Source organism: Emys orbicularis, chromosome 4 (genome assembly GCF_028017835.1).
Source record: "Emys orbicularis isolate rEmyOrb1 chromosome 4, rEmyOrb1.hap1, whole genome shotgun sequence".
NCBI lineage: Eukaryota > Metazoa > Chordata > Testudines > Emydidae > Emys > Emys orbicularis.
In genome coordinates, this window is record NC_088686.1 from 144,089,049 (window position 1) to 144,377,406 (window position 288,358).

At 45.7% G+C, this 288,358-nt stretch overlaps 4 protein-coding genes across 4 annotated transcripts; 3 read left to right on the top strand and 1 right to left on the bottom strand.

Moving 5' to 3' along the window:
• The first annotated feature begins 600 nt into the window (after positions 1–600).
• Positions 601–101,986, top strand: RASSF5 (Ras association domain family member 5). The gene is made up of 6 exons (XM_065403896.1): positions 601–1,303; positions 39,712–39,830; positions 94,351–94,464; positions 97,170–97,467; positions 100,610–100,725; positions 101,834–101,986. Exons 1-6 carry the CDS (start codon positions 601–603, stop codon positions 101,984–101,986), a joined length of 1,503 nt encoding a protein of 500 aa, XP_065259968.1.
• A 3,410-nt stretch (positions 101,987–105,396) lies between these two features.
• EIF2D (eukaryotic translation initiation factor 2D) lies at positions 105,397–137,099 on the bottom strand. Its single transcript, XM_065403950.1, has 15 exons — positions 137,023–137,099; positions 127,114–127,304; positions 126,229–126,312; positions 121,705–121,795; positions 119,353–119,460; positions 116,056–116,345; positions 113,176–113,293; positions 112,166–112,211; positions 110,946–111,049; positions 108,388–108,546; positions 107,646–107,735; positions 107,184–107,279; positions 106,558–106,678; positions 105,731–105,905; positions 105,397–105,624 (listed from the first exon to the last, which is right to left on the bottom strand). Exons 1-15 carry the CDS (start codon positions 137,076–137,078, stop codon positions 105,554–105,556), a joined length of 1,800 nt encoding a protein of 599 aa, XP_065260022.1. The 5' UTR covers positions 137,079–137,099; the 3' UTR covers positions 105,397–105,553.
• A 9,062-nt stretch (positions 137,100–146,161) lies between these two features.
• On the top strand, positions 146,162–155,131 carry DYRK3 (dual specificity tyrosine phosphorylation regulated kinase 3). The gene is made up of 2 exons (XM_065403578.1): positions 146,162–146,341; positions 153,409–155,131. The coding sequence occupies exons 1-2, from the start codon at positions 146,162–146,164 to the stop codon at positions 154,978–154,980; spliced, it is 1,752 nt and encodes a 583-aa protein (XP_065259650.1). The 3' UTR covers positions 154,981–155,131.
• A 45,202-nt stretch (positions 155,132–200,333) lies between these two features.
• On the top strand, positions 200,334–277,580 carry MAPKAPK2 (MAPK activated protein kinase 2). The gene is given in 11 exon segments (XM_065402985.1): positions 200,334–200,380; positions 200,382–200,607; positions 264,486–264,625; positions 267,501–267,565; positions 268,252–268,331; positions 270,176–270,302; positions 271,267–271,342; positions 272,573–272,697; positions 274,085–274,170; positions 274,302–274,382; positions 275,664–277,580. Coding segments are annotated over 11 exon segments (1,197 nt in total). The 3' UTR covers positions 275,808–277,580.
• The last annotated feature ends 10,778 nt before the right edge of the window (positions 277,581–288,358 follow it).

Consider the following 288,358-nt stretch of genomic DNA (forward strand, 5'->3'; position numbering starts at 1 on the left):
GTCACTTTTGAAAATGACATGTGGGCAGGTGCATCAGTGAGACATTTTTGAAAATCTCACCTCTGGTGTATTTGCCTTATAGAGCCGGCCCCTTGTGGCATTTGGTGGAAGGGCTGATAGCTCGGGTTTAAAACTCCATACCTCCATCCTCTAAACACGTGACTGAGTTGGGTAGAGTTACAGTGATTGCCTTATTACACAGGTGCACCACTGTTTGTAGGATCCGGGCCCTGGACGGTAAGCTCAGTGGGGGCAGGGAATGGTTCTTGGAAGAAGTGTTTTGACCTTAGCGCACCGGGGCTGGGGTCGCTGATTGGCTCGCTCAGGTGCTATCCCCCGCTGAAGAACTATTCTAGTTTAACTTGCCCCTGTTGTGAGTGGGTTTTTTTTTTTAACAGGTTGCCTCCCACTGCAGCTGCGTTTGCAAACCTGGGAGCGCTGCTGGCGTAGCTGCTTCTCGCCCCGTCTCCTCCTCTCTCCATTTCTCTCTCTTTCCCCCCCCCCCCCCCCTTGCTCAGCAGGGCTGAGGCTTGGCGACCGGTCCCTTTTAAAAGCGCCTGCGCTCCCCGGCTGCTCGGAGCTGCTGGCTGGCGGCTCGCTATGGCCATGGCCTCCCCTGCCATCGGGCAATGCCCCTACCCGCTGCTCCTGGACAAAGAGCAGCAGCTTTTCCTGCAGAGCCTCAGCGCCAACGAGAGGAAGAAGATCCTCAAGCGCTCGGCGTCCGGTGACATGAAGCAGTGGAGGCGCCAGACGCCGGCGCAGCAGCAGCCCGCCGCGGGGGCTGCAGCCGGAGCGATGCCCCAGCAGCGGGGCACGGAGCAGGGCAGCGGGCTGGCAGCCCCGCCGGGGCAGGCTGGAGGCGGCTGGGGGCCCGAGGAAGGGGAGCGCCCGCGGGGCGAAGCTGGGTGCGGGAGGCTCCTTGGCACCGCGGAGGACCCCGGCCCGGGGCGCACGGCGCCCGCCCAGCAGGACGCGGGTCCCTCGGCCGTGCCGCAGTCCCGGGAGCCGTTCGCGGGCAGCAGCGGAGCCGGGGAAGAGGTGGAGCTGGCCGGCTGCAGCCCCCAGGACCCGCCCGGCTTGGGCAAGCCGCCCCGCTCCGGGCTGCTCCACCTGCGCCTGCGGCTGCGCTCCGGTGCGCCGCGCCAGCTGCCCGACGTGCGGACCATCTTCGAGCAGCCCCGGGACCCCCGCGTGCGGGAGGAGAAGGGGGAAGGGCACCGCTTCGAAGTCTTCGCTCTCGGCAGGGGCTGGTGCGACCTGTGCGGGGAGGCGGTGCAGCAACGGGCCCTGCGCTGCACCAGTAAGTGTCTCTCCCCCGCCCCAACTCCCCCTCCCTCCTTGCAGGTGACTGATCGCCTCCCTTTGCAGATGTCTGGTTCTCCCCTCCCCTTGAAAGGACCTGCAGCTCCTCTCGATCCGAAATTTAATCACCCCCTCATCACCCAACCCTTCAGCCCCCATAACACAATTCAGGTACCTCCTCCTTCCAGTACAGCCACCCCTCCTCTGGGATACCCCCACCCCAGTTGATTGAGAATGGCCGGTGACCTCCAAATCCCCTACCCCACGCCCTACTGATTGTATCAAGAAAAATGAGCTGGAGGGAATCTATATATTTTAGAACAGAATATATTGTCTCAGAGAACTAATACATGGTGTAACCTTGTTGCATCTGATTTGCATTCTTGTAAAGCAGTTATGATTCCTCTAGGAGAGCGCCACTGCTTTATGCAGAAGGCTATTTCAATAGTGCCTGCAGTGATGTATTTATTAGAGGAGAGCTATTTCTTTCCCTGCTTCTAAACCTTGAGTAACCTCCCTGGTGGGGAATATATTTTTCCCTCTTTCTCTCTCTCTCTCTCATTTTTCTGTATGGTTTGCATGATCATTTATTAAACCCATTACATCCGAAGGTATTTACCTTAATTTGCAGTTTTGTATCATTGTATGCCTTCTCCTTTGCCCCACTGGTAAATCACCTGGTATTCCGACAGTGTATTTGCAGATTTATTCTTGAGTAGGTTACCTGTTTTACCTTCTTCAGTAGCTGTAAAGGCATGCTAAGTACATAGCTATATTGATGATGACAGATAATTGTTTGATGCACAGGGGCTGTGTTGCTTTAAAAGGTATCGATTCACTGGGATCTAATGTAATATTGTCTGTACAACACTGTGGACTTGCATAGTGCTACGGTGCTCAAATAGATATGAGAGATGAGTTTTTGATTCTGGTAGCAAAGAGCTTGTCGTATGTGTTAATGTGCTGTAGTCAACTGCTGCTTCCAGAGTTCATTTTGGTCACTAGCACATAATGCCTGTCATTTTGGCTTTAAGATTTAGAACAGCTGTTCCATGGGGGCTGGTGACATTTAATAATAGTCTTTTCCCATCCCTTTCAAAGACTTTCTAGAAAGTCGCAAATTCATAGAGTAATGGTGGTGGTATTGGAAGATGCTCCTACCTTCATTATAGAATTTTCATAGTTTAATGATCTACCATCATGAAATTCTGACTCCTCTGATGTCAGTGGGAGTTGCACCTGCTTATGGGATTTAGCCCCTAGAATGCAGGATGCTCCTGAATCATTGCATGATGTATATTTTTCTGCCAAGATGCCATTTGGCAATGTAAGGGCATTTCTCAATAACCTAAATAACACACCTGGGGGAGAGGGTTGATTGAACTTAATGATCAGTGTGGAACTTCTGATAGTGTCAAGGGAACTTGGATTACTGATATTTTTTTAATTGACTCTCATATAGTAATCAAAGCTTAATATTTGATGGGGTGATTGGGATAGGTAGAAGTACATTTTCCTGTGCCCAGCACTGGCTCGGAATGGCTCATTCTCTCTCCCTTTTTGTAGCTGATAAATATGCTTCCATGTTCGGTGTTGAATGGACATTCACCCTGTGTCTGGGCAATAACAGCTACTTGTTTAAGTAGCTGAAAATTATGTTTTCCTATTACCAACTGCTAATATAGTTACAGAGGTAGAGAGGACAGTAATTAAATTCCTCTTTCCAAACGATGGCACTGATAACCTGTGAAGTACTGGAGCTGTATTTTTTTAAGCAACTAAATATTTCTACAGTGATTTTCTCTTGTGTTGTGGTGTTTGTTTTTCTAACCTTGCCTTGTGCAGCACATAGAGTCTTGTAAAGTTTATCTAAGCCTGATGTGCGTTGGTATATTAAACTGTGTGTCTGGCAGGGGATGCATGCTTCAGAGGTTACACTGACACTGCAATGTGTGTGCTAATGTACCACATTCAAATCTAAATGACCTGTATACTAGATATTGATGGGGCAGGGGAAGAGTTCTCTTCCTTAAATTTACTCTGTGTGGTGGTTTGTTCAGTAGCTTATGGAGGAATATTTAGTTACTAACTAAAGAAACGGAGACAAGATAACTATAAGTTAAATAATTAAAAAAATTCACATTTTATTTATTTAAAAGTAGGTCAGTATCACCGTCCATCTTGAAACTGCTATGATCTGGAAAAGGAAGCATGCGGGAGTCTAAATCTCTTGATTCTTCTTTTTATTTCTACTCTAATACCTGAGAAATTTGAGGGAGGCTGCAAAAACAATCCAGCACATGTGATTAGGCACATGCCATCAGCACCATTTTTATTTCCAGCACTGCACAAAAATCCCTCCAAACAAGCAAACCACCTGCAGCAGTTAAAATACTCTGTCCTCAGTGCTGTTTTGACATCTGCAATGACGGCAGTGCCCAAACGTGGAAGTAAACAAAAAAGCAGACCTGTTTAATTTTGATTCCATTGGCAAAACATGGTGTTTGCTAATAGACGTCAACATCGTGGTGAAATTACTTTCCCCTCCTCTACTGAAGGCTTTACAGTCTCCTGTGGTGTTGGAGATGCCATCATTCAAAGGAGACCTAAAATTAAAGTCCTGGCCACTTATGGTTATTAAGACCCTGACCTTGGAGACACTTATGCACATTTTAACTTTGCTACTATGACCCTACTCATGATAGTAAAGTTAGACATGTACTTAAGTGTCTGCAGGATTGAAGCCCAAGATCTTACTGGCACTTTTCACAAGAGTAGGTGTGTCAATGTAGATGATTAGATTTATATACAGTAAAAATATATATATATTTTCGGGTGACCATTGTCATGTTTTAATGACCTTTGTTATTTTGAGAAAATGCCTCATCACTGGAGAAGGCATTCCACATAATAATAGAAGGGGCAAGAAACTACCTGATACAGCAGTTGACTAATAGATGGCAGGGTAGTATTTTCACTTAGCAGAGAAGTTCACACTTTTTGGTTTGATTTGTCATTCACTAGCACATAACATTCGCTGATAATAGCTGTACCATGAATCCTGAATACAGCAGGGGGGGAAATGATGAATACACTGAAAATCTATTAGTAGTTAGTCTTGCTAATGAATGTATTTGTTCTTTTTCTTGTCGCAGGACCTAAATTGACATTAATAAATCAGTTTGTTCAGTCACCTCAAGAGAAGTGATCTAGGAGCGCAAAGTGTTCTTGGAGATTGATTGCTGAACACACCGTCTGCTACTGACACACGTTGCAGTGCTTGGTTACTGACTGGTTGTCTCCAGCTTGATGTGATTTGACATTTAGGTCCAGATTTTCAAGAGTGCAGAGTTGGGTTGGTATGTGCTCAGCACCCCCAGCTTATTTAGATGTCCGCTTTTTGGGGTTAGGAGCTGTCGTCTTGTTCTGTGTTTGTGCAAAGCCTCTAGAGCTCCTAGGTGCTACCACAATACAAAGAATAATTGGGGCCAGGTTTTCACGAGAGCTCAGTGTAAAACATGTACCCAGTGTACTGAGCTCTTCTGAAAGTCTGGCCCTGATTGTAGGGACTGAGTCCTTTTGATCCTTGGAGCTGCTGCACACCTGTGGGACCCCATTCTCTGCTGCCTGGCTCTGTGTAGAGTCACAGCCATTGGTGTAAGTGGAAGATTCTCATCAGGGAGTGTTCTGCTCTCACTTGGCTCTGGTGTAAAGGACTTCCCAAATGCTGGTCAGTGGAGAACCAAGCCCATTGACTTCTGCTGACATTGTGGGTGTTCAGTGCCTCCTGAGACCCAGCCTTTTGTGTACCACTTAGCACCACAAGGAGAGTTAACACCCTAGCTTGCTTTCGCCCAAATTGTGGTGTGTGTGGTTTCTTTGTTTGTTTTTTGTTTGGGTTTTTTTAGTGGTCTGTGGAGCCATTGGGCTCTAGGTCATCTGGTAGACATGTACCCTAGGTCAGTAGCAACTCAAAGCTGCTAAAATCTGGAGGCGGTTCAGTAGCCCCTGTGAAATGAGTTTGCTAGTCTGGTTCCTTGTGAAAGCTGCCTGCCAACATCCGAGCTGGGCCCTGTTGTTGGCAAGATCAGCCGGGAGGCCAGGAGTTTGACTAGGCCCTGGAAGATGAAATGCCTGTCACTCATCAGCATGCTTTTCCCTTAGTGTTCAGGCACTTTAACGGGAAGCTTGCTTTGCTGCTTCCTATGTTCGTATTCTATGGCTAGATGGAGCATGTCTGTCTCCAGCTCTCATTTGTGATGTTAAATTTCCCTTTCATAAACAATTTATTGTCCTCCCACTCTCATGCCAACGTAAACTTAAATCGAGTGGGTGGTAGAAACTGTGTGAATGTGTTATTTATAACATCATGAAATCTCCTGGGCTTTTCACTGTCATTTCATTTGCTTCCTTGTAGAGAGGGAGACAGACGAGTAACATCCATGAAATATCCTCACCTTTGATTTGATAAATAAATAAAAGTAGTTTATGTAGCTGCCAATGATAGAGACTGCAGCATTGGATAATGCTCTGTAATGGGCTGGTCCGTCCACATTCCTGGCAGTGGATGCAGTTTGCATGAGTTTGGCAGACAGTTTCTCTGGCAGGCAGGCAGTATCACAGTTTGCTCCTGGTCCATTGGAAGGGGGGTGTGTGTGTGTGTGTGTGTGTGTGTTGGGTGGTGGTGGTTGGTTTTTTTTTTTTTTTTTTTTTTGGCAGACACATGTTCTAATGCTGACCTTTCTGGAGCAATTATTCCCCTGTTCAGCCCTTTCTGGTTTTTATGCTTTTGACACTTGCTGGATTCTGAATCAAATGTTTCTGGCTGTGATTTACATACTACGGTTTAAGCAGGGATCATACACATACCTCCTGGTGCCATTTGTTAATGAAGGGCAAGTGGGAGAGACAGTAGCAGCATATGGTCCTGTTGTATCACATTAAGGTTTTAACATGATATGATATTCATTAAGTGTAACCCTATCAACATCATATCACATGGTAGCACAATATGGTACAATAATATGTCAGTGCTGGTCAATTTGTCACATGGTATGTTATTTAAATCCCTGCAGAATAGTGTGTGCGCCTTACATGCACTTCCTTCCCACCTGCCCTGCTTGCTTCTTATTAAAGTACTAGTAATAAATGGTGCACATGGTATTTGTTCACCAGTGTCGAAAGTTCTGCCTTTAAAATTTTCCACATGTTATGCAAAAGGCAAGGCATGATTGACTGTCAAGCATTTAAAGGGATATGGTGCTTTAATTTAGGACCAGATGTTTACATATGATTTATTTAAAATAAAACCAACCCTCCACCTCCAAAGAGGGAAATTTTTGAAAGAACCTAGGGGAATCTAACTCACTTAGGTCCAGGATATGGGCATCTAATTCACTTAGGTCCCTTTGAAAATTTTAGCTTAAAATGTTTGTGTGGGGAACGGTCAAGGTGTTACAAACACCCTGTGAATAGGTTTTAGGGGGATAGCTCATATTGCTTAGGAATGTTTAAAGACACTGGAAGAAGATTTAAAAAAAAAAAATCCGAACGCGTTTAGTTAGGAGAACCAAAAAGAGAAATAACTCTGAACAAAAATACACACAGAGTAGTTTTAGTATCAAAATTCTAAAAATAAACAAACTGGATATGGGGGCAGTTGTGGAGTAAATGTAGGTTATCATTCAGTGGTAAGAATCTAAAGCAATATTAGTAACGCAGGAAAAGAGGTCTTCAGTATCTTCTTAACCAGGACCCCTTTAAAAGTTATGTCCCCCAGAGCAGCAGTGTCTCTCAAAGTCAATGCATTACCTTCCCTTGGTGAGTCCCGGTTGTGCGTCTCATGGAGCACAGAAAGTTGCAAATTTCATTCTTGTGCAACTCCTGATTACATGCAAGAGGTGGGTCTGAGCCATGTCTTGGATCCAGATCCAAAGTTGGAGGCTATTCACGGTTTCATTAGTATAGTTCTACTGTTCTATTTATTCATAAATAAATATTTATTTAAATTTAATTTGGCCTATTCTTTACCAGACAGAGGGCTTTACCTGGAACACTGGGCTGTGTGTTTTTCCCAGTTCAGGTTTCTGTCTACATTAATAGCTAACGTCTCATTCCAGTGCAGAAGTTTATGTACAACGCAAAGCAGCACATGCTGAACGTGCAGCGGGAGAGTCCACCAGTGTCAGGATTGAAGGGAGAGGAAGATGTTGAGTCCAGAACTTCCCTAACTTGTTTTTTAGAGATTGTGTGAATGGTTCTGCTATTAGAAAAAGGGGTAGTAGGTGACAGCAGCATGTTGCTGAACAAAGACTGGGGTTTTGGCTGGAATTTTTTTTCTTTTTGTGTGAACCAAAAACATGTTGAAATCCCCTATTTTTGATTTCCCCTTTCTAAATTGATGGCCATAAATAAACCCTTTGCAAAAACTAGTTTGGGTGGATTCTTTTTGTTTCCTTCTCAATGGAAAAGCTAGGGGTGTGGTGATAGCAGAGTGTATGCTGTGCTTATGTCAAAGTAAAAACTTTTCATTTCCTGGAGACTGCCTTTCTTATGGCAGCTGGTAGGTTCAGACTGTCTGTCTGTCTGTCTGTCTGTCTCTCTCTCTCTCTCTCTCTCAAGATCAGATCCAAAGGCCATTGCAGTTAATAGTCTTACTGACTTCATTAGGTTTGAATCCAGTCTTAACAGCATCCGTGATTCCCATTCTAGTCAATGGGAATCTTTCCAACAGCAGTTGGCTGAGACCTTTCACGATCACTTAATATGTGGTGGCTTTGGGAAATTTTGGATAGAGAGCAGGGAAGTGGGCTGTGCAGTGTCCCAGAGTCTTGTTCCTAGCTTCTCCTAGGATGTGACTCAACTTGAACAGAGGCCTGGAGAGAGTAACTTGGGCTGCCTTATTGGTCTTTTTCATCTGTTCTGTAGGGTGGACTACTGGGTCTTCACATGCAGCCCCATTCATGTCAACAGATGAATGGATGGTAGTTCTGGGTGTGGATCCAGGGCAGCATATGGCCCTTATTTGTCATCCTATTAGTTAATTAAGAAACATTTTGGGCTTCAGTCTTTAATCTGTATTGTTGCAGCAAATGGAATCAGGCATACAGGACTAGACTAGGCTATTGTACCTTGTGCTTGTAAAGTGTGAAACCTAGTCCGTAGTTTTAAGCATTTGTTTGGTAACCAGCATCCTGTGATATGGCATCTTACAAGGTTTGAGCTGAGACATTCAAGATCTCAATGGGAGTGACCAAATACCAGGCTCTCCTGCTGCCTACAGCTTTACCAGGAAGCTTTACCTGGTAGCCAGGAAACTGGGAATTTGTTTGGGTGGAGGGAGCTTGGAAAAGAGATGTATCTTGCAATGCTTTCTAAGAGTGTGGTTAGGTTTGTGATGTCGCTGGTGTAGTGGAGCAGAGGGCAGTTATTTAAAGGAAATGCTGACAAATTCCGTTCCGAACCCATCAGGTTTTCATCAAGGATTTCAGAGAACCAGGCTGAACTGCTGATGTGAGCTACGCTTTTGATGATAAATCTTGGGGGGGGGGGGAAGGGGAGAAAATAGGAGGGGATATTGCTAGATCGGACACAGAGCTCAGATAGAGCTAGGACAGCAGGGTATATAGAACAGCAAATAGAGTTGGGGAAGACTGACCAAGTAGTGTCACCATGCAATGATGATGGTCTGAAATGACTTTGTTTGTAGTCCAAGACCTATAAAGGATGGCACAGCTACTGTCATTAACAATTTAAAGACCTTCAGACCCTGCTTTTGTACTGAGTTGTTGGAGCACTATGATATAGGTGCGTGTATATATCTAGTGTGATACACATTTTTGTAAAGGAGTGAGTGGAGCAATTCATTTTCAAGTTCTGTTGAGCAAGAATCTTGATATTTGGTTCTCTTTTATTATATCATTGAATATGCAGAGGGAAATCCACACGTCAGCTTGGACCTTTCTATCAGAGGTCCCCTGTCTTTTTTGTTGTAGGATTGCAGCTGTCCAAGTACCCATTGAAGCTAGTATGTTGAAGTCTGGTGCAATCACTGCTTATGGACCACGAATTATGGAGGTGAAGGGGAAGTCTCAAATTTGAGATTTGTCACATGTATTGTGGGTCGCTGAAAGATTGTCAGTCTGACCACTTACAAAAACTAGATTAATTTATCTAGGAGTTGGCTCTGTTGATTGTGAAGCCTCCTACCTGGAAAGATGAAGGTCACTCATTATATACAATGGATTTTAGCCAAGGAAGATTTCAGAGGTGAGTTTATTGTTGGCACTAATTTTGATAGCTACTTTCACCTGAACCATAGGTTGCTATTTTTGGGGAGTGTGTGTATATATGCACCCCTCCCTGCCACCACAATAATGTACATTTGCATTACCACCTGGGGAGAAGATTCAGGTTACCTGTTCTCACCATTAGAACTTCGTTACTTGATTAGCCTTGTTGTTTCCCAGCAGTCAAATCTGTTTCCCCTTCTCGCAGCCGGTGCCCTTTCATGTTTCCCCTGCTTGCATCTGTTGTGAAGTCTCATGGCTTTTGCTTTCATCCCCAGTGAATCCTGGCGACTGTGCAGCCATTGCATTTTTGGGTGACCATAAAACAGCGATCGTTTCATTTGAGTGTTTGTGGCATGTCGATAGCATCTCCCTGGAAAGGGCAGCCTGCTCTGGGGTTGGAATCTGATGCCTTCAGTCTTCAGCTTGTGTGCATTCAGCTGCGACAGCCGTAACTTTACAAAGACAGGAAACCTTTCGGACTAATGCTTCTCTATAAGGAAAGCTTCCGAATCATTCTGTGTGTGTTCTGCAAGGAAGACTAGTCATGTGACACTCTGTAGAGGACGCCCTTGAAATGTACACGGAACCAGGCTTTTCCCTTAGGTTTATATATGCATTGCTCACTGAGTTCAGGGGTAATTGCACATGTGCATCTGTGGACAGGATTTGGCCTTTAACTTCTGCATTGTGCCCTGATTAAACAAAACACTTAAGCTAAGCATGTACTTGGCTTTAGGCACCTGCTTGAATCCATCCCTGTTCATCAAAGCAATTAAGTGCATGCTTAAGTGCTATGCTGAATCAGGGCCCATTTCCCTAGCAAGGAATAACACACACAACCCCCATCTCTCCCCATGGTTCATGGAATGCTGCATATTTCTAACAGCACTAGTTTATTTAAGGCAGTGCATTTCTTTACCAGGTGAAAGCATCCGTTTAATACTGTGATTTCAGTAAACCTGGGAACTAGAATTTCAATTGTTCACATTATTTAATATTTCTCTCTTCAGGAGACCACTGGCAGATTAAAATAAGTCACTGTCTTTTTGTCTTTGTCTGCACTCCTCTTCCCCCTCCCCCCTCCACATTTAAATTCTTTTCAATTTGGGCACTTGAAGTTTCATAGATTCTAGGACTGGAAGGGACCTCGAGAGGTCATCGAGTCCAGTCCCCTGCCCTCATGGCAGGTCCAAATACTGTCTAGACCATCCCTGATAGACATTTATCTAACCTACTCTTAAATATCTCCAGAAATGGAGATTCCACAACCTCCCTAGGCAATTTATTCCAGTGTTTAACCACCCTGACAGTTAGGAACTTTTTTCTAATGTCCAACCTAAACCTCCCTTGCTGCAGTTTAAGCCCATTGCTTCTTGTTCTATCCTTAGAGGCTAAGGTAAACAAGTTTTCTCCCTCCTCCTTATGACACCCTTTTAGATACCTGAAAACTGCTATCATGTCCCCTCTCAGTCTTCTCTTTTCCAAACTAAACAAACCCAATTCTTTCAGCCTTCCTTCATAGATCATGTTCTCAAGACCTTTAATCATTCTTGTTGCTCTTCTCTGGACCCTCTCCAATTTCTCCACATCTTTCTTGAAATGCGGAGCCCAGAACTGGACACAATACTCCAGTTGACGCCTAACCAGCGCAGAGTATAGCGGAATAATGACTTCTCGTGACTTGCTCACAACACACCTGTTAAGGCATCCCAGAATCATGTTTGGTTTTTTTGCAACAGCATCACACTGTTGACTCATATTTAGCTTGTGGTCCACTATAACCCCTAGATCCCTTTCTGCCGTACTCCTTCCTAGACAGTCTCTTCCCATTCTGTATGTGTGAAACTGATTGTTCCTTCCTAAGTGGAGCACTTTGCATTTGTCTTTATTAAACTTCATCCTGTTTACCTCAGACCATTTCTCCAATTTGTCCAGATCATTTTGAATTATGACCCTATCCTCCAAAGCAGTTGCAATCCCTCCCAGTTTGGTATCGTCTGCAAACTTAATAAGCGTACTTCTATGCCAATATCTAAGTCGTTGATGAAGATATTGAACAGAGCCGGTCCCAAAACAGACCCCTGCGGAACCCCACTCGTTATACCTTTCCAGCAGGATTGGGAACCATTTATAACTACTGTCTGAGTACGGTTATCCAGCCAGTTATGCTCCCAGTAAAAGATAGTCACTAATAACTCACCCAGATAATTTTTGGAGCAACATCCTGCTACTGTCTCTGGCTAGTCTAAGCAGAGTAGTGAGACTTTGTCTGGACCCAACCATCTGGGCAGCTATGGAGGTGTCACTTTAATGGACAGCATGTTCACAAGATTACAAACATGGGTCAGGTGGGGAAATGGTGCTGCTGCTAATGCGAAGCTTATATATGCTTTAAATACATAAACATAAGAACTCTTTCCAGCGGTGGGCAGTGTGTTTTGCAAGTAGGAAGCTGAGACGCGGGGAGGGGAGGGGAGGTGACTTACCCAAGGTCACACAGCAGATCGCTGGCAGAGCTGGGTATAGAATCCTGGTCCCCTGTCTCCAGGTCCATTGTCCCAGCTACGGGACCATGTTCCCTTGCTGCTACTATCATTGCAAACCAGTTTAGTGCCTGGGGGGAAGAAGAAATGTGGTTAGGTAACCAGCACAGATTGTAGCTCTTATTTTGTAGGGTAGTTTGTTTTTCTGGCCCAGTAGATTAAATTGGGTCTGTTAGCCTTGAAAGTGTTCCCTTAACTTTTGTAGAGGTTGACTCAGTGTTGAGTGGCTACAGAACAGGATTAGGAGGCAGGATTCCTAGTTTTGGGGGAGAGGTGTTTGTGCATTAAGGGGAGTATTTCCTAGTGGACTGCCCAGGACTGTCTCTAACTCACTGTGTGGCGTAAGGAAAGTCACTCCATCTCTGCCTCTATTTACCCACTTGTAAAATGGCAAGAATATCTCACAGGGGTATTGCAAAATTTAATTCATATTTGCACAACCTTGTATAAATGCAGGATAGTAGCCATGCACTGGGATATGGATTGCAGTGATTTAGAGGTTGTGAAGGGCTAGATTTAAAGTGTGCTGTTAAACTGATTTCTTTTCCTGGCACATGGCGCCTGAGGCATGCATTTCCAATCGTAACTGCAACTATAAAATAAGCAAATTCTCTTCCTCCTTTGGATTAGTGCCTATCTGTGGAGTTTAAATCCATAATCTAGTGTTTAAGTTTAACCTGATTTTTACCAGTTATTCCTTTATTTTAGGCTGCAATTAAAATTGTGAGGCTTTGACTTTAAACTCTGAAAACAGCAGAAAGCTATCACTTGCGTGAAAAAAAGGATATTGGAAAAAGACTTCCCAATGAAAGGATGGGTCCTGCTCGCGCGCTCTCTCTCTCTCTCCGCTGTAATCTCGTCTGTTAGCTTGTTTTATCTTATCAAACAAAAAGTCCCAGAAATAGAAAGTTTTCCATGGGTAAGAGAACCAGCCCTGGGATACACAGCATTAGGCTGTGTGCATTCCCCTTAAAAAAAGGAGCCCAAAGTGGCAGTCGATTATAAGTGAACACTATTGATGGTCTGTCTGCATGGGGGAAGAGAGAGAGGCTTGAGTTAGAAATGTACATAACTTGCAATGGTACACACTGCTTCCAATAACATTCCGCATCTGAGTGCTTCCCGCTTGCTTCTCTAGCCTGCCTCTGTTGCTTGAGCCCGAAGAAGCTATTGATCTTCTGTTACAAGGATGACACAAGGGAAAGCAGAGGCAGCCGCTTGCTTTGGGGTTGTAACAAAGAGAATACGCAAGATACTCAGGCATTTTCCCAAGTCGAAATCTTGGTCCGAGGGTCTCCACCTACTCAGGAGGCCCAGCAGGGAGGTCTTACTGGTTAAAGGTAGGTGCTCTTGCAAGTTTGTATACTAGGCATACTAGTTAATTGCCGAGATATATCAGGTTGCAGCTACTAGTTAAACATTATGGGATTTGTGCAGTACTGGATTGTTGCATGTATTAGAAATGCAACACATAAGAAAGAGGTAACAAACAGTAGTTGTTCTGCTTTGTAACAGGCCAGATGATAAACTTTCCTTTTGGCTTTGTGTTCTTACATATGTCACCATTGAGGATATTAAGCAATTTAAAAATCTTCTGTTTAGTCTCAGCTACTTAAGATTTATATTATGTTTTTCTACAAGTATGTCCCCAAATGCTGAAGTACGGCTGTTGTGGGCTATTGTATTGGGGTGTTAAATTTCTTCTTTCCCCAGGAAAGCTCGACTTTCTAACTAAAGGTGACCCTATTGCATTTGCTAAGAAGCTGGTTTCAGATATTACCAAGATCAAGTAATTGTACGTTTTTCAAGAGTGTTTTCATAACAGTTATAGTTTGGGTTTTTTTGGGGGGTGTGCTTGTTCTGAAACAATAAGGCAAGATTTATTTTATTCACTTCAAAAATTGGGTTTGTCGTCTCAGGTGAAAATATGTTACTGTGAAATCTTAGGACTGTAGTTGGAGACTAATCTTTGGACAAAAGTATCTGCAGTTCATATACTATGTGTTAACCAGGAAGTCAAAAAAGGCCGCTTTTAAGGATGACTATCTTGAATATGAGCAGTTCAAATTAATATCTGTTGGAAAACAGAACATGTTTAAGTTTTATGCTCTGTCATCACTTAAATTGGTGGCAACTTTTTAGATTGACCCCTCCCTTGAAATTTATGTGACAATAGAGGTTTCCTTTTATCATGTTTAAAGGGCCAGATGCTGCCGTCTTTACTCAGGTAAAATGCCCATTGATGTGTTTTATCTGGCCAAGGTGTTTTATCTGAGTTCAGGCTGAAGGACTGAACCTTCAATCTTCTTGTGTTTGAAAGATAAGTGACAAAGAGCCTTCAAAATCAAATCTCCTATAAAGTGTGGTGTTTGCGGAGTTAATATGGAAATCGCGGGAAAGCCAGACTTTGAAAGTGAGTGAAAATGACTGTAACTTTAAGGGATTTAGATGATTTGTGTTCATGGTTCACCTTTCAGCATTGCTAAGATCATCTTAAGCACTTTGTGGAACTGTGGTATTCACTGCCATGAGTCTCCTGCTAAAAGATCACTATATTTGGTACATACATTATCTTAGTGACTATCCCATGACCTTCACAGAGAGCGTGTTAGGCTGCGGAGTGCATGAAATGGGAACTGACTGATTCTCTTGAACAGCAGGCCAAGAATTATTCAGAGGTCCTTTCCCTGTTGTTTTTGCTTCTGAATTTGAGATGGGGCTATAGATTTAATAATATCAGTCAAGTATGGAATTGCAGACCTAGGGGCTGTGGGGTTGCTGCTACACCCAGCTGCTGTGTTTCTAGCCTGAGACTTAGAAACAGCGGTAAAAGTGAAGACCAAGAGAGTGAGCAGCAGACGTGTTGAAACCCTAGCACCTCCTGTGGGAGACAAGGAAGCCGGTTTAAAGTTGTTGCTATTTTAAATCTTAGCTTCTGTTGATTGGACATGCTTGCTTTGTTCTGTGCAACTTCAAAATTGCTTTGATTGGAAAAGCAAGAGAGGATATTTGGCAGCTTAACAGTTCCTCTCCTAGCAAGCTCTGATTACTTCTAATATCTTGCAAAAAGGCTGAGATTCCCGAGGGCCAAATGTGGCGTTCAGCTATACCAATGTTGCTCTGACATGACTCAGTTGAAATACCTAAAATTGCCCCCAACTTAAACTGGTGGAACTGAGAGCAGAATCTGGTCCCAGATACACAAGTACGATGGAGTAATCTGTCGAATGGAGGAGCTTAGAGATATACAATTGTCTCTTGGAAACTGGGTTGGCAAAAGTATTTGTGCTTAAAACTGCAAGAGGTGCTGTTTGGTTTGTGCATTTGGGGAGGAGATGGAAAGAAATAGCTTCCTCTGGGGGCACTCACGTATCAGCTCAAAGAGTCTCTAATTTTAGCTGGACAAAAAATAATCAATTTCTGTTTTTAATGGAGGACGACAGAGATTCTGATCGATCACTAAACCCGATGCCTTTGTGGGAATTTATTTACATGTTTGATAGAAATTCAGTTTCTGTCAAATTAAGTGTCTCTTAATTTAAATGTAAAATATCTTACTCATTGAGTGGAGGCATCCTACTTCAGAGGCTCTTGGCAAACCCTGTCACGTGGCTATATCCTAGAGCTGGGTTAAGTTTCTAAAATTAGCTTTCCCTGCAAGTTACTGAAGTGATTATGTCTGTTAATAGGTGATAGTGACTAGAGAGTGTCATAGTAGATCCCGTAAAGAAATGCCTAATAATCGTGGGCCTGATCCTGAGGGTTGCTGAGCAGCCAGGACTGCTGTTGACCTCAGAGTGTGAGTGTGTGTGTGTGTGTGTGTGTGTTGGGGGGGGAGGGGTGGCATTATGGGTGCCTAGCTGCTTCCAGGGTCAGAGCCAGTATCAGTGTTTTTAAGCTATTGCTGTGGTCTGAGGAAGAGGAACAAACCAATCCATTGCAATTACAGTGAGAGCGTCTCTGTCATGCTATTGGTGCAGTCCTATCCAGAGCTGGCTACAAGCCCCAGGATGATATAGTGGTGAGGCTGGCCATACAAGTACTGAGATAGATGGGACAATGGTGCAGGGAAGGGGCCAGCTTCAAAGAGTTTGGGTTTTGTTTGGTAAACACTCAAAAGTTCAGCTGCTGTTTCTGCAAACTTGGGCTGGGGATTTCCCAAGAAGAGGTTTTTTACCAGTGCTCTCCAGCCCTTTCACTTCCCATTTTGGGCTGAAAAGGTAATGAGAACAACTTGGGTCATGGCATCCTAGAATTTCTTGCTCTTCCCTTATGGCGAAATACTGCAGTTTTCTAGGAATGCGTCCCATGCACTACAACTGGCAGGAATGCGAGGCAGAATTAGTGTTATTACTCTAGAACGGTGGCTCTCAACCTTTCCAGACTACAGGACCCCTTTCAAGAGTCTTTGTCTTTTGTACCCCAAGTTTTACCTCACTTAAAAACTTACAAAATCAGACATAAAAATACAAAAGTGTCACAGCACACTATTACTGAAAAATTGCCGACTTCCTCATTTTTACCATATAATTATAAAATAAATCAATTGGAATATAAATATTGTACTTACATTTCAGTGTATAATATACAGAGCAGTATAAACAAATCCCTGTCTATGAAATTTCAATTTGTACTGACTTCGCTAGTGCTTTTATTGTAGTCTGTTGTAAAACTAGGCAAATATCTAGATGAAAATTAGGTCTCTTTAAAGTGTCTCAAGTTGAGCTCTTAAAGTTATTAGTTGTTTCAGAAAAATCATATTCTGGATGTGCAAAAGTGGGGTTGGGAAGGAGAATGGACCTGAAGCTATCATAGACCTTAGCCCATTTTGCAAACCAAATCCTACATTTTTATGGGGTAAAGGCCGAGAGATTAAATGATCCGGTCGCCTAAGCATGCTGTAGTTGCTTTGTAGCAGCACCTTTCAAAGGAATATAGAGAAATTGGGTGACTGACTCCCATAGACTGCTTTGAAAATCCCAGCCTACAAATAAATACATATGAGAGAGACCTGAGACAGTTCTGGATCAGTTGATGGTCCTTCTATCACAAGCGGTTCATAGGAGCCCATCTCGGTAGTGAGCAGAATGAAGCCTCTTGAAAGCTAGGCCATGTGTAGCATTGGGAGCAGATGTCTGTGAAGCTTTGTCTTGCACAAAACATAGGTGATGGAGATTTTGCCCTCCTGGATTCCTTGTTGGTGTCAGCACTCGACCCAAGGCAGGGAACACTTACCTTCTGGTTCCCCCTTGAGGCTTCTATTTCCACCTCACCACTATTATTAGTGTGAAACTGTTTCTGTCCAGAAAAATAAGTAGGTACATGACTAGGGCTGGAGAGATCTATGTCAGATGAAATAGCCCCTCCGTGTGACTCCCGTGTTGAACAAAACTAGGGCTGGTTGGGAAAAGATATATATTTCCCTTGTGAAAAATTTGATGGAAAATTTAAGTTGTTTTTGTTTTGTTAACATATTTCAGATTTTTGTCAAAAAGTAAATTTTCATTAAAGTGGAAATTTCCTTGTAAAGTTTCCATTCAATCAATAAGCTGTTTTCCCCCCATTAAAAATAAATGTTTGGATGGAAAAAATTTTTGACCAGCTCTAAACCAAACCCTTTTGGAGGTTCAAACAATACATTAGGCTTTCCCATGCATCTGGAATCCCTTTGATACAGTAAGAACATCTAGTCTTGTGGTGTTTCCAGTCAGACTGGAAGGAGGAAGCACCAACTCTCTTCTGACCAAGCCCATTCTTGTTCACTTTCATCTCCCAGCTTTGTAGCCTCAACAGGAGTGGAGGGTTTCTGGAAGGGTCAGGTCAGTAATGGCTGTATTGGGTTCCGCTCTGCGTATTCAGGTACCTCCTCCCCAATGCTTTGTGTGAGCCTATGTTTTTGCTTTAAGTGCTGTTCATAGGGAGTTTTGATTTGGCTCTTTATTTAAAAAAAAAAAAATAGCATGACTGATGCAGCTGAGGGTTTCTTTGGGTGTTTTTAAGTAGGTATCTGTGGAAAGATTAACAAAAAATGATCAAATAAAAAGGTATGTATCTAGTGCTGATGAAGGGTGCTGGATGCTTTTTACGCACAGGCCAGCTAAAGCATTATACAGTGGCAATATTAGCCTGCGCTTCACCCTTGAGCTGGAGGGACCGTCTCCAAGACTGAGTGAGGATATTTCAGCCTCCATGGCTTGTTCATTGTTTTCTTTGTTGAGAATGCCAAGAACATGGCCAGTTGTAGCGGTGCTGGTACACATTCACTGGGACTTGACCTCACGCACTCAAGTAGCGGTTGAAAGATGTTACTGACCTTGGCTGGGTTTGAATGGGTAACCTCTAGCCCATTCCCAATCAACTGAGCCATCCAGTGCCATCTGTAATGCGCCTTTGGTGTATTTAGAAATTCTGGTGGAAGGACACCATTTACAAAGAAAATGCCTTTGAACTTTATGGCCATTGTATAGTGAGCTTTGTGGAAGGTACAACCACAGAAATTAGACTAACGTGCTGTAGTGCAAAGCTGTCTCAAATTGCCTTATTATCCACGGAAGGTTGTCTGAGTGCATATATGGAATTGAAGTCAAAAGGGATCCCGTTATCTTAATATCTAAAACAATCTGCTGGTTAAATTTCTTGGTGTGCATTGGGCTATACTCAGCCTCTGCTCCCAATTCACATACTCAGAACTCTATTGTTCCTTTTATTACTCTCTGCCTTTCCATGCAGTAAATCAGCTTTCATTACAGGAACAATTAAATAATGCATATTCTGGGCATATGGTAGGGAGAGCTGGAAGAAGGTCACAGCAGCAATACAGTACCCATCGTTCATGAAATTCCAGTTAAAGGGAATTTGTGGTACTGGGGAAGATCTGGAGTGAGGCTGTTGTGATTACTTGTTCTCAAATGCTTGTGATCCCCAAACTGTGAAAGTAACTGAATTGGTTTCCCGGAATGCCCCCTTCCTTGTACAAGCCAGCGTGTGCTGCTTTCCATTCAGCTCTGGGTTCTCTGACTCATAACAGAACTGTCTGCAGCAACTCCCAGCTTTGCAATTGCACACAGAGCTGGAAGCCATTACTGGGACCCAGTCCCAAGTTCTTCATCAAGGTGTAGGGAGGGGGAGATTGGAATGCTGGTCGGATCAGCTGGAAGTATCTGCACTGGCCCCGTGTCAGTGGTCTGGAATTACTGCTTTATGAGCCAACCCTAACTTGATCTAGGGAGGGGAGAGGGGATCTGAGGCTACTATGAAGTAGGGGATGGTTACGTTAATTGCTTCATCTTTCCCATGAAGTTTTTGAGGTGCATGTCACTGCACTTACCCATACCCCTCATGTGCATCTTTCCAGAATGCTTGCTCCAAAGCTCCATTGCATTCAGCCCAGATAGAGGCTGGTGGTATCTAAACAGGTGACCACCACCTTTCTCCTCCCGCTGAGAAAGAGGCTCTATCACCTACTCAGACTGTGAGGTGATGAAGGATCTCCTGACCACAGACTTGTGACCTTTGTTATCCTCATGCGCTGAACTCTTCCCCTCTCTCTTTGCATTAATAACCTTGGGCCTGGATGTGCAGAGTTAGGCTCTGAAGTCTGTATTTAGGCACCTGAATAAGAGGCCTGATTCTGAGAGGGGCTGACCAGCTCTCTAGCAGTTCTGCGCTTATGAAAACGATTACGCTTATTAAGGTGCCTAAATACAGGCTTCGGGGCATAATTGTAGGGCACCCCGGTTGGAAAATCTTGGTCTATGGTGCCTTAAAAAGTCTGTGGCTTGTTCTAAGACTTGTCCAATTCAGAGGTAACTGAAGGGTGGCCTAAAGAGTGCTAAATTCCAACCTGTTGTTGCTCCCCATGGGGTGAAGACAAAGTTGATCAACAGTATGTTTGTTATGGCTGGCAAGCTGTCCCATGTAACTTCTCGTCTTTGTCCAAGTGAGAGATAAGTAGAGTTGGGCAGGAAACAGTTGTTCTGTCCTGTGAACATTTTCGAGAGTTAGATTTTTTTTTCCTCATTTTGAATCATGACGAAAAGTCAAAATTTCAAGTATTCGCGAACCAAAATTTCTTTTGTTTCAGGTAAATCAGAATATTCTGATTTTTACCTTTTAACCTTTTTTGTCTAGATAGCTTAAATTTGGAAATGGGAATGGGTTTGAATTGGAAAACCTGGAATGTTTCATTTTGACAGTTTGTGAACCTTTTTCCCTGACAGTTTCTTGAGTCGGGAAATTCGTTGAACCCAACCTTGTTCCACAGACCGTTTTGGTTTTGACAGAGTGACATTTTTTCAGTGAAAAATGATTGATCAAAAAATTCTCAGCTGTCTCTAGGTACAAGTAACTGTGGTAGTGTGCGTATATTTTTGATATGGCCCGTGGGCTCCAATGTATTCTAAAGGGTTAGGAGCCCTGCAGTACTTCAATAATGTTGAAGATTTTGAATGTTGTTGAGCTGGCAGACACTTCTGCTTGTAATATGACATTCAGTAGCATTACCGAGACTGTTTCCATCGGGCAACAAGTCTTTCTTGGTCAGTGCTCACTTGAGGAGTCTCAGATTTTCCATTTGCCAAGGCTTCCCACAAGAACGCTGTGTAAGGTCTATTTCCCTAAACACGACCGCACTGCAATAAACAGCCATTCTTTCCAGTGGCCTGAGTGACATGCAGTTGATGAGTCCCTGTCGCCAGAACCACAAGCACAGCTGGATCTAATTGGCCCCCTCAGCGGAGAGCGAAGATTAGGGACAGAGCAGCCCAATAGAGCTGGAATGCCCGTCTCCACACAGAGACAGAGCAGTTTAAGGGAAGCTTGGGCTACAGCTGCTGCGGTGTAGGGAGAGCAGAGTTCAGTCCCCGGGGCTGTTGAGAAAAGTTCCTTTCGGTCGTGCTGAATTGATGCACGTGAAGGAATAAATGTCAGAGACGAACCGGAGCCAAAAAGTTTTTAGATGGGGATTCGCCCACCTGGATAGTGCTTGGCTCGGGGGGCTTAACCCAGAGCTTCAAGAACAGGGCCGGCTCCAGGGTTTTGGCCGCCTCAAGCAGCCAAAAAAAAAAAAAAAAAAAAAAAAAAGCCGCGATCGCGATCTGCGGCAGCAATTCGGCGTGAGGTCCTTCGCTCCAAGCGGGAGTGAGGGACCGTCCGCCGAATAGCTGGACGTGCCGCCCCTCTCCGGAGCGGCCGCCCCAAGCACCTGCTTGCCAGGCTGGTGCCTGGAGCCGGCCCTGTTCAAGAACAAACGTGTTTGCAAAGCTGAACCTTTCCAGTGGGGTTCTGTGACAAAACACTACCATACAGGTGAACAAGCTAAATCCATCAGAATTCCTGGTACGATTTCCGGTGGGGTACAGAACGTGGAATACGGAATCAGTCTGCCAGGGGAATTGGCGAGTTGAATTTTTGCCGGGGGGGTGGGGGAGAGATTTTTTTTTTTAATCCTTATTTATATCCTGGTAGCATGTAGAGGCCCCAGCAAAGACTTGGCTCTCATTGTGCTTCGCACTGTACGAACAATAAGAGACCGTTGCTGCCCCTAAAAGCTCACAGTACAAATAGACAAGATGGACAGAGGGAGTGTCGTTATTCCTCTTTTACGGTAGGGAAGCTGGGTCCCAGAGGGACGAAGTGACTCTCAAAGTGTCTGTGGCGGAACCAGAAATGGAACTAGGATCTGAGTTGCTGTCCAGTGGTTTAACCACAAGACCATCCTTCTCCATCTGTCTCAGTGGGTGTTGAATGCTGTGTGCTCACCCCAACGGAACAAATGGTCCTGATTCAGTTCACCTTCGCCCTAACTTCCGTTCAGCTCTATCATCCCCTGCACAGGCTGGGTTTATTTTCCCCCCTCCAGCTGCTCTAGGTGAATGCACAGCTCAAGCAGAACTGGCACCTCCTGCAAAGCATTTGTATATGACCCTTACTGAGAGGATGTTCTGATTACCCAGAAGGCCGTGCATTACAATTACCGAGTAACCGTTCAGCTCGTCTCTAATTAAAAAAAAAAAAAATCCTTCTTGACTTGCCCCCAGGCATATTTAAGCAAATTGACTCTAAATAGAAAAATGATAAGCAGCTCACGTCAGCTAACTGTGAAATGATAAATGACTTCCCTCTCCCTCTTGAGATTGCTAATGCCTTCCCCTCAGGCACCAGCTCTCCAGCGGAGGTTCAGCTTCTCTGATTCTCAGTCATTCCTCCAGTAAGACAGTGCATGCAGCTGAGCAGACACCACCATTGCCAGGGCAAACATGGGGTATTCCTTCCTTCACCTCTCGGGCTGGCATCGCCAACCCTAAACGTTCAAAAATCACGCATCAGGTTCCAAAAAAATAAGAGATTGGCTTAAAAATCATATATCGGGGGTATCTGTATTAGTCTGTATCCACAAAAACAACAAGGAGCCACTGGACTCCTTGTTGCTTAAAAATCATGAGTTTTTTTTTTTTAATTAATTTTGGTTTCTTTTTCTTGGGCTTTTGAGATTTTAGGAAGCACGTTTTCAAGCTTTTTCCCAACAATCCTGAGGGCTAAAATATTTTTTTTGTTTTTTAAAGAAAGCTGAGATTTTCAACATCATCCCCTGACTCCAGGAGCTGTGGCTTTAAAAACACAACCCCCCAAAATTGTGATGCTCGTGCTAAAATTATGTGAATTGGCAACACTGCCTTCCACAGTTTCTATTTTCTTTTTTTAAAAAGCTACTGAAATAACATTGATAGTCCCAGGAACGTGGGCATCGCCAGACTGGAGCAGACCAGAGGGCAGCTAGCCCAGTATCCTGTTCTGACAATGGCCTACGCCAGCTGCTTCAGACAAAGGTGTAGGAAACTCCATAATGGACATTTCTGTCTGTCTGAGATACTTGCATAGCCCTGATCACTGTAGTATCGGAGTGCCTCACAATCGCTAGTGTACTTAGCCTCACAACACCCCTGTGAGTATTGTTATCCCCATTTTACAGATTGGGAACGGAGGCAGAGAGTCTGTGCTGCAGCCGGGGGAGAGCCTTCTAGCCCAGGTCGGTAGATCTGCGCTAGCAGGGCTTGAGCTAGCCTGCTGAAAGTAGTAGCGTGGATGTTGTGACTCCGGCAGCAGCTTGGGCTCTCAAGTGCATCCGCCCCTTAGGTTTGAGAGCCCAAGCAGCAATGTCCACACTGATATTTATTTATTGGCATGCTAGCTGGAGCCCTTTTAGTGTGAGAGTCTGTCGGCCTGGCCTGGGAGACTGGCACTCCGCATCTTGTAAAATAGCCACACAGGAAGTCTGATGGAACAGGGATTTCAACCCAGGGCTCCCAAATGCAAGGCTAGCCATCCTTCTTTGTGTTCCTTCCATTGTGCAATGACCTGCCAGGTAATGCATGGATTAGGCTCTGACACACAAACGATGCTGAACATATAAACTGCATTCCTTCAGATCTAAGTGCAAGCTTTTTTTTTTTTTTTTTTTTTTTTTTTTTTAAGGAGCTCATTTAGGTTATCTTGAAGAGCCACTTCCCCTCTCCCCAAGCCTGGTGAGTAACAAGGGATTTCTCTCAGTAAAGAGGCAACTTTTTTAAAATTGCAGGGGGATCACAAGTTCCCTGCTAAACATTAGGGCTGCCGCATGTTTAAATTGATAAAGGAATATTGTGCGGGCTTTGTGAAATCACACTTGTTTTGAGCAAATCTTTTATTGATCTTTAAATCTATAGTTAGTTTAGCCTCCAAATGGAAGCTTTGTGTTTAAAAATCACAAAACCTGCTGTAAACAGGAAGACCTTTGTGATTTTAAATAAAATCAGTGTAGATGGTTTTGTGTTGGGGCTTTAAATATTTCCCAGCAGCATATGCAGCCCAGGACATGAGATGTGACAGCCTATCTTTGCTGCCTAAGCAGAGTAAAACTCTAAATATAGCACAGATATTAGAAGAAAGGTTATATATTAAATTTGTGCTCAGTTTTAACAATCTCGGGTATTAGGAACACAGGTAAGAAAAACTTGTTAAATTAAAATAAGCTTTTCAGCCCCAGTTCAGCAAAGCACTTAACTATAATGGAGTGTTCTCCACTTCATTGGGATTTAAGCCCGTGCTTGAGTGACTTACTGAATCCAACTTGAATCCTCTGACAGAGTCCCTTTAATTCTGAAATATTATGCTCTGTAAGGCCACCGTCCTGTAAACTCTTCCTCTTAATGAACTGTCTCTGATCTTGCAATTTCATCCATGTGGCTGGATCCTCACATGCAGGCAGGCCCATTGATTTCACCGGGACTCCACGTGGACAGACTCTCATGCCCGTGTGCTGTCTCGCTGAAGTCAGTGGGCCTCTGTGCAGAGCTCAGGGAACCTGCCCAGCTGGCTCCCATTGCAGGATTGGAACCATCATGCCATTTCTGAGAGTAGTCCCATTGCCTTTGAGTAGGGCTATTCACAGGGACGTGTACTTTCCTGAGTAGTGAGTATTTCCAGGATTGGTCCTAAACCTAGACGTACAGTCATTGCGGAACTATTTTGGAACAGGGTTCCCAATCCAGGGGCTAATATCCAGATCTATGTGGCATATCCAGTCTTCTATCATCCCTCTACTTTGTGGGTGGTTGGTTTTTTTGTTTTTTGTTTTAGTTCAAGAATACATTAAATTATGGTTTGAATATACTTATCCCACAGTCCTTACTTGTTTGTGTAGTCCCAGTGAAATCAATGAGATCACGTGTGTGAGTAAGGGCTGAAAGATCAGGCTCTCCTTTAATCTATGTTCCGGAGTGAAATAGATCATATAGATAATTTGTGTGTGTTAAATAAAATAGGTAATACACAAGATTCTTCTTGGTGTTTTCTATTTGCTTGTAATGCAGTGGAAAAGGTTGCTTTTTGTTTATACAGTCACCTTATTTTTCTTGTAAACGTTGATACAAAAATCTGGTGAAGCAGATACTGTTTTAAAAATACTCTGTAAATGCTACAGTGTAATGTTAAAGATCAGAATTCTTTAGGGGTGTGGGTGTGTGTCAAATCTCCTTGCCTTATTTTTGCCTTTTGTTTTGCATCAAATCAACAAAGCCTAATTTTTTCTTAGCCTATTAGATTCGGGAGCGCCCTGAGAGGAGCAGGGAGGGGAATGATCTCTGTTAAATGACTTGGTGGACTTATAGTAGAACTTGCTCTAGTAGTACAGTCTAAAAACTGTGTGTGTCCTATCTACATCTTGGGTAGGTTTTATGAGTTCGTTTCTTTCTTTCTTTCTTTCTTTCTTTCTTTCTTTCTTTCTTTCTTTCTTTCTTTCTTTCTTTCTTTCTTTCTTTCTTTCTTTCTTTCTTTCTTTCTTTCTTTCTTTCTTACCCAGTTATGATTTTGAAGAGCTGGTTGTTTTCAGCCATAGAGTTTCCATTTCATACACCCCACCCCCATTTACGTAAGGAGCTTTTAAGCATCATTGATATATGTAGAATACGAATGAATGCATTGATTTTTGTCCTGCGATCGTGGAATTGTCTGGGATCAATTTCACACTTCCCCTGGCAAGCACTGTGTCGGCAGCTGCTAGAGTGAAGACAAGAGTGAGTAGCGAAACCTGGGGCTTGGCAGGAAATCTGTGAAAACTTTGAGAAATGAAAGCTCAATTGAGGTTTTGTGATTGGAAAAAACCCACAGGGTGGTTTGGTGGGGTTTGCTCCCTGCCTCTGTTCATGCCAGGTTGCACTCTCTTTTTCTCTTTTTGTTTTCATAGTTCTCCTCAAGCAAGAGGTAAAAAAAACCCCTGCTCTGTGTAGGCTTAATTTTCCAAGGGATCAGCTCCCACAATCGGGACAGGTTGAGCTCCCCCTGTGACACTACGGTTATGTCTGCATTCGAGTTTTTTTTAGCTTGAGTGAATTGATAGTTGACTCAGATTAATTGGCAAACGTGTTTGTTCATGCGAGGCTGGACACTCCATAAATGTTAATGGTAAACGGCAACCTTTGTGGGGTGTCCACCCTAGCATTACAGACATTGTTAGCCAAATCAACGTCACAGGCAATCAATTAACTGGTTAAAATGCTCATATAAACCTGCCTTTCATGCCAGATTTCCAAAAGAGCCCAGCACCCATTGTGAGCACTTTTAAAAATTTGTCTCTATAAGTCTTTATTTTACATGTAAGCTAAGGAGGTGTGCTAATAGGAGTCAAACATCGGTCCTAAAATGTACTATTTGGGATAACTGAGCTGTGCAAAACCTGTGAACCATTTTGTTATGTAATGTTCGAGGATGAGTTAGCAGACTAAATGATCTCTCAGTGTATTGAACGTATTACAGACGTTAGGTCTCGTTTTCAGATAGGATGTAAAATGAAGGCCCTCTGGCTATTTGTGATCATGAAAGGTCCCCTATTGCTTTTCACAAGGGTTGGAGTGATAAATCCTATTCTTTCCAAGTGCTAGTTTGGGTGACTGCGATGTCTCCCTACATTTCCCCTGGCAGTATGAATGGGATATGAGACTCTTCTCCAATTCCTGCGTCTCTACTGCACGAAGGGCCTTTGCTGTAAGTCTTGGCAGTTCTGCAGAGCCTTTTATCCGAGGATCATGCAAAGTGCATTACAGAACTTAATGAATTAAGCCTCACAATGCTCTTGTGAGGTAGATCAGTGTTATCCTTATTTGCATAGATGAGGTGTTTTGCGGGGGGGGGGGGTCACATGAAGTTGTGGCAGAACTAGGAGTAAAACCTCAGTCTCTATACTCCCAATCCCATACTCCAACCACAAGATTGCCCTTCCTTTCCGAAGGCTTTTCCACCATCTTAGCCTTCAGAGCTGATGTGCTTGGTGCAGGGCCGGCTCTAACTTTTTTGCCGCCCCAAGCGCAAAAAAAAAAAAAAAAGCACTGCTCCACCGTAACAACCCCCCCCCCTGCACCGCGCTGCCCTGCCAAAACAACCTCCCCCCCAAGCGCTGCCCTGCCCCGCCGAAACAACCCCCCCCAAGCGCCGCGCCGCCGAAACAAACAAACCAAAAACCTCGAACGCCGCCCCGCCGAACCAAAAAAAACCCAAAAAACCCGAGCGCTGCCCCGCCACGCAAAGATTGGCCGCCCCTTACAAGGTGCTGCCCCAAGCACGTGCTTGGTCGGCTGGTGCCTGGAGCCGGCCCTGGCTTGGTTAGCTTTCTGGTGCTGCTGGAACTCTGGAAGAAACAAATCTCACCTCGTTCTGGAAGGAGCCAGGTGTCTCTTCCAGTTCTGCAAAGTTTAAAAACCCTTCCAACAAACTCTGAAACAGCAAGGGGGGCAGGGGAATCTAACAGTAATCCCTTCATTGAGCACTGTGGAGGCAGCGTCTCAGCCCAGCAAGGCAGGAGGTTACCTTGCAGTGAACCCTTAGTGCCCTCTCGGTTGTATTATCGTTGGATTCCAGTGACAGGAACATCCAGGGCTGGTGTTAACGAGTTGCTTTGGGAACAGGGAATAGTTGCTTAGGGAAATTTAAAAGATCCTGCTCCTGTCCTGGGCGTTGCTCTATAGTAACCCAAGCTGCAGAGCAATTTGTCCATGCTTTGTCACCTGTGGTGGAATTGCGGTCTGCTAGTTAGAGCAGGAGACCTGGGCTTAGAACTCATGGGTTCTCTTACCAGCTTGGGAGGACGGGCAAGGGAGGGGAGAGTGAAGAGGGGGATGATAGGAGAGGGGTTTGACTAAGGGATTGTGGTCCTGGCTCTGTCACTGACTAGGTGTGTTACCTTGGGCAAGTCACTTAACCTCTCTGTGCCTTATCTTACCCATCTGTAGAATGGATACAATAATACTCCCTACCTCACAGGGAAAGATAGCTAATGTTTCTAAAAACACTTTGGGTTATTCAGACAAAAGGGGCCATAGAAGTGAACTAACAAAGCCATAATATTTGTAAAGCTACTGTTTGTTTGACTCCTAAGAGATGGGTCTTTAGATGTCTTTTCAAAGCAGAGACCCTTTTTATTCTAAAATATGATGTCTTTTAATTGAGAGACTGTTGGACATTTGGGAAAATAGATCTTAACTCAAACAACAAAAACTTCCAAAACATCTCAGTTGTTGGTTTAGACTAAATGTTACTGTGTTGTCTGAAATGTCAACTAAATGTGCCGCATGTTTTAAATAAAAGAATGGCAGATTAAAGGATATGCGGAGTATGCCTATGAATATTAATTTGCTCCAGAATGGGGATGAAAGCCCTTTAATGAGGGATTCTTTTATCTAACATTGATATGATCAAGACTCTCTAATAGCGGCTCTGTGTGCAATTACACCAGTGACTGAATCCTGTACTGAAAAAAAACAGCCTAAGCAAGCAGGTTTAAGAAAGCCGGGATGGACAAATGTCTGGTGGTATGAGCCTGGGACTGAGGCAACAGGACTCCTGGGTTCTGTTCCTACGACTTCCGTTGACTTGCTATGTGAGCTGGGACAAGCCGCTGCCAAATCTTTAAACGTGACCCCTGATTTTTGGGTGTCCAGCTTGAGGAATCTTGGGCCTGATTTCAAGGTGCTCAGCTTCTTTGCCCATCAGACCTTCGGTGTCTCTAGCTGGGCTTCCAAAGCCAGTGGCTACTTCAGTCCCTTTATGCCGCCGTATTTTTCATCCTTCAAACAGGTATAACACACAGCTCCTTGGCAGTTCATGACCCCAGCACTTCTGGGCTTGCTGCATCAGTTATGAATGTAAAAAAATTGCCTGAGCCCCGGCACCTCTTTCATTACAAATGAAGCACCGCTCCCTGAGGTGATGGGAGGGCTGACGTTTATAAAGCACCGCGAGACCCTCAGATGGAAGATGCTGCATTTGGGCAAAGGATTGTTATTTGAGATGGGCGTGTGCTAAAAGCCCCAACCCCGCCACCTTCCATTTGGTGGTGTTTGAAACCTGGATCTGAACTGCAGCTTGATTTCCCATCTCCAATTATTATTTGGAGCTTTGAGCTCTGAAAGTGCTCAGTGCAGTTGGAACCACAGTCATTTAGAGGCCTCGGGGTGCAACGGAGAACTCCCATTGACTTTAGGGCAAACTGTGAGCGAAGAATTGCTGCTGCCCTGTTAATACCCTCTCTCTCTCTCAGCCAGAGAATTGTGGGCTTGCACAGTCCAGTGCTGACTACACAGTGCAACACCAGGGGAGTGTTGCTATCTTGTTGAGGCACCATCCTTCAGATGAGATGCTGAGCAGGTGACCCCTCCTGCCCATCTGTTACCTTTCAGAACACAAGCAGACTTGCGCTCTCTCTCTCTCGCGCTCTCTCTCTCTCGGTGGCCCCTAGTGGTGATGGGACAAAGATGATAGGAAAGGCTTTGCCACTCAGGAGTTTGAGAGCCACCTGCACAATCCTTTATCTGATGCGTGCTATGGGTGCCTTGAGTATGAACGAAGCCTAGGTCTATAAAACAAAACCCTGGTTCTGTTCCATGGCTTTGCAGCTGCAAATTAACCAGCACTTTGCAATGCAAGAGCTAATATGCATCTCTAAGCACAGCCAGATAGAATGGTTGGATAATTACTATCTTTTTGAAAGCTCCACTGTGATATTTTAATTTGCTGCAGCAGCAGATGCCAAGTGCAATACACATTTTGCTTTATGGAAAATATCTGGTAGCCAATCTAATGCTGTTGATTGAATTACTTTTTTCCCCCAGTAACCTCTCTGGAATTTTGGTTAATGTAAAAGGGAAAGCAAGTTCGGTTATAATATAGTTAACATTGAAAAGGCTCACATGGGTCATGTAAATACCAACAGGATGTTTTAGCTGTAGTTAGTAAACTACATTCAAGTCAAATCTTTGACAGAGGAGGATGGGAGAACGGCAACAAATTTAGGCCAACACGTAGCTTTTAGTAAAGAGAAATGGTCAAGCCACATGTGGTGCAGGATGCAAACTTTGCTGTGCTGCAATTGCCATTGAAAATCGTTCTTTATAACAAAAAGAGGCCAAAGCAAAATGCTCACTTCCTAAAGTTCTTTATGGAGCTTCTGCTTTATCGAGCAGTTGAACATCTTACAGTAACACAGATCATCTTCCAAGAAAAGCCGTGTCAGTTCTTTGTTTGTGCCTAGGCGGTGTGTGTACATGGAGGGAGCTAGGTAACATGTCAGCTGTACATTTGAGACCATGTGAAATTTCCAATATCCTATCCAAGGGCGTTTCCAGGCAGAATCTGACAATAGATTTATGATTTAGGTACATACTTCAGTTACAGTAACTGGCAATGAAAGTGCTGATACAGAAAGACCTCTTTTCTTCCTAAACTTGCTCTTATAAATTGCTATGTAATCATACTAAACACCTGCATAATCCTATTTAATCCAAGGTTCTCAAGATGGCTTATAAAAAGCAGATCAGTATTCATCTTAGGTACTTATCTGGCCCCCATCACCACAGTATCTGAGGGACTCCCAATATTTAATGTATTTATCCTCACAACACCTCTGTAAGCCATGGGAGTGCTACTATCCCCATTACACAGCTGGGGATCTGCTGCCCAGAGAGACTAAGGGTGTCTTCACTGACAAACTCTTTCTTTTTACTATGGGTGTTAGCTCTCTGGCTGGCTGTAAAAATGTAGTGAAGCCAGGGCACTTCCGCTTTACTGCAAGGCCAACCACGGATAGGGGCTATGGTGCTGACCTCACCTGGCTACCTCACAGTTAACACTCCAAGTGCCTCACCTCCTCTTAGGATCTGACCCCAAGATAACTCACCAGTGTCACCTTGTCATAAAGAAGGGTGGGGGACCCCCTTTCCAGCGGTGAAGACAAGGCATTTATGACTTACTCCTGGTCTGTGGAGGAGTAGGGAACTGAACCCAGGTCTACTGAGTCCCAGGCTAGTGCCCAAAGCCTTGGCCTGTCCTTCAGTGTTATCCCATTTTGCTGATGGGGGAAACGGATGCGTAGAGATGTGAAATGGGCTTACCATAGAAATGCAGGGCTGGAAGGAACCTCGAACTAGCCAGCCCTTGTGCTGAGGCAGGACCATGTAAACCTAGACCATACAGAACCTGGGAATGGGTGATGGGGAATGGATCACTCGATTACCTGCTCTGTTCATTCCCTCTGGGGCACCTGGCATTGGCCACTGTCGGAAGACAGGATACTGGGCTGGATGGACCTTTGGTCTGACCCAGTATGGCCATTCGTATGTTCTTATCCCTGACAGGTGTTTGTCCAACCTGTTCTTAAAAACAACCAATGAGAGGGATTCTACAACCTCCCTTGGTAACACGTTCCAGACCTTAACTATCCTTCTAGTTAGAAAGTTTTTCCTAATGTATAACATACATCTCCCTTGCTTCAGGTTAAGCCGATTGCTTCTTGCCCTCCCTTCAGGGGACGTGGAGAGGAGTGGATCACCATCCTCTTTTTAACGGCCCATCATATATTTGAAGACTGTTATCAGGTCCCCCTTTGTCGTCCTTTCTCAGGACTAAACATGCCCAGATTTTTTAACTTTTCCTTGTAGGTCACGTTTTCTAAACCTTCATCATTTTTATTGCTCTCTTTTGGACTCTCCCCAATTCGTCCACATCTTTCTTAAAGCGCAGTGCCTAAAACTGGGCACCATACTCCAGCCGAGCTCTCACCAGTGTTGAGTAGAGCGGAAGTTATCTCCTGGGTCTTACATATGACACTCCTGTTAATACACCCCAGAACGTTGTTACCCTTTTTCTCAACTGCATCAGCTTGCCCCATGTCACACAATGAGTCGATGTCGGAGCTAGAAATAGAACTCAGAAGTCCTACCTTCCAGTAACTAGTTGATAATGGTGCCTATTTTAGGCCTTAAATATCAAACCAACACTTTACGTACAAGTTACTGGTTACGTCACTGGTATCAGAAGGAAGGGTTCTTGCTTCAGTTTAGCAGAGTCTTGCAATAGACTTGTTCTTCCACTGCTAGAAAATCACAGTCTCTTAAGCCGCCAGCACAAGAGGTGCAGTAAGATGTGGAGAGATATCGGCTGCGACGCCCGAAGGAGCTTTGCTATAAAGACTTGCAAGGTGCTGTGAATTGAGTGGAATGGGATGTTACCTTCTACTCTGTGTATCCAAGTGTCAGCACTTCTCATTTCAGATCAGGAGAAAAACTAGTCAAGAGTAAGGCAGGAAACTCCACCTGTGTCAGCTTTTAATTAGTACAGGTTTCCTTTGGGCAAGGGTGTGAGCGACCAGGCACTGCTGTAGCAGAGAATTTTGTGCCCTGCTAGATACATTTCCTCACCCACCAAGAGAAAGCAGGATTGTGCTAAAGACTCCCCCTGCCACAGTTCTAACCATTTCTCTCTCTCCTCACCACTTTGAGATACTTTCCATGCTGAGAAACCAATCCTAACCTATGAACCTTTCCTCTGCTTGGGAGGAGAGGTGGGATGCTGGTAATGGTCTAGTGGAAAAATACAGGGCTCATAGCTGGGAAATCCTTGACTGCATCCCAGCTCTGCTTCTGGAGTGGGGTTTTGGTCCAGCTGGTTAGTGAGCTGGGAGCCAGAGACACAACTTCAAAACCAAATGCTCCCAAAGTGTGTGACGTTGGGACTGGGATCTTATTCTGGGCTCGTCTCATCCGTAGCTTGACCACCTGTGAATGGTTTCTTGTATTGGTCAGTTCAGAATTTTTTTGGAGGGGAAAGGGGTCAGTATTTCTCTCTCTGTTTGAATATCTGGGAGGGCACATCTCTTAGTGCACTAGTTGGAGTTGAGTGTAACGTCTTGCACTAGGAAACACAAACCACTCAATCAAAGAAATGTGGATTAATTAATTTATTTTTTTGCAGTGGTTCCATGTCACTCCGAATCCTCTTCAAGTTGTTCCACCTGAGCAGAGCTCAGTACCCACATGGAACAATTTACAGGACAAGGGTCTTAATATTTTTTATATCACCTTTGCAGCAAATGTAGATGTGTCCTTGGTTCCAAGTAACCTAAACAATGCACTGTACTGAGTGAGTGACTCTTGTGTGCTTACGACTCTTACGGTACTCTGGGAACCAAAGCGTACGGTATTTCTCCTGTGAAGAATGTGTCTCTGGCTTATCTGAGAAATTAGAGTTTGAACAGGAAAAAAACCAAACCCTGATATTTTCCTTCCGAAGTGTTCCACGTAGAAATAAAAGGAAAGAAATGGGAAGAAAACACTGCAAAGCTTTTCATTGCTCGTGGCAACACAGTTCTAAAATTACTCTCTCCCCTTTGTAAGTTATCTCTGTGTATGGGTAAAAGTACTCGCTGCTACTCATGCAAGTATTGCTAATGTCGTGCGTGTACTGGGGCAAGCTGGCTTTTTCATGTTTAATTATAGTGCTCTTCACACTTTGGGTTTATGGGTTATTTTTCCCCCCCTTCTCACGGTGCATCACCAGCTGCTAATCTCTAGAGCTCACCTGCCTCTCTGCCACAGTGTCTTAGGCCTGGTCTACACTACGAGTTTAGGTCGACTTTAGCAGCGTTAAATCGAATTAAGCCTGGACACGTTCACACGCCGAAGCCCTTTCTTTCGACTTAAAGGGCCCTTTAAACCGGTTTCTTTACTCCACCTCCGACGAGGGGATTAGCGATAAAATCGGCCTTAGCGGGTCGGAATTGGGGTAGTGTGGACGGAATTCGACGTTATTGGCCTCCGGGAGCTATCCCACAGTGCTTCATTGTGACCGCTCTGGACAGCACTCTCAACTCAGATGCACTGACCAGGTAGACAGGAAAAGGCCCGCGAACATTTGAATTTCATTTCCTGTTTGCTCAGCGTGGAGAGCACAGGTGACCACGCAGAGCTCATCAGCACAGGTAACCGTGATGGAGTCCCAGGATCGCAAAAGAGCTCCAGCATGGACAGAACGGGAGGTACGGGATCTGCTCGCCATATGGGGAGATGAATCAGTGCTGGCCGAACGCCGAAGCAGTAAACGAAATGGCAAAATATTAGAAAAGGTCTCCAAGGCCATGAAGGACAGAGGCCATAACAGGGACGCACAGCAGTGCCGCGTGAAAATTAAGGAGCTAAGGCAAGCCTACCAAAAAGCCAGAGAAGCAAACGGAAGGTCCGGGGCAGAGCCGCAAACATGCCGCTTCTACGTGGAGCTGCATGCCATTCTAGGGGGTGCAGCCACCACTACCCCAACTCCCTCACTGGAGAAACACATAGGGAAGCGGGTTCGGGGTACGAGGAAGATGAGGATGGAGATAATGTAGATAGCTCACAGCAGCAAGGAAGCGGAGAAAACGGTTTCCCCAACAGCCAGGATATGTTTATCACCCTGGACCTGGAACCAGTAACCCCCGAACTCACCCAAGGCGTGCTCCCATCCCCTGAGGGCGCATAGGGGACCTCTGGTGGGTGTACCTTTGTAAATATTACACATGGTTTAAAAGCAAGCGTGTTTAATGATTGATTAATTTGCCCTGGCAATCGCGGCCAGTACAGCTACTGGAAAAGTCTGTTAACGTGTATGGGGATGGAGCGGAAATCCTCCAGGGACATCTCCAGAAAACTCTCCTTCATGTACTCCCAAAGCCTTTGCAAAAGGTTTCTGGGGAGGGCTGCCTTATCCCGTCCGCCATGGTAGGACACTTTACCACGCCAGGCCAGTAGCACGTAGTCTGGAATCATTGCATAACAAAGCATGGCAGCGTATGGTCCCGGTGTTTGCTGGCATACAGACAACATCCATTCCTTATCGCTCTTTGTTATCCTCAGGAGAGTGATATCATTCACGGTCACCTGGTTGAAATGGGGCGATTTTATTAAGGGGACATTCAGAGGTGTGCCCGTTCCTGCTCTGCTGAACAGAAATATTCCCCGCTGTTAGCCACGCGGTGGGGGGGAGGGGTGAAGTGATCATCCCAGAGAATTGGGTGTGTGGGGGGGAGGGGAGTTAGTTGGGTATGTGCTGAATGTTAACCCGGAAACCGCAGCCCCTCCTTTTACATTGCAAACCCATTTTAAATGGCCAACCCAACGGGTGCTTGGTATGGGAAATGAGAGCACTACTGTTTGAAACCATTCCCACATGTTAAGAAGGTTAAAAAAGCCAAAAGACTGTGTCTTACCATGGCTGCCTGCAAGCTGAAATCTGTGGCCTGGCTCTGCGTGAGTGATCTCTCACACCAAACCGGCAGGCCCTCAATATAAGAGGAAAAATGCGACCTTGTAACGAAAGCATATGTGCTGTGTAATGTGAACAGCAAAATTTTACGTGAAAGAGTGTACCCATTGTTCTCTAAAATGTGTCTTTTTTAACCACCTCTCCCTTCTCCTCCACCAGCTGCAAATGTTTCTCCTTCACAGAGGCTAGTGAAGATTAGAAAGAGAAAACTGAGGACGCGGGATGATATGTTCACGGAACTCCAGATGTCCTCCCACGCTGACAGAGCACAGCAGAATGCGTGGAGGCAGTCAATGTCAGACTACAGAAAAGCACAATATGAACGAGAGGAGAGGTGGCGGGCTGAATCGCGGGATGAACAGAGCAAGTTGCGGGCTGAAGATGATAGGTGGTGTCAGCTTGCAGACAGAAGGCAAGAGTCGATGCTCCGGCTGCTGAAGCATCAAACTGATATGCTCCAGCGTATGGTTGAGCTGCAGGAAAGGCAGCAGGAGCAGAGACCGCTGCTACAGCCCCTGTGTAAGCAACAGCCCTCCTCCCCAAGTTCCATAGCCTCCTCACCCAGACGCCCAAGAACACGGTGGGGGGGCCTCCGGCCACCCAGTCACTCCACCCCAGATGATTGCCCTAGCATCAGAAGGCTGGCCTTCAATAAGAGTTAAAGTTTTAAACTGCAGTGTGTCCTTTTCCTTCCCTCCTCCCCCACCCATCCTGGGCTACCTTGGCAATTATCCCCCAGTTGTGTGATGAATTAATAAAGAATGCATGAATGTGAAGTAACAATGACTTTATTGCCTCTGCAAGTGGTGCTCGAAGGGGGGAGGGGAGGGTGGGGTGGTTGGCTTACAGGGAAGTAGAGTGAACCGGGGGGGGGGGGGGCGGAGGGTTCATCAAGGAGAAACAAACAGAAGTTTCACACCGTAGCCTGGCCAGTCACAAAACTCGTTTTCAAAGCTTCTCTGATGCGCACCGTGCCCTGCTGTGCTCCTCTAACCGCCCTGGTGTCTGGCTGTGCGTAATCAGCGGCCAGGCGATTTGCCTCAACCTCCCACCCCGCCATAAATGTCTCCCCCTTACTCTCTCAGATATTGTGGAGTGCACAGCAAGCAGCAATAACAATGGGGATATTCTTTTCGCTGAGGTCTGAGCGAGTCAGTAAGCTGCGCCAGCGCGCTTTTAAACGTCCAAATGCACATTCCACCAACATTCGGCACTTGCTCAGCCTGTAGTTGAACAGGTCCTGACTCCTGTCCAGGCTGCCTGTGTACGGCTTCATGAGCCATGGCATTAAGGGGTAGGCTGGGTCCCCAAGGATCACGATAGGCATTTCAACATCCCCAACGGTTACTTTCTGGTCTGGGAAGAAAGTCCCTTCCTCCAGCTTTCGAAACAGAGCAGAGTGCCTGAAGACGCGAGCATCATGTACCTTTCCCGGCCATCCCACGTTGATGTTGGTGAAACGTCCCTTGTGATCCACCAGGGCTTGCAGCAGCATTGAAAAGTACCCCTTGCGGTTTATGTACTCGGTGGCTTGGTGCTACGGTGCCAAGATAGGGATATGGGTTCCGTCTATGGCCCCACCACAGTTTGGGAATCCCATTGCAGCAAAGCCATCCACTATGGCCTGCACGTTTCCCAGAGTCACTACCCTTGATATCACCAGGTCTTTCATTGCCCTGGCAACTTGGATCACAGCAGCCCCCACAGTAGATTTGCCCACTCCAAATTGATTCCCGACTGACCGGTAGCTGTCTGGCGCTGCAAGCTTCCACAGGGCTATCGCCACTCGCTTCTCAACTGTGAGGACTGCTCTCATCCTGGTATTCTGGCGCTTCAGGGCAGGGGAAAGCAAGTCACAAAGTTCCATGAAAGTGCCCTTACGCATGCGAAAGTTTCGCAGCCACTGGGAATCGTCCCACACCTGCAGCACGATGCGGTCCCACCAGTCTGTGCTTGTTTCTCGGGCCCAGAATCGGCGTTCCACGGCATGAACCTGCCCCAGGAACACCATGATTTCCACATTGCTGGGGCCTGTGCCTTGTGAGAGGTCTATGTCCATGTCAATTTCCTCATCACTCTCGTCGCCGCGCTGCAATCGCCTCCTCAGCTGGTCCTGGTTTTGCTTTGGCAAGTCCTGGCTCTGCATATACTCCAGGACAATGCGCATGGTGTTCATAGTGCTCATAATTGCCGCGGTGATCTGAGCGGGCTCCATGATCCCAGTGCTAGCTATGGCGCCTGGTCTGAAAAAAGGCGCGAAACTAGTATCTGACGGACCAGGGGAAGGAGGGAGGGGCGAGTGACGACATGGCATACAGGTACAGGGAGTTAAAATCAACAAAGGTGGCTGTGCATCAGGGAGAAACACAAACAACTGTCACACAGAATGGCCCCCCCCAAAGATTGAATTCAAAACCCTGAGTTTAGCAGGCCGTTGATTTCACGGAGGGAGGGGGAAGCTAATGAATACAGAACAAATCTATTTTTTACATCTTAAGCTGGCAGCCAACGGTGCAGCATGACTGATAGCCACTGCAGTACGATGACGAAGAATACCAGTCGTAATATACCATCTTCTACCAAAAGGCAAGGGGCTGCTGCTGTGTAGCAATGCAGCCCCACGTCTGCCAGCACCCAGATCGCCCTCGGCCTCTTCTGGGTGCTTAGCAGAAAATACTGGGCGCTTGGCAGAAAATAGCATACTACGACTGATAGCCATCATCGTCAAGACAGTTCAATAGGACTGAGCATGTCTGCCCAGGTGCCCATGATCGACAGCCACTGCAGTACGATGACGACGGATACCAGTCATAATATACCATCTTCTACCAAAAGGCAAGGGGCTGGTGCAATGCAGCCCTACGGCTGCCAGCCCCACGGCTACCAGTCATGCTGCACCGTCTACCGCCAAAAGGCAGTTAGCTGCTGCTGCTGTGTAGCAATGCAGTCCCACGTCTGCCGGCACCCAGATGACATATGGTGACGGTGAGCTGAGCTGAGCGGGCTCCATGCTTGCCGTGGTATGTTGTCTGCACAGGTAACCCAGGTAAAAAGGCGCGAATCTATTGTCTGCCGTTGCTCTGACGGAGGGGGAGGGGCCTGACGACATGTACCCAGAACCCCCCGTGACACTGTTTTGCATCATTCGGGCATTGGGATCTCAACCCAGAATTCCAATGGGCGGCGGAGACTGCGGGAACTGTGGGATAGCTACCCATAGTGCTATGCTCCGGAAGTTGACGCTAGCCTCGGTACTGTGGACGCGGTCCGCCGACTAGAGCACTTAGAGCATTTTATGTGGGGACACACACAATCAGCTGTATACAACCGATTTCTATAAAACCGGCTTCTATAAATTCGACCTAATTTCGTAGTGTAGACATACCCTTAGCCTAAATGGGAGTAGGGTTTTTTTCATTATTATTTTTGCCTTTATGCATTCTGATGGCAAATGAATGTTTAAGGCAAGTGCTGAGGCATCAAAGCCTGTGTAGTGTTTAGTGTTTCATGTAGGTGAGGCTGTTGTTTTAGTTTTTTGTTTTTTCAATCTGACAGATGCCATGTGGGGCATTGAGACTGAATGCTCTTTGAGGCAGAGACCTGGCGGTGGGGCTGGTCTGCAAAGCGCCATGTATACTTGGAGTGCTGCTAAAGTAACGATGTGAAAACCAGTTACATCACCGAGATCATTTGAATAACCTCTATGTCAAGCCAATACTCATAGGCTTCTGTTCACTGGTAAAGTGTAAACTTCAGCCCATTAACAATTGTGATTATTTGCTGCTTCTCTGGTACCTTTTGTCTCAGGATGATGCAAAATATTACAAGGCTGTTCCAATATCCGTTTATCCGGGTACTCTGCAAATACTAGTGAAAGCCTCAATATCCCCATGAGAGAGGGCTGTATTATTACCCTCATTTCACATATGGGTAAACTGAGGCTCAGTGAGGTCATAATTTGCCCAAGGTGTGTCACTCTAAATAGTATAGTCAAGAATAGGACGTAGGAGTCCTGACTCCCAGTTTTCCAACCGCTAGTCTGCAACAATTTCCATTAACTAGTCTTTATTGGTACTTCATGTGTACAGCTGTCTGGTTTGCACATGCATTTGCATGCTTGGTCACAATAAATGTGCATGCAAATAACCAACTAGGCATCCGATAGACCATTTATGTGTGTCATTGTAGTAAATGTTTCTTTGCACATCACCTAGTACAATGGGGCCTGAGGCCTGTGTAGGGTTTGGAGGCACTACCACAATGGAAATAATAATTGTGGGTAGGCATGTGCATGCTTCACTTGCAGTGGTGCCATCCTGAACATCAGGTTCTGTAACTTTAGAGTTTGACCTTCAGCAGTAATCTGATCCCTTTTATTTCTCACTGTTTCATTGTTCTGTTTTTATCCCCCTTGAAAGCCAGTCATTATTTCTAAAGCATCCTTCATTTTTGTTTTTGTTTTTCCCCCTGCTTAGATTGCAAATATACTTGCCATCAGGAATGCAGAAGCCTGATTCAGCTGGACTGCAGCCAACAAGGAGAGCCCCAGAACAAACCCTCGCCAGAAAATACACTGACGCAAAACTGCAGCCAGGTACGGATTGGGGAGCCCCTGTGCTGGGTGGCTGGCGGGAGGGAAATGGGATAAGAGGGTGTTTGGAGTTTTATATGAAGAGCGGAGAGTGGGGGGTTGCTTTTCTGGCAAGCAGGGGCAGTGCGTTGCAGAGAGATGGCGGCATGGCATTCTCGTCTTCTTCAGTGCTAATTACACTTCACCAACACACACGATTTTTTTAAGCACCTCCCAATTAAATTCCTGTCCCTTTAGATTTCAGAGCTATTGCCCTGCTGTGGTTTAACATGAGCTTTTAGCTTCTCTACTTAGTTTACCTGGGAGGATTTGCCAGGGGGATCAAATCATGCTTCTGAGGCAGGTAACCAGAAGAAGCTGTCTGATTGTCCAGGGCTGTTCCTTGGGCAGGGTGGAGCATGGGATCAGCTTGCGCTCTGCAGCGTGATTATCCCATTCGTTGTGTGCACAGCTACAAATGTTTGTCAAGAGTCTTAAAATCCAGTCATCACTACAGTTGCTTAACTGAAGGTGCCTGTGGTGCAGCGCCGTGCACAAAAACCAGTGCGTTGCCATGGAAACAACAAGCCTCTTTGAGGCAGGACAGCAGCCTATTTTTGCAGGGGTGTGTGGGGGGGGTGCTTGTGCATTTGCTGCTGCTTTGCCTGCCCCTTGTTAAAATGGGTCAGGTGTTCAGCAATGCACGGCAACGCTAGAGCGTGGAAAATGGAGGCAAATTCCACCTGCAGTTTGCTTTTGGCGGAATGCAATTTAGCAGAGATGGATTTTGCTGGGGCACGTCATGAAGCTTGATGCCCTTGATTAAAACTTGGAAAGCATTCTAAGAGAATATAGACACGCATCTCCCATTGGTGATAGTATGTGTCGGTTCCTTGCGGGGCTTTGAAAATCTCAACCATTCACTCTTACAGAAAGTGCGGTGGGTTCTTCAGTGTCCGCCACTGGTCAGGATCTTTAGTGTTTGCGTCCAGTCCGGAGAAGGATGCCACAGTGCATTGCAACCCCAGTTCAGCAAGGTACCAAAGCAGATGCCCAATTGTAAGCCAGCGAGCCATTCAAGTGAAGTCAGTGGGAGTACTCCGATGCTTAGTTAGGCCTCTGTGTAAGAACTTAAGATCCAGAGAAACAGAAAGGGTCATCAGTCGCATTATTCACTTTGTTTCTAAAATCTTCCCCTGCCAAACGAATGATGCAAAATATTACAAGGCTGTTCCAATATCCGTTTATCCCACAGTGAAATTCACAGTAATAGTCTTTCACTGGCTTCATGCAGGATGTTAATATCAAATGACAGCAGAGAGGCGTCCATGGAGAAACGTTTGCCCGGATAATAGATTGCTGTCTCAGCTTCTCTTTCCATCTGAAGAGGAGCCTTGATTGTGCTCAAGTCTGCATCCCAAAAGTGCAACTTAACTACGGAAAAGAAGAGATTTGGTGGTGGCAGGGGAAGCCAGCATTGAAAATGCAGGCGACCTGCAGCTGCACTGAAGGTGTATTCATAGAATATCAGGGTTGGAAGGGACCTCAGGAGGCCATCTAGTCCAACCCCCTGCTCAAAGCAGGACCAATCCCCAGACAGATTTTTTGCCCCAGATCCCTAAATGGCCCCCTCAAGGATTGAACTCACAACCCTGAGTTTAGCAGGCCAATGCTCAAACCTGGATGTCAACAGGAGAGCAAAAAGTTGGTGTCAGTGAGACACATCCACCTCCTCCATTATGGTTGTGGCTGTGCTGTACCCTCCACATCCTTAATATTGCTCTGAGATGTAAAGGGGAGGGCAACACCAGAAGCAGCATGAGTGTCTGGGCAAAGGTTAGACAAACACCTCTCAGGGAGGTCTAGATAATACTTAGCCCTGCCTCGGTGTAGGGGAGTGGACTAGACTACTAGAGGACCTATTGAGGTTCCTGCCAGTTCTACATTTCTGTGATGCTATGATTGCTGTTTGATGGTGGTGGCTAGCCAGGCACAGGAATAAAAGACCTGTTGGCTGAGTTGGGTATGTGTCAGCCTAGTGCTCCGGTTTGGTGTGGTTCCCCTGCCAGATTCTCATTAAGTTCCTGGCAGCAGCAGATGCTTCATGCACATGGTCAAAAGTCCCTGCACATTGTCACTAAGGAGGGGAGCTATTGGGATGGGGCAGCGGCACATTCACGTCACCATGTACAAGGCCTGCTGCTAAATCATTGCCTGTCCACCACATCAGGGAAGTCTTGGCCACTCCCTGATCCTGGCCATCGCCAAACCAAATACCAGCAGGAAACCTGCAGGGCTGAGCTGCCAGGCTTTATTGAAGGGGGTCACGTTGCAGTCAGCCCTGCTGGATGAGCTGCTGCTTTGAGTTGCCTGTTACCCAAGTGAATTTAAGGAACCATTCAGTCTCCACTGACTCCATCCATTAGAGGGCAGAAGTGCTCAATTATGTGTCAGAAGTCCTAAACTGCGAAGGGTAAATGAGATTCTCCTATAGCTGAAGTCAGTTTTCGAGAACAAGGACAATGGTGAGCTCAGTCCCTTCTTTTGTCATGAAGTCCTGAATGACTATGGATCTATTCTTCTTCTCCAAGGTTCAGATGCCTAGATTAGTCCCTCTCTGCTGCGTCCTTAATCTGCTGGTATTTGTGCTGCAAAGGGAGGTGATTTAAAGCTGGTCATGGGTGACTTTTCCGCTTAACAATAGAAACAGTGTTAGGTTGGCAGCTAAGACCTGTGGGCACCGTCCACGTGGCAAACAATGGGATTTGGACCGTGACCTGCTGGTGCGGTTGCCAGCCCTGGGAGGGTGGAAGGACTGGATGTTTTGTGGTTGAGGGGGGGTCTCAGTATTCCATTCATCACGATTCGGGCCCTACCAAATTTGCCATCCATTTTGGTCCATTTCACAGTTATAGGATTTTTAAAATCATAAATTTCAGTTTCAAATATTTAAATCTGAAATTTCACTGTGTTGTAACTGTGGGGGTCCTGACCCAAAAATGGTTTTTTTTTGGGGGGGGGGAGGGTTTGCAAGGCTGTTGTAGTGGGGGTCATGGTATGTCACACTTACTTCTGCTCTGCTGCTGATGGTCGTGCTGTCCCCAGAGCTGGGCTCCCGGCAAGCAGCTGCGGAGTTTCCTGTGGTCGGGGAAGGTTCCCAGAAATGGGTCTGAACTGGTCCTGGGAGTGGGCCCTGCAGGGGAAGAGGAAGTCATGTTCTCCCCCCAGCCCAGCTGGGACTAGCATCTGGAGTCCGGCTCAGGGTAAGAGCCCCTAGCCCTTCCCCTCCCCTACACTAGCCAGATTTCACAGGGGAGATCAGATTTCACGGTCTGTGTTGCTTTTTTCATGGCTGTAAATTTGGTAGGATTCTAAACATGATAGTTTGAACAGCAGATGAGTTTAGAGAGGGTGGTCAATGTGCTAGGAGCTGTACATTCATCTAGTAAGAGAGAGTCCCTACCCCAAAGATTTTACAGTCTGAATAGACAAGGCAGGCAAAGGAAGGTTTATCCCCTTTTTACAGATGGGGAACTGAGGCATGGAGAGGTGAAGTGACTGGCCCAAGGTCTCACACACAGTCTGGCAGAGCAGGGAATTGACCCCAGATTTTCTCAGCCCCTGTCTAGTGCCTTAACCAGAAGGCCACCCCTCTTTTACCAAGAGTTCTACTGAGCTATATTCGAGCTGGGTCACTAGCAATGAATAGTGCAATAAACTGGGGCAAACAGATTGTGCCCATTTTAGGCTACCAGAACTCGATCCTCCGAATGATATGGCCAGTTTATTGTTGCAGTTCGTGGGCTGCAGTGGGAGGCAGGTTGGTCACTGGGCTGCAGTGGGTGAGTACTGACCTAGATGTCCAAAGTCACCGTGCCTTTGGAAGGTGGCATCTCCTCCCCTCGGGAATGCTCACGTAGGGATGAATGTTCTGTTCTGACAGCGTTGCTTTAGCACTGTGACCAAAAATGGTCAGAACAGTCTGATCTGATTACCAGAGAGAGCGATAGCCTGTAAATCCTGAAGTGCAGGCGAAAACAAACATGCCTCAAGCCCGTGACAGAAGCCAACAAATATCAGCAGGGATCTAAATAGCTAAGTTGTACCTTAATTAAGTAAATATTGGCTCCCGCAGACTGATAAAATCAGCAGGTCCTGTTTGGTTTGGACAGGTCAAACTGCGTGTTCTAGCAAAAGTGGAATGAGACCATATCCTTTTATCAACAAACTGCTGCATTCCAGCTTTCGGGCCTGTTCCCCACACTCTCCTTTTATGAGCAGACCTCTCCGATTGCCTCTTTCTCACAAAGCCACCTCTCAAGCGGTAGAACTTTGCACGCCACCCCTGGTACCTAGTTCACCTGCCGTGCCCAGCAATGGCATTTCCTAAAAGAGGTTCAGTCAACGCTGATGGCGAAAATCCACCACAGACCAGGGTGCACAATGGCCCATCCAGCTCTCAGTGGATCTTGATTACCAAGGAGAGGCCACTTTGGTGTGCAAGGATGGGAAAATCTCTTTAAAGAGAGACAGCGCTGTTACTCCAGTACACTACAAACAGTGAGGAACATTCTCTGCCCCAATGACCTTACAGTCTCAATAGAACCAGACAGGCAGTAATAGCTGGGCGACCAGACAGGTAAAATGATAGGAACTACAAAACTTGGAAGTTAGCACTGATGAGACTTTCCTTTCTGTATTCCTTGCCCTAGGGCTTGCTTTGGCCTGATATTTGCAAAGTACCCATTATTATTTAATATGCTACCAAAGGTCTGCCTGGCACTCTGAAAACCCAAGTTCGGTTCCCTGAGGATCTTGCAGTCTAAAACCCTGAATCAGAGAGGTGGGAGTGCGTATAGCTGGGTGGGATTGGTGCTAGAAGGTTAAGGGGAGGAGCAACTTTTAAGAAGAAGCAGAGGGAATTCCTGTTTTCAGAGCAGCAGAGTCACTTTGAAGCCCCATCCACAGCACAGTCATGTGCCCCAAACCTCTCTACAGCTGGAAGGGGCCCTGCTGCTCAGTTTTTGTTTTGCAGGAGGACCAGTGTCTTACCTAGTGGTGTCGCTTGGGGGAGCTGGGTGGTAAGTGATGCCTGGAATTGCATGCGTACGTGTTTGCACTGCAATGCCAGGTGAGTGCTGCAGGCAGCCAGGAAGGTGCAATGTGATCACTTTAGTACTTGGACAGCATTTCAGGGCACAACAGGTTGCAAAGGAAATGCAGCTAAACAGCCTGATTTTTTTCAATGGTGCTGAGCACCTGCAGTTCACACTGATTTTGGTAGGAGCTGGGATTGTCCAAGACTGGAAATCCAGCCAGTGGCTTTTAGAAGGATAGTGTCTTGTGAGTTACTCAGAGGTGGTTCTGGCCTGAATACACAGCTGTTCCCAGTGTAAGGGGAGAGAGACTTTACACTGATTTTCATCCTCCGTGTTCACCTGGTGATCGCAAATACTCAGTGAAATCCCCTCACTTGCTGTGTAATTGGAGCTGATCCAAAATATGTCATCCCTCAGAGTAAAATTAACTTCCCTCTCAGAGCACTAAGCCACTTTTATATGGGGAACTGCTCTGGCCTGTGGAGGGAGGCACTCAGCCTATGAACAGGGCACAGCACAGCTCATGCTTTACAGAGGAGGGTCAGTATCATTAGCCCCATTATATATGGGGAAACTGAGGCAGAGAGAGAGGAAGTGAATTTAACAAGTTGGGCTCGATGCAGGAATTGCTGAGTGAAATTCTCTGCCTGTGCTATGCACGAGTCCTAGAGTTGAAAGCCAGAGGGACCACCCGATCCTCTAGTCTGACCTCCCTTATGTCACTGGCCGCCAACACCACCCCGCACCCGGACACAATTACAGCCCACAGGAGACTAGACTGTTGTGCCACAGGCAGAGCACAGGAGTGACCAAAGCGCACCAATGCCCGAGGCCTCTGCAATGTCTGGGAATTGAGGAAGTGAGAGAAACCCGGATAATCCTGGCAAGTGACCTCCACACTGCAGAGGAAGGTGAAACTCCCCCAAGGTCACTGCCAATCTGATCTGGGGAAGAATTGCTTCCAAGCCCTGCACATGGCGATTGGTTAGACCCTGAGCATGTGAGCAAGAACCAGCCAGGCACTTAATAGAGGCTGCTCGGTGCCACCTCAGAGCCCTGACCCACCCCGTCAATGTGCCATCTTCAGCTGTGGCCGTCTCTGATGCTTCAGAGGAAGGCGACACAAAACCCCAAGCCCCAGAACACATTGGCGGGGGGGGGAGGGAGAACCCTTCCTTACCCCTATGGGTGGCTGGCTGAAGCTCTGAAGCATGAGGAGGAGGTCAGACTAGTTGATCACAATGGTCCATGCTGACCTTAAAATCAGTGAATGAGTGACTTGCCCAGTGAGTTAGTGACCGAGCCAAGAATAGAACCCAGGCCTCCTGACTTCTAGTCCCTCTCAAGTATTACTAGGCACTGATTTGTGGGCCACTGGACCTGTGTTGCTGCTGACTGACTTGCTGTCCCTAAATCCCTTCCCTGTCCCCAGATTCCTTCTCCATGGTGACCTATATGGAGCTGGTGCACAATTGCCACATGCCCCTGCTCTGCAGCTCTCCGACCGCATGGTGCAGAATTGGGGAGGCTTCTGAAGACCCTACTCTAGTGGGTGAATTTCATCCTATGACAGTAAATTCTTTATGCAACTGCTAACACTAATTGGGTGTATGCTTTAGTGGGGTCCTGGTGAAGGCACCGAGATGCTGCAGTGATAGGCCTGGCACAAGCACCTGGCTACACAGACAGACTTGACTAATGGAGTCCTCACTTCTAGTGGGTTTTTAACGGAGCTGTTTTAAAACCCAATAGGATTAAACTTGGCAGGCGGGTTGTAAATGCTGACACAGTGATTTATCATTACGCGAAAAGGACTGTAGGCTGATCAATGGTGAATCCATTCACAAAAAAAATAAAAATGGAGTGGTTTCAAATGCTGGCTTTTTAAATTTCTTTTGGTAAAACACTGCTAACTACATAGCTGCAATTTTTGAACAGTTTTATCCCCTTCTATAGCTGGGACCTTTTTAGTATTTTATTTTTGTAGGGATTTGAGGGGGAAATCATTTAAAATGAACTATTTATGGAATATTTGTGTCATTTAAATGATAAAGGGTTGAAATCTCCTTTTTCCTCTGGCTCTCATTTAAGTTAGCAAATACCTGTATTCGCCTTACACTAATTATTTATTAATCATATTTCTCATGTTTAGTGCCTAAGGACTGACCAAAAATGGGGCTCCAGGTTAAAAAAATAGGTGCTGTACTAGGTTCTGTCTTCAGAGAAGTACCGTCCCTCCGTGAAGAGCTTACAGTATCAATAGACAAGACGGACACAGAGTGAGGGAAAGGAGTATAAGACATAATAGACTCCTAGAATTTGGTGCACAGCTCTAGCCACAAGCCAAGTATCCAATGGGCACCTGTGCCATCTTAAAACGGGCAGAGAAGATGAAAGGTGTGGGGAGGGACTGTACCATACAAGTAGGCTTGGAAGAATTAGGTTTTTATCAGTAAATGTCGATTTCACCAGACACACGCAAACCAACTAAAAGCTATTTCGGTCGACATGAATCGAAATTTACAGATAGGTAAAGTAAGAAAAATGCTGCTTGAGAATTTTAGTTTCATTTAAGGATATTTACTTTGTATATTTTGACGTGATGTTGACAATTTTTCAACGTTAAAAGCGTTAACTTTTTGAATGTCGACATCTACTGTAAATAATTGTCTTTCCACAATCTGTCTACCCCACAATTTCTTGCAACTATGAAAATTTAAATCAATACAAATAAAAAAGCTTAAAATCCATAATTTTGTGCAACTTTGAAAATTTAGAGATGGGAAAAAATGCTTAAAATAAGCATTGATATTATCCTTCGAAATTATAAAAAAAAATCAAATCAAGTTCTGCCACGCCTGCATGCAAGCAAGATGACACACATTCACTCTGGACTTAATAGAAATCTCAGGAGTAATAGGGGTTTAATTCATTTGTAGTAATGAATGTGAATGCAGCCACTCTTTATATCATGCAAACCTTGGGTTTGCACCTTGGCTCTTATTTTCCACCTGTTCTTGAACAATTTTCCAATGTGTTAGGCACGAACTGATCTGTCACCCAGTTTTCATTTGCTTCACTGTCCACTTACTGTTTCTTCAAGAAACACAGGTTGACTGGCGATTGTTGTTTTTAGTGGACAGTACAAGCAGGGGTGCTGGAACAATTTGCATAGTGGGGGTGCAGAAAGCCATTGAACCAAACTGTAAAACCTTTATATGATGGAAACCACTTCAAGCTGCAGCACCCCTAGTTCTAGCAACTGTGAGTACAAGTAAGTGTATGAATTGAGAGGGAAGCAGAGAAGAGCAATAGAAATAGTGAAGCAGCCGGAGAAAGTGATTTATGATGAAAGGTTAAAAGATCTGAATATGTTTCATTTGGCCAAACGATGACTCTTAGAGGACAAACATGATGAGCAGCTGCAGGTAATCCCATAGGGTGCAATCTCCAAGGGGGGCCAGTAATTTGTTAGGGTGGTTTGGGGTGGGTATGACTGCCATTACCAGGACGAAATTTAAGAACAAGAAAATGTATCTCTTAGTTTTATGCTGCTGCCCATCCGTGTAGTGTCTGGGTGCCTTCTGTGTAAAATCAATAGCAATAGCAAAATCCCTAGTGGACTTCATGGAGTCTCTCTGGTACTTCTCCCTTTTGGGGGTCAAACCTCTGCTTGGAGTAAAGGTTTTGTGTGTGTGTGTGTGTGTGTGTGTGTTTGTTTAGAGGTAGATTAAAGTTAAGGTGGATTATCAGGGAAAACTTCCTGTTGGTGGAGAGTATGCTACTGGAGAATAGTTTCCCAAGGGAAGTGCCAGAATCGTTATTGCTTGTAATGTTTAAAACAGGACTAGATGAAGCCTTGGGGGATATACTGTAGATCAGGGGTCGGCAACCTTTCAGAAGTGGTGTGCCGAGTCTTCATTTATTCACTCTAATTTAAGGTTTCACGTGCCTAAGGTGACCAGACAGAAAGTGTGAAAAATCAGGACTGTGTGTGTGGGGGGTGGGGGGGGGGGGTAATAGGCATCTATATAAGAAAAAGCCCCAAATATCGAGACTGTCGCGATAAAATCGGGAAATCTGGTCACCCTATGCGTGCCAGTAATACATTTTAACATTTTTAGAAGGTCTCTTTCTATAAGTCTATAATATATAACTAAACTATTGTTCTATGTAAAGTAAATAAGGTTTTTAAAATGTTTAAGAAGCTTCATTTAAAATTAAATTAAAATGCAGAGCCCCCCGGACTGGTGGCCAGGACCTGGGCAGCATGAGTGCCGCTGAAAATCAGCTTGCGTGACGCTTTTGGCACGCATGCCATAGGTTGCCTACCCCTGCTGTAGATTAACAGTCCTGTACTGACTGGAGGTATAGGTTCATTGGCATCTCTACCTGCTGTGTAATTTTTTTTTACAATATCCTTAACCCTTCAAAAAATTGGGCTTGTTTTAGTCTGGAGAAGAGAAGACTGAGGGGGGACATAACAGTTTAAATGTATAAAAAATTGTTACAAGGAGGAGGTTGAGAAATTGTTCTCTTTAACCGCTGAGGATAGGACAAGAAGCAATGGGCTTAAATTGCAGCCAGGGCTTAAACTGCAGCAAGGTTGGACATTAGGAAAAACTTCCTGTCAGGATGGTTAAGCACTGGAATAAATTGCCTAGGGAGGTGGTGGAATCTCCATCATTGGAGGTTTTTAAAACAGGTTAGACAAACACCTGTCAGGAATAGTCTAGTTATTACATAGTCCTGCCTTGAGTGCAGGAGGCTGACCTAGATGGCTTCCCGAGGTCCCTTCCAGTCCTACACTTCTATGGCCAGGTCTACACTACCGCGGTAGTTCGACAGCTGGCAATCGAACTTCCGTGTTCGATTTATCGCGTCTGGTCTGGACACGATAAATCGATCCCGGAAGCGCTCGCCGTCGACTGCGGTACTCCAGCTCGGCGAGAGGAGTACCGCGGAGTCGACGGGGAGCCTGCCTGCCGCGTCTGAACCGCGGTAAGTTCGAACTAAGGTATGTCGACTTCAGCTACGTTATTCACGTAGCTGAAGTTGCGTACCTTAGTTCGAATTTGGGGGTTAGTGTAGACCAGGCCTCAGATTCCAAACATGAATTTATATTCCTCTCAGTAGAACAGATTGGGCTCTTTCAAGACCTCTAGTTAGTGGAATCATTTGTGTATGTGGGAGCTGTCTGTGTGTGCAGGGGGTGATTGATAAACCCGTAATTATCAGCTGCTGCTCTGCCAGCTATCTACAGCAACCAGAAGCCCATTAGCTCAAATAGCAAGTTCATCCTCTATGGCTAGGGATTTAAAAATCCAGCCAGGGCAATCTGACATCTCCACTCCCACTCTCAACCACTGAATGTAGCGAAGAAGTGATTTGTCATTCCTTCTAGACAACCGAGGCACCAGGCCCGCCTGCTCCGCTCCTTTGCATGTACTCATGCAAAACTGGAAATGGGGAACATGCACATTAAAAGGACATTATATTTTTGCTTACTGTGCAAGGAGCAAACATTAGGAACTGGCTGGCCATCCAGTTTTTCTGCTGATCTGGATTTTGCTGGGTAGAAGGTTCCTGGTTTTGGGCTATCTGAAGTATTTACTGTATTAATTATTCAGAAGGAAAATATTTAATTGTATTGTCACTGTACAGCAGAGAAGGCATCCATAGAAAATTATGAGCTGGGTATATTTTGCGCTGGGGCGGCTCTAGCTTTTTTTGCCGCCCCAAGCACGGCAGGCAGGCTGCCTTCGGCGGCATGCCTGCGGGAGGTCCACCAGTCCCGCGGCTTCAGCATACCCACCGCCGAATTGCCGCCTAATCCGTGGGACCGGTAGACCTCCCGCAGGCATGCCGCCGAAGGCTGCCTGCCTGCCGCCCTCACAGGGACCGGCAGGGCGCCCCCCGCGGCTTGCCGCCCCAGGCACATGCTTGGAGCGCTGGTGCCTGGAGCCGCCGCTGATTTTGCGAACATTAGAATAAATCATGTTTGAAAGCTTCTTGTGGTGGTGGTGGTGGTTGCGTTCCTCCCTCCCCCCCACCCATTAACTGGATGTAAAATTGTAAATCTTCCATCATAAACTCTATTAATTTTTTCAGCGATTTTAAAATCCGATAAAGCAAACCGATGGGTGCAGAGCCAAATGGACAGGCTCCCTAGCACTGAAGTACAGGAGCTTCTGGGACACAGGCCTGAGAGTCAAGAGATGTCGGTTCTAATCCCGGCTCTGCCACAGACTCACTTGGGGTGTGCTGCTCCCCTGTGCAGAGAGCTAGCACAAGGTTTAAGCACAGTTGAGCCCTCTGTGCAGGGGTGAACTTCACTCTGTGCTCTTGTCATTTAACTTCTCTGCACCTTGGTTTCAAACCAAGTAAGTGAGACTTTTCATGCAAACTGCATTGGGTCTAAATTCAGACATGACCTACCGGGAGCAAGTATTTTTGCTTTCTTCTTCCTTCCTTTTTCTTTTTAAGCTATGCATTAAAATAAGCATCTAACCAGATTCTCCACTAAACCTTGAATGATTTTAATAGCAGAGAGTATGCTCTGTCTATTTCAAACGTATCAGGGTTTCCACTGAGTGAGAATGTGTATTAAAAGGCTTGTTTCATCTTCAGAGTGACAAAACAGCCAGTGCATTATTGATAGCTCTAATAATAAACACAGAGTCTGCGTATCACAGCAATTCATCATTCTGACACTTCCTTGGTGCCTTCCCTCAGTCCAGCCCAAAGGGGAGGAGCTTTCAGTAACAAGGAAGCAGAACCGCTCTCCCCCCACCCCCCCCCACACGCACGCACTCTGCCCCCCCCCACACACACACACAACAGCTTCAGCAAATGGAAATCTATAAAACCGGCTCAAACCATCACTCGGCAATTAGGATTTATGTCTTCTTACCTGCTCATTAAAACTTTGCTCCAGCAAAACTGTGCCTTTCTTTTTCTTAACTGTTCCCATGAAAATATCTAACCCATTCTGCACCTGAAGCCATAGACTCCTCGAGAGAGGGGAATCTAGCAAGAAGGAGGGAGATGTTCTTTGATATCAATCACCTGCTGAAGATAGCAAATCTGTTGTTCATACCATATTCCGTCAGGACTTGTTGGCCAGTATGTTAGCTCATGTTCTTTCCATGCCCCAAGTTGTGTCAGAAACAAAACAATAGGAAAATTGATTAGTTGTTTGTTTCAGATGCTTTGGGGGAGGAGGAAACCTTGGCAATAAACATACATCTTACTTGCATTTTCAGGAATGCATCTGTACCTGTGAATCTCCAGTGTATTACCTAATTAATGGGGGAAAGCAAAGTTTAAAAAAATAATCCACTGTCACCAAAAGATGGGAAAGGATAAGAGATGTATCTGAGCTGCAAGCTCATATTTGCTGCTTAATCTTGACCTGTAGAGCTGAACCAGCTTCCAGTCATGTGTTTCTGTTGGTCGTGTAGTGTTGGCTTCTGGGAGGAAGTGGAAGAGCATGAAGGAGGAAAGATGATGATGAAGAAACCGTATCAGAGCACCAGGGAGAGATATGGAACTTGTTTGTGAGCTATTTAATGTGTGGGGTGAAAAAATCCTTTGGCAGCACATGTTACAAACTCAAGAATCTTAAAACTGATTCAGAGTTGGCAAGCAATAAACGTGGTGATTAAATGTAACTGAGCTAGTGAAATCAAAGGGATAGCCACTTACTTAACACCTAGTTAATACTTAATATTGCATGTTAACAATGCTTAATATTTTGGGCCCTGAGCCAACAAAGTACTTAAGCATGTGTTAACCTTTATGCCCATGAGTAGATTCCTGGGTGAAAGCCCCAATGAAGTTAATGGGAAAACTCCATTGATTTTTTTTTTCCCCAATGGAACTACTCATGTATGTGTGTAAGTGTTTGCAAAATGGAGGTCTTAGATTGTAAGTTCTTAGTAAAATATAGAAAGATGTGTCCCTGACCCAGAGTTCCCAATAAAAGGGAGTCCTGATCCTGAATAGCCTCAGGGTGCTGCTGTAATCCAGATATTTAATATTAAATGCATGTGCGATAGGCTTCCCTTCTCTTACTGACCTGTCTTTCAGTGCTCACTATTGGTGGACAATGCAGATTTCTTCCAGCGAAGACCGTAATCGCCATATCTTCACCAGCATCTCATTAGCCTTGACTTGGGTTTTGGATCTCTCCATAGCTGGGAGTTGCTTTTCCCCCCTCTATGGCAGTTCAAGTATGGAAGGATTTCCTGAGTAGATGCTTATAGTTATGCCAAACTTGGGTGGGAATGGGCTATTTTGTGATGCAGACATTTCAGCTCGGCAATGAAAGAATTTGGGAGGACACGGTTTACAGAGAGGGATTGATCTCCAAAAGGTTGGTGACTGACATCTGGAAAGAGAACCATGAGCCTCGTTGGCTGGTGTACATTTGCCTAGTTCTTGACTTCTGTGGCGCTACGGCCATTTACCCCAGCTGAGGATCTGGTCCAGTGTTCGTGTCTTTGTAGCTGAAATGGTTGTGCAGCTGCTGCTGCTCTAGATTTGCATTCCATCCTTGCCACCAAATGTATATGGATGAATTTTCAAAAAATTGCTGACCAAAGCGCTGCTAGCAGAGTTGCTGCTCGCTTTGTGCATGCAATGGCATGTGTTTAGGCTCATTTATGCACCTGACCATTTCTGTGCGTATCTTTGTACATACAATTTAAGAGCCTGTTTTTAAACCTACCCCTATAAAGTCAATGTAGCTCACGCAGCTAGCCCCAATCAGAAATATTCCATGTGGTGAGAAAACAGCTGCTATATTGTTACAAGTTGCATTGTAAATACTTGAATAGTTAACTAGTTCGGGTTTTTATTCTCCCCTTTGAGGCCCAAACTTTGCCCCCTATCTTCACATGATTTGCAGTGGCCTCAATCATTTCCCCCATCGAGGGAGTAATTCACCCTTGTGTTGAGGCCACAACAAGGTGTATGCACCATTTAAGCCCCACTTCTGACCTCAGAATAGAGCTTAAGTGGTGCCAGGGCTTAAGTGGTGATGGCGGTCTCTGCACAGGGGTCCATTTCATCCCTCAGAGGGTAGCATGTAGCTCTTAATTGGACAATGTTCTAAAGCGCATTGCTTCATTTGTGCTCTACCCAGCAACTTAGAATCAGAGAAATAAACAACCCGTGGAACGCCAAGTGTTTTTATTCCTGGCCTCTTAAAGAAAATGCCTCGAGGAGGGAATTTTCTCAGAGAAGCTGGCTGAGCAGAATTCTCCCCTAATAGACATGCACTCTGCGTGAGCAGAGAGGAGTGGAGCTGCACATCCGATGTGTTGTCTTTACTGCCCTGAGCGATTTATAATGCTGCTGTGTCGGAACCGCACAACACCTCCGTGCCCATAACGCATGTTTGGCAGCTCAGAGACCTCCTTACGCAGAGCTGCTGTTCATGTGAACACGGAGGGCTGTCATCTGTAATGCATTCCCAGCTTGTGCGTTTAGACATGGCGCCTGCTCCGTCCTGTCACAGTGGGATGCTTTTGCTGTCAGTTGCTAGAATCAAACTTTCCTAGGCCAGGTGTTGGGGCATTCTCAACGAGTCATCCAAATGTGTAGAACTTGCTCCTTTTGGTGGTCCCTGCCAGTGTCCACTGGTCTTCAGGTATATTGCAAAGCTAACCTGCTTACCCTTGGCTCTTTGGTTCTCTGTAATCTCAGAGTTGCCCACTTGGAGAGTGACTCATATTTGTTGATTTGAAATTGAATGTGAATTGCGCAGGTGCCATGGCAACAGGTGCAATATAAATCATGTAAGATCATAAAACACCATCTGTAAATTATCACAGGGGGAGGAAGTTTAATACACAGCGAATTCTTTGCACTTTGCTGTAATGGAATGTATGTTAATGTTAGAATAATTGCTGCACTTACGCTCATCTGAGGATCTCCAAGCCCTTTAATCCACAGTGAAGCCTCATAGCCTAGTGAAGCAGACAGTATTATGCCATTTTCCTGATGCTGAGAGATGAAGTGGCTTGCTTACAGTCACACAGCAAATCAGCAGGGAAGTTGGAATTAAAAACTAGGAGTCCCGATTTCCCGCTCCCTGTTTTTGTTGCTAAATTCTAAAAACACCAGGGCAGTCAGAATTACATCCTGAAAAGGGGATGGATGGATGGATGGATATTCCGTGTGTGTGTGTGTGTGTGTGTGTGTGTGGTGTGAGAGAGAGAGAGAGAAATAAAAAATTACCTGAGTCTAAAATGAGCACATTGGTGTCAGATGCACCTACAGCTCACCTGTGTTAGTTAGGGTCTAATCCAACTGCAATAAACTTCAGTGGAAGTTGGATTGGGGCCTTCTTGAGCATGAAATAGTGCAAACCACAGAAGTTATATAGAGGAAGAGAAGAAAAATAAATTCCCAGGCTGGGAAGAATTTAAATATTTATAGTTAGAGAGCCAATACAAAAAAAGATGAGATTTCCCCCCACCCCACACACTTGTCTTCTCTACCTGCCCACCCACCCCTCTCCTGTTTTATAAATTAAGCCCTGAACAATTGTTATACATGGGGAAAGTTTCCTCTTCTAAAAACCTGAGTCCTACATTGATCATTAGTATTTTACTATTAAGAAGCTTCTTAATCTCAAACTGACTTTGGGTTTTTCACTAGCCCTACAAAGCTTGTAGTTAATGCTTTTCTATTTTCCAGATGGGTTAAAATGTAACCTGCTACCCAATGTTACAGAATACTTCAGGGCCCAATCCGACAAAGTGCTCAACTCCCATTGACTCCAATGATCAGCCCCTGAGGGGATCAAGCCTTAGTCTGGTGGAAGTTTATGGATATAAAACTTACCTTTGCAAGTCTCCATCTAAATATTCAGATTCTTCACCTCTGAGAGAGGCAGGGGAGATGTTTTAAAACTAGAATTCAGAGTACGAGACATGACCCTGAAACCAGCAACCCTGCAGTGGACAGGTGAAGGAAGGAGTGGGGGGATAGAGTAGGTTCATAGGTTTATTCCATCTCTAATTTCTGTGGTTCTGTGAATTGGAGAAAGATAGGGGGATTGAAAGGTGGGCAGAGGGGGAGTGATGCTGTTGCTACGCTAAAGGCTTTATCAATGCTAAAGAATCATTTTAACAGATTTGGGAATCTGTTGCCTGTAACGTGACAGCAATTGACAAACTGGAAGGTCTAACCTGGCAAGCTGAGTAGTGCTTTCTAAGGTTATAATCAAAACTGCCTCATTTTTGTGTCAGCTTTGCTAAAGTCATCCTGGCTGTTCTAAAATTATCTGCAGAATGCAGAGGCACCTACTGATTCATGCATTAAAATGTCAGTAGGCAATCCGTCTGTCATGCACCCACCACCGTGGTGTCTGTTGTTCAATCTGTGGTAGCACATAAAGGCCCCAACTAAGGGCTGGGGTCTCGTTGTGCTTAATAGTGTACTGAGCTTCTGATCCCTTGCATTGCCTCTCTTTTTGGATTCTCTTGGTGCAAAATATGCAGCAGCTGAGCAAAGCTAAAACTCAGCTCAGCTTGTTCTTACAGCTTTAATTCCAGGAAGGCTGTAAATGAATTAAGCCACACAAGGAAATCTACCTGGCAGAGCGCCGTAAGCCGGCTTTCTATAGCAATATACTTTTAAATGCAGGATTACTCTGATCACAATCCCCACCTTTATGAAAGGTATTGCAGGACACCTGAGAGGGAAGCCCAGATCCTCAGCTGGTGGTGTAAATCAGCACCGCTCCACAGACGACGTGGATTTACACCCACTGAGGTTCTACCCTGGAGATGCTGAGAATTTGAGCCCAGTGCAAAAACTGGGTGCGAAAGCTTGCAAGAGGAAGTGGCTGGGCTCCTCTCTGTGTGAACTGAGAGTAGGCAGGAAAGGGGGTGGGGGGAGGGAGGTGATGTGTTCTTACAGCCAGCTCCGCTGTGCTTGCAGGCAGGAGATTAAACCACAGATGGTGAGTGAGGCTGAGTGAAGAGAGAAGAAACTCACTCAGGTCTGATCCCTCAGTATTCTCCGGCAGCCCTTGCTAAGGGAGTTGGTTGGGTGAGGAAAGGGAAGGGTAACCCAGCAAGGCCATTTTAACAGAGAAATCATGGAGTTAAATGCTGGATAACAAGCAGAAGGAGCTGTTGCAGATAAGGACAAGCGAAGCCGAGGATGTGAAATCGTGTCTGCTGCTGAATGTACAGGAACTGGATTGGGAAATCCCACTGCTGCTGCAGTGAACAGGAATCAGATGGTTACCTGCCCCTCCAGCTCCTTGGTGAGCCCCAAACGTTCTGAGGGTCTCAAATCCACTGTTGGTAGATGACCTTTGGCAGCGCAGCATGAGCAGCGGGTACAGTAGTCTGGATGAAGAGCTCGAGGATTTTTTTTTCACAGCCAAGACCACCTTCTTCAAGAGTGCACAGAGCAAAGCCCCTGGCAAGGTAATAGCTTTAAAACTATCTAAGGGGTCATGTTGGGTGTAGGCTGGAGCATTCCTCCTAGCAAGGTGCAAAAAAAAAAAAAAAAGTCTGTGTATGCGCATGCATATCTATCTGCAGGTGCCAGGTTCTCAAAAAATTAGCTTGCGGTCATAGTCAGGGTCACAGTCTGGTCTCAGAACGAGGGGGGCATTTACTTACATCTCTCGCTATCTGGTAAATTAGATGGAATGTCTTTGCTCAGTTGCAATGGTTCTCACCTTTGTCTATTCTGCCACTCCCTTTTCCATGGCAGGATATGCACCCCCACCCTCCAAAAGATCCCCTTCCCAGTCATCCAGGATCTGGCTGAAACCCTTTGCCCCCCGGGGCGTCAGAACCCTCAGGCTGAGAATGCCTGTGCTGTCACATGCAACATAGAACATTGCAGATCATTTAGATTCTGAGAGGCATGTTACGGTGACAACAGGTTTTCTAAAGTTAATGGGCTAAATTCATCTCTGGTCTAATTCTATTGACCTCATTGGAATTACTTAAATGGACAAAGTTAATCCCTGGTGTATGTTTAAAAAGAGTGTTTGATTGTGTATACCATTTTATCCTGACTTCAAAACTAGTATCTGTTAGTAACACCGACAGGACATTGCCTATATTAATATACACATTTAAAATCAACCCTCCGAGAATCTGTAATCACCAACCAGCACAAGGTGTAGAAGAGAGGAAAAAGCTGTCACAGAAGTAGAGGTTTTACACAGGAAAAAGAACCCTAAAATGTTCACATATCACGTTACGGAGGAAGCATGCGCTGGGTCACCATTTTCCTCCACTGCTGCAAAAAGTTTGATCTTGGCTGTGCTGTCAGCCTGACCGAGGAAAGCACCATGTCATTGTAGCAGTTCTTCTTTTTCACTTAAGAAAAAAAATACTTTAAATGATCAGTGGTGAAATTCCACTGTAGGTTGCTACCATATTTGCATGTCTGAAACTGCAACGTTATAATCCTCAGCAGGTGCTTTTGGTCTCATCTTTCTCTGTGGTGCGCAAAAAAAAAAAAAAAGGCGGGGCAGTTCTGAGTTAATCTGAAAGTGTTTATTTTGCTTCGTCCAGTTGAGTGAATTGATGTGTGCGACAGTCCATTTATTATCTGGTAGTTTTTAGGATCTCATCTTACTCATCTGAAATTTTTTAGAAATACTCCCTTGGGTTATAACGTGGGACATCCCCCATTAGTAATCTGTGTCGGGAGCTGACCGCTAACAAACATTTTTTTTTTAGAAAATGTCATTGGATTATCCATTTGTGTAGAAGACCTAAATATCTTTGTATAATTTTATATATATATCCCTGTGTGCATTCAGTTCCTATTTAATTCTTTCTTCTGTGGCAGGATATTGAAATGCTAATTTTTAAATAAGCCTGCTCTTTCAATCACTGCTTTATCCTGCCCTAATATGTGCCCATCACTGTGATATCTGGGCTCCATTCTAATGGATATTAACTGCACTGGTTTCTCCCCTCCATTGCTCTCTTCTTAACAGTCAAACATGGTGAAAGTTAAAGGAAGTTCATGTCAAGTGATCTGGTATTACAGGTTTCTTGTACTGTGGGAAGGAAATGTTTCTTGTTTAAAACAGCATAGCGGTCCAAGCAAACCATATTGTATGATATATATTTTCTGGCTTTACAATAGTACAGTAGATGCAAGTCATCAAGCAGCTGATTGTTTTTTTTCCTGGGGGAGAAATAGTTTAAGGCTCTTGATCATATTAGGGTGGTAGGGGCTATTCAAAGTGTGCTATTGCTTTTGGCTTTCTTGTTTTGAAGGTGTGATTAATGGGAATTCTACATGTACTGCAGAGAATTCTTAGACCCTTTAAGGCTGGAGCCGGCTCCTGGAGTTCTGAAGGAACAAGTCACTGAATAGTGGCAAAAAGTAGCTAGGAATAAATTTAGAAGGCTAATATGGCCAAAAAATGAATGATTTCCAATGGGTTGGTACTTGCAAGAATCTGATCACTTGAGGAGCTTCCCATTGCCTCAGAAGTGTGTATGTGAGTGTGGGGGGAAGAGACGGAAGAAAGGGAATAGAGAACAGACTGTAAGGAACAATCCTGCACTGACAGTTATGTAGTAGCATGAACCTAATGAGTTTTTGTCTCCTCCCATCTCTGATGTAAATGTGAATCATTGAAACTAAATTCATCCTGGATCCAGATGACACACAAGCTGTTTGATAGGCACAGGCCGGTTGGTGTGGGTGGAATGCTTTGCCCAAGCATCCTTGGAGATTACAGAGGGAAACAGGTGCAGTCATTATTCAGCCTTGACACCAGTACAGGCATCGATGTGCAGAATGCTGGGACAGCAGCAGTATCGCCCCAGCAGGTGGGAACTACTGTACAGTACACACTCCTCCCAGGCCAGGCAAGGCAGATATTTGAGATGTTGGTTTAACTTGACAGTCTTATTTTTGCTACTGGTCTTCTGGAGGCCCTCAATCTGTCTTTACTCAATCAAAACACCCACTGAAGCCACTGGGAGTTTTCCTAAAACTTTAGGATTTGATCCATTTATCTGCTCTTCTCATTCACTCTCCAAGTGTTGTATAGTCTGAGAAAAGCAACTTAACAATGAGATTCTGTCTCCGCCGTCAAACTGGAACCTCTGTGGCTTTGTTTGTTAGTCTCCAGACCCCTCTCTTGGTCATTGTTTGTCACTAGGTGAAGCAGAGACTTTTTATTGGTGTTCCAGAACCAAACACATTTAGGATCCAGAGACGCTCTTCTTTTGATTATGAGATGCCAGGGTTATGAAACGAAGCCTGCTACAGCGATTGATTGCTCTAATAACAAGTAGTGTGAGTGATGCTGGGCCAAAGCATGTATGTATTTGGCTGTCTGAAATCCCTCAGAACTGGGCAGGTATAGCATCAAATTAGGGTAATTCCCCCTTCTACTTGTACCTCCTTCTGGAACCATTTTGAAAAGTTAAATGTGGAATGTTTCCACAACCGCAGTCTGTAAAACACCTCTATATGGTAACAATTTTGTGTTTTCAGCCACATAACCCATCGTCTGCCCGTGGTTGTGCGCAGTCAACATGTTCTGAATCCAAGATTTAATTAATCTGCTGGGCACACTTCAGCCCAGCCTGTCCCACTCTAGATCTTCAGGAAGGATGCCCAAATCAGAGATGCAACCCTCTTCTGAGCACCACAGGCTTCCTAACTGGACTGGCCCCCCAGCACTGATGGCACTGCAGATAGAACCATCTTGTCAAACCTCAAATAGCTCTGCCATTTTCTGGCACAGGCTTTTCCGTGTTCTGTTTCGTTCCCATCCAGCTGATTTGTTCGAGCTGGTTTAATCAGCCTGTTCAAGCCAGCTCTTTAAATGGTTAACCATTTAAAGAATGCCCCTGCATATGAGTGTAGCATGCTTTCGTATGCTGAGGGCTGGTCTACATGGCGAGGATGTCAGAGCGCACTATGGAACTTTCAGTGTTCAGGAGGAGGGTCCACACAGCAAGTTTGCCAGCTCCAGGGCAAGCTAGAGCGCGGTAGATTCACACCATGGCATGCTGCATAGTAACTTGCCATGTAGACAAGCTCTAGGATCTTAAAGCATTTTACTAACCTTTTGTAACTTTTCACAATGGGTAGATAAGTGGTATCCCTATTTTACAACTGAAACACGGAATTTGAGTTGCTCTGATATCTTGGGTAGGTCAGATTTAAAGCCAGGCATAGGACCTTGGAGCCCTGGTTCTCATTATCCTCCTTTAAAGCGTAGAGAACTCTGAGGTGGGATTCTTCAGAGGAGGTTAAGAGAATTATTTGCCCAACCACCACTGAAATTCAGTGGGAATTGGATGTTTAATTCCCTTAAAATCTCAGCCTAAATGACAATGGCATAGTGTAAAATTAGATAAGGTTGCCTTCTACCAAAGTGCTAGACAGCTGAAATAGTTAAGGAGAGTTGCAAGGCCACATAGACCTAGAGAAAGTGAAACAAATTGTGAGACACAGAGAAAAATGCAGCCATTAGAGTGGCTAATTCCCATGGTTTGAAAAGGTGATTTAAAAAAAAAAATCTAGATTATGGAATCTAGGCAATGGAAATCTTGCCTCTTTAGTAACTTCATCATTCTTAAAAAAATTTCTAGCATCATAAGAGATACAACATTGGAAACATCATTGTTCAAAGCAAACATTTGGGTCTTCCTTGTAGCATTTTCCCCTGCAGCTCTGCTGCTCTGTACTTTCCTAATTCACCATCTGACTGGTTCCGTGAGCTTCTGTATAAAGAACAATATGATGTACTTAAAGGGCTTAATCAAATTGCTTGTTGGCATCCAGCAGTAACAGACATGGGGACATTGTGTTTATAAAGAGAAAAGGGCAAATTACTATCTAGGATCTAAAATGTGCATTTCCACATTATGATGCATATCTGTTGTTCTCCCATCATTGTTGTTTGATCAGTATTCTGTGTATCTGCAGTAAGTAACTTGCTTCTTAAAATCAATCTCACTTTTCTCTTCCCTTTTGTACACATCCATTTCAAGCAATCTGGCCTTTCTGTAAACGCTTTGGAAGATCTTTAGGCTTCTTATGGCTAACTGTCCCACCCACTGATTTCCCTTTTATTCCCTGTCGCTTTCTTGCAGGTCTCTTCCACCTTGTTCTGCCATTATCGATCTATGGGCAGAATGGAGACCCCTTGCTCAAATACAGGGGTAGATTAAGATTATAGTATTCAGGCTCTGATTAATCAAAATAATGTCCCTACCCATATGACCCTTCAAAATCTTCAGCTCTCCTGTATGTGCCGATCAAGTTGAATTCACAGGGCTGTCACCCAACCTACTTCACTTTGGGGTTGTATCAGGACCTGTGACCTCAAGGCCTTAATTCAGGGGCCTCTGAGCTTCCTCACCACCTCCTTGATTTGGACGCTGGTCTGTAGCACTTAGCTCTGCCTCTGTCCAAATGTCTCCTCATTGGCCTCAGAGTGTGAAAGTGATGCGCACTGGAATGTAAGTAAGCAGGGCCAGTTCCTGAATAACTCTTTTCTCAAGAGCAAGTGCATTGACTTGGGGCAGAGGTCCAGAGCAAACTGCAGCTGCATGCATGTCTCTTCTGCTTACTAATATCAGCAAGCCAGCTATATAGAAGCATGACCTCCTTCGGTTCTCTAACGTGCGGAGACGGTGCATGAGCGTAGGGCCTGATTCCGTAATCCAGCTACGCATGGAAGTCCCATGGACACCCAAGATAGATCCACAAGTGGAGCAGCTGCAGAATCCAGCCCTGGGTTCCTTCTCTCCTTGTGTGTCAGGCTGGGAAACTGCATGCGCTCGCACTCAGGTGCATCTGCATGACAGCACATCTGTAGGATTTTAAGTAGTGGATTGGAAGATACCGGGAGTCTAGTTTTTTCTCTGTTCTTTTGGACATCAAATGGAGACGTGACTGGCAAATTTGAAAGATTCCCCACAAAGGGGAGGGGGAAATGCATAACACAGCAAGACCTGGTCAAAGAGACCATTCAGGGTCTCAGCCCCAATAGCTTAATGGAGTTAATCTTCTGTAATGAAGATGGAACAGAATTCTACGTGGTGTATTTAGGGCAGTTTCTTGAGAGGAAGCTATAACGAGTGACCCTTTTTGTCCAGTTTTCACTGCATATATTAGTTCAGGGGTTCTCAAACTTAATTGCATTGCGACCCCCTTTTGACAACAAAAATTGTTACATGACCCCAGGAAGTGGGACCGAAGCCCAAGAGTGGGAGCTGAAGCCCTTGGGGCGACTAACCTGAGCCCCACCACCCATGATTGAAGCCCTCAGGCTTTGGCTTCAGCCCCGGGCCCCAGCAAGTCTAACACCAGCCCTGGTGACCCCATTAATAGGGGATTGCAACCGACTTTGGGGTTGCGACCCACAGTTTGAGAACTGCCATTTTAAAACTAGTTCTTAGAGTGCTTACTGTTAGTCATGGGGGAAGATAGCACAACAATGGAGACCTGAATTAGTTTGTGCTTTGGAATCATTCCACTGTTTGAGCCCTAGTGAGGCACGATGTTCTCTGAGCACTTTTCAAGCCATCTGTATTGGGAAGGTGTCCTTCAGTGCACACAGAAATAAGACCACTTGGCTGAAAATTGCTGCCCATGAGTCAAGTGTTCAGCACAGACAAGGTTGACTGAGAGTCCTGGAGACTGGACTCCTCTTTATCCAGAGAGCCAGAGACAACTGCTATCCCAACAATGTGCCTCAACCTAGTTTGAAGGGACCTTCCTCTAGGGGGTAAGAGAGGAATCCTGTCTCCATGGCCCATTCAGACAGACTTTGGTGCCTTTCTGAGACTGCAGTGAGAACAGAGTTTTTATGGCTGGGTTTGAGTTGTGGTGGCCCAACGCATGTGTGGCTTTCCCACACCCACACCCCCTCTGTAGGTCAGATGCTGGCAAATGTGAGTTCAGTTGTGGAATATCTAAGTCTGAACAAACACCAAGGAAGACTCAGATATTTTGGATGTGTGACTTTGCTGTGGGGGATGAGTCACACTGGGTATGTCTCCCTAGTGAATTAGTTTGTGTCAAACCCTAGCTGGGTAGAGAGAGGAAGGGATTGTCCAGTGGTTAGGGTGCTAATTGGGAGACCTGGGTTCAGCTCCCTGTTCTGTCACAAACTCCATGTATGACCGGGGGGCAAGTCGCTTAGCCTCTATTCCCTATTTGTAAAATGGGATAGTGTAATCCACTGGGGTAGTGGGTCCCCCTCTGTGCCCAAGTATGTTACAGCTCCTGCAAGAGTGCCAGGGCTCTTGAGCTCAAGCTGTAGCATCTCATGCTTTTAGCATTCAAGGTCTCCGGTTCAGTCCCAGGTGTGTTGGCCAAAATGGTGGCCATCACAATAGCACTTTCCTGCCTCACAGGGGTGTTGTGAGGTGCTCGGATACTCATGAAATGGCAGCCATATAAGTACCTAAGATAGACTAAATATCTTTTCACATTGGGGGTATGAAGGAAGAGGAGAGGGATGGAGAAACTGGGATCCAGCCTTTGTGAAGTGCAGCCTTGCAATTAGATTTCAGTGGCTCAAAAAATTCCACCACGTAATGTCTTTCTCAATCGGAGAGAGAAAAATTAAATCATTCTTTCAACTGTTTGCCATGGAGATATGCAGAGCTATGTTGCTATGTTACCAGGTAATACTGCGGTGCTGACTGCGTAACTGTTTGCTCTGGGGTTCGCAACAAAGAACATGATGGTTACCTTAGCCCTGTTGACCTCTTAGAGGAGGGGACCTCTCTTAAGACCAGATAAATTTGTCCAGTTTAAACCAAAAAGCATTGGTAGGCAAGAGCTGTTTATCCTTAAGCATCTCTCTCTATATATATATAATAGAGACTGTAAGTTCGTTGGGGCAGGGATCTTTGGAATTTGTTTTAGACAGTGACCACGGCTTGTTGGTGCTGGACATGTTATAACTGTGGGTATCACTTTTATGATTAGGTTTGGTACCAGTCAGATTATGCATGTTTGTAAGGTAGGTGTCCTATTTTTGAATGTTAATGGCTCTCATTCTCTTGAAAAGGGCTGGATGAGTAACCCCGGAGACTGGATTCTTTGTGCATAGAACAGGGGAAGCATGTTCAGCAACAGTGCCAGCCTCCACTCATATGCCACAGCCTTTAATTGGAGGGGCTATCTCGAGGCAAACAGAGAGGCAAGTGTGGCCCAGTGGCATTCATCTGGGACTCGGGTGGCCTAGGTTCTATTCCTATCTCTGCCAGCGACCTTGAGCAAATTGCTTCATCTCTTTGAACCACTGTTTCCCCTCTTGCCCGTCATCTGCCTTACCTATTCATATTGTAAGCTCTTTGGAACAGGGTCTGTGTCTCACTAAGGGACAGTCGTGACAGCACGCGTAGGCACACCCGGGATCGCTTTGATCAAGCTAGCTCACTAATTCTAGCAGTGTAGCTATGGTGGCATGGGCTAGCCATGTGAGTACATACCTAGGGCCCAGGCAAGCTTGTATTTGGGCAGCTAGCCGGTGCCATTGTGGCTACTCTATTTTTAACAAGCTAGCTCAGGTATGCCGACGTGTGTCACAGTCTTGCCACCCAATTGCCGTGTAGACATACCTAAGTGTATGTTTAGCATCTAGGATAATGGGGCCCTGATCTCTGCTATAGCCTCTAGGTGCTACCATAGTGCAAATAAGAAGAGGGGATTTGCTGTCTGTGTTCATTCAGTTCTTTGGCTTCTCTGCCAAAACTGCCAGGAAGCACGTTTAGTGTCACTTGTGGGGGCGGTTTTGTGGTGTGGAGCCGCTAGTCTCAAGGCTGAGACCATCACAGATATCCTTAATACCCACCGTATCATCGGTAACTACTGGTGTGTGTTGCACCCACCTTGTGATCACCCGGCACTGGTGTAAATGAAGATGCAAGGTGCTGGGCCGTGGAGGTCAGGAAGACACCCATGTGCCATTTTATACCTCAGGCAGGGGCAAAACAATGATGGCTGCCGTAGTTACTAACCTCATATTCACTCCTACAGATGTTCAAGGAAATGGGTGCACTGGGGTTTTTTGCAGGGTTGACAGACCCACTGCTTGTGTATCCAGTTTCACTAGTCTCTCCTTCCAACTGTATGCGCTAGGACACTCCCAAGTGCATTGCCCCAGACCCACTCCTGCTGCCCTTGGCGCACGTCCTCTGTGTGCTCTGCCTTCTGCTGAGGCCTTGTGGGGTAGTTGCCAGCTTTCCCCAGAATTCCCTGGTACAAACATCGTGGGTGGTTGCGTGGACACTTGTGATGGCAGAGAAGCTGCTGTGTGGGCTTTGTGATAAAGGGTGGGAGAAGGGACAGATTATACCCATTTCACAGATGGCCACTGAAGTAGAGAGAGATCCAAGTGACTTGTGCAAGGTGTTTGTGGCAAAGCCAGGAATTAAGCTTAAATCTCCCGAATCTCTGTCCAGTGATTTAACCACAACACTGTCCAGTTTACTTGCTCGTGCTTTGTCTAGTCTGGTTTTAATTGTCCAGGCATTGGGGTTTCTGCCACTGTCCTTTTGGGAAACTGTTGCCATGTCAGAAAGGCTTGATGGCTGCGGTTCTAATACGCAAGCTGTAAAATGCCAAGAGCAGTAAGGAGAAATAAATAAATAAAACAGTAGGCCTCGGAGTGTTCACTTTAATTTCCATTAGCTGAGGGTTTTCTTTTTCTTTCTTTGCTGATTATATGTTCCTAGCAGAGACACTGCTGAACTATTTAAGTTATTTATGATGCTGTACAGAGAAGTTCCTGGCCTGGAACTGAGTTCTGGGCTGTCAGTCACAGCAAGTTTTCTTTTATTTCCATTTGAATACTTGAAAATAACAACGTAACATTTTGTGCTGCCTGGAAGACTCTTTAATTATAGCGAAGAGTCTTGATGGGGTCTCAGTATTACCGTTAGTCCCATTTTTATGAGGTTTCTAGCTGGGTTCCTAAATTGTTTTGAAACTGGTAAAAGACAATATATTAATTTGTTGGTGTGGGGTTCTGGTTATTGGAAATGGGATGTAGAACCTTTCACCTCTTAAGTCAACAGTTTGAAGCCAACCCACATCAAAACTGACTAACTCACTGGACAGGGAGGGTCCAGTGATTAGGGCCCTCGCCTAGGACCTGGGTGACCTGGGTTTAATTCCCTGCTCTGCCACAGACTTCCTGCATGATCTTTGTCAAATGGGGAGGCTAGTACCTTACATGGGTGTTGTGAGGATAAAAATATTAACAAGACTGTAAGGTGCTCAGATATTGCGGTAATGAGCAGGGCCATATACTTACCTAAGAGAGGCCACGGAATAGGCATTAGATCGATGTGAAATGAGTTTGGTGGGTCTTGGGCCACTTCCAGTGGAAAGTTGTCCACTTCTTGGAAACCACCGACTCAAATTGCTAGCTTCATTGGCAGTCTCGGTAAAGAGATCTCCGATACTATGGTGATGAGTGGAAGAATAAGACCTTAAGAGGCCAAGTTACTCCTGCCCTTATAAGAGGTGGAGGTACACTGGCAGAGGGCCTATGAAGGACATTTGTACTGCTATTGCCCATGTTGTACCTGTCCCATGGACAAATAAAGGACTAGGATTCCAAAGTCAGCAGCTGAGACGCTGTTGGCCTGTTACCTGTGCTGAAAGTATCTAACAACTATTATTCTCTTGTGTCCCAGCATTGATTATTAGAGCACCTGGAAACCCTTCTGGGATGCAGTTGCCTTTGTTAATGCTGTGGATTAAAAGGGACCAACCTGTCCATTTTTCTTTCCAGCTCTTGTCATGCAAGGAAACTGTGATCTCAGTCACTGGATTGAATCATGTGCTCTGCTCCTTTGTGTTTCTCCTTTTTATTCTGGACCCAAGCATCCTGTCCCTTTATCCCTGCTGTGTGGCAGGCATGCTACCAAATAGGCTCTATGGTCCTTTGATGTCTGGAACGTTTCCTAGATTGTTTTTTTATTATTATTATTGTTGTTGTTTATTTTATTTATTATTCTAACAAAAATTGTTGCTAAAATACTTTGGAAGTAGTTAAATAAATAAATATAAAAAATAAATTAATGGAGATATCCTATCTCCTAGAACTGGAAGGGACCTTGAAAGGTCATTGAGTCCAGCCCCCTGCCTTCACTAGCAGGACCAAGTACTGATTTTGCCCCAGATCCCTAAGTGGCCCCCTCAAGGATTGAACTCTCAACCTTCGGTTTAGCAGGCCAATGCTCAAACCACTGAGCTATCCCCTCCCTCCATTCTATTAGCATGTTTAGTCTACCACCACTTGGTATGTTGGAAGCGATATGCAGACATTAATCGACTGATTAATTCTCAGAGCATCTTTGTCAGGTAGGGTAAGCATTAGTATCCCCATTTTACAGAGAAGGAAGTGACTTGTTCATGGCCATGCAGTGAGTCCGTGTCTGGGCCTCGGAATACAACTCTGGACTTTCAATGCTTGGCTCATTCATCCAGCTCACACTGCCTTTTGCTTAAACAATATTTTCCATGAAGCGATCTCAAAGCACTTAATGATTTCAATAGATCATTGACTTTCAGGTGACACTAGGGCTGTGTCTTTAAACCCCGAAATGGCAGAGGATTCGGATTGAAGGATAAAATCGCAGGCTAATAGTGGCATTGGGTAGGGTTACCATATTTAAAAAATAAAAAAAAGAGGACACTCCACGGGCCCCGGCCCCGCCCCTTTCCCACCCCAGCCCCGTCCCAACTCCACCCTTTCCCCGCCCTAACTCCCCCTCCTCCCTCCCAGCCACACGAAAAGGGCTGCCCGAGCGCTACCGGCTTTACGGTTTGCTGGGCAACCTCCAGACCCTGCGCCCCCGGCCGGCGCTTCCCCAGCGCAGCTGGAGCCCGGGAGGGGAAGCGCCCAGCCGGGGGCGAAGGGTCTGGAGGCTGCCCGGCAAACCATGAAGCCGGTAGCACTCGGGCTTCGGGCAGCCCCCATGCCTCCGGACCCTGCGCCCCCGGCCGGGCACTTCTCCTCCCCGGCTCCAGCTGCTCTGCTCCTCCCCGGACTCAGACTTCGGCTCTGTTTAAGAGCCAAGCTGCCCGAGCCAGCGCTACCGGCTTCGGGCAGCCCCCCTTGCCTCCGGACCCTGCGCCGCCAGCCGGGCATTTCTCCTCCCCGGCTCCAGCTGCTCTGCTCCGGCGGCGCAGGGTCCGGAGGCAAGGGGGGCTGCCCGAAGCCGGTACCGCTGGCTCGGGCAGCTTGGCTCTTAAACAGAGCCGAAGTCTGAGTCAGGGGAGGAGCAGAGCAGCCGCGGGAGAGGAAGTGCCCGGCCGGTATTTTTCCCGGACATGTTCGGCTTTTGGGCAATTCCCCCCGGACGGGGGTTTGATTGCCGAAAAGCCGGACGTGTCCGGGAAAAAACGGACGTATGGTAACCCTACATTGGGGCGGAGACAACCTATTTCCAGTTGGTCAGAAAGAGCCTTGTTTGCACACTGGATGTTTTGCCAGACTCCCCTTCTGTTTCTCTTTTGTTAGAACAGACAGTATCTGGTGGAACCTATTGTAGCAGATGGAAGCAGAGCAAACAGATAAGTGTTCCTGGTGTTCATGAACCACCAGGCCATCTGAAGAGCAGTCAATTAGCTGACGTCTTTATTTAGCGGCTTAGGTGGTATTTGATCATAGAGCAAGGAAAACTTGCCCTCAACTGTGCTTCTACGTACTCAACTCTTTTGACTTATTTTTCACTAAGGGCCTGATCTTGGGAGATGCTTAGCAACTCGTGGGATCAAGTGCTAAGGAAGTTTTAGCCCTAAAGCCCCCTAAGAAAAATGCAGCTACTAATGGAATAGTTAAAAAGCTGGTTGGTAGGGGCAGCAACATGAAAGAGGAGAAACTGTCCAAAAAAAAAAAAGGGATTGCAGTATCCTGTAGAATGTACAGAGCGCTGGGCCTCAGCTTTTCCTGGCCACCTGAGTGAATTAGCTTTGTATGTTATACAGGCTTGTGTGCTATTCTTACCGCGAAGAATATAAAGCCCAAGGACCAGATGAACAATAGATGCAGCCTTGACAACAGATTTCCACTGCATTGCTGAATCCACAACCTTTGTCAGAGGATGAACAAGTTTATTAGCGTTAACTCCCTGCCACCCGCCCACCCACACTCCCCCCTGGGTTTTTCTGGGGACTCTGTTAAACTTTTACTTTTCCTAAAAAGGAATGTAAATAATCCAGTAATATTTTAGGGACTAATTCTGCTACTGTTACTAATTTTGCCTTGTACGTTACCAAGGGCCTGATCTAAACTTCATTGAAGTCAGTGGAAAGACTCCCAGTGACTTCAGTGATCTTTGGATCAGCTCCTAAATGATCCGCTTCATTTCTATGGGAATACTATACTCACATGGTAAAATACTACTGAATGCAAGCCAGGATGGCAGTATTAGGCCTCATAGTAATTGTTTAAATATACTTCGTATATGTGTGTATTTATAAGATTCCATTTTATATAGAGGAGCTCAGCACTTTGGGAATAAATTAAGCCTAACACCACCCTGGGAGGTGGGGAAGTATCCCCATTTTATTGTTGGAAACTTAGGTACAGAGGTTAATTAACTGTACCAAGGTGATACAACAAATCTGTGGCAGAGTTGGGAATAAAACCCACAAGTTCTGATTGCTATTCCTTTGCTCCAAACAACATTTCCTCCCATGTACCCTCTAAGCAAACAATGCCAGAGGCTTTGCCAAGCATGGATTTCAAGACACCAGGTATAGATTCCAATACCAGGGTTCTAATGTCCATAATCATCTGACTGAGAGGAGGGGAAACCTGAAAGATGAAGTAGAGCTCTTCACTGCATGATGTTCAGTCATTTATTTCTGCAAAGCTGGCTCCTGTACCAGGGTGGGTGACATCTACTAATAATTCATAGGCTCTGAGCCTCTCAAGTTTATCTTTTGGCAAAAGGTAATCTCTGTGTTCCTAGCAGCTGGTGCCCTTGTCAAAGGTGGCTACTGTCATTCAGCGTGACCAGGATAGATGTTCTACTCCAGTCAGTCTCCAGCCCCATTTGGAAACCAAAAAATGTTAGGTTGGAGATCTGAGGGCTCTGATAATTTGTAGGGAGGAAGGGAGATAATCAACAGTGCAATTTTTAGCATGGCTGTTGTTAATCTTTAGATGAATTTATTCAAAAGGAAATCCTTATCTGATACCAAGTGCTCATTAATATTTGTCATTAGTTGCAGCAGAAAGGGGATAACAATATTGGATATTCTCATACAGAGGCTTTAAAGTCAATTCTTTTTCTTTCGCTATAGGCTGGGTGAAATTCAGATTTTCCCACCTACAAATTCATCAGACAATACTTTACCCCTACTCCCCTGCCACACACAGACACCCCCAAAAAAGTTCAACAAAAGCCAGAAAACTCTTGATCTGGCAAGTTTTCATCCAGAAGGATTTTTTTTTTCTGGTGGAGCTGTTGGTAGGAGCGGCTCATCAAAAATGCTCATAGTTTTTGAATATAGTGGCACAAATTACAACTGTTTGTTGTGAAATGGATGGATGTGTGTGGGTGTGGGTGTGTGTGTATATATGTGTGTGTGTGTGTATATATATAAAAAAAATAATATGAATCCTGTTCTGAGAACAATGATATAATGTAGCTTTATGTTGATTGCTCCCAGCCTTTTCACTAGAGCAGATCAATAAATTTTAAACAAAAACAAAAAAAGGTGTTTTTCTAAAAGAATTTTGTCAAATTGTCAACTCTTTCAAATTTTCGGAGGGAGGGATGGTTGTTAAAAGTTTTGAGACACTTTTAATTAAAAGTTTGAACAAAACCAACACAATTGTGTTAGGAATTTCTTGTTTAGCGAAAACTAGGCTTTTGGTAAATGAAAATTTTCAAGAAAATGACGTTGAGATGACAAACAAGGGTCGATTTGGAAGCCTCTGGAATGAAAACAACATTTTTATTTTAAAAAGTACCACCAAATTTTTTTTGTTCCACTTTTTTGTCCACCAGTAAAATTTTCAAAGGCACTTAAATGCCATTTTCAGAAGTGAGATAGGATGTCAGTGAAAGTAATGGGATTTGGGCTGCTGAGTGCACAAGTCATTTCTGAAAATGGGACTTAGGCTCCTAAATCACACAGTTGCTTTTGAAAAATTTACCGCCCCCTCTTGTCTCCCCCCCCCCTCCCCTTTTCTCAGGCACCTTTTTACCAGCGTCAGACTAGAACCTCAACTGTGCCAGGCAGTACGGGCCTGAGCTGAACAGTATTGGCTACAGCGTCACGTATCTGAGATCCTGTTTGGGTGGCAGTGCTTTTAGGGCCTGGTTCTGTAATCATTACTCTCATAGGTTTTCCCATTGTAGTCTCTGGGCTTACTACTCATGTGCATAAGGGTCACACAGGATCAGACCCCTCTCGAGGACGGTGGTATCTAGTTAGAGGGGAATGAGGAGCAATATGTTGCAAAGATGGTGACTGCTCGGTAGAAACTAATGCAGTGGGAACAGAGTTTCCTTGTTTCACAATCAGAAAGCACTGAATATGGGGCTGTACTGTATCCCTGCCTTTCTAGAGGTCTGATCAAACACTAGCTCAGAGCTCTTCAAGGAGCTGTGTCCTAGTGGTCAGACACTAAGCTGGGAGAGCCAGGAACTCCTTAGCTTTAATGATATTTCTCTCTCTCTTGTGGACTCATTGGAATCATATAGGGCCTGATCCAAAGCCCACTGAAGCAATGGAAAGACTCCTCTTGACTGCACAGGGTTGGGATCCCAGGGCCGGCGCTTCCATTTAGGCGACCTAGGCGGTCACCTAGAGCACCAGGATTTGGGGGGGGGGCGGCAATTCGGCGGCGGGGAGGGGTCCTTCCGTGCTCCGGGTCTTCGGCGGCAATTCTGCGGTGGGTCCTTCACTTGCTCCGGGACCCGCCGCCGAAGTGCCCCGAAGACCGGGAGCGCGGAAGGACCCCCGCACCGCCGAATTGCCGCCAACGACCGGGAGCATGGAAGGACCCCCGCCTAGGGCGCCAAAAACCCTGGTGCCGCTCCTGATCAGGCTCCAAGGGTCTGATTTTTCTGGAAGTGCTGAAGATGCACAGCTGCAGTTTGGGTTCTTGGTTCTCGTGACCTCTGAAAATCAAGCCCTCGTCCTCTTCCTTTGTTTCCCCATCTGTAAAATGGGGAGAATGCACCAGCATCTGCCTCACTTGAACAGTGCCAGAGTTGTGAAATGCTCTAAGGAGCAAGAGTGACAGCTATATTTGCCTTCTGTTTTGCCAGAGTAGCAGAAAAGCCACGGGGCGCCCTTAATGATTGATGAAAAATAATAATTACCTGAGGTTTCCATGTTTTCCTCCTGGAGGCTTTTTCTGCGGGACTTTATTTTTCATGTGAAGTATTATCCGTTTGTGTTGAAAAGGACATGGGCTCTCTGCCCTGACAGCTCATTATGTGAGGGAAGAGAGTGGGGAGTGCATGTTGCACATGGTATGGCGCACGCCAGATGAGACGGGAGATTTATAGGTGACGATACATAGATCTAGGGAGGGGGAAAGAGAGAACCCTGTGTTTACAGATCACGACCTTGATTCTTCTCTATAACTCATAGCCTCATGCCAAGGAGCCTTCCTCAGAGGGGAAGGCTGGTCCAGTGGTTAGTGTGTTCACAATGGTCCTGTGTGATGCTGGGCAAGTGACTAAGTCTCTCTCTGTGCTCCAGTTCCCCATTGTTTATTCCACTGCCCTCCCTCACAGGGGTGTTGTGAGGATAAATACAGTAAAGATTGTGAGGTGCTCAGATATCACAGTGATGGGGCTGCAGAAGTACTTAAGATAGGCAGAGAGCTATACTAGGAGGGACTTATCTCTGGCAAAAGACAATGGGCTTAATTGTACTGTCGCTTCCCCCCCGCCTCCCCCCAGGGGTGCTGCCACCAGAAGGTTTTAAAATACAGTCAGGGCTCCTCCATAGGGAACTCCCCAGAGGTGTCAAATCAAGTATTTCCCCGCTACCAGTCCTTGTCCTTTCCCTGGCTAATACTCCACATTTAATTGCACTGGTCTGCTCCATTTGCTGCTAGAGCAAAGGTCATAGGCATTTTGCCCTGCCTTGACTTTCCACCACATGCCAGGTTCTGTTGGCTTCCCCGAGTGGGAACCCAGAAATGAGCAGAGTTAGGATGGTTTCATCAGCGGCTCTCTCCATCTTTAACTCATCTCAAGAGAACTTTTTTTTTTTTTTTTTAAACCAAAAGAACTAGCTAAGGGTTAAAATATCGATCTTCATTCAGTCTCTTTGGCTTTTCCTAGATCTTAAGGTCAGAAGGGATCGTTTTGATCATCTAGCCTGATCTCCTGTGTAACACGGGCCAGAGAACTTTGCCTAGTGATTCTTGCATCTAGGACAGTAACTTGTGGTTGAGAGCATCACTTTTAGAAAGGCATGCCAAATTTTGTCATTTGGTTTCAAATGCGCTTCTATTGAATCATATACTTTAGGACTAGATCTCATGCCTAGGTACTGTGGCTATCAAGTGCTCCATAAAAGACATGTGGGTCCAGTCTTTCCCACGTCCCAGTTAAAATGCAACTGTGCTTATTATACATGAGACAAGGTAGGTGAAGTAGTATGTTATTGGACCAACTTCTGCTGGTGAAAGAAACAAGTGATCGAGCTCCACAGAGCTCTTCTTCAGCTCTGTGGAACTCGAAAGCTTGTCTCTTTCACCAGCAGAAGTTGGTCAAATAACTACCTTGTGTCTCTCCTATCCTGGGACCAACGCTGCAAACAACTTAGTGTTTTGTCCAATCTATTTTTAAACATTTTTGCCTGTGAACAAAGAAACAGATAGCAAAAGCTGTTTAAGTTAAATCTACATGGTAATTGAAAGACTAGTTCATTTCACTTAACCTCTTTTGGAATGGAATAATGATCATTTTCCTCTTCTCTCTGGTTGGGTAGTTTCCTTTTAGCTTTTGTGCAGACACAACAAGCGCAAGTAAGGTCCAGTTTTCTACTGAAATGATTTGAAATGACTAAAACATCTATATTTCTGTGCTTCAAACCCCTCTATAGTTTGATCCTTTCCCCGCTGTTGTAAATTGCAAGGAGCGTGGGGAGGGTGAGTGGTGAAAGTTTTATAATTGCACAGCTATTGTGGGAGAACAAAAGGTACCCAGCCTTTTACTGAATCTTTTATGACTTGTGGAATCATTTGTTGTTATGTTTGTTTGGTTTTCTTTTTCCTTTTAGATCTGCCAGAGGCGCATAAAAAGGAACATAACCAGTTTCAAATGCAACAGAATCTAGGTTTTGGAATTGCTGGCTTGTTTTTGTTGCTTATAATTTGAGAGGTCTTCATAATTTACTCAAATCTCATTCGTCACTGCATGATACTGGGTACAGGGCATTAGCAATTGACGTGCCGTTTAATTTCAAATATGTCTAACGGGTTTAGAGTGACAGGACATAGGAAACTCAGACAAACTTCATACTTCTCTCATTTGTAATTTAAAACAAACCTTTGTCTGATAACCAATGTGAAGACTGAGGGACTGATGAGCTGAGTAGTAAACTAACATCCCTTCCCAAAAGGGATCTTTAAATGTATTTTCATTATATAAACACTTGAGCCGAATGAAAATATTGATTTTTAAATTGATTTAAATCCATTGATTTAAATGGAGCTGTGCCAATTATAATAGCAGAGGACTTAGCCTGGTCCGTCTCTCTCTCTGGTTAGAATGATGCAGTGCTGGGGCCAAATCCTTCCCTACAGTTCAGCTGTTTTACGACTGGTTAACCAGCACATGGCATAGAATTAGTGGTAGTGCTTGATGTTTTCCACACACAGAGGAACAATCCCTGCCCCAGAGAGCATACGATTGAATAAACAAATGCAGATGAAGGATGGCAGGAAAGGGTGGAACATTCAATGTGATTTGGATTTATCCACTCCACCCCCCCATCTAATCTTACTAGTTGTTTTCATAGGGGTCATATCCCAGGGGAATTGCATATTCCTCATTTCCACCTATGTTTCTTTCGTCACACCCAGTTTCCCTAATGATAAATAATGCAATGTATTGTACCAGCAAAATGTATGCTTTTGAGCTCTCCTCATCTAAGGGTATGTCTACACCCAGCCGCTAGTTCGGCGGCTGGGAATCGAAGTTCTGGGTTCGACTTATCGCGTCTTGTCTGGACGCGATAAGTCGAACCAGGAAGTGCTCGCGTCGACTGCGGTACTCCAGCTAGACGAGAGGAGTACCGCGGAGTCGACGGGGGAGCCTGCCTGCCGCGTGTGGACCGAGGTAAGTTCGAACTAAGGTACTTCGAACTTCAGCTACGTTATTCACGTAGCTGAAGTTGCGTACCTTAGTTCGATTTGGGGGTTTAGTGTAGACCAAGCCTAAGTCAGAAAAGTGACTCTAAGATTGGCTCCTCCTCTTGCTTATCTCCTCTTGCGTGCCTTTGAGTCGTATACACAAAATTTTATTCCTGTTAGCCCTGCAGGGCTCAATAAAGCTATGGAAGAGTAATCTACGTTTTATTCTGCCTTGCGCATAATTTGGTAGAATTGTCAGCAAGCTGTGGATATAAGGGGATAAAAGAACCAGCCTTTTTTTTTTTTTTTTTTTTTTTTTTTAAAAGATCCCAGGCTGATTTTTGCAAGGCCAACAGTGAGAAAAAACATGTCTTGACTTGGAAATGGAACATATTTTCCCTGGAATCATTGAAAGATGATGAATGCAGAACCCCACCATGCCAATTTTAGAGACCCGTTTCCTGGCTTACAACTGCTCTTTCACTAGCAAGGCCCAGGAATCCCCATAGCCCGTATTTTCCCCTCTCCCCCATTAATAGCCTGGATCGTGAATTTATGGCTCATTAGATAAGTGCTCTGTTGCAAAGAAAAGGCGAGTGTGGCGAACTAGCTCTTGAACTACATATGTCAAAAACATGAGCAGTCTACAGTGACGCACTTTGTGTGTTTGTGCGGCTTGTCTCTTATCATGCCACGTATTTGTTCTGGGCAGGTTGTATTTCGGTGATCATTAATCCCAGTGCCAGATAAAGTGTGGGTACTGGAGATGGTTCTGACTTGGCAGTCTAGAAAGAAAACCACATTTTAAGTGGGCTGTGATGCCTGAGTAGGAAGGATGGCTAAGGTTGGGAGACCTGGCTTCAATTCCTTGCTCTGTCACAGACTTCTTGGGTGACCTTGACCAAGTTACTTAGGGTTTGTTTACACGGGGGATACTCAGGAAAGTTCACCAAAATTAATTAAAGGTGCGAAATTAAAATGGGTTCGCTAAACTGCATTAAATTCCTTTGTGGACATTCTCATTCAGAATTTAAGTGGCCTTAATTCAGTTTAGCGTAATTCACTTTGAATTCACTTAATTCACCTCAGTTCTCCCATCTGTAAAATGGGGATAACAGCATTACCCTACCTATCAGGTGTACTGTGAGATGCTCAGTTACTACAGTGATGGGTACTGTAGAGATGTAGATCCTAAGAGAGATGATTGAGTAGGCTGTGGCAATTTGGGTTCCTTGTTTTAAGTGTCCACTTTTTAATTTTTATGCTATAAAAGGAGGAAGGTGGAGCTAAAACTTGAGGTTCAGGTATTCCAAAAGAGCTCTGCTCCCACCAGCTCCCAGTTAGGTACCTAAACAAGGGACCAGAATTTCATAAGTGTGTAGCACCCAGCACCTCCCACTCATTGTTCTCAGTGGGGGTAGGGAGGGTTCGCCATTGTTCTTAATGGAGACTGCTGAGTGTGGAGCCCTTTTGAAAATCTGGCTGCTTTCCTTAGGTGCCTATATGGAGCTGACCTCTTGTGAAATCCTCTCTCTCAAACTATTTTCTTCAAATGCTGGAGCCATGGCATGACAGTTGTCACATCAACTGTACTTGTAGCTCCTTGGTGTGAAGATGCACTCTAAGAGCACTAATTTAATCTCCTGACACCTTTGCCAGGTGGGGTATGTGTTAATATCCCTATTTTGAAGGTGGATGAACTTAGACCTGATTTATACACACACAGTTAGCACTGTGTGTTTTCCAACTGATTTAGTTAAGCCAGTGCAAAACCATGTGTGGGTCCTCTTAATTTGATTTAAAACCTAATTTATATCCGTTTAGCTTGTGTCTGTAAATTTAAACAGATGTATTTAAACAGTAAAGATAAACAGATATAAGACAGGTTTAAACTGAATTAAGAGTGTCTGCACTGGTTTTATGAACGGCTTTTAGTTAAACTAGTGCAACGCGTCTATGTAGACAAGGCCTTAGGCCAAAGTCACAGGGCAAGTCAGTGGCAGAGTTGGGAGTAGAACCTGAGTCATGAGTCCTCTGCTTTGACCACCAGATTACAACAATCCATGATGCACAGGAAATTGTGTCAAGGATGTGTATAATAATGGTGCAAGTTAGAGTTCACAGGAGATAGGAGTGTATCATTATCATGTCACTTTTATGATGTTAGTGCACAGATACCAGCATCACCGATCTCTCTGCCAGCATCTCTAGTTTTTATTTAGTGAGAGGGTTTTCTTATTTTTATCTCCTCTTCCTTTCCCCGTCAGTGTAATATGCTGGTGGCATGAATGTCATTGTGCGGTTCTTTCAGAATAGATGTGGTGTTGGGGCATAGGGCAGAGCTTGATCTTGGGTGTCATTTCAGGCATTCTTATTCTGCGATTGACCTGTGACTGTCCTAAATTCAGCATTATTAGCCAGTGTTGATTCTCTCCACGGCTTCTCGGCTATGCTGCGTCACAGGCAAATTTAGCAGGATATCTGTGCACATCAAAGAAACACAAGAACATCACGTGTCCGTGAAGGAGTATTGTCTAGTGATTAGAGCTGGGGTTTAGAAGTTGGGATTTCTGGATCGTGCCCCAGGCTCTGCCACTTGGATCATTGGCTGACCACTAGCTAGTCACTTTAACCCATGTGGGTTTCAACTTCCTCCCCCCCCCCCCAACCTGTAAGGGGGCACTTGTGACTTTTGATTGATTGTAAAGCACTTGGAGATCCTAGGATGAAAAGTGTGGTGAAAGTGCAGACTGCATGCACAGAAAAGGATTAGCTGTGTGTTACTGGGGCCAGTGCAGCTGGGTGTGCCCTTTAAATCCTGATGTGGTCACTGATTTGCATGTTCTACTAAATCTTTACTAAGCAGCGGCCATGATCCACTGACACTGGGTGAAGTGGTAAACAAACCCACAGAGCCTTCAACCTCTCTGTCTCACCAGGGCTCTTTTTAGCAAACCCTGTTCCCTTGAGAGTACCAAATCCAACTCTGGAGTTAATCCTTCTCTTGTCAGCATCCTCTCCCCAAGTGGATCCTAGCAGTGTCCTCCTCCATGCATGCACAGACAGAGAATTACTGAGAAGTTTTGCTAACAGTTTATTTCATCCTGTTTCTGTGAAACAGGAAATGTGGCAACGGCTTATGGTTAATCGCTTCTGTTTTTTTCTTCAACCAGAATTGCAGAAACTTTGCAAAATAGGAGCTTAGGGCAGATTAATGAAGAGCAGTAAAAGGCTTGCAGACCCCAGGCTAGACTTCATAGGACTCTTAACAAATGACTCTGTTATGATAAAGTCATTTTACTGCCACTGTTTCTCCATCCGGACAATGGGTCTTTGCCTAGTTGCATTTCAGTCCTTGCTCCCACCCACCTGCAGTGTTTGTCTGTCTTTTACTGTAAAAATTGTCACGTTTCCTAACTGACCATCCTGATCTGACTTGGCTAGTGGGCTGCAGGTCCAGTTTGTCTCCATCCTTCACTGACAGCTGTCACTTGTGGGTCACCCAGCTCCATTCACTGTGCAGCACCTGCCACACTCCCATGCAAAGTTTTGTTAGCACCCTTCATTCAGTTTTAACTTAGAGCGAAATATGTCCTGAGAGCTGTTGATGCCCTCTTATCCCTTAGGGAAACCTCTCCTTGTAGAGAAGCTGCATCTGCTTCGGCCATCTCCCTCCCTGGAAACAAAAACTATTGCTAAAGATAATAAGGAGGCTTTCGCTAGATCCTATGAGAGATTCCCATGACATGCTTACCTCTGCTTGGTGAGCAGTGAATCTCCCTGGGCTTCGGCGTTCAGATGGAAAGAATGAATGAAGTCCTGTAGCACTGGTTTAGTGGTTCTCTTTCCAGATCCATCCCTAAATTGCTGTATGATCTTGAGCAAGTCATTGCATTTCTCTCTGACTCCATTTTCCCATCTGTAAAACAGGTATACTACTTCCCTCCCTTTTCCCTGGGATGCTGGGGGGTTTAAGCTCTGGTGCTTTGAGATTCTTGGATGACAGGCGATGTAGAGGTCCAAAGTGTAGCATTCCTAACCCCTTTTCTCTCCTGGGAAGAGGCCCATTGGATGCTTTGGGGCACTTGGATGGAGACAGAGACCATCTCGCAGCACTATGTGGAATGGAGAGGAAGGGATACGTCTGTCTCTGTAATGCATCCTTCAAACAGCATGACAGTTCTGGATAACAATCCACGTGACACTGGGCCGAAGTAGTCCTTGATGCAACTCCACTGATGCTGGTAGATTTACACCAGAGATCGATTTTGGTTCACTGTGCCCAGCACCTGTCTCTGACCATCTCAGCTTCGCAAGCAGCAGGAAGAGGTTAAGGGAAGAAGCCTTTGAACTTCCCAGTTCTTTATATAGCACCCTGGATCCTCTCCCCTTGTATCTTGGCTATTAATAGCTGTGTAAATAAAACAGGATGGGGCACTTGCTTTGGGGGATGTCCTGTCCAGAAAGGCTGCCACAGGTGTCTGACTGCTCTCTGGCATGCAGGGAAATGCCTTGACAGGGCAGCCTTGTGCTAGAGATGGACTTGAAACCAAAAATGGGCCCCAGACACACCCAGACTGCAGGAATGTTTAAGATCCAACTCCCTGGGTTTCAGCTCGAGTCCCCGGGGCCTAGTGCTGTCTCCAGGACTCAGTGGTGATCACCTCGGCTCTGGAGGATAACCCGATTGATGCACTAGTTGCTGGTTATGCGGATTCTTGTTCCTTAATAACAACTGGCCTCTCCATCCAGAGATCTGTGCGCTTTACAAAGATGAGTGGGCGTTGTGATCCCCGTTTTGCAGAGGGGGAAGCTGAGGCAGGGGAAGTGACGTGCCCAGGCACCCAGCAGGCCAGGGGTAGAACTAGGAATGGAATGCAGCTGGGAATATTGCCCCTCTGACTAAGCTGTGGCTCTCCCTGCTGGAGAGTCCTCCATGAAGCATGTCTTGGGGCAATGAGAAATCAGATGCTCATGGCTGCAAAAAGAAATTTTAAACCAATTTGGGAAATCTGATTATTCCAATGGGGAACTCCATTTCCTCTATCCTACCAGCCCTATGTCTTATAGTGGCACCATCAAGATGAGGGACTTCTGATTTAATTATTCTTTATTGTACTTAGGATCGGTTTGGAATTATTTTAACAACTTACTCTCCTTTGCGATTAGGGACAATGATTACGATATCTTAATCTGTTGAATTTTTCTTCTTTCGCTCCTAGGGAAATGTCCCCAAACAGATCCGTTTTCTCCCATGTCCTCTTTATTAGAAATAATGAATTGTTTTCTTGTGCACATCTCATGGCTTGCTACTCTCTTGCTTAGTCGATATTGGTCATATGTCAGGTGGTTTTTCTTTTTCTAGATTAGGGGTTCATTGCTTTTTAAAATCAGTTTCCTGGTGTGAATGCGCCATGGAAAGAGAACTTTAAAACTTCCTTTCCGTGACTATTTGAGCATGTGAACTGAAAATTGACATTCTCAGAGCACTGGTGCTTGTAGAATTCAATAGCATAAATGTTCCCAGATTAGCAAAGGGAGATGAACAGTGCCAAAGAGACTGGATTTAGAAATTCAAATGAATATCCATTGATTGATTGTTGCAGTATTTGCCCAGCTCCCATCTTTAATATTGCAATGCAGTGTCCCTTTAAAATCTGAAAGGCAGTAATTAGAATGGTTCTTACATTTCAAGCCCACTTAAATGCTGGTATCATGGAAACCAACTTCTGTGGTTTGCAGCACATCTGATGTCTAACTCAGGGGGGAAAAAATATCTTGATAGTCTCTGGAGCCTATATTGAGTTTGCCTTGTGTAGTTTTTGAACAGAAGGATACCAGTTTAGTTTAAGGTCTGGTAACTGAAAATTGTGTCCGTTTCTTTCAAACCACAGCACAAAATGTGCTGCTGGCTGAGAAGTGTTTTAAGCACATGGTCAGCTCTTAACTACATTCAGGGTTATGGCAAGTGACTTGTGTTGGCTGACAGTTCTGTTTCCAAAACAACTTTGTTACTTTCCAGGCACCTTAAATTGCTTGTTAGCAATTGGAAGCAGTTTAACCATCTGTCCCTAAACACTGGGGGCTTCATAAGAGCAAATTAATTCCACACCAGATGCAAAATGATTTGTAAAATGACCCCCCAAGAGAGAGCAGCAAGGCTGTTAAAACCCATATTGGTTAAGTCATCATGCAAGGGTTCTTTTTAAATTAAAGTCGTACATGGAAGAGGGAAGAAGCAAACTATGATTTGCACCAAGAATGGAGAGAGTTAAAGAAAATTAAAAAACGGTGCTGGCGTCCATGCAGCAGCCAACTGTTGAAATCCATCATTGAGAGAGAGAGAGAGAGTAAGTTTTTCCTTATGCAAGACAAACCACTGTGTGGGTATTTTGATGTGGACACAGCAGCGAAATGAGGACAGATGCATGAATGGATGTTAAGTGGCAGGCCACAACTTTTACTAAACTTAAATAAAGGGGAGGAGCAATACCTGCCCATCACCCATACTCCTCTATCCCAGGCATTTAATTGGTTCCAGTGCGGGAGTTACAAGGCTCCTACTGTAAAACTCGTAACTTGGAGTATGCTCTCATCAGCCTACCCCCCAGGACTCGGCTACCCACCCTCCAACCCAGGAGGACAGATGGTGCAGAGGGGCAGTGACCTCGTCCCATGAGGGCCACAAGGTTTCACCCTATCTCATGAATCCCAGGTTTTTTACCTCCGGGAACCATTCATTTTATCCTTTTAACTACATTGGAAACCGGCTGCAAGTTGCGAGGACTGAACAAGTCAACCAAGATACTAAATGCATTCCTGGCTAACCTGCTGTGGCTTGAAGGTGCTGCAAGGAAGGTGAAAAACTCTCCAATCCTCTGCCAATTGGCCCATGAAGAAAAAGTTCCTTCTTGACACCCCTCCCCTCCCCCCCCCACCCAAACAGGGGATCAGCTAGACCTGCAGCATCTGTCAGGCCGGATTCCCCTTACTAGTTCAGGGTGGGTAGGTGGGGCGGCTGGAATGGGGCCAAAAGAGGCTCCAAATGGCCGCTGCTCCAGATTAAGTCCTGGAAGTTAGGGAATGCTAGCTGCACCTCTCCCACCCCCCTCAACTGGCCGGAGATTCCAATGGGGAGTTGGGGGGGGGGAGCTATATGATGTCCCTCAGTGAGTGTCTCCTTCCCTCACTGCTGGGGCTGTCCCCCTTCCACCACTGGCCCCATCAAGTTCTCCCACCCGTTGAGGCAGATGGGTGGCATGTTACATCAATTTAAAAAATGTAAATATAGAAATGAGCAGAAGGCTCCTTCGTGATGTATTTTGGGGTCGTCATACGCTTGGTCTTAAGGCCAGGCAATCGGACTTCTTTTGAGTCATTTAATAAGAGATCTGTCACTTAAAAGATGTGTCATTGCTGGTAGTCAGTTATCCACAGTTACACCCATGTCTTCTGTCCTTTCCCTTTGCTTAAAGTAAGAGGATGTAGAGACAAATCAGGGAGGAAGTGGTAAACAGGGCAAACTTGTAAAGTTTAGGTAGATTTGGGGGGAGGGGACTGAATTAGGACCCATTTTCCATTAACAGAATCTAGTTCAATCCTCTCTGTAATCCTTGGTAGAGAACAGGAGCCAGTTAATAAATGAATAGCATAGATACTGAAGCAAATGATTCAAGAGAGCCTTTGTGCAGATCATGATTAAGATGCCTTAGATTGAGCTGGGAGAGGGGACTGGACCAACAGGATTGGCGTGTGCGGCTATCCCAGGCTGGAATAGCAGGAGGTAGAGCTTTGGGAGTGAGGGGACCTGGAAAAGCAATGGTGCTACAGATCTGGATTGAGCTGCATTGGGAGAGTTGCGGGGGGCGGGAATAGGGGTGGAGTTGGAAGGTGTTCTGCGGGATAGGATGGCTCTGTGCTGGCAGAGCCGCATGGGGATTCAGGGATGGAATAGCAGAGGTTCTGCAGGTGAGGATAGAGGTGCATTGGCAGCTCTTGGAGATCTAGAACCAATGTCATCAGCTTCTTGCTTTCAGGATTATCGGAAAGTAACTTAAATCGTTTAAAATAAATTGGAGGAAACAGTTCACAAATGAAAACAATGCAATGGATGAAATACAAAGATTTGGGCATGCAAATTAGCCACCTTCTGCTAAAATGTTCCAAGGGATATGATTTGGCTGATAGACTGGCAACTTGTTCATTAACATCTTTCTCACTTGGGGTCCAATCGCAGTATTCCCGTGTCAGCTCCAGTATGCTCCATAATTAATGCCTGCCTTGTGCCTGCTGATAAACACTGGTGACAGCTGTCTCCCTGGTGCTCGCCACATTACTGGAGACTCTATGCTTCCTCCATGGAAACCAAATGGCATCATTATCACAGACTTGTTCAAGGGGCTCCTAACTGCCGGCATGTGTTATTTTCTCATTTGAGAACGTCACAACAAAGGAGTGACCTGCCTTAACAGGAAGAGGCAAATTACAAGGATAAAGAGACTGATGTAGCCAATCTGTCTGTTGGCTTATGCCCATATCTGCTTGGAACAATATGTGATCTAGTAGCTGGTGGAAGGGACTTAGGCCTTGTCTACATGGGAAGGTTTTTGTATGTTTGCATCTATGTCTGGGGCTTTTTGGATAACCTAAGGTGTGAAATTAAACCAAAATAGTTATTCCAGTGTAGCCTCCTGTGTGGACACTCTTACAGCAGAATAAAATGTGTCTACATGGTGTGTTATACCAGTATAACTGTTAAAACTTGCCCATGTAGACATGACTTCAGTCAGTTCAGCAAAAAAAATACAATTGCCTTATCTTGATTAGACTTTTATAGGGAGTTAATTAGGTTGACCTGGGTTACTCAATCTAATATCAGACCTTTAAATTCTAGTCTAGACATGGCCAGAGAGTCAGGACTCCTGGGTTCTGTTCCTGGCTCAGATACCAACTTGCCATGTGATAATGGGCAAGTCATGGGTTGGCAGTCTGAGAGAGACCAGGACTGAATAATAGAGTTAATGATTGGTGGTATCCCCAGAATACAGAAGACTTCACTCTTCAGGATTCTCAGTAAAAACTCCAACTGATGGCTGAATAGGCTGAATCTTCCACTAGCACAAAATTCACCAGGAGGGAGTTAATAGAATTTGGGAAACCATGGGTGGAAAAAGAAATGTCACCTCATGCAGAACTCTATTAGTATTGCTGTTAGATATATTGGTTAAGATTTTCAAACAGTCCAGGGGATTTAGGCACACAACTTCTATTAATTTTAATTGAAGCTGTGTCTAAATCCCCATGACTGCTTTGAAAATCCCAGTCCTTAACGTGTCTGCCTAAGGGCCCTGATTCAGCAAAGCACATGGGCACAAGAGGCACATAAAGTTAAGCACGTGCTTAAGTCGTTTGCTGACTTGTGACCTTAAATAGGTTTGTTGTGATAAATGTTCGTCCTTGTGATAGATGGATACAACATGAACCCAAAAGAAAGGGAGAGAAAGCAAAAGGGTAAGTAGGCTGTCAGGCAGGTTAACTGTACAGACTTCTCCCATCAGGTTATTACGTGGGATTCTTGTTGAATGGGGCATTCATTGATCTAAGGGGCACATTGGAAGTGTTTTGGTCCTTACCTGACCTCTCCACCATTCGCTAGTAAGGTTTTGGGAATTTTAAGTTGGAAACTAAAACTGGCCCAGGGATCGTGTGGGAATTGTGTACTAAGTTCCGTAGCCTATTCTCTGCTCTTATTTTTTTTTTAAAGAAATATCATTAGCCAGGAGCGATATCGTATTATATACAGATTGCTGATTCTGTCTCTCATGTTCCAGGACTGGAGTGATCTTTTAATAACAGGTCACTGCCTTGACGACAGAGCTTTCATCTTGCAATTTGCTGGTTTTGTTGCCTTTGTGGAGTGGCAGGAACATGGGGGCTGCATTATTTGTGGGCTATGTTGTGTTTGATTTTAAGTTCATGCTTACACAGCATAAAAGGAGATTAGGGGGAAATGCAGCATGTACGTTCGCCATAATAACCCAAGCTTTTCCATCCAGTGGTCTGGGTATATGAAAATCGTTCCTTCCTAGGAAACATCGAGGATTGCCTGAGTGTGTTGAGATTTTGTTTAGGCCAGGATGGCTGCATCTGCACTAGGAAAAAGGTGGGGCACTGAAAGTGCCCCCTACTGTTTACCTTCAGTACCACACAGATTAATGTACGTGGAGACTGGTGGGAGGGATGGTGCTACTCTGAGAGTAACCCAAACCATGCAACCGCAGCCATTCAAATGCAAGCCTAAACTTTCCTCATGTCCTGGTCCCTCCTGGGTCCTGTTCCCATTCTGCGTGAGAAGGTCGTGCAGCCATGCACAGCTGTCAGGACAAGGAGTGATGTGCATGCACACGTTCCAGAATCTGCTGGTTATCCTGACTTGGCATTTATAACCCCTTTTGACACACTGCAGGAGGGATACTGTTGAAAGCCCCTGCATTCCTGCGCAGAAAAGTGTTCTTTCTGTAGGCCCCAGGACTGTGCTTTACCATTAGGTTCTAATGAATCTAATTACCACGAGTGGATTTCAGCTGTCCCTCTTCATCTGGGGAATTGTCCCACAGGTAGGGTGAGGTGTTGAAGGGCTTATACCCAGGAGTTTTAGGGCAGTTCAAAGGAGCAGTGAGCTGAAATGGCATTGTTCCGGCCTGCTCTGTAATCCCCTAACCATACGCAAAGAAACCCAGTTTATCCCACAGAGCTTTTGTTTGGAGGCCTCAGGTCTCATTTTAGGCCTACCAGCCTTGATTTGTATATCCCTTAATACTTAAAGCTCTCAGTTAAAACTAACTTTAGTCAGTCAACATAAAAGATGAGAGTCCTGCTAGTGATCTCAGGCAGCATCTGCTTCTGGGGAAGGTGGTGTTTTATGACAAATGCAGCAGTGCATTGTAATGTGAAATGCCACTCACTGAGACTATTCCAAGACACACATGAATTTGTTTACAGTATGCATGGACTCTGGACTATAGAGTCTCTGTTCTTTAAAGGAGACTTTATCCTTTGACTCTCAGCCAAATTGAAGAGACTCTCTGCAAATGCTTCTGGGTGCAAACCAAGCTACGCCCCAAAATGAAGAGGGAGTTGCAGTTGGAGCACATGAATAACATTAGTTAGTTTTTCATTAACCACATTTAATTTTTATTTAGGGACAAAGGTATTGCCATGTCGATCAGACCAGTGCTAGAGAGGAAAGCCGGGCTGAGATTCAGGAGGTTTGGGTGCAAGTCCTGGCTGTGCAACCGATTCCCTGTGTGACCTTGGGCAAGTCACTTCTTCTGTTTGTGCCTCAGCTCCCTGTCTTTTAACCAGGAGATAATAATCCTTCTCTGCCTTATCGGGATGTTGGCAGAATAAATCCATTAGTGGATGTGATGGGCTCAGAGGTTACAATGGTACATACTCTGATCCTGATGCAACGCCCGTTGTTGTCTGAATCTTTCACTTGACTTCACTGAGACATGGATTGGGCCCTGAGTGAGTACCTACCATTGTAGCCTCTGAGCCACTTACATCCACTAATGGTATAGATATATTCCTGGTCCACCATTTCAGGTACACTGCCTCCAGCTGTGACAACTTTCAATGCTTAGGAAACAGGCAAAACCTCCCTATAAGGAGGCTGCTTTCAGTTGGCCAATACCATGCACAAGGCTAGGAGGGGGATTCCTTCCTGGCCTCTGCAGTGTGTTAGCATTATGCCTTGAAGCATGAGAGTTAATTATCTGTCACATGGATTGCTACATATGATATGGCTATAAAATTATCCAGCCCCTTCTTTAAAAAAGGCAGAAAGTATCTGACCATCTGATCTCCCATTGTCATTGCTACAAACGGCTAAAAAGAAACAATGAAGATACTTTCTTTTTTGCATCAAAGCCCAATGTTGAGAGGCTTTGAATAGGAGAAAGCATCTTTTAGAATATAACTGCTTGTCTGCAGGCTGGAAATGAGCACCATGATTTTGGCATGAGGATTCTGAGTTTCCTGTAATTAGGAGGACGGCTTCAGGACAGGTGTTTAGATTAAGTACCATACACTAAAATCTGTGTTCACTCCAAACCTCTTTTGAGATAGACCCTGGGATCCTTAAAGGGGTGTGTGTGTGTGTGTGTGTGTGATCCAGTTTGCAGTCAGCTCAGCACTGTCCTTTCAGTGGGTTATTTCCCCATAAGGAAACATACATGGAAGCTGCCATGCCTTGCTGCACAGACAGTGAAGATGCAGCTTTGTGTATTGACTTGTATTTCATTACAGCGTCCATTTTCCCAATAGATTTTTTTTCCTCTATCCATCTGTGGATTTTAATTCATTTCAGGGTCGCACAAACCCTTTTGTTTCCATCCTCCTATGACAGGACCCGTTAATTTTATAAGGGACTGTGATTTGCTCTGAAGGTGAGCGATAGAGTCCCGATTTTATAGGGACAGTCCCGATTTTTGGGTCTTTTTCTTATATAGGCTCCTATTACCCCCCCACCCCGTCCCGATTTTTCACACTTGCTGTCTGGTCACCCTACTGAGCGACTTCCTTTTTGGATGTAACTGCTGTGTTTTCCCTCCATTGTTTCCAGACTCGGAGGGACGCTGATGCTTTCCAGGTCTCCCTAAAGGGCCGATGTGCCTTTCATTTGCCTAGAGCTTTTAGTCACGGCCCTGGAGTTCTCTGTCCTTGGTTTCAAAGGATGTGGCTGAAATCTGTCAGTCTTGCTCCTGAGAGGAGGAAGGGGGTGCACTGGCAGAGCAGGACAGCTGGAGGCACGTTGCAGGCAGAGACTAGACGCTAGTGTGGTGCTTCCAGGGGTGCTGTGGGAAAGCACACACCAGCAGCAGTCACTACAGGGATAAGCAATGCTCCGCCCAAATGTTACCGTCCGGATGTGTGGGATGTCATGGCCAGACGCAGCCTCTCTAGCGCCCAGGTCTTTCACTCCTCCCCAGCTCCCTGGTGCTCAGGGAGCCAGCCAAGTGTGTGCCATGAGCAAGGGGAAGGGACCTTTGGGTGGGGAACAGCGTTTGGGATAAACCCTACAATAACACACCAGGCTGTGCTGTGGAGGGAAAGCAGCATCCAGTTTCAGGTTTCCAAGGTCTTAAGCAAACTCAGGGGAGCATCAGAATCTTTAATCATGAAAAATCGCACACTTGCATCCTTCAGAGGGCACGGCTGGCTTTTTCCCCCAATGATCCTGTCAGGGTAAGTTTATCTCTAGCTGGTTAATTTTCTCCTGGTAACTCACCCCCTTAATTTTCTCAGAGGCATTTCCCCCCCATCAATCATTTAATGCCCAGCGTATGTTAAAGGCAGGCGCCTTGGAGAGACGCTTTCCAAAGCAGGGGGAATGAGTCCTGATAGCGAGGTGGGGGATTAACGACAGCTGGAGCCCAGGCAAGCATTTGATGTAGAAGGATTAAAACTCTCCTTTGCTGTGAGGCCAACAAAATACTTTGCCACAGTTAGGCTGCCGGTGTGCTGAAACCTCCGCCATTCTACTGACTGGACTCTCTTGTTGTTTCTGTGTAGCCCCCCTCTCGGCTGTGGGTTTCCACAGGGAGCATGGCTGGGGGGAGGGGGGAATGAGCCTTTTCAAGGTGCTTCCTGCCTCTTTACCTGGAGCCCTGGCATCGTGGGTGCCTATAGGAGGGCTGGGAGATTCTAAGGGCCTTTCCTCGTCTGCAGTGTGATCTTCTCCTCTCTGTTCTCCCACCAAACTGATCTGAGGCCCCCGGGACATGCTGAGAGAGGTCCTGAGATGTTTCTGGGGAGGATGTGGTACCCTGTTGTGTGACCTGCTTCCATGAATTAGAAGTAAGCGGCAGCAATGCCCTGCATGTGCCTGTCAAGCTGAATTGACTTACCGCGGCCCAGAGGATGTTTCATTACCTCGCTGCTTCTTCAGTCTGTGGGCACTGGCAAGTCAGGCAGCTGTGATTCATCAGTAACATCTTCAAAGTCAGTACAAGGAGCCAGGAATAGACCATTCCCTGGACCTCTCCAAACACATCCACTGACCTTGCTGCAAAGCTGATGCAGACTTCAATAACACCGTCCCCCCCGCCCCTGGCTTGGTCAGAGACTAGACTATAATCCGTCTGAGGGAGAGTGTTGGTGCATCTCCTCGTCCTGGAAATGGCCTGCCCTGAGCCCTGCGTTCATTGCTGTCTCCATTCCTTTCTGCACCTCTTTATGGCGCTGATCCTGCGCGTGGATCCATGGGAGCACAAAGACCCGGCTGCATGGATTCACTTGTGGGATCAGAGTCCTGAGTCAATAAAGGAAGCACTTAGGATCAGCACTGTTCTGTTTCCTCCTTGGAGGACATTAGGGCCACTGTCCTAGAATCCACAGGGACCCCTGTGATCACCCAGTCTGACCTCCTGCATGACTCAGGCCATAGACCTTCCCCGGGATTATTCCTGTCTGAACTAGAGCAGATCTTTTTCCAAAATGTGTTCTGTGATCACAGCTTCACCGCATTGAACCAGAAGCATGAACAACCACGTGTATCTGGCTATGGCATCTGCTCCAGCTTACCCCAGTCAGTTCTGCCAGCGCCATCACATGCTAATACTTTTCCTGGAACTCTCTCTGGAGATTTTGATTTCATTGGGCCAGTCTTGTGAGCTCTCTTTAGGTTCCCCCAAATATCAGAGCATTTGTGGTTGTCAGTTAATTACTGTTTAATCCCTGGGTTCTCCTAAATCTGCCTAAAGTTTGCAGTTCATAGACCATTCTAATTTAACTATATGTAAACTTTTTGATAGCAAGAGGAGACTTGGCTTTTAATGAATTTCTAGGCTGCAACAGATTTCCAATTCCAGTGAGCGGAGTCTGATTTTCACCTGAAGTTTCACAGACAAGAAAATACCTGGGTCATTTGCTTCCCTCCTCCATGTAAACCTGTGGAAGGGGAGGATTTATTTGTAATCTCTCCCTGGTTTTGCTTTCCCTGATGCTGTTTTCTGCCAAGGAGGAGGTGCTGTGCCAGGGGATAGAACCCATGGTAGTTGAGGGGCACAGGGAAAGTTGCTCCAAACCTCGCAGAACCTGTTGTATGGGGAGGCAGCATCCTGACTCCTGCGCACCTCCCAAAAGCATTTAATTGTCTCCCATACTGGCACTGACCCCTGCTTGGCACTATCCTCATGATCCCTCTGATGGGGTTCGTAGGGCACAGAAGCAGGCTTCATGCTGCTCAGAGAACCCTGGATTCTGGTGGAATCAGGACCCATATATCAACTTTCCTGTGGCTCCTCTCCCTGCCTGCCAAGCTCGGTGGCAGGAGCACTGCAGAGGAGCAGGTGGCAACAAGAAAACCCACAGATCCCCCTTCCTCCCTTAATGGAGTTAGCTGATTTTTACAGACTCTACGGTCAAGATCCTCGGCTGGTGTAAATCAGCATCGCCGCATTGACTTAAACGGAGCTACATCGATTTACGCCAGCTGAGGATCTGGCTCCGTATATTGGGTCTAGAAGTAGCTGGCAGCACCCCCTTGAATTTAAGCCTGTTTCGGATACATCCATGGCCCGAGTTTCAAAGATGCCGCGATTCCTGTTGACGTCACTGGGAGCACAGTTCAAATAGGCTATCATGGCTTTTAATGAGCCTCCTTAATAAGCCCCTCATGGCAGGCATATCCAGAAGTGTTTATTGCCCTTTTCCTTAAATCCTCTCAATGCCCAGTTATGTTTTTCGTTAGCTCCCCAGAGCTGTCTCTGTCTGTGATGGGACTTGATTACTGGTGTTTTTCCGATTGTCTCTAATGAATACGCTTACGTAAAAGACCTGCGTGTGAACCCCTCCTACACACTGCATCTGACTGTAATTTAGCCTCCCAAAAGGAAATTCACCAAAACCTATGAAAGGGAGAGAAAAGAGCCCTTGTCCCTCTGTTTCCCCCACAATAGAGAACAGAGTGACTTCCAAGGCAGGCTGTGAAATGCGTTGATTGGATTACTAAGGCCTTTGGGCAGGCGCGTGTTATGGATTAGCCATGCAGATTGCTCGCTGTTTATGTGGAGTTATCGCTTTTTCGCTTTGAAGTAATTACAAACTCCTCCGAAGCTGCTAGAAATGCGCTGCTTGGAGGAAGAACCAAATGTAGATTCAACTGCAAATTCTGCCTGGATGAACCTGCTGTCAGCAGCATCCTGGCTATTCTGCACAGGGGGGAAATGCTAGCAGAGCCATGAAAAATAGTCAGTGGCTTCCCATTGCTGTGAGGGGCATAAAAATATTTGGCAGCTGCAGGTGGATGAAGTGGTACCTTCCACTGAGGCAGCAATGGCTAGTAGAGTGGCTAAAGCCGGGGATTCTGCAGCTGACTCCATGTGATCTCCCTCCATTTTACAGATGGGGAAGCTATGATAGTTACTCACTTCGTAGGGGGTGAGGTGAAGCTCACTGCCGGTGTTCTAAGCACTCTCAGATCCTCCTGTGACTGGTGTTTATAGAAGGGGGAGAGTGCCCTTACTTCCCCATACAAAATGGCAGTGAGCAATCAGCTGGCTACATGATGATCTTTCGTTCTAGTCATGCTCAACAAAGATGCCCAAGTTCTCAGGGAGTTTGGACTTTGTGTGTTTCATTAATTGCACGAGGGCTTATTGCAAGCATTAGGGATGCTGCCCACAAATTGCCATAATAAATGCAACTCCCTCGGGTCTCCTGTGTTGACTGCTGGCTCAAAGGTCTGTTCCATGGCGAAAACATTTCCCATCCTTGGTGAGATTTTTATTTTGTGCCGCTTGTTTCCCAGCCCCTCTTTTGACCCCTCCACGAAACTCTACAATCTCTGCTGCTTGATGCTTGCAGTGCGTGAATGTCTTTCTGCAGTGCTGTGGGAAGTGGCTCAGGAAAGCCATTCTTTCTTTTTCCTTGCCATCAGCAGCACTTATCCCAGAAATATTTCTCTCGGGGACTGCCAGAACCAAGATTGCAAGGAGCAAACGTGACAAGCCCACTGAATGGAACACCCATTGCTATGCAGCTGCTGCAGGCCGCTGGCACGTGGCAGATGGAGATGTTTTACAGATGAAGCGTGTGGTGCAGCAGCATCCAAGACCCTGAGAGAGCAAATGCCTTTTGTGGCTTGTCTGTTCCTTTACCTTCCCATTGATCAGCCTGTAGGAGCCATTGTCTGCTAGTCATTAAACCACCCAGAGCACTTTGGATCAATACCTCACTGAAGAACTCTGGAATTATAACAGCCAACTGCCTGTCATTACCGACTGCTCAAATCTCAGACCCTCCTGCGTCATAGACCCATGTGGCATTTCTCAGCTTTCCAGAAAGGACAGCTTAGAGCTTTAAGCATCAGGTTTGAAATCACTTAGATTCCTTGGAACCATATGTTTGAATTCCAGTAGGGTAAAAAAAACCAACCAAACACCTTCATCCATCTGAGAAAATTCCATGCAGGTTTAATGAAGTGTCCTCTGGGCAAAACCCTCTTCACTCTACAGGGAAATTAAGGAAGCCACAAAACTTTCCATGAAAATGGTGCTGGGCGTGCTAAGAGGTGGCCTATGCGTCTTTGGCCAAACTTTTCCCCTTTCTACACTATTGTGGAGGGGGCTGGTTCACTGTGTGTGTCCTTTTCCAAAAGTAGCTGCATGGCTGGGGCTTCTAATATAAATATTACGAAACATTCTTAATAATGAAGGAGACGTCGCTCCACACACCTCTGAAGTGCAGCTACCAGTGGATGGAGGGTGAGCAGACAACTGATGGAGGTTGTAGTCAACCATCTTACTTAAACTGTAAGCTCTTTGGGGAAGGGACTAGTTTTTTGTTCTCTGTGCACAGTGGGGCCTTGATCCTTGTAGGGCCTAGAGGCCCAAATCGCCCATACAAATAATAGCAATAACTGGCATTATCTTCTCCATCGTTCTTATTGTAAACTCTCAGGATCAGGGATTATGTCTGTCTGTGTGCTTATATGTATATCCTGGCAAAGGCAGGGCCATGAAGAGCATACCATTCGTGTGGTACTCCTGGCTGCAAAGTGACGTACACACCAAAGGTATTTACTATTATTTATTTCTCCTTTCAGAATGTAACAAAAGCAGCAGCAGAAGAAAAACCCAAAGCTCCCACTACCCAGGAGATTGAACAGATAATCAACAGTTACAATGCCAAGGTTACAAACTGCTTCGTGATGAAGCTGGTATGTATTTTATTCATCTGTCTACATTACTTCAGGCACAAAGGGCAGGCTTTTAATTCTGGCCTCAGCAGTGACTAGGCCTTGCGCTGAGCCTTTGCACAGGGGTGAAGTTCACCCGACATGGATAGCTCCAAAATCTTTGATTCATCTGCCAAACAGCAGCAGGAAATCCGGTTCTACTGCGAGGAAAACACACCGACAGAGGGTATAAATGCATAGAAGACACAACTGCATTTGTAAAGGGCAGATAATCAGATGATGTGGTAACTGCATCAGTTACCAGTACAGGGACTGCTTGCCTGGCATTTGAACCTCAGTATGATAAATGAATTCTGAGTATAGCATTTGTATTAACCTGTTCGAGCAGTTGTCTTCTCCTGAAACTCGTAAGGCTACAGACTGGCCTGAATCAAAAACTTGGGTCTAAACAGCCCCAGCCTTGGGGGAGGGAGAGGGGCAGCATTTGAATCTGGATTTTAACTTTGACTGTGCCCAAGGCTGCTGTTATGCAAGTAGGAGAACAGCGTAAGCTCTTGGGGCAGAGCCTGTGTCGATACAGCCCCTATCCCAAGGGGTCCCAATTGCTGCTTGGTGGGTCAGGGCACTACTGTACTGCTAATTGATGGGAGTATGAAACATGCTGGGTAAAAAATTCAGAAGCATTTAAGTGCCTTGGGAGCCTAATTCACTTAATGAGACTTAAGCTCCTACATCATAAAAGTGCTTTTGAAATTTGTACCCCCTGGATAAGACCTCAGTAGAGCAAAGCACTTAAATCCAGTCTTAAGCAACTTGCTGACTTTTCAGTAGCCACTATGTACATTGAATTAGCTGCTTCTCCGCTTCTGCCTTGGAGACAAGTGTTGATGGTAAAAAAAATCCACCATCCTGCCAGGCTCCCTCAGTGGGAGTCTTGGGAGAGGCTAAATACTGTGCCACAGAGACTGAGCTCGCTGCTTAGCCCTGCTGGTGAGGTGTGGCTGAGATAAGGAGGAAAACTTGCATTGCAGGTTTCTGTGCTGTCCAGGCCTGATCCAAAAGCCCACTATACTGGTGGAAAGATTCCCATTAACGTCAGTGGGCTTTGAATCAGGCCTGGTCTGTCCTACGGATAACACAGGGCTTCGGTCTTGAGGGCTGTCACTCATTTCAGCCTAAAGTGCTTATTCACCAGCCTTATTTGTACCCGGGTCCGTTTGGCGTGAGCCACCACACAGTTCAGACGATGGTTCTATTATTATTTTTTTCCAGTGGGGAAATTTTCAGAGTAATTTCGATGTCCAGCCAATGATTTGCCACACATAGATCAGGCTGTATTGTTCTTGCTTGGATGAGTCATGTTAACTAGAAAGCTGCATCACTGCAGTTCAGCAGCTGTTACACAGCCTATTTGGTGACATCGAGCCCTTGGGGAAACAGATGTGCCATTCTGGTCCACCACGGTCAAACTTTTAAACAAAGTTGTGGGACCCCTAGTAATTTGCTTACAGTTCCAGCCATTGATTGCAGCCTTGTTTACTGCTTGGAAAAAACAACCATGTAAACCAAGCCCTGTTGGTAAGTCTTGGGAGGCCAAGAGAATGGCTGTGTTCACAAAGGAGATTTAACAAAAGGAGCAAATTTCACAAGTTCTTATAGATCAGAGCGAAGGAGGTTTTAAAAACAGAAATAATGGAGATTTTACAATTTCAGAGACCAGAGTTCAGTTGTTTATGGTTTTCCGGTAGCTTTTCAGTTTGTGAAAACAAGCCCCAAGTTGTCTTTAAACAGACATCACTTACGACTGAAGTGAACAAAAACGACTGCAGGAGCCCCTTACCGTAGCCAGGGAGTCATCAAAGGGATCTTTTTCCATCTCCTAACTTTTGTGATCCATGCATTAACATTGGAGTAGCCTGGGTTCCCAAGGAGTTATTTATTCTTGGATCATTTTCTTTTAAGGCAAATGGGCCATCTTTTGTCTGTAACCTGGGCAGTCCTGGGACTCTGTAGCAACTCACGTCAGCCCCAACTGACAGCTGTGAAGCAGTACCTGAGTAATCCGTTCCAGAAGTTCTCATCTTTTAGAGTTTGTTACAGCCTGGAAACCCACGGTGTTGTCCATGCTTAACCAGGGTTAGATTTCTCATATAGTCTGTGTAAAGGGCCTTAATCTCCAGATTTGGCCCAGGATGGTGAAAATCTCATGAAATTTCCATCATTTAAGATGGAGAGCGGCAAGATTTTAACTGTTTGGAGCTAAAACCTTATGAAAACAGCCTGCATATACAGCTCAACCCCCGGAAACCCTAGTTCAGATGCTTATACGTTCTCTCTAAAGCCATCTCCAGTTAAAGGAGACAGAAGTGTAATTGCAGGCACAAACGGTATTTAATGTCAGTTAGTTTCCATAACTCTTCTCTGTAGCAGGAACAGTTTACACAGGATGAGACAGCCAAGGGGTGGGGAAGAATCCTGGGGCATTATTGAATAGTAAGGAACAGGAAGAATTCTGTAGTGACTAAACCTAAATTGCTAGTTCCTTTTACATTATTAATAGGAAAGTTTCAAGCACTATAGAAAGTCAGCTCACCATGTCTACCACTGGGTTAAGTACTGCAAAACCCCCTTCAGCTGGGGGTGGGGAATACTGGCATTAGCTGAAAACCTGTCTTGCCCCATGAGAGCTCATTGAAACTTGACTTTCGTTATCTCCTCTGCCTTAGAATGAGGATGGCACTTACACGGGCTTCATTAAAGTGCACTTGAAACTGCGCCGGCCTGTGACGGTGCCAGCAGGGATTCGGCCACAGTCTATCTACGATGCCCTCAAGGAGGTGAATCTGGCTGATATGACGGACAAGAGAACGTCCTTCTACTTGCCGCTGGATGCAGTCAAGCAGCTGCACATCAGCAGCACGACCACAGTCAGCGAGGTGATCCAGGGGCTCCTCAAGAAGTTCATGGTGGTAGACAACCCTCAGAAGTTTGCACTTTTCAAGTCGATGCAGAGAGATGGGCAAGGTGAGTTCACACCCTTCTGAGCAACCAGTCCCATGGGGGCTCAGTGCAGAGAGGGGAATTCCCAGATGCTTCCCCTCTCTGCCACAGTTGGTAAGATTGTAATTTGCGTTACAGTAGAGGCCTTAACTGAGCAAGGTGCTGCACATACAGACAGCCCCTGCCCCAAAGAGCAACAAAGGGACGATAGTCTTACAGGTGTGGGGAGGGATAGCTAAACCCAGGGTTGAGAGTTCAATCCTTGAGGGGACCATTTAGGGATCTGGGGCAAAAAAATTGGTCCTGCTAGTGAAGGCAGGGAACTGGACTTGATGACCTTTCAAGGTCCCTTCCAGTTCTATGAGATAGGTATATCTCCATATATTTATATTATATTATATTATATTATATTATATATTATATTATATTAGGTGGGGAACTGAGGACCAGAAAGATCAAGTGACTTGACCAAGCTCACAGAGGGAGTCAGTGGCAAACCTGGGCAATGAACCTAAATCTGTGGAGTCCCAGTCCAGTGCCTAAACCATAAAGCCATCTTTCCTCTCATTCATAAGTGTCATTCCTAATAGCAGAGCTGTCAGAGGCAATGCTTTCCCAAGGGAAGATGTGCTTTGCTGTGCGGTGTTCTTACTATTGCATTCATCAGGGAAGAGCTATAATAGCCAACCCGTGTATATGTGGCCTTCCACCACACTGATCCTGACTTCTTGTGGTCACTTGTTGCAGGAGTTAGGGGTGGCCTAGCCCAAATCTAATTTAGATCATCAAATATGCCTAACAAATTCCCCCTGCAATTGTTGGATAAGTCACTCCCTGTCCTAAGCTGGGTGGAGCAATTCTGTGACCAGGTACACACTTGCCACCTTGCAGCAGGGGCTGCGTAGAGTCGGTACATAATCTTACTTGCTGTGCTGTGTTCAGGGTGAAAGGAGCTATATAGAGATTACAGGACAGAACGCTTTGCAGCCTCCCGGGTGTTGGGAGGATGAATACATTGAAGATGGTAAAGTGCTCAGATATTACAGAGAGGGGGGCTATTTAGGAACCTAAGGAAGGTTTAATTACTGTTCTGCAGTATACTAAATCCCTGGGCAATATTTGCCTTCCCGCTGTGTAGTAAAAATATCACCCTACTGCCTTATTCTGCTTCAGGGCCAGCCCCCGTTGGCTAAGGCAGGAGTCATAGTTTCATCGCTAAACAAGTAATGTTCACTGGTGCATACACAAGATCTAATTTCCAGCACCACAAGTAGCTCCCGCTTAAGTTACAGGGTCTTGTGTCAGAGCTGAGATGCCAATATGGCCACCTTTGTGGAATACAAGCTGTTGTAACAGAAGCTAGGAGATGCTACTTACTGTCTGGCATGAGTGCCTGGGTGTACCTAGCTTGTGAGCCCCCTATAGCCTGAGCTAAATTGAGTTGTTGCCATAGGTGGAGACAACTCCTAGTGAAGTCAATGGAAATTAGTCATTTATAACACAGGCCTTTCAGTTCAGTTATAGCAGACTGCTGTGTGCTTTAAAAATATCATGTACTAAATTTTGATACTGTGGAGGCTCAAAATCTCCTCAAGATGACTCAGCCCTTTGAGATGGACACCCACCTGCATGGAATTCAGTCTTTCCCACGTGGTCCTGTCAGCCCTGGGCGCTCTGCTATTCACGCACAGCACTTTTCCAAACAGTGTGTACCCTAGTGTCCCGGGCCAGAATTTCCCCTCTCCTCATTTATTTAGCTTCTGTGTATCAACACTGATGTCTGACAGTGCCTTATCTTTGGTACTTGCAAAATATTATTGACATTCTAATTGACTCATATAGACTTCTGGAGTTTTAACCTTAGCAGAATCATCATGACCCACTCATCCTTATAAACAAGATATTTACATTAAAAATGTATTTATAAATTGGCAAGGAGTGCAGCTGCTGTGAATGGACTTGTCCGGCTTTCTCTTTTCCTCCTCTAGTGCCATGGTTCATAATTATGTCATCTGCCTCTTCCCTGTCCAACTCCCACTACCCTAATGTCCCACGCCCCCCCCCAAAAATCCACTATTAGCGATCCAACAGAAACACTATCACAGGAAGCTGAACCACTTTGGCACTATAAACTGTCATGGCAAGACAGTCTTGGTGCAAAACAGTGTAGGAGACTGTGGGTGGGAATTTCAAAAGCATGTGAGAGAGTTAGGTGCCCTGTTCCCACTGAAATTCCAGGGGATTTGGGTGTATTGCTGCCCCTTTGTCTGTTAAAATCTCCCCCCCCCACACACACACACACCCAAAAGGGGGCTAAACAGCACAGTTTTGGGGTGGGACAGATTGGAAGGTGGGTTTGGGATGGGGGCCAACTCAATGAATTTATGTATATCACACTAAGCAACTTCCAGTCTACCTGTGCCTGGTTGCGTTGGCCAGTGGGGTGGGCTCTTCCCTGCTGATAGTTTGTGTTTATATAGATCCTTTCATTGAAGGGTCTCACAGCCCTTGGGCCAAGACTTTCTAAACTGGGTGCATAACATTAAGCTTCTAAATCCTAATGTAGTAGCCTAAACAAGTGGCCTGATTTTTAAAAAGTGCAGAGCCCCCTGCAGCTCCTGTTGACATTGATAGAACTGCAGGATCTTCAGTCCTTTGGAAAACGAGGCCACTTGCCTAGGCACCTAAATAGGGCTTTTGGGGGCCTCACTTCAGACACCCAGTGCTGAGTATGTTGCCCATGAAGAGTGGTAATTAAGCTTCACAGCACATTCAGCTTGAAGCTGGGGGGTGGCCTTACACCACCTAACCTGGATGTGTGACCAGATTCAGGTGCACTGGTGAAGTCTGTCCCTGGCAGGTGTCTGTATCTACACTGATTCTAATTTCCTTAATCTGGACAGAACTTTTACTCAACCTCACATAGTTAATCAGCAGCAGACCTAGTATCTAGGGGTTGCGACTTTCAATCATTTTCTTTAAGCACTAGTCTGCGCAGTCTCGCCCTTTATAAACACCTTTGCTGGAGATGGTATGTCCTGTAGTGACTCTTAATAATAAAGTCCAGCTCAAGATGCCTTAGAACCTATGCTGTGTTTGTTCAGTAACTTCTTGAGCATCTTCCTGCCCTTGATCCTAAAGAATCTCTCTCTCTTCCTCCCTGCAGTTCTCTTCCAGAAGCTCTCTCTAACAGAATACCCCTTGTATCTCCGGCTGCTGGCTGGACCTGACACAGATGTTCTCAGTTTTGTGCTGAAGGAAAATGAAACAGGGGAAGTTGAGGTATGTCTGGGAGTCTTTCCCTTGGCTCTCACACCAATGTTAATAGCTTTACAAAAACAGATGGCCTTGTTAAACAAACCCGTGAGACTTACTGCAGTAGAAACACAACTTTATTATTTTATTTTTTTTGCCGGGGGACAAGAGGGAGCAAGTTTACTTTCCTTGTGTTATGGTTTGATCATCCAAAACACTGAATTAGACACCAACCTTCCACTTAAGAATAAATATTAAAGCATCTCAAAGGATTCCTTGAGCTTAGCTTGTGTTTTTCAGAACCTTTTAGCCAATCAGTTTAGTGCAGAAAACTTAGTGTGTTTTTTAAAAACCTGATTTGTAAAAAATGCTGTGGCCTGTTTGATGTTTTTAGACCATAATCCATTTGTTTGTTTATAGAACTAAGCAATGCAGTTCTACAGTTAATCCTCAGAGTAGATTAGCTAAATGGAGCCATAGCTAATCCACCGATTTTAAAATAGAGGCCTATGCTATGCTGTATAATAAACCTACAGCCTCCTACGGCTTCATATGCCACACAGTACAGCAACTTAGAACTTCAGAGAGTGTTCAGCTAAACCTCAGGACTATTACCTGTGCTGAAGATGAAACTGTCAGCTGCTAAGGAGTATAGGGCATTGACACATAGTCAAGTAGTTCAGATTCTAACCACAAGAGAGCAGTCCTGCCCCAAGGAGAGATCAAAAAAGCAGGATTAAATGTATCTAAATTCCAAAATTATGGCCTAGCTGTCAGTATTTCTCAGGGATACTTCCTGACATGCATTACTGGAAAATTGGAATTTTTCCATTTTGTCTAAACTGCCCCTTTCCCACAGTTTTGGTTTTGATTAAAATGTTTGGTTTGAAAAATTCCTGACCCACTCTATCAGGGGAAAGATACTTGCAGAGTCTAGTTGCAAGGCCAGTTAACTAGATCTTTCTGTATATAGAAATCTAACTAACTGACCTTGGTAGGTAGCATGTGTCTTTTCCTCTGATTTTCAAGATGAGCACTCAGCTGCACAATACACCACAGTGTGTATGTTACAGGCAAGCAGAGGGGAGGTGGTATTCTGTCTGCTCATCTCACTTTGTTTTTGCTTTCTTTGCAGTGGGATGCATTCTCTATCCCAGAGCTACAAAATTTCTTAATGATACTGGACAGAGAGGAAAAAGACAAAATTCAGCAAGTACAAAAGAAGTACAGCAAGTTTAAACAAAGACTGGAGGAGACTTTGAAAGAAGCAGGAGGAAAACCTGGATAACCAAACACAAAGCACATATAGTACCAGACTAAACTAGATATTTTTTAAAAGAAGAGACTTCTCAGGACACCTCAGATTTGTCTGACCCTTTCTCCCTGTTCCTCTGTCTGAGGAATGACGCGCCCCACAAAGAGACAAGCGTTGCATTTCTTTTCCCTCAGACATTATCGCTGGATCACAGCCCGTCAGTAAAGAATGGAAAGCCTCGATTTAAATCTGCAGGCCCTTGATAAACCAAATAGAGCTGCTGCTTAGCTTTCAGTTGTTGCATTGAGTCGCCGAGCAGAGAAACTTCATGGCAACGGCTGAATGTTAAATAAATAGGAATATCTACTGGGTTATTGTGTTGGGCAGGATAGAACTGCATTTCTTTCACCCTCCTCCCACCAACTTGCCTGCTGGCTTTGTTTTAAGATGCTGCGGCTGCCTTGTGTGTGATTGTGTTGTGTAGTTCCGTCATTTCATAAGTTAGGTGGCGCCACAGGAAGCAGCAGATAAAGCAACAGGGGTTGGTTGCACCAGATCATGTGAACGTTGCAGCTCTCGTTGATGCCAAAACAGATTGTTGCACAATTCTAAGAGATCTACTGAAACATAAGTCAGATGCCAAGAAGGCTCCAAGTCCACCGTAGTCTTTCCAGTAGGTTTTATTGGGATTTTAGATAACCTTCATTTTAGGGAATTTTTTTTAAAAGATAAAGTAGGCTGAGTGTGAAAGTAGGATTGTTTGGTCAGCCAGTCTCCGCATGGGAGCAAATGTTCCCTAATGCTGAATGCGGCTATTCTGTGTATTGCCAGTTTCCTACTCAGGGACCAATGTTTTACAGATTTACTCTTTTTACATGCAAGATGGTTGAGGAGGGAACATGGATGATGGTTCAGTTCAGAACCCTTCAAAACTGGAGCACAATCTCCAGCCATGCAGAAGAACAGCAACTGCCCAGCCTCCTGCAGCTTGTCTCCCGTTATCCTCTCACCTCTTGTCCTTGCACCCTCACCCAACCACCCACAGAGCCTCCACATCCTCCCACTGTCTTCCTTCTGCACGTAGACGAGAGGCTGCTAGGTTCCGTGTATGACTACCACCCTGCCACGTGTGGTGCTTAGAGCTGGGAGAATGCAACAAGAATGTCATTACTCCCCATTCTTTCTCAGAGCAACAGCTTAGCCTTTTACAGATAGATATTGCTGCAGTTGGAGACAACACAGTTACTGCTATTAATCCAGTCCTAGCTCCTGGTTACACACACCTCCATGTGGCTGGTGTAGGGTTCCCCATGTTAAAGGACGCCAACTTAAAAATTACACTTCTGTCTGGAAAGCTTTAATCTAAGGTGTTACTTTTAACAGGTTATTTTTCCAGTGTTTCCTCTTAATGCGTCGGATTAAGCACTTTGTGTGTAGTCGGTTTCACTCTTTCCCTTATCTGCATAGATCCTTCGCACAGCAACAAAGGGATGTGTGAAAAGGAAGGAAACCTGATGGTAAAGCCATGAAAAGGGGTAGGTGCAGCTGGAACACCTGAAATGACTTTAAACTGACTACCTGAGTTGAAAGCATCCCTTGAAACTTGTTATATGGTGAAATGATTCCACTTCAGAGGTCTGGGTCCACTAGATGCAAAGTGATGACAAAAGGCAATTTTAAGAGTCAGATTTACCTCAGTGCCTTTTTTTAAGTGTAAAATCTTTACTGTAAAGCTAATGAGGATCATGGGTTGGGAAGGGCTTTTCTGAGAGGCCTCAGTCACTTTTTCCCTCTGCCCGTTCTCTGAAGTACTGTAGGGATGAAGCTGATTTTGTGGGGGGAGGAGGAAGGAATTGTCAGTTTTCCCCCCAAGGTGACTATATGCTTGTTTTGTTTTTTTCCAGTTTTATATCTAAGCATGTTTTAAACGGGAGAAAGTGACTACACCGTTTAGCAAGCCTGCCACCGTGTAGAGACGCCACTTTGTGTCACAGCTGGTAGCTTATGTTTTAACTAGTAGCACAGACAGGTTTGATAATAGGGCTGCAGGGCAGGGAAAGGCACCTAGTTGTACTGTATTCCTTCCCCAGGTGACCTTTAACAACCGTGAGGTAGCAGAGACAGCCTCAGGAAATCACAGGCTTTGTGGGTGTTTGCCCACTTGTAAAATGGGGAGAATACTTATTGACCTCACAGTGTACTTGTGAAGTCAGTAAGTAATTAGCCCTTAGTGCTTTAGACCTTGAAAGCATTCTGTACAAATATTGACTGAGCAGAAAGAAGAAGCACACTGTAAAATGTCATTGGTTCTGAGAAGCAAGATCCAGATTTTTTTAAATTTTATCTCGCTGGCTAGAAGTTTTATGGGTGTTTTTACTGATTTTTTTTTTTTTTTTTCCCTTCAGTAACCATCCCACACTCTGGACCCCCAGCATGTCTTTAAGGTTTTGTAGAAGGCATGGCTTCTTATGCAATTACAGTGAATGCTGCTGAAAACCTCCTGCAAAGAGGGAGGGCTGTTTTTGTTTTTGTTGGCTAGGGGGCATTTAAAGAGGAAAAACCTTGAAACTCTGATGCAAAGCACAGTCAAGTGACCTGTGCCAAAGGCACAAGCTTTAGACATTAGCAAAGGCCCCCTTCCTTCAGATACGCAAAATACTGCTGGCAGTGCCTTTGGTTATTGTGTTGCCTAGTGTACGTGTGAAATTTTTGTCAGCTGTACAACATGTAAAAACTATGTATAGAATGGAATAGTAAAGCTTCTGTGGCACAGTGAAATGCATTTTTGCAATGCTGTAATTTATTTTTTACTACTCCCTGTTAATTCTGTGGTATTTTTTAAAAGTCACTCAGCTTTTATGAAAGTTCTGAAACTTGGTTCAGAGGCAAACAGTGTAAGAGAAAGATAATAAAACAGTCAACGATTAAGAAGAATTGTGTCTGTTCTATTTAAAGTTGTCTGGTGCCCTCGTGTGGTGTTCAGTGTTTAAAGGGGATCTGAGTGTAAGGTCATTAGTGTTTATAAAACATGTTAAAGCTTTTCCCTTATTGAAGTCAGCAGTTTATAAAAGACTATGAAGCTCATTGCAAGACAAGAGCCTTAAAATAAACAGTCCCCTTTTGTATTTACACCAAATTCTGCAACTAGGTGCAGGAGTGGGGTCCAATGTGGTCTATTACACTGTCAAAGCTCAATGGGGGGGGGGGGGGGGAAGAGAAGGGATGCGGACAACTGAAAACGTTTTTAAACTACAAAAGGTATGAATTCTAGGCCATGATGTGCTGGAATAGGCTTTGTTTAGTTGTTAGACTGCTTTCATTAACCAAAAAAAGCATGTTAAAGATTAGCTTACAAGCCAGCAATTTGGTAACCCATTGGAACGCTTTAGTAAAATATCTGGAAGAAGACGACATTTGAGATTTTTATTTTAAAAAATTTGAACAGCTCAAGCAATTACATTCTTTGGATGAAATCCTGGGCTCATGAAAGTCAACAGCAAAACTCCCATTGACTTAAATGGGAGCAGGATTTCACCCCTCAGCTGTAGGCAGAACTGGTTATAAATAATAAGATTTGAATACTTCTTACACTAGACATATTTACTTCTTCCGGCTAAGCTTTGGAGCCTTCTCCAGCCCTTGAATATATTTCCGATGTAGCTGGTATTCCTCTGCAATATAACCAAGAATCCAATTTAAGTATATCCCAGAGCTAGGTTTTATAATCAAAACATTTACCTTTTATAACTGACACCGTCCATGGCGGCTCAAACTTACCGAGCAGCAACTTGGCAAGATGGTTGATTTGGTTGCCTTGGATCTGGACCTGGACTCTGTCCTTTGCCCCAGGTAGTGTGTTAATAGTGGCGCTGGCCTGTACTCTTTGCTGGAGAGTGGTGGCAACTAATTGCGGGTCTAGGCCATACAGTTCAAGATTCTTAATAATGGTCACCTGTGGATTTTAGCCATTGTCACAAGAAAATAATCCACAAAGTGAAAATCTAACACCACCTATGTAACAGCAGCAGTTATGACCCTGTCCTGCTTTTCTGATTAGAACTGGGCATTAAGAGTTTCCCCATTAGTGTCACATCATAGGCTCATATACAAAATTTCCGATCAATTCAATACAATCTGTTCTAATTTATAACCCCCCCCTCCACCTACATATATACACACACACACTCTAAAAGCACAGCTGGAGGCAAAATATCAAAGAATTCCCCCCACAAACAATCATTTGTTTGCACTTAAACAATGTGATGTGCTTGATAATTTCTATGCCAGGGCTGTGTTAAGAATTTTAACATCTTTAATGCACGCGAATCCTTAGAGTTCTAACCTGCAGGATTGAGTGACAGCCGGTGCTTGTTGGCACAGAACTACACCAGAGTCCTGGGCCAAGTTGTAGCAGTTTCCCAACTGCCCAGGCTACTATGACCCACCCCCCACTTATCCTCCACAAAGGGCAAGACTGGCTATGCAGAAGCCCCGAACTCCAGCAAGGTCTGTCCTAAAAGTGCTGAACAGCTCCAGCATGGACTAAGATCCAAAGAGGGGTTAATCGTCCACACCTCTTCCCTCTCATCTCTCTCTGCCTTTACCTTTTTATTGGATGATCTCTGTGCTATGGTTATGTCGATGGGATCAAGGTTTCCTTTCCTCACAATGGGTTCATGTCCAAAAAACGTCACCTGGTGGTAAGGCTGCAGTTGTTCCAGACACCTGAGACAGGTATGGCTTGAGTTTAGTTTGTCAGATACAGCAGGATGGACAAGATCTTTTTATTAAATCTGGGATTCCACAGATCTGTAGACCATAGGAGTGATCAAGGGTCTCAAAGTTCTGAGCACATGTTTAAGGATGTGTTCGAGGATAGATTTATATTGTGTGTGTATGTACATAGATTGCGTATACAGAACTAGGTTCTGTTAGACTTGCCTTGTGAACACTTATTATCCATTTTTAAATATTACATTTTTAGGTTACTAGTCATTTGCAAGGTGGCAAGAAAAGAAAGAATGGAACTTGCACTTTCTTAGCAGTATCTACTAAACTCATTATAAATTAAGGTTTATTTGTAGGTATTTTTATGTTGACAATAAGGAAGCCACTGCCTACTTCAGGGCTTAAAGTTAGACATGGCTTTGCATCATTTAGTAGTCTAGTTAAGTGCTAACTCTGAATCTTTGCAAATGTTAAAGCAGAGTCAGGAAACAACATTAGTCACCTGCTCAGGAGATCATCCCATTTGAGCTTCGAGATCTCGTCTTGCTCCCATTTATCCAACAGGCAGTCGCACAAGATTGGATTCACCTTTACAAAGCTGTAATAAAACAAGCTGATTAGATGCAAGCCTGCCCCATCTCTTCCCAGAGATGTGAAAATACAGCCTATGTTCTCTATCAAGCATGCCACCATTTGTGATTGTTTCCATGACCTGCTCACAAGTAAGGGAGCTGAACCAAATCCACCATAACAGGTGGTGACTGATTAGACTTGTGTGGAGGCCAGTGTAGCTTTTAAGTTAGTGCACCTGTGCTGTAGTTTGGTAATTTGATCAGTGTAACATGTTAATTTTTTTTAATATTCCTTGCTACTCGAACAGATTTTTTCAATCGATTAACTTTTTGCACTGCACTCAGCTTGACTAGTGAAAATAGATGCACAAATAAGATTCACTTCTACTCACTTCTTGTTTGTTTCATCAACCAACTCATTAGTCTTTACGTAGCTGATGATAATATTTCTCACATCGCTGCTGGAGAGGATGCTGCCTTTCCTATAGAAGGAGGAAATCGTTACTATGTTGCATTAAGAAATCAGATGTTCATATTAACATTTGGTACTTCTAGAGTAGCTTGCATCCTGAGGAGCACAGGCTGCCACCACAGGCTGTTTAAATTACAGCATGCTGCTCCAGCCCTGAATCGGGGGCACAACAGTGTCTTAAGTCACCTCCGTCGGGCAGCACTGCAGCACAGAATCGCACCCCAGAGAGGGTAACAAGGCAGCTGTTGAACCGTACATGACCATTCTTCTCCTCAACTGCTGTGTAGTGAGGTAGAACCCACTGTATCCCCTTGAATTTTCAAAGGGAACTGACGTAAGTAGACTGTAAATACCTGATCTGGAATTTGGCCAGGTCACCTGAGTTATCAAACCTATACTGGTAAACAGTGCTAAGGGATTCTCTGGTGACTAAGCATCAGGGCCTCAATTGTTCCTCTCATCCCAATGACGTCACCAGCAACAGCCAAGTGCTCCTAGCAGCATGCTCTGACATTGCTTCAATACTGACCCAGGGAAAGTGCTGATGACTTAACTATCACCATTCCCTTTAGCACCTGGCATAGGTCTCCCCTCTACATCTCCTATCTGAATGCTGGCTTAGCAGGACAATTATGGTTTTATCCTATCTTGCTAGCACTTACCCGTGTCCCGACTCCTGGAAAAGTGGAGCCATTTTGGTTGAGACGCCATAGAGTGGTATGATTTCAGGAGCATGGTACAGCTGCTCTCCGTCTCCACATTTACTCTCTGGGGCAGTTGACACAGCAGAGAATACTTTGGGGACAACAAATGACTTAATGCTGAAATGCAATAGGGAAAATAACAGGAAGCTCAGGTTCACAATAGTTTCCTGGGTGAGGAAGTATTGGTGACTGTTTAGCTCTTACATTAGCCTCCAGCTTCTCAGCAGTGTAATAGTCCTCCCACAACAGACACTCTGGCCCACACCCTCTCTCCCCTTTCCTGGCTACACACTGCTACCGGTGCAGGCCTGGCTGATGCACCTGACCCGAGCGTCCTCTGTAGGGTGCCCGATTTTAAGAACCAGCAGCAATAGTCAGGATTTTAAATCAGGAGGTAAAAAAAGGGTTTGGATTGCACAAGCATCCTGACTTGCCTTGCTAATACCCAGCACAGCCCCTCCCCCCTTCCTTGGGTCCTAGACTCCAGAACAGTTTCCCAGTTACTTGAAACGGACACGGTTTTAAAGAGAGAGCCAAAGTGGCTTCAGGTACTAACCTGCCCCTAAATCCCAACGCCAGTTTTGTGGGGTTTACAATTGTATTTTCCTTATTCCTTTTTCAAATTTCTCCCCCTTTTTCTGTATGAAAGACACCCCCCACACAGGTGAAAGTGACTGTACATGAATTGCTACCAAATACCCAAAGTGTACTAAAGAGGTAGGAACTCTTTCCTCTAATCTCTTGCTGTAAAAGGTTTAGGGGTTACTAATAGCAACATCTGTCCATGTGATTAAGAATATCCATATTGACAAGAATACCATCATAGCTGAAGTGCTGCAATCCCTACTAGGTAAAAATAAAACCTCAGAGATACAAGTGTGGCACTTTAAAGTGGACGGAGTTCAGACAGACAACTGGGAAATGACCAGTTTTGAAAGAGTAGGACAGAACAAGAGAGACCAGGAAACCTATCAGGGGCAAGTGCTGAATTTCAGTCTGCTAAATAAATATGCCAAGGCTCAGCTAATTAGAGCTCTGTTCTTGCTTCCCAGCATCAGAGACTGCAGCCCTGGATCCTGTGCTTGGAAGTAAAGAGACTTGGTGAGTTGCAGGTTTGGTCTGTCAGGAGGTCGCATGTCTGGGGTTTTAGACCCCTAAACAGGGCAGGTGAGACACCCTGTTTGTTAGCATCTCTGGGAGGAGCATAAGGCTTGAACCCCATGGTCTTCAATCAGACCCAATGTTTGAAGTCTGAGTAATGCAAAGGGGTGGACCTAAGCAATGACAATTAGTATTTAAATCAGTTGCCAGGTGAACTCCTGAGCAGCAACAGTGAGGGAGAGTGGGTCCTTCTCCTTTGGGGATGGCTCTACACCACAAGGAAACAACTGTGGTGACTGCCTTGGATGTGCTATGTTTTCCTTTCTGCCCCCCCCCCCCCCCACACACACACGAGATTTCTGATGCGTGAAGTACAAGCCAGTGAACATACTGGAGAAGATACATAGTCTGGAAGTGCAAATTTCAACACTGCATCGCATCCAAAAAAATAAGACTTTTAGACAACCTGCATGCAGGGTGTGCAATTCTGCTGTCCACAACTTAATGAGGATGTTGAAAAATTGGAAAGGGTACAGAAAAGAGCCATAAAAATTATTCAAGAGCTGCAGAAAATACCTGACAGTGAGAGACTTAGAGCTCAGTCTGTTTAGCTAATCCAAAAGACTAAGAGGTGACTTGATGAGCGTCTCTAAGTACTTTCATGGGGAGAAAATACCAGGTTCTAAAATACCAGGTACTGGTGGAGAAAGGCAGAACAAAAGTTAATGGTTGCCAGCTGAAGCCAGACAAATTCAAACTGGTAATAAGGCACAAATGTTTACCAGGGAGTGATTAGCCACTGGAACAAACTACAAAGGGAAGTGGTGGATTCTCTATCTCTTGAGGTCTTCAAATCAAGACTGGATGAATGCCCTTCTGGAAGGTAGGCTTTAGCCAGACAAGTTATGGAGCTCAATAATGGGATACCTGGGTGAAATTTAATAGCTTGTATTATGCAGGAGGTCAGAATGAAAGAGTTAATGGTCCCTTCTGGCCGTAAACTATCAAAAATCTATAGTAATAGCACTTGGTGTGGCTCTTTCATCTAAATACGTCACTTTACAATCAAATCTCACCCTTGTGAAGCAGACATGTTAGATGAGGCTCTGTGCCTCAGTTTCCCCATCTGTAAATTGGGGATGATGTTACTTATCTCCTCTGTAAAGTGCTACATAGGAGCTCGGATAGACCACTTCACCCACTTCTTGGGTGGACTATTTTACACTGTACAAGACCCCTACATAACAGTTTAGGACAAGTAAAGAATATAAGGGCGATTTAAATGGGGAATTGAAGTAGATAGACTAACTACCTGAGGTGAAATTTGGTTGACATCCCTAACTCACATGAAAAAAGCAGCGAGATCATAACATTTTACATCTCTACCAACTTCAGTGCCATTTATGACAACTTACTCGGAGTGTTTCCAGTCTATATGCACAATGCTTTCCACCCCTTTGTTCAGCTCCTTCACTTGTACAATCTTCTGCTGTTGCATGTACTGCAGGAACTTGGAGAGCTGAAGGGGAAACATCAGGCAGAAATAATGGAAAAAGTCAGGTACACTGAAATTTGTGTTCATGCTGCCAGTGAACCCAAGCCATCCAGTCTCTGCTTTGGGATCTGCATGATCATCTCAGTAAGTAAGTCACAAAACCAACTCCTCAGCTCCATAAATGTAACAACCCCGTGGCAGTATTTTGCATGCTCAGTGCAGTCTAGTGTTGAGAGCAAGAAACCAAGGGTTCCATTACTGGCTCTGCAACTGATTTGTTTTGTGACCTTCTTAGGGCCACCTACTACTCCCAGCTGACAACATTTTAATTCCTTGCTCTCGCCTATGAGAGATCAGCTGCTAAAATCATGTTAGCACTGAAGAGGAAAACAGCAGGATGGTAATCAGAATATCCCAGCAGGGAAGGATCAGCTTGCAGTTAAGGCACTGGAAAGGGACTCAGGAGATCTGGGTTCAAATTCCCACCTCTGCGACAGATTGTGGGTGACCATGGGCCAATCACCGCTTCTTTGTGCCTCAGTTTCCTGTCTGTAGAACAGGAATAATCAGACTTTCTAAGGGCTTGTCTTCACTTGAAATGCTACAGCAGGACAGCTGCAGTGCTTCAGTGTAAACATTGCCTACACCGACTGGTGGGGTTGTCCCACTGGCGCAGGTAATCCCACTCCCCAAGAGGCGGTAGCTAAATCAACAGAATAATTCTTTCATCAACCTACTGCTATCTACGCTGGGGATTAGGTCAGTTTAACTATGCCACTCGAGTGTGGATTTTTCACGATTCTGAGCAACATCGTCAAGCTGACAATTTTCTAGTGTAGACCAAGCCTAAATTCCTTGGGGACGATCTCCTAGTCTGTGTATGGACAGTACCTAGCAAAATGGATTCCCAGTTTTGATTGGTGTTCCCCAACACAAAATAGTATAGACAGAGCTAGCAATATTTGATGGACCCATACAAATGATTTCAGGACAAGTTAGTCTACCAAGGTGATACTGAACAAGTGATGAGAGAAAAGAATACAATCCATGTCTTTGGGAAGGGTTTCTTTACAAGGGGGCCTAAGAACTTTATCAGATTTTTTTTTTAAATATATAAACGTAAATATCAAGAAATCTCACCTTCTTGTAGCTTGATTTCTTTATGTCTAATTGTTGTCCTTCTGGGCTACAAACAGATGAAACAATTAAACCTTTAAGTTACAACAAATAGCTGGAACCAAGGAAAAATATTTGATGTTTGGCAAGATTAACAATAAATGCAGTTTTCAAGAATCTCTGTGCTAAAAGCTTCTTAGTGGTGTGAATATGAATTGCACACGGGAAAATGGATTTAAATGTTGTATTTGAGATAATGGAGTCTGTTTTGAAATCGGCAGAGGCAATGCTGATATTCCAGTGTGTTAGGTGTAACACCACCAAGAGCATGTCTGTAATATACAGTGGTTTCCTAACTTTTTTCTGCCAAGGACCTGTTGGCATCTGACCAACCTTCCCAAACCCCTTTCAGTTGTTAGACATAAATTTCATGTTCTTATTATTTTAAAAATATATATTTTTTAAATAGACTCACAAAGGAACCAGAAGTAAACAGTCTGCAGTTATTACACCCCCCCCTATTTTCACTTAAACTACAATTTGTGGTGTAGTCCTGAATGGGCACTACCAGAATGCCCCCACTGGCATGATCTCTCACACATGGTGTGTGCAAGGTCATGGTGCACAGACGATGCCATTTTGAGAACAAAATGGCATCCTCCATGGAGCAGAAGTGCTGGAACACTGTTCTGACCCCACTGCAGTACTCCTCAGGGGACATACCCGCCCCACAGAACCCTAGGGGGCCAGCAATCCCACTTTGGGAACCACTGATAGGGTTTTTAACTTGAATTGATTGCCAATGGCCATTTGAAGAGGGAAATTGAGGGAGACAGTCCAGGGTAGGATGTATAAACTGGTTAGCCAACTTGAGTTGATTGGCAATCAAATAAATTGAATTCTAGTGTAAACATGCACCGTAAACACCCAAATTACATGAAAGGCAGCAGCTTCATCCTAAATATTTCACTGTCCCACAGCAATTTCATTTAAACCCACCATGCAAACCCAAGGATGGTCATCTTACCACATACCAGCATGAGAACATATAGTTGCGCAGGAAGGTGCTGGTCAGTAGAGGGAGCTCTGACTTCTTCACTTTACATTTTAAGGCATGAAAAAAACATTGATGCAGTAACTCATCCATTCGCTCTGTAGAAACACAAACATTTCTCACGGGCCTCTGTGCAGAAAGGGAGAGCGCACTCACAAGAATGATCTCTCATTCATCTGGACCTTTATTTTTGTATTGATTCCTCTGAGTTTGCACCTTACAACGTTAAATCATTTTGATTTACACACTACGTTCCCCACATCTAAACAGCAAGACTGGGAGCCAGGATCTTGTACATTCTAATCCTAGTGCTGATACCAGCTCTCCTCTGTGGCCTTGGGATAATCACTTAACCTCTCTTGTGCCCAAGGTTTCCCCATCTGTAAAATAAGGATAATAGTGTTCACCTCCTACTCTCCCCCTCTCCAGGGTTTTACCTAGATTAAAGTAGGAAGATCAAAGGTCTAAGAGTTATTATGAAGTGGAACTGAGTCTAATTACATAAATCTGTTTTAAATACAATTCCCTTTAACATACCATAGGCCAAATTCTGGCTTTTTTACCATGCTTATTGCCTACCCCTACTACAGCCTGTTAAACAGAGAACCACTTCTCAGACGTCACTCAGGTGGGTTGTTTTCCCTCTGTGAACTTGGGCACACGGAGCCTGCAATCCTTTGAAAAGCACTTTCCCAAAGTGGTTTGTTTGCAGTGCCCTGTTGGTGTGGAGTTTACGTACATAGATCATTTCTACAGAGTGCTGCTTCTAGTTTAAGATTCCAAAAATGGCACTCCCGACTAACAAGGAATTAATATTTTGAGCCCAGAGAGGGACACTTATTGTAAGAAGTGCTCCAGGAAAGCCTCACACCAGGCAACTTTTGCTCAGGGGAAGCAGCTTTGACAAATATGGGCCTTTGGGGTGAAATTCTCAGTTTAAAACAAAACAAAAAAGTGTACAGTCACATAGAAGTTTTTCCTTCCCAACGGGATACTGGAATCACTTATATTTGAGACCAGCTTGGCTGCAAAATTATTATTAGCTCCCACTGTAGTCCCATCTTGGGCTCACCTTATCTACCCAAGAGGTAGGTGTCTCTCTCTCTTTAAGCACTGGAATGGGTTACCTAGGGAGGTGGTGGAATCGCCTTCCTTAGAGGTTTTTAAGGTCAGGCTTGACAAAGCCCTGGCTGGGATGATTTAGTTGGGGATTGGTCCTGCTTTGAGCAGGGGTTGGACTAGATGACCTCATGAGGTCCCTTCCAACCCTGATATTCTATGATTCTCTTTTTATCACACCCACTTCGGCAACATTTGTGAAGCTCGTCATGCCAAAAAACCTCACTGAATTGAATATATTATCTATACCATGTCATGAACTACGGTACTTGAACACTAAGTTTTCTGCAGCATGCCAGAGGGTGCTTTCTTAAGCACACCATCACCCAGGGTATCCTTTGAGCATGGAACCTTCGGCGTTGCTCCCACAACAATTACATTTAGCTTAATCCATAAATCTCTCAAAGCACTTTACAAAGATATAAGTATCGTTATCCCCATTATACAGATGGGGAAATGGAGATGCAAGGAGAAGTGAATTGCCCACAGTCACATAGTAGGTGAGTGGCAGATCCAGGAATAGAATCCACATCTCCTCTCAATTCAATGCCCTAATCACTTAAACGCATCTCATAACACAAGCGGAACCAAAAGAGGGAAGTTTTGGTACTATATTGAAAGACCGTCACGTTGTCAGCTCCAGCAGCTTCAGGCAAAACAGTTCCATAGAGCCCAGACCACACAGCATGCTGAGAACCTTCACCTCACTGAAGTCAAGGAGAATTCAGCCCACCAAGACATGTGCTCAGCAACTAAGGCATGAGGTGCTACTGAATTGCTGCCTGCCCATCAACTAACAGGCAAATCTCTGGGACAGCCAAGAGATTGAACATAAGAACAGCCATACTGGGCAGACCAAAGGTCCATCTAGCCCAGTGTCCATCTTCCGACAGTGGATTCAGAGGGAATGAGCAGAACAGGTAATAATCAAGCAATCCATCCCGTCACCCATTCCCAGCTTCTGGCAAACAGGCTAGGGACACCATCCCAGCTAATAGCCACTGATGGACCTATTCTCCATGAATTTATCTAATTCTTTTTTTGAACCCTGTTATAGTCTTGGCCTTCACAACATCCTCTAGCAAAGAGTTCCACGGTTGACTGTGCGTTGTGTGAAAAAATACTTCCTTTTCTTTGTTTTAAACCTGCTGCCTGTTAATTTCCTTTGGTGACCCCTACTTCTTGTGTTATGAGAGTAAATAACACTTCCTTATTTACTTTCTCCACACCGGTCATGATTTTATAGATCTCTATCATCTCCCCCCTTAGTCGTCTCTTTTCCAAGACTGAAAAGTCCCAGTCTTATTAATCTCTCCTCATACAGAAGCCATTCCATATCCCTAATAATTTTTGTTACCCTTTTCTGAACCTTTTCCAGTTCTAATGTATCTTTTTGGAGATGGGGCAACCACATCTGCACGCAGTATTCATGGACTACTCAGTGAGGAAAGGGAGGTGTTTATAGGTCAGCATGGTACCCAAGGAGCCACATTATGCACGCAATGATTTCTGCATGAATGCCCTGGCTCACAGCAGTCACTACGGGGCTTTTCAAAGGATTGCAGGCTCCGTGTCCCTCCACTGTTCAAGAACTGGGCAGCCGCTCTCAGTACAAGCTGAAGTATATGTAAGGCTTGCTACTGCTAGTCAAGTAACGGGAACACATGGAAATCTAATACACAAGTGACAGCTACATCGATCCACAGACACATAACTTGGTTTCATTTTCATGCTGTAGTACCTTGTGGAGTTCTGCCATCTTCCGTTTCCGGCTGAACCTCGGCGATATCTTCAGCCATTTCTGCAGCTCCAGTCTCACCGGGTTCCTCCTCCTCCATCAGCCTTGCACAGCCATCTCCCTCCTGCAGGCTCAAATTGCCAAGGTCCATTTGTAGCGACGGGGCAATGCAGAGGTCGCTGTCAGGCTCCCGTCCCTCCTCATCTTTGTCATCGTCATCAGTGCTTTCCAACTCCGCAGGCTCTGCTACCAAGGGAGCTATTGTGGGTGGGTAAGACTTGTCTCCAAATCCCCTTTAAAAATAACAAAAAGCATAAAGCAGCTTTATTGATGGTTCTTTACTCTCTTGATACAGGATGGTTCCCCATATAGCTATGAAGCATCCTGTGCTGAAAAGCCTGGCCAGTCCCAGCTGACTGTCACAAAATCATGGAGCTAGAAAAATACAGATCCATCAAGTGATGAAGGACCCACCACATTCCTAGGTAAGTAAGTTGTTCCCATGGTTAATTACCCTTGCTGTGAGAAGTTTGCACCTTATTTCTAGTCTGAATTTGGCCATTGGGACTCATTCATTTAGAGGACTCTATGCCTTTGTCTGCTATTTTCAGAAATCTCCTCCCCACATAGGTACTTCTAGACTCATCAAACCACTTCTTATCCTTCTTTTCCATAAGCTAAGTAGGCTGAACTTCTGAAACCTCTCACTATAAGGCGGGTTTTTCAGCTGATGGGGTTTTTTGGTGTTTTGCAGCTACGAGCCAGCCCAAAAGCAGGCCAGTCAGGATCCCAAGTCCACTGAGAGGTAACTTTCACTGCCAAGCCTACAGCACGTCATGCTTTTGCTGTCCCCAAATACTCTGTTTTGATTTTTAAAACCCCTTGTGGTGAAACTGGTGCCCATGATAAGCACCAGACTGTTAGTCCTGGAGGCTCAAGTCCTCTGTTTATCCACACAACAGGAACACCACAATCAGCAGCAGTGCAAACTTCTCCCACACCATGCCTTAACTCTAATCGATGGCTTTGATCTACCAGAGCCGAGAGGGCAGCGGAGTCTCCATGGCTCATTCAGGTCTGGGCCTCCCACCTGTAACTTGGAACAAGGAGGGTGGCTAGTGCCAGGCGGGATGGCAGTTTTGTGATAGGAGTACTTGAACGTCAGGGACTGGATTGAGACACACCCATGTCCAATTCATTTCACGTAGGCCAAACAGCCATCCAATGGCATTACATTTTGACCCCAGCTGACCTCAGGCCATGGAGCTCTGAAAACAAGCTAGTGGGACACAGACAGACTCTTGCAGGGTTCTAATAAGGGAACACACCCAAAGTACCTCTCTGTGGACACCAGTCAGAGTGAAAGCTATAATAATCTCCTTCCGCAGAACACACGTTTTATAAGAGAACAGGCTGGGGGGGGTGGTTACTGAAAGTCCCAGCAGAGTGTGTTGTCTAGGGAAAATGGGAGTCAAGATTTGGATACACCTTTTCTTTAAATGAAAATCAGCGCACAGTTAACGCAGAGCAAAAAAGTACTAAATTAAGGCAGAGTAACAATGGGCCAAATTGTTCACGATGCAACTCCATTAAGCTCAAAGAAGTTTCACTAGAGATTTACTTCCAATACCCTGTGTTTATGTGAACGTGCACATGCACATAAAAGGACATCAGGGCAAACCCCTACTCCTGCTAGAAGTAGATGTTAAAATTCCCACAGCACATGGAGTAGACCAGACGTCTATTGTTAAGGGGTCATCCAAAATATGCCCCTAAACAGTATCGAACTATGCATCTACACTGCCTCTGCTGGGATCTAAACCTTTGGTCTCTTATACTAACTTAGATGGGACAAATGGGCCCAAAGAGTCAAAGATGTTAACATAACCCAGTCACTAACATTAAGCACTGTTAAATGAGGTTCAGGATATGGTATATGGAAACCTCAGATTGATTAGTACCACGGCAAACACACCATTAAGAATTCTTTTACTCAAGATACAGAAAATAAGGAAAACTAGTTAAAGTATTAAATAAGGCTTTCATTTTAACAACATCCCTTGTTCCCTTTCCCTGGAGAGAGCTTTTAAGGGGGGGAAATCCCCTCTGTTTGATAGTCTCTTAAATGCTATTCAAGATGTTAGCAATTGTCCCTTTGGGGAAATGAGAAGTTAGTTGAGATGGGTTGTTGCTGCTAGGGTGACCAGATGTCCTGATTTTATAGGGACAGTACCAATTTTTGGGTCTCTCTCTTATATAGGCTCCTATTACCCCCCACCCCCGTCCCAATTTTTCACATTTGCTGTCTGATCACCCTAGTTGCTGCTATTAAAGCCAACTCTTCTTCCTAGAAGACAAAACAACACACACACACAAAAGGGCAGAGAAAACAGCAGCACAGATAGAAAATGCAGCTTCTGTCTCTGGTGTTGACTCTCACTTGCAACCTCACTACTGGAAAAACAGAGGTCCATCACCTGGTCGTACCAGCACTGGGCTATTTAAAGCATTGCTTTCAGCTGTCTCTTTTTGGTCATAAGCTTACAGCAGTGTTGCAAAATATGCAGTCTTGGCTGGCTAAGCCAGACTCTTATTAGACAGAAGGAAAAAAGGAGTGGGATAGAAAAGAGAAGAAATACAGTAGGGAAGGAAAAGGACACATTTTGCAAGGGGGTGGAGGATGGCCAAGTTTTGCATCCCAAGTGGTATTCAGGAATTAGCTGGAGCCAGTGGAGGTGGCAGTGGTCCCCTGGCTCCCTCTCTGAGCCAGTCTGGTTAGAACATCTCTCAGGATTAGAAATGAGGTGGTCTGAGATCCCAGGAGATGGTGAGGGTGGCAGCCAAGATGGCGAAGCTTGCTCCGATAGCCAATTTATTCTATGCCACATCTATCTCTTTAAAGACCCAAAAAAGGAGTGGGGGGTGGAATAGCCCATCCCCTCATGGCATTCACCAATTATGCTTAGTTTCTGACACCCCAATTTTGGCTCATTGATTTTTTTGGCTTTAGCTTTTCTTGTTTACCAGGCATGACCTTAACACTGTCCTGATTTATAGCAGTAGCCCTTTTGTCTGGACTAATTCAGCCTGCCTGCCTTGCTTTTGCACCTTTTCCTGTCAACATGTGTGGTTATAGGTTATTGTGGCATTCCATGAACTCTCACACCTTTCACAGCTGAGCTCATCGTTAGGGTAAATTTGTAGGGCCAATTACAACAACAGGTTCCAGGCAGTATTTCAGACCCAGCACTCACTCATCTCATTTTCTGAGACACACTGTACTCTTGTCTGCACACTCACCATAAGTGGTCTGTGTAAGCATGCAGCACGGTGAAGCCCTTCCCCTTCATTCCGGCGGCCAGCATCTCTGCTGTGGACATGGTAGTGACTCCTACTGCTACCGGGGCTCTGAGAAAACAGTATCAGAATGGGAAATGGCTACATTTTCATGCTACCTGGAACACATGATTCCTAAGCCACCACAACACATTCGCTTTCTTTCGCAATGTCCTTGATAATGGAGGCTAATTACTATTCTATGACAGTTTTACCCTGAATCTATTCTTGACACTCTGCAATTTCAAGTCATCAGGATATCTTCTATTTTCACCCAGTCCCCTCTAGTATGCAAGGTCTTCTCCCAATACTACCCCACATGAATTGTCACTGGACAGCCACCCTTTCTTAACATAATTGTCTTTCTGCCAGAAGCTGGGATTGGATGACAGGGGATGTATCACTCAAAAGTTGCCCTGATCTATTCATTCCCTCTGAAGCATCTGGTACCAGCCACAGTCAGAAGCAGGGTGGATAAAAATCAATGATTTTTTTTAAATATTAAAAAAAAAAAAATCGGATTGTTTTGATAAAATGCTTTTTGAGGAAAAAACCTATCTAAAGATAGTTTTAATTAAGATACATTATAGCTCAAAGATATCTCATCATGGAATAGGGATTATAAATTCTAATTCTATAGTATGAGACAATAATTCATGTAATGTTTAAGAAAAGTTTTGTAAATGAGTTCCAATAGTTCATAGATTAGAGACCCAATCTTATGGGGTTCCAGGGGCTTCTGTATAGATTATTTAGGTTAATCTTTCTATCTACCCAATGGGACTCAGTGCTCAGTCTAGAAGATACCATCAGAGATGGTTAGTTTTGCAGTTCTCAAACTGTGTATTTGTGTCTCCAGAGATAACATGCTTGTTAACAGCAAAAATGGTTGTTGGTTTTTTTTTTTTAAATTTCATTTAACTATTTTAGTTTAAAAACAATTTTAACAAAAACATGATTTTAAAAAACGAATATTTAACTAAATTCAAACATTCATATGCTTGTTTTGTTAAATTATGATGTTTGCTGTTGAAGAAAAAAATCCAGAATACATAACGTTGTTGTTTTAGTTAAATAAAACAATGTAAATGTCTGTCTGGTGATGTTCTCCTCCTAATACAGCATGGCAAGAAAATCCTCCAAATATTAATGATTAACCTGTTGAATTTGAGATAGTTCACCTCCCAATAACTTCATAAATATCTGCTACAATTACCTTTGGTAAATGAAATAACCAAACAATCATTCATTTTCTGATATAGCTGTAAAACTAGTGTGAAAAGTTTTCAAAATAAATCACTTAAAAATGTATAGTGTGTACCTTCTAAAAATGAAACCTACATCTATCTCTGAGTTGTGAAGAATATGTATTAAGGTTATAACCACCACCAAGAATGCACTTTTATGTAGAAATCCATGATTAAATTGAGTCTTCCTGACTAGTGATTTAAATCAAATCCACCCTGATCAGAAGACAGGATACCAGGTTAAACAGACAATTGGTCTGACCCAGAATGGCCATTCTTATGTACTGGGTGAACCAGCTACTTACCTGCCTTTCTCCTTAGGAGGAGACTAATTTACAGGGTTGCGAAGAGCACTCAAAACAACATTTGGAAAAAAGCTTTGAATTTACAGGGTTTAGGCATTCTTTTAAATTTGTAAAAGTTTTCTGCTTTCACAAAACAATCAAACAAACCCACCCCAACAACACTGGTAAATTCTGTGGTTCCTGCCCCCCATACTTCAGAGGACAAATTAGCCCATTTCCAAGAGAAAAACTGAGCAGAATTTCATTGTTTTGTTAAAAATACTCCTATTTCAAAACACAACCCTCAACATTGAAGAAAAATCTTATATTTATTTGAACGTTGTGCATTTTAGGATTCAAAACCATCCAATTTGCAAAATTTTCCACCAAAAGCGAAATCTGTAGGATACTAATGATTATGCCACATCAAAATTGCAAATATTTTTTGCTGAATTTCCCAACATCAGAGTCTGCCTTCATATTTTGTTTCTCCTAATCCCTCTCAAAATCCTCACATAAAAATGAAACTTTTCTTCCCTCATTGTAAGAGAAACTATAGATAAATTGAGGAGTACTTGTGGCATCTTATAGACAAACAAATTTATTTGGGCATAAGCTTTCGTGGGCTAAAACCCATGCATGCATCCGATGAAGTGGGTTTTAGCCCACAAAAGCTTATGCCCAAATAAATTTGTTAGTCTCTAAGGTGCCACAAGTACTCCTCATTCTTTTTGCTGATACAGACTAACACGGCTACCCCTCTGAAACCTATATATAAATTGTACCTGTTTCCCACCAGGGTGATGGCACAGAGAGTGCCCTGCTGTACCTGAGGAAGACCACAAGATGGCACCATAACTCCTGGCAGCATTAGATCTGAGATAAAACAGTAAAGAGCCATTAGCATCTGCTCTGCTTTAAAGAATGGTTGCAAGCCAGTGACTACCCAGCCACCTCTTCTGCCCCCAGCCCTTCTGTTATTCAGCAAAAATACAACCCTGGTCTGCCAGGTAAAACAATCTCCTGTGTGCCTGCTATCAAGTTAAGAATAGTTTCCAGTTTACTTCCAGCACTGGGTGGGATAACCGGCCTGATTCAGGGGGGTACTGAGCCACCGTCATGTCCCAAGGGATACGAGACACAGCTGCGTGTCTGCTCAGCAACTGGTAATGTCAGGGTCAAAGGGACCATTAGGAGGAAGAGGTGAACTCTATGTAAAGGACCAATTGAGTAATGTGGCAGTAAGTTTGTTTGCTACCAAGAGGGAAACTAGTCCTGTCCCACCTCCTCCCCGCCCAGAGGAGCCTGGTTTCTAGCAGAAGACCATGGTTTCCTTCCAGCCATTTTTCTTGTCTCAGAAGGACATTTTCTAGTCTGATTTGTTACATTTCAGTGCAGGGTGGAAATCAAGCATTTTCCTTAAAATACAGTCCTAACATATCTGTGGTATTTGCACTAAGCAGGTTGATTTTTCATTTCTCTACAAATAACACCACTTCCCTTTTGTGACACACAGGAAAATAGGATTTTCAGAGAACTACAAGGTGAATGATTTGCCCAAGTTCTCAAAGCACATCAGCGGAAGGGCATGGAATTAAAAGCCAGGAGTCCTGACTCTCAGACCTTCCTTTTCTATCTCACTAGACCACACTCCTCCAGAGCCCAGGAGGCCCGCCTTCCAGGCTCCTGCCCTAACCCTTAGAATGCACCAAACAATTCCGCGAAGCAATGGCAGAGGCTGTTAGAAAATCTGCCACATGCCACTTAGCTTTCAGGCTCAGAGCCAAGACAATTTTCATTGAGGTGCTTTAAAAATTGATTGGCAGGATCAACTAAAACCTAAACTAAACAAGCAAGCCAGAAGCCAGTAGCATAAAACAAGAACTGCAGCCACTACTTAGGTTACTTACACTTGAAAATACTTCACCCTTCTATACACAATCTAAACAGTAGGGATGGGGAGGGAGGACCTACAAAACCAGCTTACTATCCTATTAAAATATAAGCAACACACAGAATTCAAACTGGAACAGGTACAGAGAAGGGCTGCTAGGATGATCCGAGGAATAGAAAACCTGGCTTATGAAAGGAGACTCAAAGAGCTTGGCTTGTTTAGCCTAACCAAAAGAAGGCTGAGGGGAGATATGATTGCTCTTTATAAATATATCAGAGGGATAAATATCAGGGAAGGAGAGGAATTATTTAAGCTTAGTACCAATGTGGACACAAGAACAAATGGATATAAACTGGACATTAGGAAGTTTAGACTTGAAATTAGACAAAGGTTTCTAACCAGAGGAGTGAAGTTCTGGAACAGCCTTCCAAGGGGAGCAGTGGGGGCAAAAGACACATCTGGCTTCAAGACTAAGCTTGATAAATTTATGGAGGGGATGGTATGATGGGAGAGCCTAATTTTGGCAATTAATTGATCTTTGACTATTAGCAGTAAATATACCCAATGGCCTGTGATGGGATGTTAGATGAGGTGGGATCTGAGTTACTACAGAGAATTCTTTCCTGGGTGTTGGCTGGTGAGTCTTGCCCACATGCTCAGGGTTTAACTGATCGCCATATTTGGGGTCAGGAAGGAATTTTCTTCCAGGGCAGATTGGCAGAGGGCCTGGAGATTTTTCGCCTTCCTCTGCAGCATGGGGCATGGGTCACTTGCTGGAGGATTCTCTGCACCTTGAGGTCTTTAAACCACGATTTGAGGACTTCAATAACTCGGACATAGGTTAGGGGTTTGTTACAGGAGTGGGTGGGTGAGATTCTGTGGCCTGTGTTGTGCAGGAGGTCAGACTAGATGATCATAATGGTCCCTTCTGACCTTAAAGTCTATGAATCCAGAAGAGGCCCATAGGCCCAGATCCAGAAAAGGTATTTAAGTTCCTAACTTCTGTTGAAATCAATGGAAGTCAAGAGCCTAAATACCTTTGTGGATCTGGATCACAGCCTCTTATCTAAAACAGTCCTGCTGACAAAGGCAAAGCTACTTTGAATCGTGTGCACTGTACAGAGTATTTTCCATATGGAAGAAGATTCCCTTCCCCTAATACATCTGAGCTGGCCCCTCGTCAATGGATTCAAAGGTAAAGCCCTCCACCAAAAGCTTCTAATTCTGCACACCGACACTGCAAATGCTGCAAGAAAACAGGGCTCCGACACTCTGCCAGGAGCCCATCCAGTACATTACTGTTAAAAGGCTTCATTCAGCCTGGTTGTTAAATTAAATTAGCCAAAGCAGGAAAGCTTTGAGCAGCTAAACTGAGCCCACATTTTTAAAATAAGGGCATGGGAAAAGGAGAGGGAGGAATAAAGGAGTGTGTTTCCAGCTAACCTTTTTCTCTTTCAGCCTCCTAGTAGGTTCTAGCTTCTTCTACAAGCCAGTGCAAGCCCCTTAGTGTACTGCCCTCTGAGAGTGCAGAGGTGATTACCTAATTAGCCCCAGCTGGGCCAGCCCTGCTAACCTGACAATGCCTGCACTGAGGGCAGCTGTGACCTTTCCTCTGCACAGGGACACAGTGTTAACCCTCTCCTTGCCAAATACAGCATTGTACCATTCCCCTCCTAGGTTACAAGGGTTTCCTGCCTTAGATATTGGCCACGGATGGAGGCAAGGAGCCGGGCTCGACAGCTGAGTGGTCTGATCTGAGTAGACACTTCGGATTACTGCAGGCCCCTCGCTCCCCAGCATCATGGATTTTTATACACACACAGAAGCAAACACTTTTTCCCCCCCATTTGCCGCTACAACAGCTTTCATCAAATCTAACACTGCGATATGCATCCAACCCTGGCTCCCAAACTGGGATTGATTTGTGAAATTCCTGGGCAAGGGAAGGAGCCACACAATGGTCTGAGCGCTGCAGGATGAAGCAAGCAGCATGTCAGAACATATCTAGCAAATGATAAAGGCAAAAAACACCTGGCTGGATGCTTAGAGCCAAATGAAGAGATAATACAGAGTGGCCCTGCCTTGGCTTTACCACAACAGTTGGCTCCCTGCTCCCAAACTCCAGGCTGCTGCAAAGTCTCACCCCCTTTCCAGAGGCTTCTACATCATTGTCTCTCTGCCCCTCCCCTCTATGATGGCTACTGTCTCCAGGGCCACCCTCTCATCTTTGGCTCTGGCTCAGAGGTCAGTTGAGGCCACCTGGTTGCCAAGGGAGACCAGTGACCTGAACCCCACTTTAATCAGCCTCCCTCTCCTATCAATAGGACCTTCTCCATGTAAACTAAGTCACTGCGGGTCAGTGGCTAGGCCCACTCCTCAGCTGTCTATCTCCGTGCCAGGCCACAGGACCAGGGGCTGCTTTCCACACAGGCCCCTCAGCTAGAAAGCAGCAGGCAGCCAAAGCAGAGGGCCTCAAGTGCCACTGCAGCCCTGCTTCCACCTGAGGCAGGTTATGTGGTGGGAGAAAGGCAGCCCACTTCTAGACACACATCCCCACACACGCTGAGAAGACAGCGTTCAGATTCTGATCAGGTTTAGGCTTGCCGTTTAGGTTTGAGGTCAAGCCAGGAGTAAGGTTTGAGGTCACACAGCTCTCATGAGCAGTTATGAGATTTCAGCTCAGAATGACATGACTCATGATTCCGAATGGCATCGACAGCAGATTCTGGAAAAACAGACACCCTTCCTGTTCTGGAGCTGACCCACAGCCAAATCACAGGGCTGAGTTTAGCACCAAGGATTTGAACGTAACCCCCACATGACATACACAATCCAAAATGTAGGGGGTGGGGGATCAGCTCTGAAACTGCAGCTGGGGCCCATCTCTAATACATGCACACACAGTGGCATCTTATTATCCTGTATGTGGATAGAGATGCCCCTTAAAGCAAAGCAAAATGAAAGCAGCTAAATTGAGTTGCCCTGTGAAAGTTAATCACAACAAACGCTACAGAATGAGGAAACAAGTACTTCTAGTGTCCCAGTTAATGGCTGTTAAATCAATATCTTTCTAACCAATGCATGAGGAGCAACAACAGGTAAAATTCCAACTCTAGCGCCATCTGATGGGAAGGGTCAATGCATTTGAACAGATTGGCCTATATATTATATTTAGTTCACAAGCTGTATTTGTGGCTAATTGGTTTTCCTTTTTTAAGGAGACAAAAAAACAACCACCCCACACTTTCAGTGCATCCTTGTAAACAGTGAGTTTCTGCTTTTTTTTAAAAAAAAAATCTTAAAATCTTGTCCTGCACTAGAAAAATTAGCTTAAAAAAAGTACAGATCCAGAAGAATGAATTTCCCAAGGCAACTGACACATGTATCGCAAAGTAATGAGTTTTGATTCTCTTACCAGCTCCTCCTGCTAGTCTCTGCAGCACAGGGGGCCATGTTGAGAATGCTGGAAGAAGATCTGGATAGGACCACAGAGTATAAACTGTCCAAAGGAAAACGGATTTTAAAAACATGGCATTACAGATGTCTCTAGCTGTTGCTTCTCGCCATCTTCAATTACAGCAGCACACCCTTGACTGTAACTAGCCAGATATTTCTCTCACATGGATGGTCAACAAATCAGGCTGCACGGCCCAGCAGCATCAAAATAACAAGCCAGTAGATACTCACAACGAACAAACTAAAATGTTAATGTTTCAGTTTCAAGCTTCCAATGGATTTTAATAAAGGATGGATAGATGATCTATGGCTATCTTGACACTGTCTTCTTTAAATCAAGGATGCTTTGACCTGAATTGTTATGATAACATGGGAGAGTCACTGAGCGGGCAGAGAAAAATGATGGAACAGCATATTGTATCAGGGCAATTCAGTCTTTCACGCACAGAATTCCACATAAAGAAGGTTGAACTTCATACTCACGGCAGTTGTGTCTTACAGTAAGTGGGCCAGAAAGGAAGGATAGTCTAGCAGTTAGGGCAATAGCCCAGGATCTGGGAGACCTGGGTTTAAGTCCCTGTTCCACCCCAGACTTCCTGTGTGATCCTGGGCAAGTCACCTCTCTGTGTCTCAGTTTCCTATATGTACAATAGGGGATAATACTGCCCTACATCACAAGGGTATTGTAAGGATAAATACATTAAAGAATGTGAGGTGCTCAGATACTACAGTAATGGCGTGTACAAGTACCTTGAATAGATGGGCATGCACAGAACTTGTAGGAGAGTTTTATGTCCAAGAGGCAGGAGGGGTTGGGAAAGATATTCTATTTCATGACTCATACCTGTTGGATATAGGGTTTTCTCCAGTTCAAAAAGGACCGGGTTCCTGTTGTTGGCATAGACCGTGACCGCATCCCCTTTGTGAGCATACAGTTTGACTACATTGAGTTCTTCTCTGTTTGGAACAAGTTCTGACAGCTGTTCACTGCTGAGGGCGGGAAAAGCTGCTGCAACATCAGTCCGCAGTTTCCTCCTGTAAAGACAAATCTGTGCTGAGCAAAAGTAAGGTTGTTTTTTTTAAATTTAAATTTTTTAAAGGACAGGGTACAGGCAAAGACTAGTCATGTCTAAGGAGACATGGGCTCAGGTGGGATCCTAGCTATGCAGTGGTTCTCAACCAGGGGTACGTGTACCCCTGGGGGTACACAGAGGTCTTCCAGGGGGTACATCAACTCATCTAGATATTTGCCTAGTTGACAACAGGCTACATAAAAAGCACTAGCGAAGTCCCTACAAACTAAAATTGCATACAGACAAAATGAGAACGTAAGGAATTTTCAGTAACTCTGCTGTGACACTTTTGTATGTTCATGTCTGATTTTGTAAGCAAGTAGTTTTTAAGTGAGGTGAAACTTGGGGGTACTCAAGACAAATCAGACTCCTGAAAGGGGTACAGTAGTCTGGAAAGGTTGAGAACCACTGTGTTCGAGGCATTTAGCTATCAGTTCATTTCTTATGTCTCACTCATGGCACTAGGCAGCAGCAGCAAGGTGGCAGACACGCAGCAGCACTGCTCTAGTGACTGCAGGATCCACTCCCTCTGCTCGCCCCCCAGTTCCGTTCACATTTTGCCTCATGCTCGTTCACGCCACATTCCATCTGTTTTGCAGGCTGAAGCCCTTCTTCAACAGTCACAAACAACATACAATTCTACATCAGCAAAGCTGCTAGTAAAAATGCATCTATCTGAAGATGGAGGGCCTGATTCGCTGTTGTCATGAACCTTTGTGGGGTCATTCACACCAGCACAAAGTGGGTGTAAAACATGAGCAAATCAGACTGGTAGAATTCTACACTCACTTCACATGGGTGTAAGTGACAACACGAATGTACACAGCAATAGCGAACTGGGACCCCACGCCCTCTTTCGGGTAAAGGCCATTGGTTAACTTAGGCTATGTCTTCACTGCTAAAAAGGTATGTGGTTACTGCAAGATAGCTAACTCAAGACAGGTTTCAGAGGGGTAGCCGTGTTAGTCTGTATCAGCAAAAACAAGGAGGAATCCTTGTAGTACCTTAGAGACTAACAAATTTATTTGGGCATAAGCTTTTGTGGGCTATAACCCATTTCATCAGATGCATGGAGTGGAAAATACAGTAGGCAGGTATAAATATACAGCACATAAGATGGGAGTTGCCTTACCAAGTGTGGGGTCAGTGCTAACGAGGCCAATTCAATTAGGGTGGATGTGGCCCATTTCCAACAGTTGACAAGAAGGTGCAAGTATCAACAGAGGGAAAATTCTTTTTTGTAGTGACCCAGCCACTCTCTGTCTTTATTCAGGCCTAATTTGATGGTGTCAAGTTCGCAAATTAATTGCAGTTCTGCAGTTTCTCATTGAAGTCTGTTTTTGAAGTTTTTTTGTTGAAGAATGGCCACTTAAATCTGTTATTGAGCATCCAGGGAGATTGAAGTGCTCTCCTACTGGTTTTTGAATTTTACAATTCTTGATGTCAGATTTGTGTCCATTTATTCTTTTGCGTAGAGGCTGTTCGGTTTGGCCAATGTACATGGCAGAGGGGTATTGCTGGCACATGATGGTATATATCACATTGGTAGATGTGCAAGTGAACGAGCCCCTGATGGTGTGGCTGATGTGGTTATATCCTATGATGGTGTCTAAAGCAACTCCCATCTTTTCATGTGCTGTATATTTATACCTGCCTACTGTATTTTCCACTCCATGCATCTGATGAAATGGGTTCTAGCCCACAAAAGCTTATGCCCAAATAAATGTTAGTCTCAAAGGTGCCACAAGGACTCCTTGTTGTTTTAACTCAAGACAGTTACCTCAATGTAAAATCCTAGCAGAGACAAGGCCTGGGTAGTACTTGATGTCATCCCCTTGCATCCCACCTGATAAGTTATTGATGTAAAAACATGTTTTAAATTTTATTTTGCTGCGAAGGCATCTTCAGTTAAACACTAGTGTGACGGCGTACCCCATAAGGCTTTATGGGGAGGGGGTGCTTATAAATGTATGTATGACATAACTGGAATATGTTTTGTGCTGCCTGTGCCAGGTAACATATCTCCGTAAAGGTTATGGTCTACTATATCTATTCATCCTATTTGTACATATATATATATCATTTTCTACTTGAGGTTAAGAATATGGGCTGTATGCTTGCTTGGTTTCTAAGTAAGCTTCGGGAGGCATTTGGTCAGCTTCCTTAGGAAGGAATTCGCCAGGTTAAGTACCTGATCAGGAAACACTTGGGGAACAATGCATCTTGGAATGCTCCAATCCACATAAGAAGTCTTCCTGGAGACATGCAAGATACCATGTGGACAATGGCATCGGCCTGTAAAGACTGAGTCATGCAGGGGCATGTGACTTGCCCAGGTGTCTCCAAAACTCCATCTTGGAGCTGGACTTTGCATAGGAGGGAGGAGGGGGGTCTCCTCCCACAAGAGAGAGACTATTTATACCTGGGGTAGACCCCTCCATTTGGTCTTCAGCTGGCTAAAGAAGGAGCCTCTCCACCCCCCCAGGATACTTGAAAGAAACTGAAACAAAAGACAGACTACAGGGGTTGTGAGAGATTGCTGGACCCAGGCTAAAGGGAGAGTAGCCTGTAAAAGGGAGCATTCTGGAACTGGTGAGGAACTTATCTGTATTTAGTTTGATTAGGCATAGATTTGCGCATTTTATTTTATTTTGCTTGTGACTTACTTTGTTCTGTCTGCTACTACTTGGAACTACTTAAATCCTACTGTCTGTATTTAATAAAATCACTTTTTATTTAGTAACTTACTCAGAGTATGTATTAATACCTGGGGGAGCAAACAACTGTGCATATCTCTCTATCAGTGTTATAGAGGGCGAACAGTTTATGAGTTTACTCTGCATAAGCTTTATGCAGGGTAAAACGGATTTATCTGGGTTTAGACCCCATTGGGAGTTGGGCATCTGAGTGCTAAAGACAAGCACACTCCTGTGAGCTGGTTTTCAGGTAAACTTGCAGCTTTGGGACAAGTGATTCAGACCCTGAGTCTTTGTTAGAGCAGACAGGAGTGTCTGGCTCAGCGAGACGGGGTGCTGGAGTCCTGAGCTGGCAGGGAAAACAGAAGCAGGAGTAGTCTTGGCACATTGGGTGGCAGCTCCCAAGGGGGTTTCTGTGATCCAACCCGTCACAGTGGCGTAGTCGGCAGGATCTGTGCACAGCTGATTGCTTTGAGATACTGGTAGTGATTTTAAGTGAGTTTTAAGTGTGGTGGCTGGAGAACAGACAAAGTGGTTACTGGTTTGTTATTTTCTGTTTGCTTATTTCGGGAAAGGGAAGTAGGGACAGAAAAGGAAGCAAAATAAGTAAGACGGAAGATCAGAAGAAACTAAAACTGCACAGGGTACAAATTGCCCAGAAAAGCTGAACGCTGGGCACTGTGAAAGTCTTGGTTAACTAAGAATCCCCTGAGCTAAGTGCATCTCAGTTTCAGTGAACTGCAGAGGGGTTGTAGCCCAGCACAAGAAAGCAGGACAATGAGTACTAGTGACGCTGCTAATAAACTAAAGCTGGCCAGGCTGGTAGCAAAAGAGAAAGAAAATGAACATAAGAGACAGTTGGAACTAAGACAATTAGAAATTAGTGCCAGGGAGGCAGAACATGCAAGGGAAGAGGCTGCCCACAAGAGAGCTATGGAGGCGGAGGCAGCGAGGGCAGCAGCGAGAGCGGAGGCAGAACATGCAAGGGAAGAGGCTGCCCACAAGAGAGCTATGGAGGCGGAGGCAGCGAGAGCGGAGGCAGAAACAGCCACCCACAAGAGAGCTATAGAGGCAGAGACAGCTGCCCACGAGAGGGCTATGGAGGTGGAGGCAGCGAGGGAGCGAGCGGCGGCAGCGAGGGAGCGAGCGGCGGCAGCGAGGGCGGAGGCAGAGGCAGCTGCCCAGGAGAGGGCTATGGAGGCCCAGAGGGAGGCCCAGAAACATGAACTGACTGTTATGGAGTCGAGGAGACAAAACCCTCCCCCGGCTGGCTCCGCTTCCCCAAAAATCCACAAATGGGAGCGACTATGTCCACAGTATGACGAGTCCAGCGATATCGCCGAATATTTCATCACCTTTGAGAGACTGTGCACCCTCCATGCCATCCCTGAAGATCAGAAGATGACCACATTGATAGCAAAATTGTCTGGCAGAGCTCTGGACATATTCAATAAGATGCCCATTGATGATGCTTCAAACTATGGTAAATTTAAGGAACTGGTTTTGAAACAGTTTCAGGTTACACCTGAAACCTACAGGGTTAAATTCAGGAGCCTTAAGAGGGGATCTGGATTAAGCAATGTGGCTTATGCCAATGAAATGAGAGATTTGGTAGATAAATGGGTGCGGGGGAGAGGCATTACCAGCTTTGAAGGGATGTGTGATCTGGTTACTCAGGAACACTTCCTGAATATGTGCAGTGATGAGGTAAAACAGTATTTGTGGGACAAAAAGGTAAATGCAGTGGGTGAATTAGCTGAGTATGCTGACTCTTATGAACAAGCACAAGCTGCAATCAAACATAAACCACTGGTGGAGGGGTATAAGGTTGGGGGAAAGCAGAATCACCGTTTTACCCCCGGGTCTGGGAAAAAGGAGGCTGGGCGGTCACCTCCCCATTCCCCTGGTACTCGTCCCAAATTTCCTGTGCAAGGAGAGGAGCCCAAGAGGTGCTATCATTGTAAGTCCACTGAGCACCTGAGGAATAAGTGTCCCTTGCTAAGTGGAAACAGGCAACAAGTAACACATGAAGCTGTGGCTTCTCAGAGCCAGGCTGTGGCCTCTTTCCACACAGGATTTGTAAAGCTTGCTTCCACACAACCAAGCAATGAACATATGCATGCTGTTAAATTAAATGGTCAAATGCTTCTTGGATTAAGGGACACGGGTGCTGAGATTTCTGTGGTCAGGAGGGACCTGATCCAGGAAAAGGATTTGTTGCCAGGTAAAATGGCAGAATTAGAGCTGGTAGGGGGTTACAAAGTCCTTGCACCTTTAGCTAAAGTACACATGCAAACTCAGGATTTGCAGGCTGAGCTGACTGTTGCAACGGTGGCACACAATTTTGCACCATTTCTACTGGGGAATGATTTCTTTAGTGTGGCAGAATCTGTCCCAGGGTTGGTTAGCAGTGAGAAGGAATCTTGTGCTAAAAGCCCCAGAGGGGGGGGTGAAGGCACAGGAACTGCTGGGGGAATAGGAAAGCGTCTCTTAGATTCCTCTGCAGAAGTAAAGGATGCAGCTTCGGGGGCAGGGCTGGTTGTAGCCAGTTCCTATAGCCCTGGGGCTCCCGGGAAGTTCAAGAGGGAGGAGCTGGATAAAGCTAGCTCCTGTCCCGTAATCATCTCCCCGGGGGAGGGGGATGTACCACCTTGTAGCAAGGAGGCCACCACAGCTGCTGACTGCCAGAAAGTTGCAGGTCAGCAGGGGGCCGGGCCTGCCCTGGGGTGCACAGAGGCGTGTGTCCCACAGGTGGAAGTTGGGGTCCTGGGGACCGCTGCGGTGGGAACAGGCCCCAAGGACTCTGTAGCTGGGTGCCAGCCCAACCCGAGTGAAAGGGGGGGGATTTTGCTGGCCAGTAAGAGGTGGGTCGCTGGTAGCTGCGAGTCCACAGCTGGGGCAGGATCACCTTCCCTTTTGGGGGACACAAGAGTGTCGGACCCAGAGGGGAGCCCAAAGAGGGAAGCCCAAATGGAAGGTCAGGGGGGGCCAGAGAGTCCACCTACCTTTGGTAGGGAGGGGCTTTCCCAGGAGGAGGGTGAAAAGCCCGCATTCGAAAGGCCAGTCCCCTCTCCTGTGGATCAGGTTTCAAGGGAAACCTGGGGGTCAGGTCTCCGGGATGAGGGGGTCCATTCAGCTGACCCCTTGGAAACAGAAAGTGGGGTGCCCAAAGGGGTCCAGAGCACCCCAGGGAAAGATGTTGTTCTTGCTACACTTGCAAGAGATAAAACTCTCTCTCCAAGACAGGGGGGGGGAAATCTCTGCATGGGAGGAACTTCACAAGGGAGTGGGGCCCAGCCCAGAGAAACTCCAGAGGGAGGGGCCGAGGGCAAGCATGGTCGTAGTACACCCTTTCCGGGCCAAAGACCCAAGCACATGCCCGAACTAGAAGTCTTCCCCAAAGAGGCAGAAGAATCGGCATCAGAGTGTCTACCAGAGGGCACAGAGAACTGGGAAAATGCAATAGGGGCTAAACAAGTCAAATTGAGTGAACGAAGCCTGTCCACCGTAGATTTGCTGTTAACCTTGTGTCTTTGGCTAATTCACCTATGGGATAAAATAAAAGAATTCACACTAGTGGTAAACCCTTTAAAGATGTGGAACATACCTAATTTGTGGAAGAAGCTGTTATACATGCTGGGGATGGTAACAAGACAGCCCCACCAGCATGTTACTTTACAGCCCATACCTGTAAAAAGCAGCAAAAGCCTAACAGGCCCATGCTGCTGTGTAGAAGGGGAAACTGAGGCACACCGCCTCATGGTATTGGTGGCTAGATGCCAAGACACCTCCACTTTAACGGATATTGCTGCCTGCATTCTGTTAGCAATACTACATCCCTACCTGTTTGCAAGCATCTGGGGACCAGGAACCCCAAAGCGGGCTAGGACCCCTAGAAGTGACATCATATGGTTTCAAGGTACTGAAAGGGAGTGTGACCAAAAACAAACAGAAATTTTCCAGGTACTGCCTCCGCCATGGACAGTGTCCAAGTCTCTGGCAGTAAGTTCAGGGGGAGGGTGTGACGGCGTACCCCATAAGGCTTTATGGGGAGGGGGTGCTTATAAATGTATGTATGACATAACTGGAATATGTTTTGTGCTGCCTGTGCCAGGTAACATATCTCCGTAAAGGTTATGGTCTACTATATCTATTCATCCTATTTGTACATATATATATATCATTTTCTACTTGAGGTTAAGAATATGGGCTGTATGCTTGCTTGGTTTCTAAGTAAGCTTCGGGAGGCATTTGGTCAGCTTCCTTAGGAAGGAATTCGCCAGGTTAAGTACCTGATCAGGAAACACTTGGGGAACAATGCATCTTGGAATGCTCCAATCCACATAAGAAGTCTTCCTGGAGACATGCAAGATACCATGTGGACAATGGCATCGGCCTGTAAAGACTGAGTCATGCAGGGGCATGTGACTTGCCCAGGTGTCTCCAAAACTCCATCTTGGAGCTGGACTTTGCATAGGAGGGAGGAGGGGGGTCTCCTCCCACAAGAGAGAGACTATTTATACCTGGGGGAGACCCCTCCATTTGGTCTTCAGCTGGCTAAAGAAGGAGCCTCTCCACCCCCCCAGGATACTTGAAAGAAACTGAAACAAAAGACAGACTACAGGGGTTGTGAGAGATTGCTGGACCCAGGCTAAAGGGAGAGTAGCCTGTAAAAGGGAGCATTCTGGAACTGGTGAGGAACTTATCTGTATTTAGTTTGATTAGGCATAGATTTGCGCATTTTATTTTATTTTGCTTGTGACTTACTTTGTTCTGTCTGCTACTACTTGGAACTACTTAAATCCTACTGTCTGTATTTAATAAAATCACTTTTTATTTAGTAACTTACTCAGAGTATGTATTAATACCTGGGGGAGCAAACAACTGTGCATATCTCTCTATCAGTGTTATAGAGGGCGAACAGTTTATGAGTTTACTCTGCATAAGCTTTATGCAGGGTAAAACGGATTTATCTGGGTTTAGACCCCATTGGGAGTTGCTGTGACGGGTTGGATCACAGAAACCCCCTTGGGAGCTGCCACCCAATGTGCCAAGACTACTCCTGCTTCTGTTTTCCCTGCCAGCTCAGGACTCCAGCACCCCGTCTCGCTGAGCCAGACACTCCTGTCTGCTCTAACAAAGACTCAGGGTCTGAATCACTTGTCCCAAAGCTGCAAGTTTACCTGAAAACCAGCTCACAGGAGTGTGCTTGTCTTTAGCACTCAGATGCCCAACTCCCAATGGGGTCTAAACCCAGATAAATCCGTTTTACCCTGCATAAAGCTTATGCAGAGTAAACTCATAAACTGTTCGCCCTCTATAACACTGATAGAGAGATATGCACAGTTGTTTGCTCCCCCAGGTATTAATACATACTCTGAGTAAGTTACTAAATAAAAAGTGATTTTATTAAATACAGACAGTAGGATTTAAGTAGTTCCAAGTAGTAGCAGACAGAACAAAGTAAGTCACAAGCAAAATAAAATAAAATGCGCAAATCTATGCCTAATCAAACTAAATACAGATAAGTTCCTCACCAGTTCCAGAATGCTCCCTTTTACAGGCTACTCTCCCTTTAGCCTGGGTCCAGCAATCTCTCACAACCCCTGTAGTCTGTCTTTTGTTTCAGTTTCTTTCAAGTATCCTGGGGGGGTGGAGAGGCTCCTTCTTTAGCCAGCTGAAGACCAAATGGAGGGGTCTCCCCCAGGTATAAATAGTCTCTCTCTTGTGGGAGGAGACCCCCCTCCTCCCTCCTATGCAAAGTCCAGCTCCAAGATGGAGTTTTGGAGACACCTGGGCAAGTCACATGCCCCTGCATGACTCAGTCTTTACAGGCCGATGCCATTGTCCACATGGTATCTTGCATGTCTCCAGGAAGACTTCTTATGTGGATTGGAGCATTCCAAGATGCATTGTTCCCCAAGTGTTTCCTGATCAGGTACTTAACCTGGCGAATTCCTTCCTAAGGAAGCTGACCAAATGCCTCCCGAAGCTTACTTAGAAACCAAGCAAGCATACAGCCCATATTCTTAACCTCAAGTAGAAAATGATATATATATATGTACAAATAGGATGAATAGATATAGTAGACCATAACCTTTACGGAGATATGTTACCTGGCACAGGCAGCACAAAACATATTCCAGTTATGTCATACATACATTTATAAGCACCCCCTCCCCATAAAGCCTTATGGGGTACGCCGTCACAACTAGTACTGACTGAACTTAGTGAATGCTAGCTTTGTGCTGCAAGGCCCTTAGTGGACTTGGTTTGTATTATTACAAATATTTAAAGTATGCGGTCCCAGGCTAGTATGGGGACGAGGTAATATCTTTTATTGGACCAACTTCTGTAGAGCTGTGTGTAAACTCAAAAGCTTGTCTCTTACCAACAGAAGTTGGTCCAATAAAATATATTACCTCACCCACCTTGTGTTTCAAAAATTTTAAGTGTTAATATGTTCACTGCGGCATTACACAAAATATTACAAATAGACTTCCATAGGCTAGCAGAAATATGGTAAGGGAGGTTTTCCTGCTAAAAGAAAGAAAGCCTTCAAAATTTGCCTCACAACACGACTCAGACTGCCACATTATTTAAAGCCCATCTGTTTCAAAGCTACTGTGTAACCTATCCTTGGGTGCATTCCATCTGGCAACGCTTATATACCAACGCTACAGAAAAAGAATCCACAGCCTAGCTTCACTTATTTGGAAGGAGATACATTGCAGACTCTCAGGAATGGCATTTAAGAAATAATAATAAAAAAAGCCTCCCCCTCTTGTGATGCAGGATATTGCTGTCTGCTCTTCAGCAAGATGTAAAAATCTGACTCATGCCTCTTAGAAATCGCTCCTGTTCAAGCTTGTAAAAGCTTGTGACTGTGCCTGACAACCAGACAAAGCAGGAGGAGGTAAATCATGCTAGCTACCCTAAAAATCTCACCGTGGGCCTGGAGTGAAATTAACATAACTCACTCACCTATCAGACCCTTTGATGGCAGTGTTGGATTTCACCCTGAAGGACTTGGAAAACATGATCCACTCCAAAGGGGAGGCTTCACGCCCCTCCTTCGGCTCTGCCCCCCAAACCCTGGCAGGCCGAGAGGTGCTGGGCCAGCCGTGCAGGTAGGATGCTAGAAAGGCGAAAGCATGAGTTAAGCCCCAGGATTGCAGCGCTCCTGCTTCATTGCATGGGAGCAGCCATGTTGCAGTCCTGCAGCAAAAAGAGCCCGTGTGGCAACACGTAGCTGCTTTCTTCTGCTTCCTCTGCAATGGCCAGGCTGTCTAATGCCTGCTGGGCGAGGGAGGCTGATCCTGCCAACGCGTACACCCGCGTGAGTAACTTTGCCTATAGAAGTAGTGCTACTGGAGTCAATGGGACCGCTGCCGTAAGTAAATTACTCATGAGTGCAAAGATAATTGCAGCCCAGTTAAGTTTGCAGACACCAAAACATTTGGAAGATGCATCACAGAACCAGGCTGCTGCTGTTGCTGGAGTGGCAGGAAGAAATCAGCTTCCCAGCGTTCCCAGCCCTCGTGGAAGGGGCTAGGGGGAGGAGCTGCGAAATGTGAACACGTGTCTGAGTCTGGAGACAGCTGGTAACGATACAAGCTTGGCGAGGTATCAACTGCCCGATCCTGGAACACACCCTCAGGAGGGGTGGCTTGTGCTTTGGGGACCTGATTGCCTTAATTCAGCCCTTCGAGCTAGGCCGCCCTGCCAAAAATCTCACTCCTTTGGAGGGACAGTCCCTCATTTTAGAGGCTGCTACTCTGAAACCTGTCATTTTAGATTCTCACTTTACGAAGTGTAGGTCTTTGAACAAAATCTTCCTAACCTTTGTTAAAAATAAACCTTACAAAACCACTTAATAATTCTCACCCAGTTTGCATTTTACTTAGCATGGATAGTGGATAGAGATTTTTTGTACTTGCCCCTTGCAAAGAGTGCGGTCACATAGCTTTCTGTCTCTCGCTTTTGATTAATTGCCTGACCTCCAGCCAGAGGTCTCCAAACACCTTCCCCTGCAATGCTACATGTCCCATCCTGTATACAATAATATTTCATGTATGTGTGTATGCATGTCCTTGTTAAAGAGTGTTATTTCCCCCCCCCCTTTTTATAGTGAATATTACAGTAATAAGAAGGCCTCCGTCCTGCAATAGGATGCATGCAAGTAGACCTGTGTCAATGAGGATTTACATCAATAAGACGCTGCGCTGGCCTGTCTGAATGGATCCAATTGCAGGACCAGGGCCTAAATTACGTCTCTCTTCTGATATCTGGCTAGAAAACAAGAAAAGCACAGGCCCAGGCATACCAAGCAAGAAGATGCAGCAATTTCAAGACAGAAACTATTTGAAGGAAACCAGAAAATTAGTCACACATTTTGCTCTATGGAAGGAATAATGGGGAATGTCTGATGCATGTAGGAAAGAAATGTGTGAGCAATTTTCTGGTTTTCTTCAAATAATTCCCACTTTGAAATGGGTGCTTTTGTGTTTGGGTGATACTATATTTTGTGCAGGCTGACTATTTTTCAGATCCTTTACTGTATTTTAGGAGAAACATTTGCAACTTTAAAAAAAAATCTGTGTTTTCAATTCAGACTTCTGTATATTGTTCAGACATAATAAACTTGCAGAGGATTCCAAAATTGTGACAGTATACAGACCTGATCATGCAAACACTTATCCACCTGCTTCACTTTACTCATTGTGAGATGTCCCATTGAAGGGACATCACAGAAACTAGCGGGCTTAAGTGTTGGGTGAACTGAAAACAGGCAAAATTGTTGCACAGTACGGGAACACAGCACTGAACCTGGGGCCTCTCTTGGAGCATGCGCCAAACATGCCACAGTCACACCACGCTGAGACCAGGGGAACTGAGAATAAGCAGGTTCAGTGCATGCCATAGTTGAGATGCGGGATGAGAACACCCACTGCAATGAATGGGATGGTTCACACCCCTCGGAGCTATTCTTTCAAGCTATTTTAATCTTCATGGGATTTTCTGATTCCACACCTCTGCAAGTCTCCTATGCTACAGAGGAGCACGCAGAGCCCCTTCACCCTACACTGAGGTGGGGTAGGGACTCTGGGGTCCCTTCCCCCTTTCTGCCTCCTTCTAGCAGATGCACTCCTCACAGACCCACCTAGAGAACAAGGAAATGCACAGTTAAGGTAACCTCCTCTTCTAGACCATACACGCGACACAACCTTAACTCTGCTACTGGGGAGATGGCCTTAGTCACAGGGAATATAACAATACCTTATCCATCCTAACAAAAACTGATAGTTTCATAGTGCCCACAATGCTCCATGTCAGCATTCCTATTATACACTTTTATGTACCTTCATTGTGTTCTCTGTGGCACCATTGATAGAAGATGCTGGTAGGGCACTGGCAGACCTCACAGTGGTATAGCAACGCCATTTTCCTGAGGCACTTTTGAGAGCAGGAATGTAAAGATGTAAAATTTCCTCTGACTTAGCCCAACACTGCCCTTTTTCATCCTAACTGCTGAACTCAACCCACTTTAGGGAAGGGAAGGCACTGAGATCTCCCTGAGGTACTCTTTATTGTGGTGATCAAAGGGGAAGAGGGTTAAGGCAATGGTGGGAGTGCTATGGGAAGCATTATCTTAACTGAGCATTTCCTTGTTTTCTAATGTTTGTGTTTTGTTTTGTGTATTTGCTGATGCTCAGGCATGTGCTTGTCAGGTGGCCACTTCTACATTCTGGGAGGGTATGATGAGGCATTGCCAGGCAACCTACCCTCCCTTTAACTGTGTTTTATTAAAACAACAAGGAGTCCAGTGGCACCTTAAAGACTAACAGATTTATTTGGGCATAAGCTTTCGTTTTTCGTGTTTTGTTAGTGAATAGAGGATTCCACATAGCTTCACACACAGGAACAGTCAGTGGAAAAAGAACGGAAGCCCTCGTACACGTTAAAAGGTTTTGAATAATGATTTATAAAAATAAATCACAGTTCAGTGTGAATAGAGTCTCCAATTTCTCTCACATGCATGACGTGCCTCTGGGGATATGGGCAGGGTTGTGATGCCTGCTGCCAACACCAGATGGCTCTCAGGTTTTCCTTTCAGAGTGTTAGCTGTGTTAGTCTGTATCAGCAAAAACAAGGAGGAGTCCTTGTGACACCTTAGAGACTAACACATTTATTTGGGTATAAGCTTTTGTGGGCTAAAACCCACTTCCACAAAAGCTTATGCCCAAATAAATGTGTTGGTCTCTAAGGTGCCACAAGGACTCCTCGAGGTTTTCCTTTGCAACACTATTCATATCTCCCCTCATCAGCAAACCAAGAGTTAGGGACACAGGACGCTCATTAACGTCTCCTTTGTTCAAACACGCATTAGAGGACTGTAACACTTTACATAGAGTAGACATATTCCCTACCCTAAAAAGTTTCTCTCTCTCTCTCTAAGGTACTTATCTGACCACCATTATTGTAGTAGCTGAGTGCTTTGCAATCTTGAATGCATTTATCCTTATAACACTCCAGTGTGGTAGGGAAGTGCTAGCTATTAGACTCATTTTACTGATGGGAGTCAGACGTCTTCACTGACACAAGAGTTTTTTTTGTTTGTTTGTTTGTTTGTTTTGTACAAGATCCCTAATACATACTAGTTATCTCACTGTAAAATCCTAAATGGAGACAAGGTACTAGTAGTTTTTGTCACAAGGTAGCCCTAGCCAGCAGTATAGTGCTGACTTATCTTAGTTCACCTCATGGTTAAACCACAGTGCCTTGTCTCTGCTCTATTTGCTTTAGGTTGGGGGGTTGTCTGTAAGCGAGGACAGGTCTGTCTCCCAAGATCTGTGAGAGTAAAGGATCATCTTTCAGGATAGGTTGTAGATCTCTGATGATGCGCTGGAGAGGTTTTAGTTGGGGGCTGAAGGTGACAGCTAGTGGTGTTCTGTTATTTTCTTTGTTGGCCCTGTCTTGTAGGAGGTGACTTCTGGGTACTCGTCTGGCTCTGTCAATCTGTTTTTTCACTTCAGCAGGTGGGTATTGTAGTTTTAAGAATGCTTGATAGAGATCTTGTAGGTGCTTGTCTCTATCTGAGGGATTGGACAGACCTGTCCTCGCTTACAGACAACCCCCCAACCTAAAGCAAATACTCACCAGCAACCACACATCACTGAACAAAAACACTGACCCAGGAACCTATCCTTGTAACAAAGCCCGATGCCAACTCTGTCCACATATCTATTCAGGTGACACCATCATAGGGCCTAATCACATCAGCCATACCATCAGGGGCTCGTTCACCTGCACATCTACCAATGTGATATATGCCATCATGTGCCAGCAATGCCCCTCTGCCATGTACATTGGCCAAACCGGACAGTCTCTACGCAAAAGAATTAATGGACACAAATCTGACATCAGGAATCATAATACTCAAAAACCAGTGGGAGAACACTTTAACCTGTCTGGCCATTCTTTGACAGACCTGCGGGTGGCTATCTTAAAACAGAAAAACTTCAAAAACAGACTCCAACGAGAGACTGCTGAGCTGGAATTGATATGCAAACTAGACACAATCAACTCAGGGCTAAATAGGGATTGGGAATGGCTGAGCCATTACAAACATTGAATCTATCTCCCCTTGTAAGTATTCTCACACTTGCTTCTTATCAAACTGTCTGTACTGGGCTATCTTGATTATCACTTCAAAAGTTTTTTTTCTCTTACTTAATTGGCCTCTCAGACTTGGTAAGACAACTCCCACCTGTTCATGCTCTCTGTATGTGTGTATATATATCTCCTCAATATATGTTTCACTCTATATGCATCCGAAGAAGTGGGTTGTAGCCCACGAAAGCTTATGCTGTAATAAATTTGTTAGTCTCTAAGGTGCCACAAGTACTCCTGTTATTTTGACAGTATAATATACTGGTATAGCTATTCCGGAAAAGCACTTCTAGTGTAGACTTATCCAAGGTCACACAGGGAGTCTGTGGTGGAGCTAAAAAATGAACCAGGTTTCTATTTAGCACCCTAACCGCTCTTCTACTCTCCCTGTTAGCTCAGGATATCAACCTACAGTAGACATCACAGGAGGAAATGAACAGGGCTTTGCAGTTAAAAGGGGCTATAAGTAAAGGAAGAATGGAAAGGGGAAAAAGAAAAGCCAAACCCCATTACACTCCAGGGGCCCAGGGGAGGGCCTCTCCCAGCAACAAACGTGTTTGCTTAGCTGCAGTTATGTCAATGGAATGGAAAACTTTCCATTTCCAATCCCCAGTAGCTTTTAATTGGGTGTGTGGGTGTGTGTGGGGTGGCTAACGTTTGTTTGCACTGAGTGAGTCCCAGGCAGCAGCAGCAGCTCTGGGTCCTGCACACATAGAATCATAGAATATCAGGGTTGGAAGGGACCTCAGGAGGTCATCTAGTCCAACCCCCTGCTCAAAGCAGGACCAATTCCCAACTAAATCATCCCAGCCAGGGCTTTGTCAAGCCGGGCCTTAAAAACCTCCAAGGAAGGAGACTCCACCACCTCCCTAGGTAAAGCATTCCAGTGCTTCACCACCCTCCTAGTGAAATAGTGTTTCCTAATATCCAACCTAGACCTCCCCCACTGCAACTTGAGACCATTGCTCCTTGTTCTGTCATCTGCCACCTCTGAGAACAGCCGAGCTCCATCCTCTTTGGAACCCCCCTTCAGGTAGTTGAAGGCTGCTATCAAATCCCCCCTCATTCTTCTCTTCTGGAGACTAAACAATCCCAATTCCCTCAGCCTCTCCTCATAAGTCATGCGCTCCAGACCCCTAATCATTTTTGTTGCCCTCCGCTGGACTCTTTCCAATTTTTCCACATCCTTCTTGTAGTGTGGGGCCCAAAACTGGACACAGTACTCCAGATGAGGCCTCACCAATGTCGAATAAAGGGGAACGATCACATCCCTCGATCTGCTGGCAATGCCGCTACTTATACAGCCCAAAATGCCGTTAGCCTTCTTGGCAACAAGAGCACACTGTTGACTCATATCCAGCTTCTCGTCCACTGTGACCCCTAGGTCCTTTTCTGCAGAACTGCTACCTAGCCCTTCGGTCCCTAGTCTGTAGCTGTGCGTGGGATTCTTCCGTCCTAAGTGCAGGACTCTGCACTTGTCCTTGTTGAACCTCATCAGGTTTCTTTTGGCCCAATCCTCTAATTTGTCTAGGTCCCTCTGTATCCGATCCCTACCCTCTAGTGTATCTACCACGCCTCCTAGTTTAGTGTCATCGGCAAACTTGAGCGGGGGGCACACGTCCCCCCAGTTTGGGGCACACCTAGATCCCGCCCTGTGCTAGACTGGGGGCTCTGCGCGGGGAAGCAGAAACGCTGCTCCCCAGGGGGGTCTCAGAGAAGGGACCGCACAGGGCAAGACCAGGCAGGGAGCTTCCAGAGTTCCCAGGCCCAGCCAGCCCCATTCTCCTTCCTCCGCCTCCCAGTTCAGCCTGGGTTATTTTCTCTTCTCTTTCCCCCTCTCTTCTCCCCCCGCCCCGGCCCTTTCCCCTCCCCCTCCTGTCCCTCAGCGCGCAGACGCGGCCGCTGCCGGGCCGGGCGGGGAGGACGTTTCCCTAGCAACCGCCCGGGGTCCCGCCGCTGCCGCGGCCTGGGCCCGAGCGAAGGAGCCGCCCCAGCCCGGGGGAGCGGTGTGCGGGGCCTGGAGGGGGATGGGGCCCGCTGCCCCCCCGCCGTGATGCTGCTGAGCAGGAAGCCGGAGGGGCTCCTCACCGCAGGTAACGCGGGGCCCCGCATCCCGGCCGGGGTCTCGGGGCCGCCCCAGCGCAGCCCCGGCTCGGTCCCACGTGTCGGGGCCTGGGCATGAGACACGGTCCCCCGCCTCCATGTGCCCGGGGGAGCCGGTGGCCGATCCACTTGGGCGGAGGGTCGGCCTGGATCCCCCCCCCCACCCCAGCGGTGCACCCCTCGGGGGGGTGATGCACTTGGTGGGGGGCTGCCTGCCGGGGGGACCCGGGGGCCGTTGGCAGCATGGGGCGGGGAACCCCTGGAGCTGGGGGGAGTGAGTAGAGGGATCACAACACCACGGGGCGAGGGGGTTTGATCCCGGGGGTGGGGGCAGCTGGGAGGGTCCGGAATGCAGGGGGAGGCGGGCTTCCCATCCGCTCAGACAGATGGAAACCCCCCGGGGTGGGGGATGAGTGATTAGAGGGATAAAAATAAGGAGGAAAAGTGGTTGGTTCTATTGGGGGGGGGGGGCGACAACTGGGAGTATAATCAAGGGCAGGGGAGTACTGGGGTGAGATCCCTTAGGCGCCTGTGGGGGAATAACTAGGGGGAACCTAAAGTGTGGTGGGGAGTGAAATCAAATGACAGGAAACGTAGCCTGTCTTGGGAAACATCTCCTAAGGGTGCGAGTTACTCGTCGTCCCAGGAAACCAGTGGAAGCCCAGTCATCACATGAGACTTTTGAAACTAGACTGGACAAAGCACTGGAGAACAGATTGTAACGAACAATCCAGTTCTGGACAAGGCGTGAAATATGCCAACAATAGAAAACTTCCTTCTGTGGTGATTTCAAATGATGCTGAGTTTCTTTCAGTGCCTACTTTTTTTTTTTTTTTTTTGGTAACTTAGTAGCTGTTATGTCTTTGTACATTTCATTCACTCTGCTAAACCAAAAGGGGAGGATGAATACAGCAAAAACAGCAATTGGTTGTTAAAACAACACATTTTATCTGCATAGCATCCATCTAAAGTATCCCTGGTGTTTTTACGGGAAAACAAATGTGGATTAAATGACTCAAAACAGGCCAGATTTCATCAGGACTTGGGCAGACTCTGCACAAGGAAAGGAACATTCCTGGCATTTTTTCTTTGGCAACTTATTTTATATCTTTGACTGTGTTTTCAATTAATGCTTGAAGTGTTTGTTATCCTTTAAAGTAACCACAGAGTAGAGTAGTTTTTCAGAATCCAAGTTTAAAGGAAGCTAGAGAGTTTCCAGAGATTAAGAAAAGGAACACAATTTTCCTACTCTTCTATTTTGTACAGTATCTGCATTATATAATTCTGTAAATATATGTGTTCTAGCATTCAGTTCTGTGACTTATACAGTGTACTATTAATTTACTATTGAGCACCCTTCACGTATATCAGTATATTGTACAAAACATTCCTAATAACACACAAGTTTACGAAGAAGCTAGTGATACATTGTTGTGAAAAAAATGTAGTTCATTCTTCATACACAGCAGTGAATAAGCATGTTTTCTGGTGGCAGATGAAATTAGTTGATCACATTTTGCCTTGAACTTGTAACTGGGAATTTTTAAATATAATTTCCAACTTCCTGGTTGTGATTGCTTGTTTGGAAGAAGTGACTGAGTTTTGCATTTTGTCAGCAGAACTAAAATGAAAAACCAATTAGTTAAACTTTTTAGAGCATTGTTTTGGTATACGAAGGACAGTATTTATAGCAGTGAGAGAGGATGTCATATTATTTCGATATAAATAGTACTTTTTGTCTAACTCACACTGACATTTTGAGTGCAGATGGTGATCAAAACTCTGGAGTTTTAATGTTAATTGCTTTAGCCAATTTTATTTTAAGCACAGTCACAGAACTTTGTCTATTACTGTAGAAATCATTTAAAAAAAAATTATTTTGCCAACCATTGTTAGTAGCAACGAATTTATTGACTTTGGTTCCTCCACGTCATATTTACAGAGAATCTACTTTAAAGGATAGTCTTATCCAGTATTTAAATGCCTGCTCATTTTCCATTGCCACGCTAAATACAGATAGTTCAGGATTATCCTTCTTTTTCCTTAAAATAGGATATTGGTTAAAGGTTCTTAAGGATGCTTTTGCACTGCAAAAAAATGACAGATGAGTCTAATTTAAGAGAAGCTCCTAGTTTTTTTTTAAAAAAAAGAATCAGAAACTAAGGTTTGCACAGTGTTTTCTAAATGCTTAGGATCATTAAAAGAAATAAAACTGTTGAGTAGCTCATTAATATTTAGCTATGATGCTCTTGCTGTATTTTATCCAATAAATTAGCAAAAGCTGACTGTCTTAGCAAAAACTTTGAAGAATGATTACAAATGAGATAATTTTTAGGAGCTGAGACAAATGTCTTTTCCTGTATTAGTGCACACGGTTGTGACTAACTGGCTTCTATATTTGACGTGTTCAGCCAGGTTTGGAGATGGATTGTATGATTCCTACATGAGAATAGATCAAATTAGGTACCCAGATCCTACAAATGAAGAACACAGCCCTTCTGGACTTCCTTCACTTGGGAGATCAAACGTGAGTAATTTTCTGGCTTCTTGCATTGGTGATCTGGTTGGTAATGAAATAATGATATAAACTAAGTAGTCACACAGTAAATTAATAAAGCTAGATATTATAACCTTGTCACAGCTCATTAACACACTTGCTTTTACTAACTAGCAATAAAAAAGGTAACATGATATGGTGTTCTGCATGAACTGGCTAAGTAACTCTGAATAAGCTAATTTATAATCCATTGTCCATGCTTTGATCAAGAAAGTTAGTTTACAACCTGTTTGGGACCTCATGCCATAGCACATCACATACTAATATATATGGTACTTTATTAATCCATAGCTATATTCTACTTTAACTAGTGCACACTTATATTTATTGTCTCACATGAAAGTACTGGAAATAACAGGGGCATAATAGTAGATCACAACCAGAAGTTCTGTTTTTACAAATGTGTGATTTGTAGATACACCCAACGTAATACAAAAAAAATTTTTTTTTGCGTGGGAGCACTGGCATTATCTGGCACTTTAATTGATAGCAAAATAGCACTTCACAGACTTCTGATGTTCAATTTGTATTTTTGTAGAAGTTGTACATTTCTTAAACAGAAGTTTTGAATCATGTGATCCTTTCTTTAATTGTCTCAGCTGGACTGTAGCAGTCATATTCAGCCATGTAACAGTCATACTGTAAAATGGTCTGGAAATATATTTAGGCTCCAGTTGAATTTTGTCTGAAATCTTGTGCTCCTCGAAAATTTGTGGCTAAAAGCCAGATTGAAGAAATGGGATAGATGAAGGGACAAATTTAAAAATGAACATATTGAGAAGTCAATAGAGTTGAGATCATTTATGCCAGCAGTTAATTTGACTGGCCTTCTTCCTCAAACACTGAGGTGCCTATATGTGAGAGAGAGACATGTGTGAGCATATTGATACAAAAGAGCTGTGGTGCTGTCTTTAAATAATCCTTTAAATGATTAATCGTTGTGCAGTTTTCTTGAGATATAAAGTGCTATATCTAACTTACAACATATCCAGACATTTTCACAACTGTATTAAAATCAACTCTGGAACTAACAAGACACATGCCAAAAATAGCCCCTTGATCACTTTGCTTGTGTGTCACATCTCTTCTTTTCTCCTTCATCTGTATTTTGTCTGTTTAGACTGTCAGTTCTTTGGGACAAGGACTTTTTCTTATTTGTTTGTAAAATGCCAAGCATTGTCTTTGTGCCAAACAAAACAAATACTTAGTAGTGTCCTGCTCAGCAGGAATTAGGAATGCATGTGGAAATGAAAATTTTAAGCAGTTTTTATGAGAAAACATTTAGATTGAAGAGATACTTGTCTTCCTTTCTTCAACATTTTCTGTTTTGACATATAAAATTGCATTCGTATTGAAAACTCCAGGTACTCTCAACTGTCTCTCCTCTCAGACTTAGTTATATACAGTAAACTAAATGCTTCTGCTTTCAGAGACACACAGTTTTAATTTAGTTTGTAAAAGTAACAGTTGAGACACTTGGAAGGGCAAAACATTTAGCAAACTGGCTAGCCATTTCCTTCTTATTCATAATGAAGTTTTTCTGAGAAATCTTCAGTGGAGTATCATTTGTGTTGTTTATCAAGTTTCTTGGCTGCTGACAGCTAATTTATGGCAAAAGTAAACTGTGCAGTCCCTGGCTTATAAAATGAAGCCATTGGAAGAAGGTTGATGTGTTGATTTCAGACCAATTCTCCAATTTGCCAAGGTCATTTTGAATTCTAATCCCATCCTCCAAACTGCTTGCAACCCCTCCCAGCTTGGTGGTCTTCATCCACCTTATAGTAATTTCATCTACCATATTTTCCCCATTTGCTTGTGAGAATGTTGTATGTGACTGTGTCAAAAGCCCTATTAAAGACAAGATATATCTACTGCTTCTCATGCATCCACTATGCCCATTATCCTGTCAGAGAAGGAAATTAGTTTGGCTTGGCATGTTTTGTTCCTGACAAATCCATATTGGCTATTACTTATCACCTTATTCTCCAGGTTTGAACAAATTGCTTGTTTAATCATTTGTTCCAGTATCTTTCTGAGTATCGAAGTTAGGCTGACTGGTGTATAATTCCCCTTTGTGAAGATAGGTGCTATGTTTGCCCTTCTCCGGCCCACTAGGACCTCACCTGTCCTCCATGAGTTCTTGAATATAATCGTTAATGGTTTAGAGATTGCTTCAGCTAGTTCCTTAAGTACTCTATGGTGAATTTTATCAGGCTTTGTTGACTTAAATACATCTCTTTTATCTTTTTGAAGTCTTAGAGCTTTATTCACCCACCTGGGTACAGAGGGGTACAATTGCTCCCTTTGTACCTCTTTCCAGAGGAACCCTGCAAATTGAGGCTGCCATGGAGATGCACTGAATCAGCACAGATATCTGACAGGCCTTTAACAGCCATTATTCTGCAGTTATAACTTTTGATCAGATACTACTGTTTTTTAATACACTAAGTTGAAGCTAGTAGCATGTAGTAAAATAGCAGCACAACTTTAAGCTCAGATGGGTTTTGTGAGTTGTGCAGGGCTTATAAATGCAGCAGGTCTGATTTCCTCAGCAGTATTGGTAGTCTGAAGTGTCAGAAGACTTCAGGATAACTCAGACAGCCAGTAAATGAGGACGAACAACATTGTGGATGAGACCTTGCCACTTGTGGTGATTAAAACAATATACCGTATCTACTTGTTCATAAGCCGAATATTTTTGGTAAAAAAGTGACGCATCAAAATGTCCAGGTCGGCTTATAAACGGGTCTACACCAAAATTTGATGATTTTAAACTCTATGGAATCATTGAATTGAATATCTAATACATTGTTGTTTTGTTTACCTGGAGCGTCTGCAGGCATGGAGCCCCTCAGCTCCCAGTGTCCACGGTTTGCCGTTCCCAGCCAATGGGAGCTGCTGGAAGTGGCGCACCACTTCCCGCAGCTCCCATTGCCTGGGAACAGCAAACCGCGGACACTGGGAGCTGAGGGGCTCCATGCCTGTGAATGCTCCAGGTAAACAAAATGTCCAGGCCTGTTAGCAGCTTACCCTAATGGGCCAGGAGCCAAAGTTTGCCAACCCCTGAAATATAGGGTCAGCTTATGAAAGGGTCATACAGTTTTTGCTCTTTTTACCTAACCATCTTGGGGGGTCGGCTTATAAACGAACGGGCTAATGAACAAGTATATACTGTATATTTTTAACTACCTTTGTCTATATTAAGGGGATAATATTCACTATTTTAAAAAAAATCCTTTACCCTTATTAGTATCATTGTAGCATCTTAAAACTAAAAAGTATAAACAAGTAAATCAATAAATCTTGCTTTTCACCATTTTTACTGTTTATTTTTGGGGCGGAGGGAGGAGAGTTTTGTTTTTTTTAGCACATGATTCAAGTGCTGGCTTCAATGAAACTGAATTAGTCAGTTTCACCTGCTGGTTCTCAAGTACTGGCACAATGCAGCAGTTTGGGTTTCTAGCTCTACAAGGGATCACCATAGTCAAAGAATTCATAAAAGCATTTCTCTTTAGATTTTGTATTCCTTTTTATCCCCCTCTTTTTTTCTTTGTGAATCCTAAATGTTATGACAAAACTATTTGCTAGTGCCCTTTGAGGTACATCATCATTTGGAGAATGGTTATACCATATTTAGTATGATAATTCTAGCTCTTAAAGTGTTGCACTAGTTCCTAATTGTACAGCACTGTAACAGAAGTGTGTGTGGTGCTCTAAGGCCCTATTTGTATTCTAGGATGTCTCGTGAACAGATCTAGGTTACAGGACAACAAAGCAAAGTTGATTATTTATCTTCTAGGGCATCTTGATGAGCTTGTCTAGGATAGGAACATAAGATATCTGCAGGACAGTGTATCGATGTGAGATTTAAATGTAAGTTAACGGGTGCATTAGCCTTTTTTAAATGGTGAAACTCTGCCTTAACACCTTCATTCCTGAATTGTTTTCCAGGTATGAATTTTGGGAAGGGGGCAGGGGACGAAAGAGAACAAAAAATGCATAGCAACTGGCCAAGTAGTTTGTGAGTGGAACTGCAGCTGCAGGCAGGCAAGCGCAGGAAGGAATCCTGAGTAATGCAGGGATGGGAGCAACAGTGGGTCAGGCTCTGTGAAATGCTTTGATTTTTGAGCTGTTCCCAACATGCCACTAAAGAGTTAACTACCAATCTTGCTGCTTTTTACAAACGTTTTTTGAATTTAGAGAAAGTTCAGTGTTTTGCTTTTCAGCCCAACCTCCTTTTACATCCTGGTGGGAGGCGTGTCAGATGAAGGTCATGCTGGAAACAAAATACTGAACTTTTTCTAAGCAGTTTTGTGTGTATGTAAAATATATAATACCATGTACTCAAATTGACTTCACCTTTAAAAATCAAGTCAAGTTCAGCGGGCTTAAAGACCTTTCCAATAAAGTGTTTCAAACACCTGACATAAGTATTCTGCAATGGACCATTACATAGCTGCTGCTAGCTTAAGTGAAAGCTCTGAAAGCCTTCTGTTAAAAGGATATGGTCAGAAGAGCTCCTTCAATGGCTTTTCTTCCCTTACTATTATGGGTAATTCATCTGTTCCTGCTGCTTATTCCTCACCTGAAGTTCTAATTCTCTTGCGTAATCATTTCTCTAGGACCATTTATTTAGGATTAATGATGTAGAAAAGGGAGAGGCAGCAAAACTTTCAAATGACACACAGTTATTTGTAAAGTCTAAAGAAGACTGAGGAACTTTGCAGGAACCTCATAAAGCTAGATAAATAGGCATTGCCTGATGGAAGATGAAATTTAGTGAAGTTCACTGTAGCACATACAGTCCTGGCCCTTTAAAATCCTTCCTGCCTCCATGGTGAGTTAATTTAAATAACACAGAGTTCTTGTACAAAGAATATCCTTTCTTGTAGTACAGGTAGACTTTTCAAGGACTAGGGCTATGTGCTTAATCAAATTCTGATTGCAGTCAAAGTAAAAAAGACATGGTCACACACAAGATTTCTGCTATGGAGGTAGGAGAACAGTTTTTCAGACATCTTAACAAAAAGAAAACAAAACCCCAAAACAAAAACTGAACCTTGTTCCAAGTCTGGATTCTCTGTTCATTTGCAAATTTACCATTTTGATCTCTTTTCCCTTCATTCTCTATGCCTTTCATTCAGAATCTTATAGTATCTCTCACTCTTATCTCAGCAGTTCAGCCACAGGCTGAAAGAATAAAGTGTTTATTGTATGTTTTCAGTGAGTTCCTGGAAAGGTGTGTCTCTTACAATGTATTGTCCACATTTCTGGGCAGACATAACACTGAATAAAAGGGAGATTCCAAAGGCCTAATCATCACTGATCTGAGACAGGCTCCTAGAGGAAGTCTGCATTTTCCAGGCTCCTGTCATGAAGTGCACACTAAGGCTTTGTCTTCACTACCCGCCGATCCGGCGGGTAGCAATCGGTCTATCGGGGATCGACTTACCGCGTCTAGTGAAGATGCGGTAAAATCGATCCCTGATCGCTCTGCCGTCGACTCCGGAAATCCACCTCGGCAGGAGGCGGCAGCGGAGTCGGCGGCAGCGGTCGACTTTCCCGCGTCCTCACCGCCAGGTAAGCCGACCTAAAATACGCAACTTCAGCTACGGTATTCACGTAGCTGAAGTTGCGTATCTTAGGTCGGACCCCCGCTGTAGTGTAGACCTAGCCTAACATTTCAGTGCAGAGCCAGCAAATTGACTCTTAACCAGGACGGAGGACGGGGGATATTTGCGAAGTTGTTTTTGGCAAACATAATCATTGCTCTTATTTACTGACTGTGTTGAGATGGTGGATTGTATGTAACTAAAAAGTAATTGGATGTTATTGCTCTGGAGCTACAGGTTTATTTATACTTTTGCTTGATTGCTAAGCAGCTATTTTAGTTTCAGGGACTGGGCTTGGCACATCTCTCACATCTTTATTGAGATTAAAGACCAGAATGGAAAACAGATGTTGCTGCACTAGTCCTGACTTTTTCAGCATTACATAGGATAGTATCTCATGCGATTTTGTAGTGTAGAATGCTGGGGAAATGAAAGGAGGAATAATCGTGAATGAGTGCATTGCCTTTAAAGGAAGGGACGGAATTTCAGGGAGCGCAGCATTGGCTAATTTTAATCCTGTAAAAATGACAAGTCTTAAATATATTCCGCAATATTTTCCTACTAGTTGTAATGTTCTGTCTGCAACAAATTAACATCTCTTGGTAGATGAAAATATTTATGCCCAAATTAGCTTAGAGCAGTGAGTGGAGAACTGTTGTGTTTTAGAACACTAGAAGGGGAGGAAAAAGGAAAGAAACTTGATGGAAGCTGGTACTCGTGGGGATACACACTGTATCCAGTTTTGCAGTCCGACACAGTAATGTGACCTTCTTTAAAGTCCATGGGAGTTGTGGGAACATATTTGAGCATAAACACCGCCTATTTTATCTTGTTTTGTCATCTTCCTCTTGCTTGCTGTTGTCCCTTTTTTCCCGTCCTTTTACCCCATCCATCGTGGATTTCTCAACCCTATCCCTCTTACTTTAGATCCCTTGTCTCCCCACTGCACACTTGTCCATGTTATATTCTCCCCCCTCTGCACACATTCATGCTAGGTTGCATATTCAAACAGGTGCAAGCGGCATCTGTCATTGGGTCATGTTTGCCGCACCCACCTCCAAGACTAAACATAGCGATACTGGGCTGCACCACCTGCCCTTCTGCTGACTAGATGCATGCTAGTGGGGATAGGCATTTGTGCAAGTCTGGCTAAAGTTTGCCTTTTCTGAACTAGAAGATAGAGTATATTTATACATACTCCATTTTCAAAAAGTTCATTGCATTTGGTGTACAATCACGTGTATGGCAGTGCATATAACTCAGAATAGATAACAATATAATTTATGCAGTATTTAAAATACATCTGCATTGTGAAAATAAATGCAAACCTAATGCTGAAGTCAAAGCATTTTGTTTTATGTGGTATTTTAATCTTATTCTATCCATAAAAAAAAAAATTAAGATTGGCTTTTTTCATCCCTATAGGTTACTAGCAACAAACTCACTATGAAAGATCATCCTCTGACTGGAAGTCAGGTCAAAGTTGAGCAACTATTTGAGGACTCTGGCAATAAGAGGAGCAGTACTCTTCAGTCTGCAGGAATCAGTAGTTCCGAAAGATCTCTTCCTTCGCTGTCAAAAGATAAAAGTATAGACAGCTTAAGCACAGCCAAATCTTGTGGAAGTTCATCAAAAGTGCGCAAAGCTATCTCTCAGGCTCCAGAGCAAGCAGTGAAGCAATATAAACATCAGTTATCTGCTTACGAGCAGCAAGAAATATGTAACTTTTCTGAAATTTACTTTGTGGGTCCAAATGCAAAAAAGAGGCAAGGAGTAGTCGGTGGCCCCAACAATGGAGGATATGATGATGACCAATGTGGATACATTCATGTGCCTCATGACCATCTGGCTTACCGATATGAAGTACTTAAAATAATTGGAAAGGGCAGTTTTGGACAAGTAGCTAAAGTTTATGATCATAAACTCCACCAGCATTTGGCCTTAAAGATGGTTCGCAATGAGAAGAGGTTTCACCGTCAAGCAGCAGAGGAAATTCGGATTTTGGAGCATCTCAAGAAACAGGATAAAACTGGCAGCATGAATGTTATTCACATGCTAGAAAGTTTCACCTTTCGGAACCACATATGTATGACCTTTGAGCTCCTGAGCATGAACCTGTATGAGCTGATCAAAAGAAATAAATTTCAAGGGTTCAGTGTGCAGCTGGTACGCAAGTTTGCCCACTCTATATTACAATGTTTGGAGGCTCTTTATAAAAACAAAATCATACATTGTGACCTGAAGCCAGAAAATATACTTCTAAAACAGCAAGGGCGGAGTGGCATCAAGGTTATTGATTTTGGGTCCAGCTGCTTTGAGCACCAAAGAGTCTACACTTATATTCAGTCTCGATTCTATAGGGCCCCAGAGGTCATTCTGGGAAGTCGCTATGGGATGCCCATAGACATGTGGAGTTTTGGTTGTATTCTGGTGGAACTGTTGACTGGATATCCTCTTTTTCCTGGAGAAGATGAGGGAGACCAACTGGCTTGTATGATGGAGCTTCTTGGAATGCCACCTCAGAAGCTTTTGGATCAATCCAAGCGAGCCAAGAACTTCATCACCTCCAAGGGTCATCCTCGCTACTGCACTGCAACTACACATACAGATGGGAAAGTGATCCTCAATGGCAGTAGATCGCGCAGGGGTAAAATGCGTGGTGCTCCAGGCAACAAAGACTGGGTGACAGCGTTGAAAGGCTGTGATGACCCCTTGTTTATAGAATTCTTAAAAGAATGTCTTAACTGGGATCCTTCTGCACGCATGACTCCAAGTCAAGCTTTAAGACACCCTTGGATTTGTAAGCGAATGCCCAAACCACCCAGTACTGATAAAAGCATGGGTAAACGGATATCTAACTACACAAGCTCCTTCCCAGGAATAGGTTCTAAGTTGCCTCCAGTAGTTGGAGTGGCAAACAAACTGAGGGCTAATTTAACATCTGAATCAAATGGCAGTATACCTCTATGCACTGTACTACCAAAACTGGTCAGTTAATAGAAAATTATGTATTCCCAGAATACATACCTTGTATTTTAATTATCTGCTAGAAACGTGTAAGGTGGTGAAATGCAGAGGTTTTTAATGGATTTACTTTTCATTAAACACTAAATCTTGTACAAAAAAAGATGAATCAAAATATAAACATTTCAAGGGCTAATTGTTTTATCAAGTTGTTTCAGTTGCAGTGTGGTGCATATTACATCACTTGATAGGTCAACACATCTGTTCTGGTCAGTGAGATTACATGCTTTTACAGTTGTGTTTAATAGCACTATTTAAAAAAGAATCAAACCATTTCTTATCAGGACAGTTTCAGTTAGCAAATGCTTTGTCACAAGACAGCAAGAAAAAAGCATTTAAAATTGTATTCTGTTGGATAGAACAAGCTCTGCTTTCAATTAAGCCCCAGGTGAACTTCTTAAATTTGGATGAAATTTAACAGATTTACTGTCAAGAGCACAAGTGTTTTAATCTAAAAAGCGAGAATGTTACTTGCCAGTTTCAAATTTATATTTGAATGATTTGGTTTCCCTACAGAATGCTTTCCCCTTACACATTTTGGAGGGCTCCTGGCATATAGGGATCCAAGTTGCTGCATTCCTAAATTTCTTAGGCTGGGATTTTCAAAGGAGCATACAAGTAGTTAGGGACACATCAGTTGTGTGTAGACCTGCTAGGATCAACTTCTGTACTGGGATATGCACTCACTACCCCCACTGAAGTCAATGGGAGTTGCAGGCGTGCACAAGAGCAGAACTGGACCATAACATGAAGTATAATTTGCTCAGGGCTATTGAAAACATGGTTTTGACTTAAATTTAATGTACACTTTTGCTAACTGATTCTTTCCCCATCCCTCCCAAAATGAAGATGCCCAGCCAAAATAAAGCACCCTTGCCATTAGAAATGTTTACAGTACTAGGCTCTTAAAGTCTTTTTTTCTGTCCTGCAGGGTGAATTCCATTGAATAACATTGAAATCATTTTAAAAATAGTCACTCCTTTTTGCTAGATAAGTAGAATTTTTAAGGGTCAGGACTGTAACCAGAGGTTATGTGTGAGACAAGAGACTAGTCGCTGAAAGAGTGGCCTGAGATCTTTTTAAACACAAATTGTCAGATTTGGTAAAGAGTAATAAATTTAAGTATTGAAATGCAAGTTTGTATGGGGGGAAAGTTGCTTTGTTTCTAGCAGTGTCCTAGCAGGTGGCTGAAAGAATGAGATGCCTCAGATGCTGTTTTGAGTGCTTCAGATAGATTCTTTCTCTCTCTCTCCCCCTGGCAAGAATGTGAAACGTTCTGACCAATAGAGACAGCAGCACAACTTGTCAAGATTGTTACTCCTCAGAGCCCCATGGTCCAGGAGGATTCAGTTACGCAAACATCTGATCCCTTGCCAAGTGACTGAACAGAGTTTTAAATACAATTTTAGAGCTTTTACAAACAGAGCATTTTAAATTTAACAAGTTTCTCTAGAGCAGGTTTATGTTAAAACAGGGAAACTCTTGGTTACCTAATCAAAGGAATTATTGGTGTGATTTGCAAGCTATATTGACCAAACAGCTAAATCCCAGACTCTCTTTCTGAGAAGATGGAAATGCATTTTTTGCTCTGTTGCATTTAGTTGTATTTATCCGTAAAATGTTTGATGATAAAAGGCCCAGTCCTGCAAGTCTGTCAGCATATCGCAGGGTCAGGACCAAAATTAGGCAAAAAGGGGCTTTGGATCAGGCTCAATGGTGGTGGCAAATGCCCTCAAACTGTTTGGTAAATACCATTGTAAAAATTCAAGAAGACAGAGCACAAATTGGATATATATTTATTCTGATCTCTAAATTCCAAACTTTCCCCCAGGAAGTTGGCTATATTAAGGGTTCTGCAGTACATGGCCTTTTAAATTTTGTTGTAATTTTTCTTCAGTAAGCTTAATCACATTCACTGAAAGTAATGCAGCTTAGCATTTATCCATACATTGGTTAATATGTCTCAAATGCCACTACATGTGGTCCTCATATGGTCATGTTGCACTTTATAGCAATCTTCCTCAAATGGCTGGCTACAGTAATTTTTTATTTGAATGGAAAGTCAAGCAAGCACACTTTAATAAGTGCTATAAGATGCCTATGGTTTTAGCTGAATTGAATACATATGGAGCATCTTCAGAAGCAAGAGTAATTATTTGCACAGTGTGAATGAAATCTTTGGAGAAACACCGCAGGAGCCATGGAAGAATATTCAAGACAAATGAAAAAGAGAATATTACGTGTATGAGGACAAATTATCATTATTGCTATTTATATTATGATAGCACCTATAAACTTCCTTTAAGGATTAGGGCACCATACATACAGTAGAAAACAAGTGTCTGCTCTAGAGAGCAATGAACACGGTCCTTGATGCCAGAGGTTTTTGATCTGTTAAAGTACTGCATGAAACAAGATTATTTTAGTGTCACTTCACCAAGAATACCGTAGCTACCAGTTTAGATGGCCTCTAATGTTACACTTCTTGTATAGATACAGTGCTGTCATTTGAAATGTGTGTTATAAAGCAGGAAATATAACAATGGCAGAAAAAATACCACTACTTTTACCAGAAACATTTGTTCACCTTGACCCCAGTTAAGCAAGGTACCTAATCACATGCCTAACTTTCAGCACATGAGTAGTCCCATTTAATTAGGACTACTCACATGTTTAAAATCAGGAACATGCTTAGGTACCTTGTTGGATAAAGGCCTTTGTCTGTATAGACGTAGCAGAGAAGGAAAAACAGATCACCTAGTATGTTAAGTGTGTTTAAAATGGAAAAACTAGCTTTTTGTTGGTACTGGTGCATCGTCCTCCGTTATTTTCTCTATTTTGCAAATCAGCAAGATCCCAGTGGGTCTCCCAGGCATTAGTGAGGTTCTACTGTAATTTAAATCATGTTCACCTGTGACTCTAACACAAAACAAATGTAATTTATTGAGGTTTATAGTAAAACCATAACATCAAATTTGTAAGAATTTTTAATGGATTAGTCCAAACTTCATTTTTAAAACTTCCTTATAATGTTCATTATGTTTTACAACACATAATGTAGACTCTGTATTGTAAATAACACGGGCTGTTTATTGTGTGGTTTTTAATCCTCTTTTAAGAAGTGTGGATTGTAGCAATTTAATTTAGCAATATTTTTAATTTAAATTACTGAATAATAAGACATAAGCATCACATGTGACATACAACTGTTTACTTTTACACTGCGGCAAACATAATATGACTATCCAAGATGCAAGGATAAACGTGGTTCTATTTTAAAAGTCAGGTGGGCAGTGGAGTATTACTCTTCCATTACAGATGCAAACATTTAAACACAACCTGCATTTAGTACTCAAGGTTATGTTATGTTCCTTCATAGGTTTGCTCTTACTGATTATTGAAAAAGTGTTTTTCACTTTTATACTGATCATTCCATACAGTTGTCATTTTCCACATGCTGCAGTTACTGTTAGAATTTTTGTTTTTTCTTCCTACCTAGTTTGAGAAAGACGTCTCGTCTAGTGACAATTTAAGAATCTAAACTAATTGGAAGGCATTTTTAAAAGGGGTTTGCATTCTGAGAGAATTTTTGTGGAACTGTGGGTGTGTTAGTCAAAATCTGGTATAGTTCACTTTGACTGTGATCCCTTTGGACTTGGCGGCGGTAAAAAAAAAAATCTAGTATCTTTTTAATGGTAAACTAATACTACTGGTGCTTCATTACAGTGATCCTCTGAAAACTACCTCTGAATAAACCCTGGGTCCTTTAAAAAGACACCCACTACAAACCACAACCATCCCCCCCTCATTAGTAATGGCTATTTTGGTTGTGAAGCACATACATGATGATCTCAGCAGTGTCTTACTAATCCCAGCCGTACAAGCAAAAGGCTGATTCTGCACCCAAAACTCTGTGTCGAAAACGAGAGATGCCAATCCCCTGCCTGACAAAGTCTTTAATGCTGTCGTGGAAGTGAAGAGCCAAAATAATATGGAAATATTTGCAGTACTTTAATGCACTATGTAACAAGATTAAAGACAGAGGCTGTGTCCCCAAAACTTTTTTTTTTTTTTAATAGACCGATCTGTGAATCTGATTTCCTCGACCTGCCCTGTCTGAGCTGCTGTGCACCTACAGCTCTCAAACTTCCGTAGGAATTTTGGGTGCTCTGCAATTGTGAAAATTGGGCTCTGAGTTCTGATCCACAAGGTGTACCCCTGCTCTTTTCAGTGATTTTATCATGCTGCTCTTTTTAATAAGGAGGCAGAGAGATTAAGCTTATGTATACATATGTGTGTGTGTGTATATGTGTATACACATATAGTATGATTATATATAATCATACTTCCCTTAGAAGAACCCCCATCTAGTCTGGTATAAAACTCCCCTGATGTCCTATTAAATATAGCTTCTAATTACAACTCCCACCATAACATGCAAAACACTTGGCTCCTCAGAACAGTCTTGTTTAGGAGAACATTGTTCTATCTGCATTTAAACGGGGTGCATTTACTTTACACCAAATAACACCCTTATAAATTAGCTACCTGGTTGAAGTCTGTGTTGCTGAAAGAACAAACCATGTTCCCTGTTCATAGAACTGTGCCTTATTATTTTACGAGCCTACATTTGTCTCAGTGAAATCAAATTACTAATCAGGGTTTCTTATACATTGCAGCTGTTCATACTAAATGTCAATATGTCTAAAGAATTTACAGGTTAGCCTTTTTATTATTGTAAATTGTTATGAGGTGTAATATGGTGGCGAATGTAGAAAACAGTAAGGTGCATGTGAACTTAACATTTTCTCTTTGTGAAGGAACACTTTTGAAATAAGCCAGTTTTAAACTTTGTATGTAAATGTAATGAACAAATATTTCCTAAAATTGTACTTCAGTTCATTTTTTTTAAATAAATACATAATTTTCTTTAGCAACAGTCTCTGCAAATTCCTAAAAGAAATACTTGACTTTTTTTTAAAAAGTCACCTAACTTGCATTGGCCACTATTACTCTCTGTGGTACTTAACTAGAGCGCTATTGAAAAATGTCAGCATTTACAGGAGACATTTCCCACGTGGTAAAATGTGGCATGTTTTGTGTGCAGAGGGAGGGAATGAGAAGATTAAGTGAGAAGGGAAACAAGCTATGATTATACTAAAAACCAAACCAACCAACCAACCAACAACAGCCACAAATAAAAATAGCAAACTGTAATGTAATTGCGAGGGAAAGGAACTAAAATATCAACTACCTGAATCTGAACCTAAAAATCTTTTTTCAGACTGGAAGTTTTCACCTTTGCTGTATACTTAAACTCCTCTCCTTGAACCAGAGGAAAACGTGTTGTGGACATCTACAATTTCAATATGCTCATGCTAAACGTGAATGACCTGACAAATGTTCTTATTAGCAGTGCTGCGTTTGAACATCTCAAAGTTTTGCCATAACATTCTTGAGTCATCACTTTCTTATTTAATCCATTGGAGGTTTTTGTTGTGGAGGCAGAATCCCTTTAATCCCTAGGCTGGAAGGAAAAATCCAGCAATAGCTACTTAGGAAAGATTTGCTTTTAATAGAAACCTACATTTGTGTACAGTGGGCTACCCAGTGAGATATTGGAATAGTTTGAAGCTGAAGTCACACTGCCATAAAAAGACCTACGTAGCTACCGAATACAGGATTAAATCCTACATGTTTCATAAAGAAGCACTTAATTTTCATGAAATCAGTCACTGCCCATTATTGACCAATTTAACCAACTGAACTAAAGCAGAAAAGTATATTAGTTCTCTAATGATCGATTTAAGGATAGCCTTCAATTAGGAGACTTTTACAACAGGGGAGAGTGAGGGATTTTCCTTCACTATATAACTCCATTGAATGACAAGTTTGTTTTATTAAAATAAAACTGTTTACAATCCTAGGCCTGTTGTAAAATAAATACCCATTGAAACTTGAGTATAGTTTAGATTTTTTTTTTCATAACTAGTTCCTGCTCCACTTGTCTGCCAAGAGCATTTATTTTGGTAGGACTTTCACTGTTAGCAATGTTTTTCAATGAGTGTATTACATGAGTTTGTAGTATTCTCACACCTAGTGTCCCTTAAGATATTTTGCATCACTCTGTCGTACTGTGTGTTGACACAATATTATTAGACAAATTCTGAAATTGAGAGCAATTATAATGTGCAGTACTATACACTAGCAAACAATTTTGTTTAATGCTGCAGCTTAAGGAAGCAAGGAATTAAATACTAAAGCTACATTTAAACAGCAGTAGGGGCTTCACTTAAACAGACCTATTAAGGAATGTCAACATAAGATCTGGATCTGTCTTTGTGAAATTAATTAATTGAGTAGTTACTTGCCAATATAGGGAAGACATTCACAATCTGGCCTGTAATTTGTAATGTGAGATATGTGCTTCCACTGTGGAAAAATTAGCATTCACTAATTAATCTTGGATTATTAAAGAGAAAAATTACACATTTAAGACGACAGTCATAGATCATTGGGCAGGCAGAAGCTGGATAGATTTATTTTTCCATTTAGCGATATTTCTTTGGGTTCAATAGGCTCAGCTTTTCACTCTTTGCATAATAAGAAGGCATTGCTGTTACACATAGTGGGACCGTTTAGCACAAAGTGATTTAAAAATGCAACTGCAGTGAGTTATTGCTTAGCACAGCTCTGTCTCGAGTCCCTAGTGTTTAGTGTCTTTTTTTAAGCATATAGGTTGAGATTTTTAAAGCAGCCTAGCTGATTTATCTAGATGGACCAAGATTTTCAATGTAACTAGTAATTTTGAGGCCTCAATTTTTTGTGATGCCCAACTTGAGACATCTTAAAAGGAGCTGAATTTTCAGAGAGCGGGTGCTCAGCACTCTCTAAAGATCAGGCCCCTTTAGGGTGTCTCAAAATAGGCACCCAAAATCCCTAGCCACTTCCTGTGTTGATATTTCTGGCAGATATGTCCAAACCTCAATCAAAGGATTACGCTGCAGTGGTGCTAGTGATATTGGGAGCACTAGTGAACTGGTGCAGCTGGCATTTTAAGGACTGTGCCAATTAGAGCTGTTCTAAATAGGGTTCAATGACACAGTGCTTAAAAGGCGAAGGGCCACGAGCTCCCAACGTTGCTAACACTGCTAGAGCTGCATCGGTGTTAGCAATGGTAGGAAATGGTTGCAGACTTTCCTAGTGGAGACAAGGCTTGTGTGTCTCCAGTTACAAGGGGCCTGTGGTGTTTCAGAGGTGCCCAAACAAAAGTGGACACAGGGCCGGCTCCAGGCACCAGCTTAACAAGCAGGTGCTTGGGGCGGCCAAGGGAGAGGGACGGCACCTGCGGCAATTCGGGGGCGGCAGGTCCCTCACTCCCTCTAGGAGCGAAGGACCTGCCGCTGAACTGCTGCCGCCGATCGCGGCTTTTTTTTTTTTTTTTTCCAATTGCCGCCGCCGATCGCGATCGCGCCTTTTTTTTTTTTTTTTTTTTGCTTGGGGCGGCAGAAATGCTGGAGCCGGCCCTGGGTGGACAATACCCCATGTTCCCACTACCACCAGTGGGCGGCCAGGCAATACCTTCTGCACAGCACTACGCAGAACTTTGAGTTAGAACATTCTGTAGACGTGAAAATGGTTCTGGTGTTGCTGCTTAGTTCCTACTGTCTAGGTACAGGTCAGCAGTCTCCTATAACAATGGGTGCTCTTGAGCCCTGCATATAGACAGTTCCTACTGGGAGGGAGAGGAGAATATCTGAGTCAAGATTCTCTGTGAATCTAAAAGGAGAATTTTGCCCATAATGTGTTTGGCTTTAGGCATCAGCAAATAAATTAGTTCTAGCCATAGTTATAAAAAGTTTAGGTGAATCATGCAAACGTCTTGGTCACAGAAAATGAATGGATATTAAGCGCTATTTTTACCTTCTGTCATATTAATAAATACAGCTTTATAAACACTTCTGATGAATCCATGAGCAAAGATGCCCAAGAATGCTTTTTTTCTCGGTTGATCATGCTGTTGTAGTAGCATGAATACATGTTCTTTGGATTGGCTGGACTTGATACACGCCAAACATTTTCCACCCATACTATCACTGTCTCACGCCAGTGTTTATACTGAGGTAATAAATGTGCATAATTTCTCTACTTGCTATACATAGTTGCCGCCAGTAGCGACATCCGTGATGCAAGGAATCCATGCAGTCTGAGCTTACAAGGAGTGAGATGCAAGCAAAGGGAAGATTGTGAAACTGAAGTGGGAGTCTTTCACTGATAATGCAAAACGGCAGGAAGGAGTCACTGGTACTTTGACAAAACAAGTTTTCCTCTTTTCCCCTCAAATGAAGCTTCAGATGAATTTTCCCTCATGTGCACATTAGCTTGCTTAGTCTGCAAGGCAATGCTTTTCTTGATCAGCAGCCTCTGCACGAGATACTTGCCAACATAACCCTGCCAATTCCTGGCTGCCGAGAACAGCTCTTAAAGATGACAAAGTGTCAGCCCCTTCCTCTAGCCAGGGAGTGAAACCATGTAAGGAGTTGCATTCCTCCTGCTAGCTCTGAAAACCATATGTTGTTTGGCTTTGAAAGTGAAGATTGCAGAGAAGCACATTTTTGTTTTGTTTTTGCTTTTTTTGGGGGGAGGGAGGGGGGAGGGGAAGCAAAGACATGACTCTACCACAGAGGATAAGGGGAATAAAAGCATATCTAACAGTGAGAAGGAATTAAAGAAATAATGCATAATGTGTGAGATCTTTTAAAAAATGGGTTAAATCCTGATCTGAAGAAAGACATCTGCAATTACACCACCCCCGTTACCAGTCCTCATTCTTCAGTGATAAGCTGACCACTGGCAGGGGTCAGGAGGAACTCCTCTTCCCCATGGTATGTTATCACACAGCTAGATTTGGTACCGGGGGTTAGAAGTGTTGCATTTTCTTCTGGTGTATCCAGCTGTTAGTGACAGGATACTGGAGCTGTTTAACTTATTATTGATTATTTGTGTTACTGTATCATCTAGGAGACCAAGTCAGGGATCAGGGCCTGGTTGAATTAGGCACTCTATGGACAATGAGCAAGGAGGACAGTCCTTGCCTTAGAGAGTTCACAGTCTGCGAGGCAGGTAGTTTGCAATAGGAGGATGACACAGAGAGTTGGGCTAGGTTGGAAGGATGAGGTAACAAACACAGGAGTTACAACTTGCCACTGATGTACCCAATGCCAGATGGGTGAGCTAGCTGTGTGTTCCATCTGATGATCCCTAGGTTACTAGTTAGATACAGGATGGGGGGAAAAATGTGCATCTTGAAGAAATATAAAAATAAGACACCGTTACTGACGTGATTCATTATGGGTGACTGTTCTCATTTGTCTAGTACGGCCCTGGGCACATTGTGGACTAATTTAAAATGGTAATATGCTCTAAGCCTTTAAATAAGTATCCATCTTCCACCCAGCAACTCTGCTACAATGTTTGATTACAGTAGCGTTAATACTAAAAGCTGTCAGCATCTTTGCAGGGTGTTGATGATGGATGACATAAATGAAATTATATTTGAGCTCTGGGTAACTGACATACTGGCTGTAATGTCATCAAACAGGAAAGGTCATGTAAGTAATTTACACCAGTGGTTCGCTGCACTCGACCTGTCAGTAAATGGACAATCAAAAAGCACAAAATAAATATGTGCAAGCAGAGACGGCTTCCGCCCCCCCCCCCCCCAAAGGTAGGTTGTATATTCCTCATGAAATCACCTTCGTTACTGTTGTGCTATGCAGGATTTATTCATTTTAATGTTGTGCAACTTGCCCACTCTTATTTGAAATGGGGTAGAAATGGAATGGAGACAGTGTCTGCCTTGAGAGTCAGGGGCTGTAGTGAGGCGGCCTGGCTCCCAGCCGCCCCAGAGAGGGGTGACCCTAACAAACCCCTTTACAGGGGCTATATTCAAGTACACATTCTGCAAGTGTGCTCATAAATAGTAAAGATCCCTTCTCTCTCTCTCTGCGCCTCAGCACTCGTGTACAGCCTGTGCTTCTCTGGGTTCCTTCCTTCGCAATCTTATTAATGGTGGTGAGAGCGCCTTTGCCCCTGCAGCTCATGTCATTTCAAACAGCCTCCCTGCATCTCTTGAGCCTTCTTCAAATCTCACTTGAAAACCTTGCCTATACAGCTTGATTTCTTTCTGTATCTTATTCTATAATTGCATTGTGAACTAATGCAGTACATTATATATGTTCTATTAGAATATTAGCTTGGGCAACTGTTAGACTTATGAAGCCTAACGTGTATTACATAATTCTGAAAGAATACTTCTAATTTTCTGTTTGGTAGATTCCACACTTTAGTCTCACATGTGTAATGTGATCTGCGATGCACTGGTCTGAAAGGCAGCCGATGAGAGGAAGCATAATGCAGTCATTAGGGCACTAGCCTGGGACTCTGGAGACCTGGGTTAATTCCTGCTCTACCACAGATTCACGTATGACTCTGGGCAAGGCATTTAGGACCTAATTTTTAAAGATATTTAGGTGCCTAGAGATGCAGATCGACAGTGGGATTTTCCAAAGCACCTTAATTTCAATGGGAGTTCCACAACGAGGCACTTTCTCCTTCTAAGCACCTATCTGCATCTTTAGCTTTTCAAAACCAGAATGGGGTGGTTCAGATGCAGGTTCCAAAGCACCTGAGCCATCAACATTCAAATGAGGGCGAAAGAAGAAGATGGGCTTGGATAAAGGCTTCTCTTTTTGTGTTGTTATTTCTAGTGGAAACATACCGTGTCACATTGGTTTGACAAAGATGTCCTATCATTTGGAAAGCAGCAAAAGGAGTTTGATTGGACAGTGTGCATGAAAATCACAGTTCGGACTCATTCCTGCACTGAGAGCATTCAGCACCTTGGCTTTAATGAAAGTTGAAGGTGCTCGGGAATGGGCAAACCTGGATCCTTGATCCCTTGAATTCTAGGTTTCTGTTGAGAATAGCTTGATTGATGGTAGGCTCAGTGGAGCAGCAGGAGGGTCTATATTCAGCAAGGACCTGATTTTTTCAAAAAACCCAGCATCACCACGACTTCAGCTGAAGTCATTGGGAGCTAGGGGTGCAAACCAGGAGGTGTGTCTTGGGAAGGAGATAGGGAAAGAGCTCTAAATAAGCTAATGTGACTGATGTAGAAAAACATTGATCTGTGCTGTGTATGCTCACCCAGTGCTAATTTTAAGCCGCCATCAGATTTGAAATATATGGCTGCCAATGGGATTTTTTTAAGCATGCAGGTTTCTGCTACACAGGATGCTGGCAATGGCAGCTGAAGTTTCCCATGCTGTCCTGCCGCTGACCTCTCCCAGGGCCTAGAAGCAGTAGTGTCCAGGCTTGCTCCTGACTGAATCTCTGACTGCTGTGCAGGCTGATAACATTGTTTAATGCGGCTTACTGTCCGCTAGTGAATTAGCTGAGCTTCAAATGCAGCCTGCCTTAGGCATCAAGCATGGACCAAAGGTGGCAGAAATCTCACCAGGGCAGCAGATCTCATGAGATTGGAGGGGATGTTGGAAGATTTTTGGTGCCTTAGAATCTACGGTAGAACTTTAGCCATGATTCAACCTAACCCCCCTCCTAAACCCGATCTAAACCTGACTGGCTCCCAACAAAGCATGGAACAAAGCCAAGGTTTCTGCCTGCAGCATCACCTACTTGCCTGTTCAAGAAGTGCCTGGCCTTAGGATCCAGCGCAGGGGTTTTCACTCCCTGTGCGCCCCAGAGCACAACCCTATAGGCGCTCACTGTGCTGAGGCCTGGGCGGTGTCTAGGTAGCAGGGGTGTAGTATGAGTTAGGACTGGCCAGGGGCCAGGACATAGCTATCTGAATCCACCAGCTTTTGCCTGACGTGGGTGGGTCAGAGAAGTCTGAAGTGCTGATCATCTATGCTGCAACCCCGAAGCTGTGATAGTGGCTGCTGAGTGGTTGGGGGTACTAAGCTCAGCTGTTCAGCCATAGAGGGAGGGATGGAGTTTACCATCACATTTCAGCACCATCCTGAAAACTCTCCTGATGCTCAGCAGTGTCTGCTATAAATAGACACACATGGAACACCACATCAGTTTGAGTGATGCTGGCAACAGCAGCCCCGCTGGGGCAGCAGAGACAGCCGGGGGGCCAATCCGTTAGCGTGCTGACCAACTGACTCCTGCATGGCCTTCCCCGACTCCATACACCAACAAGAACTGGGCCTGTTCCCGGACTTGTTGATTTCCGCTTATGAGACTTTAAATCATCTCAGGATGGGCACTACACCCTGACCCTTTAAGAATTGTGTTTGCAAGTCAGTGTTGCTGAGCAACTGGGGCTGGGGCTGAGGGGGAAGGGACATTAAACTTGTAGCTATTCCTGTCCTAATTTCCCCAAAGGCTGGGAAAGTGCCCTGTTCTGGCTCCTTTGTTCTTCAGGAGGGTGGTTTTCTGTTCTCTTAGGGCTTGCCTACATGGGAGAGTTTTCCAGTTATACTGGTATAAAAATACCAGTGTAGTTAAATTGCTGTTGTGTAGACACTTCCTACAGCAACAGAAGGGGTTCTTCTGTCTCTGTAGCAAATCCTTCTTTGAGAGGCTAGATCAATGGAAGAATTTGTCCACCAACCTAATAGTGTCCACACCGGGGCTTAGGTCAGCTTAACAATGCCACATGGGGCATGAAATTAATGAGCGATGTCATTAAACTGACCTAAGTCTGAAGTGCCAACCAGCCCTCATTCCGGAGCGAGGGGCTTTCTGCAGCTTAACTTGAACTACTTCCAAACGCCTATAAACTAAACCAGAAGAAGGCACTGTGAAAAGAGAGTCTGCAGGGGGCGGATTTATATCCAGGTAACTCTAGTGATTTAAATTCACAGTCTGCCTTATACTGGTGTAACTTTCCGGGGTAGACTAGATTCTGAAACTTTTACTGAGGCTGAGGACTAGTATGTTGCTCCCCACACAGACCTTTTCATTTCAGTATGATGACTTGATAAGTAAGGTTCTACTCAATGTGAATAAGGGTATCTCAATCTAGCCCTTACTTAGGGTTTCGTTTGTTGTTTTAGGCGAGGACTCCTTGTAGATATAGGGACAGGCCGTCAGCTTTGACTCTGCATAAGAAATCATCTGCATGGCCCAGATGTTGGGATTGGTGACTTAGCTTGCCAGTTCTTTGGAGACAGGAAAGTCTGTTTGCCTTATAAAACACTCAGCACAAATTATCTAAAAGTAACAGTATTGTCAGTACAGAAAAAAACTGCCATAGGTGAGGAGAGATCTGAAGTCAGAAAGGTTATAAAATGACAGACTCATAGAACCATCTGGCTGAGAGGTCATGAAATCCAGCCCCCTCTGCTGAGGCAGGACCAAGTAAACCTCCTAGACCATCCCTGACAGGTGTTTGTCCAACCTTAAACACTCCTTAAAACCTCCAATGATGGGGATTCTACAACCTTCCTTGGAAGCCTATTCTAGAGTTTGCAGTATGATTGCTACAGAGAGCAAAGGGCAATTTAATTTATTATGTCCTTTAACCTGAGCTGTAGTCTGAGTGTGACTTTCAAAGGAGTTAGGTGCCCAACTCACCTTATATTTCAATGGGATTAGGGCTCCCACCTCCCTCAGTCTCTTTTGAAAATCTCACCCGTAATTCTTTTTTCTTACGTTCCTTTCTGCTGGCACCATTTGGCCTGTTCTGGGCATGGCTGCAGCCCTGGTATGTTTCCGATGATTGTTAAATCCCTGCCAGTGGTGAGTAGGGGGATGGGGAAACCTCCAGCTATTTGTGGGGAGGGGGTCAGAGGGAGGAGTGCATAGCACAGCATTCATTTTCCAGCCAGCTGGTGCTGATTCAGGACATTTTTGGCCGTGACAATTGCATGGAGAAAAGCCACTGAGGGATCAGTTACATGTGACTGCTATAGTCACAGTGTATGCAGCCGACTTCTAGCTCCCTTGTCTTTCTATTTTGCACTGTGAGAGACACACACGGGTTGTTTGGAGAAGTAACAAGATAGCAAGAAAAGGTGGGGGGAACCAACCCCCCAAATTCCTCCCTCCGGATTCCCTTTTCCCTATGGCAATGTGATCATATGGTCCATGGCTACAATTTCCGTCCCTCTCTTTAGCAGCTGTAGTGGATAGCAGGGTCAAGCATGAGCCTCTGACACAGCCCAGTGTGATGGGATTTGCGAGAACAGCATGGGCCTTTATAAATATCTTTGGGTGATTCATATTTCCTATTACATTAAAACCACAGGATCATGCATCATTTGGACTGTTTGTTAGTTAAACCGTATCTAATTATACACAGTCGATAAGTCAGCCCCTGTGCAAATATTTTCTGAGAGTCCTGACCTCATTTTTTCCCTCAGTGGGTTGATGAAGAATCCAGCATTTTCTGAAAGATGGGTCACTTAATTCCCAAAGAGCCATGACAAATTCAGGAGATGGGGATATATGTTAAAGAGTGAGTGGTTGCAGGCAGGGACTGAAATCCAGTTCAGGGTCTTCTCCTGGTGCTTTATGTGGGCTCCTTGCCAGGTGGAAAATACTAATCTTTTGGTATGGATAAGAAAGGAGGCAGTGTGGGCCAATGGAAAGAGCTGGAATGGGAGTCAGGTGACCTGAGTTCTGTTTCTAGCTGTGTCACTGACCTGCTGTGTGACCTGGGCAAGTCATTCTCTGTGCTTCAGTTCCCAATCTGCTAAATGGGGACAGAGATCCTTACCTTCCTTTGTAAAGTGCTCTGAGATCTCCAGTTGCAAAGCCGCTTGTAAGCAGTATCACTATTGTATGTCTTCATATGGAATCAGTTCTGATCCCTTTGCTGTCCCATTTACTCACCTCTCATCCTGCTAGCACAGGGCAGGCTCTTTCACTCTGGACTCACTTTTCTCTATGATCTTAAAAAATAGCCCCACTTTGCCTTATTTTGACTATGATGAATGCCCATGGTATGTTTATTGTTCAAACAATTTTTCAGTATCAAGAACATATTATCAGGAGCATATCTAGTGGTTTTGCCCCCAAAGTGGTTAAGCAAAAAACAAACAAACAAACCAATTTCCTTCCCCCACCCCCCCCAGCTGGGGAATCAGTGGAGCAGATCCAAAAAAAGAGCCCCGTGGCACAGTGCGCATGGCAGGGGCCCTGCGTGTCCAACCCTTGAACTGGCCCTGTGTATTTTATGAGAGTGTGAGTTAGTCTCAGAGCAAGGATTTGAACTGTCTAGTGGTCAGACTGCAAGACTAGCCACCAGGATCACTAGCGTAATAATCCTGGCTTGGCCACTGTGTGACCCTGGCAAGTCACTTAACCTTGCTGACTATTTCCCCATCTGTAAAGTGGGAATAAAACCTGCAAGCTATTTGGGGCAGGCACTGTCAGTTATAACATGTCTGTACAGCACCTAGCACAATGGAGCCCAATTTGGCTGAGGCCTTTAGGTACTACCACACCAGCTGTATCTGTTTTAGGTACTTTTATGGCCTTTGTTACCATAGTTTGAGTGCCCCACATCCTTGACTGTATTTAAATGTTTAATAATAACACTACCGCTGGCATATATGGTGTGGAACTTGTAAAGGGCTGGGCTGTGTGGCTAACGCTGTTTGCAAAGCCACTCAGATGAGAGTAAAGCATGTTTAGGCTCCAGGACACAGCCTGTGAAATTGACATTGCAACCAAAACTCTCTGGAAATGTAAACAAAGCCCTTCAAAAACAAAATAGATTATTTAAAAAAAAAAAAAGGAAGACACACCTCACTTAGCCTGCTGTTGCTATTTCTCCTGGTTGCTATGTAAACAGTTTTATTTCTGGCTCACACTGCATACCAGGCCATAGCCTGGTGCGATGTAATCCCACATTATTGGTTAAGCACACCGGGGCGGATGCATTGGTTTCAGAGCAAAGCTCCTCCAGCATTTCCCCGGAACAGCTGTTCTGCTCTGCCCATGGCAGTTGCAGACGGGCATTTTCGTCACCTCACTAGCCCAAGTGTTTTTCCACTGCAACTGAGACTAGATAACATTCCATCAGCTGTGCCGCCCCACCTCTTGGGGAGCGGACACCTGCTGAGGAACGCAGATAAGACAGGCCAGGGAAAAGACTGGGTGTGAGTCAGTAAAGCTATGTAGGGGAGGTGCCCAACCTTTTGGGTGGGAAATGAACTACATCTGCTGCCTTCTCTTTCCCATTTGGGTCCATTAAGCTGGAATCAGGAAAGGAACCTAGATTGGTCCAATGAATTAGTGACACCCACGGAGGACTTTGAAAGCAAGCTGGTATCCTCTGCCAGCAGCAACAAGGTGACAAAGTTACTGTTGTGTCAAGAGACCTGGGTTCCCTTCCCAGCTCTGCCTGCTGTATGACCTTAGGCAAATCATTTCCCCTGGTGGTGTTCTGTAGTCACTCATTAAATGTGACCACATACCTCTCACTGTTAGATTATTTGTATTGTGCCAGTGCCTCAGAGACAGCGACAGGGACCAGGACCCCACTGGCACCGTACAAACACAGAACAAAAAGATCAGGGGTGGCCAACCTGAGCCTGAGAAGGAGCCAGAATTTACCAATGTACATTGCCAAAGAGCCACAGTAATACATCAGCAGCCCCCCATCAGCTCCCCCACCCCAGCTCCCGGTACCTCCCACCCACCGGCAGCCCTGCCAATCAGCACCTCCCCCTCCCTCCCCGCACCTCCCGATCAGCTGTTTTGTGGCATGCAGGAGGCTCTGGGCGGGGCAGGGGAAGGAGCGAGGGCACTGCAGGCTCAGGGGGCAGGAAGGGGTGGAGTAGGCACAGAGCCAGGGGTTGAGCAGTGAGCACACCCCGGCACTTTGGAAAGTTGGCGCCTGTAGCTCCAGCCCCAGAGTTGGTGCCTATACAAAGAGCCGCATATTAACTTCTGAAGAGCCGCATGTGGCTCCGGACCCACAGGTTGGGCACCCCTGAAAAAGATGATCCCCAACTAAGGAATTTACAGTCTGTTTTACAGAATGTATGTCTGTTTTCCCTCCCACCCTTTGTATTGGCTGTTTAGATTGCAAGCTCTTAGGGGCAGGGGTTGTTTCTTAGCGTGTGTGTTGTACAACACGCCGCACAATGCGGCTTCGATCACAAATAATGGAGGCTACTAACAGTGCAAGTGATCCTGTTGCACACGCGAACCAGGCAGTGTGCATGCAAAACTGCTCTCTTTGTGATGTGCAGTTACCCCAGTTGTATGCACACAGGCAGGATTTGCACACATATTGTCATGGTGGCGTGACCATGTTTGAGGATGTGGCCTTGAATGTGTAGTGGGTGGCTAAGGGACATGTCAAGGGAATGAGCTTCCGCGAGCAAAGAGGCAGAGCAGCTGTTTCTGCTCACAGATTGATGTTAGGGGCCACCGGTCCAGATATGGTTGTGTCTGACCAGCTCTGGGCCCATGTGGAGGGCCAGCATAAGGCCGACAACCCAACTTAAGTCTCACTTAAGCCCTATCTTGAGAGGTTAAGTGGGACTTAAGTGGTGAATTTCATCCAGGGTGCGACTTCTTGTCACCTATCGCTATCTCCTCTGCAAATAAAAACACTAGCTGCTAGTGGGGAGATGGCAACACCTGTCACTTGAATTAGGAAACAGCTGGAAGGATGTATTCTCAGACCCAGATAAAACATCAGCCCATACAGCAGGTTAGTTTATGACGTAGGGCTACCTATGCAAAGTAGCAATCCTGACTGGCGAATACAAATAAAGCCTCCTGTCCCTGATGCTGCCTTTCCCAAATTCCAGTAAGGAGGGGAACTGTTGGATAGTGTCATATGTGGTTTTATGATGTCATCTGTAGTTACGCTATAACCCGCCAATTCATTTCCACTCATGACCTGTTTGAACCCTAGTGTCTCTATAGACGAATGAGCAGTGGCTCTAAAAGGCCCAGCACCAGGCCTCCCCTTTCCTCTGAATCCATACTGAACCAATGTCACAGGACGGTGTTAGGGGATGCAGTGCTCTGCTGGATGTGAAGGCACATCTCTCTTGTACTCTGAAAAGCTTTTTACACAGGCAAGAGCCCAGGGCTGTGCTGATGGCATCCACATATAATGTGCTACAGATAAAGGAGTGAACAAACCAAACCAAACTCCATTAGAAATGGGCTGGGGAGGAGGAAATCGATGTCTGACAGATGGAACCAAATCAATAGAGATGGGCTTTTTATTTTCAGGCTTCTGAGGCATTGGAGATGGGACCGAACCAATACTTTGACTCCTCACTTTGGGGACATTCGGATCTGGGTTCAGACTTTGGGACTGGCTCATTCATCTGTGACAGGCTGAACTGAGCACCCCAGAATTCAAATCTGGACGTGAACTTCACAGCTCAGGCCCATCTCTGCTACATATTAAGATATAAGTAGGTGAGTTTCATGCTTCAGGGCATAGTGGTCAGGAAGGAATTGCCTGCTGTGCTCCCTAAATGTACATCAGGGAGCCATGGAAAGCAGAGCATAAGCTGAAGCAGCCTTGAGTCTGCTCTAACTGATGCTGGGGACTTCACAGCCTAAGAATATGTGGAACGCAAAGATGGTTTAAAGGTACCCCCTCTAGCCATCTTTATTCCTGCACCAAGCACAAGACCAGAGTAAGGAAGACTTGGGACTAAAGTCTTAATTACAAGCAGTTGAAAACATTCTCTTATTTATGTAGCTCCCAATTGGCCTTGCCAAAAGATGTAAAAAGACAGGTCCCTGCCCCAAGAAGCTCCTATTCTGATTACAACAACTGAGGGAATGAAACATTTGAGGAACAATAAATAACAATACGTGGAGAAGAAAAGCCCTTGGGAGAGTGTCCCGTTAATGGGTGGCTGGGCTAATCAGAGGATGATTGCAGATTTCACATGGTTGTTCGGTCCCCCGGCCTGACCTACAAACAATGGAAAAAACCTCCTCCAGCCCAACTGTGTCCTGGAGGGCATGTCAATAAAGGCAATAAATGCTGCTGTGTGAGCTGCAACTGCATATGTCTCACTGGATTAGGGCCAGCCCCAGGAGTCGTTTATGCTAATGGAGCTAATCTCTGTAATCTTGTCACACAAATGCCTCCTCACTGCTGGCAGAGGGGCAGGGATTTGGGATTATATGCAGATGACATCATATGCGCTTCACCTTCGTGCAACAGGAAAGGGGCAAATGTAGGTGATGGTAGTGATACCCTAGGAATTTAGCTCTGGGAAGGGTTATATATCATAGTGCGAGCTGAGGAAGAGATCGCCAAGATGATAGGGGAGCTATGGACAGCCGTGGTGCAAGTTTCAACTGTGCTGACCTGCCCCACCCTGACCTGAAGGAATTAGCTTGAGGGGATGAGGGGCAGTTCATGATCTAGTCAACAACTGTCCTCTTTGCTCAAAGTGCCCAAGGATGCCAATTATAGTGTCAGTTGCGATGGACTGTAACAGGCTGGCAGTGTTTGCCTGGAAACCCTGTCCTGTTAGCAGAAGTTAATCCTGCTGAAAAAGGGTTAAGTAGGTTCTGCTGGCTAACTGAGGCAAGTGGCTAGTTATGCACCTGGATATAAAGGAGGTGGGAGTGGCTCTCTGGGATCTAGGGTGTGGGCTGACCAGTCTTGAAGAAGGAACCAAGCCCGAGGAGAAAGTTTGGGTTGAACTTTTCTGATGTTAGTTCTTTGTTAACAAAGCCAGATGCCAGAGGAGGAGGGGTGGGTTTGGACTCAACACAGCGTGTGGACTTTCTTTCAAAGCACCTGTTCATCTGGAGGTTTTTCTCCCTTGGACAATTGTCTGCTGGGAACAGAACTGCGACACCAACTCATTTCACATAGGGAATGTCAAACAGCAGGTGGTCGCAGTTTTTGGTTATGCTTGAGTTGAGATGGATAGAATCAGTCAGCCTTGAGCGGAAAGATTCTATGTCCTGCTACCAATCCCCCCAGACCCCCAGGACTATAATAGTCACAATTACCTGGCCAAATTCACCCCGGGTCAAACTCTGCTAGGTGGGAATCACATCAGGGATTAATTTAGGCTGCTGCTAGGAGGTGCAGGTGAAATGTTTGAAAGCAAAAACTATATTCCTTTGATATTTATGGAAAAAGACTCTGCTGCCAGCCCAGAGCAAAGGCCATTCATTTCCCCCCACAGCTGTGTTCTTTGGTGCAGATTCCTCCTTTAATTCCTGGATCTCTTAGCACCATTAAAACAGGCACTTGGCAAGCCCAGAAAGGCACTGGCATCAGCTCGGGAGATCTTTGGCTGTGACCCAATGGACAGGTTCCAGCTTTCTGAAAAATGACCTGTTGCTGAGCCATAAGTGCAAACAAGCGAAATGATGCTTGGCGTCATTTAAAACTCAGACTCAACGCACCTGATATTTCTAAGGTAAGAAACAAGCAAAAACCCCTCTCCCAAATGTTCCGGCATTCTTTAGCCATTAGAACAAAGCAAAAAAGAGCACAAGCTCAATATTTAAAAAAATCCTTTACAGGTCACCTTAAAGCCTTCTCTCCTCTGGCTGTTTCCAATCATTCCCAATGAGTGCCCCAGGCCTCCTTTGCATTAGGGTAAAGGCCTCAAGCCTGTTCCACCCTCCTCCATCTTTGCTTTAGGTTGCAGGTCCCAACCCAGTACATAGATTCTCTTTGCTTCAGGGTGCTAAGAACCAGAGTCCCCTGCAGTCTTCAGGATTCTAGGCCTCAAGCACCCATAAGGCAGCTCTTTGCTTCAGGTTGCCTTGCTGGCCACAGTCCTCTTTCTCTCTTCTTGCTTCAAATTTGGGCCTCCACTTCCCACATCCTTTCTCCTGCCCAGCACACGCATCGCTATCTGTTTCTTCCCCTTCACGCACCCTGTTTTTCCAGATACCTTGGTGAGCAGCATAGTATAAAAACCCAGCTAGATTATGACATGGTCCTGCACCCTCTGACTGATGGGCACAGAGGCAGAGGGAGGTTGGAGCTGAGGCTGGGCTAGAGCCTTGAGGATTGTCACGCCAACTCCTCCTCACCTTAGAAGTTTCACTTCTGGTTGGGCTATTTCATTTCCATGCAGTCTGAGGGGGTTCGGCTTAAATTTCCCCAAAAGCCTCCCCATCATCAGCTGTGTGCCCTCTTCCTGACAGGGCCGGCTCCAGGCACCAGGCAACCAAGCACGTGCTTCGGGCGGCACCTGGTAAGGGGCGGCCAATCTTGGGCTGGCGGGGGGCAGCGCGGCGCGGCGCTCGGCGTGGGGGGCGGTTCCGGCGGCGCAGCACTTTGCGGAGGGTGTTCGGTGGCGCAGCGCTCAGTGGGGGGTGTTTGGCGGTGCTCGCGCGGGGGGCTTCAGCAGTGCAGCGCTCCACGGGGGGCGGGGGGTGTTTGGCAGTGCGGCGGGGGCGCGGGGGGTGTTTGGCGGTGCTCCGCAGGGGGTGGGGGTGTTCGGCAGCGCAGCGCTCGGCGGGGGGCGAGGGGTGTTCGGCAGCGCGGCGGGGGGCGGGGGCTGTTCGGCGGCACTCCGCTCGGCGGGGGATGTTCGGCGGCGCTCCGCGTGGGGGGGTTCAGCAGCACGGCGGGAGGCAGGGGGTGTTCGGCCAGGGGGCGGCGGTTGTTCGGCGGTGCAGCACTCGGCGGGGGGGGGGTTACGGCGGCGCGGCGCTCGGTGGGGGGGTGTTACGGCGGGGCGGCGCTTTTTTTTGCTGCTTGTGGCGGCAAAAAAGTTAGAGCCGGCACTGCTTCCTGAGCATAAATTGACAGCTCATGGGCCTGGCTTTGTGCATAAAACATGCTTTAAGGATTAGCTGGAACACTAATTAGAGTAGGCGTGCCATGATCAGTAAACATAGCACAAGGGGAAAGCAGATGGTGGTGATCGTACAGCCGTCATGGAGAAAGGACTGAAGGACGCTTCACAAGAACCTCTGAGTACAATCCTTTCAGACAACCCCTCATTTTAGTGCCAGACTGTTTGTGTCTCAGCATATGGGTGTAACCCCTTTGCCCCCGACACACACACACACACACACACACACACACACAAGCTAGACCTGTGGTTTGGGTTTTGGGCACATCTCTGTTAGAAAATTCCCCTTAAAGAACCTTTTAACTTACTGTTCTTTGACACTTCAGTAAAGCACATTGCTCTAGATGTAAAAACCTCATGGCCCAAACTTAGGCCCAAGCACATTTTTTTATGGCTGAGCTCTATAAATCCCGGAATAATGGAACTGCTGACGCGAAGCTGAGCGGTAGCACATGAAGAGATCCCTGTTAATACCAGCAATCTGATCACAAACAGAACGCACTACTGTCATCATTTGGCTTAGTCAATAGGTTGCTTCATTGACTGCTCATTTGATGGCTCAGTTTAGTCTGTTGCATTGAAAATATGGAAACTGACAAGAGAAAATCCTCGGTGCCTTTTTCCCCCCTCCGACTTTCTTTCTTGGCTTGCTGACAAAGAAGGATTTGTAGAGAGATGATGAGCATGTGAAGAACCCTTAGCTCCGCTCCCTCTGCATATTTACAGATGGCCGGCTGCCCAAAGGCATTCTCCTGTGTGTGCAGCCTGAACAGTAGATGCTCTGCACTATAATGCTTCCCACCTCTTTATTACATCCTTTCCCACAAGCGCAGTCAGATTTAGTGGGTGTGGTGGGCTTGATTCCCCACTGCTTTAAGTTGCACCTGGTACGGTCATTTACTCCTGTGCCAAATGGGCATAAGAACACTGCCAAACCGGTTTGGTGCAGTGTTGTTGTAGCTGTGCTGGTCCCAGGGTATTGGGTGAGGTAATATCTTTTATTGGACCAACTTCTCTTGGCGAGAGAGACAAGCTTCAAGCTTACACAGAGCTGAAGCTAAACTGGTTTGGTAGCATTTTCAACTCCCTTTGCACAGGTGTAAATGAGTCTATCAGGTGGAATGCCGTGGAGAATCTCCCTGAAAGCATGGAGGGTGGGGTTCTCCGATCACAAACTGTCTTCGAGAATCATAGACTCGTAGACTTTACGGTCAGAAGGGACCATTATGATCGTCTAGTCTGACCTCCTGCACAACGCAGGCCACAGAATCTCACCCACCCACTCCTGTATCAAACCCCTAATGTATGTCTGAGCTATTGAAGTCCTCAAATCGTGGTTTAAAGACTTCAAGGTGCAGAGAATCCTCCAGCAAGTGACCTGTGCCCCACGCTGCAGAGGAAGGTGAAAAACCCCCAGGGCCTCTGCCAATCTGCCCTGGAGGAAAATTCCTTCCCGACCCCAAATATGGTGATCAGCTAAACCCTGAGCATGTGGGCAAGACTCACCAGCCAGCACCCAGGAAAGAATTCTCTGTAGTAACTCAGATCCCACCTCATCTAACATCCCATCACAGGCCATTGGGTATATTTACTGCTAATAGTCAAAGATCAATTAATTGCCAAAATTAGGCTCTCCCATCATACCATCCCCTCCATAAATTTATCAAGCTTAGTCTTGAAGCCAGATGTGTCTTTTGCCCCCACTGCTCCCCTTGGAAGGCTGTTCCAGAACTTCACTCCTCTGATGGTTAGAAACCTTCGTCTAATTTCAAGTCTAAAGTTCCTAATGTCCAGTTTATATCCATTTGTTCTTGTGTCCACACTGGTATTGAGCTTAAATAATTCCTCTCCCTCCCTGGTATTTATCCCTCTGATATATTTATAAAGAGCAATCATATCTCCCCTCAGCCTTCTTTTGGTTAGGCTAAACAAGCCAAGCTCTTTCAGTCTCCTTTCATAAGACAGGCTTTCCATTCCTCGGATCATCCTAGTAACCCTTCTCTGTACCTGTTCCAGTTTGAATTCATCCTTCTTAAACATGGGAGACCAGAACTGCACACAGTATTCCAGATGAGGTCTCACCAGTGTCTTGTATAATGGTACTAACACCTCCTTATCTCTACTGGAAATACCTCACCTGATGCATCCCAAGACCGCATTAGCTTTTTTCACGGCCATATCACATTGGCGGCTTATAGTCATCCTGTGATCAACCAATACTCCGAGGTCCTTCTCCTCCTCTGTTACTTCCAACTGATGCGTCCCCATCTTATAACAAAAATTCTTGTTATTAATCCCCAAATGCATGACCTTGCACTTTTCACTATTAAATTTCATCCTATCACTATTACTCCAGTTTACAAGGTCATCCAGATCTTCCTGTATGATATCCCAGTCCTTCTCTGTACTGGCAATACCTCCCAGCTTCGTGTCATCTGCAAACTTTATTAGCACATTCCCACTTTTTTTGTCTTGCGTGAGTGCGAAGGAGAATAGCAGCATATTTGCAGTAGATTGGGAAACGGGATGGCTCAGGAGATTAGGGATAGGACATAGTCTTTCACACTCCTAGTTCTCCAGTTCCAGGGCAGCTCAGGTTGGTAGGAACCATTCTCATATGAAGACTGCTCATTGGCAACAGGAAATGAGCTGGGGGTGGGGAGGGAGCCTCAGCCTAGAGCAGGGGTAGGCAACCTATGGCACGCATGCCAAGGGCGGCACGCGAGCTGATTTTCAGTGGCACTCACACTGCCCGGGTCCTGGCCACCGGTCTGGGGGGCTCTGCATTTTAATTTAATTTTAAATGAAGCTTCTTAAACATTTTAAAAACCTTATTTACTTTACATCCAACAATAGTTTAGTTATATATTATAGACTTATAGAAAAAGACCTTCTAAAAACGTTAAAATGTATTACTGGCACGCGAAACCTTAAATTAGAGTGAATAAATGAAGATTCGGCACACCGCTTCTGAAAGGTTGCCGACCCCTGGCCTAGAGTTTGGTGAACGGGTGCCCATATTGCAAGAATCCAACAGTGCAGGTGGAACTAACTTCTCCCCCCTTGTTGGCAGCCTCAGCAGAGAAGCCTAGGATTATTCATAGAGAATGACCCCCACCCCTCCTGCCATTAGGGAAAGTCACTCCAGTTCAAGTTGAGTCATGGTGGTGGGGACCAGGTGCGGACACTTGCACTGTATTTGTACTTGTGTTGTGGCTCAGAAGAGGACTTCAGATGCGAGGGTTGCCAGGGTGGCACCTTTCACTGGTACTACGCTCACTTAATTAGAGACATTGATGGGTTAGGCAGGAAGGAACATTTACAGTAAATAAGTTATGTTGGGATTTTTGGTCATGCCCCTATCAGTCCTCAGCTGTATCTGACAGCTTCAGAAGTCTGTGGGGAGCAAGGATGGCTCAGTGGTTAGTGCATTAACCTTGATTTCAATAGGCGTTAAGCACTTTTAAAAATCCAACTAGGTGCCTATGTGCATTTTTTCACACCTAAATACCTTTAAAAATCTGGCCCTTCCTCTCTCTGCATCTCAGTTCTCCATCTGCTATAGCTCCCTGTGTTCTGCAGGAGGCCAGGCTAGATAATCATAATGATCATCTTCTGAATGTCAAATCTATGAATTTTACCTGTTCCAACAGCCTTCCCTGGTGACACTGACCTGTGTCTGTTTGAGTTGTGTCGAGTTATTTAACACTCAGGGAAGGTACTTTGGATCCACTATCACTGGCCTTGAGCTGCTGCTAAGTTGCATACACAGATAACAGATAAGGGAGTGCAGGTTATCAAGGCAGCGAGGCTTAGGAACTGAAAGCTCTTTAAGGACTCAGACTAGCATGTGTTCATTTGAAGTCCTGTATTAGGATGGTAGTTGTTTGCCCTGATAATAAACAATATCCTCAGTAGCATCAATGTAAGAGATGGCAAAAAAAAATACTGATGGGAGCTGGTCCCTTTTAACTGTTAAATAAACGGATTCTTTCTTTGCAGAAAATTCAGCTCATAAATTAATAGGAGCACTGGAGTTCGTGGTGGAAAGTAGCCAAACGAGCAAATGCTTCCAAAATCTAAGAGGTCAGTTTTCTACGTTTTATGTGCAGCATGAAGGTCTCTGCTCCTTGGTTGTGTTGAACCGGTGCAATCACTTAAAAAATGCTATTGCCGGCGAAAGGGAAGGATGCTGTGAGGCCGGGCTTGCCCCATGTAGCTGGGAGGTGTCACAATGTTTTCCTAAGCAAAGAAGACCCCACAGAAAGACAAACCAGTGCGCCTGGAGAAAGGATGGTCTTGTGGTTAAGGCCTGAGACTGGAAGGTAGGGGAAATCTGTGTTCTATTTGCAGCTCTGCCACTGACTCCCTGTGTGACCTTGATCAAATAACGTCACTGCTCCGTGCCTCCGTTTCCCTGTCTAAAATGACCATAGCAACAACAAGTAGGGGACTGTGTGATGCTTAATTTGTCATACTTAAAAACATCTGAGATTATGGCCTGTAGAGGGGTCAGGTATTATGGGGATGGACACGGTAGAAAGAAGACAGACAAAAGGACAATGGTCAGATGAGAGAGGTTGAATCTCTGGCAGGAAAAAAACTATTTTGATTCCTTGCAGGATAAATCTCCATGTCTCCTGATGGCAGGACAAACACATGAATCTGAGTTCCTGCCAGGAGCTAATTTACATAGCCCCTGTCTAGACTGGCATATACATTCAATTCTTTACAGGGATGGGATGCAGGTTGACACACTTCAGGGCTCACTAGAGGTTCTCTCTAACCCAAATGGTCCTAAACTTCTATGGCTACCTCATTAACCTCCACAGGGCAGTTTTCAAGCCATGTCTGCTCACTGTGTTCAAAATGACTGAAACAAGATGAGGTTTAGAAATAAAACACACCTAGAGCAGTCCTAACAGTTTATCAGTAGATCCAAGCTGCTGATCAGCAGGTGTGTGTCAAGCTTTTAGTCTTCCTTTTTGGTGTGATTTGGATTTTGGCATGCCAGATAGACCCCCCCACACAAAAAGCAATGCAATCAAAGAAAGATTATGACGCATGTTCCTCCTGCATACATATACATTTTTTCTGGACAGCACCTAAGGAAGCAGAGATCATTTGGTAGACAAACCCCCACACCAAATAGGACGGGGTTAAAGAGCAGCCCTGGGCCCAGTTAGTCTCCCTCTGCTACACCTGTGCTGAGCATTGGGCTTAAGAGGAGGAATGCCCAGCCGTGGGGGGCTAGCTGTGAAGGAGGGCAGACAGGCTGACCTGGGTGGAGCTGGGAGGCTGGTTTGGACCAGGGATTATAGTAGGACTGTGGCCTGTTGGCTGGAGGGTAGGCCTGGCCTGGATAGTTAATTAGACGGATTGCTAAGTGGAAAGACTGGCTGTTGTAGCTGGACTCACCTGCAAGAAGAGGGCTGAAGGCTCAACCCAGACAGACCGAGGATTCTCTTCTTGGGTTGGTATGTTTATTAGATTTGGACTAAGTGACTCTGTTCCCCTGGAAGGGGTTGAACGTACTAAAGTTGTTTGGCCGATCGGCCCAATCACCGCAGTGGCTGAAGATCATTGCAGAGAAACTGAGGCAGGGCTGCTGCATCACCGTGTTCCGCCTTGGGGGTGAGTGCTGGGATGGCAACTCCGTGCCAGCAATGAATCAGGACACACGTCCCTGTCACTCGGTGGTACTGGGAGCGGCAGTGCACCCGTTAATACTGGGCCTTGGCTCTTTTGTATTTAGTTTTGACTATGGTAAAGCTCTCCCTGGAGTCAGTGGCAGTTTTGCTTGAGTAAGAAATAAGTAAACACTTGAGGATTTGCCCCGTGGTCCTTCCTCAGTGGGAATGTTCTGCCTGAGGCCTGGGCTACACTTAACACTTAGGCTGTCGTAGCTCCAGGCTCAGGAGTGTGAAAAATCCACACCCCTGAGCCCTGTAGCTATGCTGCCCTAACCCCAGGCAGGACGACAGGTGAATGCTTTTGTCGTCCTAGCTGCCATTGCTTGGGGAGCTGGTGTTCTTCTGTGTCCGCACTATGGGGTGATGCCAGCCTATCTACGGTGCCATAGCTATGTTGCCACAGTCCCCGTAGCATACACATGTCCTGAATAAGGACTTTAAGAGACTTCCCATTATTAGCGGCATAGCTTGAGTCACCGTCAGCGTAATGTGACCAGTTGGACCAGTTCAAACGCCTTCCCTGTATCCTCCGCACTGCACATTCAGGAGATAAGTGCAGCGAGGGCAACAGCCTCCCCAAGAGGGGATGGAAAGAGGAATTCAGGATGCTGTCACAGTCTCGTACCCATTAATCAAATGGATTTAATCCTGAACAATATTCTGTGACATGACACTCACTTATGGGCTCTGCCAGCCGGTCGGAGTATGCTCAGCCTGATGGATCCTGCAAACTATTTTACTCTGACATGTGAGCAATTCTGGACTCTGCCAGCTTGCTAATTTACTGATGAGAAGCCAAACTCCGTTGCTGTTAGAACCGTTCCTGACACAAAACTGAATGCCAGGCATACATTTCTCTTTATCATCCTGTCATGGTAGGATGGTGTTTAAAAAAAAAAAAAGAGGCGCTCTTAATAAGTTGGGTTTCCAGCAAGATGCATACAGCATAATAATGCCAGCTAGAAAGGTTTTCTGATTCTACAATAGTTGAGCAGGAGGGTCTATTATTATTGTATAGTGCCCGAAAATGCAGTCTGCAGGTTCCAGAAACCATAGAAAGACATTATAACAGGGAATCATGTTCTAGAATCTTCCTAGAGATGCAGGGAGCTTCTGATTCATTCTGATTTCAGGTACTAGGATATTGTATACATACAGGGTGACCTCTGCTGACTCACTCTAGTGTCAGACCAGGTGGATCCTGTTTGCTCCAATCCAGGAGCATGAAACAGTGTGAATAGCGCTCTAGCAGTGTGTGTGTGGGGGAGGGTGGCCTCAGAAAGAAAAAGGTTGAGAACCCCTGGTCTAAGGTTATAGACTACTTCCAGCAATTAGTGAACTCCTACTTTGGTACTATCAGCCAAATAAGACCGTCACAATACTTAAATACTACAGTGATAGGTGCCAATATAAGAATATAAGAGTGGGATTTTTCAAAGGATCTTAGGGGAATTAGGCATCCATGTTCCACTGAAATTCAATGAGATTTGGGTAGCTAAGGGCCAGATTTTTAAAGGTACTTAGTTGCCTAAAGAAGCAGATAAGTGCCCAGTGGGATTTTTAAATGTGCCTATCTGGCTCTTTAAACTCCTAATACCTATAAAAATTTGGCCCCAAATCCCTTCGGCCCCTCTGGAAATCTTAGTCTTGATAAGTTCAGCCCTCCTCACCTGATGCACTGCTGACAGGACAGGAGCTGAAAGCAAATGTGCTGAGGCTGCTTACTACTGTACTTGCCCTTCTGCAATTCTTGTGATCAAACATAAGCCCCTTTTGTAGAGCACAAACACAATAAGAAAAATTATGGTGGAAAACCCCACACAATAAGGATAAATAGATTTAGGGTTAAGTCGGATGTTATTAAGTAATATTTATACCATGGTAGCACTGACGGGCCCCAAACTGGCTGAGGCCTTATTTTGCAAGGAGCTGTACAAATAGATAGTAAAAAACCCAAAGATCTTGAATATGTTTTTTATAATAGGAAAAATTTCCTTTGTAAAAAAGATCTCCCTGCTAAGCTGTGGTCTCATGATTCATTTCTTAGTCTGAGGGTGTTTCTATACATCTGTCAGTCTCAATTACTTTCCAGGCAATATGTCTAGGTTATAATAGTTCCTTTCATCCCAAAATTCTTTCTAAACGGACACACAAACTATACATGGAGATCATTTCACTCAGCACTAAAATGCCACCACTTCTGGGGAGGAACACAGCAGCTGTTTAACAGCATGCAGCAACACTCCACAAAAGTTTAGAGCAGGTGGTGAAGAGGAATTGCTGTATGCAATTAAAACAACTTGGGGAATTTAGTTTGGCAGCAAGTAATTGGAATGAAGCTGGCTGGTTTGGTACTGATTCACCAGTCCCACTTTTTGCAGTGCCCTAAGCGTTCTTTGGCAGCCTCATAGTCAAGGAACAAATCATCTAGACTCTGCTTTGCCTGTGAGATCTGACAAGATGGAAGTGCGGGGCGGCACAGCAGCATCGGGGATGAATACGTTTCTCTCATTTACACAGATAACTATATGACCCTCTCCAGATTTTACTGAAAAAGGATAACCACAGACACTACATTTACCAGCAAGCTTTCCCAGCACTACCTCCTGTGCTTGTTGCAGCATTTCAATCCTCTCATTACTCTAAGAAGGACTTTAATAGCTTTAATGGGATTTTACAATATTTCTTCAACTCAGTTTGCTCTGTCCTGAAAGCATGCAGGCTTATTTAAATACATTATCATTTTTTAAGTGGGAAAGCTTGTCACCAGCCTCATACATGCACAGACGTACCCAAGGATAGGAGCCTTAATAATCATCACCCTGAGCCACAAGAGCCTTCCCCCCCTATAACTCTGCTATAATCAGATAATAATCTAGTTTACGGCTCGCCCAGCAAAGTGCTTTAGCAAATCAGCCAGTTGTGTTACGAGGATATAAAGGCTGAGCTTGCCGCCAGCCATTTCTTTTCCCTGCTGGGGAGTCAGGAGAGGGAGGCGGGAAACGATAGCTTCCTCTCATTGAAATCCACATCCTTATAAATTATTCTAATGGGCATGGAGTGGAAGTCACACTATTCAATTGGTTCCTGTGTTCCTAGGTGTGGCTGGGGTTTTTACTCATCACTGGGGACAAATTGCATTTAGCACAGAACGGCCTGCATGGAGGGGGTGGGGGGGGGGGGGGTGGAGGTTGAGATGAGAGTCCAAAAAGCCAGGGGGAAGACACATCAGATAATTAAATTATCGCCCATACAGCCATTTCTCAGGATAAGTATTGACTCTCTGTCTGTGGGATCCTAGAAGTTATCTATATATCTGTCCTCCAGTATGTCAGTGTATCCATGGTATTTCTATATACACCTCTACCCCGATATAACGCGACCCAATATAACACGAATTCGGATATAATGCGGTAAAGCAGTGCTCCGGGAGGGGGGGGGGGCAGGGCTGTGCACTCTAGCGGATCAAAGCAAGTTCGATATAACGCGGTTTCACCTATAACGCGGTAAGATTTTTTGGCTCCCGAGGACAGCGTTATATCAAGGTAGAGGTGTATTTCTATAATAGAATCCTAGTAGTTACCTATCTATCTCTGGCAGGCTGCCCTGTTTATGATTTTTCTAATCACAGAAGCCTTGAAGCTAGAGATGGGAAAGACCTGTCATATCAGCCAACCCATCCTTCGGGAGCAAGTACAGAATTGCCCCTCCCAGAAATAAGGCATTAGACGCCACTGATGGATGGAGGTTTGGAGGTTATTTTTTACTAACTAAGGCCGAAATAGCTAGATATTCTGGGGATGGACGTGCTGAAAGAAACATTCCTGCAGTAGACTCAGGATGATGGGTTGGATGATATAATAGCTTTTTTCCATCTCTAACTTCTAGGATTCTCTGATTAGAAATGCCATCGATAGCTAGATTTCAGAGTATCTAGGCATTTCAGCATTTGATAGTAACTGCTTCCACCCTTTTGGGATGGGGCGCCTGAGCTCCCCCATCAGCCTGCAGGACTTTTCCCTTCGGAAGTGTGTTAAGGCACAGCGGTGAGAAAGGTTGCTGCTTGTGAATTACATTTGAATTACAATAGTACCTAGAGGCCCCAACCCCGACCCAGGATCCCAGTGTGCTACACACTGTGCAAACACATAGTAAGACAAGTCTGGGAGTATGATTGTGTCCATTCTACAGATGGGGAACAGAGGCGCTGAGAGATTAAGGCCCAGCTCCTCAAAGGTATAGAAGCACCAAACTCCCTGTGAAATCAATGAGAGATAAGTGCCTAAATACCTTTGAGGATCTGCTCCCAAGTGCATAGATACTGACTCCGTGAGTGCTCTGGGGCTGGAGCACCCACGGGGGAAAAATGGTGGGTGCTGGGCACCCATCAGCAGCCCCCCTATCAGAACCTCCCCCTCCCTGAAGCACCTCCTGCCCGCCAGCGGGCCCTGCCCATCAGCACCTCCCCGCCCTCCCCGCTCCTCCCACCCACCAGAATCAGCTGTTTTGCGGCATGCGGGAGGCTCTGGGGGGAGGGGAGAGGAGCGAGGATGCATCGTGCTCGGGTGAGGGGGATGGAACGTGGCGGGAAGAGATGGGGCTGGGGCGGAGCAGGGGAGGGAAGAGGCAGGATGTGGGTGGGGTCTTGGGGGGGGAAGGGGTGGAGTGGGGGCAGGGCCTGGGGCAGAGCCAGGGGTCAAGCACCCCCGGCACTTTGGAAAGTCAGCGCCTTGCCAAGAGCTAGGAAAGGAACCTCTCCAAACCTGCTGCATAACATTGTACCTGCTCTGTGGATCAACAGAAGGCGAATGTCCCCAGGGCTACAGGTACGGACAGATCTAGGCAAAGGGATAAGCTAGTTTAGCATCTAGGTGTGAAGGAAGATCTCCTGTGTGATGCCTGTGACCCACTGTCGAAATGGTTTGGGATTGCTTCATGGCTACGAGGTGTAAAACTAGAATCCATGAAGAAATTTAAGGCAGTTTCTGAATAATGCGATGATTCCTTAAGTGATTGTGTTGGTGAAGTCGCCTGGAACCAAATGATCCCACAAAACCATAGGACAGTCTCAGAGCTGAAGTGATATCACCCTCTGGTGGTTAGAGTAAGAGAACGGCATTCTATTGGGATTCTTGGCTGGGGCAGGAGGAAACTGAAAAACCTGAATCCTGTTTGGGGTTTTTTTCTGTAAAGCAGAAACTCAGCCCAGGTGTGCCAAGAGGCTCCCTGAGATCCACCAGGGTAATTTTGTGGCAAGAACAGGGGACACTCTGAGATTTCTGCTTCCTTTGAATGGGAGGCTTTTGGGTTGTTTGCCCCCTGAATCCTAAAGCAAGGGGCGTGTGAAGCCAGCGAGAATCACAGTTCCCATGGAGCCCTGTCACCAATCCCATCATGTGCCACGGGGCACAGTTACTGGGGGTCTTTGGGGAGGAAAGACCAGAGGAAAGATTTGTTCAGGCTCTGCCCCTTATGATGTAGGGATTTGCCCATTGAAATGAAGAGAGGGGCAGACAGCCTGGGAAGCCTGGGGGCTTTATTTCTGTTGGGAGCTTTTATTGTGACCACATACGGGCTACTACAGTAGCCTATGTAGCCCCCGCATGACCGGACTGTATCTGGGTGACTGTGGGGGCCATTTTCTTCCTATTCAGGGAAATAACTTAATCAAGGGCTAAGGCAGGGAAATACAAGGCATAACTCCCCCCTCACCTCCCCCCCCCCCCCACTGGACTTCCCCCCCCCCCCCGTAGCACAGTCAGCAGACAAGCAGAGGAGCACTTTCCTAGCACCAGCTAGCCTTTTCCCCCCAAATGCATTGGCCAATCAATCTTTGCTCCATGTTTCTGTCTCTGTGGTTCAGGCTGGGTGGTCACCCACAGGGAATAAGTGCCCTTTAAGAATGAGGCATGTTAAGAGTGCTCTCTAGGGTATAGACCCCTCCCCGCCCCTCCAGTCTTTCCAGTAGGCACTGGAGGATGGAGGCAGGACCGATAGCAACTGAGGAAAACTGACTTTGCTATTTGGGGATTGTTTCTTTTACAATGGTTTGTTAATGAACCAATGAACTGCTTTCAAACTGCAAGTGTTAGGTTGGTGCATTTTCATCAGGGACCAAAGGGATGGGTATTTTAGTCAGGTTACCAGCAGTCCAACCCTCTGAACTAGATTCTGTTCTTAGCTGCATGGTGCCATAACTTCAGTGGGGAAGCAATGGTATAACCAGCAGCAGAATTTTCCCTTCTATGGCTCTTTCACTGTCCTCTCCTTCCCCCTGCCACTAGTTGGCAGCATCTCAACTACCACAGGTTTTATGACAGTGTACTCAGTTGTTTAGAATATTGTGAGCTCCCCACACCTTCTGCAGGGTTTTATTCTCTAGTCTGAGGATAGGAAGCAATATGGGACCCACACAGGCCAGCCCATAAACACTACTTTTTTTCCTGTCTGGCTTCTGAAATTGTAGCACTTTAAATAAAAGCTATCCTGGAATGGTCTACGTAGGCCAATCTGCAGCCTACTGTAAGCGTCTTACTGTGGTGAGCACGGCACATGGCTAGATAGACACACATACAGACTTACACTCCGTACAGACATAGACACACGCATCTCCAAGTTTGCATCCTTACTCTCACTTCACAGCCATGCAAACAATTCCCTCCTCCTCCCCATGCCCCCCAATCACAACTTTGCTGCATCCCATTAACTTCTTGGACTTTACTGAGAACTGCAGTCAGTCGTGTCCAATACGAAGGGGAGAAAAAAAGAACCCACAGCTAACCAAAAGAGGAACTAAAGCAGTTGATGTGCAGTTTTAATGTCCAAATGAAAATTGTATACATGGGATGATTTCCTATTTTTAGGGCTATTTCCCTGCTGTTTGTTCCCGGAGCTGCGACATGCAGTTTGTTTCAGACGCATGTGGTACATAACTGTGCTGCACGCTGCAGACTGTTCCGGGAGCTTGGCCTTTCTAGTTGCACAGCACGACAACCATCCAACAAGATTTCCTGTGGTCTGCTCATGCTATTTCATGGAGGGCAGAGGCTTGTGATGGAAAGCAGAGGGACTTGTCTATCATGTGTGCTGCATGGAACACATGCTGAAATGCACAGTCTGAAAAGTTCACTACTAGATTCTTTGTGGAGCTAAATCAATGGTATCACTGGGAGAAGGGAGCAAAGGCCACAATCTTTGTATATAACATATGAATAATGTGTTGGATGGACGAGATTTGGATCAGATCACATGATGCCTGTTTTCTACATCTGATTGGAGGCACCGAGGAACCGAACCCTCCAAAATTCTTACCTGGAAAGTGGGTGAGTTCTGTATTTCTATTAGCATTAGTTATCTGCTTCCTCTCCTTCCCTGCCCTTTCCAACCCTGGAGACAATTGGGCTGTTTCTTGCTAAAGGTCAGTGTGATGCCTGAACTGACTCAAGAAGGAAGAAAAGGAAATTGCTTCTGGTTCATTGTGAAACCAGAATGGGAAGTAAAATGACCTGCCCCTTTTGTCATCAGAGAATCGGTTTCATCCGGAAGGTCTTGAAATGCTCATTCTTCCTGAATTACACAGGGGTTGGGGAGGATTGTGGAGGGTGAAGGAGGTTTCTCAAGTAGGATTACTTTCATGTGAAATGGTCAGAGTAGTTGAGTGCTTCATCCAGGACACTGGCTGGCCACAGGTTGAGCCCGGTTGTTCGAGGCCCTTAATAAAATGGAGAGATGCCTTTCCAAGATCACTGTGGATTGGTTATTTCTCCTGATGAGCTGCAATTCCTGAATCCCAGTCCAGCGTTAATGGGGTCACCAGCAACATAGAGTCATGGGAAATGCTGTTGTCATTCTTTTGGGTTAGGATGTCAATGTAATGGGGAAGGGAGAGCCATACATATACAGGAGTCTTGTATGTGAGAACAGGAGGTAACTGTCTCACTCTGCTTGGCACTGCTGAGTTCTCAGCTGGAGTACTGTGTCCAGCTCTGGATGCCACACTAAGAAAGGTGGACAAACTGGAGAAAGTCCAGAGGACAGCAACAAAAATGATCAAAGGTTTAGAAAACCTGACCTATGAGGAAAGGTTAAAAAAACTGGGCATGGTTAGTCTTGAGAAACAAAGACTGAGAGGGGACCTGATAGTCTTCCACTATGTTAAGGGCTGTTATAAAGAGGAGAGAGATAAATCATTTTCCATGTTCACTGAAGGTAGGACAAGAAGTAATGGGCTTAATCTGCAGCAAGGAGATTTAGGTTAGATATTAGGAAAATCTTTTTAACATAAAGGATAGTTAAGCTCTGGAGGTGTGGAAACCTCATCCCTGGAGTTTTTAAGACCAGGTTAGACAAACACCTGTCAGGGATGGTCTAGGTTTACTTGGTCCTGGTCCTGGTCCTGCCACGGCCCCGGGGGATGGATTAAGATGAGCTCAGCCCTAGATTTCTAGGATTCTATGTTGCTGGTGGAGAGATGTTTTATCATGACTGCAGACACGATGCCGATGAAGTCCTTCCTGACTCTCTCTCATGCTGATTGGCACCATTGCTTGCTTTTTGGTGCCACCTGGTGGATAGTTAGTTAACCACTGAAGCCATAACTGATGTAATGGGATGAGACGTGAATCTGGGGCAACAGCCAGTTGGGATAATTAAATATCCCATGGCACATATTACTAGAGATATTAACCTGATTCCAACTAAGCTAACTATATCACCCTTGGTTATGGCATTCTTCACTTCCTAACCTAAACCACTGTGTAGTGTTTCTGTGTGCTGTTAAACAGCAGCTGTGCTCCACCCAGAGGTGGCTACATTTCAGCAGAGGATGAAGAGTGCTCTGTGTTCAGTTTGATTGTAAAGTGCTTTGGGATCCTTTATGTTCTGTATAATGCAAGATGGAGAGTAGCATGACATGTTCTTTATCAGAGGACTACCATGTCCAAGTCCTGACCATGCATGGGAACAGACTCAGTGGGTCCATTCTCCCTTTAACCACTCTGATATCATTGTCTTTAGATTTTTATACCTAGTGAGTGACTGATTCTTGTGTTTCCCTGGCATAAATCTTTCCCAGCTTGTGATCATTGGTGCATAAACTTAGAAGCAAAATTATCTCTTCCTTAAAAGATGCTAGTGGATGGATTCACAAAGGAAAGAGACCATGTGTTTCAGTATCTAAATCTCCATCCACACTGAGATTGCTTGGCAGAGATATAATGAAGACCTTCACCTTCCCTCTATTATGTGGAAATATTGCAGTTAGACCATCCATTTCGTGATGCTGAGAGGCTTTTGCAAGAATCCCCTCGAGGAGGGGGAGCCGCCTTTGTCAGGCAGTCAAATACTGTGGGTGAATTTTAAAGAAGAGTCTATGATTGTGTCATGCGGTGGATGGATCCCTCATGGGGATTGGCATGTTGGGGATTAATACAAACTCTGGTTCATGCAGCCAGCCATTTCCAGGCTTGCCTGTGTCGTCAGGAAACTCCTGCAGCGTGCAGGCTTATTAAAGTCAGCAGGCACCTGGATCCTGGATGCATTTCCCCTTCCTCGGAAGCATCAGCACAGCTACGGATGGAGGTAAGGTGCTGGATCAATGGCAGAAAGGATAGTCACGTGGTTAAGGCACAGCATTGGGACATGGGAGATGTGGATTCAGTTCTTGGCTCTGTGATAGATTCCCTGGATGACCTTGGGCAAGTCATTTAATCTCCTAGTATCCCCATCCTCCATCTGTAAACTGGGGGAGATAATACCTCCCACCTCACCCCCTTTGTCTGAATTAAGATCATAAATTGTTTAGGGCAGGAGTGTGCTCTTTCTATGTGTAAGTACAGCACCCAGCACAAAGGGGCCCTGTGCTTGGGTGAGGTCTAGAAATACTAATCAAGGGTCTATCCATTCAGGCAAACCCTGCATTCCCAAACTGTATCTTGAATAGTGCTGGATCTTTGGGACAGGCTGTTGATCTGAATAAAAGGTAAGTGTAGCTGGGGATTGAGGGAGCGGAGGAAGGGAAGTGAGTCAATCAGTTTTCTTCACCCCCAGATACTTTTACTAAGAGAAACTTTGGCTCCGTGGATAACTCCCACAGCATCTAATGAAAGTAGTCTGACTCAAGGGAGGCAGACAGCAGGAAAAACCCAGTGAACTGTCTTTAAAGTGTCTTTAATCTCTAAATTACATTGCTATAAAGTCAGTTGACATTTAACCGCCTCCCCAAAACCAAAACAAGACAAAACAATAAAAAAACTTGATAGGGTGAAGGAAGCAGAAAAAAAAAATCTTGATTGAAACAAAGATTCTGTAAGATAGCTACAAGCTTGGAATTAATCAGGTTTCCCAGTAGGTGAAAATTCACTTAAGTGGTGATATTCTCCTGCTGCTCTGTAGGTTTCATGGCAAAACCCAGATCTTCAAAGCAGAAGACACTGATTCCCTGACAAAGATCTTATTTATAATGCTGCCCAGTGACTGGTGTAGATTTAATCCCTCGGACAGCCCATGGAAGCTGCTGCAATGGAGTGACAGCTGCTCAGTCTGTCATTACTGACATGATGCATTTTGATGAGGTTAGGCCTGTTGTTTGCTTCAGCCAATCATAGATCAGCTTTTCTAGGAAAAGTCAGGCTTTTGTAAAAGCATAATACATCTTTACAAATCAGTGGATTTATTTTATTGGTGTGGTTTTAAAACCTGGGAGGAATATATTGTTCATGGAAGGTGCTGAGTTGACAGTAATGGGAAATTTGTTTACAAGACAGGTAGAGCATAGGCAATGCAAGCTTCTCTTGTCATGAGGTAGTGTATGTAGCTGTGTAAGATACAGTTTGGTTTCCTGTCTCCTTTAACTTTCTAGATGACTGTTTTCTGCTGGAAGCAGCTGCCATTTTGGGTTCAGTTCAGATGCAGCATGTTGCAAAGGCGACAGGCACACTGTGCTCTCTCTCATGGAGACTTTATTTCTGTTCTTTCTCATGCTGTTGTTTCCCCTCAGTTTAAAATAGAATAAAAGTCATTCAGATTGGAAATATGTGCTCTCTATATCTGGTTAAATACACCTCTACCCCGATATAACCAGGAGCACTGCCAGCTTTTTTGCCGCCCTAGGCGGCGGAAGGTCCCGCCCCCGAAATGCTGCCCCCGACAGAGGCGGCGGAAGGTCCCACCCCCGAAATACCGACGACGACCGGGGCGGCCAAAGATCCGGCCGCCGCCCCCCAAATGTTAGCGCCCTAGGCGACCACCTAGGTCGGCTAATGGGTTGCGCCGGCCCTGGATATAATGCTGTCCTCGGGAGCCAAAAAATCTTACCGCGTTATAGGTGAAACCGCATTATATCGAACTTGCTTTGATCCGCCGGAGCGTGCAGCCCCCCCTCCCAGAGCGCTGCTTTATCGCATTATATCCGAATTTGTGTTATATCGGGTCGCATTATATCGGGGTAGAGGTGTATAGCACCTGAGTTGGAGATGTAAGTGCGAAGTTTGGTCTCCATGACCTCATCTGTCCCTGAGACTGCCAACTTGGGTGCAGCCAGTGACTGTTTTTTGTGATACGGATACATGTCCACATGGAAATGGACCCTCATGAGACACTTCTTACAGGCCAGCAGACTGCTATAATTTTTGTGCACTATCGACCAGGGTGATAACTGAACAAACTTATGCTTTATAACTAAGGATGAGTGTTTTATTGTTTCATGTTTCAGCGAATAATAGTGATCCTGTGGGATGAGTGGCTGACAGTGGTTCCATCTGCTGGAATCAGATGCAAATCCCGTTTACTGATGCACCCTTGTTTAGGGATGACAAGTCACTGAGGTTCAAGCTTCCTGTAAAAACAATTTAGCAACATGCATTGTTTTCATGAAGTCTGTGAGCAACTCTGACAGCGTTTTAAAAAAACACATTAGACACAGAGGACCAGATCAAGCAAAGCATTGAGGAGTCATGTATATCTAAACACGGGAGTAGTTTCAATGGGTAAAACTCTCAAAAGTGCCTAAGTGACTTCGGCTCCTAAAGTCCATTTTCATAAGTGACTTGGGCCTAGATTTTCAAAAGGTATTTAGGCTCCTAATTTCCACTGATTTCATAGGCACCTCACTGTCAAGAATTAGGACTGGCCGCTCCACCTGCCCAGTCTCCAGGAAGTCTATGAACACAGCTGAGTCTAAGCAGGACTGCCTGATTGACCACTCTGCCTGATTGCCTGAGGAAGTCTGCCAGCCCACTCTCAAGCCCAGCATCTGATCTCTGGTAGCTTAATGCATGCCCCTGCAGCTGTGATCTCTCCTGTTTGCCTTGCTCTAGCCCTGAGCCTGCCTTGTTCCCAGCCTTGCTCCAGCCCTGCTTCCCTACTGGCTTCCCGGCTCTGACTGCTGGCTGTGATTCCTGCCTCCTAGTCCACCCCCTTGGCTCTGGTTACTGGCGTCCTGAATCCAGTGCTGACTCCTGCTCCAACCATGAGGCCTGACTGCCTATGTTGCAGTTTGTGACACTAAGATCCATTAACTTTCAATGATGTTTAGGCTCTTAAATGCCTAAGTCCCTTTTGAAAATGGGACCTAAATGTTGAAAATTTTACCTGACTTCAAAGGGACATAAACGTGCTTAACTTTAAGCACATGCTTACATACTCTGCTGGATAAAGGTCTTAATAAGGAACATGGCAGCCTATAATGTAGGAAAGAAATGGATGTAAGACACCCCTATGATTATCACCTTATTTGAACTTCCGTGCATGTCCAGCTGGTTTTGAACTTTTCCAAAGGTGTGCTTTGTCACAGCTCTGCTCTTGCTTTCCTAATGCTATTCCTGCCTGCGGGCGCAGCTCTTCTTTGTAACCATTAATCTTTTCTGACGCTGCGTGTAATAGAGGGGCCTCGGGTGTAACCTAGCACAGCAGGGATGGGAGATATTAATAATGGCCGATGGTGCATTGAACTAAAATGGAATCTACAATTCATTTTGTGACAAGAAAAATGTAATATTAAACAGTGCAATGGAATGTCCGTCCATTTCGTATAACCCCTCGTAATTTAGGGTGAAATTCACCGTTGTGCAGAGCCCAGCCCAAAGCCTAAGATCTCAAAACAGGGCTCAAATGGGAGTTAAGTGGTCCATATAGGCCTTGGGCTGGCTCTCCGCTTTGGGTGACATTCCCTGTCTATGCAAGCTACTTTGGATACTGTAACCATGGGTTCCAGTACCAAAATCCCTGAGCCTTTTCTCTGATTCTCATCCAAAGTATTGCCAGCTTTTAAGATTTTACAGCAAATCTCCCAATATTTCTAGCCTGGGACTTAGGAGACCTGGCTTCAGTTCCCTGCTCTGCTACAGACTCCCTGTGTGACCTGGGCAGGGCCGGCTCTAACTTTTTTGCCGCCCCAAGTAAAAAAAATAATAATAATAAAAAAAAAAAACGCCGCTCAGCTGTAACAACCCCCCCGAGCGCTGCGCCGTGCTGCCCCGCCGAAACAACCCCCCCGAGCGCCGCCCCGCCCAGCTGTAACACCCCCCCAGAGCTGCCCTGCCCTGCCGAAACAACCCCCCCGAGCGCTGCGCCGCACTGCCCCGCCGAAACAACCCCCCCGAGCGCCGCCCTGCCGCGCTGTAACACCCCCCATGCGTTGCCCCGCCGAAACAACCCCCCCCAAGCGCCGCGCCGCCGTAACAACCCCCCCGAGCGCCGCCCCGCGGTAACAACCCCCTCGAGCGCCGCCCTGCCCCGCCAAAACAACCCCCCCCCGAGCGCCGTGCTGCCCCGCCGAAACAACCCCCCCGAGTGCCGCCCTGCCCCGCCGAAACAACCCCCCCCCCCAGCGCCGTGCCGCCGAAACAACCCCCCCCCCCAGCACTGCGCCGCCGAAACAAACAACCCCCGAGCACCGCCCGGCCGAAACAAACAAAAAAAACCCCTTGAGTGCCGCCCTGCTGAACCAAAAAAAAAAAAAAAAAACCCCGAGCGCCGCCCTGCCACCCAAAGATTGGCCACCCCTTGCAAGGTGCCGCCCCAAGCATGTGCTTGGTCGGCTGGTGCCTGGTGCCGGACCTGGGGCAAGTGTTTTCGGCTACATCTACACTGCAGCTGGGGGTGTGATTTGCAGCACATGTAGATGTACCTGGGCTAGCTTTAATCTAGCTGGCTCACTAAAAATAGCACTGAGGACGTGGCAGCGCAGGCTGCACAAGTGAGGACATACCAGGGGGTCAGGTGGGCTTGTGCGGACCACAGTGCTGCATTCTCACTGCTCTTTTTAGTGAGCCAGCTAAATTAAAGCTAGCCCAGGTACATCTACATGAGCTGCAAATCACACCCCCAGCTGCAGTGTAAATGTAGTCTTAGTTTCTCTGTGCTGTGTGCCTGAGTTACCCATCTGTACTATGGGGATAATAACACTCTCCTGCCTCACAGAGGTGTTGTGAGGATGAAGACATTAGACTGTGAGGTGCTCAGAGACTATGGCAATGAGGGTCACATAAGGACCATAGATAGTGTTGTGGTTAAGGCACTGGACTGGGACATCTGTGCCTATTCTTTGCTCTACCTCTTACTGCATGTGACTTTAGGTAAGTCACCACAACGCTCTCTGCCTCATTTCCCCCCTCTGTACATTAATGCTTCCCTATGTCACAGTTAGGTACGTTCACGAATGTTGGTGAGAGCATCAGGCACCACAGTGATGAGTGCCAGAGTAAATCCTATACATGAATTAATAGATAAATACAGTTAGGTATTATTAGTGACTCAGACAAGGCGTTTCTTAGATGGAACTTGACAGTGACTCTTCTATAGCCGCCACATATCGAATGCTGCTAATGTACAATCCATTTCACATCCATAAAGGAAAAATCGCTGCTTTCCTTCCCCTTAGCCCCGACTAAAGAGCTCTTCATTGGCTCTTGCCAGATGCCAGGCTGCTAATGATAAATTGGCTCTCAGCAAGGATTCCTTATCTGTTTAGCCCAGTTCTGAGGTGTGTTAGTTTCTTTATTGAATTCTGGACTGAACGTGGAAGCGCAGGTTAATTTGCTATCAGTGGGATGTCCTTTGAAGAACAGTTTTCTTTGCCTCTTGCCCTTTCCCTGACACTCAGTCTGCCTGCTCCATTTTTCATGTCTCTTCTCTTCATGGGAATTGATTATAGATAAACGCTCATCAAAAAACAGGGCATTTTGGCAAACGCAATTATTTACCCATTGACGTTTTAATTTGTCATGCTGTGGATGCCTTCAGGATCCAGGGAAGAAGCTCCAAATGGTGTGAAGCTTGATAACTGGCTCTCAGTGGCGAGGATTTGGAAGCCTGCAGTGCATTGAACTCTCACCATGCGTTTTGCTTTTATCGGATAAATAGCAAAATATCCCCTGATTTCACTATTTCTTGTTTCCCGCTTTATATGGGAAGTAGAAAAACAACAAAAGAACATTCAGGGAGGCAAGATGGCTGATGATGTGCTAGGCAATATGATAGTACAAATAATAAACAATAAGGCCCTCACTGCTGTAGTATCTGACTGCCTCAGAACAACCTTGTGAGGTAGAGAAATACTTTCCCTATTTGACAGATGGGGAACTGAGGCACAGGGCAGATTAAGTGACTTGCCCAAGGTCACACAGAAAAATCTGTGGGTGAGCTGATAGTCGAACCCTTATCTCCTCAAGCCCAGATTGGTGCTCTGCCCACTAGACCATCCTTCCTACCTAAATGAGATTCAAAGCCTTTCCCCTAAGGACTGTTAGCTTAAGTTTGGACCGGGACCCAAAAAAAGACCTCTAAGGGAGCAACATTTGGTGAGGCTCCCTGCCACCACACTACCACCATGGAATAAGCTGCAGGGCCCTCTCCCAAACCTGGGGGATCCCCAGCGATTGGCAGAAGCTCTGGTCATCTACACAGAAGTCCCGTGCCTCTGTGCTGACTCTCATTAGCAATTATGGGTGCTTGCTTTGGTCTGGTCTCCACAGAAAAGACTCTTCTCTCTAATCTCTTCATACAGAACTTTTACTCCTGCAGTTGTTCCATCCTGTCAGCTTCCTGTGTGGAATAATAGAACATCTTCAGTGCTCATGGCTGTTGTTTCCATGTCTATTGACAAGCACTCAGCCACAAACTGAACAACATTGTTTATGATGGCTGAGCAGAGCTGACAACTACCAATGGCCTCTCCAGCTTCTCCTGTAATAGCATGTGTGCAAATATGTGGTATTCTTTCCCCACCTGCTCCAGCCTATTCTAAAAAATCGCCTTTCCAAAATGCAAAAGGCCTGGGGGAAATGGCATAAGAGCTTTTAATATTTGCCTTATGCATTCTTTGTGTCAGCATAAGGGAAGCATCTTTGCACGATGGGCATTTTGTATATCAAATGTCACTTATTTTTAATCAACATATGCTTATTTTCAGAGGCTCTCCAAAACTCCTCCTGATTCAGCCAGCTCTCTGGATTTTGGTCCTTCACTGTGGGGACACTTGAATGAAAGGTTCATGGCACTCATGCATTTTGGGGTGAAATTCATCCCTATAGTGGAGCCCAGAACAAAGCCTATGCACCTCTTAAGTCCCCTTTAAGTCCTGTTTTGAGATCAGAAGTGATGCATAGTAGTTATACAGGCTTTCTGAACAAGGGTCAGTTTTACCCTCTCCTTGTTGTCCATTTAACAGTGAACATCTCTGTATTTGGACGAGGCAGTGTGGGCATATGAGGAGGGGTTCTTATTCTAAGTTTGCTTTTGTGTATTGTTTTCTTATTACCATACCAAGGAATCCCAGTCATAACGCAGGACCCCATTGTGCTCGGCACTGTACCAGACACAGAACAAAAAGTCGGTGCCTCCCCATACCTTGGCTCTCCCTCCTCCTCTGCCTCCCCTGCGCAAATTTCTCTCCAGTCTTCTTGCTAAAGATTTCCCAAGCTTTCATAGTTGCCCAAATCCCAGCAACTGAGTGATGACCTTGTAACCATCCCCATGGAGCTCAGCACGGGGCCAAGGGGTCTGACCTTGTGAAGCTGGTTGCAGCATCAGGACCATGGTACAATTCAGATGTGGAATGGTTTGATCAGATGAAGCTCAGTCTCCAGGAAGCACAGATCTCATTGCAAATGCTTTATTCCTTAGAATGGGCGGGGGGATCCCAAGGAATCCTGGTGATGTTGGAAGAGGCAGAGAGCCAGGGGAAAGCTGGCAGGTCTGTGTGGGCCTGGGGGAGGGCACTGAGGGGATCCTCTCCCCAATCTCCTCGCCTGTGGGTGGCAGGATGGAGGTAAACACGCACCCCAACCTCCTCAGACTTTCTCCGTTCCCCTCCATTCTTAGGTTCCTTCCCAAAGTTTAACTTCTCTCCCCTCCCCCCCTTTCTTTCCTCCTCCCTCCCCATCTCTTCTCCCTTCCTTCCTTCTACCCTCCCTCCTCTGAGTCCCCGCCCCTTCAGGGGGAGGCAGCCAGTCAAGGCGAGGCTGTGACATCAGTGCCGTGAAACTGACCCGGGGGAGGGACCGAGGTTGATACATTGTAGCGATTCCTTTTCCTGTCTTCGCGTTCCAAAGAGCGAACGAGCCAGGCACGGGGACGAGCCTGGGGAGGGGGTGGGGGGTTGTGTGGGGGGCAGCAGCGTCTCCCCTTCGGAGACCCGCGGGGTGAGCAGCAGCCCTGAGGGCTCCGAGCCTTCCCCAGGAGAAGGGGCGATTGTTTCCCCTCTCCCCCCCTTTCTAAGCTGTGGGGGATTTAGTTCCCCTCCGCCTGTTGAGATCAAACTTCCCACTGTGGGGGGAGGAGGGGACTCGGAGCAAAGGGAAGGAGCCGCTGTGGCTGCCCCGGCTTTGCTACAATGCTGTCCAACTCTCCGAACCCGAATCCCCAGGTGCTGTTCCCCACCCCCCCCTCCTCCGCCCCCGCCGCCCCCCCAGCAGCAGCCGCCGCCCCAGCAGCACCCTCCCGTCCAGCAACAGTTCCCCCAGTTCAACGTGAAATCAGGCCTCCAGATCAAGAAAAATGCCATCACGGATGATTACAAGGTCACCACGCAAGTGCTGGGGCTGGGCATCAACGGGAAAGTTTTGGAAATCTTTAACAAGAAGACTGGAGAGAAATTTGCTCTGAAGGTAAGTGTGCAGGGGGAAGGGAGAGGGGTGTGCGAGGGGCTGATGTGCCCACGCCCATCTTTCCTCTTCTGATCCCACATTCCTTATTTCCTCCCCCAAGTTTGGCTCAGACTGTTTTTGTAGGAGTGACACAGAAGTTATTGTGCTGTTAGAGTAGAGGGGAAGGTACCTGCAGTTATTGGGGGGTGGGGATTGATCCATGGTTGCTCCGTGTAAAATTACCGGCAGAATTATTTACAGGTACCTAAAACTGGCGGACAGAAAAAATGGTGCTTTAACTTTGGCCTAGGCAGATATCGCTGAGTCCAGTTGTGAATCTCTTCCCCCTGCCGCGGTGTGGACACAAATTCCCCACGTACTCACTGCGAAGGGCTAGTTGGGGAAGTTCTGCCTCTGCTGTTTTTTTCCGGAGGGTGGGTGGGTGGGTGCGGTGGGTGGAGGGGGTTGTTGGATGATCTAATCTCTCTGCCTTTTAAAAAATGAAACTCAGCATTTAATTCCCCTCCCTCCCCTTTGCAAAACAGGACTTCCCAGCGGGAGAGGAGAAACCCCCCCAGAGCCTCCTAGGCCTGTTCACATTGACTGCGTTTGATAGGGCCCTTTCTCTTTCCCCCCTCAAATCTCTGTGTGTGTATGTTAGTCGTGGTTTTCCCTGGATCTACTGATCAAAGCAGTTTGTGTTTGCAGAGGGAGGAGAGAGAGTATGCTCTGATTTCTTTCCAGAGCCATTATTTTGGTAAAAGGGTGGAGGGAAGGAGAGAAGAAAGAGAAAGGAGCTCCGGTAACTTCACAGCTGCCCTTAAGGCCTATGGGCACTTCAGTGATCACTGCAGGGAAGATTATATCTTGTAAGAGAAATAAATTCTATTGTGGTTTTGAGAACACAAATGCCACCCTCTTTTGTGGTAGTGTCTTTGATTGCACTAGTTTAGGTTTCTTTCCCCTTTTCTGCCTCCTCGCCCCCCAGAATCTTTACTCCAAATCTGGAATTATTAGTGATTTTTCCCTTTAGAGGTCTGACTTGACTGATATGGCTTAGAAAGAGAGAACTTGAAATTTACCAGCAACAGTTAGCGCTTGACAACGAATGTAAATACAACAAGCAGAATCTGTTTTAAAGACAAGTGGTCTCTTGGACCGGGGCAGAACCAGTAATTCAGTGCTTTAAAGGGATGCTGTAGAGAGATGATCATATTATGGACTGTAATAATAAAAATAAATAATTTTAAAAAAATCAAATGAACTTTTTAACAAATATGCGTTTTATTTGTTTTTATTGCACTCAGCTGGGACAATGAAACAGGATAGTCAGTTTCACTTTCTGGCTTTACTGCACTCCATTGTTGCTGCTCTGTGTTTCCATCACTTTAGAGGAATGTCCAGTTTCCCCTTAAACCATTCTCATTAAGAAAGACAAAATTAGAGTTTGTGGCATTTTAATTTAAAACAAAGCAAAATGACATGGGAAAGGGATGCCTTAGTGACCTAAGCATCACGTTTGAAATCCATTGAAACCTCCAGACTTGTCGATTTGATCCAGTGAGTTTACTCTCTGTGCTTTCTGGATAAGCCCTTTAAAATTCAAGGTCCTCTGTGTGGGCACTAAAGATCTCATTGCACTTTGTGTAAGCATAGACGTTAGTCTGGTTTTCCCTGTTTAATTACCCTCCCTGCTCCCCAGTTGTTGTGCAGTGTACTGTACACCAAGCTGCTACCGTTCTCCGCCCGAGATGTGGCTATGTTTGTGGTGCTGTATCTGTATGCAGTAATCCATAACATGCCTTTGTTTGAAAGGTTTTCCAATAAATAAGATATTGTACTAAAATATACATTTTGCATCTAAATAACTTGACAGTTTCCCTGTTTTCAAATGATTTTTTTTTTGGAGTGGGGGAGGGTATTTCTCTGTTAGAGGGATCCTGTGATATAGGTAATGCTAAGTACTTGGAAAGATGGGTACAATTTTTCTCCTCCAGTGAAGCTGCACATTCCATATCTTAGGCACAATTTGCTCCCACACATTAGCTGTTCAGAAACACTATATGTTATCCTGTTAATTGTGAAGATTAACGCCCCCCAAAACCTGCAGTTTTGACTGCGTTTTTTTTTTAAGCCAATACATCTGCTTAAAGCGAACAAGTCACTAATCCTAAAATAATAAAGAAGTAGATTTTTGACAAAAAATTGCTCTGTCAGCTATGAACCCCCTTCAGAAGTGAGGTGCCTGCAGGGGGGTAAGTTATTAAGACAAATACATTTTCTTGGGGAAAAAAAGTTCTTCAAGTTAATCAACTGAATGGCAGATATTTCCCTTTTTTGTCTGGAAATATGGAAGTTTCTCATTAGTTGCAGTGTTATGTTTGAGGAAGACACAGACACGGTAATTTTTCCTTTATGTTGTAAATGAGTGGGATCAGCCTCTGTTTTGATAGACACGCTTTTTTCCTCCATTACATTTAAAGTTGACTCAACGACTTAAATAGCAGTTGCTAATTCTTTCCTGTGTGAAATAACAAAAGAAGAAGAACTAGAGGGTACGGCATATGGAAAGGGACAGCTTGTGTCAGCAGTCTCCCCATATCAAAATATTGGCTAAGATAATAGCATAGCCTCTGAGCTCTGATTATCTTCTCAGTACTGGAGTGTGATACAATAGACATGTTCAGGATCTAGGTTTGATATATTATTTACATGGATGTACTTAAAGTGCCTTTTACAACACAGGATTTTTATACACCTCTACCCTGATATAACGCGACCTGATAGAACACAAATTCGGATAGAACGCGGTAAAGCAGTGCTCCAGGGGGGCGGGGCTGCGTGCTCCGGCGGATCAAAGCTAGTTCGATATAACGCGGTTTCACCTATAACGCGGTAAGATTTTTTTGGCTCCCGAGGACAGCGTTATATGGGGGTAGAGGTGTATATTAAGAATGGAACATAAATCACGGACTCTCACTTTTTGCTTAGATCTTGTCCCCTGCTCAGTTTCACTAGTTCTTTACCATATAATGAGGGACATATTAAGATGGACAGTTGCGAATGTGTGTGGTCAAATCTCCCTGCTTATGAGCTATGTAACAATGCAGGAGGGAAGTGCAGAATCAATTCACAGAGGCTGATGTATTCAATTCATCTCTGAATTTTTCCTTTGGGAAGTTTTAAAATTTTTATTTTCCATTGCCCATGTTCTTATGGCGAGGAAAAAGTTTAGCTGAGCCATTGAACGTGTCAGTTCAAAGGGCAGCACAGCTGCTGCTGTAAACAACTCCTTACAGCCCAGTAGAAAGTACTGTGCTGTTAGCTCAGGGTCTTAGCAGACCAAACTACACTCTGTCGATCTCGCACTGACAAGTGTATGTGACATGCTCTTTGTTTGTCCAGTGAGTTTTGGATACTCCCTGTCAAGATATAGGCCTAAAAGGTAAACCTCATTAATAGGATGTTTTGCTCAAATGTAGTGTGTATAGATCTAAATGCTGCTTTCTGTTAGTTGGGGGTGGATCTGTTTATAAACCTGTAGAGTGTTGTTCAGAACTTCTGAATGACTCAGAATTATCCGACATACAAACACCATTTGTTGGGGGAGGAGACAACACAGCTTTTGTAAAGGGAAATCATGCCTCACCAATCTATTATAATTCTTTGAGGGGGATCAACAAGCATCTGTACAGTGGTGATCCAGCTGATATAGTGTACTTGGACTTTCAGAAAGCCTTTGACAAGGTCCCACCCCAAAGGTTCTTAAGCCAAGTAAGCTGTCATAGGATAAGAGGGAAGGTCTTCTTATGGGTCAGTAGCTGGTTAAAAGATAGAAAACAAAGGTTAGGAATAAATGGTCAGTTTTCACAGTGGGTAGTTAAGTATCGGGGTCTCCCAAGGATCTGTACTGGGACCTGTGCAGTTCAACGTGTTTGTAAATGATTGGGAAAAGGGAGTAAACAGAGTGAGGTGGCGAAGTCTGCAGACAATACAAAATTGCTCAAGACGGTTAAGTCTAAAGTTGTCTGGGAAGAGTTACAAAGGGATCTCACAAAACGGAGTGACTGGGCAACAAAATGGTAGATGAAATTCAGTGTTAATAAGTGCAAAGTAATGCACATTGGAAGACATAATCCCAGCTATACATACAAAATGATGGGGTCTAAATTAGCTGTTACCACTCAAGAAAGAGATCTTGGAGTCATTGTGGATAGTTCTCTGAAAACATCTGCTCATTGTGCAGTGTCCATCAAAAAAGCCAACAGTCTGTTAAGAACCATGAGGAAAGGAATAGAGAATAAGAAAGAAAATATCAGAATGCCACTATATAAATCCATGGTACGCCTGCACCTTGAATACTGTGTGTAGTTCTAGTCACCACATCTCAAAAACGATATATTAAAATTGGAAAAAGTACAAAGAAGGACAACAGAAATGATTAGGGATATGGAAGAGCTTCCATATGAGGTGAGATTAAAAAGACTGGAACTATTCATCTTAGAAAAGAGAAGACTAAGGGAGGAAATGATAGAGGTGTACAAAATCACAAATGGTTTGGAGAAAGTGAATTGTTATTTACTCCTTCACATAACACAAGAACCAGGTATCACCCAATGAAATTAATAGGCAGCAGGTTTAAAACAAACATAACAAAGTACTTGTTCACACAACACACAGTCAAGGGAACTTGTTGCCAGAGGATAATGTGAATGCCAAAAGTATAATTGGGTTAAAAAACTATTTCATTAAGTTAATGGAGGATAGGTCCATCAGTGGCTATTAGCCAGGATAGTCAGGGATGCAACCCTATGCTCTGGATGTCCCTAGACCTCTGACTGTTAGAAGCTGGGAGTGGATGATGGGGGATAGATCACTCAATAATTGCTCTGTTCTGTTCAATCCCTCTGAAGCATCTGGTGCTGGCCACTGTTGAAAACAGGATCCTGGGCTAGATGGACTAGTTTTTCTGATCTTACGTTCTTATGACTCATTATCTGCATCAGAGTAAGAGGAATAACTGAATAACTTGAATACAAAGAACTGATTGCATCAGGTGTTGCTGTTTCTGGTGACATTAAAAAGAATGCAAGAGGCCCATAGCCAGAAGCCAAAGGTGAAATTGCTTTGTGCTGTGTTAGGTTTTAAGGCAAGCATTTCTATTCTAAACTTTTCTGGTTATATCTCATGTCCAAAAGGTCATATGTATTAATGCAATCTTACAGTGATGGGGAAACAACTGTAAATCTCATTAATATTAAAGACTTCTGGTTCTGTGTGCTCAGGAATGTTGTCCCTCAGAATTTTTGTAAAACCACGTACAGTATTATAAAATCTCTCTATTCCAAGGTCTTAGATACTTTGTTAGGATTTCAGTTAGAGATCCACTGCTATAATGTGACCATTCAGAGTTCAGTGGGAGATATATAAACTTCAGTAACAGAGAAAATGTAATTTGGGTTAATTTCTTCATTCCTCATCTAGTACATGAGTGCTTAGCAGAGGCATTTGATTGCTTAATAAAAAAAAGTATGTTTTTAGCGCATGTTTGTAAGTTACTGGACTATAGTCTCATTTGCCTACACTGTCTAGTTAAAAACAATAGATACTCTTTAACTTCTGACTTATCAGTAGTTATTGTCTAATTGATTAGTGTTTCACTGATCACTGCAGCAGAAAAACATCTCAAGTGGAATCCATAAATTGACCAGTATTAAATAGGCATAGCATTGTTTAAAACGGTGAATTAGCTTTGGTTCTTAATAGGATTTTAGGTTTGGATGCTTTCTCCTTTAGGGGCTCAGTCCCATAAGGTGCTGGGTGATCTCAGCCCCAGTGGGAAGTGTCAGAGCTCAGCAACTCATGGAAAGCTCTTGTCAGCAAGCAGCATGAGGCCTGTTGTGGATTGTTCAGTGATTTGCTCATCAACATCTGGCAGTCTGAGAGCGAAGGGCAATGCAGCTGTGGTGAGCAGTAGGAAACATGAGGTGGTGTGTATATGGGTATATATTTTCCCAGCTTGGTGTGATTTCTTATTAGAAGAAAATTAGATTTGGAATTTCTGGAAAATGTATTGTATGTAGGTCACTGCTGACTTTACTTGGCTTTGTTGCAGTTGGGCTGTTGGCGTTATGTGAAGCAGATTGCAGAGGTAGGATAGTGGGCAAGACCCAATTCTATGTTGCATACTGTAAATTCTACTCCTAGATGTACTTTTAAGCCTAATCTTCAGATGAGATCTGGATCAATGGCTGGCTGCCTTAATGCAGCTTTTTACAAAGAAATTGCAGGTAATCTTGGTTGGAGGCTCAGTTAATGCTGGATGGACATCAGTGAATAGCTTTCCTTGTGAATCTCTTTCTCTGCCGTGTGTTTCAGTTGGGGCTCTAGGATGCAGAGCAAGATTCTGCTAATGAAACCTAACCTCTAACTTCAACTCTAAGGTAGTTGTCAGCTGGCTGTTGCCATGAAGACTGTACACAGAACAGTATCTTTGGGAATGTCATACTTTCAAAGGTAACTCACTAGCATCTGTGGTGCTTTGGAAGCTTCTCCATGGGACTCGTTTCCATGAATGCCTATAGCCACTGAAAATTGGCTGAAGTGGATCAGTTCTTCATTAGTAAATTTATGCCAGTAAATGCATTGCCTGTAGTGCAGTTTGATTCCATCAGGTTACATGTGTGGAATGGCTTCTGTGCGAATAAAAGGGGCAAGGTCCAAGTACATGAATGGTATTGCACTTGGGAGATGCCCATCACCATAGTGTCTGGGTATGCTTTACAAAGGCAACATGGTCTGTGGGGGAGGGCAGAAAACTAGGTGATGGAAGACTGGTTTCTAGTCCAGGTTCTGCCACAGACTGTGTCATGTTAGGGAAATTACTTCCTCTGTGCTGCTGTTCTCCTTATGTGCTGTGGGGATCATGAAACCCACCACCCTCTGTCAAGTGTTTTGAGATCTATAGATTTCTCAGTCTTCAGCTCTTGAACTCTTTCTTCTTCTATAGAAAACATGACCAGAAGTTGGCAGGGTTCTTGGCCTCGTCATGGCTCTTGGGACCCTTGTACACCCTTCCGCTCCCTAAAGGAACAGCTGTCTATTATTTAACATTACCAAATGAATGGAAAAAGCTGCACGTTTCCTCTTGTTTCCACTATGGTTCAGCTGAAATGTCCATTAAATTCTTCCCAACCCAAACGCACTAGTTTCTCATTTCACCTTTCAGGATCCTTAGCAACTTCTACTGGCCTTCTAGAGCTGCCCTTTATGAGCCGTTCCTTGAAGTGATCATGGATCCAACTCGATTTTTCTTTGTCTGCAGTGCGGAGAGGGTTCTATGGGTGTTTTCTTTCCCCTTAATGAGGTAGTGAATCTGTCAATGCCCCCTGTGTTGTCATACAATAAACATTATGGAACATGATCCAGTAGTTCCCTTGAAGCTATAATTAGCCTCCAGCAGGACTCAGTTCTGTGCAGAATGTTAACAGAAGGGTCTTCTCTAGCAAGGAGCTGCTGGGCCTTGCTTTTGATCGGGAGAACTCTGGAAAATGCTCTGCTGTTCCCTCACTTCATGTTATGCTCATTGAACTTTGTTTTGTAAAGGTTTTATTTTGAAAGCCCTCTCCGTCTTTAAAAAATAGATAATACACCAGCGGGGTCTCCCCCGCCCCCCCAGATCTTCTCTTGATTATTTGCTCTAAGGAGCATGAAGCTGAAAAGTAGAATCTTGGCCTCTCCCACTGCCTGCAAGACACTGCAAATAACCACATTGTTTCCACTGTGAAAGTTCTCCTTCAAGAGCGGGATTTTTCAAAGTTGCTCAAGGGAGTAAGGCACCTGGTTCCCATTTGAATTTCAATTGGGATTGGGCACCTTACTCCTTGGAAACTCCCAGTCCCCAACTATTAAACCCCTAAGTCTTAGAATATATGAATGTCTGGGGCTAGAGCTCATGGGTGAAGATATCTCCCTTCTGATGACCTGCCACAGGGGTGATCTGTTCAGAGCACTTCTGATACCCTGGCCTTGATGGGAATTTTCTTTTTCTTTTTCTTTTTTTGCCTCACTGTGTAGTTTGGAAAACCAAAAATATCCTCATGTAACTCTTTCTTTTTTTAAAATTGTGACAAACCCAATGATTAGGTTTTTTTCCCCCAGGGCAGTGGTTTATTACCTCACTGCCTGAAGGTTTCTGCTGATTTGGGTTCTGAGTTCATATCAGTAATTGAGGAGTTGTCATATCCCTTCTAAATTATTATAAATGGCAGCCACTCATTCCTTGTTTTGAAAGTGTCTGAGTTAAACTGACAAGAGCCAGGCCACGGGGGGTTGACTGTTGCTCTGTGCTCAGGAATTGGGACCCTAAAGAAACAATGGAAACTCAGCCTCTTAATTATAATACTTGGCTCTTTTCTAGTGCTTTGTGATGGTAGATTTCAAAGCATTTTACAAAGGAAGATCAGTATGTCTACCTGCCTTTTGCAGATGAAGGAAACTGATGCCCAGAGAGATGAAGTGTCTTTCCCAAGGCTATGCAGGAGTTTGGTAGCAGACTCAGGTTCTGTTCCCATCTCTCCTAGGCCAGTACCCTGTCCACTGGACTACGCTTGGGAGATCTAAATAGGGTGACCAGATAGCAGATGTGAAAAATTGGGACAGGATGTGGGGGGTAATAGGTGCCTATATAAGCAAAAGCACCAAATATCGGGACTGTCGCTATAAAATAGGGACATCTGGTCACCCTACGTCTAAACCTAGACTTCACAAAATAGTAGAAAATGCACCATTAAGGAACGGTCCTGCACTGTCCAGGAGAGATGGGCCTTGATAATCTAATAGACCTTTCCTCTAACTTGTGCAGTACCGTAAGGGTCATATAGCATGTTGTGTTATAACAGATCTTTGTTGCATCATGCTTCCTTTTGTCTGAATTTCCTGGCTTTCTCGTCTTCCCTTTTTAAAACTTCCATTAATTTGCAATTCTGATGTGAAAGAGAAGATGTGTAATAGCCTACTGATCTTGGCCAGTTGTTCTGAATGGGCCGGGTTGGACCCTCCTTCTTGAAGGGAGCAAATAGCTCCCTTGATGTAGGCTAGGGCACTGCGGACTTGTTTTCACCCTTTCCTCCCTGTTCTTTAGAGATAAGAGCTAGGTTCTAGACTGACCGCCCTGAAATCTTCACGACGCAGTGCAGTGCAAGGATCCCCTAGCCGTGTGCCTGCCTTTGCGAAGGGCCACTCCTGGGAGCAAGGGGGTAGTTCCTTGTGCTCATTCCCTCTTTGGTCTCTTCCTCTGAGTCTGGCAAGAGTGTTAAATCGTGACGGCGATTTTGTGATGTGTATACGTAAGCCTACATACGGCTTTTGAATGGTGATGACTAAGGCATCCTTAGGCATACATGGTTCAAAGTAACCCTTCTGATGGCACTGCAACAGTGCGAGTGTGCATGGCAGTGAGCGAGCTAGTGCTGGAGGTTGGGGAGCTGGAATTCAGGTGCCTGGGCTGCTTGCTGTCTGACACCCCGTGGGGGTTAAAGGGTCACTGCACTAAGTGTCTCAGCAACAAAAACTCACCAGCCTGTTTATACACCTTCCCACCACGGAAACATCCAGACTGCAGCTTCGCTGGTTTTATTTATTTCATTTATTTTCAGGCATCGGTGACTAGCTGCTGCTATGGCCTTGGACTCTATTGTCCAAGGGACGCTGACGGGACAGGCCAGGAATAGCAGACCTGTGCCTTGTTCGGAAGGAAAGGAGGGCGTTTTGCTAAACCCAATGGGCAAAGCAAATGGGGGCAGGGAGAGGAGAACCCTGCAATAATAGCTACAGCTGGGGGGGCTCCTTTTAAAGTCCCTATCTGCATTGGGATTCCCCCAGTTACAGCCAGTGGTGCAAATCTCTAGTGTAGACAGACGTGACTGCCGCAAGCCAGGGTTAGCACTGCTGCTGCTTAGCCTCTTCTTGACATTTCAGTGATGTGCCAGTGTGAGGGGCTTGCACTGGTGGCTGGTATCCCCCAGTGTTGTTTAGGCCTGAGGCCCCACTCCACGAGGGTCTGTTAGTCCCCCTCCCCCCAAATAGGAAATATGGATCCTGGCTAGACGCAGTTTCCATGCTGAGTTGCTCTTCGGTGCTATGTTTGCATCAGACCCTGGGGGCTTTCTCTGATCTAGACTCGCTCTCTGTGTTAAGGGGATGGTGGGAGAATGCAGTGGGAAGGGCTCCTCTCTCTCTCTGAGAAATATTTCCCCTGTTGCCAGTCGAATCAGCTGTGAGTCTTTTCTGCGCTGTTGTCTGGCTCTCTCCCTCTCTTAATGCCGGCTTCTCTCCAAGCAGAGCTGGCCCTGTGTGGGGCTTCAGGTTGCGGCATTCAGACTGCATGACCTCACCTCCCAGCTTCCAAGAATACCGCGCTGCCTCCCGTTTTGCCTTGCCATAGTTGTCTGCAGAGCAGGAGAGTGCCTTACTGCCGCGTCCATGAGCATCCTTGGCTTGGAGAGGCTAGTGGGCGTAGTGTGGTAGGCAGTGCCCCCCCCTCCAGCCGAACCCCCCAAGGCAAGAAGTCCTCACATGATGTGGGATGGGGAGAAAGTGGGACTGCTGACAGGTTGTATGTCACTTTGTCTTTCTCTCCCGCTTGCGTGGGATGGATTTAGGTAGCAGAATGTGAGGCAGCGCTCCCCAGGGAATGGGGTGCAAGCCTCTTCCAGGGCCAGAATGAGCTTGCAGGCTTTTTTCTCTTTGGGGTGATGTGGATCCACTTGGCTCAGCGCTGATAAGGTGGCCCTGCCGCCAGGCTCGCCATAGAGTTTTTAACATAGCTCAAGGGCTGATCCCTAGAGCGCAAATCTTTTGCTCTCTCCTTGCCCCTAAATTATCTGCTAGCCTGGGGTTTCTTGGGCAGTCTTGCCCCATCTCTCTGGGGTTGTGAATTCCTGTCATCAGAACCTACCCGTGCATGTGTCTGAGTCAGGCACTGTTTATAGGATGAGTGAAGCATGCTTGGAATGTGGCTCAGCTGGTGAAGTTCCTTCTAGGGTGAGAGTCCTGTCTGCTTCAAGCACCAGGCCTGGGGTGTTGAGGAGGAGGATGGGCTGCTAGTTTGGTACTGAAAGGCTTGAGGGGTGGTTTCTGGAAGGGAGCAGGAAATCTGGAAGTACCAAAGATGATAAATTATTCCAGTTCGGATCACTTGATGTCAGTGAGGTCTGGGCATGTTCCATATGCGCTGAAAACGCTTGGGACTGCTGGTACTGGCTGCAGCCAGGCGTAGTTCAGGAATGCAATATGGAGCTCCCTTCCCCTCCCATCTGCTCTTCTTCTCAGACATGCCCTGCCAGCCATGCTGACTAGCTTTGTGGGGTAACATTTGTAAGAGTGCCTAAGTGATTTAGGGCCCAAATTTCCGATGGGACTTAGGCCCCTTACGTGCTTTCAAAAGACTACGGGTAAAATTGTTTTCTAAATGGGGAGTTAGACTAAGAACCCCCAAAGTCCTTTTTGCTGGACCTAACTGTGTGGGGACAGAGGTGAATACTGCTATTCAACTGGATTCAACATAGAGAGCTGGCATCCCTGGAAGGATCATAAATTCTGGTGTCTTTGACAGTGATATGTCTCTTGCTACAATAGCCCAAGATATCTGAGGCTGGTGAATGTCAAGGGCTGGGCCTAAGAGCTTGTCTACATGGCAACATATTGGGTGTGAATTATAGAGCACTCTACGCTACTGCGCTCTGATTGCCCCGTGGAGACCCTGCTGGCAAGCACTAAAAGGTACCTAGTGCATGTTAATGTAGTTCTGTTTGAAACAAGACTACATCAATCATCAGCGCCAGAATAGGGGGGCCAGGGGAACAGGTGAACAGGCCTGGCCCATCCACTTTTCTCCAGGCCCCCCAGCCCCCACCAGGCCGGCAGCTGGAGGCCGGCGGGGGAGCCCGGGCAGCAAGGGGCACCACACCACGGCCCCTCCACCTGCCCAGGGTGGGGGGTGGAGGGACCAGAGCCGTCCCTGGCCTGTGTTCCCGGTCCTGGGCTCCCCGCCCAGGGCAAGTGGAGGGTCCGCAGCTCCTCACAGCTGCCTGGCTGCACGACTCTTACCAGGGCTGGGCTGCGGCTCCAAGGCCCCGTGCCCCGGCTGGAGCTGGGTAAGAGCCACGTGGGCAGCTGTGGGGAGCCGTGAACCCTCCATCTACCTTGGGCGGGGAGGCCCGCAAGGCGGGGACATGGGCTGGGGTCTGCTCTCGGCCCCCCACCCTGGGCAGGTGGAGGATCCCAGCTCCCAGCCCGCTCCAGCTTCTGGCTTGGCCGGGGGCTGGGGCCTCAGGTGGAAGGGGTGGGGCCGGGGCCACAGAGGCAAAAGAGTAGCTAGGCAGGTGCAAAAACCAAGGCCCCTAGAGCAATGCTGGTTCTTGAGAAGCACCGTGCTGTGCTAGCCTTTCAGTCTGAATTTGGGATCCTGGTACAAATTCATTTGAACAGCATTAGGGACCTAGGCCAGCAGGACCTGGTTCTAACACCGGCTCAGTCCGCATCACCTGGTGAATCCACGTTAGAGCTGGAGCTGTGTTCGAGGCTCAGCTGGAACTGTGCTTAAGCATCATTCTTCCCTGTGACTGGAGCTTCAGTATGGATGGGGCCAAAGGAATTTCATGTTCTAAGATGCTCCAGCAGTTCCTTTTATGCACAGCTACCCATAATGAACTCCTTTTCAGCGCTGACATGAAAAGGCTACGGATCCGCTCCTGACATGCGTGGTGAGAAATTCCTTAGCTTTTCTGTACCCTGTGTCCTAGGTAGGCTTCCTTAATAAGGGCTCTGGCTTGGATCTTTAACTTACTGAAGGAGGTGGCGAGGGAACAGCTCAGGTGGATTAGAGTGGGGTGTGTGCAACTGAATCCAAACGCATGGAGCATTAGGAGACTGAAGCCTCTGTTCTCTCATACCTGGTGGCTGAGTCACTCCAAAGGTTTCAACCTTTTGTGGTTAAGGGTTTTAGTAACCAGCAGGGTGGATTTGATTTAAATTGCTAGTCAGGAAGACTCGATTTAATCATGGATTTCTACATAAAAGTGCATTCTTGTTGTTTGTTATAACCTTAATACATATTCTTCACAACTCAGAGATAGATGTAGGTTTCATTTTTAGAAGGTACACGCTATACGTTTTTAAAGTGATTTATTTTGAAAACTTTTCAGATTAGTTTTACAGCTATATCAAAAAATGAACGATTGTTTGGTTATTTCATTTACCAAAGGTAATTGAAGCAGATATTTATGAAGGCATTGGGAAGTGAACTATCTTCAACAGGTTAATCATTAATATTTGGAGGATTTGCTTGCCATGCTGTATTAGGAGGAGAACATCACCAGACAGACATTTAAATTGTTTTATTTAGCTAAAACAACAACGTTATGGATTCTGGATTTTTTTCTTCAACAGCAAACATATAATATTTTAACAAAACAAGCATATGGATTTTTGAATTTAGTTAAACATTCAAGTTTTTTAAAATCAGGTTTGTTTTTGTTAACATTGTTTTTAACTAAAATAGTTAAATGAAATATTAAAAAAAATAATTTAAACTGACTATGTCAGCCAGGTCAACATGAGAAACTTAAAATATTGGCTTCTGCAGCTAACTCAGTCTTCTTCACCTTCATTTTCCTGTTTGTTCATAATCTGGAAAAGAAAAACAAGCTTTCCTGCTTTTTCAGGTCCCAAACAATTTCTCAATTTGGAATGAATTAGTCCAAAGGAAGAAAATATTCTCTCTACACCGGCAGAAGAAGCTACTGCTGTTAAAAGTGAGATTATCACTTCAACAGTCTCTGAATCCAAGTTTAAGTGACTTCCACCAGTTCACCAGTGTGACTTGCTTTAAAACATCATCAGCAAACATATATTTTTTGAATGGTTCTTATTCCCAAACTGGGTCTCTTTTATGCCCTGCTGCCATTTTAGGTTTTCCCTTCTAGTGAGAGAATGATATAGTAGATCTCAAATCAATGAAGGCTACACTCAGAAATACCTCAAGACTTCTGGAATATGCTGCTCAAACAATTGCATTTTTGTTTCTACTGCCTGTCCTTCCCTTCTCACATTTAACTCCAGACTTCTCCTTGTCCAGATCTATTCCGCCCCCAACAATCTTCTATTCATTGAACTTTTTGAAACTTTGCACTTTTAGAGAGAGGTAAGGGATTGACTCTGTGTACACAAATTTGCAAAGGGACAATAAGGTTGAGGTCTGTTGTGTCTCACCTCTATATATTATTTATTTAAAAACATTTTTGTTGTTAACAAGCATATTATCTCTGGAGACACAAATCCACAGTTTGAGAACTGCAAAACTAACCATCTCTGATGGTATCTTCTAGACTGAACACTGAGTCCCATTGGGTAGATAGAAAGATTAATCTATACAGAAGCCCCTGGAACCCCATAAAATTGGGTCCCTAATCCCATTGGAACTCATTTACAATATAACATTACATGAATGTATTGTTTCATACTATAGAATTAGAATTTATAATCCCTATTCCATGATGAGATGATATCTTTGAGCTATAATGTATCTTAATTAAAATTATCTTTAGATTGCTTTTTTCCTTAAAAAGCTTTTTATCAAAAAAATCTGATTTAAATAAAAAAAAATCCAATTTTTTTTATTTAAAAAAAAATCATTGATTTTTTTTTTTAATCCACCCTGGTAACCAGCAGGCTGAGGAATTGCATTAACCCCTACAGCTTCTTAGTGCCCTTAGGCAGGGACTAAAGACCCACACGCTGTTAAATCCCACTGACCTGACATGGTCTGAAACATACCAAGGCTGAATCTTTCATGAGGTGCCATGAAGCATGAAAATGCCACCGCTGGCAGACTGACTGTCTTGCGCGTGGGGGGTAGTGAGAGCTGCTGCCTGGCTGTTTGTGGTGGGAGAGGGTGATGGGGAGTGCTGGTGTGTGGTGCGGCTTGTCAGTGCAATAACTGCACAAGAACTGTCTGACCTGTATTCGGTTGGGAGCTGTTTGGGGGCAGGGACAGCATCTTCCTCTGTTTGTGCAGCACCAAGCATGCTGTTGGCACTTAAGTAAGCGAGAGCCAGCGTGCAGGTTTCTTGTAGCTGCCTGTGCCCGTTATGTATAATGGGATCATTTAAGCCTCTGGTGTAAGGGATGCAGGTAACTCTCTTGCTGTCCAGCAAGCTGTAGCCTAAACTAGAGATCGGCTCCAAACTGAAATCCCAGATCTGAATGCGTCTGACCTTTGTGGAAGTTTTGAGCCAGACTTGAATTTTGCAGCTCTCTTCACACAAGACATCCTTGCCCTGCTTTGTGAGCAAGGCACTGGTTTGAGCATTGGCCTACTAAACCCAGGGTTGTGAGTTCAATCCTTGAGGGGGCCATTTAGGGATCTGGGGCAAAAATCTGTCTGGGGATTGGTCCTGCTTTGAGCAGGGGGTTGGACTAGATGACCTCCTGAGGTCCCTTCCAACCCTGATATTCTATTCTATGGCTAGGCTTTAGACTTCACCCCCAGACCCTTATGCTGCTCCTCCATCCACTCCTGTAGCTAACACCTGTTGTCCCACTCTTGCATGTTCAGCTTATTCCATGGTGTCTCCTTTCCATGCTGCTGCAGACTTAAACTGGTTGTGGGATCATGATAACACGGTGCCTTTCCATGCTGACTCTGCATAGCCCATCAAGTCTGTGCTCTGAGCCTGGTTCAAGTCTGTCCTAATGGAGCAGCAATTGGCCCACAGAAGTCCTGAGCTGCAGGGGTGTTTTGGAGGTTGGGAGAGGTGGGAGGAGCTACTGGTAATGCAGGATGAGTAGCTGGGGCTAGTGGGATAAATCTATGTGGGAGGTGGAGGATTCTGGTCTGTAAGAGGTGTTGTTGAAATGGAAGCCCTGAAGTTGGGGTGGCTTTGTTCCCTACATTAGAGAAAAAGCTGCATCTTTCTCTGCTCATGCCTGCTTATATCTGTGCTTCCTTCTTTCCTTTCTCCACACTCAAGTTCCTATTGAATTGCCATTTTCTTCCGGGCTTGGTGACCATTGCCCTTCCTGAGGACTTGCGCTACCTGCTAGAAGCGATCTGAAGAGCCCCAAAGCCATGCATCTGGTGAGGAGGTTGAGGCATTGATTGCATTGTCTCTTATCTATAGCTCTCTGGCAAGCTACAGTCTCCTGGGGTGTCTGGTGGAGAAGGGTGGGTGGTTAGATCTGAGCAGTCTGAAAACTAAGCAACAAGCCTCCCAACTCCCACTGCTCTGCAGTGTCCTTCGGTCACGGAGTGACACATCCAGCCGTCGTGGTCTCCTGAAAAGCCCCCATAGACTTCCTGCCAAAATGTGTGTGTTCAGGGAAATCCAGTCTGAACTCAAGCTGGGAACTTCTGTGGAAGTTTGGCAAGGCATCCCGGCAGCCTGGAATTCCTGCAACTGCAGATCATTGTTTCTCAGAATCCAAGAGACTGATGGGGGGCGCCTGTCACAAACTGCTGCTCAGAAATGGCTACAGAACCCCAGGCGTGTGGGCCTCATCTATGCTGCAAAAAATCCATGTGACCTGAATCTGATTTTAGAAATACCGCTTCAGCGAACACTTTTTTTTTTGGTAGTAATATTTCTATCGCATCCTTCATCTGAACAACTAAAAACTTCACAGCAATATTAACAAATGAAATCTTTATTCCCCTTCGCAGGAAGATAAGGATTGCTGCTATTTGCAGAGGGAGAAATTGAGGCACAGAAAGATTGAGTGAGTTGTCCAAGGTCGCCCAGCAGGTCAGCGTCAGAGCTAGGAACAGACGTCTGAACTCCTATGCCCGTGCCTCAGTGACAAGCCCTTCCAGTAGTAGCATAGCTGGACCAAATGGAGCTTCCTGAGTAACGGTGCCTATTATCCTACTTCTGCCAATAATCCTGGTTACATGCATTAGTGTGACTCCCCCACCCCCTCTCGTTCCATTGCACATATAAACAGCAGGCTGCCAGGAAAACACTGACTGGTGTTGCAGAAGTCACTTGGTCTTTGCTGCATTAGCTGGCCTCCACCAGACCTCTCTTTCTCCTGGGATGAGGATTTGCCAGTAATTTTTAAGTTGGGATGTCTCCTAGAAGTCCTCAGAACCGCGCTGCCAGCTTTTTGGATGAGTAATTCTTTTGCTGAAGACTCTGTTGTGTGGGTTTGCGGCAGAGTCTGCCAATGTTAACATTTGTATAATTATTCAAACGACATCATCATCCTAGAGAAATAGTGACTCTGCAGCTTTCAGCAGATGTGTGTATATACTGCAGCTCATGGCTCACATTTTTGGTTGGGTCGCTTGAGGACGGCTCGCTGTGCATCTCTGAGGCGTGCTGGTTTCTGTGCTGGAGGGGTCTGTTTTGGGGAGCTTGGGAGTGGTGCAGTAACCCTTTGGGCAGCCGCCCAGTCAGACTTTCTAGGGGAAGCCTGGATGTAAAGTTATAACCATCTGCCTCCCTGTTTCCTTCCCCTTGTCCAACCTAGTTCCCAGCGTCATCTGCTCTGATGAACTCATGGACTGGCCATTGCAAGGGCAGAGATGCTTCTGGAATCCCTTTGTCTTTCCTCAGTGTTGAAGGATGACGGGAGAGTTCTCTGAAAGGGACACACACATTTCATGGCCAGTGTCACAGTCCTGATCAGGTGGTTATGAGCTTGAGAATAAAACAGGACCATGCCATAGTGCTGTGCGACAGATCCCATGGCTTCCTAGACTCGGGATCTGTTGCAGATCTTCCTAGACTTGGAGGGTCGGGGTGGTGAAAGCTAGATTTGCTGTCCTGTCACTAAGACCCTTTAAGTTTTCAAAGAGTAAATTTAATAACCAATAGAACACTTGCGTGTATTGGACCAATTGTCCGGGACATACACAGACTTTACCTGTCTCTCCTTGCTGTTTGTTGTCACTGCATCAGTAAAATACAGGAATATACCCAAACAGGACCTGGGCATAAAAGCACTGCCCGTGAAAGGCAGGGAAGCAAGCTTTGCCAAAAATCCATAGTTACGTATAGCTTCACAACTGTCAAGCAACATCTTGCGTGTTGCATATCATGGCTACACAGAACCTCATGGTGACAGTGAGCATAGAAATCTCCCAGTTCCAAAGTACAGGTCTTTGGGGAGAAACTCCATTAGCGGCACAAGGCCTGGGACACATCGCTGAGCTGCTCTGATTCCCTCCAGTAGGGAGCAGTAGTATCTGGAGAACACAAAAGAAATGATGCTCTTCTGAGATTTATTTTAAAGGAGGCGGGGTTGGTGCTTCCCGCGGAAGAAGCTTGTCTCCTAGGTTATACGTACAAATTCAGGCAGGATCATGCAGATTGCTATTCCTGATCGGAGCCAAGTTAGTGACAGGTGTGATTCCCCGTTTCCGACTTTCTGGGCTGCAGCCATCTTAGAACTGTGCCTCTCTTGCCAGCACACTACTATCTTGATATCATCCCCGGGGAGTTATTCTCCTCCTCTTCCTTCTCCCCCTTCTTCTTGGTCTGCCCTGAGCTCATGCCCTTGTCCCTTCTAATGCATGGCAGCGGGAGGAGAGACATGCTAATGTCATCACATGAGCTTGGTTCCATTGTGCAAGAGTCCACTTTGCAAAACCAATGGAGTTGGCACTGAAGGGTCCCTTGCTGGCCGCAGTTGAATGTGACTATAGAGTCAAGCTCTTGCTACTACTGCGGTTCCCTCCAGTGCAAAGGGGAGAGGGTGGTTTAAGATGTGCCATGTTGCTGCCCTATGACCAAGGGACTCCAGACTCGAGGGCTGCTAGCTTAGGACCTTTCAAGCAAGCAAAGAAAACAACCCTCCTACTAAGGGCTTTTGGGAGGGTTCCTGGAAGTTTCTCTCTGGAAGATGATGGATGCTTCCCGTGTCATTTTAGTACGTTTGCGTGCGCATGCAGTGCTCTTTGCTGGCATTCGTGTTTATGGATTTTACCTTGTGGAGCCGAAGGGCAGAAGAGACTCTGACCTTGTAAAATTCAGCAAGTGAGACTGAGAAGGGTTTCTTGGCTGTTTTCTATGCAGCTGCAAACAATCCTCCTCCTTTCCTGACTCAATGCCCTTACAGAGTGTTTCAATTCTGACGGTTGGCAAATTCTGCTAGGTCTCGTTAGGATCTTATGTTCAGCAGGTCAGATGCTTGTAGCTCTTTCTACAGACCAGATAGCCAGGGTGAAAAATCGGGTCGGGGTGGGGGGTAATTGGCACCTATATAAGACAAAGCCCCAAATATCGGGACTGTCCCTATAAAATCGGGACATCTGGTCACCCTGTTTCTAATACACCCTCTTCTGTATTTGTATCTACCCAGGACTTGATTGAAATGACCAGACTGGTTTCCCTGGTAAGAGAGGTCCGATGGGTTCCCAGATTTCTAGAGTAAAACATGTGTTATTGGCTGTGAAATGGGTTCATCATCATCGGTGATCCCTTGAGGTCGAGGATGATCTTTCACGGGTTTTATTTTCATGGGTCCTTTGGTGACTGAGGAGTCTGATTTGAGCCACAGGCTCATTGGCAGACGTTGCAGGTGGTGTTGGAAGGCAGGGTTGGGCCATGATTGCTGCGTGACCGTTGTCTTTCTTTTCTGGCGTTTTTCTGCGACCAGGGCAAGGCGATTTTCTTCAAAAGTGAACGTTCCTTCTCTGACAAATCTTTGCCAGTTATCCCTACCCTGGGCTGCTGTCTGCCAGTGTGCGGTGTCAATGCCACATCTCTTGATGTTTATCTTGAGGGTGTCTTTAAAGCGTTTCTTTTGGCCTCCCCTTTTTCTTTCTCCTTTGGTGAGTTGGGCGTACGGCAGTTGCCTTGGTGGGCGTACATCAGGCATGTGCACACAGTGCCCGCTCCACCTCAGCTGGTGCTGGATAATCAGGGCCTCAGCACTGAAGATATTGGTCTCTATGAGGACACTGACATTAGTGCGATGATCCTCCCACTTTATGTTGAGGCTCTTCCAAAGAAAGTGCTGATACTGGTGTTTTCTATCAGTCACCCAAGGCTCACAGTCATAGAGGCTTTATAAACGAAAAATGGGTTCTTAGCTGCTTTTACTCGGCATTCAAGCACAGTGATTATCTTCTGCATAAATCCAGCATCTGGAGAATACCTGTAATGATGTATTTAAGTGCCTTCTGACTTGGGACACTCACTAGGGTTGTTGACTAAACTATAAAGTTCAGTTCAGGGCTGTCCACTAGGGACACAGTAAAATTCTCAAATCATTTGAGAGAGAGAAATTGTATAATTCCAGTTCTTTGGCTTTCTTATGGCTTGTCTACACTTGAAAGTTGGTTTGCATTTAAAGTGCGGTAGTTATTCATGAATATCTCCATGTGTGGACACTCTTAATCCAGAACAAGAGTGCATTAACAGAAACAAGACATTATTGTTCTGCAATAAATGTCCACACATGGAGTTAATCAGGAACAGTTTTCTGTAGACAAGCCCTAAGTCTCCCCATTTTGGTGGCGGGAGGAGAGATGCTGTGATCAGAGGACTAGGAGCAAGGAACTCCTGAATCCTGCTTCTGACACAGACGTCCTCAGTGGCCTTGGGGAAGTCACTTAAAATTCTCTCTGCCTCAGTTTGCCAATGGGGAGAAAAGTGGGAGTAATACTTACCTACCTAGCTACTTGCTGGGGGGTGTGAGAGTTGTGACTAACTAAGCATTCAAAAAAACGTTTGAAGACTGAGCGCCTGATTGTTTCTTTCTCTCTTATTGACACCTATGTAAATCTGGGGCGACTATTGAACTCCATGGAGCTGCCATGATGTGAAGGCAGCGTAAGGGAGAGGAGAATCGGGCCCTGGAAGTGCGATAGCTGTGCTAAGTGCCTTTATAAACTAGCCTCTTCTTACTGCAGGGAGCTGGCTTTGCATTTGGATAAACCTTTAGACTTCTGGAACTGGGGAGTACGGAGAGAGGCACAGAGGATGGATTGTCTGAAAGTTGGCTGGTCCCACTGTTCCTTGAGCCCTAAGCTCTTTTCATAATGCTGCTTGTATAAGTGGGATTGAAGAAGCTTAAACTCTTGCAAAGCAAGATCTGGGATTCCTTCTGGCCTGCTTGGTGTGCACTTTCACCTTGCTCAGCCGGTGCCCTGGGGCTGGGTGAAATCCTCCCTTGCTGTCTCTGTCCCCCTGGGATGCTCTAGCGGTTAACCTCTGTTGAACAAAATTAATTGGGAGCCATAAGGAGGTCTGTCAAATGAATTTTATTTTGAAGACTGGCTATTGAAATGTCTGAGATGAATAGTCCCCAGTGGCTGGAGGGGAGGTGGATTCCAGTCAGGCGGGCTGGGGTGGCAGGGGTAGGGAGGGGTGTGTGTGTGTGTGTGTGTTTAAAATCAGAGCCATTGTGCACCCCAAACCCTCGTTATTAAACTTATCTAGTAACCAAGTGGGGAGCCATGTGCTGTGAACTGATTAACAGGGGGCCGCTGGGCATGCTGCTTAAAAGGATTAGCAAACCTTTCCTGATGCCTGCGTTTTAATTACAAAAAATGGGGTTTGAGTGTTTACTAGCTCTAGCTGTGCTGTTGACTCCTGGCTCTAGGGCTATTTGTGGTGTGCGGGGAGCTCAGAGTACCTCAGTGAAAGCAGGTCTTAAAGTAAGGGGTTAATGTTTGGGGGGGGGGGAAGCCCCCGTGTTCTGCAGGGAGGGCAGGTGCTTTGTCTCTTTGTTTGCAAAGCACCTGGCAGGCTTCTCGGGTGATATATTTTGAGGCAATATGGTGTAGTGGATAGGACACCGGTCTGAGACTCTGGAGATATGGATTCTGTCCCTAGCTATGTCCCTGACTGCTGTGTGACCTTGGGCAAGCTACTTTGCCTCAGTTTCCCCAGATGTACAGTGCAGATAACCGCCTCAAAGGGGTGTTGAGGCTTAACTGATTAGTGTTAGCGTGTTGCTTTAAGACTCTGGGTGGCACCAGAGTGCGCCGTATTAACACCTATCTGAACGCCGGAGTCTGATTTTAGCAACTGTGTCTGCTGAGTCTTATAGTGAAGTGCAAGCCAGGTGAGAAGAGGTCCTTGATTCCCCTTTTAAATAGGAGTGTGGCTATTTTTTCCTGTCTGCAGGACGGGAGGGGAAAGACGCCTGCCTGCTCTGTGAATCGGGGGATCTGTAGAAGAGCATTGTCGCCCTGGGAATGGAGGGAAAAGCTGACGTCCAGTGCATTCTGTGGAAATACGATGCAGATCAATTACAGAGTTTGACTGAGAATAAAATAGGGCTGTTCCAGTTTGCCAGGCTGGTATCACCTGGGCTGTGGGCACATACACATCCATGTGCATACAGGGTTGGAGGTGTTGGTATCATGTTATAGAAGGATCTAGTCTCCCTCTCCTGACCCCGGCCTAGCAACAGATGGGTTCTCAAAGCCCTCGTTCAATTTCCAAAGTCATTTTCAGGGATGAGAGAGATCTGTGGGGCTGGAAAATCTGCCAACTGTGAGGATTTACAGCCTTTGTGAGTGTTTTTTATTGCGTCCCTTCAGAATCTAAGCTTTCATGTAAAATGTTTCTAGCCATTTCAGTTCAATGGAATACACTTCTGTAGATATTGGACTTGAGTCTGGAGCTGGCAGGACTGAAATGTTGGCACAAAGAGGCATGGTCTTTTGGTTGCTGTTTAACTCTTAACCCTAATAACGACGGCAGACGCACTAACTGTATTAATCACTCTGATGCTGATTTGTACCAAACACTTGAGGCTAACAACACCGCTGCAAAGTAGGGCATTATTAGAAGCAGTCAGTGAAGAATGATCTTGCCCAAGGTAGTACAGCTAGTGGAGAGGGGGCAGCTGGGGATAGAACCCAGGAATCCTGGCTCCCAGTTGACAGTTCCACAGCACCTGCCCTGATATGCTGCTGGTAGACAATGGATGCATCTAAGTAATAGAAGCAGTGATGAGGGGTGTGTGTGTGTGTGGTAATCTGTGTTGATTACCACCCCTCCCCCCACACACACACACACTTTTCCCTTGTCAGAGGTAAAGAGAACAAAGCAGAGTAGAAACTGTGATTTTTATCTGTTGAAGTACATTTGTTTGTGCAGCTGGGGGAGGGGAGAGATGGGTCAGCCCTGTTTGCCTGAGAGGCCGTGGAGACAAAAGGATGTTATGAAATCTTCACGTTACTCTTATCCCCCTCCCCAAAACCAAAACCCTCTTTCAATAAAGCCGGAAGAGCCCCAGGAGCTGTTTATATAGTGCAGCACTCTGAAAAGCACTCAGGTCCCTGCTCTGAGGTTCTGGCAATCTCGGGAGCTTTTTACAGTGGTTATCTCTTTCTGGCTTTCTTTGGGGAACAATCCTGCACCGACAAAGGGTGGCTAGATTAGACACGGCTGTGATGGATGCTGTAGAAAATGCTGTGATAGATGGGATGTAATAGGTCTCCTTCCATCTTTAATGTCCAGGATTCTTTAATGTCCAACACTTGCTTCTGGGTATCGGTGTAAACAATATCTAGGAGAGACTTCCCACCTCATCTGCTGCTCCTGCCCAGCTCTCAGTGAAGCAGTAACCCTGGAATGTGCCATTCGAGTGAAAGGATCATCTTGTGACTCAAACCCAGGGGAGGATGTCAGATCCCGGTCCTATCCCCAACCTGACCACTGACTTGCACTGCATCCGTGGGCAAGTCAATCCCCTTTCTGGGCCTCCTTTTTCCCATGTGAAAAATTGGGGGCAGATGATAGTTCTGTGTTGCACCAGTGTAGAGGGGAGCTCACAATCCCAAGCAGCTCACAATCTAAATGAATGCAGGTCAGGTAGATGTGATCGCACAGGGTCCAGTCTCCTAGTGGTATGTAAATTATTTTTATCTAGAACGCCAACCTAGCTGCTTTACAGATTGCTGTGAAGGCGAGGACTCTGCCCTGAAGAGCTTGCAATCTCCTGTCATCTGCTTGGTAGATGAAATCCACTTTGTGGAATAAGTGTGTGTTCGCTGTTTGCTCTTTGAAGGAGGGATGTGAATGAGTCGGGGGAGGGGCGCTTTTGGACATCAGTCCATTAGCCCAGACATCAAAATTAATTTCTCTTTGGGAAGCAGTCCTGATATCTCCAAGATTATGAAGAAATCCAGAGGAGCATGGGTCTTATCATTCTGGGGCACACTGGGGGTCCATTTGGTCCAGTGGCCAGTACCAACCGCCTCCAAGGAAAGTGCAGGAAACTCTGCAGTCGTCAGTTATGGGGATCTTCAGTCTCTCAGGCAAAGCTATTACAAGATCCAGTGGCTGGAGGCTGAAGATAGACCAATTCAGACTAGAAATCGGGTGCACATGTTTATCAGTGAGGGTAATTAACCATTGGAGCAACTTACCTAGGAATGTGGTGGATTCTCCCTCACTGAAAGCTTTTAAATCAAGATTACCTGTTTTTTCTAAAATCTGTGCTCTTGTTCAAGCACAGTTATTGGAGTTGAAACAGGTCATTTAATTTAAGTTTTCTGGCCTGTGTTGTGCAGCAGGTCCGACTAAGGTCTCTTCTGGCCTTAAAATCTGTGAAACTCCCCTCAGGAAAAGCTTCTTTCTCCCTCCCCTTCTCCCAGCTAGAGGTTAGTTCATGCCCTGAAGCAGGAGAAGAGGAGTATCTGACACTTCTGTACCACCTCTCACACTCACCTTTCTGTGGGCACCCACATGCTGATTGCTGAAGAAATGCAGAGTGCCTGAGTCTAATGGGTTCTGGTCAAGTCATATCTAACATGTAGCCTGTCACTTATTTAGTCGATTAAGCTGGGGTTCTCTGCACGCAGGCATGAAGTCCAGAGTGTTTCCCTGGACTTTTTCAAGGAGGCGTTTACTGGGCCTGTGGAGATGGTAAAATCCTTGTAAACATATATCTGAGGAAAGGACAAAATGACATTAAGAACTCCCCATCTGCTGGTCTTCAATGGACGTCTAGGCCGTGTAAATAAACCCCCCTCTCTCAAGCTTGCAATGATGGAATAAAAATTTGCAATGGCTTAAGAGCCACAGGCTGCCAGAGCTGCTGCTTTGCTGTTTATCTCTGTTCCTTGGGGGGTTGAAGGTCCCTTTCATGGAAGTGCTAGCAGAGTATATGGGGAAAGGAGGGCTGGGCAGGTGTCTCTATTCTATATATGTTCTTAATCTAACCTCATCACCAAAGTATCTGAGCACCTTTTAATAGTGCATTAAGCAACACAGATAACATCTGTCATGTGTGGTTCATTCTCTCCCAGGGGGAAAATTATGTGTGTGTTGTGGTTTTTTTTTTTTTAATGCCCATGCTGTTCTGTGTTTATAATAGAGAAGGCAGGTTAAAGAGGTGTGCTGGGTACTTGGCGCAGGAGGTGGGGAGATTTGTGATGTCCTGAGTTCCTGGGGGGAGTTCATTCCACAGTCTCGGACCAGCCCCCGAGAAAGCTCCATCTCTGGCACAAGTGAGCTTTATCCTGATGGTTCTAAGTTCTGTTGTACCTGAAGAGCAGAGTCATAAACCACAGTCCTCATCCCGGAGCTTTAGGATCTTTGAGATATGCTGGGTACAGGTCATTGAGAGCCTTAAAGATGGGGACTGCGATCTTGAGCCTCTATTGTATGGGAAGCCAGTGTGGCGAGCCGGGACTCGTTTTGATGGGCTCACAGTAGCTCACGTTGCTGGAGAGATGTGTTGCAGTGTTGTGTGTGCTGAGGGGGAATTTTCTTAGTCTCTGAATTCATTAATCTAGATTCCCTTTGGCCTTAGATAGGGTTGGGTGCAACTCCTATAGTTTTCTCGTTGAAGGAAACATAAGTACTTCATCTTGGAGCTGCTCCAGAGCCCACTGAAGTCAGTGGGAGTCGTGGAAAGGCTCACGCTGTCTTCACTGGGCTTTGGATCAGGTCCGTGGAGCAGACAGGAGAGCTTGGGGGATTGGTAGAGGACTGCAGAGTCTTCCACCCAAGAGTCACTGGGGTAAAATCAAATCCAGCCCAGGTTGGTAGTAACCACTGGTCATGACTATCTGCTCCTGTGTGAAATGAGTTTTGCTGGGCCTCAGCCCTGTTCCTAAAGCGCAAGTTATCCACATTTGCAGCCAATTGTCCCAGTAGTTGGCAGCTCTATTGGAGAGGCCAAATGTTTGTTAGATCATGGAGGCTGTGCCTACCCCTCGTGGCCCTAGAGGCAGTTACCTCTGGCTATGGCTGGGGCACACAGGTGGAGTGGGGGGAGCTTACATAGCCACTGTCAGTGCTTCCCCTCTTCTCTGGATAGAGGATTTCAGACTCCAAGGCTGTCAGAGCCTTTTGCCAGCGGTAAATTCACCTATAAATAAAGAAAAGCGATTTTAAAAGAACCACGGTTTCAATTAGAAGCTGCTACTTGGCTTGTGCTTCTGAAGCTGCTACTGCCCAAATGAATTATTGATACAGTCTTGGGAAGTGGTAAATTGTACCAGAAAGGTGTAATGTTGAGATTTCTCCCCCTCCCTCCCTCCCCCTGCCCTTTTCTTTAGCCTTTTGCAAACGGAAAGGTCAAGATACAGGCTGGGATTTTCAAAGAAGCCTGAAGGAGGTCGATGGGAATTGGGCACTGAACTCCTTAGGCGTACGTGAAAACCTGACCCTTAATCCCTGCCCTCTTGTTATAAACCCACCCAAGGTTTGTGCCACGGTGCTGCTTTCACTGAGGGCCAGCTGCACCTCTGGGACTCTCACTGCAGATTCACCCTATGGCATTCAAAATAATGTCGGGCTATTGGGAGCGAGGCTCCACCAATTGTGGGGGGCGGTTTCAGTCTAACTCTTCCCTCCCCCATATGCTTCATCCTCATTTGTCCTGAACCCTGCCGACGTGGTGCAAATGTTTACATTTGACTCTGGCATATCCAGGTACCAAAATGACAAACTTATTGTTAAATGGCTTATGACCATCGCAGCAAGCCAGGTGGCCTATCTGGTCACGTCATGGAGACTAAAGCTGGCCAGCCTTATCTGATAGGCGAAGGAAATCCTAGAAGCATCTTGCAAAGAAAAACAGGAAATGACACCTGCTTATTACGCATGTAGCTGGCTCGCAGGTGCCTGGGATGGACTATTCAGCCTGTATGATTAATTTAAGCAGGGGTTCGTTTTAAGCTTATGTATGTATTTTGCAGTACTGTGCAAAGTACGGAGGTCACTGCTGAGTTAATGGTTTACAGTGGTGTTTACCTTTAAATTAAATGTGACTGCCAATATCAATTCATTTCCTATAGTACAAACACATACACATGCTCATTCACAAATCCAGCAGCCCTGATAGGAAATATAATTAACTACAGAGGCTTAGGGGAATGGGATTTGGAAGGAAGAACTGAAATGAGCCTCAAAGGGACTTGGTTCTGTCATGGGTCCAGACTGAGAGAATTTTGTATGAAATAGACTGCTGGTCTCAGCCAACTGTGTGTATTTGGGTTGAAAATATTCACCCCTCCCTTCTCTGGTGATATTTAATTAATTTCCCTTTTACTCTGTGCTGCTGTTGAAAGGGGCCGGAGTGACAGTCCTGGCGATTGAAGCACACTCTTTATTCAGGTATTGCATAGACCCAGGGCCGGCTCCAGCTTTTTTGCCGCCCCAAGCGGCGAAGGAAACCCCCCCCCCCCCCCCCAAGCTGCGATCGGCGGCACTTCGGCGGCTGCTCTACCGCGCCACTTCATTCTCGGCAGCAATTCGGCGGCCGGTCCTTCCCTCTGAGAGGGACTCGCCGCCGAAGACACAGACGTGCCGCCCCCTTCCATGGGCCGCCCCAAGCACCAGCTTGCTTCGCTGCTGCCTGGAGCCGGCCCTGCATAGACCTTATGACTATCCCTCGCTCAGCGAATAGGGGCAGGAGAGCCGTTTGAATCAATGTCCCATCCATGTGTTGGTGCCTCTGGGGAGTTGTGGCGTTTTTTTATGATGTGGGGATCTGTTTGCTAGGAAGTGGATTGAGACCCCCCTGCCAACACAGAGCTATTGTAGCATTGATTTTGTCCCCTGTCATCCTGGGCCAGATTTGAGCCAGTGCCCTAGAGGTGAAAGGCTCTGTGTCTGATTACTAACACCTTAGGCCAGCCAGTCCCTTTCAAACGTAAACCTGCCACTTCTGATTCCTGTTTGTTTCCAACAGGAAATTACATCACAAATGCCAGAAGGGAGGGATGGGCTCGATCGGTGCATTTTAGCTGTAGAAACATCTTGTTCATGTCCTCCTGTCTGTCTGTCTTGCACCTCTCTCCCTGAGCCCTGGCTAGCTAGTTCCACTAGGTAACTTGCTAGCTCCATAACTCAGGATCTGCATTGCCAAGACACACTGCCTAACTGGGAACTGATTTATCCATCGGCCATTCTCTCGTCTGTCCCCATGGAGGAGATACAGCATCCCTGGAGCATGTCACGTGGCCAGCTGCATGTATTCACTCATTAAATGCCTGTGCCATGACTCAGTGAAAAGTGTTTGGGGTGTTTTCCTTTCACAACAGCACAGTGATGCACTTATCCCATCACCTGCATAAGAGAAGCCCTTTTGGATGCCTCTTCCAGAGTCGCATCTCTCCCTTCTCTCCAAGGTCCAAATTGACGCAAGCGAACATTGGTATCAGGAATGAAAAATGACATGAGATTAACAAGACGCTGTTTCTAGAGTCCCCATTTCCATCCTCCCGTGTTTGATGTAATTTCACAGTAACAGTTGGGTGGAAATGTGGGGGAATGACCATGCTTGTGTGGGATGGGTCTAAATCTCAAAGGGACGGCCTTCCTAAAGAAGGAATGCTTGGAAGGTATTAGTCTTTGAGCCTGAGCTGGAAAGATCACACTTGGATTGGAACGATCCCAAAGTTGGACAGTGGATTGGGTGCAAGGAGCCAAAGTAGCAACTACAGAGGGTCCTGTCTTTCCTTTTCAAATGCTCCGTCCTTCTAATCTGCTGCTCTTTCCCCTGGGGAAATTGGCAAGGATGCTGAGTGAGGAAATCTTGCAGCCCTGGAATGGTAACAGCTCTGTGCCAAGGTTAAATTTCATCTTAGGGTTTTTGTAAGGCCTCTCTTCTCTTAACCCTGTCGTGTTCAGTGGTGGGATTTGTCAGTGTGTCCAGTTGGCACTGAACAGTTAATGAATGTCTCTGAATCAGACTCGCTCATGTCTCTACAGCCCATATAATCCTACATAAAAGGGATCACGGGGGCCTTGCTAACCATGTGCTGAAGCTGTATTTTCTGTGCACCCAGCGGAAACCTCGAGACCCCTTGGAAAGGAAGAGCTGCAAACGGCTTAAGCATGCAGAGTGATGGGAGGTGAAATGCAATAGACAGCCTGGTGAAAAGGGAACGGAGGTTGATGCACAGAGGAGAATTTGCCTTTCTCTTCTCGCATGGCTGAGTCCTCTTGCAGGAAGAGACCAGCCCCAAACTGACCATATGGAGGCAATTTGGTAGCTTCTTTCCACCTGGGGAGAGCGGGGGCTGAATATGGTTCTTGCAAAAGTTTCTGCCTGAGGAAGGAAATAGAAAGGGGGCAGTGGAAGCACAGCCAGAGGACACCCATTCCTGATGGTTACAGCTGATGGACAAAGCTCTGGTCGCTTCTGTTGCTGCACAGGATCCAGCATCCGTTAGCTCCAGGCTTTCGTTGTTCAGGTAGTGAGGTTTGGTAGCCCTCCCCCACCCCCCGCATGTCCCCAGTAATGTGTCAGCTGCTCTTGTTCTCTCCTTATTGCTCTATAAATAACCCGCTGACACAACTGGTTGGTTATAGCCCTTCAATCTCCCTCTGCGTCGCCCTGCCCACCCCCCTCTCCGGGGTTAATTAGCTCTGATCTGTGTTCTCCTTTGGTTTTCCCCTGGCCGTCGTGTCCTCCCCGGTTTGGACGGTTTCTCTGAAGAAGTTTGTCTCACACCCTCCTGTTTTCATGCCACTTCTGAAACTCCTGTCTTTCCCTTGCTCAGGAACAGCCCAGGGTCAGCATTTAGGGCTTGGCCCCAGCGCAGCTACTCCAAGTATGGACGAGGGTAAGATGGGGGGAGTGCATTAGTCTGACCATGTGTTAATGGGACCTCCATCAGTGCAAACCCAGCCTTGCCCTTGTCTCCACATAGGGGTCAGCATCACTACAGCTACACCGATTGCTGACTATCCAAAGCATAGGGAAAGCTTTACCTTCCCAGCACTGATCAACCTCCCCTTGCCACTGCGATCCGTGAGTAGCTGGCACGCTGGAAGCGTTTGTCATCCCAGTTGCGCAATGCGATGGGTCAAACTCTCCTGCCACGAGCCATTTGGGATCGATAGACTCTGAATGACTCTGCGTATAGGCCTAGGAACATACGTGAATGTTGTCTGCTCTTGCTCTCCCAATAATAATCCCATGTAACTCTAGCTATTAATTGTGCTTCTCGTCCATAAATCTCAAAGCACTTTAAATTGGAGGGAAAGTATCCTTATCCCTGTCTTACGGGGGGGAGGAGGGGGAGGAGGATGGAGAGGGGAAACTGAGGCATGGGGCGGTGCAGCGACGTACCCAAAGTCATCCAGCAGGCCCATAGCAGAGCTGAGAATAGAGCTCCAGCCCAGTGCCTTACCCTCTGGAATTGCTAGTGGTATGTGAAACAGTATTCCAGTAAAAAGCAACAGAGGGTCCTGTGGCACCTTTAAGACTAACAGAAGTATTGGGAGCATAAGCTTTCGTGGGTAAGAACCTCACTTCGTCAGATGCAGAAGAGGCCAGTTGGGAGCTACTATTTACCCTTTCTCATAATTCAAAGTCAATAAGTCACTTGAGTGAAGAAGAGGACTCTCCCCTCGCGCCCCCCCCCCCCCCCAAATCCTGTGTCTCCATCAAATTTAAAAATGGGTGGAAAGAAATACCTTTTCTTTCATGTAATATAATCAGTGGTACTCCGTGCTGCATGGTATAATTGAGACTAATAACTTTGATGAGACAAACAGACTAGGCCTTTTTGAATAAGGTAGTGAATGCGGAATAGAATAGAAGAGACTACAGAACATGGGCCACTGTTCCTTAGCATCCTCTTCTTTCTAGCCTGGACCACATAACAAGGTCAGTTCTATCAGTCCGTACCTTTGCTAGTAGTAGTATTGCATTATGGTGGTGGGCTGGGATAAGGCCTTTCCTTGAAGCGACCACCTGATATTATTCACTGTTGGAGCCAGATGCTAGTTTGTTCTAATCTGGTGATGCTGTGTTCTCTGAAGTCAGCAGCTATTTGTGTACTCTGAAGAGGGGACTCTCCCATGTATAATAAAGAGTAAAGAACTTGACAGATGCAGTGGGAGGCTTCCTTCCTGTGACTGGGGAAAATCCAGGAGTTGTCACTCAGTTTCTTTGACGCTGCAAAAATTGCTTTGTCTGCTGTATGATCAGGACACTTTCACTTGCCTACTTCACTGCCAGTTTGTAATAGGCAACAGACCAGAGTGACTTGTTTGCAGTAGAACTAGTCTTATGAAAATCCTGAAATATATATATGGAGTCTCATTCCTCCTAGCTCAAATGCTACATAGAGTGACCATTTGTATTGTGGTAGTGCCTGGTCATCGACCAGGACCCCATTGTGCGAGGCTTTGTACAAATGTAGAACAAAGAGATGGTCCTTGCCGCCAAAGAGTTTATAATGTAGTCCTGCAGCCATTTCCAGTGAGTGGTGACAGTGGCTGCTGTGGTTAGCTGGCTAGCTCAAACGGAGAAGATCTCTAACCCTAACCCAGTTTAAAAGTACTCGTCTAGAGTAATCTCTCTGTCTCGGCCCAGAATGAACAGGGTGGCATATGGAGTTGAATCTGCTGCTGCATTGAACTCTACCTCTTCAGACTTTTTTGGAGGAGGGCGAGAGGGGGACAGCAGGGGGATTTTCTAGGGTGGCATGATTCCCAATTAATCCATTCTCACTGTTTAATACCTCAAAGCACAGAGCAGTGACACCACAATCCAGCCACTTCTCTGCTCAGATTTCTACACCTCATGTGGGATGTTCATTATGTCAGGTGAAGTGTTAAGGGTGACAGTGTCTGTTTGTCTCTCTTGATCCATGCCATGTTCATCATGTTGCTGGAGCATAGCATGGTGAATCTTCTAAAACGGGTTGGCAACCTTTCAGAAGCGGTGTGCCGAGTCTTCATTTATTCACTCAGATTTAAGGTTTCGCGTGCCAGTAATACATTTTAACGTTTTTAGAAGGTCTCTTTCTATTATTTTATAATATATAACTAAACTATTGTTGTATGTAAAGTAAATAAGGTTTTTAAAATGTTTAAGAAGCTTCATTTAAAATTAAATTAAAATGCAGAGCTCCCCGGACCGGTGGCCAGGACCCAGGCAGTGTGAGTGCCACTGAAAATCAGCTCACGTGCTGCCCTTGGCACACATGCCATAGGTTGCCTACCCCGATCTAAAATAACAGAAGTGCTTATTGACTCAGAAGAATGCCCTGATTGAACACTAGGTTGCAAAGGCTGTGTATTTCCCTGCCTTTCTTTGTCCTCCTAACTCAGGGAGCATCCCAACAACAACACCTTTGGCTGTTTTTCAAATGGTATCTTCAGCGGGTGCCTGTAGGGAGTCCTTTGTTCTGCTTGGCCAGCAGGAGGGTGGCTGTGAGTTGAATGGCAGGGGAAGAGCTTTGTTGTTTGGTCACTGCTTACATTTCTAGAACACCTCTTATCCCAGAGAGTCCTGAAGTATTTTCAGGGATGGTGTGTATAGAGATGTAGCCTCCACGTGGGTGGAAATGGAATAAGCGTTCTGCTGCAGCAAAGCCTACCCTGGAGGGATTTTTTGAAGTTGGAGAGGAAGGGGAGTAACTTGCCCAGCTGGAACTGCATGCAGATGGTAGGTTGGCAGGCAATAATTGCTGGAGTTGGTGGTGTGTGTGAACCTGGGCATAACTCAAACTGGATTCTTTAAAAGTCACATGTAGTTGATTGGATTGGTTGCAAGTCCTGTTGGATCATTCTGTTCTTGGTCCTTGCTGCATTTATTGTGTCGTCACTCGGCCTGTGTTCCATCCTAGACTTCAGAAAACCACTCTACAGCAATACACCTCAAACCCACTGCTCGCTTAGGGGTGGATTCTGCCATTCTCTTTATCCTGATTAGTACTATACATCCGACTGAAATGGGAGGGACTGTTTGTGAATGAAGCAAGGGACTACTCCATGTAAGAAAGGGTGGCAGAGTCTGGGCTTTCTAATGAGGATCTCTGTACCAGTGTGGGATAGCAGCACTTACTCGGGGCGAAATGCCTGGGGCAAGCCCTGCATTACACCAGTGCAGGGTATCTGTGCTTGGGGTTTGCACTGCTGTAGACCTGATGTGACTAGATCAGCCTAGCTACACCTGCACTAATACCTCCAGTATACGTGTCTTTAACCTTCCCTGCACCCGCCCTTCCCCCCCCCCCCCCCCCCCGCTTCTTTTTTCTTCCTCCCAAGCCATGTTCTCTCAAAGTTCTGCAACCCAACCCACCACCTTTTGGGAAGAACAGGAATGGGTCAGCCTCCAAAACCACGGTCAGTAGACTTTTAAGCGGTCAGAATGAGATGATGCCGAACCACATCCCTGGGCCTGAATAGTCCAGAATTTTTTGATCAGAAGCTTGCGGCTCAGGCCGATCTCCTACAAAACCATAATCTCCCCTCCCGCCCCCCCTCCCCCGCAACCCTGCAGTTTGTTTGTCACTGTAAAACAGTGAGTCAGTTGAGACTATTAGTGCTGCCTCCATGTTGCCCTTTACCTGATTTGATCTATTCATTCAGTTTCACAATCCCACCCCCCAACACTTCTTCTCCCTCTCGCTTGCTGCCCCCTCTGATTACGTTTATCGCACGTTGTTGCTCACACGTTGTGGCCTCGCTGGCTTGTGTGCTTTTCTCCTGTGTCTCAGGAAAGTGCTCTTGATTACCTGCTTGGAAACATGATGTGCATTTTATTTTTAGCAAGGTAGGGAAAATAAAATGTGCCAGGAATATTGGATGCACTTGGGAGACAGGGCTGGTTTCCCCCCTCTGCCAATGACGTGAGTTCCCTAAGCAAAGGCAGGTTGGGCGGAAGTGATCCCTCACTTACACAAACAGTTTCAATTCTCAGGCCCAGGTTTGGCTATGCAGGGAGGGGGAATGAGGGCCTCTGGCAGGTGGCTCTGGTTTAAGCTCAGGCTCTCTCTCTCGCTGTCTGCCTTTGTGCTTCTGGAGAGGGCTTTTGTTTCCATCTGAAAGGACCAAATAGCTGCCACATCTGTCATTCTAGGAGAGCGGCCGTTTGGATAAATACTCGGCAGATGCCCTGCTTGGCCAAGGGCTGGCTCAGGGATTGCAGAGACACGCTGCGTCCCACGTGTATCTAAGGGAAGGGCCTGCTTGCATTTTACAGCCTGGCAGCTGCTGGCTGCACGCAGCAGGGTGAAGAGGAGAGCATCCCTGATAGATGTGCTGGAGAGAAGATGCTCTTCTCCTGCCTTCACCCAGTGTAAGTGCACTGCAGAAGGCTCTTACGCTGCCAGTCATCTGGAAGATTTAAGAGCTGTTGGGAGGCAGCATCCATAAGAGTGGGACGCTTGTAATCGCCTTTACTTTTTATTATGGCAGCGCATAGTGGCCCCGGCTGAAATCCAGGCTCCACTGGGGCAGTCCCTGCGCCAAATAGCTGACAGTCTAAACAGACCGAATGGGAGGGGGAACCAGAGGCACAGCGAGGGGAAGTGGCTCACTGGAGGTCAGCCAGCCAGTTGGTAGCAAAACTGGGAAGAGAACACCGGGGTGGTACCCTATCCATTAGACCACGCTGCCTCTTAGGCAGGTGCGGCAAGTGGGGTGGGGAGTGCACTTGCTTTCCAGTCAGTGGCAGGCGATGCTAACCATGCAGGGAAGCCAGGACCCTATGATGTGTCGTGGGGATTCCTTACTAGCACAGTAGGTGTAAGTGGCACTTCAGAGGCCACGTGAAAGGAGGCAGAATTGTCTTGTGGGTGGAACATGGGGCTGGGCATTAGGAAATCTGGGTTCTGCAATGAACTCACCCTGGTTCTCAAACGCTGAGTTCGTGGCAGAGTTCCATCACCTCTGTCTCCCTGTCTCCATCAGTAAAATGGGGATATTTACCTACCGGCTTTACCCACAAGAGCAGTAGATCTGGATAGACTTTAAATCCAGTATCTTCCTGAGGAGACTAGTATTGCCCTTATGTGCAGCTAACTCCTTAATAGCCTGTTGAGCACCTCGTTCGAAGGCTCAAGGCGGGAAACTTTTAATTCCTAGTTTTATGCAAATGCTGCTTTGAATGTATGTCCAGGGTGCTGGAAAGGGCAGAGACTGAGTTTCTTTTACAGAGCTGAAGAGTCTTCACCAACCATGGGCGCAGCCAACTTCTTAAAACAGCTCGTCCTTGGCCCTAAGCTGTCTCCAGCTTTTGCAGGGTACCAGAAGATTGTGCAACCATTGTGACTCAGGGCCGCTTCCTGTTTAAGTGATCATTCGGCCTCCATGATGCGGACTTCCTTATGAAGGCTTTCTCATGCAACAGCTGCATTTCTCTCTGTTCACTTTGGGTTTCCCTTCTCCACTGCCTCATTGTGAAATTGCTTACCAACTCTGCACTGTGCTGACAGGTGGCAAGATCCTTAACTGTATGACATTGTGGTCAGTGTCTGGAGCTTTCGGTAGCAATATTGCTATAAAAATGTAGAACCGCAAGCCCCATTTGCCATATGTAATCAGAGGGGCTAGATTTTTTTTTTTTTTTTTTTTTAATAATGGAATAGTGATCTTCAGTATTCCTAGCTCTCCGACAGTGGACTATACAAGATGCTTTGGAGAAAGGTGCAAGAAACTCCACCTTGGACAATGATGGGATAATTTCCCTGCACGGGAAATGAGTTCTACAGGTTAAGTCTAGAGTGGGTATAAAATACCAACTTGTTACTTCTCAGTTTCACGGAAGGTCTCCTTATTCTTGTGTTTATATGGGAAGGTGAATAGAAGCATCTACATGAGCTCTATCCTGTTAATTATTTTGTATAATTCTGTCATGTCCCCTCCGATTCATCTCCTCACTAAGTTATAAACAATCCCATTATTTTCAATCTCTTCTCTTATGGAGATCTCATTATGCCTCTAATCACATTGAACTACCCTTTCTGTTTCTACACCCTTGAGTGAAAGAGACCAAAGCTGAACAACGTTCCATATCAGGAGTAACCTCTGATGTAAATATTATTTATATTACAGCAGGGTAGGGGAGGGCTGTTTTGCACACACTGTATATTCCTTACGCTCAGGAGCGCCGCCAGCTTTTCTGCCGCCCTAGGTGGCAGAAGGTCCTGCCCCGAAATGCCGCCCCCCACAGAGGCGGCAGAAGGTTCTGCCGCCGAAATACCTCCGCGGTCGCCGCCCCCCAAATTGTAGCGCCCTAGGCTACCGCCTAGGTTGCCTAATGGGTTGCGCTGGCCCTGCTTACGCCAATAGACCAGATAGAGAGAAGGTGGGCAGGGAAACAGAGGAACAGAGGTGAAATGACAGCGGGTCAGTGGCAGAGCCGGGAATAGAAACAAGGTGACCTGGTGCCCAGTCAAAAGCACCGACCTGGCATGCCCTTGTGATAGAACGGTATTAGCAGTGTTCTTAATCCTATTCCTTATGCAAGCTAGCATTTGAGGGCTGGGTTTTTTTGACTGCTGCTGCACATTGAGATGGTTTTCATTAGTCTGTCTATCCACAGTGAAACCCAGGCCTTTCTCTTGAGTGACTATAATTAATTTAGAACCCAAGAATGTGGCTGAGTGATTCAAATTATTCCTTCCAATGTGTGACAGTTTGCATTTGTCAACACAATGTCATGTGCTGTCATGCTGCTTAAGGTTAAAGGTAGGCTGTGAATTAGCTGTTCCTGAATAACTCTGTGTGTGGACGCTCTTATTCCAGAATAAGAGTGCCTTGTTCCTGCTGGCAGTAATCCAGTAGATTAACTCCATGTGTAGATAAACCTTTAGATGCCGCTGACGTTCCTCACAGTCTTGTAACCTAAATAACTTCTTATCATCGGCAAAGTTTGGCCACTTCACTGTTTACCCTGTGATACAAAACAAATTAATACAAAGTGTGACCTTTTCTTTAAAGCAACACCAGAGTGATGAAATTGCTGACTAACTGACCTGGATCTTGCCTCATTCACAATCTCTGAAAACTCAGACAAAGGAATGATCCGGTTCCCCTTCAGTCTTCTTTTCTCATAACTAAACATGCCCAGTTTTTTTAACATTGCCTCATAGGTCACATTTTCTAAGCCTTTCATCATTTTTGTAGCTCTCCTCTGGACTCTCTTCAATTTGTCCACATCAAAATTCTGGTGTCCAAACCTGGAAACAGTTCTCCAGCTGAGGCCTCACCAGTGCTGAGTAGAGCCGCACAATTACCTCCCATGTCTTACATACGACACTGCTGTTAATATTTATCCTTTTTTCAACTGCATCACATTGTTGTCCTATTTCGGCTTGACAGAATTCGATTTATATTTTGTAATTTCGGCCTCTTTAAAATTTTTTTTTTTTAATTTTCAATTGCGGGAAATTATGAGGGGTCAAACTATGGGGGGGTCAGACCATTGTTATTTAATGACAGTAGATGCTGCGGTTCAAAAAGTAAAAGCTTTATAACTGTTAGAACACAAATTGTCAACATCACACATCAAAATACACAAAGTAAATATCATTAAATGAGACTCTCAGTACTCAAGCAGCGTTTTTCTTACCTCACCTATCAGTACATTTCACTGATTACTGATGGACATATTTTTTTTGCCACTTGTGTGTGTGTACAGTGATATTGGCATTTAATGACACTTACCAATAAAAGTCAAATCCTTTCAAGCCTGCTCAAATTCAGTTTGTGATCCTCTGTAACTCCCAGATCTTTTTCAGCAGTACTACTGCTGAGCCAGTTATTCTGGGCAGTGTTGTAGCCATGTTGGTTCCAGGATATGAGAGAGACAAGGCAGATAATATAATATAATATAATAGCCAGTTATTCACGATTTAGTTGTTATTGTTTGCACTTGTCTTTATTGATTTTCATCGTGTTCATTTCAGACCAATTCTCCAATTTGTCAAGGATGTTTTGAATTCTAATCCTGCCCTCCAGAGTGCTAGCAACCACTCCCAGCATGGTGTGGGAGTGCGCATATTTTATAAGCGTACTCTCCACTCCACTTTCCAAATCATTAATGAAAATATTGAATCGTACCAGACCCCGGACTGGCCCTTTTAGAACCCTGCTAGATACACCTTCCCAGTTTGACAGCGAACAGGGCTGGCTCCAGGCAACAGCTAAGGAAGCTGGTGCTTAGGGCGGCCAATACAAAGAGGCGGCACTCCGTCCGCTATTGGGGAGGCACGACCGGGTCTTCGGTGGGAATTTGGCGGCGGGTCCCTCAGTCCCTCTTTTCCTCTTTGAGCTGCCCCCGAAGAGGAAGAGAGGGAGTGAAGGACCTGCCGCCGAAGAATGGAGTGGCACGATTGAGCTGCCGTCGAAGTGCCGCCGATTGGCTTATTTTTTTTTTCCCCCCCCCGCTGCTTGGGGCGGCAGAAAACCTGGAGCTGGCCCTGACAGCGAACATTTGATAACTACTCTCAGAGTACAGTCTTTCACCCAGTTTTGCACCCATCTTACAGTAAGTTCATCTAGACCAGTGATACTCAGATTGAGGCTTGGGAGCTGCAAGTGGCTCTTTAATGTGTCTCCTGCGGCTCTTTGCAGCACACGATATTAAAACACTGTGTGATTTTAATTATTAACCAGTCAGGATGCTTTTACTATGTTATTAGCCAATTGTAGAATACTTGGTCAGTCATGTTGCTGTGAGAATAAAATATAAATAAATACTAAATGAAACAATGAATTCACACTGCTGTGGCTCTTCAGCGTAATGTTGACTGCTAATTTGGCTCCTGTGCCACTGAGGTCTGACGTAGACCACACTTTTCTAGTTTCCCACATGACATTCTCATAAGCAATGTGTCTCAAGCCTTACTAAAATCAAGATATATTATGTCTACTACTTCCCCCTATCCAGTAGGCCAGCCATGCTGTCAAAGAAGGAAATTAGGTTGGTTTAACATGATTTGTTCTTGACAAATCCATGTCGGCTATTATCCTCTAGGTAGGAGCTTACAAACTGATTGTTTAATTTATTCAAGTATCTTTCTTTGTATCAAAGAAAGGTTGGTCTATAATTCCCCAGGCCCTCTTTGTTCTCCTTTTTAAAGACAGGTACTATGTTTGCCCTTCTCCAGTCCTCTGGCACCTCATCCATCCTCTGACTTCTCAACAATAGTTGCTAAGGTTCAGAGATGCGTCAGCTAGTTGTTTAAGTAACACGAATACATCTAACTTATCTAAATATACTTTAACCTGTTCTTTTCCTACTATGGCTTGTGTTCCTTTTCCCCTTGTTGTTAGTATTAATTGTGTTGAGTGTCTGGTCACCATTCACTTGCGGTGAAGACTAAATCAAAATAGGCATTGAACACCTCAGTCTTTTTAATTAGTGTCTGTTATTAGCTCTCCTTGCCTCCGAGGAGAGGACCTACACTTTCCTTTGTTTTTCTCTTGCTCCTAATGTATTTAAAGATTCTCTTCTTACTGCCTTTTGTGTTCCTTACTATGTGTAACTCATTTTGTTCCTTAGCCTTTCTGATTTTGTCCCACCTGCTTGTGATAGTCTTTTGTATTCATCCTTTGCAATTTGTCCATGTTTCCACTTTTTGTAGGAATCCTTTTTAATTTTCAGGCCATTAAAGAACTCCTGATGGAGCCATATTGACCTCTTACTATTCTTCCTAGCTTTCCTTTGTGTTGGGATAGTTTGCTGTTGTGCCTTTAATACTATCTTCTTGAGAAACTCTCGGCTCTCCTGAACTTCTTTATCCCTCAGACTTTTCTTCCTCTGGGGCCTTACCTACCAGTACTCCGAAACTGTTACTTTGCTTTCCATTTTCCGTATTCTGCTGCTCTCACTCCTTCCTTTCCATAGAATCACGAATTCTATGATTTTATGATAGTTTTCAGCTGAATTACCTTCCACTTGAGGATTCACAACCAGTTCCTCCGTCTTGCTCAGAATCAAGTCTAAAATGGCTGTCACCATGGTTACTTTCATAGAATCATAGAATATCAGGGTTGGAAGGGACCTCAGGACCCTAGTCCAACCCCCTGCTCAGAGCACGACCAATCCCCAGACAGATTTTTTGCCCTAGATCCCTAAATGGCCCCCTCAAGGATTGAACTCATAACCTTGGGTTTAGCAGGCCAATGCTCAAACCACTGAGCTATCTAAACTTTCTGAAACAAAAAGTTGGCTCCAATACAGTCCAAGTACGTATCTTGAGATTTACCATATTACTTTTTCAACAGATGTTTGGGTAGTGCAAGTCCCCCATTATTACCAGCTCTTGTGTTTTGGATATTTCTGTTATTTGTTCTAGAAATGTCTCGGCCACCTCCTTCCCCTCATTTGTTGGTCTATAGTAGACCCCTGCCATGACTTCTCCACTGATTTTTCTCCCCCTCCTCCCCCATTTATTTTCACCCACAGACTTTAAACTGGTTTGCCTCTCATCACCCTTGGACCTCAGAACAAATGGATATATTCTTGATGTATAATGCAACACCTCCCTTTTTTTTTCCCTTCCTGTCTTTCCTGAACAAGCCATACCCCTCTATACCAATATTCCAATTAGGAGATTTATCCCCCCAAGTGTCTGCTATGCCAGTTAATTCATAATTTAGCTTATGTACTAATACTTCCTGTTCTTCCTGGAATACGGCGTGATAGTTGTTTCCAAAGCTGCATACTTAGCCATCAAGCACATGCTTAGGTTTAAATGCATGAGTAGGTCCATTGACTTTAGTGACTTCACATGCTTCAGTGTTTGCTGGATCAGGTCAGAATGCTGAGTGCTTGATGTCTTCATTTCGAATATAGCAGAGCCTAGATCTTAAACCCAATATTCCAATTGTGGACATTCTGGAACCATCTGGAGGTGCCCCCTCTTCCCTTCTGTGCAATGTACCACTCTGTATATGCATTTCAAAATCCATGGGCCTATATTTTTGTGTGCATGTCCATCAATTGCTTTCTGTGTATTTCCCTCCCACGGAATACCTTCACTTCAGAACATTCCCCCTCAGATGTGTTCACTTGGTTTCCCTCTCTCGCCTTCATTTCCTGCCTGTATTTGTAACCTCTCTTGGTTACATGCATTTTTTTTCACTATCCTCCCTGACATTTGCATCTCCTCAGTGAATTTCATTAGTGTCCAATTGGCTCTCTCTTCCGGATCATTAACAAAGATGTCCCACATGACCTGTTCTCACATCCATCCCTTTGGCTCCCTGCTAGACTCGTTTCTCCCCATCCCTTTCCCTGCGACTGTGTGTGCTGCAGTTCGTTGTTGATCACCATAAGCCAGTTTGGAACTCCGTGTAGCAGCACTCAGAGTATGCCCAAGTCATTTGAATACGCTTCTTGATTATCATGATGGGAAATCTCTTTGATTTCCTCTCTAGGCTGATTCCTCAGCTGAAGAGCAAACATGGGAGTCTCCACACTAGTCTTTACTAATGTGTAAAGTATGTTGAGTTAATTGGCAATTGGTTAACTTGAGGTAAAGTCTAGCAAAGACAAGCCTCTGAGGCCTTGTCTTCACTATGGAAAAAGGTGTGTTCTTACCTCATTTTAGCAACTATGAGGTAAAATCCAAGCGAATACAGGCAGTTTGCAGTTCTCACATGTTAGCAGGTCTAGGTAAACCTTAGCCTCCCCCTCCCCCCCGTGCCTGTACCTGGATTTGCTAACAGGTGTGAGAACAGACTGCCTTGCCTTTCGCTAGGATTTCACCTCATGTTAATTAGCATGAGGTAAGAGCACACCTTTTTTCCCTAGTGTGGTCCCGTTCTGAGGGAAGCTTTTTCTTTCTCCCACCTTGCTCGCCAGGCGGAAGGGAGGGTGCCAGTCTCTCTGGTTCCCGTTCACAGGGCTGTCATGAGAGACTCATCTGTTTCCAGCAGAAGCTATATTTAGTGTGTGTGCTGCTCCCCTGGGACAATAGGTGGATCATTTGTGGCAAACATATTGGGTCATCTGAGCTGTAGAGACAACAGGGCATCTGAGATTCAGCAGGAAGCCAGACCGTTAGGCAGGCGACTGGAGCAAGGTAGCAAATCAGAGGCTTGTTCTGCCCCCAGATTGGACAAGAAATGTCTGCCCCTCAGTTGCCAGTGCTGTGAATGGAAGGTGTAAACCCTCCAGAAATCTGGGGATGTCTTAAAGTGTCCAGAATGTGATTGATACCTCCCCCCCGCCAAATACCAACACCTTTCTCTACACCAGCCTTCACAGCCCTCTGCCCCTCAAACCCAATTTGTCCCATGGCCTCAATTGCAACCTGTATTTGCAATGGGTCTTAACTTCACACCCAGTCTGCCCCTCGCCTAGCAACATGTTCACAGCGAAATTGCGACTGTCGGTGGCATTTCACTCGTAAACTCTCCAGTCAGGGTCTCTTCGTTCCTGCCTGCGTGCGTGTGTGTGTAAAGCAGACTTTAGGACAGATTTCCCTTCTGCTTGGCTGATCGGCTTCTCTGTACAAATCATGTGTGCTGTTCTTGGGGGATGGGGCGTGGGATCAGTGTAACCTATGAATGGGTTGCTGTGAAGGGGGATGGAAGGGGGGAGAGAATTCTGGAGCGTCAAAGTTTGTGGAATTGGTGGAAACTTCCTGGGTGAGTCCTGGAGTGATTCATGGCAAATCACAACCTGAGGAGGAGGTGAGACTGAGTCAGTGCAGTGGTGTCTGAGTACATAACTTAATTTCCTAATACTGTTGTGTGTAATCCCAGCTGCCTGTCTTCTCTAGTATCCCTCCCATCTGCCTAGATTTCAGTGCAAAGAGAATGGCAAAGGCTTCAGCCTGTGCCTGAAATGCCCGGTGGAGGTCTGGTGAGAAGGGGATGGATGGGATCCGTATTGGTCTTGTAGGGATGCTGGCTTTTAAGAACACTGCTCAGAATCTGGCTGTCGGGTAAGTGCCAAGCTAATGCAGGACACCCTTTCTGGGTGCCATGTTCATAGCTGGGAGTTGGGGAGCGGGCTGATACTTTTCTGTCACAACCATATGGGCAGACCCAGATAGCGTTGCTGTTCTGTGAAGTACAGGAGGGAATGTGACTGTGTCGTTGGCAATAAGTGATGCGGGAGGCACACAGCCAGACTTGCAGGAGAAAAGATCTCTACTGAGCATGCAGAGAGGCCAGGGCTGCATGTGGAGAGGCCTGTATTTTGTCTAGTAGCAGCCTGGCCCAGCTTGTGTGCTGAGCTCCAGGTGTAACACCAGACTGGATCCCTCCTGGAATCTTACCCTCTAGCTCCAGTCCCACTCATCATATTAAACATGGCCAATTGGAAGGAACTGGAGCAACTGGCAAGGTGTGATGTGTGGGCTTCTCCACTGCCTCTGCAAGAGAGCCAGGGTGGGCCTCTGATTAGATTTTTGCAAAGGTGCAGTGAACCAACAGCTCCTTTTGGAATCACGGGAGCTGCAAGCACTCAGCCCCTTTGGAAACCAGGCTCTGAAGCTCCCATTGCCAAGCGACCCACTACATAAATGTGGTAGGGAAGGCTGAGCTGTTCAGTGTGTGGTCTCGAAGCTCAGACAATGGCGCATATTTAAGAGTCCAGCATCTAGCCCGAGGATTTCAGTGAAGCTAGCAAGTATGTTTAGCTTGGTGTGTAACTAATTTCTTTCATGCTGCCTAATGGCTCCTGAGGGATCTAAACTGAGCCAATAGACACAGTGCCAGCAAAAGCCATCTGCTTCACACTGTGTATGTGTGTGTGTGTGTATGTGTGTGAGAGACAATGACATGATGATATAGCAGGTAAACCATTGCTTTACTATACCACCTAATGCTGACAAAGGATGCACTTCTCCATCCCCACCTTTCATTCTTTCCAGAAGTACAAATTGTCTAGAGGAAGGGGATGGCTTAGTGGTTAAGGCACTGGACTGAAACTCAGGAGTCTCTACTACTGATTCCTTCCGTGACCATGGACAAGTTACTTAAATTCTTTCTGTCTTAAGTTCCTCATCTGTAAAGTGGGGATAATGATAGAGAGGTTGTGAGGATAAATTCATTCATGCCTGGGAGGTACTCAAATGCTGCAGCACTGGGGTCATATACCTAGATAGAAACCAGGAACCTAATTTGTTTTTGGTTAAGTGATGTAGGAATCTGCATTATATTAGAGATGAACATGAGGAGAAAATTCCTGTAAGTAGGGTGAATTTCAAGGCACTCCTCTTTCACTGGGATGATATCTTTCACTGTTCTGCTTTTATCCCACAGACCGCTCCTTTTAAAGAGCACATCTCTTGTCATCCTTCACTGCTACTTTTCCCCCATTGCTATCCAATATTTCATTCCCCACCCATGTATCTGGCACAATCTTAGCATAATCAAAATAGCTGCATTTTTTTCTCCTTTGAATGCTGCTGGGATGGGACGCATCTGGTGAGTTAGGCTGAATAATTTTGCGGCCTCTTCCCTACTTGTTGTGTCTAATTAGGAGCCTATTACGGGAAGTCCCTAGTGGAGCTGGAGCAAAATTAGCACAGGGATTTCCCCACTTGCATCCTTTGAGGCTGCTACTTGGCCAAGAAGGTTTATTTGTGCTAGCAGCTGTTTGAGGCCAAACCCATGGGGGGTTCTTGTGGATCTCCTAAAATAGAACCATATTTGAGGAGGACTGGCTTCCTGGCTTGTTTCTCTTTAAACTAGCTGTGGCCACACTGGTTGACCTACCAGGAAGTCCTTCAAGCTCTCACTCCCCATCTCTCTTCCCACCCCAGATTTGAAGATGTCTTCAGAGATGATGCCGGATAGCAAACGAAATGAATATTCTTGATGTGAGGAGTGCATGAGTGTCTCTTCCATAGTGTCTTCTGTGTAATGGGTATAAGTTACTGAAACTGTGCATTTTACTTGGAGACCTTTGCAGTTTTCAAGTGTATTTCAGCAAACACCTGTTTCTGTCCAGCTGTCTCTATTTTCTTTCCTACTTTTGTTTTTAAACCTCCAAAATATTTTGTGTAAACATAGAAGCATCTTCACTTTGCTAATCAGCCTCCTCCTCCTTCCCCTGGTTGACTGCTTCAGTGGGGGCTGCAATCCAGAGCTTTACAAGGGAGTTTGCTTCCAGGTGTGACTAAACTGCTGCATGGAACACTAGCCTTGGATGTCTCTGATGGTATGTGGCAAAGTGACCAGCAAGATATTTGTATGTCTTTTATACCGTAGATGCTTTACTGTAATGGTAGAAAAGGAAAAATAGAGTAAAAAATGAGGGTGTTGTCTAACTGGGTCTTGGATATGTTTGGAGGCTATAGGTTGTAAGTAGTCTCGCAAAACACAGCATGGAAGTCCACACATTTAGTTGAAGGCCTTGATTTAAATTTTGGTTGGTCCCAAAGTATGACCTGACCTTCAGCTTTTATTTTTAAAATGGAGCTTCAGAGGTCAATTTATCATCAGAACGAGAGTGCTGTGATGTTTCTTTTGATACAAAGCTGCCAAGAACTGAACTCTGTAAACAGGAACGCTAAAAAAACAGGTTTACCCCTTTTGACTCCAGTGAGGTTCAATGGGACATGGGGCATTTGGGGGAAGGATGGATCAGGAAAAATGAATATTGTGCTAAAAATAAAATAATGGTCCTTCCTAAATAGGGACATTCCATACTTATACTGAAATAAATCACACCCCTCCTGAAGGAGGAAACACCAGCTGTCCAACACCTCCACTAACAAACCAGTATGACTTAGGAACTTATTTGTGTATGGCACCAGACTTCCTCTTCAAGGCTTCCAGCCAAGGGCTTTCTCTAAACCATGATGTTCATGAAGAAACTGGGGACCCTCTGTCTTTTCTCAGACCATTGTGGCTGCAGAATGATTGTGTTTCAGCCTCCGCTCTGCAGCACTGCCCTTGTCCTCTGTCCAGGGGACGCTTTCATAACTCCAGGATCTAATTACTGCACGTCATGCCTGCCTTTCTGATATGGCTTCAAGGTTGTTTGACAGTAACTTCTTATATCAGAGTTTAGGGAAACTTGGTGGTCCGGCTTTGTGCAGCCTGCTCTGAGCGGATGGGAGTGAATGCCTGTTCCAAATCCTATTGCTAGCTTCAGAGGAATGTTCCAGACTGGAACATGATTGACTTTCATTGTCCAGGTCGGACATTGTAAATGTCTGGCATGGAAGGTGCAGTACTGGTATCTACCTGTCCCTTCGTATAAAGAGGCTCATGGCTCCTGGCCCTGGAATTCACCTATCTTGATAGCAAGTGAACGTCAAATGCCACTCCGGATAGCTGGAGAGTCACCTGCCTTTTTGCGCGTACTGAAGAAACTCCCACACCCGATGTTAAAGCTCTTGAGTCTCTCCCTGCCAAATTTCCCTATCTGTGAACAAGAAGAATACTCCCCCACCCCCCCTTTGAGACTCTAATGAAAGGCTCTGGGTAGGTAGCATCCCCATTTTACAGATGAATAAACCAAGGGTTGGAGAGGTGAAGTGACTTATTAAAAGCTCTGGTGGGTTTAGAAATCTGGAGCTTGGCTCCAAGCCGTGCTACAACCCAGTGGATCATATGACCTCGCTTCCAGTTATACCACGATAGAGAGTTGGTGTGGGTGTCTGTCTTCATGTTGGAGGCCCCACTCTCTGCCTAATTGCCAGAGGATATGAGTAAATTAAAGCTGTAGCTAGGGATGCTTTAGCAGTAGCCGGTTGATGTTTTTAGCTCTGGAGGTCCCTAGTTCAGTCCCCCATGTGTCTGCCAAGGTGGCAGCCATCACATTGGCGTTGTGAAGAAAACTTGGATGGGGTGGGGGAGAGAGAGTTTGGGAAGGAATAGAGATAAATTGTCTGTTAGTGTTTTTTTTTTATTATTTTGCCCAGGGTGGGGAGGGTTTAGTTGTCTTCCTGAGACTTATTGTACCTTTCATCTTATCTGATGCCCTTTGATATAGTCTGGCAAGAGTCTCGTGTCAAGTGATTCTAAAACCTCCTGGGGTTTGCTTTGTCATTGCTGCTTCCTGCTTTTGGGGGTTTTGCTCAGCAGGCAGCTCTGTGGGCGGTCGGCTTTCCCCAATAGGTTTGGGAGCTGCAACCACTCAGGCCTGTCAGCCCATCAGTGAGCTTTTCCTGCTGTTTTCCAGTATCGAGACTGTGTGTGTGTGTGAATTCCCCAGCTTTTGGAGGGGCACATTCTATGTCCTCGCCGCAGTCCCCGGGCCAGAGGATTTCGCTCTCCCCACCGGGGCCCTGAGGCCAGAGGAGTTCTGTGCTCCTGCTGATTACTGGGGGGCCCTGTGCCCCTGCTGCATGCCCTTGTGTGTGTATGTATCTGATTGTCTGAAGTTGGGTGACTGTCTTGTTCTCTGGTGACTTATAGATTTCTCTGGGGCTATTTGTCACTGCAGCACTCCCTGTTTATGGGCTCTTTTTAAAAACTGGATGTGCCTCTGTTGTAATCAATAACCACAAAAATACTTCCTGTACCTAGTAAATTGGATCAGTCTTCTGTACCTAGGAGGTCATTTTTGGAACAACTTGTTCTGCATATTCCAACTACCTTCCTCATTGACTATTTCCCACTGTTGAATCTCATGCTGACTGGAGTAAAGCAGAAGTGAGTAAAAGCCATTCATGCTTTAGAGACCATTAAACTGAGCTTAGGGAAGGGAATCGGGAGATGGTGGGAGCACTCTAGTAAGGAGGAGAGTGCAGTTTAATTCCGCCAAACATTGCTTCCTTCCTTCAAACAAAGGTTTGAAATGCAAGAGAGAGGAGGTGGTTCTGTGTTGCTGTGGGCATGGGGAGTAAAGACCTACAATATACTGCTTGGTGCATGCCATCAAGACCAATTCCATGTGCTGTGCTGGTTCTCTCTAGTCTATCTCAGCCTTGGGGAGTCAGCAAACTAGAATGTGTTCCCCACATGTCTTTATCCTTGCAGATGTTCAGGTCAGGGCAGGGCAGGATGGAGTCCTTGCTAACTTAAATACTGTGGGGATATCCTTTTGCTAGCAAGAAATGAAGATGATCGAGATCCCCTTGGATTCCCCTGTAATCGCTTCCCACTTGTCATATCAGTAGTGTGATCTCAGCAAAGGCCTAGTTTAGAAGGGGAACCAGAGATAGCAGAGGTGGAAAAAGCTGAAGTGAAAATAGCTGCTTCCTGTAGGGTTTTTACTGCAAATTGTCAGTCTTCATATTGGTTATCTTCCTCTTTGCTATTCCTCTACCCCTCTTTCCCCAAACTCTGAGTTAGGAAAGTTACTCCTCACCCCAGCCGTTCTCTTAAAAGTTGTATTTAGAAGGCTTGTATCTTGGTAGCAAACCCTCCTGCAACCTAAAGCATTCTAATGCATCATGTTAGCATTTTCTGTGTGAGGCGGTCAGTGTGTGCTGCTGAAACACAGGAGTGGGCAGTGATCAATTAACCCTTTCTGTACCCTGACCCAACACAAAGGGTTCTCTCCCCCCCCCCCCACCCCAGCCTGCTCAAGGTAAAACAGGAAGGACAAACATTGCCCCAGCTGTAGGCTGCCCAAGGCATTGGAACTAAATTAGGGACATGGGGGGTGCTTCCTAATCGATGCACTTGAACACACTAGACACAGTGTCCAAGTGATCGGAGCATGCTGTGGGTTACAGCAAAATATTTTTGATTCACACTGATAAAGCAGCATAAATAGTGACTAGGGAGCAATGGATAAGGCACTGGGCTAGCCACTGGGAGGCCTGAGTTCAAGTCATAGCTCTGCCTTAGTGATCTGTAGGGTGACTTGTGGCAAGCTATTTTGCCTAGTGATATTTTTATAAAATGCATTGATATAAGTATGTATATATAAAAGCTATGTACCTGCTAGGGGGTGATGGTTTTATTAATTGCACCGAGCCTTGCATCCAAGGATTTCAAAATACTTAAGGTTGTGAATGATTTTAATCTTCTCAGAGTAGGGTATTATGATCCCTGTTTGTTAATGTAAGGGGAAACCGATCCACACAGCAATTAGTGGAATTCCTCCTGCCATGTATTGAGCTGGGGATGGAATCTCGTGTGACATGTCATTCCATATTCTTTATGAAAATATGGACTGGAAAAGAGCTTAGTCTTCCCGTGAACTTGTGGGTCAGCCTGTGAAGAATGGTTACAAGGGCCCTACAGAGTCAGGCAGTCTTGTCACCTGATACAAAAACATTATCTGGGACTTCTTGTCATTTTCCACTGTAAGGGAAGTGGGATCAAACTAGGAAACAAAGGACTCTGGCATTATACAAATCCTATTTAAGGGTGGGGAGTGAGGTAATCCAGGCCATCCATTCTCCCCTGCTACCCCACCCAAGATGACTGCTGGAAACAACTAAGACTGAACTGGGGGAAAGAACTGAACCCAAGCTGGAAAGGCATCTGGCCTGTGAAGAAGATTATTAGAACCACATTTAGGGTGAGAAGAACTTGCATGTAACCAGTTTCCTTAGTGTATTAAGCTTAGTTTGCGTGCTCTGTTTTATTTCCTTAGTAATCTGCCTTGTTCTGTCTGCTATCTCCTTAACTACTTAAAATACACCTGTTATAGTTAATACATTTATTTCTGGTTTATAATATAACCCAGTTTATGTGATTTCTAACTGGGGGGGGGGGGGAGAGAATGGGAAATTGTGCATACTCTCTTCCACATTGAGGGAAGAGGCGAATACAATATATCTTTGGGTCTGCACTCCAAGGGAGGTGGACATCTGAGTGCTGGAGCCCTTAAACTGAGTCTTCCCAGAGCTGGGTGTGTGTGAGAGGAGGTTTTAAGAGCCTGGCTCAGCAAGACAGGTTAAAGGGGGCCCATGTTGGCAGAACAGGTAGACTCAGTGGTATCTCAGCACATCAAGTGACTTCCCAAGGAGTCCAACCCGCCACACCCAGATCTCTTGACTCCCAGCCCTGCCTCTTATGGAAAAATCATCCTGTAGAATGTAACATTTCTAAAGGCTTCTCTGCGGTGTCATTGTAACCATGTTGCTTGGAGGATATTAGAGAGACAAGGTGAGTGAGGGAATATCTTTTATTGGAGCAACTTTTGTTGGTGAAAGAGACAAGCTTTTGAGCTACCCAGAGCTCTTCTTCAGACCTGTGAGCTCAAAAGCTTGTCTCTTTCACCTGCAGAAGTTGGTCCAATAAAAAAATATTACCTCACCCACCTTGCATTCTAAAGGGTTGTTGAAACATCCTATGGAAATTAATCATTGGATCTGCGCGATAGAATTTTATAAGATAGCTAAAAATAGAAGGGATCTAAATCTCGATCAAATCCTATAGGTTTGTAGCATAATCTCCATAGAAACCTGCTGGCTTCATCCACTTAAATGCCACAAGACTTCACAATAAGATGTGCCGTAACTACAAGACTACCCTTTCTTTCTGCACTCAAGTTGCACCCCTACCCGCCAATGCAGAACAAAGACAGAAATGCTTTTATGTCTCTCCATCCCTGGGTGTTAAACTTGCTCTGTCTTTTTCCCTTTATCCAGGTGGTAAAAAACACATCACTGGTAAAAGAAGAGTGGGGCAATGGCATAGGGTGCTTCTCTCCTCTTCTCCCATCCCCCTGTCCTCATGATCTATTATTAATTTATCTTTGCATTCTAGTAGAATCTGAGGCCCCAGTTGAGATCAGGCCCCGTTGTGCTAGGGGCTGTGTCTGCACCTGGTGAGATAGTCCCTTCCCTGAAGATCTTACAGTATAAATAGACAAGATGGTCACAGAGGGTGGCAGGGACAAATGGCGCAGAAAGGGGAAGTGAATTGCCCATGGTCACACAGTAGGCCACCTCTGGGAACAGAACGCAGATCTCCTGACTCCTAGTCCAGTGCCCTACCTGCTAGACCAGTGATAGTCAGACTGAGGTTCAGGAGCTACAAGTGGGTCTTTAATGTGTCTCCTGTGGCTCTTTGCAGCACCTGATATTAAGACAATGTATGAGTTAATTATTGACCTATCAGGATGTTTTTACTAGGTTATTAACCCATGGTAGAATACTTGGTCAGTCATTTTGTTGCGAGATATATATATTCATTCATTCATTCATTCATTCATTCATTCATTGTTAATTATGGTCCGGGGTTAAAGCTGCGGTCTCCATACTCCTCCCAACCCACAGTGATTCTCGGCTGGTGCCAGTGGGAGGTCTGCACAGAGCTCCAGGGGAACTCCTTTGTTTAGTAAATGAACTTGGCGAGTATCATCGCTTGTTCAGTACCATATTGCTGCATTCGGCTTCACTCAGTGCAAAAATACGCTCGCCTTCAGGACCATCACAATTTCTGCCCTTTGGTTCTCTTTCCTCCACCATCATCCCCCCCCCCCCCCCCATATATATATATATATATATATATATATATATATAAAATGTCAATAGTAAATGAAACCACGAGTTCACATTACTGTGGCTCTTTTGGATAATGTAGATGGCTAATTTGGCACGTGGACCACTAAGGTCTGAGTGTCGCTGCATGAGACCCTTCCCTAGTTTCATCAGAATTGTTACTGGTGGGTGGGAGTGTCCTCAGATGGCAGCCCGGAGACTAATGGAAGCTCTCTGCCTGGGTTTGCTATTTGTCACCTGACGTAAGTGGCCAGTGGAAGAGGCATGAGAAGTGACACTAAGAATAGGAATGATAACAGCACTGAAACTCATTAGCAAGTTTCTTGCCCTTTCTGGGTCCAGTTACATCCAGAGGCCTCTGGGATAAGGAGGGAATGAGTACCCTGCTGTCTCCTTACCCCCACACTCCCGAAGCGTTGAAAGGCTGAGCTGATTCGGAAGGACAACGCAAATGCCAGCTTTGTTAGACTCTCTCGTGCTTGAAACGGGGGTGGAGAGGGGAGACCTAATGCTGGGTGCGCCGCTGGAGATTAATACTAGTGGGGATGCTGTCTGGGGGCTCATGGTTCTGATGGTGATGGCTCTTAGTGTTGGAGCACGGGGAAGGAGGATGGAGAGGAGACGCTGCCTCCCGAGAGAGGGTGTATGTGGGATGCAAAGTGTGTGGGGGGGGCATTATCCTTGTCATTGGCCAAAATTTCCCTCCCTTTTCCTTACTGTTATGTTGCATGCTGCCGCGCCCCCGCCCCCACCCCATTCCAAAGATGGGTGTATTTTGGCAGTGCTGTGCTTACCTCGGGAGCTGTCAAACACGTGGCCTGTCTGATGTATTCATGTGGCCCACATGAATATTTAGAATCTAAGTTTTTTCTTTTTTTAAAGTAACCTCATGGTTGCAGAGAGTGGCCTCCAAATGTAACCAATGCAGGGTGGTCTACCTGAGTCTGCACATGGCCCGAAACAAGGACTCTGAGAGGAGTTAACTCCCCTGCCTGTCATTAGCCTCTTTGGGGTGTTGACTCTGAAGCCTAAGGACACTTGAAAAGTCAGCATGAACTATTTGCAGGAATGAGTGGGGGTGAAACCTGTGAGTGGGGGGAATTGAGAATTACTGTAGGGAAGGAAACGCAGGGAGAAGAGGAAGGGAAACAGAAAGGGGGATGGTGGAGGAAGGAGAACCAAAGGGCAGAAATTGTGATGGTCCTGAAGGCGAGCGTATTTTTGCACCGAGTGAAGCCGAATGCAGCAATATGGTACTGAACAAGCGATGATACTCACCAAGTTCATTTACACCAGCCGAGAATCACTGTGGGTTGGGAGGAGTATGGAGACCGCAGCTTTAACCCCGGACCATAATTAACAATGAAATTCAGCCCTCTCCCAGAATGGGTTTATATCCCTGGTCTATGCAGCAGGTCAAAGGTGCCTGTAGCCCTTAGCAATGCAGCTGCGATGTGTGTGTGCATGTAATATAAGTATTCCTCCTTGATCTCTCTCTCCTGTTTTTCTTCCGCCCCCATTTCCAGCTGCTCAATCTGACCTTCCCTGGACTGCCAAATACTCCTACTCTGCAGGTGTTTCCACTTGGGAATTAGGAACATCTCTAAGTGTTGAGATCTTTCTGCCTCAAGGCCAGATGCCATGGAGTGATTTTTGCCTGGCTTCTGCATGGCCTTCTTGTCAATGTCCTGAATCTCAGAACCAGAGCTGTTCGCTTTTCTTTCATGGCTCCTGCAGTCTGCCTGGCATATTCCCCAGCAATAAAAGCCTGCCTATGAAAGAAACTTGATTAAATCTGGCCTTTGTTAAACATCTCACTGCTGTGACCTTCATTCTGCTATCAGAAAAACCTCCTGAAATGGAACAAATTACCTTATCAAGAGTTAATCACTCTCCTCTCCTATCCCAAAACGGACTGCTCCCCATTCCCCAGGGAAGCAGGAAATCGTTGGTGGTGGGGGTCTGAGTATTTATTTAGTTGAATTGCAGATAGGGTGTTTTGAAAGACGGAGCAGCTGATTACTTGCCTGTGTGGGTGTCTGGATATTACAAAGGCAAATGTCACTGTGGTCTTGCTGTACCTGTGCATGTTATAGGGGCCACAGCTCTGATTTCATTAGTAATACACTGAGCTGCTTGAAAAGGATTCTGAGTTACCTCTTAAAAAGTAGATAGATCTATTTATACCCTCCTCTGTTTGTTATAGTCAGAATAACATGAAATTATTTCCTGCCGTCTAACTTTTTTCTAGCTGGCGATTGCAGATGATTCTTCTTTTCCTGCCGCTCCCCTGCTCCACCAGGGTTTTTGGAAACAGCTGTAAATAGAGCTTTTAAAAATAAGTCACAGCTCCTGTATTGTGTTGTGATCTTGCCCAGATTATCTTTTAATGCACTAGTATCTCTGATAGTGGCCGTGCTGCAGCAGACAGCACACTGTCTAACTGTGGGTCCTGCAAATAGTGGTTTCTTAAAATGTCAGAAGAGATGGGTTTTCATTGAAATAAACTATTGGAAGAATTCAAAGGGAGGTTCCCTTGCTATTCCCCTATCTTGTGTGTTGCATGTACCTTTGTCTTTCTCCTGGGCTGCTCCTCATACTTGCCAGGAGCTTCCCATAAACACCTGCAAAACTACTTCATTGTCCTTCAAATCTCCCCTTTGCTGTGATGCCTGCAAGAAAAAACACAAACTTGACTATAAAAAGAACAGGAGTACTAGTGGCACCTTAGAGACTAACAAATTTATTAGAGCATAAGCTTTCGTGGGCTACAACCCACTTCTTATGCATCCGAAGAAGTGGGTTGTAGCCCACGAAAGCTTATGCTCTAATAAATTTGTTAGTCTCTAAGGTGCCCCTAGTACTCCTGTTCTTTTTGCGGATACAGACTAACACGGCTGCTACTCTGAAACTTGACTATGGTTAGGTTACTGAGACCACCGCCTGCCATGCTGACCAATGTTGTCTCATTGCTTCTTTGTCCAGTGACACTATGTGCTGTCTGAGGTGAGAAGCAAAGCAGGTCTGCTTAGGCAGAATGTCTTTTGCTGGGAACAACACAGTAAAGGCAGGAAACTGTTCAGCCTGGGAATACCCGGGTCAGAAGGCAAAGAGATGTGTGTCTCCACCCAAGCAGTGACGGGCAGGGGGGCCAGAATCCTGATTGGTGGTGCCCTTGCTGTACCATAGAGGGGAATACAAGTGCTGTGCCCTGAGCTCTGACTGCTTAGGCTCATGGTAGAGCCTGTGATCCTTTTTGCAAACGTAGGGTTGTTAAAATGCTATGTCCTGGCAAAATTCCAAGTTTCATTTTGCCTCCTTAAATTCCCCTTGTGTTTCCAGTGTCATACAATGTTCTGCTTGACTTCTGTCCCCGCCCCCTGTGCTGCATTGATATTAAGCGGCTGCCACGTTCTGATCCAGAGGCAACTGCATTGGATGAAATGAATTTGTGTGTGCCCCTGTGAAATATATTGTGAGATACTGTCGGCCACCTGTGTGTGTGTGTGTGTGTGAGAGAGAAAGTAAGTTTATTTAGATGTGCGAGAAACCATAGGCTCAGGGTGCACTTGACAAAACTTCACCAAAAAAAAATCCCAAGTACATACAACACAATTTAACATGTCCCCGCTCCGTCAGTGAGCCAGGCAACTTAAAAACTCAAATCCTCTTTAGCGTCTCTCCAGCTGTAATACCCCCTTTGCACGTACACAGGCCCACCGTTTTCATATGCTTGGGCCCCGGGGGGGAGGGTAAGATCAGCTCTGCACTGTAAGCCATTAATAGCAACGGGGCAATTCTGGCAACTCCATCTTCAAAGGTCACAGGCTGGGATGGGTGGGCGGTGGGGACCGATCTATTTCAGCCTCTGCACTGGCTTCCTCTTGTCTCTCATGACTCTGTTATTTCCTTGCTGTTTATAGTGTTGGTGCTTCCTGTTCTTTTATCAGCCTCAGCAACACCCCGAGCGAGTGCGCGCAAGGGGGAGGGGTGGAAGCGATAACGGTTTTTTGGGGTGGGCTATTCCCGCTCCCCCCCCCCCCTTAAATTCTGTGTATTTTAAAACGTCATGGCTGCCTCCTCAGAGAAACAAGAGCATCTGCCCTCCTGTCACATGGGGCTTGTTCGATGCCAGTTGGGTTTTGTTGCAGCATCGGAGCGCTCGTGGGAAACCGACAGTGGTGACGTGAGAACTGGAGGTTCCCAAGCCAGCCCGATGTCCCCAGGGTACCAGGTCACCCATGGGGGAAATCTCATGCTCTTTCCAGTCCAGTCCTGCTGTGCTGTGTGGGAGATTTTCTTCTCAATAAAGGGGGTTGGTAGAGAGTGTGTGTGAGAGAGGAAATGGACAAATATCAGAGCTGTGTGTATCGTGTCATCGGGGTGGGCTCACTACCCCCACTGATGAGAATTGACCAGGGGCGACCTGTACTCCTCCCAGAGCTTTGCTTTGAGTTTCCAGTTTGGCTGGTGCCAAAAAACTCCTGTCAAAACAGCTGTTTTGCCTGGTGTCTCTCACCCTCTACTGGTTAGAATCCGAGCAGCAGAAGTGAACTCTGGCATGGGCCCTTTACTGCTAACAGAGACTTTCCTTTAACTCAAGAAGGAGGATCAGAGTTCTGAACTTGCTCGCTGCCATGGTGTCTTCAGTGACCGTGGATTTGGTTATGATATGCATATGGATCGTCAGCAAGGGCACTTTTCTTTTTTGATGGCGTGGGAGAACAAGGTGAGGAGGGGGATGAGCAGAGGTTTTCCCCCAATCCCTACCAAAAATACCCAAATGTAATGTCAGAAAGCAGCACGCACTGGAGTGCATTTCTGTTCTTTAAAGTGAGATCTGCTCAGCACAGGCTGGAGATGCTTTGGGGAGCGTTGCTGTGCTCTGATTCCTAGAGGTATAGTACTGAGGCAGCGAACTTTCTTGGTGCCAGTTGCTGCTGAAATCCCTCAGCATGCGTGATGGTTTTATACACTCATGAATGAATTAGAGGCAGCCTGGCATATAGAAAGAGCAGCTTTGAACTTGGTTTCAATTTTTTTATTTCTTTATTTGGACTAGTGCCCTAAAAGGAGAAGGTGAGTTTATCGCAAAAGTGGGTTATCTTTTCTGTAGTTCACTGGGCTTCTGTGCTAAGGGGCTTGTGAATGGTGCGTGTGGTAGAATTGGCCCTGTGGTGCAATATGATTTTATTTCTAGGCTAGAAACAATTTCAGAGAGTACCCATGCTGTTGAAATCCAAAGTGGGGCAGAGATGGTCTCTTGGGCTTGGTCTGCACTTAAAACTTATACTGGCATGTACACATCAGTCAGGGGGTGTAAAACCCACACCCCTTAGAATCATACATGTAGGACTGGAAGGGATCTTGAGAGGTCCTCTAGCCCAGTCCCCTGCATTCAAGGCAGGACTAAGTATTATCTATTCTAGGCCATCCCTGACAGGTGTCTGTCTAACCGGAAACATCGCTATGCTTATGAAACCCACCGTGTAGACACAGCTATGCTGACAGAAGGCTCTGTAGTGTAGACATAGCCTTGTTGGTTTTGTTTGTGCTTGTACAGTACAATGGGGCCCTGAACCATGACAGGGACTCCTAGGTGCTACTGCAATACAAATGATAAATTCAATCCTGTTTCTATTATGTGTAGCTGGGAATAACGTCTGGACTTCCATACATCGTGCTCTGGAGAGGGCTGCTGTTAAAAGGCCAGGCGGGGAAAGCAAAGATCCCCCCCGCTTCCTAGTTTAGCTATTTAGGTCAAGTATCCCAGTGGAGTTGCCTCCATGTTCACCATTTCTCACTGCCACATTCTGGCAGGATTGGCCTTGGATACTGAGGTATGAGTGACCAAGTTATAAGTAATCAGGCTAATGGGATTAGGGGCCAGGTAGCCAAAGAGCGGCTCTTGGCTCCCCTCTCCCTGTAATGAAGTACAGGTTTTTATTGCAGGTTGGGAATTCAAACTTACCAGGCCAGATCTATACTAGGAACGCTTTGCTGGAGACCTGGTACATTACCCTGGCAAAGTGCTCCTAGCGAGGATTCCATTTATACTGGCAAAATGGCACTTTCAGCAGGATAGCTTGTTCCACACATCCCCTCCCCTCTCGCCTCACCCACCCCGTGAAATAAACTGTAGAGGCAAAGAGTTTGGCCGGTATAATTGCATTTACAGTAGGGGTTTTTGCTGGCACAGCTCTGTCCACCCTGTCTGACATAGCTATGCCAGCAAACATTTGTAGAGTGGACCCATTCATCTATCAGGGCACACGCAAACACATGCAAATATGGGGTGTGTGTGTGTGTGTGTGTGTGTGTGTGAGAGAGAGAGAGGTTAAAAACAAAACCAAAGCACATTCATTTACATGCCCAAGAGTTGCTGCCTTCTCTCTCTGTACAGTAGAGAAGCAATAACTGCCTCTTGAGGAAATGTCCTGCAGTAGCTAATGGAGAATCTTATTCCTGCTCTAGAAACTCGGTAAGATGATTTGAAAACTCATAACAAGGATCTCGCTCTCGATAGGGCTTCAGGATTCCTATCCTGTTACATTTGTGAGGATTTGTCCGTAAGAGGTGGCATTTGTCTGCTCCCTGACTGTGCCTGGGAAATCCGCAGTGATTCTTTTGTTTTCTTAGCTGCTCCCTGGCCCCCAAGCCAGGAATGCACCATGCAGTTCTGTCTAATAGCCAGCCTAGGCTAGTGGCTTTTCCTTTTGTTTCCTCTTCTTCTCCTTTCCCCCTCGGGGAACCTCTTTGAGCCTGGAATGCAGGTTTGACAGTCTGTGGAATGTGCCTGGCCTCAGCTGGGGCCCCTAGCTCTGTGCTGAGTGTGTGTATACACGGTGGCTGGCTGTATCTGGGTAGGCTGTGGCTTGGTGCTGCATTCTTTCCAGGAGCTGTCATGCTGTTTGCTGACACCGAGTTGCCAGTTGCAGCTTGGGTTTCATGGAAGCTTTTCTGGCCGGCTTCTGTGCAGAGCCTTTAACTGAAAACTTTTGGCTTGTAACTAGAGCGGTAGAAGGCAGTGTCACCTTGTAGTTAGAGCAGGGGGTTGAGAGCTGGAACTCCCTGGTTCTATCCTCCACTCCACCACTGACTGTGTCAGACTTTGAGCAAGTGGCTTAACTGTTGTTGTATTACAGTAAGGTGACGAAATAGCAAGCGTGAAAAATCGGGACATTTCTTTTTTCGGGGTGGTGGTGGAATCGTGTGTATATAAGAAAAAGCCCCTAATATTGGGACGGTACCAATAATATCAAGACGTCTGGTCATCCTAAATGACAGTAACATCACCTGCCCTGTTGTCTTGGATGCTGTACAAATACATAGCGAGGAGCTTGCAATCCAAACAGACAGGACAGACTGAGAGTGGGAGGGGAAACGGCGGAACAGAGAGAGGGTTAGTGGCAGAACTGGGAATAGATTCCCATCTCCCAGTCCAATGCGCTGTCCATTAGACCACACTGCCTTATGTGCTGTTGGTATCACCCTCTGTAAAGTGGGGGATAACTGCTGCTTCTTGTCTGTGTGTGGAGGGGTGATATTTGGCTTTAACCTGGCAAAGGTCTTTTAGCTCTTTGGATGAAAGCCGTCACGGGAGTGCATCGTTGTTATTCCAAAGTGTTGTGAAAAAAATAATTAAGCCTTCTTCAAGCCCAGGGTGCCATTTTTGCCTTGAGGGTGGCCGGAGTTGGTTATTCTGTTGGTGGTGTGAGTCAGCTGCTCATGACCCAGTCTGTAGGTGAGCTTAGCACTAAAAGGCCTCTCGGCGGTTCTGACAGGCTTGCTTGAGGAAACCTGGATGAGATTAGAACATCGTTTTCGACCATGCGTGAGCCGAAGAGCTAGAGGTGGTGCAGCTTGGTGAGGCTGGCTTGAGCCCGGGAAACTGATTGGAAGCAGGCCCTCTCCAACTGTACCGTATTGGCTGAGAGAGGGAGTGGGGGAGGTAGTTTTATTATTCCTGTTGTAAAATGAAGCCAAAATTGCTTTTTTTTTCTGGTAAAAGAAAAGTCCCAGAATATGTCCCTAACCTTGTTCTATCCCCCACAGGGAATCTCTTCCCTTAAGGGTGTAATACTGTCTGGCTTGGTGCTACACACCTAAGCACACACCAGTACACAATTGATGTTCTAGCTCATCGGTCTCCAACCTTTCTCGCCAGACGATGAGCCACGGAGGACTGTGGCGGCGGACGAGCATCTGCCGAAATGTCGCCGACAAGCGGCAACGTCAATAGGCGCCGCCGCCGAAAATCGGTGGCATTTCGGCAGCGACGCCTCTGGATGACGCTGCTTCTAAGCAGCATTTCGGCGGATGCTCGTCCGCCGGCCAGTACGCGGGCGCATTTAGACGCCCCGGCGGGTGCCATGGCGCCCGCGGGCACCGCGTTGGGGACCTCTGTTCTAGCTTGTGCCTTTCCAAACTACCATTTGCCTGAAGCTTGTGCCTTTATTCTCGATCTGAGGCCATGGGCTGCCGAAGGAGATAAAATTAGATGGGCAGCGTGTAAATCTGAATGGAGCTGAGCTAGGCATTTGAGTGTCCACACATGGTGAGTTTCCTAGGAAAGGGTAGGTAGATACCTCTCCGCCTGAGTTGCCCAGCTCTGGTGCTAAACTTTGCCATTAAACTGAAACGCAGACCCCAACAAGAGCCTGGATGCAGAATCAGCGAGACAACTATCCAGTCTACTTAACAGCATGCACGTAACAATGAGCCTTGAAATTCTTGCTGGAGGCAGGGAGGGAGGGTATGTGGCTTTGTGTAAGACACATTTGTTGTCTTGTATTTAGGAGTCTGCTGCATGTATTTAAGGCTGTTTGTTTATGTTGACAAACATGGTAATTACTAGACTCTGGCAGACTAGCAAATCTTTCCAGCACCAGAGAGCTGTGAGGAGCCTTTGTGGAAGTCAGGGGACTCCTTAAAGAGCTGTTGACTCCTGCTGGAAAAGCTGAGAAATGTACTATTTAGAGAGAATCTTGCTTATTTATTTTGTCTTCCCCGGGCATGGGATGGTTTTTTTTATAATCTCTGGGGGATGTGTAGCTAATGGGCTTTCTGTGTGGTGCTGAGGTGTGAGCTCAGACTGTGCATGTTCCCCAACCAACATGAATTCTGTATGGTTGAGGTGTCCATAGCACCCAGTTGGGATATCCCAGGGCTCTTAATTGTGGATATTTAATGTTCCACATCCAGCGTAGCAATCTTTAAAGGGATCCATAGCAGCTAAAGGAACCCTCTCAAACGTCCCATCTGTAATTGCTAATATTTCCAATAGAAAATGGCTTCAGAAAATTAAAATTAAATATTTCCCTCCCCTTCCAAACTTTTCATTCTTTCTGCCATTCCTTGGCAGTGTTTGAGGCATTTATCACTTCCACTAGATGACTGTACATGTCATTGCATCTCTCAAAGGGACCTGCCCCAGGTTTCACGGCAACTGAGTCAAGAAGAACCCAGGTTTCCTGACTCCCAGTCCAGTGGACCTTGCTATCTCCCACTTAACTGTGAGAATGTAGCAGGCTGTTACAGTTAATTGGCAGTACTGCTCAAAGCAGGTATGGTCTTACGCCCTGCTCTGCTAATAATCTGAGGTGATGCTAGTTACACAGATAAAGAAGCTTGTTTTTTAAAAGCATAGTTAACCTGCCGGTGTCCCTCTAAGCCGGGAAACATCAGCAGTAGCACTGAACACACAGGCCCAGATCCTCAAAGGTCCCATGGGAATTGGAAATTTTAATTTTTGACTAGAACAAACCCCTTGGAAAATGTTGATATGTAAACTTTCATTGGTGTATGTGTGTGTCTGGTTTTTTTTAACCAGCCATAGAGCTCTAAATTTTTCAGAGATCAAAATATTTCGTTGCTGTATTTTTGAAACTTTGAAAAATCAATAAAAATAATTTAAATTCACACTAGCATTTTTTGCTGTTTATAACCAGCTCTAATTATTATATAGAGGCTTGATACTTCTGCCACTGAACTGATGGGGCATTTTGCCTTCGACTTCAGTGGATGCCGGTGCAGTTCCCTATGTACCAAAAGCATAGTTCCCCTCCACCACTCTAGGTTCAGCCTCATAAATGCATGAAGGGAAACGTTTAGCCAATGTCCTTCAGTAGCCAGTGCTCCAATAACTGTAATTGGATGAGGAAGTTAGTTAATGTGCTCCAGAGAACTATTTTATTAAGAGCAATTATTGGGTAAATTGATAAATTGATGTAATTAAGGAAACCAGACTCGTGCAACTCAGCAAGATCCTAAATGGACCAATCCATGATGACCTTTCAAGTCATTGAATAGTAATACTCTCCTCTGACCCTCCTCCTGTACCCTTTTTCAGGTGTTTAATGGTGTAGCTGATGGATTCAGTATCTATCAATTGGCCTTTACTGTTGATTTGTCTGTAACATTGCTCTAATTTGGATCCAATGGACTGAATAAGCCCAGCAGAGAAACCTGTTTCATGAGGTCAGAAGTGTGAACCGTCCCCCACGTATCACTAACCCACAGTGCGATCTTGGGAAAATCACTTTTCTTATCCATGCTTCAGTTTCCCCATTTGTAAGATTGGGATGCTGATGATCATGGCATACCTCAAAAAAGCGTGATGAGGCTTGAGGGCAGGTCTACACTACAGTGGGGATCGATCCACTGGCGGTTGATTTAGCGGATCTAGTAAAGACCTGCCAAATCGACTGCAGATCGCTCTCCAGTTGACCCCTGTACTCCACCCCGACTCCGTGGTTATTCACGTAGCTGGAGTTGTGTAGTGTAGGTTGACTTACTCCGGTAGTGTAGACATAGCCTTAGCTTGCTCTGGTTTGTATGGGTCTTTGAGCTCCTCAGGGGAAAGGCGCGGCATAAGTGCAAAGCATGACTTAAAAAAAAAAGTCACTACGATTTTGCAGATGTTTATAATGTAGATTGAGTTCTTTGACCAATACAAAGCTCAGGCCGCTGGGAGTGACGTGATGAACAGCTCCTCTACATGTGCTTGTGTGTACTTCAGATCAACAGAATGGCAAGAATTTTTATGTAGCCACTTTTTGCCACTAGATGGCACCGTCTGCCAGAGAATGCAAACAGCTGATCTCTGCTGGACTCCATTTATGCAGCGTGTGCTGCACAGAGGGGATGGGCTCCAAAGGGCCATCAGTCCTATGTATGGACAGACCGTAAACCCCGTTAATATGTCAGGTGCTGATGTTATGTGAGTGATATTTTTCTGGCCAACCTTAAAGTCTGCTACTAGCAGGGGCAGAGTTTATTGCTCCCTGAGCTGACAGGCTGGGAATGCGGTGGAGGTAGCTTCCTCTGCCTCCAAAAGGGGAGGGGTGTTGCATACTATGCTCAAGCAAACCTCCTCCTCCCCATCCTTGCATGTGTGGGGTCGTTGAAGGGAGCATTGAGCATCCCTCTGCCAAAGCGCGGGGGGTGGGGGGTAGACTCTGATGTGGGACCCCAGAGGAGGAGCCTTGTGAATTAGCGATTCAAATTCTTTGCCAGGGAAGCGCTGTCCAAAATGTCACCCCTACCCCCTGCGTGTGAGTTGACTTGTCCTGTCCTTTCATCACGGACGCTCAGTACCAAGGGTCCCATTGCACCCATCCTGCAATGTGGCCCAGTGGTGGGCTGAGATGTGGCACTTCTGGCCCTGACTTCACAGCTAAGTGTTGGGAGAGAAAGCAGAACGTACCAGGGTAACGTTTTCATCTGCCTTTGTTGGGTGTGAACAGTTGCAGTGTCTATTCCCAATAAAAATTAACTAACCCCTAAGGCAGGGTCTGGCTTTCCCTGGAGAGTGTCGATTATTATTTCCTTGTCGATCTAAAGATGTAGTAAGTGCAGGCCTCCTGCTGCTAGTGTAGATGTCTTTGGCCTTTACTTGCAAGTTCGGTTAATTTAAGGGCACCTATTTCCCAAGTTACGCTCAAGCAGGAATTAATGCTCTTGACACAACTGTACACCTCTAATAGCTGTTGCGTTGGCGAGAAACCAAATGGCTGGAATTGCATATATCCTCCACTAGATGGCGCTCCAGGCATTGTATAGGGCTAGACTTAACTCACCTGTTGTTTTCTCATACCGAATAATAATGGATGAGAGTGCATCAGTCTCTGTTACTTTGTCCTTCATGCCCCTAGTTGTATCTTTCCCTGATCTATCTGCAGAGGTCTAATAGAGATCACATGAAAGCTTTATTAGCAGAATATCATGGTGTTATGGCAACATCTCAGACCTTTTGAATCCAGAACCTTTTGTTCAAGTGTCTTGGACAAAATTGTGATTCTGGAAATTTTGCTGCATGGGGGAGAAAAGACTGAATTTTCCTTCTTTCTTTTAGATGCTGCAGGACTGCCCCAAAGCCCGCAGGGAAGTCGAACTCCACTGGAGGGCATCTCAGTGTGCCCACATTGTAAAGATCATTGATGTCTATGAAAACCTGTACCAGGGGAGGAAGTGCCTGCTTATAATCATGGAGTGGTAAGTGTTGTGTGAGAGAAGAAACGAGCCAAATCCCTCCTCCCACTTGACCGCTTCACTTCTCTCAGGGGAGGCCGTCGCTCTAGAGATCTGTGCAACCTGTGGAAAATGCCTGGGAAATCTTAGGATATCAAGGATCATCTAGAAAGAACTGGTGCCCAGGCTCCCCGTGCCTCATACCATGTGTGTTCTGAGCATGTGAATGTTTGGCCGCCAACACTTCTAAGTATCAGTAGCTGAAGGCTGGGCCATGTGCCTTTTGGAAAGGCCATGTCCCATGGATTCACAGGATTTACCTCTGACCCTGCCATCACATTAATTCAACCATTTTGAAAGCAGCACGGTGTATTGGTCAGAGTACGTGGCTGAGGGCCAGGAACTCCTGGGCTCTGACACCCCGGGTGGTTCTATACAAGTCATTTTACCTGTCTGTGCCTCAGTTTCCTCATCTGTAATATGTTTTTTTTTGTTTTATACCTGTTCACCTCTCGGCGTGAAAATATTCCTTAAAGTTCATAAAATGCTTTATGATCTTTGAACTGAAACAGAATTTGCTATAGAAATGCACAATATTTTTTATTATAGCCCTTGAGAATTGTTATGTATGAGGTGGGAAGGGGCTGTTTGATTTCTAACCTCAGTGTGTAGGGGGAATTCTTGTAATGTCTGAGGCGGCGTTGGTAGGGGGGAAATGGCCTTCTATGATCAGGGAAAAACAAAGTCACTGAGAGATGTAGTAGTTCGGCATTCAAGAGCCAGATTTCCCAAGTGTTCAGCACCCAGAACTGGGGCCGGAGTGTGAGCTGCTGGTTGTGGAGTCATTTGGAAAACCTGGAGCTAGGTAAGCAGGCGTATGGCCCATGGATCCTTATTCTTGTAACAGAACCCATCATATTCTCACATGCAAAGAGTTCTTCATAAACCAGACCTGCTTTTGCCATGAAAAAGGTGTTGGTAACTTTTGAAGTGCCAGCCGTGCTGTCATGTGTGGGGCTGAGCTGGTCGTTGGGCAGCAGTGGCTGTCAGACCAGGGGTACACCACCGGCAAAGAGCAGGGAAGAGAGTGACAGGCTGGTGTTCACAGCAATGTCTGAGCAAGTCTGGTGCTCTCAGAAGTTTGATACGAGGAGGGAGGAATGAAGGGGAAAGTATCGAAACCACATCCCAACCGCAGCTGTGATTTTTAATGCAGCTTCCTTGCCAAAACCTCTCCCGTGGCAGAGGCCAACAGGTTGTCAGGGGGCGGGGAGGGGGAGACGGAGGAGCAGTTCAGGGTTTGCAAAGGTTAGGCTGCTGATATGTTGCGCAAGAGCTTTCTGAGTTTTCTGTGTGGGAAGATGCTTCCGACACTCGTGCTGAGATCCTGGGTGTCCGCAGGCAGAGAAGGTTTGAGCAGCTCATCTGTACACGTGGGGAGACAGCGATGTCTGAATGAACAATAGGAAGCTGGTCACTGTGCTGTCAAATGTGCGTGTGAAACCAGTTGAAGCATTGCTTTAATAGCCACCTGCTATTTTAAAGCTAGCCTGAGCGTGATGGACTGGAATAGGCTTAGATACTGCCAGGATGGGCCCTGTATAAGATGGAAAGTAACCAGAGAGGAAACAGACACGGTTGCAGTGTCCCATACATCCCTGTGACTCAGGTCTGTTCGTGTCTCCGTTCAGATCCGGGGCGTTTGTAACTCAGTACTTGGCTGTGAAGCTCTTAGCATGGACACAAATTCTCTCTCCTTTTCTGTACCCTCTATCACATAGCTCGGCTCCGTGTTCGTTATTTGTATCGGGGATAGTGCCGAGAAGCCTGTTCGAGATTTGGGCCCCATTGTGTTAGTCGCTGTGTGGACACGTACCAGGAGACAGTCCCTACCCCAAAGAGCTAGACAAGACAAAGAGAGGAAACCTCGTTTCCTGTAGATGGGGAGCGTGGGCACAGAGAGGCTAAGTGGCTTGCTCAAGGTCACTCGAGGAGTCTGGTAGAGCTGGGAACTGAGTCCTCAGCCAGGGCTTTAGCCCCAAGACCTCTGTATCCATCTGGCTGTTGGAGGAATACGGAAGTTAGTTTTGTATTCAAATATTTTAGCTGCATCGTTCACTCTGCATAACTTGGGCTAGTGGCTTCAAAAGCCAGAGCTCTTCAGGGAGACCAACGTCCCCAGGCTGAGGCCTGGGGTCTGTGAAATCAGTGGGAGCTGCCGGGGGCAGAGCTTCTTTGAGCACCAGGGTGCTGCTGTGTTTTGTCCCATTTGCCCTTGTGCTCAGTCAGTCTGCCGACTGCCGGTCACCCAGCTTGTCAGGTGACTGACTGGCATAGGAGCTTGTGCTGTGGTGTGACCTGAGCGCACAGGCTGGGTGGAACTCTGAGTTCAATGCCTCCTTGCTTGTGTGGTTGAATGTATCTCCGGTGGCTTTTGCTGAAAAGTAGGCCAGCGAGGCTGGGAACTTTCGGCGTTTCTAGAGCAATCTGTTCTCTTTATTGTAAAGGTGCCTCTGTACGGTTGCTCTCATGTGGCCAGGAAATCCGCAGGTGCTGGCCCATTGCCTGCCTGCAGCGGAGGGAGTCCTCTGCTATGCAGTCTCTCTTGGCTGCTTTCTGGAGAAGGGAGAGAGGCCTGGAAATGGAGGCAAACCTGGAGGCGGGGTGTGGGAGGAAGGGAGGTTAATCTCCTTGAACTTGGAAACAAAGCCAGAAATGTTGCAAGATCTCTCACCCCTGGCAATGTGTATTGGGGCTTCTCCCCAAAGCTCGGTGCAGCGACTCCTGGCCGTGCTTGGCTTGGAATGATCAGTGAGGATTTTGAAGGCCTGCTGGAGAGGCCTGATGGGTGGGGGAGGTAGCGGCTAGACCTTTAACTCCACTTGTTTCTGTATTTCAGCTTGGATGGTGGGGAGCTCTTCAGTCGAATTCAAGATAGGGGAGACCAGGCCTTCACGGAACGGGGTACGGAGGCTTTTTTTTAACCCCTTGGCTGTTTTATGTTGGTTGAGTGAAAATGTCTTGCCTTAGAGCTGGTTGGAACTTCTGCAACCAGACGTTTGACTGAAAAATGGAGAGTTTGTCAAAGAAATGTTCGTTCTCTCTCTCACTAAAATGTTGTGGGTAATTTTAAGAGAACCTGATTCTTTCCCCCAGAAAAATGTTGGAAAGGAAAAAAATTTCCATTTTCACGGAAATTTTTCCTTGGGAAGGGAGGCAAGATTGTTTCCCAGCACTGGCACTCTCCAGCCACCCTGCAGCTAAGTGTGAGAGACGAGCTTCTGACTATCCAATTCCCTTCCTCTCCCCACGTCCCAAAGTGGTAGGCAGTGGTCTCTGTTAGCCGTACTGAGACTCAGCCTACTAAACAGTCTAGGGTCAAAGCCAGTGGCTGGTGCTCCCCCAAATCACTCTTATTGGGAGTGATTGTAGCAGGTCTACTCTCTTCGCAGGCAGGTCCCATGTGAAGAACCCTGCTCGGAAAGGGAGACTTCAGGCACAAGAGCTTCTTTGCTTTCCGACTCTCAGAGGGTTTCTCTGCGGTGCTGTCCAGCCCTTGCCTTCAGGGATGCACTTGTTTCACCTTGGGGGTGGCTTTACTTTGAATTGCTGAGGTTTAAATACTTTTAAATTTTCTTTAACTCCTCTAGAGGCTTCAGAAATAATGAAGAGCATTGGAGAAGCCATCCAGTACTTGCACTCGATTAACATAGCACACCGGGATGTTAAGGTACTGCGCGCCTAGCGGATGCTAGAGAGTGTTTCCAAGGTCTTTGCCCCTAGCGGAGGGCCCTCTGCTTGCACGACCCCCAGTGTCCTGGCCCGCATAACATTGTACAGTCCAGAGGAGTGCTGCAGCCACTCCCTAGATTGCATTTAAGAGGCCCACTGAGGTTAACCGGCCTCAAGTAACTCGTGCTTTTTGAAAGGCAGGAGAATGTGGGATGGGGAGGAAGAGCAGTGCGGCTCATGGCTCCTGTTGGCTCCTTTCAAACAAGAGCTGACCACTGTGCTCTTGTACTTCTGCCTCCGTCAGTGTGGGGACGTGACACTTCGGATCAGGAGCTGGACCCTTCCAAGGTGGGGGTGTTTGGACCATAGGTTTTCAGTCTGGGCACCATCTCTCTGTACATGTCTATGGGAACGGCCTCCGTGAAAGCAGAGGTCAGCTGGGGAAAAAGCCAACCCACTTCAGCTCCGGCTGGCCTTTGGGTTTCATTGCAGGCTACCTGCAGAGATCAATCAGAGCCCATAATGGAGACGGTGAAATGGTGGCTGGTTTGGCTTAGGGGGAAGTGGATAACTTGCTGAAATTGAAGTCTCCTCTACTCTGGTGTGTGGACCTGGCCCTTATCATTTCCCCTGCCCTATAGGGTGAAGTCCATTGAAACAATGAGGTCTTGTAAAAATGGCATTTCCTTTCTGTAAGAGCAGCAGAATTCTGAAAGGGTGAGGTTTGTATTGTTCTAGAATTCACTTGTAAGCAGGCAAGACTTCCTTGTTCATACGGTCTTGTATTTTCATATAGCATCTGTCATCCCAAAGAACTTTGTATACTGGGGTGTGGTGCCGTTGAGAAACAAAAACCCTCCATCCACCTCTGAAATGCAGCCACCCCACAGCAGCTGTTCCGCAGTCGCACGACACCGCTGCCCCGGGCAGGAAGCGAAGAGGAGTCCCACGTCCAAATGAAACCACGGGGAATTTTGCAGAGGCAGAATATAGTTACTTTGATTGGCATTTTCCCAGGGAATTGGGGCTAAACACCCCCAGTTGGCAACAGATTTACAAGTTGCAAAGGTGCACGCAGTTCCCTGAGAGATGCAGCTTCCTGGTTGAGGAGATTATGGTGTGGGAAGGGGCGGAGAGAGCGCTGTCAAGAGAAGCATGAAGACGGAAAATCTAAAATTGTGTTGGGAAAATCAGTGCAAGTTGTCTGAATAGTACTAAGCCCCTGGGGCAAGGGATGGGTTCAGGAAGGGCTTTGTGAGACTTGCCCTTCCCTATTGATTATACAACTTCACACTGCCAATGTCCGCACCCCTCCTGTTAGCTCTTCAGTGTCAATTGGTGTGGGAGACAATGCTCTCTGCAGAATATCCCAGGTCTCGCTCACTGGCTTATAACCCATCTCAGAAGTTGTAGATCCTTACCTGAATGTGTTGGGGTTTATAGAACTGGCCTGGAAGTCCCACTAACCGTGCCATATCTTCACACTTCTGCTTCTGGACCTAGGTAGGATCTGGAAGGCTGAGGGGTGCGAGTGGGGAGAGAAGGGATGATTCTGGGATCTCTGATACGAGACCCACTTCAGCTGTTACAAATCAGGTCTTGCCCTGGCGGGGGGGAGAAATCAGGCAGCAAAGTGCCGAGAGTTGAGCTGCAATGGAGTGGATGGAATCCTCTCTGGCTAACTTTGAACCACATGGCTCCCGCTGGTATGTTCATGGTCAAATCTTCAGTGACTCGGACATGCTGGCACTGTTCTAATGCTGCCCCTGGCTATGCGAGAGGTAGGAGCCCGGAGGACTTGGCCAGCGCTTAGTTTGCTTTTTATTCATTGTGTTTTCACAGCCAGAAAACCTCTTGTACACCTCGAAAAGGCCCAACACTGTACTGAAACTCACCGATTTCGGCTTTGCTAAAGAAACCACCACACACAACTCCCTGGCCACACCGTGCTACACACCTTACTACGTGGGTAAGTCACTGGGGAAGCTGAGATGCCTCGCCCCCTTCCAGGGAATGGGGATTGCAGGCATCCAGAATCTCCCGGTATTGCTGCTGTTTTGTGCAGGGAAGGCCTGGAGCTGTGGATTCAGAGACTGTAAGGCCAGAAGGGGACCATCTAGTCTGGTCGCCTGTATATAACACAAGCCAGAGAACTGTACCCAGTAATTCCTGCATCAGGCCCATAACTTCAATTTGAACTATAGCTGTAATGGGGTTGGGCCTGAGAAGCAGAACTCTGATCCAGACAGTCCCATTGCTTTGGGGTGTTTGGATCTGAAGTTTCGGTATGGGCTCCAGAGCTGGAAAGGCTGTGGGTTCCCAGCCCTGCTGCCGTGTTAAGATCCAAACTCCTCAGCTGGACAACCCAGGGGACTGGTTTGACGGCAGACATGCCCTGGAGATCTGTTCCTCTGTGGTCCCTGCTCAGGAGCTGATGGTGACAATTACAGCCAGGTGTATTGCAAATGCCATCCCAGGTCCCGTGCCAGGTGAGGTAAGCAGGGCAGGGGCATGTGTATCTCCTCTTTCTGCAATGCACCTCGCACACATCAGGGCATTGTATAAGCAATTCACAGTGTGGGCACGTGAGACTCTTCCTGGCACTTGCCCCACACAGCTCTGTGAATGCCCCTCTGGCCTGATGTGTAGCACCCCTTGCTAGTCTAGTCCTGGCTCCCCCCGCACAGCATGGCGAGGGAACCTATATAATTAGGTCCTTTCCAAGAGCAGGGCTTCTCTGGAGCAGTTCATCAACTGTGCTAAGCTGCATCTACTGTCAAATGGCTCAGGATTGGGGTGATTGGTCCATCAAACTCATGGTCTCAGCCTGCGTTAGAGCTCCTCCCTTCAGAGGCATCACTTCTGTGTTTGACCCTGTAGCCTCCTTGCACAATGTCTCTGACTGCCTTGTGAATTTTTCTTTCTTTCCCCAGCCCCGGAGGTGCTGGGCCCGGAGAAGTACGACAAGTCCTGTGACATGTGGTCCCTGGGCGTCATCATGTACATTTTGTAAGTGAGCGGTTTCCCCTGTACCATCCTGATGAGCATCGCTCATGTGTAACCCAGGGGAGCTGCAGCTTCCACCCTCTCAGTATCTGTCCCCAAGCAGGCTCGCAGGGCGCTCCCTGGGTGAAACATGCAATGTCCTTTCCCGGAGTCTGGCCAAGCAGCATGCCGGGAAGGCTGCACTAGGTGCATGCGTGAACATCTGACTTCCTTCTCCTCCTCCTCCACTGCAGAAAGACACCAGCCTGGGATGGTTCCCTGTGGACCCCGCCTTGCTGTTCAGTGCGTGCTGACTGACCCAGACCTACCCAGGACAAATGACTCTCTAGAGCAGTGAAATGACATGAATATTAGAGATGGGGGCAAACCTATTGGGTCACGTAGGGCACGTCTACACTGGAATAAAAGACCTGCGGCACGGCCGTGGCTGTCCGGGGACAGCTGGCATGGGGTACGGGGCTATCAATTGCTGTGTAGAAGTTTGGGCTCAGGCTGGAGCCGGGCTCTGGGACCCCTCGCCTCTCTTGGGGTCCCAGAGCTCAGACTTCAGCCCAAGCCCAAACGTCTACACAGCAATTTTAGAGCCCCGTAGCCCCAGTCCCGCGAGACTGAGTTAGTTGAGCTGTGCCAGCCGTGAGTGTTTAACTGCTGTGTAGTCGTACCTTTAGGGCCAGACTTTTAAAGGTATTTGGGCACCTAAAAACACAGAAGAGTCTAATGGGATTTTCAAAAGCACCTGGGCTCCTAATTCCTGTTCAGATTACTGGGAGTTAGGTGCCTAGGTGCTTTTGACAATCCCACTAGGTGCCAATCTGCATATTTAGGCACCTAAATACCTTTAAAAATCTGGCCCCTAGTCTCTCTAGACCAAGCCAGTGCAGGATTGTTCCCTGTCGTACAGTGTCTGTCTAGTGCTCAGCCCGGCCTATTTGCAAAGCAATGGGGTTCCCGCGCGCCCCTTGCAGAAGTATTCCAGAGACTAACAGATCTCCCTGCTGGGGAGTTTTTCTTGTTTTAGGCCTAAAATTTCCCCTTTCTTAGATTGATCTTATTACCCTCATAGAGGTAGGGATAACTCACTTCAGCTATCCAAGGGTGCTGTTGGGCAAGCTAGCCAGAACTGACCTCAGCTTATAATACAAGCAAGGAAACTTGATCTAGTAAGTTTCTAACGCAGTCTAAAGGATTTCCCCTCTGCAGATCACTTCATTACTTTCTCTCTCTTTGGCTTAGGCTGTGTGGGTATCCCCCTTTCTATTCCAACCACGGTCTGGCCATTTCTCCAGGCATGAAAAAACGGATCCGAATGGGCCAATATGAATTTCCCAACCCTGAGTGGTCAGAAGTGTCCGAAGAAGGTAAAAGCTGTGGCAGAGTGTCTGCTCCATGAACGTGTGTGTCCCCGCTACCCGAACATAATGGCAGAAGCCGTGCCTGGACCGCCGGCGGTGAAATCCCAAGGGACTGGGTGTTCCGATATTGGCAATGTGGTTTCCCTTTCCTGGGGCGTGTCAGGCGTGTAGCTATAATGCCCAATGGGAAAGCTCAGCCTGTGCGTGCCTGCAATCTCCAGTTGTAGAACAAGGCCTTGCCTAACGTGGGGATTTGCCCCATTGCAGCCAGCAGAATAGCTGTACGGGTGCAGGCCACTAGTGTAGACGGGTGAAGCTGTAACTTACGCTGGTGCCGTATATCCCATTTGACCAGTGGCTTTGCCTGTCTATACTAGGGCTGAGCACCTGTCACAGTTCAGGGCTGCTGCATTAATATTCCCCCTCTATGGTCCTCCAAGGGCACCCCCTCTCCGGTTCCTGGCTCCCCCGGCCATCACCTCTCTTGAGGGGACCCGCGTCTCTCTCCCTCCTGACTAGGGTATTTCCAGGCTGAATGGCTCCCTGCTTTCATCGTGTTACTTCCAGCAGAGACAGGCTGCCCAAGCACAGCTGTCTGCTGTCTCTCCACAGCTGGAGATACCACACAGCTCTTTTTATGCAAGTGTCTTTTATTCTTAAGGTAAAAATGTCCCCGGGAAAACATGTTAAAAACAATACCCTGCCCCCCCCCCCCCACACACACACACTTACTATTAAGCTTAGCGGAGTTCACCCCAATCCAAATAGGGGTTCTGGCAGGAGCAGTCCTTCAGCACCCCAACCAAGTGGTTTCCTTGTGGCTTCAAGTTCACCACAGTGTAGAACAAGCACACAGTCTGATGGGCCCAGTCCTTCCTACTCTTCACTAAGGATTGGGGCCCTCTGTGGACCAGGGGGCCTGTCTGTTTGCTGGATCAGGAGGAAGGCCCTGAGCTTGGTTAAAACGAAGCTATTTATCCAAAAATCCTTTCTTTGTTTCTTGGTCCCTTGAGAATCCAGTCAGGACTAGTATAGGTGCACCTCTCCAGGGGGGTGGCTTCAAGGGGCTGATAAGGAGAGTAGTTACTTTAGCATCCCTCTCCTCCTAGAGAAGGTACATACAATTCTACAATAACATTCACACGATTCCCTGTTTAATAACAGTGGACTCCAAAGGGATTAACCCTTATTTAATAAGGTTTGTCCAGGATATTACAAGATACTATCAGTCTGTCACAGCACCCATGGCTTCAACTGGTGCAAATCCCTGGTGTAGACCGGGCCAAAGAGACCAGCAGAGGTTCTGGTGGTTGCTAGGGCATAGCGTACCCTTGGGGAGAATATATATCCTAAGTGCTGCTTTTTATTAACACCTCCCTATCTCCCTCTCCAGTTAAACAGTTGATCCGGAACCTACTGAAGACGGATCCGACCCAGCGCATGACGATAACGGAGTTCATGAACCACCCCTGGATCATGGTAAGTGCGTGGCTTTCTAGAGGCGAGACACGGAGCCCCAGAAATGGGGCAGCTGCTGGAACTGAGAAGCGGGACGTCAGGGACTTTTATTGGAGGCTCATCCTTTGTCTCTCTTACCCTCCCCTCTAAAGCAATCGATGCAGGTGCCCCAGACGCCGCTGCACACTAGTCGAGTCTTGAAAGAAGAGAAAGACTTGTGGGAGGACGTCAAGGTAAAAACTCTGAATCGCTTCTGCCCCTGACCCACCTCTGTTCCAGGAGGCACAGCTGATACAGCCTGCTCTCCAAGTGCCTCATCTCAGTGGACATAAACATCATGCTTGGCGAGGCTGCGGGGAGCCTTTGGGAACTGGAGCCAGGTCACTGGCCCCTGCCAGCTGTACCCTGTGCCCACCTGGAGTAGCTTGCAGGATCAGGGCCTTGATTTGCTGTACTAAATTTAGTGCTAATAAAGCTTCCGTACACAGAACCTGCATGGGAAAGAAAAGAGTATTGGGAGGGACGAGCTGCTTTTCACAGCCCGTTTCTATTTGAGGCCTGGAAATAGGAAATTAGTGAAATCAAAGGGCTGGAATAATTTTGTATCCACACGCTAAAAAAAGAAAAAGTGTAAACTCGTGATTAGTGGCCGTGCAAAGCCTTTTCGCCACTCTTTCCCGCCAGCAGCCTTGGTGTGGTGTTGGCCCCGGCTGCGCTAGTAATGACTGTATTGTTACTGTAGCGTGTTCTTTGGCTGGGTTTCCAACCTGACCTGGAGGCATGAGTGGATGATTGTCTTTGTGGCCTCTTCAATCCTCTGCACATCTGCTGAGGCTGCTAATAAAGGTGTTTCTGTCTGTGATGTGAGCATGAAGAACGGCATGGAGGCGACCAGCTAATTTCACTTGCTGTGGACCACTAGACCGCTGTTGGATAGTAACAGGGATCAGGTTGGGGAACGGCTGGCGCGGTGTTGTGTTGGAAAGGGCTACTTGTCCACTAGCAACCGAGCCACAGACCACCAAGTTGGAATGTTTAGTGGTGTGTGAAATCATTTGGTCCAAGGAACAAGACCTAGATTATAGGGTGAACAAGAGCCAATGGCTGGATGTTAGAAGCTAGAGAAATTAAAGTGGGAAACAAACCACAGATTGTAACAGTGATGGTAATGAACCATTGGAACAGCTTCCCAAGAGACGTGGTGGATTCTCCATCGCTAGACTTAAAATCAAACTTGGGATGCCTTTATAAAATGATGTGTGTGTTCAATGACATATGAATAGAACCATTGGGTGAAAGTCTCTGACCTGTGCTATACGGGAAGTCATATGATCACAGTGGTCTTGTCTGGCCTTAGGATTTATGAATGTCTTGGGTAGGGATACACGTGTGTATGGGCATGGACAATGGACACGGGCCCACACATGGGCATGGGCCCAAGCCCAGGGGTTCTAGCACCAATGTCAGATGCCCCCATTGCTAACCAGGCCCTGTATTTTACTTGGTGTTTCTAGGAGGAGATGACGAGTGCCTTGGCCACCATGAGAGTAGATTACGAACAAATTAAGATAAAGAAAATCGAAGACTCCTCCAACCCTTTGCTCATGAAGAGACGAAAGAAAGCGAACCCCTCTGAGCCGACAGCACTCCCCCACTGAGGGCCCCCTCTGAGCCCTGCCTGGCCGTCGAGAAAGCAATAGTATATATATATTTTTTAAGAAAAGGACAAAGACGGACTTCATCAAACATGTGGAACTCCGACATTTATACCAGACGTGTTGTTTTTTAGCTACCCACCCATGTTTCTGGCCTTTTTGGCACAGGTGAGGAGATGGCCCCTGTGAGATACACACATCTTTATTTTTGGCCTGAGAGTTGAACAGCTCCGGTAATTTGTATTTTTTTTTTTTTGGGTTAAATATTTTTTTCCTTCTTCCTTACAAAGACATGGAAATTCCTGTGGCGACCTTTTTAGGGTATATAATATATAAATATTTTTTAAAACTACTGTAATGCTGAAACCCAGACAGTATGTTTCCCGTGCGAAGCGCTGGTCTAGAGACGAAGGCTTCTGGGCTATTTTGCCTAGTGCTGATGGATTAACCCCTCAGGTGAGCCTCTGGTAAACACAGGCTGAAGCAAAGAGGCTCAGGGATAGGAACATACTGTGTGGCTTCTAGTCCCTTCCACGCTCCTTTTCTTAATTTCTCTTCGGGGCTGGTGGTTTGGGGGGGTCTTGGGAGAGCCTGTGGATTTGGAGCACCTTTTCAGGCCTGGAAAATTTCTTTTTAAAGGCGTCGTGGCACAAATCCTCACTAAACAGGAAGCCTTGCCTCTAACGGTGCATGCACAGGGTTATTTTCAATTACCATTGTGTGTGTCTGGGTTGTGTGTGTGTATACGTCTGGGGGGAGTGTAGTTTGTATGTGAGTCCATGCACGCACTGGGGTGTTCTTTCTGGATGAATATGTGGGGTCTGTAACATGCCTGGAATTCAATTCTGATCTCAGGGGACTTTCTGGGGGAGGGATGACGATGCCGCTAACAAATTCACTACAGCCACCCCAGCCTTCGTGGGATTAGACCAGAAGCACCTAAAGCAGATGCCCCGTTGTCCAGTTTTCATTACTGTCCCATGCTGTGAGCGCCGAGCCCTTTGCAGGGTCCTGCCCTGTCTTTCTCTGGGCTCCCGTGCCCTTGGCTTGCTGTGCTGAGCACGGCAGTCCAGAACTACCACTTAGCATCAAGTTGCACCTCTTCTAAACCTGCAGCGGAGGTGAAAGCAGACAAGGACAAGCCCCCCTGCAAGTCCCCCTCTCCTCAGGGGGCCCCAGCACTTACCATTGAGCCTGTGGGAGGCCAAGCCATTTCACTCACCCCAACTAACCTATTACTGCCCCACTCTGATGTGGGAAACACACTTACCCCGCATCGGGGAAGCAGGAGTCAAATGGGGCACTTCCTCCCCACCCCCTTTCTGAGCCATCTGGCTGGTGACTGCTGTGGATTTCAGTTCCTGCAGTGCTGCGGCATTTCCTTAAGCTCTTCGGCTGTTACTTACCCCCTGTGGCAAGAATTCACTATGGGAAGAAGCCGATCAAGGTCCCACCAAGAAAACCAGCTGACTCAGGCATGGATGGGAGAAATTGGGAATGTATCTAAAAGATCAGTCGGGCTTCAGTCTTGTTCAAAGCTTCAGCTGGGGCTTGAGCACTGAGCCCTTCCCTTCCTTCTCCTCTCCCTGGCACCCCGGGCTCACAGCGAGCTCCCCTCTGAATCCCATCCCTATTTGCCCACATGCTACCAAAGGGGAAGGCAGTCCCTGACTTCATCTGCGCCCCCGCCACCTCTCCGCTCCTGGTGGTGTTTGCAACCAGTCTCTACTCCTGGGAGCAGAATAGCTACCCTGAATTCTTTAGTCTGATTTCCCCCCCCCCTCCCCCCCCCCCCCCCCGTTTTGTCACATTGTTTCACTGCGTTTTAATGTGTTCAAACAACAAACATTTTTTATGGAAATGTTTAGTTTTTAGGTGACATTTTAGGCACTGTATGGAATTTGAATTTGTTTTAAAGACAAGTTTATTTTATTTTATTTTATTTTTTTTGTCTGTTGGCTTATACTAATCCTTCTGGTCTGCTTTTCCCTCTTTCGGATTAAAGACACTTCATGCGTCCCGCAGTCTTCCTCCTTCTTGCGTGTGTGGTAGAGTGGAAAGAGGCTTGTTACTCCAGATTGGCTTCTGGTGATCTTCACAGGGCAGAACTCAGGGCTTCATGTTTTCCCCAGAGGGGCTGGGCACAATGCGGGGTGGGATTCACCCTGTGTCTGAGCGAAAGCCGAGTCAAGTCCAGGGAAAAACGCACTGACTCTGGCTCCAGCTCTCCAGGCACAAGGCCTATGCACCACTTATATTGATGGCTTGAGTGGGATTGGAGTGTGCATAGACCTTGCTCTGGCTGTTTGCACAGGGTGGATTTTACTCCATTGATTTCAGTTGGAGCTGTGCGGGTGCTTGGTTTTCCTGCAAATCAATCCCTGATGTGGCCATTGCCACTGCTCTGTGCAGGTGGGACTCCGGTAGCCCATGTGGAGCTCAGAGCAGGTTTCAGGCCAGAGTGTCTTCATTTACCCTGGCTAAACAAACACTAGTTCAAATTTTTTTCTTTTTTTCCTGCATCATACTGTGCCCCTGGACTCTAATTCCCTCCTCCCCCTACCCCCCCTTTGCAGAGGGGATGGATTTTGCTCAGAGGTGAGGACAGTCCTCGCGGCTGGTGCTCAAAGCAGTAGAATTACAGGGGTGGGTTAGCTCAGAATCATCCCCCTCCCTTGTCATTGTGCATGGAACATTGCGCTGCCAAAACCCTTTTGGGTTGGGGGCTGAGTGACTTGCGGCCCAGTGCGAAGTTCTGATCCGATTATTGTGAAATGGTGGGCGTGGGGAGGGGAAAGTTGTATGCACTCATATTCTTACCAAGTGTTTGCAAGTGGCTTCCTAGTTCACCCACCCCACGGTGGGACAGGGGCTGGACCCGGAAGTGGCGGCTTGATAGGACATGGCATCGGCAAGTAGTACACGGAAGAGCCAGCAGAGGGAGTTGTTCATCCAACGTTGGCTCAGCTCCTGTAATGGTTTGATTTTCAGCCACATCTGAAGCTGGGGTATAGAAAGGGGAAGGGGACTAACCGTGCACCGGAAGAGGGTCTCAGATGCTCACAGGCCAGCTGCAGATCCTGGGGGAAAAAAGCTCCTTTCCTTTGTGGGATTCATTTGCCCGCTCTCTTTGTATTGATGATTGGAGACGGGACACATCACGGGACAGCAAAGGCAGTTAGCAGTGCAGCTGGTGCTGGTCTTTCCTTCTGCTGGGATAGGGCTGAGGGGGTCTGAACCAAGCGACCGGCTCCGCTGGCGGGCGAACGTGGCCCCTCGTGCTATGCAGCTCTTCGGAAACTCTCCAACCTTGGGAGGCTGCTGCAGCTCAGCTGCTCGGCTCGAAGCTGTCTCTGCTGCTGCCAGCGAGGCAGGCACCACCATGCACACAACCCTGGGGCTGCCTCTGCAGCAGCTCTCTCTGCCTTTTTCTTTTGGCGGTTGCTGAGTCTTCCTGCTGCGGCCAATGACGTGAAGAGGAGAAAGTCCCGGGGTCCACCAACGCCCTCCTGGGCTTCAGCCAATAAAAGTGTTGTGAGGCTAACCATACTAACAATGGTGAGGCACTCGGAGGCTATGGTAATGGGAGGTACACAGGTACCTAAGAGAGACGGGGGGTGACCTACTCATGGCATGGTTATTTCTCTCCCAACCGTTGCTTTTTAATCTGAACCTGCCACTTGAGTTCTTTGCTTCCGTCAGTAAATTCTGAGGAAACTGATGGGACAAAGGCCAGCTTGGCAGTGCTGGGTTTTTATAAGAAGGTACCAAGCAGAAGTTCAGGGCAGGGAGCAGCAGTGGCTGTGGTGTAGGGCAGAGAGCCCTTTGGCACAATGCAGTGGACTATCAGAGGTCCGTGGGTATGAGCTCTGCGGAAGGCTATGGGCGAGAACAGCCCCCCACTCACTCTGACTTTCAGCTTCCCGCTGGCTGAAGCGTGTTTGGTCGGGGGGTTGGGGGGGGTGTTTGGTTTTGGTTTTTATTTTTGTGAGGTTTTCCTCATAATGGCCCCCAGCCAGCCCAGTGCAGGACATTGGACCCGATGCAGGGAGAGCTCCCTACACTGTATGAACCAGACATGGCACTAAACACAGCCTCCAGATCTGAACACCTCTGAACTTTGAGAGAGGCTCAGAACATGATCTGGGCTGTTCCATGCACCTCTGCCACTGCATCTCGCACCTGACCCAGAGCACGTCCTGCTAATCCAGCCCCGGCCACCCCTACAGCTTTTCCATTGCACCTTGATTCTGACCTGCAACGCCCCTACAGCTCAGTTAATCCATCTAAATCCTGGACCTGCAGCACCCCTTGGCGTCCTATGGGTCCTTGCACAGCTGTGATTTAGGCAGCTCTAGTTTGACCAGAGTAACAGGATGCTGTCATCAAGGGACACCTAATGCACCTTAATTCAAGCCTACACACCCTTGCTCTTTTGTTGTTGGGCCCCAACACAGCTAGCTGTGTCACTGCACCTCAGTGCTGACCTGTTACGCTCATGTTAGTTTTCCTCATTCCGTAGCTTCTGGAGGTGTTGCCGTCAGTACCTGCCTGGCGGGAGTTTTTAGTCTCCACCCCAAGTCTTGTAGCTGTGGGTGAGCACTTGCCAGCGTGGGTACATGAAAGGGCTGCCCATGAGCTTTGCCAAACCACAGAGAGCAGACACGGTGGGAGGAAGCAACGCAAAGGGCTTTACATGATTTGTATTTCACTTTTGGAGGCTGGTGACTTTTTTCTTTTCCGTTCCAGCCAGCAGGGATTGACGTATGTTCTGATATCACCTGTTAAATAACGGATGGAATCTGTTTCCTCTAAATCTGATTAGGTCTTTCTATTACACCCATCCGCCACGGTAACTAAACACTTCCCAACTAAATTAGATCAGCAGCACAAGGTATCTAGTGGAGTCTCCTGCCTTCCCTGGTTATACGGAGCTGTGCTTGGCATATCTAAATATAAATGTTATGGTGGGAAATCTTTCTCAGTCCTGAGAGATGGCCAAGCTCTGGGTTAGTCTGACCTACTCTGAGGTCAGTTCAACTCAGTTTGACCAGCTGGGAATGGTTCCAGTTCTCAGGCTTCCTACTGGGCTTTGTGCTCTGCTTTGACCCAGAAGAGGGCAGGTGTCTTGGTGGTTGATGGACTGGGATGCAGGTGGGGCTTGACCCATCAAAGGCTTTGAAGATCAGTTCTCCAAGGCCTTGGACTAGTGATGGATGCCCATCATGGGACTGGAGCACATATGCTGCTGGTGGTCCATCAAGCGGTGCACTGCTTCCACCTTCAGCCTCAGATGCAGTGAGTTGCAATATCTTAGGCTGGAGGTGATGAGTGCATGAGTCACTGTGTTCAGGACCTCAACAAGGAGGGAGAGGAGAAGGTTCCTAGCCAGCTGGAGGTAGAAAAACATTTTTGGCTGGGCTTGGTCTTCAGTTGAAAAGGATTCTAAGGGTTCCTGTGACTTTGAGTAAATGGGGTGAGGTTGAGTGGGGAGGTCCCTCTGCACCTTCAATGGAAGGGGGAGGACTGTGGTTCTTCACAGCATTTTTCTCCCTTCTGAGCAATGTTGCTTCATTCTCACACCTAGGTCCAGTTGGAGACAGAAGTTTCCCAATCTTGGATTCTACCTGACTTGAGGGGCTCGCTGGTGTCATTGTTAAGTGCTGCTGATGGCACATACCTGGCCCTCTTAGCCTGTCAATGACCGATCTCTCAATGCTTTGTAGAAACTCGTTAACTGAATACCAGGACACTGCTTTGAAGATGAGCAGTGATATTCCTGCTGTGTAAAGAATACGTCCCACGTAACACCTTTCCTCTGAGTATCTCCAAATATTAACAAACGAAGCCTCACAACCCATTTGTGCCATTGTTAAATATTCCCCCAATTTACATATGGGAAAACGGGGCACAGAGATGGAAAATGGCTTGGCCAATGCTGCTATGTGAGAACAGAGTCCTGGTCCAAGATTTCCATAAGTGACAAGTGATTTACAGGGGGCCTCAAGTTTTGGGAGCCCAACTTAAAACACCAGAAAGGGGCCAGATTTTCAGAGTGGGAGCTCAGCCATTTCTGGAAGTCAGTCCTCTTTAACATGTCTCAAGTGAAGCTCCCCAAACTACTGGTGCCTTCTGAAAACCTTGGCCCCAACAGTCCTGACTGGCCATCTCCTGCTCTAACCATTAGACACACCTCCTCCCTTAGCACTCCTGCCCCATCTTACTCCCATTGACTTATGAGCCCCTTAAGGATCTGCTCTATCAATCTCTGGGCATGATGTTTCATGTTAGCATTTCATCATAGCTTTCTGCTGTGCAAATGATTTCATTAGGCCAAGCAGTGGATGCTGCCAGGTGGGGGAGTCGAGGGAATATTAGAAATAGCTCACAATGTGCATCTCCTTCTCCCATTCCCAGGCTTTTGGTTTCCACAGACCAGATGCTGCATAGATAGCCTTGGAGCGTTTCACCCATGTGCTCATAGTGTGTGATGACAACTCATATTAAAACCGTCCAGAAAACATTGTGGTTTAGAGCTGCACTCCCGGAAAGCAAGAAGCTAGCAAAACATTTAAAATTTGCATAATCTCTGTGTGTCAAGTGAGAGACCATGAGCTGAACCCCGAGATCTGACTGGGGTGAAAAGCTGAACTCTCTTCCTGTGAGTCAGGCAGCCAGAGAAACCTCGTGTTTGCTGTTGCAAGTGCTCAAACTAATTCTTGTGTCCACTGATCTCCAGCAAAGTGCTTAGCTGCTTTGGTGAGCTATGGAATGTAGGGTGTACAACCTACCTACTGGGAGCATACACCAGGGCCTGATTGTTACAAAGTAGAGGCTGGTGGTCTTCACCTATTTTTTTTCATGCACACTTTCCATGTGCAAAACCAGGTTATTTGTTATGCCCTCAGGACTAAATTGATGCCTGTGTCTAGTTATGAGCATGTACAATATGCCAACCTGTGCATGCTCATGTTTCGTGTGAGAGAGAGAGGGTGCACTTGGTATTAAAAGATCAGGCCCCAGATAGTATCAGATTCTATGGTGGTTTGAGCTCAGAGTCTTGTATCTTCTGAATGTGTTTCACATCCCAGCAGCAAAAGGGGCTAATGAAAGAATTAGTCAGCAGCTTCTGGCTATATGTATTACTTTTTCCAGTTTAATGCTTTAATGCTTTCCTTGCAGGACTTTCTTTTAGTTACAAGGAAGTTATTTTAGATTGGAGAGAGCAGCGCTAAGCTAGGGCTGTAGAATGGCATGAGGATTTGGCATCCCCCCAAGTCTGAGATCTGGCTTATGCCCATCTGCGATCTTTCTACTTACAATGGTGATGAGTGCTTTATGTATCTGAACCTTAATTGATTTTTTTTCTTACATCTTCCCTTTGACCCAGGGAATTAGTATCACGAGTGGGAAATTGAGGCACAAAGAGATCAAGTGACTTGCCCAAGGAGTTTGTGATAAAACCAGGATCTGAATCCAGGTGTCCTGTGTCCCCATCCAGTGCTTTAACCACAGAACAGTCCTTCAGTTTCTTTCTGGTTCTAGGTGTCAGGACATGTTAGATGTCACTTTGTACTATGTATTACAACGTGAAGGAAATAAAGGCACGATGTCAACTTGCATGGGTTCCTGGAAAGGGGTTGCCAGTACTGCTGTGCTGAGCAGAAAGGGAGGGGCCAAAGGGAAGTGCACCAGCAATCTACCTCCTCCAAGCGCTCCTCCCAGGAGAGGTGTGAGGAGGAGTCACTTCCTCCAGTTGCTGGGTTCCAAAAGGGCGAGCCCTTAGTCGAACCTAACAGTAAATCATGTTCTTTTTGCTTGATGATCTGGTGCTGTGGTTACTGTACTGAAGCGGAAATGTGGGACTGTACCAACGCACAGCGCAGAGAGATGTGTGAAGTGTAAGCAGGTATTTCCAGGGTCTCGGCCCACGGCTGCCGTTAGCATGAAGCGCTTGCGCAAACTCTGCGTTTTGGAAAATTATTTCATATAAACAAATACCAAATGAGCAATAAAAACCCCCACCCCGGCTCTGAGGGGAGAGTCTGAGGTTCACATTTCCTACGGAAAGCCTTTTATTTGTTTAAATCACAGTGCTCATTCGCACAAATCTCCACTCCAGCATGAAGATTTCTGGCCTGGAAATATTTTCCAGTATGTTGAGGGAGGAATGGGCGAGGGGCAAAGAAGAGAAGGGAAATAACCGGGGCCTGATTGGCCACGTGAATCTTGCAGCAGGTGGGGTGGAACTTGGTGCCCACGGATGGACTGCTCTGAATGCAGGAATAGTCTGAGAGAATCTTGTAGCTGCTTGACAGCAGGGCCACTTGAGGGGGCCTGATTTAATCCTGCCTGTCCCTACTGTATCTCCCAGCAACGTCCTGTCTTCCCCACCAGGAACGGCTCTAGCCGGGCTCGATTCGTCTCTTCCTCCTTGCACTTCCAGCCAGGCTCTGTCTGGCCTTAGAGCTCCTTCCCCCAACTTGCCACTCCAACGATACATACCCTACTGGGTCTTCACCACTGCCCTCCCCACCCACAGTTTCCCCTCCACCCCACGACTTTGGCTTCTCCTTCTCTATTCGGCTATGTCTACACTACGGACTGAACTGCAGCACCTGTGCTGCTGTAAGGTCTCCCGTGTAGCCACTCTCCTGCCGGCATAATTAAACCACCCGCAACAAGTGCGTTAGCTACGTTGGCAGGAGAACCTCTCCCTCCGACATAGCGCTGTCCACACCAGCACTTTTGTCAGTGAAACTTAGGTCAGTCAGGGGTGTGTTTTTTCCCCCCACCTCTGACCGACAAAAGTTTTACCAACAAAAGCGGTGGTGTAGACAAAGCCTTAGACATTACTCCAGGAAAGCCGTGCCTTCCTCACACCGGATAGGCACCTCTCTCTCTCACATATATGTATTGCGGGGGGGCCCCAGAAAAAGAGCACAGATCTGTTTTCTGTAAAGATGCAGCTATTAAAAGGAATTGCTGTGTCAACGTGTGGGTGTTGGTGAGAACAGATTCTTACTCATGCAAGGCACTATTGCGCTCTCCTCCTGGTTTGAAAGGAGAAAAAATCCCTAGCAAACAAAACCATTGTAAATAAATAGAATAGGAAAAGAAAGGGCCAGTCTAGGTCTTCAGGGATATCCGTGTGCACATCTTCTGTGGGTGGAAAGGCATGGTATCCCCTCATCCCCCCGCCAGTGCACTGGTTTGTATGGGGTGAGTGGGTTGGTTGCGGGAGAGATGAGGCAAAACCTACGTAACTGCTTTAGCGAAAACCTGCAGAGGGGATGTGAGGGGAAAGGAGGTCTTGTGGTTAAGTCATTAAACTGGGCCTCATAAGGCCTGGCTTTGATTCCCAGTTCCACATACTCCATGTGACCTTGCATGAGGCACTTAATTTGTCCGTGCCTCAATGCCTCATCTGTGAAATGGGGATAATGACTGTCTGTTTAGAGTGTAAGCTCTTTGGGGCAGAGACTGACTCTTACTATGTGTTTGTACCATACCTACCACAGTGGGCTCTGTAGGTAATATTATAATACGAACAATAGTAATTGGAGAGTGTTTCGAAGAGGGATGGACAAATGTTTTAAAATGTGGATGCGCTTCTAAGCTTTCTCCCATAGTTCCCCAAACCAATCCCTTTGAGAATTTGCCCTTTGTTTTCTAGTGTACTGCACTACTATAAATGAGATGGGTTTACACAACATCAGACTGTGGCGGCAGCTGGAGATGGGATCTCCTGGCAAAGACCATCTGTTGCTGTGAATTGAAGTAAACTCCACTGACTACTGTGTTTGAGAGGAGCTCAAATACTTTTGCCAGGTCTAGTCATATGAATTGTTAGGCAGCCAGATGGTCGGAAGGCTCCTTAGGCCGTGTCTACACTACACAGTTTTGACGACATAAGGCAGCTTACGTTGACCTAACTATGGAGGTGTACACACTGCAATGCTCCTCCCGCCGATTTAACTCGCCCGCGATGCTGACATCATAAAACCACCTCAACGAGAGGCATAGAGCTTAGGGCGACGTAGTCAGAGTGACGCAGTGTCAGTGTAAACACTGCGTTGCTTACATTGCCCTAAGTGGCCTCTAGGAGGCATCCCACAAATGCCCACAGTGACCGCTCTGGTCACCATTTTGAACTCTGCTGCTCTGCAGCCAGGTACACACAGGTGAATGCCGCCCCCCCCCCCCAGCCTGTTAAAGCCCCAGGAAGTTTTAAACTTGCTCTCCCTGTTTTCCTCAGTGTGGAGAGCTCACATAGCAGCTGTCCAGCTGAGCAGGCCGGCTCCAGGCGGCAAACGCTCCTGCCTGGAGTACACGGGAGGTGGCGAATCTCCTGGGTCTGTGGGGAGAGCAGGCTGTGCAAGCCCAGCTCCGCTCCAGCCTCAGGAACTTGCTTGGGGCCTGGAGGAGAAGGGCTACAATAGGGACACGCAGTTGTGCCGTGTAAAAATCAAATAGCTGTGGCAGGCGGCAAGGGAAGGAAATAGCTGCTTCTGGTGTGAAGCTGCAGACATGCCACTTCTACAAGGAGGGGGCTGGCTGGGGTCAGGTGGTGGTGAATAACCCCCTCCATTCAGCTCCTCTTATAGCCTTGTGTTGATAACACACAGCATAGTGCTGAAGAGCAGTGCAGGATCCAGGCTTTCTGACACAATGGTTGGCTGGCAGGTTACCAGCGTAGTTGAAAAGCGGCTGGAAACCTAGTATCAGGGGGTAGCCGTGTTAGTCTGTATCCACAAAAACAACAAGGAGTCTGGTGGCACCTTAAAGACTAACAGATTTATTTGGGCATAAGCTTTCGTGGGTAAAAAACCTCACCTGAAGAAGTGAGAACCTGCATCTGAAGAAGTGAGGTTTTTTACCCACGAAAGCTTATGCCCAAATAAATCTTAGTCTTTAAGGTGCCACCGGACCCCTTGTTGTTTTTGTGGAAACCTAGTAGGATGCCCATGGAATGATGGGATTGAGAAACTGGTGTCATGTGACCCGGAACCTACCTCCCCATGAGGCATTGCAAACTCTTCCCAAAGCACCCTGCGGACAGTTGCACAGTGGGATAGCTAGCCATGGTGCACTGCTTTCTGTGTAGATGCAAGAGCTGCTATGGTGGATGCGCTCCACTGACACAAGGAGCATAGTGTGGACATGCCACAGCAGTTTAATTACAGCAGTGGCAGTACGGCAACGTAACTTAATTCAGCTTAACTTTGCAGTGTAGAGCTATGCAAGCAGGGGATATGACTGGAACTGCATCAAGTGCCATGAATGCTTACGGTGCTGCTTTAACTGATTAATAGCAATACAGCAAGTTCTAATGATACACCTGTTCCGATATGACCCTGTTTGCTCTGACCTCTGATTGGCCTTACAAGAAGCCATTCTTTTTTGGTTTCAACTGGAAGCTCACGATCTGAGACAAAGATAAGTGGCGGTAAGATAAGAACATGACAACCTCAGTTGCTAAATTTGTTTTTGCAAATGCCTCAAGCATAACTGGAAACCAGGAGTGATTGTACAGATAATTCTGATGAAATGTTTTATCCTACAACTATGACTGGAACAAGATTATCACAGGATAATCTGCGCTTTCACACCCAGATGATCAGCACTGTGGTCTCCAGTGAGTTGGCCTCTCTGCAGAGTGGGTGAAAAGTGCTGCTTGTGGGAATGATGGCTTGTGATATAAAGGATGATTATAGCATGGGTCTGTAGGCAGGACACAGCACGTGCACCCCCCCCCCCACACACACACACATGGTAACGTTCACTTTCCTAGCCCCAGTGACTTGGCCAATCTCAATACAATTCTGAAGAATTCAGGGCTTGGCCCAGGAACTAATTAGCCACTGCAAACAAAGCTATTCCCACCCTGACCCCTAGGTAGTGAGACCATCCTCATCTCAGACTCCCTTTGTGCTTAAAAAGGGCATCCTCTGTTGCTCCAGTCTGAAAGGCTCAACCAGAAACAAAGCAGGACAGGTTCTCGCTGCAAAGACACTGACAGTGAACAATGCTGTATGCACTGGTGGTTGTAGCCGTGTTGGTCCAAGGAGAGCGAGATAAGGTGGGTGAGGTAATATCTTTTATTGGACCAACTTCTGTTGGGGAGAAAGAACTTTTGAGCTACACAAAGCTCTTCTTCAGGTCTGGGAAAGGTATCCAGCGTACAAGATCGAACAGATAGTTTAGCATAAATAGTTATCACATTCTAAGAACCATTCAATCCCATTAATACCCTTTAGTTTTAGGATAAAAATGGGGGCTACGGGGTTACAGATTGTTGTAATAAGCCATAAATCCAGTATCTTTATTAAGAACATGATTTTTGGTGTCTAGCAAAGTTATGAATTTATGCTCCCATGCTCGTCTTTTGTAAGCGTTGTGCAGGTTTCCTTTGAGGATGAGGACTGATAGGTCAGACCTGGCGTGATTGCTTTGTGGAAAGTGTTCACCCACAGGTGATAGGGTGTTCTTGTGTTTTATCATTTTCCTGTCTGACTTCATTTGAGAGCGTAGTGATTGTCTGGTTGTAATGT

Bases quoted from the DNA above. Each gene is read 5' to 3' on its own strand.
- RASSF5 (XM_065403896.1), top strand. From the start codon at position 601: ATGGCCATGGCCTCCCCTGCCATCGGGCAATGCCCCTACCCGCTGCTC. The intron at 97,468-100,609 runs GTGAGTTCACAC...TCCTCCCTGCAG, and splicing joins GATGCAGAGAGATGGGCAAG to TTCTCTTCCAGAAGCTCTCT. The intron at 100,726-101,833 runs GTATGTCTGGGA...CTTTCTTTGCAG, and splicing joins ATGAAACAGGGGAAGTTGAG to TGGGATGCATTCTCTATCCC.
- EIF2D (XM_065403950.1), bottom strand. From the start codon at position 137,078: ATGTTTTCCAAGTCCTTCAGGGTGAAATCCAACACTGCCATCAAAGGG. The intron at 108,547-110,945 runs GTAAGTTGTCAT...ATTGCATTTCAG, and splicing joins ATAGACTGGAAACACTCCGA to CATTAAGTCATTTGTTGTCC. The intron at 106,679-107,183 runs GTGACTAATGTT...TACCTGTCTCAG, and splicing joins TGGGATGATCTCCTGAGCAG to GTGTCTGGAACAACTGCAGC.
- DYRK3 (XM_065403578.1), top strand. From the start codon at position 146,162: ATGTCTTTTCCTGTATTAGTGCACACGGTTGTGACTAACTGGCTTCTA. The intron at 146,342-153,408 runs GTGAGTAATTTT...TCATCCCTATAG, and splicing joins CTTCACTTGGGAGATCAAAC to GTTACTAGCAACAAACTCAC.